Source organism: Takifugu rubripes, chromosome 19 (genome assembly GCF_901000725.2).
Source record: "Takifugu rubripes chromosome 19, fTakRub1.2, whole genome shotgun sequence".
Taxonomy (NCBI): Eukaryota; Metazoa; Chordata; class Actinopteri; order Tetraodontiformes; family Tetraodontidae; genus Takifugu; species Takifugu rubripes.
Window position 1 is genome coordinate 12,013,500 of NC_042303.1, and position 262,365 is coordinate 12,275,864.

The 262,365-nt window shown below is 42.9% G+C and overlaps 16 protein-coding genes across 22 annotated transcripts in view; 3 read left to right on the forward strand and 13 right to left on the reverse strand.

Annotated features, from left to right (window-relative positions):
* Positions 1-20,030, reverse strand: part of LOC105417855 (zinc finger protein Dzip1-like) — a 42,116-nt gene extending 22,086 nt beyond the window's left edge. The window contains exon 1 of the mRNA XM_029827156.1: positions 20,020-20,030. The gene's annotated coding sequence lies outside the window, so the exon portion shown is untranslated. The remainder of the gene's footprint in view (positions 1-20,019) is intronic.
* Positions 1-26,606, forward strand: part of ppp1r16b (protein phosphatase 1, regulatory subunit 16B) — a 45,430-nt gene extending 18,824 nt beyond the window's left edge. The window contains 10 exon segments of the mRNA XM_029827162.1: positions 12,377-12,447; positions 17,321-17,466; positions 17,580-17,683; positions 20,154-20,278; positions 22,773-22,898; positions 22,984-23,059; positions 23,307-23,436; positions 23,843-23,924; positions 23,926-23,991; positions 24,082-26,606. Coding sequence (XP_029683022.1) covers positions 12,377-12,447; positions 17,321-17,466; positions 17,580-17,683; positions 20,154-20,278; positions 22,773-22,898; positions 22,984-23,059; positions 23,307-23,436; positions 23,843-23,924; positions 23,926-23,991; positions 24,082-24,534 — 1,379 coding nt within the window. The 3' untranslated portion in view covers positions 24,535-26,606.
* Positions 26,607-29,403: 2,797 nt separating this feature from the next.
* On the forward strand, positions 29,404-34,472 carry fam210b (family with sequence similarity 210 member B). Of its 2 annotated transcripts, XM_003973455.3 has the most exons (4): positions 29,404-29,982; positions 30,079-30,188; positions 32,701-32,894; positions 33,960-34,472. In XM_003973455.3, the coding sequence occupies exons 1-4, from the start codon at positions 29,691-29,693 to the stop codon at positions 34,174-34,176; spliced, it is 813 nt and encodes a 270-aa protein (XP_003973504.2). In that variant the 5' UTR covers positions 29,404-29,690; the 3' UTR covers positions 34,177-34,472. The 2 variants fall into 2 exon arrangements, with proteins under 2 accessions (XP_003973504.2, XP_029683019.1); XM_029827159.1 differs by having other exon boundaries at positions 29,450-30,188.
* Positions 34,473-47,414: 12,942 nt separating this feature from the next.
* Positions 47,415-51,546, forward strand: LOC101067126 (cytochrome c oxidase subunit NDUFA4-like). The gene is made up of 4 exons (XM_003973432.3): positions 47,415-47,569; positions 49,406-49,491; positions 50,514-50,577; positions 51,375-51,546. Exons 1-4 carry the CDS (start codon positions 47,528-47,530, stop codon positions 51,429-51,431), a joined length of 249 nt encoding a protein of 82 aa, XP_003973481.1. The 5' UTR covers positions 47,415-47,527; the 3' UTR covers positions 51,432-51,546.
* Positions 51,547-56,631: 5,085 nt separating this feature from the next.
* Positions 56,632-71,817, reverse strand: shmt2 (serine hydroxymethyltransferase 2 (mitochondrial)). Its single transcript, XM_011614064.2, has 12 exons — positions 71,682-71,817; positions 66,429-66,620; positions 64,820-64,899; positions 63,164-63,364; positions 62,935-63,016; positions 61,247-61,369; positions 59,645-59,784; positions 59,263-59,425; positions 58,903-59,002; positions 58,170-58,325; positions 57,624-57,731; positions 56,632-57,529 (listed from the first exon to the last, which is right to left on the reverse strand). The coding sequence occupies exons 1-12, from the start codon at positions 71,712-71,714 to the stop codon at positions 57,402-57,404; spliced, it is 1,506 nt and encodes a 501-aa protein (XP_011612366.2). The 5' UTR covers positions 71,715-71,817; the 3' UTR covers positions 56,632-57,401.
* Positions 71,818-73,012: 1,195 nt separating this feature from the next.
* On the reverse strand, positions 73,013-136,240 carry nxph4 (neurexophilin 4). 2 transcript variants are annotated; one of them, XM_029827161.1, is made up of 2 exons: positions 136,170-136,240; positions 73,013-74,356 (listed from the first exon to the last, which is right to left on the reverse strand). In XM_029827161.1, the coding sequence occupies exon 2, from the start codon at positions 74,297-74,299 to the stop codon at positions 73,547-73,549; it is 753 nt and encodes a 250-aa protein (XP_029683021.1). In that variant the 5' UTR covers positions 74,300-74,356; positions 136,170-136,240; the 3' UTR covers positions 73,013-73,546. The 2 variants fall into 2 exon arrangements, with proteins under 2 accessions (XP_029683021.1, XP_029683020.1); XM_029827160.1 differs by lacking the exon at positions 136,170-136,240 and adding an exon at positions 100,333-100,773.
* A 6,093-nt stretch (positions 136,241-142,333) lies between these two features.
* Positions 142,334-158,601, reverse strand: LOC115246976 (uncharacterized). 2 transcript variants are annotated; one of them, XM_029827157.1, is made up of 10 exons: positions 158,461-158,601; positions 158,188-158,250; positions 157,835-157,875; positions 157,484-157,698; positions 157,258-157,381; positions 156,922-157,103; positions 156,680-156,758; positions 143,240-143,357; positions 142,962-143,066; positions 142,334-142,834 (listed from the first exon to the last, which is right to left on the reverse strand). In XM_029827157.1, the coding sequence occupies exons 3-10, from the start codon at positions 157,861-157,863 to the stop codon at positions 142,700-142,702; spliced, it is 987 nt and encodes a 328-aa protein (XP_029683017.1). In that variant the 5' UTR covers positions 157,864-157,875; positions 158,188-158,250; positions 158,461-158,601; the 3' UTR covers positions 142,334-142,699. The 2 variants fall into 2 exon arrangements, with proteins under 2 accessions (XP_029683017.1, XP_029683018.1); XM_029827158.1 differs by lacking the exons at positions 142,334-142,834; positions 142,962-143,066; positions 143,240-143,357 and adding exons at positions 155,968-156,178; positions 156,473-156,593.
* Positions 158,602-159,334: 733 nt separating this feature from the next.
* On the reverse strand, positions 159,335-185,447 carry LOC115246768 (zinc finger protein Dzip1-like). The gene is made up of 7 exons (XM_029826062.1): positions 184,983-185,447; positions 184,765-184,849; positions 162,070-162,161; positions 161,590-161,687; positions 161,011-161,048; positions 160,793-160,885; positions 159,335-160,074 (listed from the first exon to the last, which is right to left on the reverse strand). Exons 1-6 carry the CDS (start codon positions 185,445-185,447, stop codon positions 160,824-160,826), a joined length of 840 nt encoding a protein of 279 aa, XP_029681922.1. The 3' UTR covers positions 159,335-160,074; positions 160,793-160,823.
* LOC115246975 (uncharacterized protein DDB_G0290301-like) lies at positions 166,032-183,834 on the reverse strand. Of its 3 annotated transcripts, XM_029827153.1 has the most exons (13): positions 183,596-183,834; positions 183,337-183,399; positions 182,985-183,025; positions 182,634-182,848; positions 182,408-182,531; positions 182,082-182,257; positions 168,240-168,363; positions 167,914-168,089; positions 167,688-167,811; positions 167,352-167,533; positions 167,110-167,188; positions 166,887-167,004; positions 166,032-166,594 (listed from the first exon to the last, which is right to left on the reverse strand). In XM_029827153.1, the coding sequence occupies exons 1-13, from the start codon at positions 183,761-183,763 to the stop codon at positions 166,463-166,465; spliced, it is 1,722 nt and encodes a 573-aa protein (XP_029683013.1). In that variant the 5' UTR covers positions 183,764-183,834; the 3' UTR covers positions 166,032-166,462. The 3 variants fall into 3 exon arrangements, with proteins under 3 accessions (XP_029683013.1, XP_029683015.1, XP_029683014.1); XM_029827155.1 differs by lacking the exons at positions 182,082-182,257; positions 182,408-182,531; positions 182,634-182,848; ... (1 more) ...; positions 183,337-183,399; positions 183,596-183,834 and adding exons at positions 168,466-168,665; positions 168,802-168,842; positions 169,154-169,216; positions 169,413-169,651; XM_029827154.1 differs by lacking the exons at positions 166,032-166,594; positions 166,887-167,004; positions 167,110-167,188; ... (2 more) ...; positions 167,914-168,089; positions 168,240-168,363 and adding exons at positions 180,276-180,763; positions 181,055-181,172; positions 181,278-181,356; positions 181,520-181,701; positions 181,856-181,979.
* A 9,771-nt stretch (positions 185,448-195,218) lies between the features above and the next one.
* LOC115246928 (uncharacterized protein DDB_G0290301-like) lies at positions 195,219-197,814 on the reverse strand. The gene is made up of 9 exons (XM_029826897.1): positions 197,576-197,814; positions 197,316-197,378; positions 196,964-197,004; positions 196,613-196,827; positions 196,387-196,510; positions 196,061-196,236; positions 195,835-195,958; positions 195,499-195,680; positions 195,219-195,335 (listed from the first exon to the last, which is right to left on the reverse strand). Exons 1-9 carry the CDS (start codon positions 197,741-197,743, stop codon positions 195,253-195,255), a joined length of 1,176 nt encoding a protein of 391 aa, XP_029682757.1. The 5' UTR covers positions 197,744-197,814; the 3' UTR covers positions 195,219-195,252.
* Positions 197,815-198,449: 635 nt separating this feature from the next.
* Positions 198,450-199,670, reverse strand: LOC115246924 (zinc finger protein Dzip1-like). Its single transcript, XM_029826881.1, has 3 exons — positions 198,963-199,670; positions 198,744-198,828; positions 198,450-198,669 (listed from the first exon to the last, which is right to left on the reverse strand). The coding sequence occupies exons 1-3, from the start codon at positions 199,431-199,433 to the stop codon at positions 198,485-198,487; spliced, it is 741 nt and encodes a 246-aa protein (XP_029682741.1). The 5' UTR covers positions 199,434-199,670; the 3' UTR covers positions 198,450-198,484.
* Positions 199,671-209,906: 10,236 nt separating this feature from the next.
* Positions 209,907-212,501, reverse strand: LOC115246929 (uncharacterized protein DDB_G0290301-like). Its single transcript, XM_029826898.1, has 9 exons — positions 212,263-212,501; positions 212,004-212,066; positions 211,652-211,692; positions 211,301-211,515; positions 211,075-211,198; positions 210,749-210,924; positions 210,523-210,646; positions 210,187-210,368; positions 209,907-210,023 (listed from the first exon to the last, which is right to left on the reverse strand). The coding sequence occupies exons 1-9, from the start codon at positions 212,428-212,430 to the stop codon at positions 209,941-209,943; spliced, it is 1,176 nt and encodes a 391-aa protein (XP_029682758.1). The 5' UTR covers positions 212,431-212,501; the 3' UTR covers positions 209,907-209,940.
* A 636-nt stretch (positions 212,502-213,137) lies between these two features.
* Positions 213,138-214,114, reverse strand: LOC115246769 (zinc finger protein Dzip1-like). Its single transcript, XM_029826063.1, has 3 exons — positions 213,650-214,114; positions 213,432-213,516; positions 213,138-213,357 (listed from the first exon to the last, which is right to left on the reverse strand). Exons 1-3 carry the CDS (start codon positions 214,112-214,114, stop codon positions 213,173-213,175), a joined length of 735 nt encoding a protein of 244 aa, XP_029681923.1. The 3' UTR covers positions 213,138-213,172.
* Positions 214,115-224,774: 10,660 nt separating this feature from the next.
* LOC115246941 (uncharacterized protein DDB_G0290301-like) lies at positions 224,775-227,351 on the reverse strand. Its single transcript, XM_029826942.1, has 9 exons — positions 227,113-227,351; positions 226,854-226,916; positions 226,502-226,542; positions 226,151-226,365; positions 225,925-226,048; positions 225,599-225,774; positions 225,373-225,496; positions 225,037-225,218; positions 224,775-224,873 (listed from the first exon to the last, which is right to left on the reverse strand). Exons 1-9 carry the CDS (start codon positions 227,278-227,280, stop codon positions 224,791-224,793), a joined length of 1,176 nt encoding a protein of 391 aa, XP_029682802.1. The 5' UTR covers positions 227,281-227,351; the 3' UTR covers positions 224,775-224,790.
* A 9,773-nt stretch (positions 227,352-237,124) lies between these two features.
* On the reverse strand, positions 237,125-239,593 carry LOC115246943 (uncharacterized). The gene is made up of 8 exons (XM_029826944.1): positions 239,450-239,593; positions 239,224-239,347; positions 238,897-239,072; positions 238,671-238,794; positions 238,335-238,516; positions 238,103-238,181; positions 237,880-237,997; positions 237,125-237,588 (listed from the first exon to the last, which is right to left on the reverse strand). Exons 1-8 carry the CDS (start codon positions 239,547-239,549, stop codon positions 237,457-237,459), a joined length of 1,035 nt encoding a protein of 344 aa, XP_029682804.1. The 5' UTR covers positions 239,550-239,593; the 3' UTR covers positions 237,125-237,456.
* An 11,462-nt stretch (positions 239,594-251,055) lies between these two features.
* The window catches only part of LOC115246940 (uncharacterized protein DDB_G0290301-like), a 15,849-nt gene continuing 4,539 nt past the window's right edge, over positions 251,056-262,365 (reverse strand). The window contains exons 1-9 of one of the 2 annotated variants that reach the window (XM_029826939.1): positions 253,392-253,630; positions 253,133-253,195; positions 252,782-252,822; positions 252,431-252,645; positions 252,205-252,328; positions 251,879-252,054; positions 251,653-251,776; positions 251,317-251,498; positions 251,056-251,154 (exon numbers count right to left, since the gene is read on the reverse strand). In XM_029826939.1, coding sequence (XP_029682799.1) covers positions 251,072-251,154; positions 251,317-251,498; positions 251,653-251,776; positions 251,879-252,054; positions 252,205-252,328; positions 252,431-252,645; positions 252,782-252,822; positions 253,133-253,195; positions 253,392-253,559 — 1,176 coding nt within the window. In that variant the 5' untranslated portion in view covers positions 253,560-253,630 and the 3' untranslated portion in view covers positions 251,056-251,071. Of the gene's footprint in view, positions 251,155-251,316; positions 251,499-251,652; positions 251,777-251,878; positions 252,055-252,204; positions 252,329-252,430; positions 252,646-252,781; positions 252,823-253,132; positions 253,196-253,391; positions 253,631-262,365 lie in introns of those variants that run through there. The other variant, XM_029826940.1, reaches the window with a different exon arrangement.

Sequence of the window (262,365 nt, forward strand, 5' to 3'; positions counted from 1 at the left end):
TCTGAATATTCAGGTGTAACCTCATAAACAGCAGGGCAATAGGGTGCATTTTGCTGCTCTTTTCACCAATAGAAACCAGTATTTGATTTTTTTTAAAAATGTATTTCTCTGCAGTGAGAAACCCTCAGATAAGCTGAGCTGCTTAGACTCTTCGAAAGGATGCTGTGGCTGTTAGTGATCAATGAATTTCCCCACACAGCTTTGATATGCAGCACTGTCAGCTTCAAATATTGGTGGAACCACCCCAAAATCCTTCTGGCTGACTTGGAACATAAAAATAAGTATTTCTAGTTTGGAAACCCCCCAAACATCATATTTTAGTGAGCGTGCAAGAGAAACTCAGTAGGCAGAATAAATACAGAAAAACATCAAATATGAATATTTGAATAGTCATAACAGCTGGGGCTTGCCAGTGTGGGGGCACATGGAGAGCAGATTCCTACCTCTTGGTTTACAGCTTTAGCTGTCAGTGGAGTTTAATAAGGATGACCAAGTAAGAGGGAGATAAAAAGGAAGGCAAACAGGCTCTAATGTTGCCCACACAGCTCCAGTAGCAGCTGGCCAGCTCAGGAACCTCATCTGTTCCCCACTTCCCCAAATGTTCAACCGAGCATGGCGACTCCACACTACGACCCACGCGATGTTGGCCGTCTGTACAGAAATATAATGTGACAGCGTCCCACGTTCCGCACATCCGCACCCATTTTACAGGTTACGTAAGATTGCATTCTTTGAGCCTTTCGTGAAGCCCATGTTGCATTTGTCAAATCACAATGTGGGTAAAGTTGAAATGGCAAACGTAAGCCAATGGCAAAGATGGAGGGTAGCAGGCGTGTAAATGTGCCTTTTATTGTATTGGTGCATATTCTAGCCATCAAAGCACGTAAAACCTTCACAAGTGTTGTGATCTATTGATGTCATCTTGGAGGATTTCTACATTATTTCTGTACTGCATCACCACCAACCTTCAAAATCAATCAATAAAAGACGGCCCAGGTCCAGATCTGGGCTGAGACAGAGCAATTCCAGTCTAAAATGGCTCCCCACTCACTAAATCAGAAGATAATAAGGTGTAGAATTAACTCCAAGCAGTTTTAATGTCATTTGAAGATTTTTAAAAGGGACAAAATCCTAATCATAGCATAATTCATAAACAGAACGGAGATATTAAGGGTTTAATTAATGACTGAAGGAGGAATATAAGGAAGTATTTGGTCCTCAAGAAATCAATATGTTGTTATATGTTGCACCCTTGTGTGTGTTCTCTCTCCCTTTCAGTCTCACTGGTCTTGAGGACATATATAAATCTGTAGAGGACACGATTGATATCGAGGCTAAAGTGCATCCATTAATGTTAAAAGGATGAAAGGAGAATGTGCAGGTGTGAGACTGTATCCTTTCAAATATGTGTTTTTGTCTCTCTGTGGGCTCATTTACTACCCAGAGAACCAATCGAGAGGGAGCAGCAGTTAGACCGAGCAAAGAAATGGAGTTATTTTCGGTCCGTGGTCATTTGTTCGCCCCCTGGCTGCCTCCGTCTTAAACCCGCTGCCCCCTCACTGTGATGGGGATGATGGTGCTGAAATTAACCCTAGAGATCTTCGCCTTCGCTTTGTGACGCTCTCACTATTGACTGATGGGTTTTCTCCTCTCGAGAGGTTCTTCGTGCAGAGGAGAAGCCGCTGAGTTGGAAAAGAGCGAAAATGAAGCTGGTAGAGGGTTTCAGACCGTCTCCTTCCAGGGCTGAAGGTGCTATCGAACAGAGATAAATGGAGGCTCTTTACAGATGGATTAGTAAGCTTTGACTGTTTCAAGATGATTGAGTCTTATCGCCTCATGTGCAGAATGGATGTGCCATAATCCCAAGATGGGAGATTTGAATTAGAGAACAGGTTTAGCTTCTGTCAGCCTCTGAGGGAAAAGTCAAGAAAAGCATTGTCAACAGTTCAGAAACAGACTGGATCTCCCTCTCCTAACTCTGTCACTGGCTGTTACACTTCCTCTAAGGGAGAGGGAGGGAAGGGGGGGCAGGCACGGAGGGGTAAAATGCTGTATTTAGCAGAGCAGTTCTTATTCTTAGAGCTGCACTGGTGGAAACTGACAACAGCTCAATCCGTGTCACAGCAGACAATAATGTTGAACTTGAGCTCTTATTCTTTAAAAAAATGAGTGAAGGATTATTATGGCCTATTTGCTGTTATTTAGCAATTTGCACTGATAAAAACAAAAACAAGCAAATTGCCTGTAAGATACAAAATCCATGAGCAGGAGTTGTGTTTTATGATGAACGGGGCACTGGTGAGGACATTCTATGTAGAATGCTGAAAAATTAATAAAAAAGGAGTTGGAGGCTGGGTGTATTTTCCAACTTCCTGCCTCCCCTCCACGCGGGCAGTCTTTGTTTTATAAATCTGTCTCCTCTTTTCATTCCCGCGCTGACACGGCAACACCCAGCACACTAATTGCCTGTTATTCTCCACTTAAAATCACAACATGTAACTCGCCATGGCTTCCCTCCACATTCCATTTATAGCAAGGTGGCTTTTGGTTCACCCCATTTTTTTCCCCTCTCTGCCGTGTCATCGCCATATAAATACAGAGGAGGTCACCAAAAAGTCCCGGCAGCGGCGGCAGAGTTCACGTGCGTCTGTCTCTGAGGTCACAGTGGCTCAGGTTAATGCACGTGTGACACAGACTGTATAATGATACAGTCGGACAACCGCAAACTCTACCATCGCGCGGACTCTGTGTGGAAAAGGTTTTTGTACATTATTGAAGGGCGTCGCAGCAGCGTCCTAAAATACGAAACAACAGCAGCACATCTGATTACACACTCTTTAAATGTACACATGGCAACTGTTGCTAGAGCTGTTGTTGAGGCTTTGGCTGAGGTAATGCCATGTTTGATTTTTAGGACTAACAAAACTAACAGGATGATTGATTTTTTTAAATTAATGTGTAATTGCTTTAAAGCAGTAGTCCATCACGCCAACGTCGCGGCTGATAATTGCAGCTCACTGGCTGGGGTACGAGCGCTAGTCTGCCGTGAGTTGTGCACGCTGCAGGAACCTTTCAAAAATGGCTGTAAACTGTCCGAAAACTACATTTCTTTAACAACCTCTATATTCTAATAGCCTTTGTAGGATGTTGTCTGATAATTGGAGCCAGATTTGTGGACTAAGAAGAAGCATGTTTCTTTTGCTTCGAGCCTTTATTGGAGGGAGTCAGGAGACGCGAGGCGCTGCAGTGGGACATGAGAGAACATCTGCAGCTCCCACAGATCCACCTCCTCACACAAACAGCATCTGTCTGCGTTCTGTCTCCTCCACTCTGGTGCACGTCTCACTCATCTGGCCTGTACAGTCTATTGAAATGCAAGTCTGAGCAGACATTACGCTCAACAGAACCGCACCTCTGGGTGAAAACGCAGCACCGCATTGTTAAATGAGCGCAGATGTGGGGATGTCCGTGGACGTGGTCGATGGATATCTTTGAATTGGTGCTTTTCCTGGGTTTTTGTTCTGTTAGTAGATGTTTGTTCATTGCATTCTCACTTCTTCAGAGAGAACTTCATGCTCCCAATGCAGCTGCCTACCTTGACTACCTTATTCTAAACAGCTCTGCGCCTTGTGGAACCGATTTGCTCTCCATCCTGGGAGCAGATCTCATATTTTGTCAAAGTTAATTTAAACTTCTGTCAGTTGACCCTAAGATTCTTCTTGTATTTGATCTTTTGAGGGTATGTGTTATTACAGATAGAACTTGCTAATGTTAGCATGCTAAATCTCAGTTTTTAAGTTTGATACATTTTCTACTCTTTCTGCTACACGATGCAATACCCAAGATAATGTGTGGAGAGATCAAATTCTTTTTGAGTCTCTCTGGGCCAACAAGAACTTGCTTAAGTTATCCTCTATTAAAGAGTGATGAGAAAAGTGCATAAAACTGCAGCAGGGTCAGCGTTTTTGCTTTTTGCGTTATAACCAAAAAATACAATTGGTTCACACATATAAACGGATGTAAAAGAATGTGGAGAGATGGGATTTTGAAACACATTTTCCAGAGGCACAAGCCCTCTGAATCTTATTTTTCACCACTTCTATCAGAAGTTTTCATGGCCTGAAATAGGTTTGATGTGATGTAAAGATCAAGGTGATGACATGTGATTTAAAGGTCCATCTCTGGGACGCTGCATTTAATGTGTCTCGCCGTCCTTGTTCATTGCTCTTTTCCATTTTCCCTGTCAACTTTATAGAGGGTGAGGCCTTAAAAGTTTGATAAAGAATCCTTCTTTGATGGATTTTGTGATGGAATCTTCATGCTACGTCTGCAAAAAGTTTAACTGAATACAATATCGTAGTGATTTCATACTTAGATGTGAACAAGTTTTCCTCACTTGACGTTTAATCTTTGACCTCTGACCTTTAGCAGCTGCAGCATAAGACAGCCAGACCCTCTCGCCCATCATGTGCAGACACAAATCACTGTGGTAGGGTGTGTGTTTGGGTGTGTGCATAAAAGGTCATAAAAAGTTGTTTTTACAAAAAGTTCCTTTTGATGTTAAATGGAAAAAAGTTGGAGCCAAACAGAGGCAGTTATTTACAGAATGGAAAACTTTATTTATTTATTTTCTAAATATAGTTTCAGTTTTCAGTATATTTATTAATGTTACTCTTCTGTCAGTTTCTTTTTAACTGATAAGAGCTCATAACTGCTTTGACGTATATCATAAAGACGCAACGGGATTATTTAATCTGGTTGTGGCACAAAGACGTTGCTTTGTGGGGCTCATTCACTTGAGCTCTTTAATATCGACTCTTGTGCCAACACTGGTGTTATCACTGGTGATTTTTACGTGGGCACTTTGTTGTTATTGGAAGCACTTTCTGACAACACATCTTTATAGTCTTGTTTCATAAATTAACGCTGTTTTCTACATTAAAATCACATTTTCTGAACAGCAGCTGAGCCGTATGTGGACAAATTCACTTGCTAAAAGTAGTCATTGGCTTGAAGTCATTAGTTTTGCTCGTATCACAAGCAGTTTTCGTGCAGGCTCTGGTGTCGAGTCTTTTCCTATATGAAAATCTATCTCTGTTTTTCCGTCTTTGTCTCCTGATAACTGCGCGACGTTTGTGGGGCGAGCACCAGCTGCCAAATAAAAATAATTCATGGCATTTTCTCTCTTTCCTCTGTGCTTTTTTCTGCTCTTGTATTTCTTTGTTCTGCTGACTCTTTTTCCATCTTTGTCAATATTCTTGAGATGATCTGTTTTATTTATTGGAAACTTTCCTAATGTATATTTGCCTTTTTGTGTTTAAAAAATGCACTTCATTTCCAGGGATGATTATTTAGCTATATCATGATGGCATGACCCATTAAATCACAGCTGAGTTCACGCTTCTGTCAGTGCATGTTCAGGAGGAATGCACTGCCATAAAAGTTCCTTTTCCCGGTTGAAAACAACATTCCTCTGCGGGCTCGTCAGGCTCTGCTCGTCTGCGTGCTGCTGCTCCGCCTGGAAAACGCTGGCACGGATGGCTCGTCCTCTCCGTCAAAGTTCACGTGCCTGGTCACAGGGGACTGAGTCACCCCAGTCATGTAACATCACTCAGGCTTCAGAGTGTGCGCTTGACTTGTCATGCACACGGTTGTGTGTCGTATAAATGCTCTCTCAGAGGCTGCTACAAAGACCGGGATGCAGTGGACTGTGGCATTATTCTCATCTTGGCTTATTTAGCTTCATAATGGAACAGATTTCTTGGCGGTTTAACAGTTGCACAGCAACAAAGGGTCATTTATTGAACTGGAGCTCATTATATCAGCGGTTTCTATTGCAAGACTCTTGTGTCTTTGATAGCAATTTTTCCCCCCTTTATTAAAAGCCTAAAATAAAGATATTCCTTGCTGGTTCGAATGTGAAATATAGACAAGTGATTGAACAGAACTCTCACTGAGCACTTCTGCCTCCCCGTCCCTTCAGTTAGAGTCTTCAGTCAGATCTCACAGGGGAGCAACTCAACTTAACTCTCATTTCCATGGTAACTGAGGAAGAGGTAGAGAGGTCCAGGCAACGGTGGCCCAGAGCTAGTCAGCTGCAAAGGCACACATTGCGTAACTACTGGTGCCACTGGTGCACGGCTCGGCATGTGTTGGAGACTACTGGGCCGACCCCTGAGATATTAGCAAAGCTTGAGATGATCTTGTCAATCGGGTTTGGGTTGTCTTTAGAATGTTGTCCACAGTAGCCCAGAATGGACAGACAGACTTCAACAAAACGTTCCTACTTGTTCACTGGTCACCTAGAATCTATCACATTTTTAATATAATCCCTACTTTTGAACTTTCATTGTTAATATTTTTAGTATATCTTGAAGCAGTCAGAGAAAATCAAGTCCACGTCCAGCAGCCCCAGTAGGTTCTTTAATTGCTTCTATATTGTTTCCAATATGTTGTACGATGCAGTTGTCCATTTTAGTGCACACAAGTGGTGAATTGTGAACTAAATAATCCAACTCGCGCCACGAAACTCGCCCAGTTTAGATGGTTCTATGACAGCCCACCACTCCAGGCACAACTGAACACCCAGGTGTAAGTAAACATTTAGATGTCCTCCTTAAACATGACCAAGCCCTTCCCTTCAAACATCCATTAAAATTAACATACCATCAATTATTCAATTCTCACCCTACATTGTTTTTCATGCAAACGACGGAGGCGTTTGTCCACAAATCCAATCCACTCTTGCATGTGTCCTGACTCAGGGATTTAAGGGTGAGACAGACTGGATCGATCCAATCTCCCTAATGCCTCTTCAGCACCCTGCTGCCCCCTCATTCTTTCTTAACCACCATGTCGCAGTCTCCCACTGCTTGTCCACCTCCGCGCTCCTAGTGAATGAACATCATACATTTAATCCGGCAATGGGATTGTGGATTATCCCCCACGGATTAGGGCGAGCGCGGCCGGCCTGCTTCATTAGCAACATTTAAAAAGATAACATGAAACTAGATTCTCAGGGAGGGATCCCAGTGAACTGCAAGTGAAATTAGAATAGTAATGTTAATGAATTCATCCAGTTGTTTTTGGTGCTTGAAGGAGCCTTTTCTGATAAAAATAAATAAAAAAACTCAATGTTTAAATTCCTCTTGAAGGAGGCCCGACGGGGGTTTAATATATTGTGATGCAGAGCAAGAGCTGAGTGTTTTTGTTCCAGTTTATGTGATTGTTTTGTCAGGAACATTGCCGCCTAGCTTTTCGCCGCCACTCTGTTTTATTGCATTTTATCCAACTTAATGGATCTAATTGGAAGTGACACCGCAGGATAGTCCAGTAAGTTACAGACACAATCAAATTTATGTTCCCATCTTCTCCCGGGCCTGATGATTACTGCACAGAGCCATTTAACCCAAAATGTTGAGAGCATTAATAACATTTAACAACTATATTTCTTTGGTCTTGGAGTCATTTCATACTGGCTTAATCTAATTGTTTTTATCTTAATTATTGTGGAAAAGAGGAAATGTCTTTTTGAAGAGGTGGTTAAAACACTGATGGTAGACTCCGTCTCCATGGGAACCACAATATGCAACAATGCAAAACACTTTAATGAATGTGTTGATTATTGGCGAATGATTGTGTTTACTGCTGTGTGTCTAAGCACTCCCACATTAACAACAGCAGCTGTAGAAACATCAGCCTTGGGTTCAGTCCTGATTACTGTCTAGAAGATGAGCTTTACAGCTTACACTCAAAGGTTAAATGTAACGCTGGTGGCTGCATGCTTAAAAATACACTCACACATTATGCTGTGTTTATTTTAGCTCCTGTCAAACACAGTGTCCGTAGGGGACCACATGTGTTTGTTAAAGAATAACACCGGCTTGAGTTCATTTTGAGTGGCGATTTTCTCTCTGAGCGAAAACCAGGTACATTTAAAATGTAGTATAATTATTCTGTGACAAAGTTAATAAGCTGGAAGTCACCCAGACAGCAGCTTCTGCATCCAAATCTCTCATTTTTGTATTTTCTCTGCAGTCTGATCCATGTAAATCTGTTAAAAAGGTACCGTTAGGTCCCTTAATAGCCCAAACTGTGGATGGCAATTATACCACACAATGGAAGGCTAATTATATCATTGATGTTCTCTCCAAACGGCCTACTAAAACCAATGTCAGCTGCTACTTCTGGGTGTCTCACTGGCCTATTTCTTGCAAAGTTGTCAGAAACATGAAGAGAACATGTATTCTGGAAAGTTGGGGATCTATTTAAATAAAATCAGGATTTGGTCAAAGCAGCTAAAGCCATAGCAAATAATTGGTCCTCATCATGAAGTAATACAGGAGGTGCAAATAGCATCTGGTCCAGAAAAAAAAAACTGCAAGTATGCAGCATTAGTGCATTCAAATACTTATTCGCCATATGAATGTTACACAGATTAGGATTAAATAGAAGTGGAGGCAAAATAACATATTAGGCACTATATCTAATCACTGTTGTACGTATATGAGCCAAGAGAAGAGGAAACCCTTATAAGGTCACCCACACATGCAGGGGTGTAATTAACTGAATTTATGATGCTGCTGTGCCACTGCAGCCAACCCATAGGCAGCATAACTTTATCGCTGTGATCAGGACTGTTATTTAGGCTTCCCAATGTTTTACTGACAGGAACTTGACTTGTGAGCGAATCATATTTAAACCCTTTGAGAGTGTAGGAGTCTGCGCGTTAGCTATCTCTAGTCTGCTCTTAGTGTAATGACGGCACCGCGTTTATCGTACAGAAACTGACCTGTTTGTGTTGCTGCTGTTATCTGATGTTCAGGGGATTCTGTGGCCGCTTGAAAGGAAATCAATGTCAGAAACATTTTCTTTAGGCCTTGTCTGTTTAATCCAGCATATTACTGTCAGATTTAAAAGATTATCATTAAATTGTTGCTTTATCCCCAAAACACTTTGTCACGTGACTCGCTAGCGGAGGAGGATTAGGAATTATGATCGTTTGGTCCATGTTGTTCACTTGAGGTCCGATTCCATCTGGAACACATTCACAAACACAATATTGTGGAGGGCCAGTGAGATAACAGGAAGGAAGGGTGGTTTTTCACTTCCTGCGCCCTTGTTTGTTGATCTATCTTTTATCTTTTGGGAAGCATCTCGTCTAAGTCTATCTCCTCCCTCCACGGGAATGTATACCAGTCCCGCCCAGGAAGACGTGCATGAATTATTTTTTTTTAACAAACTTTGTGTTTCTGGCTTTTGTGGCGTTGAATAATCTCCACGGTGACCCTTCTGTCATGTAGGGCTTTTTCAGGATTTGTGGGTGGTTTTGCGCAAGTCGTTTGGGTGTTGGCACAGACAGATAGGAATCAGAATCAGCCCTTTTGTCTCCAGCCAGAACTTCTTCTTTGTTTTTTAATTTGCTCATGATGTCTGACTGATACGTTGAGCTCACATTTCGGAGCAAATCACGAACCTAATGAACTCCATGAGACATTTGAATCAGTTGTCCTCCTTTCCTTTGAGGATTTAGCTAAGAACAGAATCTTTCCTAGTTTTTGTGTATGTTGGGGATCACTTGGTGTATCATGCAGAGCTAAATATATATAAAACATATACATAGTATGTGTGTAAATACCCGTTTGAGTTGTGTTCTCAAAGAATTGTGGAATAATCATAGAGGAAATGTGAAAATTTACTCTTATTTACCCTGACAAAGGACAAAGGAGGCCATCATCCAGTATTTACAGCCTGTCTTTAGAACCTAGATGCTGTTTCCCTCTTAGCTTTTCACAGACCCCATATTCTCTCCAGATGTGACAAAAGACAGAAAATACTGCACAAAAATTAAATTAAAAAAGAGGAAAGACTAAACTAAGAAATGGATTTTTTTTAGCGCACAAACACTTTAGTCACCTCTCTTTTAATACTTCCTGTTTACTCTCTGCCTCCACATCCATGTCCCGCACATTCTAACGTGAAAACCCAGCCTCAATTCTGCCTGATTAATGCATCAGCGCGCACCCTTTCTCGCAGAACAAGCAATTCAGCGGCAGGGAAAATTATATTTTGCCGCATGGCCTCCAGAAACCAATCAAGCGTCGGGCTGTGAGGCGGCTCTCGCCGTTCAGCGGGGCTAAAGATGTGAGCGTTTGCAAATGGCACTCTGGCTTTGAGCACCTTTCCAGCTTGAAGAGCAGGCAGAGCTGTGCACCCTCCATCTGCTGCCGCGTGTCAGATATTTGGCTCCTGATGATGCTTTACTGAAATTGAAATTGAGCGTTGATGATGTACAGCGGGGTGGAGGGTGGGCTGCGCTCACCTAGACTCTGGCAGTCGAACTTTAGATCTATACAGTATTCTTTACCGCTAAAGAGATTCTGGGCTGGAGGGAAATGAGATCTCTGGCAGCTGATTATGTTTTAGTTTGTGTTGTAGCTTTAACGCGTTAAGTAACATGAGCGCGCTCTTTCCAGCTCTTGGCAAAGGGAAAAACAACCCAGATGAATGCTTTCAGAACATTCTCCTAAAGGGCCTCATTTGAATGTATTTCATTTAAATTCCTTGGTAATCTCCTTAGGCAGCTAAGTGTGGCATTTCAAGGACCTCTGGAGGCAGCGGAGCACCCCTGTATATAGTTCCAGCCCCACAGAGGAGGCTGCTTATGGGAACAGCGCCTCTCCTTTGGGATGTGTTATTTACAGTTTGCGGAGCCCTCAGGTGAAACGCGGCTTCCAATCTGCTGTGAAATTTGATGTGCACGTGCGACGCATGTGACAGTTCTGGCTGCCGTCAGACTGAGCTTGCGCTTTATTACTTTGGGGCCATTTTTTTGTCAGGGCTCGCTGCAGCATTTCACTTTTCTTTTCCTCTGAAGTGAAACACCGGCCGCGGCAGCTGCGGCAGCTCATTCCTGACGTGTTGCCTTAAACGCGAAGGGTGACCTGTGTCAGATGGGTCCCAGCTGGTGGGACCGCTGCGCTCTGATGTAAGAGGATACTCGGAATACTGTGACATCGTCAGATGTCAACAAGGATTAGTGTATTTCTATTTATTATAGTCAGGATCTCTTAAAGAAAACTGCGGATGGCAGCATATTTACAGCATCCCTTGAGGTTAAAGAAATTCAATTATCCATCCCCCACAAATAAACACAATTCAGTCTTTTCCTGTCTTTTACTTGTTAAATCAGCATTACTGACAATTTCCTTTCCTTCCTCTCAAATCGGGCAGGTTCTTCTTTTTTTTGCATTCTCGGTGTTCCCATTAATGTGGCGCCCTATATTTTCACCAACTCACATCAGGAACCTTCAGTTGCAGTAATCTTCTACTGAATCTCTTCCCTTGTCTTTTAATTTGAGGGTACAAATCAACTCCAACCTACAGAGATTCAGACTTGATCCCCAGAGTGATTAAATCCACCGATAAGTAAACAGGTAAAAGCGAAATGACTAACAAACATGGAGGGAAGAGCGAAGATTAGAAGCAGGCAGGGCCTTATGGGACATGCAGACACTTTGTACCCGGGGAATCTGAGATGCATCGTGGTTATCAGAAGAGCGACAGTTGAACATGACGCACACGGGGAAAATCTTCAAAATACAACAGGAAATAACGAAACGCCAAAGCACGGCTTTAATCTCGTGGACATGAGTGCTCATCCGTCAGTGTGTGTGTGTGTGTGTGTGTGTGTGTGTGTGTGGGGTGGGGGGCAGATTTGATCATTATTGTTCCAAATCTCTGTTCAGCGGCGTATCCTGCTGTATCCCAGAGCACGGCGTCTCCCTCTGTCAGGAAGATCTCTGTGTGCTGCTCCCCGTTGGGGCCGTCAGATTTAACCGTTAGCCACCAGGCGGCTGCCCCCCCGGCGGCCGACGGTTCATGAATCTGACTGACGGGTTTATCTGAGAATGAAGCTGACAAACAATGTAATCCCAGGCGTGGTTACATCATCTTTCATCCCTTCACGCTCGCCCATCCCTCATCCATATCTCCGAGGTGGGTTGAGTAACATCCTGGCCGGGCTGATAATTTGAGAGATTGAAGTTTCAACGGGGATACATCACGGCTGATTATCGGATTGCAGATTGATCTGGTTGTTGATGTCACTGGTTAATGGAAGGATAAGATGCACCTGCAGGCCGTGGGAGCACCCCCGATCACTGGGGTTATTCCCGATGTCATTGGGCTTCTCGTCCCGTTTTATTGTGTCTACCGGAGTCTTTCACGCACCTGCACTCGTGATATGAAAGTCAACAATTTTTGCCTTTCCGTCATTAAATTCTACGTGTAATTTTAAGAGGATTTCAGAGATTTGGGCCATTTCTTTTGAATTCTTTTAATGCATTTTTTTAACCCTCTGTTTTTTCCCCCCCAGTACGCTACCTGTTGACCAATAATGTGAGTCCGGACCTGTGCAACGAAGACGGCCTCACTGCGTTACACCAGGTAACACTGTCGGCTTTTGTCTGTCTTTTATTATTGCCCTTGTTTGGTTTCCTCTCTTGCAACTGATAGCATTGTTTTTTGTTTTTTTTAACCAAACTCTGGGGCCGTCTAAGGCCGTCTTTTTTTTTGACCCACTTTAACAGATATTTTTAAAATGTTCCAAAAGCAAAGACAACTCAAAAGATGTGTGGATAATAGATTAGACACTGGAGGATGCTGGGAGTTGTAGTGGCAGCTCTCTCTCCGGGCAAGAGAAACGACAATAATATTACTTTTTGTGTCATTAATAACTTTAAAGTTTCAGAGCCTCATTTAAAATGACCTTGGGCTGTGAAAAGATAACTTAAATGGAGGAGAAACCACATTTTACAGGGATTACAGAGACATTAGATGTATTCATAGAACACTTTTTAGCCCCCATTGACTGCCCGAAACTCAAATCTGCATTTAAACATTCATGCACGAATGACAGAATAACCGTCGACATGATAACAGTTTAGCTTCCCATTAGCATAACGAAGATGCAGGTTTGGGCTTCAGTACCTTGTTCAACGCACTTTAACGTGTAGTATGTGTGACCAACACTGTTGGAAGGACCTCTGACTGTCAGCCGGTCAATACCCACTGATTGCGTGCGCGTCTTTTTGAGCTGAGAGCAATTTTAAAAGGTCAACTATAAAAAATGATTCTCTTGGCTCTCCCCCAACAACTATCTCCTTTTCCATTATGCGCTCCACAAAGTTCTCAGTGGACTGCAAATTATGGACCAGGTTTTGCTCTTTTATTGCCTTTTAATCGCAGGTCACTGTCGTTAATTGTCGCCTTAGAAACGCGGCTCTCAGAGTATGACTGTGTCCCTGAGTGCATGACATTTTGATTATTGGGAGATTATTTCTCATTAAAAACACGCATTCAGTTCTGGACAGTTTTCATTGGTTCTTTTTTCATTTTTGTAAAGACTTTCAAAAGAATTTGTGATACTTTATGTGGTACTTTATTTCCTCTGCTTCACTTCCTTCCTGCCCTCTCTCCACTTGTTTGTTTCCCCTCCACGTTTGAGCTGTGCATCTGACAGTTTATGTCCTCCCTCTGCTAGCAGCTTCCTTCTTTTCGCCCCTCCGGCTGCTGGGAGCCACACATTCACCTTCCTGCTGTGAGGCAGACAGATGAACTGGGGGACAGAAAATGGAAGCCTATCAGTCACCACCTGTGCTGTGGGGTTTCTTTAAAAGCTCAGGGAATCAGATTGACCTTTCAGCTTTGAATGTGTGCCTCTGTGTGTCTGTGTGTGCCCGATAATCTGCTATTTGGATGGGTCACGTTGTGCACTGAACTTGAGATGAGACCTTTTCACGTCTCGCCGGCCGACTCTGCAGCGAGGATGCAATTCAGACAGAAGCGCAGGCGGCGGGAGAAAAACTCATTAGGAAATGGGTGAGATGTGTAAAAGAAAATGGGCCCGGTGTTTCTCTGAATGAGATGTCGTGCCTATCTGGTGTCCATCTCACTGTTGTGACACATAAATCAATAGATGGCTGGCCTTCAGGCGGCACCAAAGTACATACTGTTGCTATTGCTCATTTCCTGTTGATCTGCAGAACCTAGACCACAACATTTCTTACCCTTTACCTTTAAATCAATCCTCGGCCTGAAAATGAACTCTTAATTCCAGTCCCTATGGGAAGAGCAAGTCCCCACAATGTCTGTAAACAGATTTATGTCCCCACAGTGACTGGAATACCGACAACAGACACATATTTACCAGCTGCAGCGAAGAAGCAGTTATATTGAGATGGAGCCGGTCTGCTGTTGTCGTGGCATTTATTGTTGACTTGTTTTTGTTGGATTGTTTTTTAAAACCTGCATTTTTCTCTGTCACATTTTACACCTATAATCATCAAGAAATGGTCACAATCTGTAAGCAGCAGCTTTAGACAGGAACTAAAGCACCGCCAGCATTTTATAAGTAAGGAGATACCACTGCAGAACCAATTCAACAACTTTTTTCTTCTATTTTTTTCCTTCTTTCCCAGAAGCACTCCCTTTCTTGGCGTTATTACCCTCCAGCCAACAGGAATTAGTTTGTTTTTCTGCTTTTATCCGAAACCAACTCCATCAGCGGGAGAGAGTTGCACGCTGGTTAGCTGAATGTTAATGGAACACCAACTAGGACCCACAGGGTCATTGCATGGAAACAAACCTGACTGTGGGGAGATTAGTGAGAAATATACTCTCAGTGAAGTCCAGGTAGATCTAAAGGGATCTGACACAGAGAAGGGCAGCCAAATCACATGGAGGTCTGCCTTCCTGTCACAACCTCTGGAAATGCCTCTAGTTTGTCTCGTCAGAAGCCAAACGTTAGCATCTTGCTGCTCAGCTCGGCCTCCTGTCCAGTATTTCAGCACCCGTTCTGTCAGTGATCCAAGCAAAGCTCAGACCGTGTCTGTTTTATTTTTATTTAAAAAATGGCTGTGAGTGTGTGGCTGGGCGTCCATCCTAAACCCTCCGTGCATTTTCTTTTATGATTGATGCCATCTATATGGAATATCAGACATAATGCTTTTGTTTCTTTGCAACCTTTTTGTTTCATTATAACTGAAAGCTGTTATGTGACAGCGGCTATAATTTAGCTAACACGCTGTTATATATCAAAGTAAATTGAAAAGCTGTTTGTGTTTTAAGCCCTCACCTAAAAGATGGCTTTTTAAAAATAGTTAGGAAGTCCTCACTTTTTGTTTTCTTTAAAAGTTTTGTCAGACTTTTGCATGACTGCTGAAGGATTTTCCTGATTCAAACTTACCGGTGTGTTTCAGTTAAAATCTTGTTTTGACTCATTGTTACCAAGAAGATGTCTGTAGGCGGTTATGTTTTCTATATATACCGGTATGTTCTCTTATCTGTCTTCCTGCCCTCTTCATCGGAAACATAATCTCATTTCCTCTTTTCTTGCATGTTAAATCACGAACAACTCCAGCAGCACGCCGGCGATCACACCTATTGTTCTATCAATGCTGTTATTCTATGAAGGTCTTTTTTGCTGTCCTGCTTTTACAAAGTCAATATTAAAATATCTCACACTTTGCAAATACCAGTTAGAAGTAATGTCCCCCTGTAGGAACTTGGCAGGGCTTAAATGTGACAACTTTTCTTCCAAAACAAATGACTTGAGGCTGATAAATGCCCTAACACGTTGTACATGTCTGCTTATGCTGTAGGATGATGATATAGTGAAATAATTTTCATTAACATGCTCGCCAAAAAATGCCATGGGGACAAATTAAATGAACTGACTTGCTCAGTGCACAAACATAATTGTATTCCCTCTAATGACAACCTTACTGCTTGTTGAACACATTGGCTCTTGTCTTTTTTGGGCAAACCTGGGTGACTACACAGCCGCCACAGTCTTCTATAAAGGTGCAGCTTTAAAATCAATTTTAAGACCACGTGGGTATTTTTTTTTTGCTAATGTCCAATTGTAACGTGCAGTTTTATTCAGGTTTCTTAATGGATTTATTTTCTCCCCACAGCCAATTGATTTCATTAATTACTTTTATAATCTTTCATTTTATTCAATAGTCATTCTAGCAGTTGTCCACAGCCTAAAAACCTTTCTCTGACAGAACTTCACTCTTACATGAGGATGCATTAAGTGTGTAAATTTGTCCCTGGCTTATAATAAAATGAATCCTTAATGAATAAGGGTTCAAAGGATGGAGGACTTAATGCCCGTCGTGAAGGAGCCATTGTGTTGCCAATCCGATGAGGGATTTCAGCAGTAGAAATGATCACAATCTTACTTTTTCATCATTAATATTGTGCCAAGAGCGGTTTGAGTTGGTTCCTTCTTTGCGGTAATTTGGTTCCTAACCTCGCTTTCAGTCATTTTGTCGCCCCTTTGAAAGGAAGGATGCTCGGCAGGGTGGAAGCATCACAGGATGAGCAGCAGAGATTTCACATTTCATCACGGCAGACTCCTCATTTTCATTTCAAAAAGGAGACAGCGCTCCCGTGGTTGGAGCTCGCCTTCGCTGACACTCCTCAGCTGTTTCTGAGGCTATATCGCATTTCTGCTTTATTATGTGAAAGTCTGGGGAGACGGGAGAGAACAACAGGTGATCAGCCGGAAACAATCCAATGTTTTACGCATTCATCTTTTAACGGGTTGCCCTGCAGCCTCCAGACGCCGCGTTTGCTGGCCCGGTTCAACAGCGCATGGGTGCATTCACGCCAATTATCTGGGCTGGGAAAGAAAACAAGCACTGTTGCTAAAAAGAGCTGGAACGAGGATGTTTCTTGCAGGAAAAAAAACACGCCTGTCCTCCCCGCCCTAAAATCACACCCATCTTTTAATGAGGAAAATACTTTCTGCCCCTTTCTGGCTGCCTGTGTGTGCAGATGGGTGTGAGTTACGGGTGCATTTCCCCTTTTGACTCAAGTCCAAGAACCAAACCCACAGAAGTGGTGAAAAGTGACTTCCTGTGTTCACGACATTGCTCTCTGAAATGCCTTTGGCAGAGATACAGGTTGACTTTTCAGCTGCGCTCTTGGTAACAAAGTCTGTTGTCACGAAGGTGCTGCAGGAGAGCGCCATTTGCAGTGGCGCTCAGCGCTCGCTGTGTGATTTATATTCTATGGGAGAGTGATGAGAGCTACTCTCGGCCCGCACTTCATTTTCTGTTCTATTGTCACGTCATAAACTGCAGATATAGATGCAGAAAAGTGTGGCCCAATCTTTTCAGCTTCTCTGCTCTCTGAGTCAATATCGTTTCCCCGCTCTGACGCCTTCATCTTCCCTCTGTCTGACTCAAGGATATTAAGCCGGAAGAATGAGATTATCAAAAATGTATTTCTTTTTCTTTTTACTCCCCAGTGTTGTATTGACAATTATGAGGAGATGGTAAAGATTTTATTGGACCGAGGAGCCAATGTCAACGCGCAAGACAATGAGCTGTGGACGCCGCTGCACGCCGCCGCCACCTGTGGCCATGCCGGATTGGTGAAAATCCTTATCGCCCAGTAAGATGGGGAGATGCGCTTCGCAGGGATTTTCCCTGCCATAAACAATCGCCGTTCAACTCAAACAGATCTACCCAGGTCATAACGATCATTAATGTGTTTATCGCCCACAGCGGCGCGGATCTGCTTGCGGTCAACTCCGATGGGAACATGCCCTACGACCTGTGTGAAGACGACCCGACGCTGGACATCATTGAGACGGCTATGGCCAACAGAGGTAGGTTCAGAGGCTAAACTGGACCTCTGAGTCCGACAAGTGCTTTCATAGTGAAAATGTGTTCACACAAAAGAAAAATGAATTCCTGCGGTAGTTGATTCCACAACATCTCGTCAACCCACCAGAACATGTGGACGGCGAGCTGGCCTATGTAATTTGTGCATGTGCAACATTTTGCTAACCTGGAAACAGAAGCTTTAAGCGATGCTTATGCATCTGAAACCAGTGTGACCCAACAATGACAAACTAAAAGGGAGCAAATCGCCTCCTAGTGGGGGGTGACGGCTCGCCTCCACCCAGCATTCGGCTACTGCAAAGTCTGTTGTTGACAGTAAGTCCGGTGGCATAAATTATGCATGCAAAGCTTCAAATGTTCCCTGAAAGTAATTCTCTGCGAATACTCCTGCGTTAAGTAAATTACCTGGATTTCACATGGAATGCATATAAACACAAAGTTTAATCCAGTGCACGAGGACCCTTCAAGTGCTACATTACCACACTTAACACAGATTAAAGAATAAACATATTTACACACAGTTTACCTGCATGTGTTTCTCAGAGGAATTTAAGCCCAGTTAAAACAGGTCATAGACCATTAAGCTTTAAGCAGGATATACACGCTCGTGCAGCATTCTGGACGTCATGCCAACTGCAGGGAAGTACATATGTGGCCGTGCACGTACAAGAGTGGCACTTGAGTGAGCCTGGTGTTAGACGCAAACGTCTGGACTCCCAACACAGTGCGGAATGGGATGTTTGTTTATTATTCACGCCCAGGCACCGCCGCCGTTGGCAGCATTTGTCTTTGAGACGTAATTGAGGAATCAATTGGAGAACTTCAGCAACTCGTCTGTCAGGAAGGCAGGTTGCTGTTTTGTGCTGTTGTCAGGACGCTTTTGGTCGTGAATTCACAACCCGTTGTTTTCTGCGTGCGCCACAGGCGACGCCGCTCTGAATCTCCTGACATCTCATTGATGTTTACGCTGCGTGAGACACGGCAGCGACCTGTGCAGATCTGTGGGCTCTGACTCTGTTGAAATCCTGCTGCTGTTATCAACTCGCAAGAAATGAATGAAGAACTGAGTTAACGGAAACCCTGACCCAACTCTTCAGTTCAGTAATAACTGCACAAGCTCTGAGGACTCCAGTAGAAATGTTTAAAAAAGTGAATTCTTCTCTGTATTAGAACTAATGTTCTATTACAGCTTTGCAAGAAATTCGGAAACTAAAACTAACAAATCTTCTGGTGATGCAACAGCAGGTTTAAAGTAGAGACAGGAAATGATGAAACAGCTCACATCAGAAAACGTGGGATGGTTTATCGTGGTGGAGGCAAATGCTGGAAAGGCAGATAGAGAAGAGAAGAGGGACCTCCTAAAACGATGATCTCAGCTTATGGTGGGGTCTATGGCGCTGCAGAATGCAGATAACCGCACAGAAGGTGAGAAGAAGGATTATTAAGCTCATCAAAGGGAGCACGCCGCCGCTAATTGCTCTTTTAATGGTCTCCACAGCCACCGCCGTTTGGCGGGATAAAACTCCTCTCTCCAGAGGCACCACAGGAACGGGCACGACGCCATGCCTCTCCTGCTTTTCTCTTCCTTTCTCTCTCTCTGCCTGATCAGAGCCTTCCCTGATCCCTCCTCTAGGGTCCGGTTTGTCTCTAATATGCCATAAGACCTGTCTACCAGCAGTTGAAAGGTTTTTTTCCACAATGAAGCACCCTGGACACCCAGTCTGTGAGCAACCCAAGGTCACAGCCTGTTTTGCATGTTGGATCATCAGACACTCACTTGCGTGCTCCTCTGTGAATCACCCGTTTTGCATTTTCTGCCTCTGGATCTGCTGCTCTCGTGCTCCAGCCTCCCTCAGACGGCCGCTTTAATCTCAAATATCACAGATATCGAAGAAAATGATTTAGTGAAGGGTCTAATCATTTCTGGCACTCAACAAAAACTCCATAATGAGGTCTTATACACCAAGTGCGAGTGAGTTTGGCGCAGTTCCGAACCATGAGAACAAGGACAAGCTGGGCTTTGTTTTCTTGAAGGTGCAGCTGCTCACCGCACCACTTTTACCGCTCCTGTCACAAGGGCTTTCAGGCAGCTTCTCCAGGTGTCTTCGAGTGATTGCAAATAATGTGTCGCAGCGCGGGGTGCGTTTAGAGCCCGCATCAAACGTGGATTAGAGAATACAAGGACAAGCTTCTACTTAACAATGATCGAAAATGAATTATAGAATCTATTTTGTTACAAAGGTCTATTATCTACAAAATTAAAGTGACAGACCGCACATCAACCCAGGGTTTGTGATAAAATGACAAATGAAATAACAACCTGGCTTGATGTCGTCCCGTCCCCCCCGATATACGATCAACCGCCTGTCCACATCTGGCAGCATTTTTAACCTTTCAGAAAAAAGAGACATCTGTGTTAAATGCTGCGGTCCTGTTTGTGGTCTCCATTTTCAGGAATCACCCAGGAGATGATAAACGAGACGCGGGCGTCCACAGAGAGGCACATGCTAGAAGACATCCAGGAGTTGCTGAGACAGGGAGAGGAGGTCAACCAGCAGGACTCGCAGGGCGCCACACTGGTAAGACTGGCAATCAAAACAACACCGGGTGGGTCGAAGTTGCACTAAAATGATGTCACCTGGCAATTTTTACTTGTCTCTATTTTAATAATTTATCTTTAAAAACAGTAATATATCATCAAAATAGTCGTCATCATCAGCCTTCCTTCCTCCTCATCACTCCTAAAACACAACAATCTTGGCCCGAAAGTAGTTGTCACGCATCAACTGTAGGGGTGAGTAATGTTGCAGGAATATTCAAGCAGATGTCCCATAGATTCACCTTTTAATGAGTCAGAAGAAGCAGGAGGTTGAAACAACCTCACATCTAATCAGTCACTTGACAAACCTCTGCAAACAATAAAGGTGAAACTGCTTATGGGACATGAGAGAAAGGTTCTCCACACTCTCCAGGTTGCTTCAACAGTCCATTGTCCCCCAGTAAACAGGTTCTTACCAGGATCTTACACAGGCTTCTCAGTATTCTTTGTTGTTGCTTCCTGTTCTGCTTGACTTGAGCAGGTACCGTGCTGTGTAAATGCGTAAAACTGCATCGATCCCATTGATCGTGCAATTAAAAACAGGTTTAAAGTGTCAGGTCTGCTTGTTGCAATGTCAGAGCTTTGGGATCATTATAATGTCCTTTGGACCATCCCAAATTGGCATTTGTGGCGCAGCAAGTTGCACTACAAAGAAGAAATTATATACATTAATACATAAGAAGGAGGTATAAATCACCTAAAAATCAGAATTTTCAGACAACCACTCCAAAAAATCTCTGCCATGTAGATTCCGGAGAGTTCCAGATGCATTATTGAAGTCTTTGTTATGTGTCAGGGATTAAGCTACATTGGGGAAGCGCAGGGACAGATCAGTGGATGGAAATAGGCAGGGGATATTACATGGTAGTAGCCTAAAATAACCCTGGTAAGCTTTGAGGTCTTACCATAGATTGTCTGCTTGAGCTGCTTGTCCTCCAGCTTTGTGGACCGCTAATCTTCATTCGAGCGTAATGAAGCAAACTAGAGCGGGCATTATTAAAATCTCTGGCAAAGAAGACAGGAGGAGCCTGCGATTGTCAGAAAGTTACGCAAGGTTAATCTTTTGCTTTGTTTTCCTGTTTCTCGCAGAATTGCTTGCGGAAAGGACAGCTTCATTGTTCGCGGTTGCTTGTAGGATTGAGACAGCTTCATAACAACAAATCTACTGGCAGGTTTTCACATTGACACGCAGAGTTCCTCTCTAGACTGTTGGCCTGAAAGTAGACAAGACAGAGATTATCCCAGCCTGCTTTTGGCAGCGCAGACGCTACATCCTGGATGGGCTGTCGGCGATATGCTGACTGCAGTGGCTCTGAGGAAGGCGGCGTCAGTCAGATCAGCATAAGATTAGTGTAATTATACCGTGTAAGTGGTTCTACATAAGTCTTTTTTTTTTTATTTCTAAAGCGATCCAGGAAAATATTGGTGTCGAATTAGCGCCTCTGCTTTTGGTCCATGTATCTATACTCATGAAGTCAAATGTTCCTTTAGTCCTGCGTCCTTATGGAGTTCTGGGCTGAGGTGTTTCTTCCTCAGCAGCAGTTGTCTTTCACATGTTGGTTCAACATATGAATCACAGGCAGAACTGTTGCACCTTCATGTGGCACAGACGTGAACCAAGAGGTCCAAGACCCGGGTTTACCACATGCATTTATGTCTGCACAGGGCCAGCGCAGCTAGCACATTATGGCCTAAGCTATTTGGGAAGCTGTTGTAGGCTGCTAAATAGATGCTAATCCTGCTAGCTTTGTCTACCTTTCTTCTCTTATGTAGTGCTTCCTGCTGTTTTATTTGATTTGAGCGCATTGTTTTAAAAGAGCCAACTCTATCCGAACAGCATGTTTCTGAAACTCCCTATGAAGATCTGATTATAACCAGCCACAAACACATCATTTTGGGTATTCAATAATTTCAGAGCTCTGAATATTTCACTATTCTGTAACACTTGTGGATACACATCACTCATATATTTGAATCAACAGACATGCATCATAATTACAAATAGACCAATTGATCACTGGTGCCTGTTTAACAAGGCTGTTTATTGAAAGGGAATATGTACGACTTCACAGCTTGATGTGGGTTCTTGAGGAAAACAGGTGTGGAGGGAACCTGGAGGTGGGAGCTGCAGAATCCAAGATTATGGCAAAAAGAAAAGATCCACAACAGCCAGAAGATAAGTTGGAGAACACAGCGATTGCCTGTGGGAGAGGAAAGGATTAGAGATTCATCACAGTGCTTCTTCAGGGGTCTCTACTAAACTTCCAAAAATTACAGACCGTCTATACTGTGCATAATCCCATTATATGAAATATCTTACACCACAAACACATTTTTGTCTTTTCCTGGAGGTGTTCCTCTTCTGCTCCTGCAGTTCGTTATACCATAATAGAGCATTTCCACTGTTTACTTTTAATAATTAAATGGGTTTCTTTGTGATAGCTCATAAATGAAGGCAAACTTTGTTGTCTCAGCTCCACATCGCAGCAGCCAACGGCTACGTCCAGGTCACTGAGCTGCTGCTGGAGGGCGGCGCTCGCATGGACCTGAGAGATTCTGACGGATGGCAGGCGCTCCACGCCGCGGCGTGCTGGGGTCAGGTACAGAGATCAAAACAAGAGGCAGGAAACAGATAAGGATTCTGAAAACATTTTTGTCATTTCGCTGCTGCCATTGTGGTTTCAGATGCATGTGGCAGAAATGTTGGTGTCTCACGGAGCCAGTCTGAATGCCAAGACCTTCCTGGAAGAGACCCCAATCGGTGCGTTTATAACAGACTGGTTGATCAATCCGATAGGGGTTTGAAATCAAGTGTTGAGCTCAGCAGGGTTTCATTTTCAGCTTGTGTCAGTCCAGGTTCTATGCTACACAAGCTGCTTTAAATTGTTTGCATGTTTTACTGCTGTGACTCTTTGGGTCAACAGTTTTGTTGTCTTTGTTGGGAGGTGCAAGAAAAACATGACCTCATTAAAAGGAATTCGATGCTGATATTTTCTGTCATTTCTAAGATCTGTGTGAGGATGAGGAGTTCAGAGCCATCCTGCTCGACCTGAAACACAAACATGACACCATCATGAAGTCCCAACTCAAACACAAGACCTCGCTGTGCAGGCGAACGTCCAGCGCAGGAAGTCGTGGGTGAGTACTGCCCCCTGCTGGTAACACGTCCGCTACTGCAGACAGTGTTGGGAACTTAAAATTCATTTACATATATATTTTTTACTCATCAAATGAAAAGAAAACAAAAACATCAAGAAAACAAAAACAACTGTTAATAGTCAACACTGTTTACAAGCTTCTTTCCCTGTATTATTTTAAGATTCAGACATATTTTAGAGTCTGTAAAATAACTATAACAAATATTTACCGTTTCCAAGATTCCCCTGTGTCATAAAAACTCAAAAAAGAAAGCTAAAATAGGAAATTTTACATTGCATCTTAAACAACACGCTTCAGCCATTAGAAAATATCCAACCGCTGCTTTGAGGTTTTCGATAGCAAGTTTTTTTTTCCCACGCATGACTGGAAACTGCTGTGTTCACAGGAAAGTGGTGCGGCGCGCCAGCCTGTCCGACAGACACAACTTGTGCCGCAAAGAGTATGAGACAGAGGCCATCGTTTGGAGGGGGGGGGAGGGGGGAGGAACCTGAAAAAGACAAAGAGACCGATCAGGAGAACAACCAGATCGTTCAGGTAAGAATCACAAATAATGCCGTACTGTTTATAAAAGGTCTTTTTCAAAACAATCCAAAATCATTCATTGTTGTCCTGCAGGTCAAACAGGTCACGCCGATCGAGCAACCAGAGAAGCCCAGGTTGCAGACCATCCTCAAAGATGGCACCAGCGCACAGAATGGCCTCATCTCCACAAAGACGTCCACGCCGGCACCCCCGCCCTCCAACGGCACCGTGCCAACGTCTGACAGAGGCAGCCCGCCCACCCAGGAGGAGTCCTGGCCGAAAGAGCGCGCCCAAACGCTGTCTGAGCTGAAAAAACAGAGGGCCGCAGCCAAGTTGTTGAATCACCCCTTGTTTAATGGTCACCTTGGCAACGGCTCTACGGACTCCTTCTCTGATGCCAAATCCAACTCAGAGGACCCCCGAATGCCCCTGGTCTCCTCCAATGGGAGTGCGGTTTACTACACGCCGGCCAGCGGCGACCCGCCCCTCCTCAAACTGAAACAGCCAGCGGAGGACGAGCAGCCAAAGGCGCAGACCTGCTGCTGTGTGTCATAGCTGCCACATGGCTGTGGATGGAACAGGAAGTGGTCGCACAGAAAGGGGGGAAGCATAGAATGTGCTCTTCGGAGGTCAGAACAGAAGGAAGGAAATAAAAGTGGGTTTTCTTGGCTCCGCCTCCTTTTCCTCTCCCGGTTGACCCAAAGAAGAAGAACATTGAATGCTGCGTGTCTCTGTAGCAGAGAAGAAAAGGCAGAGCAGAAGCAGAGTAGAGACATAAAGCCAGGTAATGTTCAGTGTTCATGTGAGTCTGGCCCTGCTTCCACCCTCAAGAAACAGCCCATTTTTAAGCTTTAACCCTGAAATAACCCAAAACTGAGGAAGGCCTCAAGGTACAAAGAGCACCTTCTGCTTCAACAGTGGCATGGTGACTTTTTAAAATTGAATTTAATCAGCGTTTTCAGTGGGACACCAGTGAAAAACCCAAGTTTCCCCTTATTACAGTCAAGTTTAAAGGTGCCAGAGCGCCGATGGGCGAAACCAACGAACGTGGCAAAAGCAGAGCTGAGGAACAACTTCCAGTATAGCGATGGTGTCCATATTTCTGCCTGCAGCGGTAGAGGGGAGGAACAGCGAGAATGGTTGTACAGGTATCAGTAACTGTTGGGGAGTGTCACCGTGTTTGCCCCTGACACGGCTCGCCCTCCAGCTCTGCCTTTAGGACGTTTAATCACACGTGGTTGAAAAATACTGAACGTTTATTTATGAATTTAATGTAAGGTGTAAAAGAACAGTCGTGGTTTCTGGAAGTGAGTGTATTTATTATTTGGATGGTGTGTGGGGAGTGTGAATGCATTTAACTTGAGCTGAAGCACCTTCTGAAGTGGAAAATCCCAACAGATCAAGTGTATAGGGTCAACGTCTGTTATATTTATATGTTCTTAACATCATGCAGCCAGACCATCATATCTGGGTGGATTATATAACTGTGTCACTACAAATGTCAGTGCTGTTTTCGTGTTTGTGTTTGTCTGGTGGGCGTTGTGTGGGGACATTATTTTCTAATACAGAATTTATGAGGCTTTTTAATAACATTAACCCAGAAAAGGTTCAACCAAACAAGCCTGGCAAATACGTAGCAGATGTGGATTCCTGGTTTTAATAAATATTTATGATTTAAGGACATTTATTTTAATGAGAATCAGACAAAATAACATCCCCAGATTAAAATGGGACCCCAGAAGGAGTATTACCCAGACTTTGTTACCCAGACTTTGTATTTTACTGTAAAGTTTCAATGTTTGCCATGAAAGTTTAGATTTTTATCATGAAATTTAATAAAAGTTAGCTGTTGCTAGGCTAAAGGGCTGGTGGCTGTTTGATGTTTCCTGCTCTTATAAAGAAAAATACACATTTCTCCAAAAAAAAAAGTTTAAATACTCCTTTAAGTGCCAAACAGTCTTCCTTTTTTAATTTTAGGTTAGCACACATTGGTACCTTAATTATGTTCCCTGCTAAGTAGCTCTTTGCTAGACCATCCAACATGGTCTAACATCCCCACACTGAGACGTCTGCAGTCTATATTTGTACATACACACTTGTAAATATGTTTGATTCCTCTCACTGGTTCCAGTGAGCTGCGTCTGTTCCCCTCAGCCTGAAGCCGCGTTCTCACTTTGCAACACAGGAGACATTCTCCATGCATTTGTGGCCGCCTCAGTCTGCGGCCTTTGTGACTTTTTCATGTTTCAATATGAAGCAACTTGTTCTAATGGAGGAAGTAAAATATGAAGCAGAGAGGCAGAAGCACCCCCCCAGCATTGGTTCCTTCTTTGTTTTGAAAGTGCCCCATTCAGTGACCTAATCCTATAAATCACTCGTTGCTCACTGTTTGGTTCATTTCTAATTCACTTCTGCCTTCTCACAGCTTTTGAAGTGTGTCCTTCCCTGTTTCAGTCAGCTGACCGAGATAGAATTCCTTGTGTTGTCAAGTGTAGAGCTGGAAGCTGGTGTTTGTCTGCAGGTCGCTTTGTCGCAAACAAAGAAGCAGAACTACTGATTTTGTAATTGCAGGTGGTTGTACTGATGGATGCATTAACATATTTTGAATAAATTGTATATTTTAAGAATTCCATGTGGCCTCTTTTAATTAAGAAAAATGGTGCTTTCGAAGGATTCTAGTCTAATAGTAACACGGACTTCCTTCACCCAAGCGTTCCATTAGGAAACAATCAATATACAAAAGGTGTGACAAAAACCAATAAATAGAAGTGTTATCCTGATCTGCCAACACTGGTTTAACAGCACATCCTAATAAACTACAGCTAAATGGAATCCAAGTTCTTTTAACCACATTCAGACATTTTGGTCCCTCTGTATTTCAGCCTTTTCCTGCCGGCATTTGATATATTTGATCTTTATGATTAGGGCTAAAACTAATTGGGTCAACAAATGGTAAAGTATGAATATTTGACAGAGCAAAAACAATAACAATGCACATTATTATAGTGCTGTTGTCAATGTTTGGCATATGGCATGTTGCAAGATCTAGAGAAAGCTTCTGTCGTATGCTGAAAAATATAGAAAATAACTATTTGGCTTCTTTAAATATAAATATGGAATGTATTCACTAGTTTGGTATTTATTTATTTATTTATAGTAAACATAAAAATGACCTCAAGTGCTGAAAATTGTTTCAATTCCATTAACACACACACAGACACACACACACACACACACACACAGACACACACACACACACTTATCGGCCACTTTGTTATAAGTAAACCTTGCTAGTATAAGATGAGACCCTACGGAAGTGCTGTAATTCTTTTTGACATACTTTTAACAGGGTGTTAGAAACATTCCTCACAGATTTTGATCCGTACTGATGTGACAGCATCACAGAGTTGCTGCTGATTTGTGTATAATGCAAATCTCCCGTTCCACCACATCCCAAAAGGGCTCTGTTGGATCCGGTGACTGTGGAGGCCACTGGAGTACAGGGAACTCATCGTCATGTTCCAGAAACCAGTTTGAGGTGATCTGAGCTCTGTGACGTGCTGTAATATCCTGCTGGAGGTAGCCACCAGAAGCTGGTCCACTGTGGTCATAAAGGGAGAGATGTGGTCAGCTGTTGGTTTAACTACATCTCTCTGTTGTATAACTGAAGACGCCCACATCTAAATAACATTTAACACTCGCAGGCTCGATGTAGTAACAATAACTGTTCACTTTCAGATCAACATTGGTGACCAGAAAACAGCTTGAGGCTTGGTGACATCAGTGTGTGAGGCAGCAACCATGCTGGGTAAGAACCGCTGATGCTGTGGTTTTAGAAGTTTGCCTTTTACTTGATCTGATAAACGAATAGAAATGTTCCCAGTTCTGCTGGACTGGTCTGACTAATGGTGTTGGTGGTCTCGGGCGGCGTTCCACACATCAACTGTCGTGCGCTGATGTTGAGAACAGAGCTGCTTCAGAGGTTCCTGGATATTGGGGAGAAGCATTTGGAGGCCCTGAACGCCCCACAGGAGCTCCTGCTCAAGATGGAAAACTCAGCACGTCTTTCATTGATGTGCCTCTAGGGGGCGCCAAACTCAAACAGCAGTCAACATGATGATGATATCTGTACTATAATATTATATGTTAGCTTTTGTTTCCATTATGTCCTTTTTCTGCATCAGTAGAGATTTTTGTTCCCATCTCTACAGCCGTGTGGAGGTCCTTCTTTGACGTTCTCTCACGAGGAAATCATCAGCTTCTGCAGGTGGGAGTCACTTAAAGTGGCCGATGTCCAACGAGTCTCTGCTCTGACATCAATCTATGACTTCTACACTTGGCTGCATGAGCGGGATGAGGCAGCTCTCAAAAGGATTCTCATAATTTGTCTCACCTTTTGACTATGAGTAAATTACTTAAAAATTAGCACCATTAGTCTTTTTTTCACATCATTGGCACCACAAAGATGGAATTAAAATACATTTTTCATCACACTGAAGTAGGAAATGTGAAACACCTTGAAAACAGTTTAGCAAACAATTATCAGCTTCATTCTGTTCATTTGTTAATGAAAGAGTTGTTATTCAGATGTTAAAACATGCGGAGGAAGGATGTGCAAAACATCTGCCCAGCACTCACCATGTTTGAGCGATCAAGAGAAAATAGATGGCGCACTTTAAAAGTGGTTTCACGACAACCGTCTTCACAGATCAGCCCACGTGTTGACACCACACTGAGCTGTTTCCTGCCAAAATTTCCACTCTGCTTTTATCTCATTTACACCATTTTCTGTCACATCTTTGCTACGATTTCAGTTTCTTTTCACATAGTTACTGGTCCTGTTAATGGTTCGGAGGATGGTTGGTTTTTTGTTTTTGTCTAGTTGTAAAGATTCTTTGTTAGATCACACCACACTGACAGGAAGATAATGAAGGTCTCTCAGGTGTTAACTGACGTCTTTATATTGTCGCCATCTCTCGCACTGGAACCAATACAGGAGATGCACCATTAGGGCTGGTATTAATATATATATTTATATCAGGCAGTGTTCCTTTGCTCTATAACCCAACCAGTTTTTTTTGTGCTGAACCAGTTCTCTTATTGTGGTGACCTTTTAACCAGGAACAAAGAATGCCTGAAATCAGTTGATTGAGACAGCGAACGGGATGTTGGACAACCACAGTTCCAAGAACCCAAAAAAATAGCTGTTAATGTTACCTCTATTTGACCCCAGCCACCGTTGATATTAATAATTGTGCTGAATACTGCAGTGTCACCATGACAACAGCAAAAACGGTACATCAAGAAGTGCACAAATGTCTTTCTCACTCAATGCAACAGAACTGGACCCTTCCAAGTTACACCTTTAGCCTCCCCCAAAGTTTAGAACGATCAAATGCATGCTGGGAAATGTAGTTCTCTAATATCTCTTAAAGGAGACAACAAACACTTGGAGTTGACGTAAGACCGCTGATCTCCGCAACACTTTAACCTTGGTGTTGATGATATAACTAATAGACACACTTACACCTTTAAATGCCCCCACACCCCCGCAACTGTCTGCGGTTGCGCGTCGGCCCTCATTGGCTGTCAGCGCTAATCGTTCAACGGGACAACAGGGTGGACTCGTACTCAGGACAGTATGTTTACGGCTCCTTACTGGTCCAAAGGCGGCATTTATTGAAGACGCCGTGCTGGTTCAAGACCAGACCATGTTTCTGTGCCTGACTGGGAGGCTTTCTGCGGCCCGGAATGGAAAAACTACCGCTGCGTTTTTGGCGCAAGTGAGCGCAAACAAACCGAGAGACGCCACTTTGACGTTACACAACAACAACAACAACACATTGCAGGGACACCGGTGTTTCTGTGTATCCGGCGGAGGCGTCGATTCGACCCGCTGGTGGAGGAGAACACTCCGGTATCGGGACGCTTTTGTAACCACGGACCGGACACACTTGGACTGGGTGGCTGCCATCGCGCCGAGTCTCCCCGAACCCGCGCAAAGTGCGCCTTATTCTGATTTTATCAGAAAACCGTCCGTTCGTGTCAACGGACGCCACAGCAGCACAGAAGAGTCGCTCAGGAATGTTTTATTCACAGGTAACTGGAGGTTTCCCAGTCCACGCTGCGCCTCCTGGACCATGCAGACCAGGGCTTCATCTACAAAGAGGGGCGACACCGGCCAGGAACAGACGGCCGCCAACAAAGAGGTAATTTAAACTCCCCGGCTGGAGTTTACCTAACCTTCATGACTGGTTAATAAGAGCACACAGAAGGGTCCACAGTGCGGGGAATGGTGCCTCCTCCGCGGACCTGAAACCCGACAGGCTCGTTATACAACAGCTGTGTTTACGTGTGCGGGGAATTAACGTGTGAGCCGACATTTAACATTAGCGCCATTCAGAGGGAAGTTGTTTAATCTCCGGGGGCTAATGTGTCTCATTCTGCTGTCGGCAAACACTTTTCACCTCCGCTCAGCTTTCACGGAGTCACCAGCAGTAAGTTGTGACAGATATAGAGAGAAAGTGTTGAACCTAAACCAAGAGCAGACAATTAAAGGCGCAGACTGCACCTGGCAAAACGGTGACAGTCACGGCGGCCCTGCTCACAGGGATGGGAAAGGTATACAGGTGGAACACAACGAACGGGAATGGCTCGTTTTCTCCTATGTCCTGCAAAAGTCGTGTTTGATTTGCATTAAAAATGTTTAAAGATCCATCGTTAGCTGCACCTGCTCTGAAGGATTTAGCATGCTAACGTTCGACAGTTAACCATTTGCGGTGTCATTTAATGGCTATTACTAAAAAAATGAGGGCCAAAATAGGAGTGTGAAACATTCAGAAGATTTGCCAAAGAATAGTGTAGAAAGCCTAGTCTTTTTATTAGTTAGAAGACAAGTGTCGAAGGCAAAACCTGTCATTACACATGATTTGTAAAATGACAGCTTGCTAGTCTAATAATGGGACACACAATCCAGAGCTTAAAGATACTTATTTCGTTCCCTCTAAAGTGCGTGTGATCTGCCCTTGGTGTAATCATGCCACTCACTTAAATCATCTCCAAACACCCAAATAGACATAAATTATCCCAATGTTCTCCCCCTTCTTTAAAGATGAGGTTACCCAGAATGCACTGCTGCTAACGGTATCAGCAGCTACTTAGGCGTTGCCAGCAGCCCGATAAGTTTGCTCCTCGCCTACCTGGAGTTTCCTCTGCTACAACCATCCCTAAGAGTCTGCAGGAGTGCTTCTGCAGCAGATGTGCTTAAATGTTGGCACCCTGTTCAGTTTTTTTTTTAGATAAGCCTCTGGCCGTTGCCTCTGCGCCTTCTGGGAGTGCATCTGTGTTCTTGTGAAGAGCTGTTATCAGACACAGCACTTCCACTGTTCTCCACCCATACGGCCTCCCTGGCACAACACTTTTGGCCGATCACTCACATGACCGTCCCACGCTTCTGCCCGCCCGTACCGCCAGTTTGGCCTGGCTGGCCTCTGAAAAGCAGCGGACGGCCTCCGCCTCCAACTGTGGCTTTCCTATTGTCTATTGTTGTCAGTAAATGCCTCGCCGGGACTCTGGCTCATTCCACAGATCCAAAACATGAGGGACCAATTTTATTTCTCTTCTTGATTCATTATCTGGGTCTTTTCAACCCATGCAGGAACACAGAAACAAAGGTTACAGTGTCTAAGAGCAGAAGTCGCTACTTCTGGAATCGTCATCTCTTTCGTCTTATAATGTCAACTATGCTTAAGAAATCAGTTATGCAAATGTTAAAAAAACAGATGGGTTTTTCCCGTACATGTGCTGTTAAATTATTTACATTTTTCTCCCCAGCTCCACATGAAGTCAGTATCTGTAAGGGCTCAAGAATTAACATGCTAAAGAAGTGACATTGGACAGATCTTGGAATTGGAAGACCGTGAAAATAATTAACCAAGAATGGGGGAAAAATAAAAACAAATCCTAAATATATATTCTATTATCTCCCTTCATTTTGAAAAATGTAATATTACATTAAAACTTGTTTTGTGGTCTTCAGTGCTCATTGGGCTTTGCCCTTTAAAAATCTATTTATTAGCACATTAGGCAACACATTAGGTCATCCTTTAGGTCAGTACCTAGTTGGATGACATGCTTCTTCCTTTTTCTCCCAGAAAAGTTGTGCTTTCTGTCAGCATAAACTGATTTTGAACAGCTGTCATGAAGCTCTTGGCACATTTTTGGGAGTGTGTGCACGTACACACACACACACCCACATACACTCCCACACAACTTCTATTGTATCTAATCTTTAAATACACTTAATGCTTTTGTGCTTTTATGTGGCTTCAAGTTTAAATCCTGTTGTAAGGTGCAGCTTTTGGGGCCTGTAGTGAAGAAAGCTGTGTGTGTTTATTACTGCAGGCTTTGTCTCCTCCACGTGCTGCCACATGTGCACCACCACTGCTGTGTAAAGGTTTGTTAGATCTACAGCCTGTACACAGTGGAACAGCCTGCCTGGGAGCACTTCAGAAGGCTGCACCGAGGCTCCTGTTTGCTTAGCTTGGAGCGCTGTGTTTGAGGGTCACAAACTGAGACGTGTGTGTGTCTCTTTGAGTGTGTGTGTGCTTGTGTATGAATGATGTAATAAGAAAAAAACTCAAAATGTAAAATTCAAGCTTTTTACCAACGTTAAACTGCTACTTTGTCATTCATATTGATGTATTTTTTTTCAATCTCCAGGAAAACCAGAATTCAGTGGAGGCTTCGGCTGGTTTGCCAACTTCTGTGAAGACCTCAGAGGAAGCAGAGGGAGCAAAACTCAATAAGACCCAACAGCTGAAGAAGGTCTTCAAGGAGTATGGAGCAGTGGGAGTTTGCTTTCACATCTGTATCTCCCTCATGTCCCTGGGAATGTTCTATCTGCTTATATCGAGGTAACTGTAAAGGTCGAACATTTATGTCCTGTCCTGTGAACAACTCTTTGTTGAATTCAGTCGTGTTATACTCTGTTTCCTGACTTCATTCCAGCACAAACAACATTAGTGATAAGAAAAGGCAAACATTACTGGCTGGTGTTAAACGTTAAACTACTTAAAACTAAAGAGCTGGATAGTTCTTCTACAGGGAACATCTCTCCTTTTTATTGTATAAAATGAGGGAAAGAACAGTATATCAAGTGTCGGAGGTGCAGGTATTGACAGTTTTTTCCCAGCTTTTCTGTCTGGCCATGTGCCAGGGTTTGATTTCCATAGAAACTCGGCAGATCTTATCTGGCATCTCTGCGTTTCCTTGTGTGACTAATGCTGGCAAATGAGAGCAGACTGTAGCCGGAAGCCCTTGAGCATCATCACAGCTCTGTGGTGGACTGTTGTGAGGGCAGAGGGGTCTTCATCAACGGCCCACTGATGTTCAGAAAGTGCATAGGTTGTGAACTAGAGCACAAGGGAGGAGATTCTGAACCAATCTTATCAGTCTGACTATGAGAATGGAAATTCCAGGATGTTAGAAATGTTAACGACCATTATGATTTACGTGGCAATGCAGTTATAACTCGGCTCCTGGCACCCTCTAGTGGCGGTAAAGGTGGATTACACTTTGTTTTAGAATCCGACCCCAAACAGACGTCTTAAGAGAAGATGTTTTTAGTTAATTCAGTTATTTATAGGTACAACTTGATTGTAATAATTTGTGTTTCTAGTTTACCGAGTCACAAACGATGGTTTTATATTTTATATATTTTATATAACAGATGCATTTTCATTTAAGTTGGATCATGACAATTTGTACATCTTCCATACAATTAGACTGATGGAGGCTGTTGTAGAAGAAATAATAATGTTAAGGAGCAACTCTTACCTGAGTAATCACAACATGCTGCAATTTACTGCTGTTGTCAGTAGAATGAGGAAGGGTTCAAGAGGCGAGTTCCTGGCATCATCTGTGCTTCTAACCTAACCTAACCTAACCTAACCAGTATTCTGTGTCATCTGTCTTCCCAGTGGCATCGATATGGCAGCCATGCTCTGCAAGCTGGGCTTCAGCGAGGCGGTGGTTCGCTCCAAAATGGCAGCGGGGACGAGCACGTTCGTCTTGGCCTACGCCATCCATAAGCTCTTTGCTCCAGTTCGCATTAGCATCACGCTGGTGTCAGTTCCACTCATCGTGCGCTATTTCAGGAAGACTGGACTCTTTAAGCCCCCAACGGCTGCACCCTGACGACACCCCCCATCCTATTTACGACCCTTTATTAAGCAACAATCTGAAAAAAACTGTCGATATAATTCATATACTATCATTTAGTTGGTCATCACTGCAAGTTCAGGTGAGTTAGTTAAGTTTGGTTTTAGTTGAGTTGTGCGTTGCTGTTTTTAGTGAAAAGTCGATAACATGCCTTAATAATACGTGTACATCCCTACAGCCAGAAGGCCGGTAAAGCTAATATTTATTTCCAATCATCAGTAACGATCAGGGATTTTAAAATTCACGAGTAGTTTCAGTTGATTCGTCTTTAAAAGGCGGTTGCCGAGGCAAAGACTCGGGCATGGGAAGAGTTCGGTGAGGCCATGGAGAACGACTTTCGGACGGCCTCGAAAAGGTTCTGGACCACCATCCGGCGTCTGAGGAGGGGGAAGCAGTGCACTGTCAACACTGTGTATAGTGGTGATGGTGTGCTGCTGACCTCAACTCGGGATGTTGTGGATCGGTGGAAGGAATACTTCGAGGACCTCCTCAATCCCACCAACACGCCTTCCAGTGAGGAAGTAGGGCCCGGGGACCTGGAGATGGGCTCTCGTATCTCCGGGGCTGAAGTTGCCGAGGTAGTTAAAAAACTCCTCGGTGGCAAGGCCCCGGGGGTGGATGAGATCCGCCCAGAGTCCCTTAAGGCTCTGGATGTTGTAGGGCTGTCGTGGTTGACTCGACTCTGCAACATCGCGTGGACATCGGGGGCAGTGCCGCTGGATTGGCAGACCGGGGTGGTAGTCCCTCTTTTTAAGAAGGGGGACCGGAGGGTGTGTTCCAACTATAGGGGGATCACACTCCTCAGCCTCCCTGGCAAGGTCTATTCAGGGGTACTGGAGAGGAGGGTCCGCCGGATAGTCGAACCTCGGATTCAGGAGGAGCAATGTGGTTTTCGTCCTGGGCGTGGAACAGTGGACCAGCTCTACACCCTCAGCAGGGTCTTCGAGGGTACATGGGAGTTTGCCCAACCAGTCCACATGTGTTTTGTGGACTTGGAGAAAGCATTCGACCGTGTCCCCCGGGGGGTCCTGTGGGGGGTCCTCCGAGAGTATGGGGTGTCGGGCCCGTTGATACGGGCTGTCCGCTCCCTGTACGATCGGTGCCAGAGTTTGGTCCGAATTGCTGGCAGTAAGTCGAACTCGTTTCCGGTGAGGGTTGGCCTCCGCCAGGGCTGCCCTTTGTCACCGATTCTGTTCATAATTTTTATGGACAGAATTTCTAGGTGCAGTCATGGTGTTGAGGGGATCCGGTTTGGTGACCTCAGGATCGCGTCTCTGCTTTTTGCGGATGATGTGGTCCTGTTGGCTTCATCGGCCCGTGACCTCCAACTATCACTGGATCGGTTCGCCGCCGCCTGTGAAGCGGCTGGGATGAGAATCAGCACCTCCAAATCCGAGGCCATGGTTCTCAACCGGAAAAAGGTGGAGTGCCTTCTCCGGGTAAAGGAGGAGATCCTGCCCCAAGTGGAGGAGTTTAAGTACCTCGGGGTCTTGTTCACGAGTGGGGGAAGAATGGAGCGGGAGATCGACAGGCGGATCGGTGCGGCGTCCACAGTAATGCGGGCTCTGCACCGGTCCGTTGTGGTGAAGAGAGAGCTGAGCCGAAAGGCGAAGCTCTCGATTTACCGGTCGATCTTCGTTCCTACCCTCACCTATGGTCATGAGCTTTGGGTCATGACCGAAAGAACAAGATCCCGGGTACAAGCGGCTGAAATGAGCTTCCTCCGTAGGGTGGCTGGGCTCTCCCTTAGAGATAGGGTGAGAAGCTCTGCCATCCGGGAGGAGCTCGGAGTAGAGTCGCTGCTCCTCCGCGTTGAGAGGAGCCAGATGGGGTGGCTTGGGCATCTAGTCAGGATGCCCCCTGGACGCCTCCCTGGTGAGGTGTTCAGGGCATGTCCCTCCGGTAAGAGACCCCCGGGGAGACCCAGGACACGTTGGAGAGACTATGTCTCTCGACTGGCCTGGGAACGCCTGGGGATCCCTCCGGATGAGCTAGAGGAAGTAGCTGGGGAGAGGGAAGTCTGGGATTCTCTCCTTAGGCTGCTGCCCCCGCGACCCGACCCCGGATAAGCGGCAGAGAATGGATGGATGGATGGATGGATCGTCTTTAAAAGATGTGAAGTTTCCTTTGAAACGATCTAATGTTGTAATGTGAATGAATCAGCAGAATAATTGGGCTCGTCTCCGTCAGCTACCTCCTCCTCGTGTTTGTCTGTCAGGCTGGATGTCAGTGTCAGTATCAACGGCTGTGCGTGATTTTGGTAACTGTCTGCTTTCCAATGCCAGCTCTCCAACTTAAACATCTGTTTACACAAAGGAAGGATTTTTTCTTTTAATAGATTCTCCTGGTCATTTGAAAATAAATGCAATTACATCATTGCTGTTCTTCTCCCTCTTCCTTTTGTTCTATTCTTTGTCATGTTTAAATATTAATTTAAAAGAAAAAAATATTCTTTACACACTACATTTATAAATTTTACCCTCTGCGTGAATGTGCTGTATTTAAAAATAAAAACCCTCTTTCATATTTGTTTTCTTTCAATTCTGTCATCCATGTGTCATGTGTATGATCTGCTGATGAGAGGACTTGGAGTAGCTTTTTTGGCTGGGGGGGGGGGGGGGGGGGGGGGGGGTGTTTTTTTTACCACAAAAATTCAGCTCAGGTGTTGATTGAAAGCGCTAGTGCAATTTAATGTGCAAATGAAAAATTAAAGCAAGTACTATGTGCTAACTCATCTATTTACAATGACTGTGAAAATATGGAGTGTCTCAATATTTTAATACAATGAAACTGATTAGCAGTGTTGAATATTCCTGCAGATATAATAAATAATGCACCTTTCGGCCGCCAGACTCGTGCATTTCCCCTCCTTCACCGCAAAGGGGCGCTCTTGAGCCACCGGCGGCCTTCATTTGCTCCGGTGACGGTGTCTCATCCAAACACTTCGCTATTAATGGCGTCAAGATACAAACGTGGTACCAACCTCGTGTTTATCAGATAGCTAAAGTGTTTAGGTGACGTGTCCAGCAAAGCCTCAACATTTGTCAAATTATAATCCTCCAGGCTTGTCACACACAAACTGAAGGGTTTTACACACCTGAGCTATAAACGGTTATGGTGGATGGAACGTCTTCAGCTTAAGTTTATCAGTTAAAAACATTGAAGTTCACTTAACAATGTATATAACTAGTAGCACAGAGCCTATTTTACAGGAGTCATAGCTACACCAGTGGCTCCATGATTACACCATCATTGTGGTGAATTCTCCGGACTTTGGGTCAGCCTGCACGTGGAGGAGCCCTCGGTGTGCTTCCCCTGAAGATCTATAGTTTATGGAATGGTAGCTACCTTATCTCCACTTCCTCTGCGCGTGTGTGTGTTTCTGGGCCTGTTAAATAATCGAGGGAAGTTGTATGAGGGGAAGAGTGTGTGGTGGCCTGTGCTCAGATTCCAGAGGAACCCTGTTTCTAGGAAAGGATATTCGGCTGTACTGTAACATGAACAAAACCACACAGGCACACACACGCACGCACGCACACGCACGCAGGGAGGAGAAGCCTGGACCTCGTTAAGCACGATGAGGACAGAGAGCTGCCATCGCCTCTTCATCCCCTGCATGTCCCCCACGGCTAGGAACAAATTGGTGACAGCGCTCCCAGTGACTCTGCTGGACTACCTGGGATGCTCTGGGCTCTGACAGGCTCCGCTCCTTCCACACTCCTGCATATTTGCATACGTGCACGTGTGTCTGGTGACAAGATCGGCACACGCAGACACGCATAAGGAGAAGAAGACGTCTTCTGTGTAGCAGCTTCATCCGCTCGAGTGGACCCATCAGAGGAGAGAAGCGCTTCTCTGGTGAATGACTCATGCTTAGTCTTATCACGTTTTATTATAATAAACATGATATCTTTTTTTAAAAACATCAATTACAAAACAGGGGAAGCTCACAGATACCACCTAAGCATCGCATCTCCTCTGCACAGACTCCCATCAGGAAACAGTAACTTTCATTTGGTGCTAACCAGATCAGCCTGTAAATGATGCTGGCTTCAGGGATGGTTTTTAACTGCGTTTTCATTATTGGATACTTTTAATGTTCTTAGATTCTGTCCAGTGGCGCTGACAGCAACACAGTCCAGGAGCTGTTGGATCACTCTAAGGTGCAACAGTAACAGAACTGTTGATAATTAAGAGCGTGTAATGTTAAACCCCGACATTTGACTGGGGCCCTTGCATTTCGAAAACAAACAAACAACACAACACATTTTTTTTAAAAACCTTTCAGTTTCCCCTCCATCACTCTGTGCATCTGCTCATTATCTCCACTTTTCCTCCACCGTCTCCCGTCCTGCTCGGTAAACTTGTTAGACCTTCCGAGTGTCAGACGCAGGCGCAGCTCTTCCGTCAGGCTGCCGCCTTCAAAGATGCCCCCTGAATTTCCTTTGGAGGAGGGGGTTGGTGGAAAGTTTCCAGATGCACACACACACACACACACACACACACACACACACACCCCTCTGCACACGCCACCGTCCTCCTTTCTTTCTCAGTTTTCACCTCCTTTTCCATATATTTTTGGACCCCCCCTTCCTCCTTCTCCGTGTCTTGTAACCCTCCCTCGCTGTCTCTCCTCCTGTCTCTGAGTTTAAGTTTAGCAGATGCACCTGATGGCAGCATCCTGGAGCACCTGTCAGCTGTCTGCCTTCATCACGGCTCCTCTGCTGCCACAGGGGCCACGGGGAGAGTAAACCTGGAGACAGTCGCGACTATCAACAGCTGCATCTGATTATTTTTAACCTGAGTGCCAGTCAATTACCAGTAGACATGCAGCTATTTTTATTAGTAATACTACAGTGGTTTCATCTTCCTCTTCATTCTAATTGCTTCTCGGGATTTATAACCTCTGCTGTTAACTGTAAATTAAATCTGCGGATTATGTGTTCAAACAAAGGTGGCAAAAGGCATAAAAGTCACAGCAGAGGGGATTATGACCAGCCTGTGGTTTTGCTGAACGCCTGTCATCTGTCCAACCCACCGGGGTCCATGCAGGAACGCTGACATTACGCCAGCGAGAGTTTCTTCAGCAGATAACCAAAATGTGCCCTGGAAAAAAGGGAAAGCATTGTTTTGGCTAAAGGGCTAATGGAATATGTTTTCCCAGATTTCATAGTGGGGAATTACTCAATAAATGTAAAACATGACCATTAACGCCACAAACACTTTAAGCCATCGATAGAAAAACATCTTCGTATTATCCAATACTGCTCTTGAATGGGTGCTGGAAGCGCCTTATGTGTCGCAGCGCATGTTAGAGGACTCATCACGTTAGAGGACTCATCACGTTAGAGGACTCATCACGTTCTTCAGATGTCTCATCCTGAAAGCTCATTCGAAAAATGATATTGTTGTCATGGATTAACAGTAATTATTTTCATAGCAATTCATATTATACTGTCACAGGAGCTCTACCAGTCAATGGGTGCACACACACACACACACACACACACACACACACACACACACACACACACACACACACGCTGAACACGATCCCCATTGCAGGATGTAGCTACTGGGATGTCTACATTAAAACCCTGGGAATGGAAAGTCCCCAAACTCCTGTGATGGCCCTGTGATGGGGGCCCCCAATGGGCCCCCATTAAAAACAACATCTGACATTTTAGGATTGTCATGTAACTGCTGATTTAGAGGAATAGAGGAAGAAGGTCTGCACATAAATGCATATATAAATATGCGAATATGTGGTTCCTGCCAGTCGCAGGTCTCATCGTGCAGAAGTGTGGTAGTTTCTTGGAGTTAATTAGGTAAAATATGGTGATTGACAGGTGAGATCTGCTGGGTGGGAATTTGATTCTCTCTCTGATTATAAAAATACGTCATCTGTGTAATAAGGCAACACTCACGCCTGGGATGTTTCAATTCACTTGTTAGTTTATCATAGAAAAGGGCCGAGCTGTTAAATAAAACGCTGAACCCACGTTCAGTAATGTGATAATAAAATCGATCATTAACGGAACAATGGTGAGTGATGTCAGTCGATCCAGCTGCGGGCAAGTTTATGACGAGTTTACACCGCCTGAAAAGTTATTTCAACTGGAAAAGAATGAAGCAAAGCCAGCGAAAGGGCTCTGCGAAGCGCTACTGAGGTGTCGTTACTGATCGAAGCGTGCTCGCTTGTGCGCGCTAATGAATGCATCCCATAAATCCTCCCTAAACGATCCCTCCTGAAATGATTCCCGCAGCTCGGGCTGTCTGCTCAGCGGAGGGCGCTCATGGATCAACCTATTAACAGGGAACCAGGCCGCGGTGACAGACAGGGCGACAAGCTCAGGCCCCAGACCATCACCCCACAGTTACCCACAATCCTTTGCACCCAATGGAAGCAAACAGACACACAATTTCTTTCAATTAGCCCGACCTGGCCGAGCCAATAAATTTTAGTTTGTTCCTCGGGACGCCAGGGCCCTGTTGCATGTCCTGCTGAAAATGAAGACTAATGGTGTATGGTGGAGCAGCTGAGTGCTGGAGTTTGAGCCCCCCCCCCTCCACCCCCGCAATCCTTGAGCTAACTGGAATCAGTGCTGAGCTGGCAACAAAACAATGTTTAAGACATTTATTCATGACTTGGATTAATTTTCCCTTTCAAGCAGTATTGTATAGCACTTAGAAGGAGCTATTCATCACCACTTGACAAAAAGCTGTTGATGTAAACAAGAAGGCTGAGAGAAGTCATTTGTTTGCTTGCGGCACGATAGTGCACTCCAGAAATACAAATGCGCGCCTTTTTTCTGGAAGCACCCAGGCTTCTCCTACGGGCCAGAATCTCTGGTTAAGCCTCCTCGTGCAAGCGGGAGTGAGTGAAAGACGTGCGTCCTCTGATGGCGTTCAACGTGCGTACTGGGGGAGACGCTAATAACTGTCATTTCAATATACAGTTGTCAAGAGGGTCCCCCACACACACAGTTCCACAAAGTTTGCAAAAGCACATGCAGCAAAGGTCCCTGCTGTTGAGAATCTTTTATATATCAGGCTTATATGGTGAGGTGGGGGTGCAGCTGTCGTGCTGTGACCTCCTCAATCTATCAGGGACGCGCTGGTTGGACAGTCATCCCAACCCAGGAAGAACAAGGAAGAATCTGACAATGATAGGATGACACAGGGGTCATATCTGTGTAACGCATGATTCACCAAGTGTTTACAAAGCGAGCGATTCTCCCTCTCCCTCTCCCCGAGAAGGATGAGAGAGAAAATGGAGGAAACCAGGCTGGAAAGCCATTGATAGTAGCATTAGGGCAGTATTATTAATCAGAAACTGGTAACACAAACCCTTTAATAATGAATAAGGAATGAAGTGAGAACAATAACAGCAGAGAAGATGAATAATCTGTGGTATCACTTGTCAGACTCAGAGATCCTCGGGCTCATGAGCAAATTAAAAGGTTTTGCCAATCCGGGGAAATATTAGCTAAAAGCTAGCACCCGGGCAATGAACATTGATTTTACAATTCATGTCTCAATCAAATAGAGTTATGAATGGCAAAAGGACTTCTCATTAAACTTTATATCCAAGCGTGTCTCCCCCGCTGGCAGCTCAGGAACCAGAGTTACAAGATCAGGTTAAACACAGTTCAGCACTTTAGAGCAGCGGAGTAACACATGATGGCTAATAAGCATGGAGACGGAGAGAGCGCGGGGAGGAAGAGGAAGGAGAAGGAAACAGGAAGTGGAAGGGAAAGTGGAGCAGACGGAGAGAGATTGAAATAGAAATGCCATTATTATTATTATTAGCCTGAGCAGATAAACGCTACATCAAAGGCGGGTGCTTATTGAAAAAAACATTTTAATGTGCGTTTGGAGGGCATGGAAATAAGAGCCCCGTGTTCAAACACATCAATACAAGGCTGCACTGCTCAGTGATGTTTTGTCTACCCCCCCCAAGATACCCAATCAGATCTTGTGGCTCCCTGCAGGCTTTTTATACCAGCCACAAATGGTGCAACTGTCAGCCTGACAAACACACAATCATTCAGAGCGGGGAGAGAAAGGAGAGGCAAAACCCCCCGATCACACGGGCCCCTTTAATAATCTCGTGAATAGAACAACCAATCGGTTGTAATGATTTCATTAAATGCCCTCATCACACCTGCAGATAATTCCATTATGATTGCGGCAATAAAATGAGGTTTTCATCAAGACCTGCAGACAGAAGGAGGGGAGGCTATTATTCCTCCCTGCTCAGATATGACATCCTCTCTAATGTTATGAGAGCGGCTATTTGCTTGAATTTATGGCGCTGGCGTGCCCTGCGCGGCGGCAGCATCAGGCGCCCTAAAACAGGCCTCAAAAACTGGGTGGCGATGATGGGGAAAAAATCTGGTTCTGCTTTCTGTGTGAAGACCCGGCTGATAATAAAGGAAGGATGTATTCTGTTTCTCCAATGGTATCGATGATTCATCGTATTCGGATTATGTTTAAAGATTCACATTTAGTTCGAAGAATAAGAAAAAATGGATGAATTGTGAAACCCCGATACCCAGTGTTGCTGTTTTCAGTGAGTAAACAACTGAGATTAGGTTAAAATAAACAGCATTTTCTTTTCATTTTACACTTTTGGCTGCACTGGGACAAAACCCAGGCTGGTTCACCTAAAACAAGAAGAGAGGAGGAATTATCTACAGAACTACCCAAATTCCACAGCAGCGCCGAAGACGATGCTGAAGAATGCGGAGTTGTGGTCTTTTCTGGCAGTCGTGTCACAGACCCTCTGAAAAATGCATCAAAGCCTTTGCGGAAGCTCTCGAGACGACACGGACGCGTGAAGTCGTGACCATCATCCAGAACTGGGACTGGAACTGGAGCTGCTGCTTCTGTGTTACTGGGCCACTTAATTATAAACACTAAAGTCCTGCCAGCCCATAACACAGGCCTGTAATCTCTGTAGAAGTGACACTTACAGAAGAATACACTGACTTCCCCACCAAGGGATTCTTTCCTCCTTATAAACTCCTGAAAACCTTGCAAGCAGCTTGCGTCGGTTTCCGTGCTTGCGTTCGCACACGGTTATTAGCCGAGACGCCTTCTGCCGCTCCGTCTTCCACCTTCTGCTCAGAGAAAATCAGAAAACATCGCTGGACAAAAACTTTTCAGAGAGACGGTGAAATGAGATCATTCACATCTGTTAACGGGGAGTTAAAGCTACGTTTCCAACTGCCATTTTTGGAGAACAGAGGAAGAGAGTAGCTACAAATACGAGAAATACATAATGTTGCATCTGATCACAAGCAATATCAGACTGGAGTTTTCAACCAATAGTTGGTTTGATTAAATGTAGAATAAATGTAGTTGCTTTTCTTGTAGAACTTACATATTTTTCTGTGTTTATTGCTTCAGTGCTCCGCCTCATTATGGTCCCGGATCTCCCTGCAAAATCAATTATGAACACAGCACAGCACAAATCTTACAAAGATGATCAAATTTGGCCAAACATACTAACGCTGTAATTACCCTGGAAAAATGTTGGAGTAAGTGTTAAAAAACAAAACTCGAACTTCCATGACTGGTCTTTGTTTAAGGTTTTTTTAGACGTTTGCAGAAAAATGTTGGTGTGTGTTTGTGTGTTCTCACCTTGGTACCTTAGTGAGGACCAGAAAGATGTACATCACTTTCAAAGTAAGGACATTTTGGAATTGAGGACAGTTTAACTGGTCCCCCATAAAGGTCTGCTTGAGGAGCTGGAACTGGTATTGAAGAGAAGCGTAGAACTGGTTTTAGATGTGTAATTGCAGTGGTTTTAGTGGTTTGTGCTGTCGCATCACAGCAAGAAAAGCTATTGTGTAATAAAATACTAATAACAAATCTGCATATAGTTAACATGGAATAAAACATCATGAAATTGACTGTAGATGCATGGCTGTTTTATTATTTATGTTACATAAAACACCCTACAGTCCTTGCAAGAAAACCTCAATTTTAAAACAATTTGATCTAAACAAGATGGACCTGTGATGTTTTGCTGCCTCATAAACTGCAGCCGTTGCCACGGATATTTCCCCCACGTCAGGGCTGCAGGGTGGCGCGATCCACCCAAAATGCTTATTATCTATGAGGAATGTCAAATAATTACATGTTATTAATTGTAGATCAATTGCAATAGTGATTAATCACAACTCTGAAGAGGCTTAATGTGGGAGCGGAAGGATACGGTCAGCACCAGAACTTGAAGCCCTGATGAGCCCTGATGGGTGGGTACAGAGACGGTACTTCCAGCTTGTGGTGCGTCTGTTTTTCCGAAGCTTCTTCCTGCAGAGTGCAAATTTACTACAGTTCCCTCTCTGTACTCCTGGTACTCAAACTCAGTGGTACTCAGTGAATGCTATTTTTCCCCACATCACTCTCCTCTCCTCCCCGGATCCTCACAGCTTCAGGGACTGGTTGTTTAATTAATGCAGTCATTTAAGAAATTGTTCATCCCACATTAACACCTACATTTTGGTAATCTTGGTATCTTCACTTTACTTTTTTTGAATTTCTTCCTGAAAAAAATGTTCATGGAAACCACATCACACATCATGGAATTTAATAATAATAATAATAACAATAATAATAATAATAATAATAATAATAACAACAATATGGTAATGGTGAACAGTGTTTAGGGCCAATGTCTTATGTGGAAATAGAGGTTAGGGTTAGACCAACAGACCAACACAATCTCATAAGTCAGCATCATACACACACACACACACACACACACACACACACACACACACACACACACACAGAAATCATAATAGAGCCATCTATTATTTGGGAGCCATCCTGCTGAGGTCACCACATATTTGTCCAGGATGACAGACTGAATTTGGATTATACATCTGTAGTCCAGAATGCTTCGATGTCCTCACTCTGTGGGGATTCACACCCACTTACTGCTCTCAGTGGAATGAAAGAAAAACTTATTGAAAATTTATTGGGGTTCTGAGGGTGTGTCGGGTCAGGAAGTGGATCTCTGGGATGTGACCTCCCAAGAAAACGTGTTAGAATATCTAGGACACAAAGATCTGAAAGGATGCAGAAAAGCTTAGAAATATTTCAATAACGTAAGCAAATCTTGTCCACTAGGGGGCAGAAGTAGTGTTGGACACGACAATGAAATTGAGTAGTTCCACCACAATAGAACCACTTGAATCCCCATTTTCTGATGAAGTGAATGATGTTTTGTTGAATTCCCTGATTTATTTCAGCTTCCAGGAAGTGCTGAACGCACACGAATGCAGAGGATTGTTTGGGGTCGGGTCAGGATTTGAGACCGGGCCAGCGGGTTGTATCCATTCTTACCAAGAAAATCTCATTAAGGCCGTGCTTGCGCTGAGGGAACCAGATTTGGATATCACACCCTTTGTCTCTTGTTTTAAACACGCAGCCTGTGATCTGTTAGCAGGAACAATGGAAGCAGAGCGATGAGGGACGTGAAGCGTGTATTGACTCTTTCTACACCCCCCTCCCCTTTCATCTTAATGCATCTCATTTCCCCCCATCCTCCTGTGTCGAACACCTTTCCTTCCCCATCAGCCGTCATCAATCTCGCTATCCTTGCTGGGTGAAAAATTGCATCCATTACCTTCAGCATGTGGAACACAAAAAATGACGATCTGTCGACAGGCAAACGTGATCTTTTACAACTTAGAGTTGCTGACGAGACTGCAGGACAGAGACAATGCAGCAATAACAACGACTGGGCGACTGGGGAAAATGGGCGAATGTTAAAGGACTTTCAAACGGAGCGACAAGATTAATAACACACAGACTGCCTGCAGATGAGCCTGTTTGGAATTTAGAAAAGCTAAATTTAAGTTGGACTGCATTTGCTATAGAACTTTTTAAAGTAAAATCAATCAGTATAAATGATTCTATTAATAAATGCAACACTAATTTGAATATTTCTCATTACACTTCAGCCATTATAAGATTATACTTTGGTGTTTTAAAAGGGTCTAAATAGTCCCCAGGTTTAATGTTTGTGCATGTCTAATAATATTTCAAATGAATCGGTTAAATACTCAAATTATATTCAAATGTGGATATTTGAGAGCAGTTGTGTGAAATTCTGAAAAGTTTGGTTAATGGTTTATTATTGTAAATTTACAACTCGGCATGCTAGATTCTAATAAAGATGCTTACTTGCTGTTGATCGGGTATTTCCTGGCCACTGAGAATAAGATCAGGTTGATAGAAATATCAGTTCTCCAGATATTTAATAAAATGCTGAACAATAATAACAGCGCCCCCCTCTGTTTACCACATGCTATTGCAGATCAGTGAGTAACATAGCTAAAGTCACATTCTGCAGTTTGCAGCAAGGTTACAATGATCTTTCTTCTGCCTCTGTGGGATATGCAGCAATCTGTGCAGAAAGTGTGGAGATATTTCAGTCTAGATCAAGTTCTGAGCAGATTTCCAGCACATGGCCTCATCCACTTACACATAATAAACTGTGAGCACGCAGGAGAAGCCTCCTGCCTGGTCTGGTAATGACTTATGGATTTTGCACCGTGTTGCATCTTGGTGTTAATTACATTATGCTGCAAAGTGTTGTTAAGTTAAGTGAAAGTTCTGCAAATGCTGCATCAACGACTAATCAATTTCCATTATCATATCCGGTACAAAGGTCCCGACCCCAGGGACATGTTACATGCTGCTATTACTTCTCTCCTCGTTCTTCTCAACAAGACACTTTGCAGATGCAGCATGTTGGCCAGTTGTTGGGGAAGATTTTAAAGTCTTGGATTGATGAGTATCTAAAACCAGCACCCGGATATCCAGAAATGACCACACGACATGAATCTATCAGGGAAATGACTGCATGTACACCTGCAGTGATAAAAATCTAGATTAGCCTATAAAATAAGGTCATTGGTAGCGGAAGCTGTGCATTTTAGGCAGCAATGTCTGTCAAATTTTCTCCAATCTGTGGTGAAAATAATAATATTACTTTACTTCAAGCACTTTTGCCCAAAAAGTTGCGCAACAAGGCGCTTTAGGACAACAAGTACCCAGTGGAAACAGACAGCGTCCTCAACAGATGTGATTATGAGGATTAGCACTGTCTCACCCGTTCTCCCCCTTCTCCCGCTCCCCTCTGACCCTCTCATTCATCCAATGGGGGCAAGAGAAAGCGGCAGAGGGGAGGCAGGGTGAGACTGGCACCAAGTTTCACTGCTGTACTTCAGCAAGCACAGATCCGCTCGCATGGACGCGTAACCAACTATAGTTCTGTTTTCAGCCTCTGGGAAGAACAGTGAAGATGATTAAGCTCATGCTTCAGCATGCAAAGAAACATCCAGGGGTAGGTTGGATCATACTTTCTGTTGACCACTCCAATTGTTAGTTATGACTGTCAACAAGCTCTCAGCTGAACATATTGATGCTGTCTAGAAATACTAATAGAGAATACAAACTGAGCTCTTAATAACTGTCAATAATGGCTCCAGCCAGCAATGCCGAACCCTTTTTTTCTTTTGAAACAACTTTAAAAGCTTAAACTTCTTGTCATCTTGAGGGATTAGGCTTAAAACAAGTACACCTTGAGACTTTAGAACATAATTTTGAATCATCAAGGTTCTGATCACATATAGAATGAAAGGAAATGGAAGACAATGAAGAAGTCTCTGCTATTCTGTATTCATCATCTCAGTTTAACTAGGATGACCCACATTCAGGGACTGACAGAGCTGGTTTGGCAGCTTACCAGACCAGTAATGAGGGCAACAACAGTATCGAACCCCAGCACGAATAAAACACTTCCTCCATCAGTCAGGCCGGACACTATAAGGTGAAACACTCTGCTGTATGAACGCACAAGCTCTCTGACCACAGGCCTCGGTGAGTGCATGCGTGCGTGTGTGTGCAGTGAAAGCTGATGCAGTCACGTCAGACTATTTCGTCGGTGTTTAAATGCATACAGCGACGCCATTTGAATATATTATTCAAAGAAGCTTCGATTATTTCCTCAGAATGACCAGGGGAACGCATCTTTTTAGCTAACTGAATGAAAGTATTCTGCCCTTTTACTATGATACAGAAATTTAGCTTCATTCTAATCATCTGTCAGCAGATTTTCCACCTTGACTGGAGTCTGTTCAGGTCATTTGGACACGATCTGGACAGACACACAGTGTCTCTATAAGGTCTCTTAAAGCTGATAATGCAGATCACAGATCAAGCTCTGAGGTCAAAAACCACCTCCAGAGCTGACAGGCTGAACGGAGCGCCCAGAACCATCTTGCTGTGAGGTGACAGCGATCGCAGCGCCGCAGCTCCCCCACTCATGCATCCCGCGATAAACCAGCTTTTATTTGCAGCTTCAGCTATATGAAAATGATGTGCTGTGCTTTGAGAATAGCGGCTGAGGGAGGCGCGTTTCCTTCATCAATCTCTGCACAGTTTCAGCGTGGCGAATATCAGACGTTCGCTTAATCAACGACAAGGCAATCAGACAGAAGACAGATGTCCAGATACAGCTGAGCAGAGACATCCGTCAGCTCAACCACATCAAACTGTCATCTCTTTACAGTTTAACTAAGTGTGGTGCGAACAGCTGTTAGCCAGGAGTGCGAGTCCCTCTGCTTCCCCCTCTCCCCCGCCGTCCATCACACGTACACTCACACACGGTAAAGCGGACACGTATGGCAGTGCAGCTTTGATAAACAGTTGCAACGCAGTCAGACACGAAGCTCCGACTGTTTAAGATGACATGTCGCATTATTCCCCCGTATCCTGATGTGCTCTTCTATTTAAATCCCGTCATCATCAGCTTAGAAAATATGTTTGCGTGTGTGTTTGTGTGTGTGTGTCTGTGTGGGAGATGCTGTCGCTCAGTCTGACAGCTTCAGTTTTGAGAAGAGGCTGGCACACGCAGAGACGCGGCAGCACTCGTGTCCTTGCCCATTCAACCCAGGCTGACAGGGAGCTGCCTCACACATGGCCTGGGCCTCATACATATGAAGGAGAGCAGGATGAGGAAAAACAGGAATAACAACTACCTGTTTGTTTGTGTGTGTGTGTGTGTATTCTGCATTAGTATTTTATTCAGAATAAATATCACAGTCAACCACTCGATGGGACGATTTGATTTGTTTACCATCATATGTTTCTGAGCGTCATTCATCTCTCCTCTCCTCAGTTAATTCCTCAGTTTTTCTTCATGACTCTGGGCATCACAGGGGCCACCCTTTATCTGATCCGCCTGGCAAGAGGACCGCATGTCACGTAAGGGTGTTCACAATGTCTCCCGTTTGACACCCGAAGATAGAGGAGCCTCTTTTGACTGATGTGTCCATGGTGACTTTGTTAACATATGACAGAAAAAGGGAAATATTTTGGTATTTTGCCCTCTGCTCCTCTCCATAGTTTCATTTTTTGCCACCAGTGATATTCCCAGGAATGAAGGCTAGATGCAGCCCGCCACCGGAGGGCGCTTGAGATGCTTTTCTCTTTTGCATTAGAGAGTATTAGTAGGAAGAAGAAGAGGAAGTAGAAGAGCAGGGTTGTCTGTTCACTTGGTAAAACAGTATTTTTTCTCCCAGTGGTGAATCATCTCTGCATATTAGAGAGTGTGAGTACACATGATTCCACGTGATGAGTTTCACTAATCCAATCAGCACTGATCTGTGCTGCTCATTTTGAAAACAGCAGGTAAAAGCACTGAAGCATCCTGGGTCACCAAAGTACAGCTTTCTTGTTATTTCCATTCAGGTTTTAGAACTTTTGGCTGTTTTTGTTGGCTTTTGGCCTCAGCTTTACTTAGATCTAGAAGCTTTCCCAACAACCCAGAAACCAGCGGCGGTGAATAAACACTGCGTGCTATTTCCGGCTGCACAGAAGCACTTGTTGGGAGGCTCGGCTGTAATGCCTGACCTCAGCACCAGCTGCAGATGTGCGCTCTGGTCGCTGGGTCTCTCTCTCCACTATAGCTCCCTCTTTGTTTGTGATTTGGCAATGGTGATGTTCTGCCAGAGGGAGAGGAGGAGAGATGGACCACCACCGTTAAATCCAGACTTTGGTTAATGATCTGAATCCTTGCCAAATCACTGGGCTAAATTCACTCCATCCCATAATTACCTTTCTTCCACCAAACGTCTCTCTATTTTATCTTGTTTTGTCTCCACTGTTCCCGTCCAACATCTCCCTTCTCCACATTTTATGCCACCTTTTTAAACTAATCTCCTGTCATTTCTGTCCCCCCCCACCCCCTTTCATGGTGGGTGTCCTGGATCTTATTGCATTTACAGCCTCTGGGACAAGAAGAACAACCCAGAACCCTGGAACCAGCTCGATCCGACCTACCAGTACAAGGTGATTCATTCCCACTCAAACACAGGAGAGCTGCAAAAGTCTACTCATCCCAAACGCGCCTGCCAGGGAAAAAATGGCGCCGCGTCACAGAGTCACTGAAAACTCACAGCTGTCACCAGCTTAGAAAAACAGGACAGGACAGCCCAGCCAGAGTGATGTCAGATCAACACGACCGCATCCCAGGATTTCTGTACATCCGACCAAACACAGACAGAAAGCCAGAGCATTTTTCCCAAACAAATCAATGCAGAGGGCGCTGGTCGCTTCCTTTTTATTTTTGGTTGACAATAATTTGACTTTCCCGTTGAACAAGGCCACAGGCATTCTAATAAAAACATGATCAATGCTGACCCAAAATGGAGCAGAAAAACAACTAAGTGATGAGTCCCAGTAGAGGATGTCTGAGTGATGTGTTTTTCATAGAAAAGAGTGTTTATAGAGGGCTTCAAGGCCACGTCGGCGACCGGCAGAATGAAAGTCGCTGCAGACAAAAGGTCAGGACACGGCATGTTTAATTCTCAATGGCAAAGCAAAGGTCGCGCATCAAAATTCCACCGAAGTCCAAACAATGTTGATAATGGGAGGGAGGAGGAGAGAGAGAGGCCAGAGAAGTAGAGTGTTGATGACTGGAGGATTTAAAAAAATATGAATATTAAAGATTATTTTACATTTCCCCTGTAGTTTTGCTAGGTGATCGGCCACTCTTCTCTGTTCTCTCTGTGATACTCCTAAAGAGGACTCTAGTCAGTTTCATTCAAGAAGAGGGGATTTTAATGTATTCCCTCTGTCTTCCACAGTTTGTGGCCATCAATGCAGACTACAAGAACCTGAAGAAACAAGGTCCTGACTTCTAAAGGTCCTCCAGTCGAGCACTGGCACCATCACCTCCTGCTGTTGCTCCGGTGATGGGAACTGTCTTTGTGAATTAAGACTCTAATAAATCTCATTAAAGTTACAGCAGAAAGCTCGTACGTTGCTGCGTGATTATTTAGAGGATGAAATATCTGCTGCTGCTTAAAGCTCCATTAAAGCAAGAACCATCAAAATACTGACAAAAGAGAACTCTAAGCATCATTTTACTGATTATTTGGGTATTATTAACATTATTTTAACAACAATGCAGCCTAAAGTTTAAAAAGTTTCAAGATCTCCCTGAAGCGGGGGTTTGGATCTAAAGACCTCCATATCTAAAGACCTCCATATTTCCCCCAGGACTCAGGTGTTTGGAGAATCTAAAACTAAGTGAAAAGAAGGTTACGGTACTCAAAGCTCCGGGGGTCTTAACTTTTATCCTTGATGGGCCACAAAGTTATTATTCTTTAAAAATATTAAACCATGCCTGTCATGCTAATGATGCAGCTGTTAGGGAGCTGAGCAGAGTGGCATGAAAAAAAAAAAATCAAGCAAATCAATGCGTGGCCCACTCAAAGAGGGGCCTGTTAATAAGGACGTAGTAATCTGTGCACACTGCAGGCGGGAGTTTTCATTTCACTGGAGTGCAAGGTTGACGTCCAATCCCAATGCCAACCATGTGCAAGTAGGTGCTTCAACTCCTGGGGTGATGTCTGAATAAAAATGTGTGCCTTCGCCTTTCTTTATCTCTCTTAAAATAATAAATAGAGGGAATTGGAAATGATCAGCACATTTTTGAATTGGGATTAATCGTGACTAATCCACAACTGCCCTGAGATTAAGCAGATTAAATCTATGAGTGACAGCCTGAATAAAGATACTCTAATTATAGGGAAATCTTTTTATATTCTGTACATGGATGTTTACATGCTTTAGGGATTCATACAGCATCTATATATAAGGGCAGAGATTTATAGGTGATACGCTACCGTTTTGTTTGATGACGTAATAGGTCAATGAGGAAAAGGTCTACGTGGAATACAGCTGAGGAGAGGAGAGGAGAGGAGAGGAGGGGAGGGGAGAGGGAGAGGAGAGGAGAGGAGAGGAGAGGAGAGGAGAGGAGAGGAGAGGAGAGGGAGAGGAGGGGAGGGGAGGGGAGGGGAGATTAGGGGAGAGGAGTCAGATTTCCTTGCCCCTCTTGCCTCTCTTGCCTCTCTTGCACTCCCATGTTGATCTGTCTTCTCCAACTGGGTCAGTTCTTCCAGACTCACATTACGGGACTCCAGGTCTTGAGTTATTATGTCCGGTGGGTGAGAGCGACGTCTCTAGGACGTCTCCAGCCTGCTTGGTAGAGGACAAAATCCAGGAGAGAACATGCGGGACGACCCAGGGATCAGGTTGTGACACAAACGGCATGTTGTTGGATCTGCTCCCATGTTGATGTGTTGGTATAATGCAGAAACCACTTTGATCCTTTGATCCGCCCGAGGACCCCGATATCGAAGCACCGGCTTAAGTAGCTCCGATTTGTATGAATGAACCCTAAAGTGGTAGAATTCATCAAAATGAGGAAGAATGGAACTCGTCACAACCATCAGAATTATATATCTGAACCCACCAAATCGAAAATCTTGCTAAACATTTCCAAAGGGAGAAGAAACATTATTTATTGGGCACATCACACGGCGACTGCTGAGACAAGCGAGTCACACGTGCGCACACGCTGAGCCAGGGAGCTGCAGCCGAAGAGGCCCGAAATAGAAATCAATCATCAGAGATGAATATTTGGGCGGGTCACAGAGCTCGTTTAAACCAGTTTCCAGTCCCAGGCAGATGCAATCCGAAGACACAAATCACGTAAAAACCGAAACATCATTTCCATTTAAAAGGCGGGGAGGTCTCACTAGATCCTGAGACAGTGTCCCAACAGTTGGTTAGATGACGAGCGCACCTGCACTTACACCAACGAGCGATATGAAGTCTCGTCCTGGTGGCACTGAAACTGTCTCAGCTCCTGACCCCCGAGACCCCTTAATACACCCTTGATAGACAATCAGGGCTCTGGTCTGTATGCTCCCATTTATGTGTGTTTCTTTAAAGGCAGCACTATTGTTCCCGGGACTGTGCTGTGGACCTGCCTGTGTGTGTGTGTGTGTGTGTTTGAGAAAGATGCACGAAACCTACTGACAGGTAATCAGTTGGGCCAAAGCGTCACACTGGGGGCATAATCACAAGGTCACACTCGCCGGGGGGTGGGGGGTACGACAGTTATTGTCCAAGCCTCGGAGCTTGTTGTGATTGCATTGCTCTCGTGAGCTAAAGGGATGAGGGTGACGCAGACCAGCCGCTCGCCATCAACCTGCTGACGCCCGCCTCCATCGCTGTGCTTTTGCTTCCCGGTGTGTTTTCTTGACTAAACTCGTCTCTGCTCACATGTTTTGCTTGTCTGATTTCATTCGGCTTTGCGTCCTCGTGCTGGACGTCCAGCGTGGTCATCCGACAGGCAAACACCCAGAGACAGACACACAAACACAGTGTTTGTTTGTTTAAGTCTTTAAGAGAGGGACTTTCGTCAAACACACTTGTCAGCGAGAGTGGCGAGCCCCCCCCCCGATTACGTCCCCTCTGATGAGCCAGAGTAGGTATTTTTAGCTGGAGATTAATTTTAATGGGCCAGATAAGAAGTGAGCGGTGGGCGGGGGGTGGTGGGGGTTGAATAAATAAGTAAATAGGACATGGTGCAAAACAGGACGTAACGATGGCAGCGGCGGCTGTTGACGCGAGGCCCTGGGCAGCCACACTGATCCGCTAAAGATATCGGGCCTTTCATCCTTGAATGTTGCCTCTCCCAGAGGTAGAGGAGGGAAATCAAAGCGTTTGTCCCCAACGCCAAAACGGCGCAGCGCAAAGGAGAGGTTGCACACGGCTTTCAGGATACGCAAAGAAAAAAGAAAGACAGCAAGACCTCTGACCACAGGTCGAGAAAAAGGCGCACAAAAGGTCAATCAATAGTTTATTCGGACACACGCCCTTCAAAGAGGAAAGCAAAAGGCTTAAAATACGGACGAAATATTGAGGCAAATAAAACCTGTTGGGATGGAAGTTAAGGAAAGACATACGATCAACATGGCGGTCTCCTCAGTGCACACTCACCTTTGACTCACACTCACACCGACGAGCAGTTTGGAGACGCCCGTCAAGCTAATGTGTGTTTGGACTGTGGGAGGAAACGAGGATCTGGAGAGAACAGTCAGGCAAACTGCCCACTGTGTCTGCAAACATGAGAATTTGTGCACAATATCTGTCAGCTTTCTCATCACGTAACCAATGTGCAAACAAAAATATCACAGCAGCCAAAAAACATTCCACGCATTTCAACGGTGCACAGAACTATCCAAACTTTTCCTTTTAAAGTGTGCTGAGCTGACCAATAAAAAACAAACATGAAGATAGGAGAGCCGCTCCTAAACGCAGCAGCAGAGGGAACATCCTGCCAAAAATATGTCAAAGTACAAAGTAGCACCCTGCCTATAGGAATTCCTGAATGTACCAGTGGCATATTTATAAAGTAAAGTGTGAAAATGGCTCCCACAGTGCCAAAAGCAGGACAAAGAATTATGCTGCGTCGGCAGTCTGGTTCCGAGGATCCCGTTATCGCTTTAGGCGCAAAGAATGTTTCAATTATTGTCTGCTGCAGCAGGTTTACTGCCGGTGCGACAATATGTTTATTTAAGGGAAACTGTTGGAGGTAAATGTAGGAAAACATGGCTAATGTGTTAAGATGCAGCCACAATTGTACACACTAAGATGGGGACTCTTACTCAGTGACACTTGTCGTTCATGGGTGTTTAAACTGATTTCCAGTCATTAATTCAGTCTAATTCTGACCCCAACTCTGAGCTTATCCTGCAACATCTTCACCTTTAAATTTAAAAGCTTTTTAAATAATCTCTTATCAGAGAGTGAATATAATATAATACAATCTTAGAACACTAATCGCGGGTTTTCATTCACTTGGGTAGAAGGTTTTATACAAATTATGATGCCTTCCTGTATTTTGCTGTGATTTCAATCATTCAAATTTCTATTTCTCATCAGCCATAATCACATAAAATCTCAATGTCTAATTTAGGCTTATTTCTACATATAGCTACAGAAAAGGAACCCCTGCACTGGAAACGTTTGTGAAAAATTATTCTCCATCATCCTCGGAAAGCGACAGCAGGTACGTGTGATCTTTGCTCTAACCACTAGATGTCACCAGATCTGACCCCTCTAACGATCTTTAACCTTAAGTCTACATCTGGGTCAAATTATAAGCTATAATATCCTGATTTACATGTATATAATGCTACAAAACAGAATTATTACTTTGTATCTTTCATTTTCCGCAGCATATCACTTATTTATGTCACTTATTATATTATATTAGTTATACACTTTATTATTCCTACTGTTTACAGTAGCAAATCATCGGTCAGCCAAAGATTTATGAACGCACGCGTCAGTAGCTGCCGCAGTCTTCAATAAGGGCTAGGAATAACTGCATCACAGTAGTCAGGCTGGGACTATTATGGGACTGTGTGACTCCGGCTGCGTGTCTCATCCACACACACATCCTCAAGTTTCCCCAAGTTCGTTTGCACACCTGCAGATCGCTCACATCTGAAGATACACGTCTAATTATCACGCCACTGACGTCCCCATTTATTCGTCTGCTCATTACACCGATGTGATTTATTGTCACATCAACAACTAAAAGACATTAATTTTATTATTGCCTCACATCACACTAACCGAGAGCGTTTGATCTACGATCAGCGCGTTGAGGAATCGCACCAGATGGTAAAACTATCTACAATTATGACAATGGCTGCCAAAGAGCACTTCATCACTGCTCTTCAGTAACACACACTGCAGCCGAGAAGGTTCCAGATTGTTTGGTTTTTCCGTATTGGATTGAAATCCATTCCTCATATAAATTCCATTGATCAGGATGAAGCTAGATTTGGAAGGACAACCAGCCCTCTCTGCCAAAGCAACTGTGCTGCTTTAACCATATGTTTCATTTCCATTTTTGCATTATTGCTTCATTTAGGAATTAGATATACCCCCCATGTTTTTAGAACTGTAGCTTCTTGCAGTGGGTACTAAGTTAAAAGTTAAGTTAGATTTGGGATTTTGCAATGATCAGACAAAGAAGGTTTTTGGAACTATTTTATTAGCCAAGATACATCGTTAACAATAAAAATCTGTTAAAAGAAAGTTCGACTGAAGCTGCTCTGACGTGAATATGGTAGTAAAATACTGCATCTGTTGATTTGGCTACCAAAGGTTAATATGAACACAAGATCTATTGAAGGGGTTCAGTACCACAGATTTGTTTAATGTGAAATAACAGATGAATTTCCCCAATTGTGCCGTAGAATGTTCATAAACACACCTCACTTGCTCACTGATGCAGTGATAATGACAGTTGCGTCTGTGAGATGTTCAAAGTAAACTCAAGGAAAAGGAGTATTGCACTTAACCACCGACTTTGAACTATCATTATCGCCATCATCAAAAAAACCCTCACCATGTATCACATTAGTACGGAAGGCGGTAGCAGGGAGCCATCATGTCACCTTAATTTGAATATACATTAGTGACATTAGTTAAGACTCTATATTGTTCAGACCTTTAGTGACTCATCTAGCAACTAATCCTACGCCCGCCACTTTGGAGTGTCATCGCGAATATCCCCCCAAATACAAAGACGTCAAATGCTGTCACGTACAAAAGAAGATCTTTTTGAGGGCAAATTTTTTACCAGAGCAGACTGCAAATAGCTAATTGATGATTTTCCTGATTGTAAAAAAGGAAAAAAATAAAATGGAGTCATCATCTTGATTGGCACAAACCACATTAACCTGCTCCTCCTCCTCCCTTCTGGCACCGGTCTGCTCTGGCCCCAGACGACGCCGACTTGCTTAATGGTCGTGGAAGCCTGGCATCGGGAATGGTCTGGCAAAAGCTTCAACGCGGTGGCGCAGATCAGCAATGCGAGCCACGGTCTCTGGGTCCTGAACAAGGACGTTTTTAAATTCCTGGAGCTTTCCTGGAGGGGAAAACAGAAGAAAATATAGAAAGATTGCCGCCACTTCAAACAAATTATTATTTCGATTTTTTTGGCCTTTTGAATTTCAGCTTACCGGTTTTCTTCTTGACGTCCAAGCCTATCTTGAAGCCCTCATCCATGAACTCAACAACCTTTACAAAATCTGCCTCTTTGAACTGTCTGGAAGTGAGAGCTGGAGCACCTGGAACACAAAACATTCAAAAGTCAAACTAATTGCATATTCCTCCTCCCAAGGAGGAATGCGTTGTGACCTAAGGAAAATATGAATTTACTTAATCAACGCATCGTCAGCAATGTGAGGTCACCAGATCTGGATCTAATGAATACACTGTCGCCTTAAGCACGTGCTAAAAATGTGGCACTGGAGATGTGGAGCCCTTAAACTTCCTGGTAGATTATTAAAACACACAAACATCCTTAATTAGTCAGGATCTGCTCGCTGCTTGTGGCTTAATTGGTGGCTGAATGTTTTCTGAATGCAAAACTGTAGGAAAACTTGAGTCAAACTTTAAAATCAATGTATTTATATGCAGGTTGAAAATACAGTAGAATCAGATTCATTTTTTGGTCGTGTTTGTTTAAAATGCTAAGTGTAAGGGAAAGTTAAGCTCTTCCTCACCCAGCCGGAGGCCACCAGGAGTCAGAGCGCTCGTGTCCCCGGGGCAGGTGTTCTTATTGGCAGTGATCGATGCGAGCTCCAGCACCCTCTCTGCGCGGGCCCCGTCAATGCCCATGGGCCGCAGGTCCACAAGGACCAAGTGGTTGTCAGTCCCCCCTGAAATATTCAGCATGAAGTGAGATCTGTTAAGGTGGAGGAAAGTCTCAGACTTCTTGGACAAAAACTCCCAGTTCAACTTGCAGCTCTAAACTTGCTTTGTTATCAATCGTTGGTCATTAACTTAAGTTAGTGAAACATCATTTAACATCATCTAAACCACCATTTTGTACAGTGTGTTTCGCTTGACTAACAGCATATATGAACTATATTAATTGCACAAGTTTCTATCAATATGTTTAATGATCTGAGTTAATCACTATGAGGTCAAAGCAAAGGATGAGCTGTGAAAAATTATATAATAAGACTTTAATAAAACCAATTTAACGGTGACTCTAAACAAACAAAAGCTCAATTTGACAAAATAAGCAAATTTGAAAGATCCGCCAGATGTAACTAACAGCTCAATACCCAAGTACACAACCAGGAAGTGACATTTATGTGACATTTATTTATCTTGTTTTAGGACACCTACGCTGACATTAGCATTTTTACATCAATCTTCTGATTTTTCTTCATTTCTTTCTGCCTTGTTTTTGGAAGAACTGATTCTCTGGGCTATACAGAGGTTGTTTACCTGATACCAGGGTGTATCCTTTGCTAATAAGCGCTGTGGCCATAGCTTTGGCATTTTTTAATACTTGGGCAATGTAGTCCTTAAACATGGGAGACTGCGCCTGGATACACACACATGAAACAAGTGGTTGAGAGGTTATACAGTGTTTACCAAAAACAAATATTTATGTCCTCAGCAGCTTAGGGAACAGTTCCCTGGGTCAGGCTGTGCTGAAGCATCCCAGCACAAAGATTCTGGTTCACTGTAACATTTGATTCAGCAGTTATCAACTTCTTAATAGGAAATAGTAGACCTGGGTAATAAAGTGTTGCATCAGTAAAAATAAAGTTTCTTTTCATCCAGTTTGTGTGCTGCGCTGACCTGTTTTAGTGCCACAGCCACGCCAGCGATTCCGTGGTTGTGAGGTCCGCCCTGCAGGGAGGGAAACACTGAGAAGTTTACCTTGTCTTCCAGATCATACATGATCTCCCTCCCTTTCTTGTCCTTAGAGCGGATGCCCTTGCGGTAGAAAATGAGGCCAGATCTGAAAAAAGAGAACTGCTGAGTGGAAAAATCCTTACCATTTAAAAGTATTCCCCCGACAAAAACTTCCCTATATTATATACTGAATGCCAAAAATGAATCTCGGCCTCTTAATAATATTAATCTTATTAAAATCTAATTACAGTGACATCATGCGCTCAGCTGTCACACCAGCGTGGAAGCTCTGGTCAGCTTTCGCTGGCATTTCTCTCAGTCTTACCTGGCCCCCCTGAGGGATTTGTGTGTGGTAGATGTGACCAGGTCAGCATATTCAAAGGGAGAGGGAATAGCTCCAGCTGCCACCAGACCACTGATGTGAGCCATGTCAGCCAGCATGTAGGCATTAATGTTGCTGCAGAGCTAGAAGAGAGATTGAAAACTCTTTTAACAGAAGGTAAATGTTATATTCAAATGTAGGGATGGTCCTGGCTGCAGGCGCCTTGGGCCTATCTGAGTCATTATCCTGTTGTTTTCTATTGACCTGACCTGGTCTTGACCCTTGTGGTGATCAATATAGATGATATCATGACTAAATATTTGGTTTGTTTTAATTAAAAGTGTTCACAGGACCAATACAAGGGCAGCGACTCACATTTATAACGGTTGATGATTCATTATACAAATGCTCTCTTGATTAATGTGACAAGAACCCTGCAACTCATTGCTTATAAAAACTAGAAATATGGTCTATTTTTCTGCTAGCAAGTCCCCGGGTTTATTAAATTGTCATCCAGATTAATAAACCCTCGATTAAGTTTGACTTTTGGCTTTGATAAAGTTAACTGAGAGATATACCGCATGTGAGCTTGCATCTTTTTGGGCAAACTTTTTACTCATTGCAATTTCATGATGAGCTTTTTTAGTTGATTAGATAAACGTTAACCATACATTGATGGTAAACCTTAAACATACATTGCCAACACTTATTGTAAATGGCACAAACAGTGACATGTAAATGACTTCTGAGTAGAATGAGTGCTAAGCAATAATTTAAGTGCTGTGATTAAATATGTATTATCCTGACAATCTCCCGTGCTCTCATATCGAATCTAGATCGCCACGTTTATGAGATTAAAAGGCAGGATGGATGGCACGGTGACTGGAGGGGGTAGAGCACATTAGTCTTGTGTTGTGCATTTGCGGATGAACGCCAGCAGGGAAACTGGAAGCAGCCACTCTGGGTTTGGTAACACAGCAATGAAAACCTGGAGCGGAGCTGGATGTAGCAGACTCTGCCATGAAACACTAAACAGTCCTACAGAGGCTTGCTGGGGGTAAATATGGCCTCACAAAGACATTGTGGTGCTTAATGGAAACACAGCTCCATCTGCACCATCAGATGCTCCATCTGATGGTGCAAGCTAAAGAGCATATCTGCTACAAAGGGCAGAGGTTGTGGAGTAAATGAAGCGTATGAGTGTGTGAACCTAACAAAAGAGAGAAAGGCAGCTCCTCTCGGCTCTGACAAGTGATCATAAGTTGATGCTGTGCGGTGGGAAAATCCATGTCCAGTTTGGATGAGTAGGCAAGAGAGGAAGAAAGAGCTGCTGTGTGTGGAGAACCCTATAAATCAGATGAGCAGTTTGGAAATGAAAGCTCTGTTTTTTTTAGCCATTCATTGGACGGACTTGTGCGATGTATCACTAAAGAGTGGCTGCATGTGACATTTCGGCGAGAAAGCTTGGATGAGATTCATATCTTTCTGACATCCATAACACAGAACGAGAGAGAAAAACTACAAGCAGCAGCGGACCTGGAGCTCGAAAGGAGACAGACAGCAGGAGATAGAAAAGGAGAGAATAGATAGAAAGTTCTTGCCCACCTTCTTGATGCGGGCATAGTCAATGAGGCGGGCGTAGGCGCTGGTGCCAGCAATGATGATCTTGGGCCGGAACAGCTTGGCTGTCATCTCCATCTGGTCGTAGTCTATAAGTCCCGTTGCCGGCTGCAGAGAAACGAAGAGGAAAACAGATTGAGTGGAGTAAAGAGAGAAGAAAGTGTGTAGGGGAAAAGGGATGAATATGAGGATGATAGAAGTGGAGTGAGGGATGATGGAGGAAAATATGTAAAGTGAGGATCAAGAGCCAGAGATTTTATTTTTGTTCATTCAAAGTCACTTTGCTGGGGATGTGTTTTAAAACCTTCGGATAACTTAAAAGAGCAGAGATTTAGAGGACGATATTTCCATCTATCATATGATGAAGAAGAGGGAGCAATTGCAGTAATACACCTGTACTTATCCTAATTCAACTTTCCTTTGATATATTCAACTGTTGAGAAGAGCTTCGGCGCATCAAACGTCGGGTTTTCCTTCTCTTTCATTAAGGGGAGCAATTCAACAAATATTTCACACATACTTTGTTCAACGTCATACAAAAGGGAGTGACTGTACTTAACTGCACTTCTTCAAACATCAAAACACGAAGGAGAGAAAAATGAGAACAGCTAAAATGAAGTGAGAACCATGAAGGACGAAGGCAAAGATGGCACAAGGAGGGGAGAACAGGTGAGGGGGAAGCTTTATTTAGGCAATCTGATAATATCCCATCTCCAGAGCACATCGGTGGATGCCCCCTCACTCCATCACGCCGCTCATTGTGAAGACAAAGCGAGCGGCTCTGGCCGGCCTGTCGATTTCCCATTATCTCTCTCGCAGAGGGGTCTGGCCTGCCCATACATCAGCAGGTCTGGACATGCAAACTCTGATGGCAATCCATCAGATGCTACACAAACCACACAACTGTAATCCCAGGGATAAAGTACTTTACTTTTACCGGTACTCGCAATACACTGATTATATCTACAAGATCATTCCTGGCTACCCCCCCACCCCCCCAAAAAATAAACGGGTCACAAGGGATCCTCATAACATTGCTGGTAGAGAGTTCCACTGAAGGAAGAGGAGTCTGGTTGGCTGCATACTAAGAGGCCAAATATCAGCCAAAGCACCTTCAGCAAAGTCCTATATTAGGCTGGCATGCTTGTGAGGAAGGAAGTTAAATGATGCCAACTGGTTTTATCCTCCAAATAAGCCCAAAAAAGAACTCACCTTATCATCTAAGCTTCAATACACCATTTATTTAGTAAAAACTATTCCTAAGCATGATGTATAGGGTATCTGTGGAATAATTACAATCACAAAACTGTTCACAATAAGTTCCATAATGAAAAGTTGGCATTAAAATGGCACTTCAAACCAAAAAGTTGAGTTTGACTAAACTATTACATATTTACAGTGGGTATGGAAATAATTCACACCCTCTTAAAGACAGATCTGTGTCTTGCTACACCTCTGTTCCTGAGCGCTTCAGGCAAGTCTTTTGAACTCGTGGATCTCATTTTTGCCTTATTTAGGCAGGTGATGTTTTAACAGTTTAACATAACAGTGATATCAGTAACAACTGAGTAGGCTGACGAAACTCTACCACACAGTATGTGGGCTAGGTGCCTTGTTCTTGTCCCTGTTCCTAAGCATGAGCTTGTATTTTGATATTAGAGGGCCTTGCTTACATTTAACTTGTAGGGCATGGACTCAAAATAGATTGAGGTTGCAGAGATCCGCTTTACATCAGACATGTAGCCATGAGTCAGACTGTGAAAGCAAAAACAAGGATTAGGCGACAGAAATAAGTCACTCAAATTTAAACAACTATGGCTTATGTATATTGAAGCTCGGATAAATTAAATAAAAAATGTATATATTTAATGTATTAATATGAAAGCTGAAATGACAACTCACTGTCCCCCATCAGGCAGGTCCAGGCCCATAATTCGGTCGTGGGGCTTCAGCACCGCGGTGTAGACGGCAAAATTAGCGGGGGAGCCCGAGTATGGCTGCACGTTGACACCCCACAGCGTCGGGTCCAGGTCAAAAGCCTGCAGGGCTCGTTTCTGACACAGCAGCTCAATTTGGTCGACCACTTCTGCGCCGCCATAGTACCTGTGAGGGTGGGGGTGGCTGGTGTTACACAACCTCAAGTCTTTGCTATGAAAATACATAAGGTAATGAATATATCTGAATGGAATATTGTATGTGCAAGTTTAACATAGGCAAGTTACAGATTGATGGGTTAATTCTCTCTGGGTTTATCACTTCACGTGTGAAAGCAGATGAAGCAAGAATGTTAATTATCACTCCCGACCCCCCCCCCCCCACACACACACACACCAAGCAGGCTGATGTATGAATATGAATAATTACAGTCGTCGTCATTTGTTAGAAAAATCTAGAGAAACGACAGAAAACTAAAAACCGGTGGAGCAGAGCTGGGATTGATAAGAACAGAGGGATCAAAGATAAAACAGATGGTTGCTGTACAAACTGCTCGTTTCACTGGGTTCTCCATTTGTTTCATTGCATTAAAATATAAAACAGTACAAGTAGGATTTGGCGGTGTCAAAGTGGGGGCAGGGAATGTAAAACAGGGCGAGAACTTTATGGTGGGCCTGAATCTCACAGGATAACAAATGAAAGGCCTCATAACATGTCAGCTCCCTGTTTTACTTCTGCTAAATGAAGGTAAATTTAAAAGAATGAAACGGAAACCTACCAACCAGAACAGGCAAGCTATGCACATTACAGTGGGACCTCTACTTGGAAAATTAATTGGTTCCGGAAGTTGTTTCGTAACCTGAAAATTACGTAAGTAGAGACGCGTTTCCATGTAAATGCCCTAATCCGTTCCAAGCCCCCAAAAATTCAGACATAATTTTTTTTATAAATCATAAAAATGCATTAAACATGTAACAAATACATGTTACAATTAGATTACCGCACAATAAATGTAGGAATTCAGTGCAAGGCTTCTCCAGGAACAAAATGAACTTTATTACAGGCTAATCTTACATTAGCCGTCATTACTAGCAACGGACATTAACACTTGTGGTAACACCGCCATCTAATGGACAAACATACGAACACCCACAATAAATCCCGAAGACGACGAAGAAGACGCTGGGATACACACAAACTTGTACATGTTGACGTCCCTCCTAGCCAATGGGATGACAGGAAGATGCTAGGCGATAGCCAATGGCAGAGCAGCTACAAGTATGTTTGCGTTCGCTAAACTCCGCGAGCTGCGAGCAGCAGCGGTAGCGTATTTTTGCCTTTCGTATCCTGAAATTTCTTTCGTAACAAGAGGAAATATTTTCCCGTTGAGACGTTTCGTAACCTGAAAATTTCGCATGCAGAGATGTTCGTAAGTAGAGGTCCCACTGTATTGGCATCAAATACCTCCTCTGTCCTCTTGTGAATATTTCTTGGCATGATGGTGGCTGTCGATTGTGCCTTGTGTGGTTTGATTTTTACGCTGGAGTATGCATCTGAACAAATATCCTAAAGCGCTTAATATCAGTGGTGTTAATTTGCTGGGTTGTAAGTGAATAAGCACACCTTCTCCCTGGGTAGCCTTCAGAGTATTTGTTGTTCAGACAAGAGCCAAGAGCTTCCAGGGCTGCACGGCTGCAGAAATTCTGTTAAAACAAACACACACACACACACATACACACACACACACACACACACACGTGCACACACACACACACACACAAGATCAATGGTGTGAATGGACAGAAGGGACAAGAACTGCAAATTAAAGTCTGTTAAGTGATAGTGAGGAATCCAACAGTAGCTAAAGGCAATCATTACTGTATTGAACCTCTGGACTTCCATAGACTAGCACTCTGCACTTCACAATTCTTATCGCCTCGCTGCTGGGGGATACAAGATAATGTAATAAACTTTTCTGCACACTACTAAAATACAATGGTATGGTGCAATGCCATCATCTTTTTTTTTTTTTGTTTAAATCATTCTGCAACGTATATTCCAGGAAAAGAAATGAGGATGGGGTAATTATTTCCTTAAAACTCTCTTTCATGCTTCATATTTTATACATATAACACAAACAGAAGACACTACACTTATTTAACAGAACATTTTCTGTTTCATGGAATAATCAATCATAAAAATAATAACAAAAACTTTGTCTGAACTTTTGCTCATCCTGAAAAATCGATGTTCAACAGCCCTCTGAAGAAAATGAGGCTAAACAAGATCTGCAACGGCAACACACAGTTGCAGACAGCATTACGGTGACCACTGACAGGGCCTGACAGACACACAAGCTGTAGTGTGTGTTGTGTGTGTTTATGCTAATGTTTCACCTGCCAGCCAAAAGGAGATCAGAGCAGATATTAGCTCCAGTAAGAGCTTTCTGCTCCTCCCGTCTGTCACGTTGAAAACAGGGCAAAGATATGAAAATTTTTGCTTCTCAGAGACTGTTAAGTGTCTTTGTGTAGAAAAGAACAAAAAATCCCTGGGCTTTCCATGCCAAGGAATTTTCTCTTCAGTTGTACCGCGCAGTACTGGAGAGGCAGAATTAAGATATCAGTTTTATCGCACACTGGAGCAGCCAGGCTCCGTGTAGAGGAGGCTGATACACTCCAACAGCTCAACTACTGTGGCGAGGAGAAAACAGGAGGAGAGGAAAACCCCCACACTGCTGCGACTCCGAAGAGAAAACATCTACTTTCACATTACCTAACCAGGAGGGGTAGCAAAAAGAATAAATATTGAATGGTATTAGATAGTTATTAAGGGGCTCAGATAAAAACTGACATAATACTAATTTGTTAAGTCATGTTAGATGCAGGTGAAAAAGCCAACAACATTTGAATATTACTGGTATATTATTATTAGGAATTCAGGCTCTGGTTCTGGACCCAGTGGTCAACACAAAAAGGGGGAAAAAAGTCAAAAAGGTCCTTTTCAATACACCACCTGAAACAAACAAAGGCCACCTGATATAACATGCTCAAAGCATCCAAATGGATCCATATACGATGGTGATACAACCCTCCCCCTACAATTAAGCTGTTATTACAGGGAAACACAAGGACCCGGGGTATAAGTGGAGTGTGAGGCTTCTGCTCTTTGCAGGCTTTGCTCCTGTAGGGAAGTGTGGGAATAAATCTTTCATTTTGAGTGAAGCATACTTCACCTCAGATGCAATGAGCTCCAGTCCCCGACGCTGCCTGTCCTTCTCCTTCTGCACCAGATCCCACATCTCGGGATCGTCCTGGGCGAGACTCTCCTGGCCGGTCCACGGACGATCGTCCTCCATGGTGTGGGTGGCTGCATAGGACTGCTGACCACGTACTCTGAGGCAGATTGGGGCTCGCTGGCACAGTGGCTAAGAGAAAGCAGCAGGGATGGGAAAATGGTACAAGAGAGAGGAAAAACAACAACAAAAATATGTATTATTTGATATTTTTATGGTAGGTTTATTTTCTGATGTTCCAAGCCCCCCTCCTCTGTTCCTGCTGCACTCAGACACGCAGGCTGGTATAATTAGAAATGGGCGTGTTTGCATATCAATAATCAGCATGGCTGTTTAATTATGCTTCTATCAGCACTTCTACATACTGAGAAGCTGACTTTTACAGCCTCAACGTACTGAAGGAGGCATGTGGGGAACAAATTCAGCACTTCTGCCCTTATCTAATCTGGACGGGGGTTGACGATCACGCATCCTCCCACTGGTGCAAGTCTGCAGCGCTTGATCATACGAGTCCATGCAATTTTAACCAACACTGTCTCCCTGTTCAAACACTTTTCATCTCCACCATTTCATCCTGCGGAACTGCACACAGCATCGTTTCCTACGTAGGAAACGCTGGGCTTTTGCTTACTTGTGTCAATGAGCAGGTGAAAAATCAATACGGTAACGTTTATTTATTTATTTATCCATGTTGTATAGGTTGTCAGTGTTATCGGTACACGATAGTTTGGTTACAGACTGAAGGTTCTCAGAATGTGGACTAATTACGTTTTACAGGTGGGCGGAATGTCTATTTAAATTGAAATAACATGGTTGATTTTCTTTACTAATACATCCTCAGCTGCAAGAAACTATTTCCCTATTAAGGACATCAAAAGTAATAAAGAACAATATAAAAAATAGCAGCTCTAGGAGGAGAACGGTATTTACATTTTAATATTAATTGCCATTGTGTCAGTACAAATCATTCACTATGGTACCTTCAAAAAAGATATTACATTATGATAAAGCGCACAGTGTTTTTTTTCCCCCTGGTCCGTCTGAGACCTAAAGTCTTTATTAAAAAATATTCTTTGTAAAATACATTTGCCTAAAAATCCAGCTGTTCCAATATTTGCCTTCACCGTCTTTATTCACTGCAGGGTTATTTCTAAAGTAAAATGTGTCCTCTTTTGGTTCCAGTACTTGAAGAATTTCATTGAAATATATATATAGTCATATTGGACCTTTTCCACTCGCTGGGTATTTGGAAAAAAACCTTTACGGAAGCAATAATGACCAATTACCGTCTACCAGGATATGGCTGGAAACCATTTGTGATAGGAAGGCCACCCGAGCCTGCCTTACTAAAATATTCCATCCACTTTTGCCAAAGGGCATGTCATAATACTGCCAAAATGATTGCCAGGTAAAAGTTGCCAGGAAAAAAACCACACACAAAAAAAAACTGCCTGCCAGGTTGATTGCACACAGACCAAATGAGCTCATTTGTCTGATCATTTAATCAAAAATATGATGATGCTTCTAAGTTGAGATCAATTCCAGCCCTGGAAACCTATAGTTATCATCGGTACAGGTGTTGGCAGGGTAGGAGACACAACCTCCCTTTAATAGCATCATTAAAAAGTAATTAGCACAAAGCTTGGGACTGATTGAGGATATCCATAAGAAAAGAATTCATGCTTATACTATGTGTTGTGAAAAGAGGGATGTAACATTGTTTGAGATTTCTTCTGAGAAATATACACATGCCATCAATTTCATCTCATTTATACAGATTAAATAATATGCAGAATAAGGGAAACCGTTAGCCAGTAGCCTTTATCCTTTGGAACAGCTTGCACATAGTTAATCTTCCTCATCACTGTTGGGCCCACCCTTCCTGCCCCACCTCTTCATCTGCTTCCAAGGTGGCAGAGAAGGGCCAGTGGTAAATTTGGGGGGGGATTCTGGCACATTAATGGTCATACTCAGTCTCTACCCCAGCATCCTGTCAGGGGTATTAGTGGTCTAAGGCCTCGGTTCCCCGGGGGTAGTGGAGGTGATGAAGGCCGGGGGAGACACGCTGAGCTCCCCTTAAAGAAACAGTTTCTCCTACAGAAATCACACAGGTCATTAGATCTTGATAGGAACTGTCCTGTACTGTCTATTTTTGTTGGAATGCACCAAAGACAGGGGAAGGCAGAGGGGTAAAAAAAACAAAGAATAAAAATGCTACTGAAGACTGCAAACTGGACAAGGAGGTCTCTTCAGACAGGCTTTTCTTTTCTTCGTGCTGGTCATCTCCCCTTCATATCACCTTACCCGCCGCAGCGGCACTCGCGTTGGGCTGTATTTGTTCTCATCAGTATGGCCACAAAACAATAACCTGGTCAGCGCCTGCGGTCTGCCTCTCCGCTTCCCTCCCTTATCATTATGGGAGATTAATTAATAAACATGAGCTGATCCAAGAGTGAGCCAAGATATGAGCACCAAATATGTCAAAGTGGGACTATTTTTAGGCAACAGATGATGCTGTCATTTGAAGGTGATCTTCATGAAACTCGGCTGTGAGAAAAAAGGCAGAAGAGGCCACATCAACCAGGCTGCAACAATAATGGCAGATGTGTTGCATCTGTGTGACAATGACAAGGTAACAGCCTGCAGTTTACCTTTCCCGTCATACATCTGTGCCCAAAAACAAATGACAGAGAAGGAAAAAAGAGAGAGAAAATCATTTCATTAATCCTTGCGCCGTATTATTTTTGTTCATTTCCTGGGGCAGCTCCTAAGGCAGGTCAATTTTACAGATGACTGCTGTCTATCAGTGGCTATAGCCGGCAACAATCAGAGAGGTAACAAAAGATACACAGAAGGGAAGGCAGCGGAGGGGGGAAAAAGATATGTAGGGTTGAGAAAAGATGTGAGTACAGAACTGCATCAGTCAGTGTGACACGCTTTTGCCTCTTCGCTGTCACTGACTAATAACAGGCCTGTCTGTAACAAATGACCCTGTGGTTCAGACTAGATAACACAAGCCTGAGAAATCTGGATGAAGGTCCACATGAGGGACTCCACTCGATCTGGGTCAAAGGTTTGTCAGGGTGACAATCTGAAACTTAAGCGACGCCAGCAACCAATCGTCGGGAGGTGTATGGAGAGGAACGACAGCTCCGTGGCATCGTTGCTCAAAAGCATGTGATGATGATAATGGTGACGGTGATGATATGAGAGAGACCACAGCTGGTGCCTCTGTGGCCCCAGATGTATGTTGCAAGGTAAACCATTGAAAAATTCCCTTTTTTTAAGGTTCCCTGTCATGCATTTAAAGTTTTACACACACACACACACACACACACACACACACACACACACACACACACACACACACACACACACACATATAGCTGATATTAGCCACTTCTTAACTCCGCCATTCATCACACAGGATGTAACACAATGCTTTACTCATTGATGATGCTAAGCAACAGGAAGGACAATTAATATAAAGTAATGACATGTTCTCAGCGTAAAGAAAGGAGCATATCTGAGGGACATTATACTTAAGACAGAAAACTCTGCATTTTCAGTTTAATGTGCTTTACATTACAAGCCTCACTATTACTTATTAGTAACTTCATTGTCGTGCGTGATAATAATTACGTTATACTGTTAGAAGAATTTAGAAATCTAATCGCATCTTCCCATGCAAATCAAAGTATATCTGGGAGACACATTCTTTAAAACTCAAATACTCATTTTTAAAGCGTGTTAAAATGGCTTTTTTGACCATGCAGTCAGGCGCCAGTATCTACTAACATCCATGCAAAGCCTACATAGTTTATTCCTGTATAAATTGAAAACCATCATCAATTGCCTTAGATTAATATAGAAAACATTCCTTTTAATGGATAAATTTCAGATGATTTGTTAAATTAAATTTTACCTCTACTTTATTGTGAAAGGATAAACTAGGCCTTTGCACAACCACTTCAGAGTAAAACACACCCACAATTTAAAAGAAAAGATCTATTACAGCGGTTAATATACAAAGCAACATAACATCTGAGATTAAGCACAATAACTGAATGTTTAATACAGATCATGAGGGAAATCTATTGAAAAATTCAATAAGAGTGCAGGCTTGACCAATTACATATAACACGAAAACCATGCAAGCACGTGAATCAGTTCAGCCTCCAAACATTAAATGCAACATAGAAGAAAGAGGGTCTGTAAACATGCCACATGATCCATGAAGACCATAGCCTAGTTGTCTTAGTCACAAACTACACCTAAACTTTAAGTATTAAAGTGTCTTGAGTGTCTCCCATACAGCCACTCCACTCTGTCCAGCCTCTCCCAAAGGTCCCTATCCTGCCTCCAACTCGTGCAAACTGAAGCAGCCTGACTTTTAACAAGTTTTAACAGACATAATCATTGACCACCATCCATGCTGCGTGTCCAGTTTAGAATTGACTTAAAGTTTCAATGATTTCAATGAATGACTCCCCCTTATATGACCCCACTGCAGCACCAGAATCTTGTGCTCCAAAGTCATTTTTAAGGACAACAGGAGTCAAAACTTCTCTACATCTATTCTTAAAGGACATTTATATATTTTTTTCTTGGCAAGCTTGTATTCTGCAATGAAATAACTGCTGTAATTACAGCAGTTGTTAAGTAGAAGAGACGCAGGACCCTGTTTGAACTGACGTTTCCTATTTTGTGTTACATACTGTTACCAAGCATTAGCACTGGTGCAATTACATTGATAACATTAAATAGAGTGACTTCCGTCAATCTGCTGTCGCTGCATGAATGAAATGCAATCCGGAATTAAAATATTCAAACGTTTTAGTCATCGTTGGTCTCAAACAGAAGTTGGTGATATGGAGTGTGTAATGATGAAACGGAGCTGTCGCTGTTGCATCATAGCGTACGGCCAGAAAGGGCTGCTGGCACCCACACATGGGATTAAAATGCATTGCGAATAGAATAACAGCTTGCAAAGGGCTGGGTTATTTTTTGCATTTGGTAACATTCGTGCACGTTGCGAAAGCGAGGTAGGACAAATAGGTAGGGCAAGCGGTTACTGTTGTACAGACCCACACACCATCAAGCTAGCTAAACATTCAGCCAGATCCTGTACCACCCGAACACCACAGCGCCACTTGATTAACTCAAAGCAAATAAAAACATCACGTTCCTTACCCGTTTGAGTTGTCTCACAGCGAAAGACAGCATGTTTTCTGTTTTCAGACCAGGGGAAGAGTCGGTGTACCCTGCTGGCACAACGTTGACAGGCTCCGAGCTGTGGGACGTTACCACGTTTTTCGTTATTCTTGCCACAAGGAATGATGGGAAATGTAGGCAGTGTAAACACCAGTCATATCAATTGTTCTAAATGTAATGAATTTAATTAACAATAATCTATTTATCAATATGTCCATGAACAACAGGCTGGAATCTTACTTTTTGTTTTATTCTGACACTTTTTATTTGAGAAATGTACATATATGCTACAACTTACTTGCTGGAGATCACTGACTTGCTGTGTTTTCCTTGATTAATGTCATATTTGCTGCAGACATCATAATGCATTGGCAAGTTTGTTTACTGTGATATGTTCATTTATTTTGTCAGTCATAGAATGGCAGGAAGGAAATGGATTAGTTTTGCAAGAGAGGGTTCAAAGAGCTAATTTTAAACTATATACTACAAGGAATATAATCAAATTGCATTCTATAATCAGTATATCAGCCATTTGATTTAAAGCGTTATCTTTAATATACAAGCTATCAGATTGCTGTGTATTGATTTCCTGTACTTTTATTAATTTACCTAAAGGACGTGTACAATTATAGCTGCATATGCAGATAAATATATTGACCATCAGAATCACTCAGGTCCAATTAATTTAGCTAAAGACAGTCACATGGGCAGTCTCACACACAGAGTAAGGCTCAAGCCATAACAAGGGAAAGTAGAACCCATTACAGTGAAAGGCTACAGTGGAAGGCTGCACCACAGTCAATCTGTGTCCAGACTGTCCACAACAATGCTTGTATGACAAACACCTTCGCTGCGTAATTGATCAGTAAGAGTGAGATGAAGATTCATTTAGCATTGACTGCATATTTTCTAATGAAATTTTGTGCACCATTATAGCTGGATCAAAAGTGAGGAGAGCAAAGAGCAGTGGACTGAGCACATATAGAGAAAAATGGTAAATTTGGTAGAAATGGTAGATTTAGAAGAAAGTGGGGCATTTATGATACTTAGTATATTTTAAAAGCACTATAACAATGAGGTTGTAATGCACAATAATGATATTTCTTTTTTTTTTTTAAATATCATAATTAAACAAAGACAGCAGCTCCATTCAATATGAAAATAACCTTTCCTTATAGAAAACTAGAAAAGGGTTGAATCAGGGTTTGCTCAGGGTTGAAGGTTCTTTGTGGAGCCCTTGAAAGATTAGATGCAATCACTTTGCTGTGCACATTCACACAAAAATATTCACACAGTAAGAGAGAGACAGTTTAGGAGACTTTAATGTGCTTTTTCATACAGTAATTTGTCTGCGTATCCCGCATAGCATTTCTCATACATGTAACTCTCTTAACATCCATGGTTTGAAGCTGGGGGAAGATAACCAATCATCCACTGTAACATTACATCGGTCATACAGTGATGATACAGCATAGCCTAGTCAAACTCAAAGGGCATAATACTGCTTCCGGCCGCTTTTAAATAAACTCCAAATGCAAAATATAACACCGAGAAACTAATATGGATAAACAGGAAGTGGACTGAAGTTGAATACATTATTTACAAGGGGGGGAGAGGGGAGTCAAATTAGAAAATATAAAGTTGGAAAATAAGTCAGAGAAATTTGCCATATTCTAACCATCCTTAACTCTTGATTATATGTGATTTAGATCCACAATTCACAGCAGAGGAGAGGCAAAAACTGTCCCCTATGTCATCTTAATCAATATGACTATTGTTTCCATGATCATCAACATTTCATTTAACGTTGTCTCTTTTTCTTTTTTCCTTCAGTTCATTCTCACTCATCCAAAGTAAGGGTGCTCACTTTGGAAGTTGTAGTCCGGACACACTTTCTGAACCAGCTTGTAATCGATGCTAAAGAAGGAAATGAAAATGCAGATCACTTTGAAAGGTTTGGCGCAGAGCCAGGCCGCGTGGGACTGGGTGTGCTCCGTGAAGCAGGTCTGGGACGGGTCATACAGGCAGGGTTTGGGTTTCTTGGACCTGTTGGTTTTCTCGTACTCCACGCGGCAGTTAAAGGTCTTTGCCTCTTTAGGGTCGATGGTGGACTGGTGGGTCTGCTGGATCAGGACGTCCTGCTCGGTGTACACCTGCTGCTGCTGGAGGACCTTAAACTCCACCACTTTGGTGGGCGGCACGATGCTGACGGACACATTGCCCAAGCTGGATGAGTTGTGGCGGAAGTAAACCGTGAACGTTCCGTTGATGTGATCGACAATCTTCCCTGTCACCAACAAGCTGAACTTCATGGTTTTGACATTGAAGTAGAAGTCGCCCCAGCCGAAGATCTTCTTGGTCTTCATGGCTGTCTTTAGTGAGGGCTTGCGCTTGGAGCGATAGCCTGTCTGGTCCAGGGGCAGCGACTGGTTCCGGGTGGAGTCGTATGGATAAAAGAAATTATAAGTGGGCGGTTTGGATTTCATGGGTGTCTGATCGATCGATGTGGAAAAAACGCGCGTTTGGTATGGAGGCTTGACTACACCCCCTGTCGTGCCCGTCGAGCCCCCTCCCATGCCGTATGGTAGCGTCTTCATCACAGACCCAACTGGTCCCAGGTCTGAGAAGTCCACTTGCTTTTCTAAGCCTTGGACCTAAAGAACAAACAAAAAGAGAAATATATGGGTGAAAGTTGGCAATTTCTTTAAAACAGACAGAACTAATAACACCAGCACGAATGTTCATAAAGTTTAAGCCATTGAATAAACTGTTTAGTATGAATGTCCTACAGCACAAGACTGCAAACAGCTTCTCCGGAGCCATTTAACTGTTTAACACTGGCCCAAATTAACATTGAATCAACAGATGTAAATATTTAAATCATGTCTTGGTTTTGTAGATCTTTCACAGTAGCAGCGCTAAACCTGTTGCAAATCTTGAATACACATATTACATTCAATATATTTGCATACAAATATATGTATAAGAACACATTCATTTGTCAAACACGATGCTAATTTAGTTTTTTTTTTCGTGGGTCATTCTTCCGTATCGCCACTGGCATCACATAAGTTAGTTGTCTCTGTTTCATCTCTCCAATGTGAGAAACAAAACCATCTATTTTTGTAGGGACGCTTTAATTTTGTTGTCAGTGTTGCTCCAGTGAGAAAAACAACTTTTCATGCAAGGTAATGGATGTGAGTCTTTGTTAGTTCAGACAGCTTTGTGCCTTTAATCTGCTGCCTTGCTGTTTATCGATTGACTGGAAATCTTCTTCTGTCATCTTTTCATCTGCCATCAGTCTCATCTCTGCGCATGTTAAGTCACACACAGAAGTTCTAAAAACACACACTCTCACCCTACGAGAATATGCACGCACACACCCACACACACACACACACACACACACACACACACACAGACACCCGCGTGTGCGAGCTCCAAGGTTCCTCAGCTGTCATGAAGTGACAGCGAGAAGCATCGCAGAGGAAGAGGAGAGGTTACATGTACTCCCCCCAGGATGTTTTTGGATTGAGTTGAAATCTGCTCTGCTGGTGATTAAACAAAGCAGGTTCAGATCTTTTTTTGCTCCTTTTGCAGAGATAATTTTTGTCTTCTAACATATTCAGAACAGTGGGGTCTTTATTTTTATTTTAAATAATCAGTTAAAATGACTCCGTAGTGCCATTTATAGCAGTGTCTATAGCATTCTTACTCAACATAGTCATTAAAATGAATGCATCAGGCCATTAATTAATCAGCCACACTGCTGATTTCACCACAGATTGATTTATGGAAACGTGACAAAATTTATCGACTACCGAGGCAACTAATTCTCAAAAAAGTGTGATAACTGATGGCTGGTGATGGCTCTGTGCCCTTGTGTCACTGTGATGCGATGACGTTCGGCTTGTCCAGTCATCTTGCAGTTTCACTGTGATCTTGTGATGAAAGCTGTTTCCCTTGATAAGGAATAAGCTGCCGACGATAGCAGGGAAAGCATCGGTACATAGGCAGGGAAAAAGTGTGTATGGAAGATGCAAGATGGGGACTTCCTGCGAACGCGCTGTCAGCAGTGCTGTCAGCTACCTCCGTGTGTTGCCATCTGTCAGGCTAACGCGCTGCTGGTGCAGTCCTAATCATTCCTCTTGCCGATGGCAAAGAGCTCCAACTAACACCATCATCATAATCCTTAACCGTCCTCAGTGGCAACATGGTGCCATGAACCTCAGCCTGGGCTCAAGGTCAAACGTCCGAAGATCTAAAGTGATGAGGTCTCAGGTCAGTGTGGGTGATCCTGCACAAGAGGAGGAAGCTACACCGTCAGCAGCCTTAACAAACATTGATTAAGTGGGGAAAGATGAGTATGGAGAGGGGCTTCCACTTTTATGGCAGCAAAGTAATAAATTGCCAACAAAAACCAATAAATAGATGGGCTTTATTAGCATAAATATGATTTCTCCTGGACACTAAATCCATTTAAAGTGTGAGGATTTGTTAGCAGAGAAATCAAATATTTTCTCCTGACATTAAATCCATGAGCTATAGACTTTTTTGCAGAAAGTGGATGCTTGCTATAAGGTCACATCAGGTGGCTGCAGCCGGTGAAAAATGCATCTTCCTGCTTAGCTTTCTTCTTATCCTCCATTCGCATATTTAATGGGGGAGAAGCAGCATTTACAGCCAGATGGATGTTTGCTGGATATTGTTATAGGTGCGCAGATGCAAACACAGTTTAGACGCATTATGTTTTGGCAGTCATGGCACTCAACTTCAGATGCCGGTAGGTGGTAACTGAACATATGCAGTAGAGTGTGATTCATCTGGAACCCATAGGGCCGCATCCATCATTTTGTGGAAAGTTACCATCATGCAGTAAATACCCTTTATCAGTCAGCATTAGTCTAATCCTAATTTTTCTATGTACTTTTGTCTGCCTCTTGGACATTTGCTTACAGAATAATGTTTAATAAATACAGAGAACAGTGTTTAAAATATGAGTGAAATAAAGTAAAATTCCAGGTCTCTGGGAAATATTGGTGTCAATTTATCCTTCATTATTTCAAGAAAATGGGACACTGACATTAGACGTCGAGTGGTCATCTTAGATTTGTTTATTTTAGAAGACACTTGCACTGTATATACTTGCCATACAATAATATTGTAATTAATTATTTATTGTGTGAAAAAAAATTGGATGCTTTAATTTATTGTAAGTCAAATCAGTTTGTATGATAATGTTCACCTCTGATTCAACCTTGTATTTTAGCAGCAACAGCGTTAAAACTGTCAAAAATGTGTATTCTTAAGCAAAACTAAAGCAGAAGTTTATGTTAAATTGGATCTTAAGCTAAACTACAGAAAAGGTTTATGTCAAAATTGATATCTAAAAATTAATTTAAAAAAAGTCTGTGCAATTTTATTACGAATATTGCTTCTGGGAAACTTTTGCACACCTTGCTGTGATATTCCAGTCTGAACCATGCTTTTGTTTAACCTAACAATTTCTATAGGACCAAATCCCAGTTTCTAAGAAAACCAGCTTCCAAGCTCGGGATGACTATTAATCTTGGCCGGATTTGTCATGTTGAATTTCATACTATGGATGGATGGATGGATGGATGGATGGATGGAACTTGAACAGACGAACAATATTTAGAGCCTTGGGTTGCCTCCTTTGACCGGCATTTCCTCCATTTAGAACTGGTTGTTGATTGTTGGTTGTTGTTGTTGTTGTTGGTGGTGGTGGTGGTGGTGGGGGGGGTATGAATGGGACTTTTACATATGTATGATATAGGCAACTCAATAACAGCACAATCCAAGATTAGAGCAAAGAATCAGATTACAGAGCTCAGGCGTTAGAGGGAGATAGTGAAGAAAATGTTATTAGTGGGCAAGTGAGATGAGAAGAGGAGAGAGTAAGGAGATCTTGTACATTTTCTGGGAATGGAGAACATTAATCATCTTTAACTTCATTTGGAGGTTCATATGAGCAAAAAGTGCCTTGAGTTGCTGCTAAGATGAGAGGCCTGTAACCAACCACACCGTATATGGAAGAATGAAATGTAGGGCTTGTTGAGCGAGAAGATTACAAGTGTACCTCACACACTCCAGGATGGCAGGCGGAAAAAAACAGCAGTGAGGAGGGTTCAGACGCTGCTCGGTGGAGGGCTTTACGTGCAGTTATTAAAGCAGAGAAGGTCAGGCGAGCTCCGGGATTGACTGCTGAAACTCAAATATCAAATGGCACCACAATTACGATCTCTTTTCATCATTAAGGGAGACGTGATCAATGGTATCGCCCCCGCCTCTTCTCCTGCACTGCCTCCCTGCCCGTATACGATCCTCCGCTGATTTGATCTGCAGCTCGCCCCTCTAACCTCCTCACCTCGTTCATAGTAAGAGCATCCTGAAGTCCCGGCTCACCGTCTCCCTCGTGTACATCCACTTCCTCACCCATCCCCCTTTCCCCTCCTCACACTCCCCCTTCCCCACGCAGACTGATGAGAAGATGAGAGCTCTTGACTTGAAGCACTCTCCCAGTCTTGTTCTTTTGTTTAATTGGAGTTTTATTAGTGACAATCAATTCATTTCTCTCTAGGCTGCAGGCTGCATTGATCTGCTGTCACAGGCAAAAGTCAAATGCACACTTCTGCTCCCACAACGCAGGCAGCCACAGGCTGTAGCGCCAGCCATGGACATTTATGTTCGTTATTCTTTTTACTCACTGTTTCTTTAGATTCTACGAATTGCAGAGACGCACGGCAAAAATTAACTTGAAGGCTTTTTTTCAGGATGCTACCCAAAGCCCATCTGTGAGCAGTCGATTGACACTAATACAGAATAAGATGTTTTAAAGCTAAGCGCACCTCACTCTTTTTACTTTGAAGTCACCTAAAATGCTGTTTCCCTGTTTATGGAAGAGCTAAATTCCATAATCTCCTCAGGGTGTTGATGGAAAACTAAAAAGTATGTGACCTTATTTACAACGTTAAAAGGCAAATTGTAACAGTCAAGAAATTTGGTGAAACATTTAGTGTTGAAAAGACCCAAACATCGGCTCCTTCGATTTGAGAAAGGTCGATGATTAAATAAACGAGATAGCTGGATTTTTGGTTAGTGAGGATAACGGGAGATGGTCGATGATCCGCAATGATGCGAGCGCGTAGCTATTTTCTTTTTAAATTGTAAAATAAAGTTTAAAATTTGACTTTGGTAAGCCTTAAGTGACTGCGCCCCCTATGGTCCACCAGCTGTATCGCAGCACTTCTTTTTTTATCTGGGGATTCTTTTGTGTCTTCATTACCATTCATGGTAAACGGTAGGGTCAATGGTCAGCTGCCATTTCCCAGGGGAGAGACATTGTCTCTTTAGATCTCAGCCTCATTAAAAGTGTTGATCTATTTGAACATTTCTTCCTAAAAATGCTAATCACATCAACCTTCTGATACTCAAACATAGAGACAACATGGCCTCAAGATGGGATTGGAAATGAAGACCTTTTTACACTGAGATCAGGGATCAACCATAACTGTGAATCAATAAATGATCTAGAGATGTAATCTGTGGTTGGTTTACCCTTCTTGTAATAACACCAAGTGTGACCTCAAATTAAAAGAAGGTGCAGATTTTGGCCACATCACCTTAACATATAATTATAAATTAGATATGGCCTTAATTGAATCTCTCAGCACAATAAACACTTGACAAGTGTACAACTGCATATAAAATAATTTGTCCTGGAGCAAAATGACCTGAGCTGGGTTAAACTGATATGGGTTAATGATGCTTATTACATGTTGGGATCAAATGTAGAGGATTTCTTGGTTTGTATGCAAGAGTCAATGCAAGAGAATGTCTGGTCTGACTAGCCCATCTGAGCGGATACCAGGGTATTAATGTGCCTAAATGTGTTAAAAGCAACACAACAATGTTTTTTTCTTTCTTTGTTGGTGGAACATCTTTCTTTAGGGACAATTCCTCTTTCTTTGGCTGATCATGTACAAATTATCTAAGACTTATTGCAGCCTTATTGGTTCCAAACTTTCCCTCTTTAAATGCCTAAAGTTGTTGTGTCTGGCTGCATTGAGCAATTAAACCTAAAAGTGTACCTGCAATCTGAATTCTTTTGGGTCTCTCCTTCCCCCGTTTACTACAAATCTAACAGTGTTCAGAACTCAGGGTTAAGATGCTGTTAGTCCAGAATTCTGAAGCTCGGCTGTTGAGATTAGCCCAAAATCCCGAGTGCGTTTTGGCCTCAATGTGCCGATTTTCTGTCTGTTTCAGGAATGATTTTACAATTTCACTGCTTGTTGTCAAGGTTTTGCATGGATTGTCACTTCCCTGTTTGTCAGAGCTTCCACACGCTCCAGTTTGAGCACTGAGGTCAGACAATCACCTGTTCCTCAATGTTCTTCAATCCAGGTTAAAAATAGAGTGGTGGTGGTGGCGGGCCGGATTCTGTGGAGCAGTATCTGAACAGAACAACTGAGACTGCCAACATTTTCAAGTCCTTATTAGAATTTGGATTATTTTTCTCGATCCTGTTTAAACACTTTCCTAAACTAGTTTTTATAAATGAGCTCCCTAAATAAGGAGAATGTTGCGAAATCTGACTGTAACACAAAGCTTTTGAGCCTGAAGATGAAGAACATCAAGGGATGGTTGAATGTCTTTGCATAATGCTGTCACCAAAAACGGGGAAAACTAAACCTATTCAGTCACCGGGGGCGTGATGTTGTGACCACCAACAGTGTTTTGACGATGATCATATACTCGCTGAAAAGACAAAACAACTTAAAACAGAAGGCCCCAAAAATGCCATTTGATTATATAAAGTAAAATAAAGCCAAGAGAGAAAAAAAGATATGGGGAACATGAAAAAAGAGAGAGAGGCAAAGAAGGGGGAGGGGAGGGGGCAGCAAAAGCGATTTCGCAGTCCAGTGGTGTTGTTGGATTATCATGAAAATGAAAGCTACTGAGTCAGGGAGTATCAGGGAGCAAGGAAATGGAGCTGCGGCAGATAACACAGTGAAGGAGGAAAAGAAAAAAGGAATAAGAGAACTACTGTAGAACGCAGAAAGAGGTCTGTAAGACAATATGAAAAGAAAGTGCAAAGAAAGGGAGAATAGGTAAAAAGACAATATATATACGACAAGCGCTGAGATTATGAGTGCAATAAGAAATGATGAGAATCACTTCACCCCAAAGAGAATAATCAGAGTTTTCTTGAAAAGTAATATCTGTAATATTGTTTCAAGAAGACCAGCTCAGCTCCAAAATCATTTTTAGCAAAGAAAGGTTGAAGTATTTTCCCAGGTTATCAGAAAAATAGAAAGAAGAGGTGCACCAATCTGTTGTACACAGAAAGAAAGAAAGAAAGAAAGAAAGAAAGAAAGAAAGAAAGAAAGAAAGAAAGAAAGAAAGAAAGAAAGAAAGAAAGAAAGAAAGAAAGAAAGAAAGAAAGAAAGAAAGGGTGCAACTTTGCCTTTTTATGTGCATATTGGGGGATTTATGAAGCTATTGTCTGCTAGCTTAAGTGTTATATGGTGACATTATTGCAAAGTCTTGCAGATACAACTGAGATTGGACTGAAGAGAATCTGCAGAAATGCCAGCCGCACAAAATATCACATAAATAAGACAGATATGAGACATTCAAAGAACAGCAGTATAAACCTCCATTTCGATGTCATTGTCTTGGTCCTCCTCATGAAGCGTCTTCAAGCTCTATCAGTAAATGTAAGATATTTTTCTCTTCTGCTCTTCTGAACCTCTCAGTGCTCTTAAAGTTGTCATTTACCCTTCATATTTATATCCCTACATCCCTGCTCATCACCCTCTTGCCGGTGTAGATTTACCTAAATCCCATCTCCCAAATGTGATCAAGTAGTTTAATATTAAGCATCTGCTGAAACTGCACCGGTCCAGTCTGCAATACGAGAACAAGATCAAGCCGATAAAACAGCTACTCATTTACAAGCAGAGTGGCGTATTCACAAGACTACTCGCCAGTGGAGCCATGCGTTGTTTGAAGAGCTGATTATCAAAACCTGTAGATACATTTAAAGACGATGCAGATGATGTCTAGTGGTGGCATATGGCAGGGCAAAGTTTGTAATGCATAAAATCCCTGGGAATGTTCCAGATCTGCATGAAGACATGGATATCCACTTTCTACACACCTGATCAGCCCAAACCACTAATATAGGTCCCTTTGGATCAATCAGAGCACTGCAATTACATCTTAAATTCATGTCAACATTATTAAAAAATAAAACAAAAACATTTACTATGGAATAATGGCAACAATCAATATAGGACAAGGAGTTTAGGAGAAGAAATAAAAGAAACTTTTAAAATATGATATTACGAGAGGGTAGCAGGATAGTAAAAAGTAATACAAAGCTGTTAATGTTAATCTCTTCATCTAGGATCCTTTTGATATCACAGAACATTGTGATTTAGAGCTAATCTCACAACTGAAGGATAAAGTAGATTAACCCTAACCACGACTTTCTGAGATTTCTAGCATGTTGGTGTGGCCTTCAGATAAGGATAAGAGAGAATACAAACAGCAGTGAGCGTTATCTATCAGAAGTAAGAAGATTTTGCTCTCGGGGGCCTGACTTCAGTGGCCATAGATCAACAGTGTGCGCCACTCCTTCTTTGTTCCTCCTATCTCACTGATCACATCAGATCAGTATGCAGGAGTGATTCTGCCTGCCTGGTTGGCAGGGTGGGTGGGCAGACATCCCACACATTTCCAGCGATGCCATGGAACCCGATCAATCACCCACGGTGACTCTTTGGGGACCCACCGGAGGGGAAGGGAGGGCCGAAGGAGAAAGGGAGGCTTCGGGTATTTGCATGCAGGATGGCAGGCAATGCATCAAAAGATGACAGCTATCCCATTCTTCCTTAAATAAGAGTGGTGAGACTGGCTGGCTGTGGCTTAACTTTAATCATTCATCTAAATAACTGTTTCAGAAGTATGCTACCGGAGGCAGCTTCTCCAGACAGGCCGCCATGAGCACCAGGGAATATGAAAAGTGACGTGGTGCAGCTGGATTTCTCATTTGGAAACACGTAAACACACATTTGAGTACAAAAGCACAAAAAACGCTTGTAGTCATCACCCCACAACTACATCCTCCTCCTCCTCCTACACCACCAGCATCACCATTTTATTCTGTCAAGGATTTATGTATTGGAAGATGTGGAAATTCATCGAGGTTAGACTGAGCAACAGCGGTTCAGGCGAGGTGCAAGGCACTCGGACTACTGGCACCACGAGTGACGCTTGGAGTCGCTAAGTGACAGTGATTGATACCCTCTGTGTTTCGCAACTCATAGCATATACACCAGGCATCGTCTTCACAGAACGAACATTTGAGATAAATAATGAAATGCACACGAGGGACCAGCAGCAAAGGAAGAAAAAAAATCTAATAATGAATAGATGAGATAGATGGGAACATGGAGACGAGATGCAGAGATCCCCAGTGGGTGAGACTGAGCTCGGAAGGTGTCAGTTTTGGACAGATACGCGGGCCTGTGACGACTCCTACAAGGCAGTCAGGCAGCGAAATAAAGCCCGGCTTCCTCAGATTTGTTTCCAGCGCTCATCAGTAGGAGACCTAGATGACGGATGGACTGGCGCTGAGCGCAACACGAGCGTGTCAGAGTCACTAACCATAATAAAGACCGGCTCCTTTTCCTTCCATTTGCCTTCCCTTTATTCCAGCCACCTGCAGTTGCACATTTCATTTCATTTTACTTCAGTCTGACTTGGATTCCGTCGTCCTTCACTGCTCAGTTTTTTCATCCTTTCCTCATTTGTCTGACCTCTCTGCCATTCCTCCATTTTCATCCTTTATTTGGTACTTCCCATTTCTTCCATGGTGCCTTCCCCTGTATAGCCATTAAAATGCACTCATTTTGACATCCATCCATCCATCCATCCATCCATCCATCCATCCATCCATCCATCCATCCATCCATCCATCCATCCATCCATCCATCCATCCATCCATCCATCCATCCATCCATCCATCCATCCATCCATCCATCCATCCATCCATCCATCCAAGTTTTAAAGACATTTTGTACTTTTTCTCTTTATTCCCTAGGTTCCAGCTCTCACCTGTCCCACCATGCCAACAGATTTCAAACTTCTCAGCAGACTTCAGTGTACACAGGGGATTAAACAATCTCGTTTTTTTCCTAAGGTAAAAAAAACAACGAAAAATGCTGGTACTGCACAACAAAGACGCACAGAACAACATAAAACCTCTAATTGGAGGTGCTCCATCTCTGATTCTTTATCCACCGACTCCCTCTCACACAGAAAAACAGTCAGTCAACGTGATGGATGTGATGGTGTGATTAATCAGAGATGAAAAGACCAAGGGTTTCCATTTCTATTGCTTCCCCGCTGTTAAGAATCCTCTTGCATTAAGGGTCTGATGCCCAGTGGGGTTCAGCAATCCTGGGTGGGGGCAAAGCTCAAATCAGCAAGGGGACGGTGTCCCTCCAGCTCGGGGGCAGAACGTCTTCACGAGGTCTGATGGCTGAGTTAATTGGAGAGAAAACAGTCAGAGGTAGGGATGAATAAACCCCCCAGAGAAGCTGGCAGCAGGGCATGGTGACATTCCCTTGTTCACAAGGTTATGCACACACGCAGGAATACACACCTGCTTCTGAGGATAAAGCAAGCACTCAAAAGCACGGCTGGCAGACAGAGAAAGAGATAAACACTCATGCAACTTTAGTAAGGAAACATATTTGAGTAGAAGACCCTGGACACAGCATCACAGACACGAAGAATGAAGGTTGAATGTGTGCGCTAGACTCAGTTTTCCCCTCTACTACCTTTTGTGTGCCTTTGCTGGTGTAGAAATCTGGTTTCAAGGACACAGCATTAAGACCCCTGACTGGGATCTTTCACATCCACCATCTGGATGCAGGGGAACAAGAGTGCTGACCGGCAGCCCTGCTTGTCTTCAGCAAGATGGGGGTCACATGCATACCCCAGCTGGAAGCCTGATTCAATAACTGCTTAAAGCTTAATATACTTCATATGAAACCCTGTCTGAACCTGGTCTTGAGTTGGATTCAACACTTTTTACATGTTTTGCAAAGCTGGGTCACATGACACTAAATAGGTGAGCTGATCCATCCATCCAACCGTAACTGTTTGATGTATATCTGTTGTATTTTCCCCTCTGTGTTGCTTTTTTTTTGTTTTTACTTTTTCACTTGCATCACTCCGACAGTGCTGTCAGCCTCTCATTTGTTTTAGCTTCACATCCTGAGGTGCAATATCAAAGTAGATGCGAACAGAAATAGGAAAGACAGCGTGGCCTTTCACAGACAATTGTGCCCACTTCTGTTATTTGTGTCCTGCTATTTGCTTCTGTTAGGTGAAGGCGGTATCTCTCAGGCCACCGACTGTAGTTGTCTGCCTGCAGTCTCACAACAAAAACAGCAGATTAATTTATGGCTGCGGCACTCCCCCACATCTAACTATGGGATGGTCGCTCGCCCCATGAACGGCTACAGGTGTTCAGGCTGTAAAGGCAAACGTAGAGTAAAATAAATGTTGGAATGGCAATCTAATTTCTAGAAATGGCTTTGGAGCTCCACTTATGGCAGGAGAATGGATTAAAGAGAGTGGTTAAAGAGGAAGTAAAGGGAAACAAGGAGGCTTGTTGTTCCTGGCATTTCTGTTTTGAAATAAGAAATCCAACAACAAAGACACTAAAACTGCACAGGCATAACATGAGATATGCACAATATTCTTTTGTACCTTTGTTAACGTGGTGTGTCCTGAGGCGTGGCGTGAGATAGCTGGTACATAACAATAGCACTCTGATCTGATTAGCTGTGCTGTGTTTTAATATTTTATTGATGTCATGCTTTCATGCTAAGTATTTGTTGAGACGCGATCCCATGATAAAGTACTCAGCCACCTCACAGGCTTGTCATTGTAGTTTGTTTGTTTTTTACATTTATGTCCTAACAGTAATGTTGTTGTCACCCAGCAAGTATATGTGGACTATCCTGCCTATGCCTACTGATTGGCTGAAAGGAATATCGATCCAAAGGAGCATTTGGATGACTGATGTGTTCTCATTTCTGTTGATTCAAAAGATTCTGAACCAACAAAGTCTGGTGACTCATAGTTTAGTGAGAATGTGGTTCAATTACTGTCTGGGGCAGCTTTCCACTGTCCCTGGGCTACAATGCTACACACACACACACACACACACACACACACACACACACACACATGCGCACGTTATAAATGTGATGTCACTGACCAAAGGATCTCAACATTGATACATTCCTCTGTTTCCTCCTTACAGAAACATCCAGAAGAAACATATTGGAAGATTGGATATTGGCACTATCTAAATGAATGTTTTCAGGCCCGGGGGAGGCAGGGCTCACTGTGCCGTCTGGGTCGTTAAAAAAATAAATAAATAAAAATCCCAGGACAGCTGATGAAAAGCTTGGCTGACGTGGTTTATCCACAAAGAAAGAGAAAACACAGGAAATGAAGAGTGACCCGCGGAGTCAATTCGAGCACGTTCGCACAAGTCTTCGGACGGCTGGGGTGCAGGATTCCCAACCGCTTTGAGTCGAATTCATAGTTTAAATCAGCAGCCAACAGATCGTCTGCACGTTCGAGCAGAGGAACGCATTAAGTGTTCATATATAGAAAACAGAGCAGACGACGACAAATGACATCACAGCTCGGCGCCGGCATCTTCGACAGCAAAGTCACGGAGGCCTGGATTTAAGTTTACCCCCGCTGGTTCACGCAAACATACAGTGACAAAACCGAACAGACTGACACGGGCACGCGTGCAAACACCCACACGGCTCAAACACACCATAAGTGTGTGGCACAGATCCAGAGCAGATGGGTGGGTTGGTTAGAGGAACGATGGCGGTGGAGGTGGTGGGCTATGCAGGGTAGGGGGTGCACCAATCTGTCATTTCTAACAAGCCAGGAGCCTTGGAGCCAAGGCAGGTCACAGACACAGGACAGAGACATGCCTGCTCCGCATCCTCATGCAGGCATCGCAGTCCAACTGTGGTATTCCTGCTAATTAGTCCACAAATTAACGATCCAAGCGAGCGAGACGGAGCGACTCAACCTCCTTCTACTCAACATTAAGCCGTCCATCCAGTCGGGCTCTCATTATTCTTCTCCTAATGCTTTCTGTCTTTCCACCTTCAAGATTTTATCACTTCTTTGAAGACAGGTCAGACAAAGTATTGTCAGCAGAAGAGCACCGTACGTAAAAGTCTAACTCTAAGTCTAACCCCACACACAAGTCGTGATATAATTAATGACATGCTGATTCATCAGAATCCTGGGAGGTGTGTGCACATACCTGGGTATATTTATCATTCGCTTATTGGTTGTTTTCATATGCATATCTTTGATGACTGTTGGCAAACATAAGAAATGTTTTCAGACTTGTTATACGCTCTAAATGATGTTCCAGCTAATTCTCCTCCCAGGGTTGGACATGAAGGGACACGAGTTGTGCGTTTCTTTCCAAATTAATATCAGACGATTGCTTTGAGGCACTGACCCGCGGCAGCAATGAGCGACTGTTTTCTGCAGCGATATTTTGATTTGGCTTCACTTATCTGAAGAAGCATAAATAGACAACACAACACAATAAAGTCTTCCAGTACTTTAGTCCCACTTCCTTCGCAAATTGTGTCCTGTCGGCCTCTCTGATGTTCTCATCAGCCATCAGGCAAAATGGTCACTATAGAATACTTTTGTTTTTAGCAGGCTCAACTTATGGAACCAACTGTGTTAGTTTGAAATCAGCTGCTGCACCGCCAAATAAATAGCTCATTTTCTGATCGCACGTATACCTCTTACTCAAGGAACCAGCTTGAAGTGTGGAAAATAATAACACTCAAATGGCAAAGCAAACAAGTTTCAGTGCACCTCAGCGGTCTAGAACACCTTACCCACGATGCATCAGTGGAGGGCTGACCTTGAGTACCAGCCATTAAGGTCAGGAGGCATCATTAGTCCTCTTTCCCACTGCAAAGGGCTAAGAATAGGACCACTCACTCACTATCTCCATATGTCTTCTCTTCCTTTACCCCTCAACAATTTTTTTTTTATTATGTCTAAAGAAACAAAACTAATGTGTTTAACATGGGAAAGTTTGGAAAATGAGCAGTAGAGCATCGAACTAACCTTTAAAAAAGTGTCTAATTTCAGACTTTTATGTAATACTAATACAAATAGTTTTACAGATTTTTAATTTCAGTTTTAAAATTGATACTAGGATCGACACTCCCAGAGCATATATTCATTTAGGTTCACATATCTCCAAATTATTTAATGAAGTTCATAAAAATCAAGTTAATTGTTGCAGAAATGCATCATGTGGGGGAAAACAGCAGATTACCTGGCAGTGTAAGACAGCATTTCTTTAAAAAACACACCTGCTGTTAACAGCCCATAGTCTCCATTTCTGCTTCCCCATCCTCTGTCCCAGTTGGGGCTCTGGCTCACAATCAATACCTTTCACCGCTAAGCTAATCTGCAATAATAAAGGCTTCACAGACAGGAGAAAAATAACACCAAATCATATTAAATGTGGAAGATGGCTTCTACTCCTCCATGTCTTCCTCTCTCATTTTGTAAGCAGGTTATGACGGACGTACCGCTGCGGTTGGGTTGAGGCGTAAACGCTCTGAGATGATCGGCGGGCTCAGGATCAGGGTGTTATTGTAGGTTACGGGTGGACTTTGGTGTTTTGCATTCTGCTCGACTCCCCTTACGGCCATGTATATTTCACGGAAGTATTTTATATTCACTCTGTGGCTCAGTGGAGGACTCATCTTTATTTCATTTTGGGGCTTTTTTTTTTAATTTAACCTGAGATCTTTTTTCACCATTATCCTCACCTTCAGTCCCTCTGAGCTCCCTGACATCCCCCTCTGCTGGATGTATCAGTAATGACATTATGCATCTCCGCTCACTAACGTCTCAGAAGTTGCCAAAAGTGTTCGAATCCCACTTTGTCTTTGTACATTTTGAGACAGTTTCCAAAACAACATCCAGATGTTGAAAAACTTATCCGGTAATACTATAGTCACAAATCCAACCGGGGTTCTAATCTTAATGATTTTTGTCATTTACAGAACCACGAGAATGTAGATGTTTAGTTTTCGGCCAAACATGAGAAGCCTGTGGACCCCTTGAAAGTTAAGAAGGTGCATGCTGCCGACAAAACTGAATAACCAAACGCAGATAACTGCACTGAAATAGTTAATAACATAGTCTCTGTTCACCCATTTTCCCTCACAGTAGGGATATAATATTTCAAGTCTGTTAACTAAGAGGACTTGTTGAATATATAAAAAATGATTACAGAAGCATCAGTAGTGACATTTTTCAAACAGAACACAATTAACCTCAAACTATTAATTTCTTTATGATATTGCACTGCAAGTTCTCTCATTTGAAAGAGATTCTTCTGATTCAAATATATACACTACAGGCAGCAGCGTTACACTCGTATTTTGCGAACGTGACAGTCTGAGGTGTACGACGTGCCGTGACCGAGTTTAACCTCCGCTTCAGCACTGGAAATGAGACAGCGTTGGCTGATATCTGCATGAGGAACAAGAATGAAATCATTAAGTCAACTATTTGGCAACAGAATCTAATCTTTCCTACATCAGATGTGGTAAATGGAAATAGGAGGGTGTGTTGATATCTCACCAAAGCACATTTGTTATCGCGGATGAAAATCAGTTCTCTCCAATATAGAAATCAGAGTCGAAGCAGTGTTCATAAAGACACCAAGGGTGTTTGTGGCTGAGGGGAGGGGTGGGAAAAAAAATCATTACTGGAGACCGTTTGCAGAGACAGCGGTTCAGGATGCACATTAAATTTGAAAGCCTGTTGTAATCTGTCATGTAAAATACAATAACTAAACCAGCGTATGGGATGTAAGCACGGTGGGCCGCAATGCGAATTACAAGAATTGATATGGCGGCTCGTGTGAACCACTGACCTCATGGATTAAACAGGAGGATATTACAAAAAAAAGGATTTAACAGAACTATTCATTTGCAAACCTCATTTTAATCTCAGTGTGACAATCTGCAGCTAATGCACACTGAGGTAAATACAAATTGCTTTGGTGAGTAGTTTTTGTAAATTGTGAGACCCACAAACACGCAGGCAAAAATGAGCGGACACTTCATTTTTGATAGTGCTCCGAGGTTAAGTCCTCGGGTCGTACACCGTGAATGTGTTTCTTAATGGAGAGCTTTAGTCATTCATGCAACCCCCGCAGAGGGGGAGAGCTGATACGTACACAGAGGTATGTTTGCTTTTTTTTAACCTCTCGGCGGTTCAATTTTACAAGGCAACACGGTAGTCAATCTCTCACAGATATCTTTTTAATCTCTCTCTGTGTCCTTGTGTGTGCATGTGTTTGATTTATGTGGCTCAGCGGGCCATTGAACTCGCAATACTCTGCCGTCTGATGCTGCGAGACACGAGATCACGCCAGCCTCCTTATCTCGACTGCAGGAAAACACCCAACCAACAAGGGTGGTAGAGAAAAGGAGGTGAAGGAAATTAGTGCCCGAAACAAGAAAAGTTCCCAATGGAGTGCAGCGGCGTTGTGCCTGGGACTTAGAGGGTAGTTAAGGACTGAAATGACAATGCTAACGTGATAAGCATTCACATTTTTCATACTTAGCTCTTTCTGTTATCCACAAAAATGATTCTGTATGGAAATATAAATGTGATGGAGACTTGGGGAGTGGAAAGTGTTCCAAAAAAGAAGGAATAAAAATATCTTCAGGCTTTTAAAAAAAACAAAACTTAAAACACCATTTGTGTCTCCATTGCAGGTGGGACGCTGTGGTTCACAGCCCATAAACTTCACAGATTTTGCCTTTGCCCTCATGCTTACTTGTCACATGTGGAGTTATTTTAGGTACGCACATATTTTCCATCATCTAAGGATCAACTTTGCCAAACTTTGATGCGCAGATAAGCTAGCGCCCCCAGATCTGTTCTTATCTACACAAACACTGGAAAGCTGTTTTTGTTTGCTTGTTTGTTTTAGAGAAACGGTCACAAATTAGATGACCTGAATATTTGAATGAGGTCAAATGAATAAACCGGCAACAAAGCTCATATTATTCAGAAGAAATGAGGAAAAATGAAGTCTTCTGTCCATGAGGAGATAAATCCCAGAGTTTGTATATTAAATTGATCTAGGCATTTCATTCCAAAGCTGTTACCGGTTAAACACAAACTGCTTTGGAAATCGTCCAGCGCTCAAGACTTCACTGCTGGCGGCTCATCGTGAAGAGAAGAGTTCGATCAGCATTTCCCACCAGGTCTTGTGGGTGTTCCAGTGTTCCAGGGCTGCGTTATGTCTGCGGTGAACAAACAACGGTGCGGCGCTCTGCAGCGAGAGGCCAGACTCCCGCTGCTGGACCATATGTGCCTGTTTCTCCATCTGTTCCTCTGTCTCTCACTTTAGCCCTCATTCGGTCTCTGTCTGATTCTCCAGGTAGCACATTATGTCACTGTCACAGCCTTGTCGTGTCACTGCATGCAGGTCGGGGTCTTTCCTCTACTGAGAGGAGGGTGACACCTGGTGAGCAAAGACAACTACGGCTCCAGGTGAACGGCAACTCGGGATCGGTTTCCTCCTCTCTCGAAGAGTGCTGCAGTAATGGTTGGTTGTCCTAAAACTAAATGCAGCTCTCCAGGGAAAGGGCACAAATGTACAAAACAGGCTTGTGCACAGGCAAATAGCATCGCCATCTCACGTCAGTCGGCATTTTTGCCACATTCCCAAGGTGGCAACTCCAGCTCTGCCGACTCAGAGTCAGAAACGTCGCAGTGAAAGCAGAGCAGAGGTTTGAGCCTTTGTTTCGTACCTGACGCGCAGGGAAATGAAGCCAAAACCTAAAACATTTGCCAGCACACTACGGTGCAGCTGGCAGGGTCCGCGCACGCATGTGCACATACAATTTCAGCATCCACAATCACCTGCCTTTTGCTGCACACTTGCTTTGCACTGATGCGCTCACACAATGGTTCAGACCAACAGAATAATAGACTTTTTACTGAATTATCCACATTTACAGTAGGTCACTGTTTTTAGTAAAGCAGCAACAAAGATTACCTAAAGATGCCTTGATGCATCTTAAAAAACACAGTTAAAAACTTAATCTAAGAATCAAACTGTCCGTTTTTATGCAAATGTAATATCAATATAAATTTGACCAAAACCTTTAAAAAAAAAATTCAAGCTTTAACAATAGAACATTATTCGACCCTACTCAGGAGTGGTTGATTTTTTGGATCTTCTCATTTCACTCATGACGCCCCTCTTCCTCCACCCCCCTCCCCCCCCCTTCGTCCTCAGCCCTGACCTACACTGCCTCCCCAGCAGCCTCCTTTGGGCCAATCTGGACCAAGTTAAAGGAGAGAATGTCTACTCTGGTTGCCTCCGCAGACACCAGACCTTCTCCCCCACCCCCATCAATCTCTCCGTCCTCTCTGCTTCGCTGTGTTTAGTTCTAAGAAGCATTGTGCTTAAAAATATGGCAACCCGGAAAAATTAATGCCAAATGTCGTTTCCATCGGCGCGCAGAGCTGGTCCCAGAAACCATAAGATTCTTGTCACACATATTATTTCTTCTCCTGCCACATTTTAATCAGTCTCACTGGCAAAGTAGAAGCGTGAGGTGGCCGGTATAGAGGTGGTAGTGGGAGGGGACGCATGCAACAGTGGAAATGTGGCAGTGGAGGGAAAAATAGCAGCTCGGTTGTAAATGTGTCGACAGGCAGGCGACAGGTGAGAGGGGTGTCAGATGAAAGACAGTGTCAGGGAGAAAGTCAGAGAAATAGAGTGAAAGAAGTGTGAGGGTATTGTCGCCAAATGGTTGAGCCGAGCACTCGCTTCTCCACTGAAATCTCCCGAGCCACTCTCCATCACCACCTGGTCCAAGACACAATATATGAAGATCTTTCCAGGTCCGCGCAGCAGCTCATGCAGGCACTTTTGTCCTGCTTTCATCTCGACGACACGTCCAGCGTCGCTCATGAAATCCAACAGGAACACAAACAACACTCCTTTATTACATGTCTCCTACCAACAACGACAAATCCCCCAGATCTTTGTATACCCAGTCGATTGCAGCGGGATCCTTTGTTTATTAAGAGCACCGAGGGTTCAGTAGAGCCAGACGAGGCAACGGGGTCATCAGTCTAACTCAGATACGGAGATGTGTGGGTGTGTTTGCGTGTGTTTTCCAGTCACAGTTTTCCAATAAATTCAATGCATGTCTGAATTAATACATTACAGGCCAAGGTGGGGATATTAAAAAATGATAAAAAACTAATCCCTCTCCCACAATCCCATCTGTGGCAAGGTCTTCACTTCAAGCTGACCCTGAGCATTTCTCCGCCGGCTGCACCGTGAGTTATGATATTTGGTGTCACTTGGATTACACTTTAATATTTCATTACATGCACAAAACCCGCTCCTGCTGCATGTGCCCCCCCCCCCCCCCCCCCCCCCCCCCCTTAAGACGTGTCACTATTAATCAGAAAATATTGCAAAAAAAACCAAACAAACCAAACCCTAGAATGCCCAATACTTTCACGTCCTACGCTCACATTTATTGCGATCATGCAATCACATTTAACACAACACACAGGGAAACACACACACCAACACATTTTGTGGGCACTGTGGGATCCCCTGCTCAGTCCATATACTTGTCTCTTGCACGAGTGAGCACGTGTGGTCTGCTGCCGTCACACGCTGTTGTATCAAATAGCAAAAGTGATGAAGCACAGCATGTGTTTGCTCCCAGGGGGGAGCTGCAACCAGGCAACACACTGACCACAGGCAGCGGCGCCATGCCGTATGCCTGCAGGCCTCCACAGAGCCTGAGCTGCCCGTCACACATGTCAGACATAAGCATGTGCGGTTTGTTTCTACACCTCCTCACAAGCGGGAAGAAGTGAGAATGAGGGAAAGGAACAAAGATGAAAATGTTGCTAACATTCATTGATCCTGAAGTGGAGTGGTGTGATGTTGGGGGTGACCAATTTGCCCCCCGGGGTCTTCCCACGTTGCTTTACTCATCCAAACTTAACAAAGACGCCAATGACAAACAAGTCGGTCCAAGTTAAAACGTGCTTAAAAACAGGATTTAAATCATCAGACTAGTTCACTAACTCACAACATGTTTGAAATCTTTGTTAGAGCAGATTAAGACTTTTATCACAGTTTGTGAGCCGCCACAAGTATCGGCCAAGGAATGCACCGGGGGCCGGCTCCTGCTGGACAATCAGGGCTTTTGGGATTAGCCTCGCCGTTGAGGCGGTTTTGGATGCTTTAATTTAAAACAATTTTAAGAAAAAAACATTTGGATGAGAAATGGAACCCCCCACCCCAATGTTTTAGTCTCTTGGGAATGTAAAGGAATGAATGCTTCGGCCCGAATGTGCAAGAATCAAGTTTAAATATTAAAACATTAAACTCAGCCTTTGAACTGTTGGGTAATGGTGATTGAAGCTGTCTCTGTCCCTCCGCCCCGGTGCAGTGATGTATGCATCCCTTTTAGCAAACGGCATTACATGCCTGGGACACGCCCAGCTCTAATACCCCTGCTTCATTCTCGCCGCTCTGCCATCACACCTATATTGCCTCAGTGGTAATTGCTTCAGATAAGCTCGTTGCCTATTCCACCTTGTCCATGATGGCACGAACAACCTTGCAGCTGCAGCTTGAACCCGTGTGTTTACACCTATACTTCATCCCCCATTCGCCGCATACGCGTCTACGTTGCATATCTTTGCGGCGAACAAATCGGGAGTAATGTTTTCAAATTGATTCCTTTTCAGGCATTATCATCCCTCCAGACATTTTTGTCCACCTGCAGCTCCTCTTGGAGAGCAATTTTCCCATACTGGCTCTATAAGTCTTGGTGAGTCACACACGGTGCTATTGCAATAATGGTCGCGCGTGTTTTGAGGCGGGGATGCATTAAAATGCTGCGTGAGTGTGCGCTGCAGTTTAGGTGGAACTCAGTTCAAGACAGATCAGGTGTGTTTATCTTGACCCGCACCTCCATGTGCGCTTCGCCCTTGTCCTCCTTCTCCCTGCCACACAGAGGAGGGAGGAAAATGCGGAGGCCTCAGAGGAGAAAAATGGTCAGTAATATCGAGAATCGGGGAACTTTCTGACTGCTTTCTGACATTGAAGACACACCAAACCCCCCCTCGATCCAGCTGGCAGTGACATAGAAAGCCGTGTCGGGGGCTCGACAGTGGGTCAGGCTGTGAGATGTAAGACCCTCTTGGGGCTGAGGTAGCAGCTGTGGGCAGGTCTTCTCCAGATTATCCTGGCAGCGAGACGCAGATCGCGCAGTCTGATGTGGAGCCCGGCACTGCGCTTTTGCGTCGCTCTGGCCGCATTTCTCGTCGCCGCTCCAAACCACATTTTTCCAGTGACAGGTCAGGGATTTTTATGTTCAGGGGAAGGCTTTATGAGGACGAGGGGCGGTCACGTGTTATTTTTTAACACGAGTCATTAACTGTATTTTTCTAACTTCATTGACAATAATACACAGCAGCAGAGCTGAGAAAAATCAGGCCACCTGTTGGGTTCAAGCCTTATTTCTGTGGTCTGTGTCGATCGGGAGGTAAAAACCAGCTCAGCTTTGTTCAGTCATCCATTCGGTGTTAGCTTCAACCATTTTCCAGAAGTTCTCTGTTCCTCCTGTTTCTTTGACAGAGATTATTATGACTGGATGAACTGAATTGGTGCCGTTGCAGAGTGTCACCGAAGGGTTTAGGACAATATCAGTAGTGATGGGGTTAGGCTTTCAAAGAGGAGGTTCAGGTTCTCAGGCAAAATGGAGCTTCACGCTGGTTTTATGCTCACATTCTAAAATGTCAACGCGTTTCAGTGCCGCAGCCTCCTTAAAATAAGACTTTTAGTTCAAAGCACTTAGAAATAGACACAATAAATGTCTAAAGCAATCTCCAAAGTGACAATATGTCAGCAGTACTCTTCTGTTGTTACAGGTCAGTATAAGAGCATTAAGGGAAGATTGTATTTTGATCAATTTAATGTCCAACTAATATTTCTGGCTTACAGTGTCCGAGCCATCGAGCATGATGCAGCTCAGCTGAGGAAAATACTGCAGACCCTGGGAGCAGCGATGTTGTGTGTTAATGTCTCCTCCTGCTGACTCAGATGTGACGCTTTGTCCTAAAACTCTGAATCTAAATAAAGACAAATACACATTATGTCCAAAATATATGACAGGTGGAATCACAAGTTAAATTAAGCAAATGGAAAATGGTTTCTGCATTCAACTTGTTACGTCTGCTTCTCAGACTTTCCATACTTTTCCTCCCAAATTAAAATAAAACAAAACAAAACAAAAAAACCCAAACTTCATCCAATCACCAACACTATTTGCAGCTTGAAAGCCCACCATCTGGCAATCTACTCAACCCAAACCAAAGCGAGGCTCTTCTGACAGCTGGAGGCGCGTTTGTAAAATTAAACAGAAAGACTTTTTTATTGTTTTTGTTTTAGGTAATAGAAAATCATCTGCTCCCACTGACTGTTCTACAAAAATAATTTAGAAAAGACAGTTTATTCGTGAGATGGTGTGGTGGACAGATTCTTGAAAGATGGGATGGTTGAATTGCTGCTGTTGAATTGCTGACCAGATCTGTCTGTCTGTCTGTCTGTCTGTCTGTCTGTCTGTCTGTCTGTCTATCTATCTATCTATCTATCTATCTATCTATCTATCTATCTATCTATCTATCTATCTATCTTCCTGCCTGGACGGACGGACAGACAGACGGACGGATGGACGGAAGGACCGACAGACGGACAGACAGGCAGGCAGGAAGACAATTTAATCTTCTATCAGCGTCAGCTGGTCGTGCACCTCCACATGCTAATTGTTCCAGAAATTATATATTTAGAGCAAAATAAACTCAGGTGACTGAATGTTGCAAAATCTCACAACAAACACAGCTTTATGTCTGCGTAACAAAGTTTGTGATGAAAATCCTTTATTCAAACATCATTTTTTTAATGTCAGAATAAATGCCAGTTGTTTTCTGTCTACCTACAGAAGTAAACAGCAGACACATCGGCTGGTGTTCCTGACTGGCTGCAAACACCTTTATATGCAACCAAGCTTCAAAAAATGAGACATTTAACTTCTCAAGTTTGAAAAGTCCACAACTTTCTCTTCCGTCTGTCTGGTTTTGTCTCTGTATATATGAAGGCACGTGTTTAATTTACATCAGGCTCTGTTCTGCAAGGAAACAGAAGCAAAAATACAGAAAACGACATTGACGCAGCACAAGTTAATCTGGGCTAAAGACATTCTCGGTTGAAAAAAAGATCATTTTCTTGAGTATTGAAAGTAAATAAAGATTTTAAATACGCTTTCACGTTGCTTTAAAATCAATAGCACAAAATTCAGCTTTAACAAAAGCAGGATTATCCTACAAACATGATGGATGATATTGCCATTAAAATGCTTGAATATAAGCAAAATGTCTGAGCCAGGTCGACGTCCAGGTGAGAGCAGCATCAGCAGCTCTCCTTTGTGCCTTTAAAATGATACCTTATCAATAATTGCAGACATAATAAGGCTTCCTTTCTTGGAACTTCAGGTCTAGTTGAGCTGTCAGTCAGGCAGAAAGTGCACTCTGTTGTTCGTAATTGAGTTTTTTTGCCAATGCAGTGTTCATTTTTGAGGCTCTATTATTAAACTTGGATCTGTGACGAGCCGGATCCAGAAATTGCAGAACAGTCGTGAGATTATGAGGCTGTTTTTTATAACCCGAATTTGTCTTTATTTATTTCTTAAAGCACGTCAGCGGCGATGCTTTATTTTACATTAGTCTAAGAGATATGACATCTTCATGAAGTTAAATTAAATTTTCTTCTCCTTCAGGCTGATTCATGGACTAGGGTGGAACCAAGCATGTGATGGCTCATTTTTTAAAATTTGGAGGAAAAACATTAAGAAGATATTGTTATTAATCTGGAACAAACCATGTTGGTCTCCATTAAATCCTGCCCAAATGTGAGCCCAGCACAGTTAAAGAATGTCCTGATCTCTGGGATAAGTCACTGGATACCGCACTAATGTAATTGCTTGTCATCATGATTCAACAGATTACACATCTAATCAGTTCATGAACAGGGAATATCATTTGCAGAGATTACAGTGTGGTGTTGCGCACCCCCACCTCCCTCCTGCCTGTTAAATCTGGGCTGTTTAACAGTTTAGATGTTCCACAGATGGACGCATGGACAAGATGTCAAGGATACAGGAAGTGGGAAGGAAACCACCAACCACCTGCTTTAATTCACAGTAGGAAGGAAAAAAAAATCCATTCTGCTGTTTTGACAGCTTGTAAAAGTGTAAAACATGTGGGCACGAACAAGAGGCACATGTTTTAGCAGGAGCGAGGCTGCCTGGAATGCAAAGCAGTGCAGAATATATGATACGAGATTGCAACGGAAGTCAGAATATATATAATGAAATTAAAGTGACTCAGTTGCTGTAATATCCCTGGGGTATACAGCGAGTTGGTTTATGGGGAGAGATAAGAGGATTTTGTCAGGTTGAGATGCCGGCTAATGCTATTGTTCCGACTGGGAGCATGAAACAGCAAAGAGGCTTTTCACACATCTTTTCTGCTTCTGTAGCGCTGTTACTGTTGATATCGTTTCAAAGCACAAGGTAGAGAAAAAAAAAGATAATATTGCAGTGCTGGAGATGTGCATTATTTATTTATTTTATAGAGCCAAAAAAAGAAAGTGAGAACCCACCTGCAGATATTGGTATTCAATGTAAACCCTCCTCTGTTTTTAAAAATCTGGAAAATTGGGTCTATATTGCTGAGAAACGGAGGGTTGGCTGTGAGGGTATTTGGTCTTCTTTCGCTTCACACGCTGATGCACGTACACGTGCATTTTAACAGGCCTCAAACCCGCTGTACAGTAATAGCCCGCTAAAGATTTGTTCAAAGTGGCCATGAAATTGAGTTAGAGATGTGGTTCGGGGTGCTTTTCGCTTCCCCGCCACTCACTTCTCCTCTTCCTCATTCCTCCTCCCTACAGTGAAAATATCACCTTCGCCTTCTCCCCCATTAATCCCTCAAACTAATGGCGCTCTTGGGACGTTAACGTGTCATATTATGTCAGCAGAATCGGCGTGTCGTCGACGCCACATTGTTGCTGAAAACAAACAAGTCTCTTATGGCTCCTTCTTCCCTCAAAAATGAATAAATATATAAATAAAAGGAGAATGATCCAGCCCATATTCAAATGGCGCATTACTGAAAAGCACGGCTGACATAATCTAATAGCAAGTCGGTCATCATAGTCGAACCCAACTTGCACTCTCATGAGGAAGGAGAGCTGTTCCGCCCAGGATAAAGGATGATTTGCATTCAATCTTCAAAAGCAGCGTACGTGTTATTACCTGTCACAATACAACCTAACCCCAATCTGCCAGCAGTCAGCAGTGTGTTTCTGGAAAAAAACCAAAAAAAAAACCTCACACACACACACACACAGACACAACTGCTCCGAGTCCCCATTTTATACTCTTATGTTTGGGGAGAAACCTGGAAAAAACCTGGAAGAACTTCCCTCCACCTCTTCTCTTAACAACACTGTCTTTTTTAAACACGTTTTACAACCAAATGTACAATCATCGGGGATAGAGGAGAAACAGACAAATGTGTGAGAGAGGAAAGATGCTCAAAGTAGAAAGAAGAGTCAGAGGTGAGGCAGAGGAAGGAGAAGCAGATCACAGTGAAAGGTCATGTTTTTATTCCCTTTCATAACTCGGAGACTGTGCATCAAGGACAGGGGGTCTTCTAGCCCTCTCTTGTGTTGCTCAAATGTTTTCTTCATGAGCATAAATGTGAGTATTATTACTGTGTCTGCAACGCAGTCAACGCTAATAGAACAGCCAAATGTGCGCGCGTGTACGCGCGTCAAACGGACGCGCGCAATCGGCAGCGGCAGCAGCGTCCGAGCCAAGCTGGGATCACAAAACTGTTCCGATACTGAGATAATAACACAAGCCACGGGCGTGTTAAACTTCAGAAGGAAAATTAATAGAAGTTGCTGCGAGCGCAGAGAGATAATAAATAGATAAGAGGGCAGCTGGAGTGTCTGGAGTGGAGCAGAAACGCGCGGAGAGAAGAGAAATTACGCGCGTTTTAATGAGGCAAAAGTCATATTATGATTAGAACTATCAAAACTCGATGTAGCAACGCCGACGCGTCTTTGCCAACTTTAAAAACGAGATGCGGGAAACAGTTCTTGTTGAAATCATAACGAGTTTAAAGACTGAGCGTTATTTTAGTTTCCATCAAGTTCATTTCTAAGGACTGCACCCTCATGTTTGAGACGTACATGGCGGCCGTAAACGCACCAGACGCGCACACCTCCATGTTTTAAAAAGACAATTTGTGTTTGTATGTTTGTTTCCTTCGAATGCTTAGAAATCATAAGTCAGAATCTCACCTTACGCAGGATCCACTGGCACAGAAGAAGGACGGTCCAACCAAGAAGCTGCATGTCTCCTGACTTATGGCAGACCACCCCGACTAAAAAAAAAACAAAAAAAAAAAACTACACGTGTCCCCGGGAGATCATAAAAAGCCACACGGCGGAATCCAAAACAATCCCAACAAACGGACAGTGGAAGAAAAGCGAGCAAGAGGGCGCGTAAAGTTGGGCGCTTTTTCGGTCGCGGCCACGCTGTTTTCTTCAGGGGAAACTTTACGCGGCGCTCGCTTCAGTTTCTGCGGTTCGCCTCATGTGGCACATCCATGCTGTCTGCGGACGCTCCTGCTGCACGTCCAGTCGGGCTGGAGTCAAAGAGAGGGTTTCAATGAAGACCATCGGCCATCGCTGGATGGTTGGTTTAGGAGGAAGATCTCTCTCTCTCCCTTTCTCTCTCTCTCTCCCTTTCTCTCTCTCTCCCCCCTCTCCCATCCCTTGCCTGCCGCGCACAGCAGATCTCATGCACTGGCAACCTCACTGGCACGGTTGTGGTTATGGGGTTTCTTTAAGTTCCACAAAGCCAAACAACTTCACGTCTTAGTTGTGTAACTGCAGCAAAAATTGTTTACACAATACCAACATAGGAGGATTTAAACGTTTTCCTAACAGAAAATTGAGCATATATTTGGATTGAGAGGCTTTATTTTATGTAATTTGAATGTGTTTTAGTGTGACAGTTCAGTCCAGGAAAAGAGTGATTCCTTTCTCATCTTCATGTGAGCAGCCATTATTTTCGCCCAACATTTACTGTAAGTGCCCGTGTGTGATGGAACCCGATGGCACAAGCTGGCTGGACTATAAATTCAGAGAGAAACAATTTTGAAATATTAATGTTGCATGGATATATTGGGGCAGCGTGGCCCTGCATCTCTCCCCGATGGCCAGACCCAGCTGCTGCCTGCCTGATTGTGGACCTTTAAAATGAACTGATCTGGGACGCGCAGTGTTTGCTCGCCTATCTGGAGTGTGCGTCCTTGTGGAGGAGTGTTTGTCTGATGGAGTTTCTGTTTGTGTAGGCTTACAAGATACTGTCAATCAGCCATACGTTTCTGACTGGCTGGCTGCGGATGGCTCCCCTGTATAATGTCCGTCTTGACTTTCTGTCTCCGTATTATGAATTGTCCCCCCTGGATAACTGCCTGTCTGGATGATTGACTGAGCTGCTAAGAGTGTATTAGTTTTTCCCACTGTGTCTTACTCGATCTCTCCATGTGACTGTTTTCATTTATTTTATGTTTGTTTGTGGTTTTCATCAATATTAATAATCTATATACAGCATTCGGCACCAGCAGTTATCTACCCGTTAAGGGGGGCGGAAGAAGCATTTTCTACCATGAATTTGATGGTACCTTGAAAACTAACGGTGTATCAAGACTTTCCACAAACCTGTGATTATCTCAGTCAGCCATCTGCCTAATTGACAGTTTCTTATCGCAGCAGGAGTCACTGCGGTCAGCTCCGTCTGATCAGGGCTGGACGCCAGACTGGGTATGGATACAGGCGGGGGGACCAGTGGAAGGCAGTCAGTAGTGAATTACAGCAGCTCCGGCCAGGATTATCTTTTTATTAACATCACGAGTGTGGACACAGTGGACTGGGACACAGCGGGACACAGAGACAGTCCTGGCATTTAGCTGCGAATGAAAAAAGCCAGGTAATATTTTCACATCTCACCTTTGACCAAGAGACATTTAAGCTCAAGACATCTAAGCGTATATTGTCCTATAAGGAAATGTGTATGTGTATTCCAACTACCGTGTCAGTTTGTTTCGCCTATTTATTAGACAACAAGAAAACTAAATTAAAAGCACAAAAGAAAATAGGTGATCGCTGTAGATCACAAAACAGCAGATTTGGGATCAAATGTTCTGCGAGAAACTGAGGATAATAATCAGGATATCAGTTGCTTTGCGGTCGATTTATACACCCTAGATTAGGAATGCAGTCCCTCGCAGGCCTGGCGAAGCCTGTCTGCGGCTCTCCTCAGCGTTACCGTGACGCAGTACTGCCTCCATGTGAGGCATCGGGTCATTGCATGCAGAAGCACAGCCTGAAAGCTTTGGTTCATTGGGATCTGTGCGTTTTAGCCACAGATCTGCAGATCTTCACCGCCTTCCTGCATCCAGGATGCTTCATAATCATTCTGACATCTAAATGGTGCAGTTCTCATCACAGTGGCAGCAAACATCTATAAAAAGAGGGATACAGTCTTCAAAGAAGCAGAGATCATTTCAGCTCAAACAATAATGAAATGTAATTATTCCTTATACAGCGCATCTGCCAGATGTCGCTTGGACAGATAAATGCTGCTGAAGATGTCACACATGTCCGCTTTGACCACATGATCCTGCCGGGATACACACTCTCATTTTAGCTGCATGCTTATCTCTCCAGGTGATCTGCACTCCAAAACTGGTTTGAAATTATTTGGCCAATGACAAAAACATAGCTTCCCGTCTCTTTGCACCACCATTTATTTCATTTGAAATAAACGAATCACATTTTGATCCAAGTGAATGTATCCAGATTTACTTTAACCTTTTTTATTTTTCATTTTTTAACCAAAAAGCCAGTTAGTAGCATTGTGCCAGCTCAGCTTGTTGCGAACTCAATTCAACTATTTCCGTTGTTGTTATTCTGTTTCGTTTTATTTTGCTGCTTTCTATATTTATGTGATCTTTCTTTCCCCGTGTTCTCGTTCCTGCCCATCACCTGGCCGATAACGTGCAATTCATCGTGCTCTCTCAGGTACCATGGGACCTGTCTGTGGACAGCCCTTTTCAGATCTCGATAGGGATCATTGCTTGGGTTCCAGTCTGGTCTCTGGCTGAGTCTGGACCAGCAGACCTGCAGGGAGGGGGGTGGACAACTGATGAGCACAACATGGTCTACCTCTGAAAAATGATCCTTAGAATTAAGGTCAGGTTTCATCAGATCAAGTCTTTGTGTTTTTAGGTTTTCCTCTTTTTTTTTTTTTTTTTGCTATTTATGAAGGATACAAAGCGATTTTTGCCCATCAGTTGTGCTTTTGGGTCCTAACCTTGAGTCCAAAATAACAGAACTCTTCCTTGCTGAATCTCCTTATTGGCACCTCTGGTGTTTTGTGCCCTCAATGCTCTGCCTTTAAACATGCATTACCTAGCGAACCACAGATGCTTAGCGGTCACGTATCACGGACAGCAAGTTTGAAATAAACACGATGAATGTTGACAACCACCACACGCTTCCTAATTTCAACGATGAATTAGAACCATGGTCATCCACTCGGTCACTGTAGCTCCGAAGTCAACAGATACAACAAAAGTTGTGCTTTACTCCCTGTCAGATTGGACACCGGCTGTAAATCAATGTTACAGCCATTCCTTCACCTTAATGAAGCATGAAACCTTGTCTATCAAACACAGCAGGTCTCAAAGAATGTAGCCATTTCCCATTTCCGTCGCTGCCCTCGATTCGATCTAGTATCCGTGATTTGTGTGATCCAAGCTCACACTGGCCTTCAGTTTCCACTATTTTTTTTTTTACTTTTTTGCGGTCCCTCCCCTACTGTTGGAGTGGGGTTTCTGGTGGTGAGTGCAATTTCTGATACACATTGGAAGTGGCAGGTGAATTTGGTCCAGCTGCTCCCCCGCTCTCTTACACTTTAAACTGGGGCTTCTGTTCCAACTCACTCGGTGGCTGCATGGTTATTCTAAATGAATGAACATGCTCGGAACAAGAGGCGAGCGCATCTACTTATCCAAAAAAATGACGGTTGCATCATTCTTTTTTTTTCTTCTCCTCAGCAGAAACTTTAATCATCTCCAAAACTGCAAACATCGGGGATGTTTTCATTTGGATGTGTTCATCACCTCGGTTATAGAGTGGCAATTTAACATGAAACTACTATGATGAATTATGAGAAAACTAACCGAAGGTGTGGATGTTGAAAAATAACCGCGTCAGTTTGTGTATGCTGGAGTCAGGCGAAGCACCTGATGGGAACAGAAACCTCAACAATTTATGAGAAGAAGAAATATGATGGCGTTTGGGATCAAGGCGAGGGTTGTGAAGCTAGGGACAGGAAGGGAGGCAGAAGACAGTAGCCAAAGAGATGAAAGGGACAGGTGAGCTTAACTTTGCGTTGTAATGATGCATATAACCAAATCACATAACCAAATCAAAGCATTTAATAATTCTTGGCTCAGTTTATAGCCGTCATGTCCACCTTTATGGGCACAACACCTGTGTGTCACATATTACTACAATGTCAGAGAGCAAAGTGGAGGTCAAAAAGAGCTTGCTTGTTTTGCTAAAAAAAAAAAAAAGAAAGCATCATCTCTCGCATGAACACTGTTAAATCCTGATTATTTTGTGGAAATAAAGGCATCATCATTGCTCGCTGGTTTTAGACCATATGCTCTTTTCACCGATGAGGGCCAGTAAGAAGGGAGGTGGGACGTGGGAGGCTGAAGGAGACAGAAAATCAACTGGACAAGGTCAACCTGAAAAGCTAATTAACTTTTCTCTTACTCTCTGTAGAGGTGCTAATAATATAGAGGCATTTAAACACCGCATAGACGTTTTCTTTTTTATTTTAAAATCATCTTTTCTGAAATAATTTGCATGCCTGAAAATGCAACATAAACCATTGTTAGTGCACTATTTTTATTAAATAATAATAATAAAAAAGATGTGCAGTAACTGCAAACATGCCTACAAAAAAAAAGTCCGAACAAATGGCATTTGTTCTGCTGCATGGCCAGAACACGCACAATGATGTCATACACACACCTGCCGACACACACGTCGAAGCCCTGATTTCTTGGGTGTCTAAGTCGGGGGTTAAGGGAGACAATGACGTGAGGTCATCTGACAGTAATGGAGCCTTTTGTGCGTGGAAATAGTCATTTCCCTGCTTCTCCTTTTACAAAGCAGAGCATGTGGACAGGAGCGACGGTGAGAGACGCACGGCGGAGGAGTGATAGTGTGACGTGTGTGTTGAGTGTGTGAGGACTCGGCTGTTGTCATTCAGATGTTTTGTTGCAGGAAGGGAATTTGAGAGGAGAATGAGAGATGAGTCTAATGGGAAGCAAAGGGAGAAGTGGGATAATTGGATTTGATTACATCTGTCTGTCAGAACAGGGCAGGCTTAATAGAAGCTGGTATTATTTTGACACTGCCACAGAGCCTCAAAGTTTTTGGGAAGTCAGAATGGGAAGAACCAGGCAGGATGACCTAGCCTCGTCATCAATGTGGTGCCATTGCCAATAGGAATTAATTTCAATTACTTTTGTCTTAATCTTGTTCAGGTTTTGGTGGTTTAGGCAGCGACCTGGTTTAAGCACGGGACATAAAAGGGTTCTGCTCCAGATTGGGGGGGTGGGGTCACCCTGGGCTCTATGGACATTGACCTCTTTATCCTATTCTTGCTCTTGGAGCACAGTGACTCAGGAGGAATCTCTGTTTATAAAGTTGCAAAAAACACCTCTTTAAATATAAGTTGCAGTGGTGTTACCTTTGTAGTGAAGATACCCCCCCCCCCCCCCACACACACACACACACACACACTATATATGCACCTTACTCACCATCAGTGACTCCATAAAAGGCCTCGGGATGTCCATGAATTATAAAGACTGTTGCATGGATCACAAATAACTTTTGGATACGAGTCATGAAAGGGTCGATTCGGGCCTTGAGGCGCTGTTGAGTGCAACTAATGTTTAATAACCCTTAACATTCTCTGACCTCTGGTTCCATTGATGGCTCTGTCCAAATGCCTCCAATGATGTAGTCCATTTAAATCAGATGACAGTCTGCCTGTGTTCTATCTGGGATCTGTGTAATGGAATCTCTTTTTGTCATGTATTTATTTTATTGTCTACCTTTTAAAATGGGTCAATGGCTGCTGCCACACGTCTCCTATATTTGTTTCAGCGACGGCAACTATCTGCCCAGCTCCAAACTGGCGAGCTCACTGGTAAGAGAAGCTCCAAAACCATTTGCCAAAGAAAGCACGCCGTGTCCCAGAGACAGACTGAGTGATTCAGAAAGGAAGTCAACACTGACAACACATGGATGAGCTCTGCTGTAGGAAAAGGCCTAGAAAAAGCTGCCATGGGAAAGACAATAAAGCCCCCACCACCTCACATATTCTGAACTATACTGGACTTGCTCATTCAGTCTTTCATACAGCAGTAATCTAGAGTCTCCAGTTAGGATAACGTGTGTCTCTGGACTGTGAGAGAGAAAGAAACCTTTTTGTTGCAAAATTACATTGATGACCAGTAGTTTCCCTATTTAGAATATAAAAACTGTGAAACTTAAAGTGTTTATTTGGATCTGGGATAACTGCACATTTTTTAACGTGTGAAGGGAAGAACCAAAGCATAGTTTATTAATCCCACAGTAAGGTAATTACTCTTTTTACTTAATTACTCAGCCTTTATTACACACGAGATACATGCCGTATATACCAGCCTAAAATTACACAAACATGCAGGCATTGAGGGAGAGGCGTCAGAGCGGTGGAGCTGCTGCAGTCCTAAAAACCAAAGTGCACATCTGGAGGTGTGACTGAAGGTTGAGCATCCTATGATGGGCTGGTGACCTGTCCAGTGGCTGCTGGAGTGAGCTCTACAGCCCCCAGCCATGACCCTCAATACACACACGAGACAGAGAAATTGATAGAAACATAATAAATTTGCTTTTTATTCTTATCCTCAACTGCAAACAAAAATAAGAAGTAAAATTAAAACAACATTACAGCAGATAAGTGTTGAAGTTTAACCTTTGGGCTCACACACACACACACACACACACACACACAATCCAATATGTTATCAGCACACAACTAAACACAGCAGAACCTCAGAGCGGACTGCTGGTCTCCAGAGCTGCTGAGCTTCTGAGAAGAGTCAAATCAGAAGCCACTGAAGATAAAAGCCACTTTAAGCAACAACGCTTATAAATTACCAGAAATAATCTGGCAGCCAGGAAGCATACAGGCCCTGTCAGCGCTCTGCAACTCCCCATCTGTCACACACAAACACACGTCCGCATCTGCTCCACCCTCCTCTACCCCCCCCTCCCAACACACACGCACACACACACCATCCTTACTTCATTAAGATTCATATCCCCGAAAGGTGACTTCTTAGTTGGGCACAGTGACAACTTCCCACCTCTTACCACCCTGCCCCACAAGCTGCCTGGAGGTATAAGCACAGTGACAGCTACTGTTGCTCTTCACTCCCCTGGGCCTGGGGCAGGGGTGCACTGGTGGGGGGGAGTGTATTTGCTTGTGTTAGTGTGTGTGTGCGTGTGTGTGTGTGTGTGTGAGTTTGCTTGCGTACTTGTGTGCATTTTAGGGGATCCAGGGTGATATATGTGACGAGAGGCAGGATTATCGAGTCAAAGATCTCCCCGATGATAGGAAGTCTCTGGGGAAGAGGGCCTGTCTGAGAGCACTTGGAACTGAGTCTCTCTCTCTCTCTCTACCTGTGTTGCTCTATCTTTTGCTTTGCAGGCTTATCTACCTCTCACCTCCCACTGCTTACCTCTCTCTTTATCCTTTAGCACACATTACCTCTCTTCATCTCTCCATGACACCCTTAACTCCTTGTGTACTCCCTGTGTAGCACACGGCAGATGATTCCAGCTGCTTGGTTCCAGCGCGGCCATGCTGGTGGGGGGAATCCTCAACTTCCCACGGCCTCTTGATGGGGAGCAGTGACTGCACGTGTTGTGTCTCCCCTCAAATTGGGCCGTTCTGTAAGAGGTTGAAAGTTTCCTTTGCCTGTCAGAGCAGTTCAGATGTCGCCGCGGTTGCTCTGTGACGGAGCGTCCAAACCATTTTTGAAGCCGTTCTTTCCATGAAAAAACATGGAAGAGGGAGGGAAGGTCGGTCAAAAAGCGTGGCAATCATTCCTCCGCTCCCTGTAATGGCTGAATCTTATTTCAGTAGTGTGACTTCACAATGCTAACCCATGGTGAATCCCAAAAATAATTCAGACACTTGCTCTAAAGAAAACAAAACACTTGCTGTGAGTGACGATTTATTAGGAAGGAAGCGGTTTACGAATGATGAATGTGAATATGAAAGCTGATTGAGTCTGACGACTGTGAAATCTGCTCCTGCTCTATGATGGTTTTACTGCATGCGGAAAGGAATTCACATATTCTAGATTTTTATTTGTTTTTGAAGCGATTGAAAGCAAAAGAAAAAAAGCTCAGACAGAAAAACTAATCTTTTTTCACCTGTGTTTATCAGCCACGTCGTGCTGGTGAATGGCAGCAAATTCATGACTGAATACGTAAAAATTTATATTTAAAAAAAATAAAGCACTGCTGCACCACCTAAAGTTGTCTGAATTGCAGCTTTTCCAAATTTCTTTAAATTAGACAAACAAACAGGAAATACTGCACCTCTCTATATGAAATATAAAAACAAAACTGATCATCAGTCACCCCATCAGCCACTGATAAGCAACAATATGCTGAAACACAAAGAAAATCATCCAACCCTTGCCCGCTGCCAGAAAAAGCATTTGTACCTTGGCGATCAAGTTGCGGGTGGCAGCTCTCATCTTTTTTGATGAAAGGTGAAGTGAGCAGAAAGGTGAAGCTAATGCCTTCACAGCATCAGTGATTAGTGTGAACTTCCACAGTTGGCAGCCAGGAGCAGTTCTAGGTGTAACTTTGGTCCTCATTACTTCTTTTCAAGCAACTTTTCTTTCTTCCACAGCCCAAATGCAAAACTTGTGGTGTAAACTGTGGAGAATTGCTCCATGTATGGCCCTTTGAAACTTTCTGTATTTGCTGTTATGCTGCCATAAATCAGACAAGGGTAACAATAAGCACATGCATGATGAGCATTTTGCACTCTGTAATCTGCATGCTGGTGGAATGTAATTAGCTGCTGTAGATGTAGATGCTAATTACAGTTAGTATGAGGATGAGAACCTGTTTCTGCTACTCTCTTTCAGTCATTCCTTTGTTTGATCCTTTGTTTGTTTCTTTTTCTAAATCCGTCACGTCAGTTTCATGAATTGATCATGATCAACCTGGAATTTAATCTCACTCTTCTTTTCTAGAACGTGAGCAGTTAAACACATAATAAATTTACACCCACGCACCTTATTAACATGCATTGCCCAACACGGGAAACAATGCTCAGGACCTGTCCTTCATTTTGAAGTGGATACAGAAAGGTCAGGCAGAATTGGTCGGGTTGGACTGTGGCTCTTAATGAGTTCCTTGGTGCCTTCCTATCAGCACAGGATCAGTTCGCCTTATGCTGCATGCTGGGAGCTTGTTAAGAAACAGCCCCTTTCCAAACTCTTCCCTACATCTCTCACACTTCTAGTATTACTTGTGTCATTTTCCTCTCATCCATCACTTGTTACTTGCATTTATTTTAGAACCTGAGGCCAAAGATGCCGTTAGGACAGTACAGTGCTGTAAAGGATAAAAGTGCCACATCAGGAAAAGGAAGGTTTAATGTTATGCACGACAATCCGGATAATTCAGGTGCTACTTCTCTGCAAATCATTCAGGTGTGTTTGATTAAAGAGAGCAGAACAACTCGGCATCATGCATGAGTTCTACAGCACCTCTGAGGGGTTTTAGGGTGGCTAAAACCAAAAAGCTGATGAGTGCATAAGAAAATAATGTTTCAGGAGAAAGGTTACGAAACGTCAATGTGTCACAGTCCTTCAACCTCTGGAAAAACAGAGATTTTGGTGAACTGGGTGGTCAATTTAAAGTCAGACCAAGAAGTTCATGTGTCGTCGGGAAAAAGCCTTAACTGGCGTCTTCTTTTAGCAGGAGCTTTTTCAACAGCGCCCAGAAGACACAAGTTTAGCGTATAAACTCTGAGCGAATGGTGGTTTGAACCAATGAACTGAAACAACTGTGACTCTTCTGACGTGAAGACCCAAGAATATTGCTGCATTTTAGAAAAAAGAAAAAGGGGTCTTAAGGTGCCCCAGATGGTCTGAAATAATAATTTAAAAAACCCCACTTCAATAAGATAGTTTCATACCACATGTTTATTTTATTTAAATACAAAATAGAATGTTAGATGAGTTACAGATTTTAAACGATGAAGTCAGAGGCACAGATGTACAGTAGATTCAGGGTTTGTAATTCACTGGTTCATTCCAGCAAACTGAGAAAAGACAGATGGCGTTAATTTAGATTTTTCCAAAAAGTAACAGCTGCATGTAAATGTGGGTGTTGAGTCAAAAGATATCACAGAGAGGCGGGGATGTGAGACAAGAGGAATGCTGTTTAATTAAACATAAGCACAAACCTCAGCACACCAGTGCACACATGCTTTTAACACCTTCTCAAATACACACTCAAAACCAGCCCCCACACTGCAAAGAAACAAGCACTTTTCAAAGTTCAAGTTGGGGTTCAATTTTATTTATCACAAAAGTTTCTCCCTTTTTTGTTGCAGCAGTGAACATAAAAGACAAAAAAACCTCAATGCAACTCTTGATGAACTATCAATCCAAACCACGACCATCATGACGTGCGCAGAGAACGACAGAGCTCATTTGTTAGCAAATGAGCCAAAGGTAGGAGTGGGACTGTGACAGAACCTGCACGGATTGACTACTGCAATGCTAACAAGCTACGTGTGGAGGATGACACGGTACCACCCCAACCACACATGACATTTTCCACCTCCCCTCCCCTCACATCCAGACCAAACACTAACGGCGCCTCCGTGGTTCTGATTAGAATCTTGGTTTATCAATAACTGCCTACATCTGTCACACGGAGAGCATCTTTGAGCTGCTGGTTGGGCTGTCTGGAAACAGGCGTTCGCTCCGTCCATGCAACTTTGATTTGATTTTCTTTCCGTTTGCGTGGAGACGTCGAAGCTTTTCTAAAAAAAAATTTCTACATGTACAATAATGTGGTGAAGGATGAGTCTTGATGCAGATGTTCAGGGAGACTCGAGCACAGCTGCCTGGCGAGGAGCTTATCTATTCTTGTCGTGAGAATTGTTTGTGAAATCCAAACGCAAATTAAGCAGATATGACTTGAAGTTGTGTGAAAAACAGCGGCTGGGGGCATCAGTCGTACGTGTTTAACAGAGGTGGGCTAATCATGTTAGTAATGGTGCAGAAATGACACCTGTGGGGCAGGTTGTGCACGACCCAAATGGAAGAGTGGTGATTAGGTCTGAAATTGAAATACTAACTAGCTGTGTGGCCTGATGATTTATGTTAATTTAATATAATGCAGTTAATAAGATTAACAATCCCAGTAATGGAATGTATCTGTGTTTTTAGCATTATGAGCCCCTCAGCCCATGTCCACCTCACTGAGACAGTGTATTTGCTTCCCAGAGTTGAGCCAGGTGTTTTTTTTATAAGTATATTTATTTGTTGCTTTTTTCAGTATATATTTAAATCAACTGAGATTGAAATAATCTTATGAAATGTGGTGGTGGTGGTGGTGGTGGTGGTGGGGGGCGGGGGCATGAAGAAGCTGGCTTACTGGTACAATATATTTCTTGCCTTCAGAAAGGCATATTTTTGCTCCCTCAAGAGCATTCAGACGGTTGTTGAGCCAGATTTAATTAGCATGGAAACTAAATGTGAATCTCGCCACAATTGTGACAGGTTTTGGTTAAAGCTCATTATTTAGTTTAGTTGGACACAGATTTGATTTAAATTTAGCTGACACTTGGCCACTGCTGATGTGGAGTTTTTCCTCCTCATTGTTAGAGGAGGAGAAACGGAGTGGTTAAACCACCATCGGTGGAGCGTCGATGGCAACATCTCAGCCTGGTCTCGGATGTCAGGACAGCACACCTGTTAAATGAGCCACTAATGGCTGCACTAATTGAGCTGGTCTAATTTCGTGTTGTCATTAAACTGCCATATATATTCCTAAAGGAATACACAGGAATTGTGTGATGGCCCCTGGCTTAAACTCCCTAAATTATTCAGGTGGGTTTGATTTACAGGTGTAACTTTCTCTCCTTTATATCTACTTTAATGGTCCGAGATTTATGTTCTCTTATATTAATTGTTTAACTTAATTAAAATTATTATGAAAACTGGAGCCTTCACCTTCTGAGCCCAACAAACTCACTTTAAAAAGGGAATCTGATTATTATTTTGCAGCGTTGCCGCTGTAATGAAGCGGTGTGGAAGTGTTGCCTGAGAACTCTGACCAGCTGTGCAGGACCTGAAAGCAGTGGACAAGTTAGAGTTGTAGCTAAAGAGAAGATCCACTCACACCCTCAGGGCTTTTCCATTTTTCCATTATCACACTCTTTCTGGATTATATAACATATATAACGTGTGTGTGTGTGTGTGTGTGTGTGTGTTCTTTTAAAGCATTGATTTTATTACCATTAGAGTCTGGATTGTTCTGCCTACTGGGGCCCATGACAGGCGAGCGCTATTTCATATTAATTAACTGCAGGTCTTGACAAGAGAGGGCGAAACAAGGAGCAGAAGAGAAAAATAAGAAGAAATGGTAATGATTTTTTGTTTAAATGCAACATGTTATGAATGCCATGGCGCACTTATTTGATTTTTACTCTAGACCCAGAAGGTAAACACACACAAACACACATCCTTTCAGTCTTTATGGAGCCTTTCGTAGACTAATGCATTCCCCAGCTCCTCACCCTAACCCCATCGCAACTAACCCCCTAACCTTGGCTCTAACCTAAACCTGAGACCAACCTTAAACCCATGTCCTAACCCTCAAACAGCCCGTTGAAGTTGTGACTCTGAGCAAAAGGGCCTCACTTCACAAACATGGCTGCACCTTGTGAGACAAACACACACACACACACACACATACACACACACACACACACACATTCTTGTTTCCACATACGAAGCAGACAGTAAGGCTTTAAAAAGGTTTGGGTGATGTGCCGTCCACGTGCCTCCCTCAGTGGTCAAAGCCCCTGAGCTGTGTTGAAAGACCCTGCAGGTCGGCAGCTCTGCCCCGGGTCGGCCGACACAGCCTTCCTCTTACCCGCCGCAGAGCGGTGCAACCATCTGCAGCTTCACAAAGCAATAGAGTAATGAGTCCCATGACAACGCTGGAATCGGCCCCGAATAGGTAATGATGTCTGAAGATGCTGGAAACACTGGTGGGGTCTGGTCGGGGGGGTTATAATGGAGTCTCAGAGCATTCCTCCCTCGGCTTGTCAGCAAGAGTGATGCTGCACAATGCCAGCTATCTAAAATTCATTGTGCAACGTTCCATGCCTGCGTTGGAATCCTGTTATGTGTGTCAAATCATATTCTGACTCCCCCTGCATTTTACATGCTGCTAGGCTAATAATACACAGGCATGAGACGGACAGTCATTATGATGCTTTATATTCAGAGGTGGTCAGTCCCACACAGCAACCGGGCTGAGGAACCCGGGGACGTCAGCAGCTGACAAAACCTGTGTAACATTCAAATGGTGTGTGTTAATGTGCCATTCATGGCAGCTCTGATAAAAACAGCACCTTGTTGTGTCTTTCTGTCCAGCTGTGTGCTTGTTTTTCTAACTTCACTCATGTATTTATGTATTTATGCTCAGAGAGAAGCTGCCCAGTAGTGCCTAAGGCATAATTAAAGCCCAAGAGTCTGAGCAGAGTGAAAGTTCTGGATGGTGAATCAAAAGCAAGAGGACCTGGCAGACAATGATCGACAGCCATCCCTTGACTTTTCAGATTTGGGGGGTTGTTGCGCGGACCCGTAATGCTTTCTTCCCTCATTTCATTTGAAGCAAAATTTAATAAAATATGTCAGATTTCAATTTATGCCTTATCTCACATCATTGGGCCTCTGTCCCATTTGTCTGCCTGAGAAAATTTACCATTATTGCCGAAAGGTAATCAGATTGTGAAGGGTTACATTTATTACTGTACAGTCATATCAGCTAGCATTTGCTGCTCAGTGTGCAGGATGATAGGATGTGAATTTTAATTACTCTGCCTGCTTGAACAGTTAGGTAATTGAAATTAGATTTCATCGAACGCTAAACAATCTAGAATCTGCTTTGACCTGCATATATTGGTACGGGTTGAAAATGGTCTTGGAAATTATAAGTTGGACAATATCAGTACATTTACAGGTTCAGTATATTTAAAAACCAACTGTACTGCGTAGACGACCAAGGTTCCAACAGTTAATTAAACATTTTAGATCATGGGCTGCATGTCTCACTGGCTAAAACAGTGTGTATCAGTGTGAGCTGCAGAAGCCTGAGCAGCCCAGGTGTGAGTGCTCTCAGCTACAGAGGTGAATAAATCTGCCACAATAATGGCTCGGATGAGGCTGCGATGCATGAAGTCAATACTCAAACCTACTGCAAATGCTAACATGATCAATCCTGCTGCCGGCTTGTCGTTTTTGTTTCTTTTTTTTAACATTGAAGCCAGTTTTCCTGTTCACAGCGACATATATTACTCTCTATTGACCCCTCTGACAATATCCTAATGATGACTGAGATATTACTATGTTGATGGTTTGCAGACGCGCGATGAATTCATAGTTAGGGGTGCTATAAATAGTCTGCAGCATGTGTCACGGTCAGGCTTCGTGACAGCTCTGAGACCTTCACTGATGAAACACAGTCAAACAGCCTTTTTTCCCTCCTTTTTTCATCGGCAGGCCTGGCGAGTGGTGGAACAGGCGCCGCAAGTATTGACATGCAAATGGATGTTAAAGGGCATTTCTATATCAATTTGTGGATAATGTGGGGATGGAAATGAAACATGCGCCTGATTTCCACAATGATTATCGTGTATAAACCAGAACCATAGTCATTCTGATTGAAACGACTGGACTCAATGGGGCTTTTTTTTTGTGGGGAAAAACCATTTTATGTTGGAATTGAGAGTTTAAATTTGGGACATTTGAACATCTGTGTATGTGTGATCACAGTTTTAATTCCTTGAAGTATTTAAGTATTTCCACACGTCTTTCTTCATTCGTCATCTCTGTGGAGGGACGGATAGTTTTTTTAACCAGAACGTCGCCCACACAGGCTCCTAAACAATACTGTTCATAAAGGGAACTTACATCAGTGTGAATGCACAGGCAAAAATGAAGGAAAACTAGCAGAGGAATGCGAATAGCTAACCGTCAGTCATTAATCTTCAGGGCACTTAAGTGATCGAGAGGTTGCAGAATGGTTCCTGTGGGTTCCACCCGCTTCCTTCCATCTGCCTGCCATGGTGGGGTAAACTGTGTCAGGAGTGTGTTTGTGCGTGCAGGTCATTACACAATGTGGCGTTTCTATCTGTTTTATGTGAAAGCCAGCTGGTAAGGGGACAAGAGTGGCCCCAAAATGTAGCGATGGCAATTCACCTCATGCCACTGAGAAACGATAACAGATGCAGAAAGAAATGGGCTTTACAGCACGGGAAGAAGCCCCTGGAACATGCTTATAGAATAATGTATACACTCTGATGCTCCTTATCCAACGGCATACTCTGTCTCTCTTATTGTCACACAATCCCCGACTCCGAGCTTTAGAATACAGACATTTTTCACTGTCAGGAACGTGCTGGAGGAAAAACGGCAGCGCCAAGGCTTGCTGATTCCAGCAGGATTGGGATTTAAACATCATACCTGCGTAGCTTTTCATTTTCGCTGCAGGAGCCTTTTCATTTCGCCAAGTAAAGTCATCCATAAAAACGCAATTATTGTTTTATCTGAGCTCTGTCAGCTGCTGTTTGACTCTGTGGTGAAAAGGATGGCGCGCGTGTGAGGAAGCCGCCGCCTGTTCGTTTCATCTCCTTTCTGACCCGTCGGTTTACTAGTGAGGAGGATGGCTGATGCATGACACCGAATTAGAATGTCACTTTCATAACGCACATAAGATTAACACAAAACTCATGATGAATGATAATGATGTTTAAATAGTTGAGGGGACATTCTTGAGAGTTTCTGAGGATCACTCAGCTGCCGCACATTTAAAAGTTATTAGTTTGCAGAGCTTCTTTGCTCTCTTTGCACCCCGAGCACCACTTTAAACGTTGATTCATGAGGGTTTCTCCAGAGTGTCCTGATGGTTTTTTTTTTCTTTTTAATTCATTTATTTCGAGTGGGAGTGTGCGAGCTGTCGTCCTTCCTCTGTGAGTGCTGCTTCTCTGGAAACTTTGAACACTTGATTTTAACTTTTTCACCGTGAGGCTGGCAGAACCGCGCATGATTACTTACTCTTGGCCTTTCCTGGTTCACCGTATGAGGGAATCTCTGTTCTTCAACTGTTTTCGGGGTGATATATGAGCTCAGAGGAGTGGCTACAGGCCCGTGCATCCATAATGTCAGAGAGGAGTCGAGTGTGGCACAGCGGGGGCGAGGAAGCTTTAAATGGGACTGTTATCTTTTAAATTGGCTATAAATAATTGAAAGCTATTTTTAGAGGAGCAGCATTCTCACTCTGGCCTGTGGGATACTGCCTGCAGACTGTTATCATTTTTATTAATAAATCAATCAAAAGAAAATGAAAAAGAACAAACAATATAAAAGATCAATATGATATGATAAATATGATCAGGTTTCAAATATGTTTTCACCAGCAGTGGTTTCTGCTTAACTGTAAGTCATTACGCACAACTGCTAACAACCACTGGGGGTTTATCTTCTGGGCCCAGATCATGATCCTGGTTTTAGACTTTCTAGTAAATCTGTCTTTATGCTAAGCGGAGGAACACAAAAAAAGTGGAATCCAGTTCTGTTATGGAGTCTGTTTTAATAAGAGGAAGAGAAAAGCCACTAAAATGTAGCTAAGAAAACATCCTAGGCAGCCGAGTCAGCGTCTCCGAGGTGTCACAACATTCCTAAAGAGTGGAGACTTTGCAGGAATCTTGGATGCACTCAGATCCAGAAGCATAAAGAGGCATGTGCAGATGGATCTTCTGAATTTTCTGTTTTCCTCCCAAGATGTCAAACAACTCAGCTAGCAGGCGAGAGTGCAGTCGCAGCCATAATAGAGGCTTATCATTTGGAGGCAATTTCACACCGTTCCGCCCCTAATTGAACAGTCTGTTTGTTACACTTCCATTTTCCCCTCTCCGCCCTCTCAGCCGGCCTGCGGGACGGGCCTGAGAAATGACACTCTCCGCGTCTCATTGAGCGTCCTCAAGCTCAAGCAAAGCTCACGCGGGGGCCACGCGTGGCCGCCTCGACTCATCACTTCTTCTTTGTGTGCTTGTGAGGTCTCCTCACTGGACAAACACAAGCACAGCAAAATGGCAAGTCTGGCTGTGTCTTTTCTCTCTCTTTCTCTCCATCTGTAATAACGTACATTTGTTAAGAATAAGAAACTTAGTTTGAATGTTGCAGGTGTTACGTGTGAAAGGGGCTTTAAAGCGCATGGGTGCAACATGACGAGACTGCGGTTGATGATTCCTTCATTAATGCCATTTAATATCCCTCTAACTGGAAATCTGCATCATCTTTAGAAGAGAGACACAGAGAGAAAGAAATAAGAACACTTAATTGGGCTACTGATTGGCCAGTGGTGTGAAGGCAAATACAGTCAGAGTGGGAAAGTGGGAAAAGGCAGAGTACAGGGAGGCATGAAGTGCAACATGGCTGTTGCCGACGGGAACAGTACGACACCCCTGTGTGAGATGTTGTTCCAATTAAAGCCACCGAGAATCTGTCTTTTTCTTTGCCTCTCGCTTTCCCCCGCATCTTTCAACTTGTTAATTACTTGTGAGCGCTCGAAACAATCTGCTCCTCAAAATAAATTATCTGCCGTTTTCCTTCGGATTAAAAATGAGCTTTTTCAGGCGATATGTCTCTGGGTCTTTTTTTGCCGAAAGGCGCGATGGAGATTAAGACACAGAGACTGGCACCTTAGAGGCGACAGCATCACTGATGGCTACACGTGGTCACGTCAGACATTCTTGTTCAACAAATCCGGTCTCTTCACAGATTCCTCGTCTCACTTTAGTGTTGTCAGACAGCGCTGAAGTTGCCCAGCTAAGTGAATAACGTCAGGGGTCTGAGTATAGCTGTGCAGCAACTGGTTGCTGTTGTTTGTACACCCATCCAGACCAAAAGATCAAGAGCAACCCTGCTATTGGAGCCATAACGGCGTGTATGAGGGGAACCTGGAGCCCAAACCAGAGGGAAATTCTGTGGATTTGGTTATCTGTGACGCTTTATTGAGAGCTCAGTGAAATGAAAAAGGATGAAATTGCCAGATTTTGATAGAATGTTATCAAAAGTAAACAGAAAAACCAAAAAGAGGATTCAAAGAGTGCTTACCTCCAAACATGGTGAGTTTAATCTATTTTGATACTGTACACACTGTACCTATGCTCCCCAGGAAGAAAGAACCTTTCCGTCTATTTTTAAGTGTCTTAGATGACTTAATTTTCACCAACAGTGTTTCACTGTGCATCACCAATTATAAGCACGCCACTGCTGCCAAACGCCCAATAAGTCAACAAAGGTTGAAAACGTGCAAGAAGTGTGACTTTGTTGAGTTTGGATCCGCTGCCAACATCAACCCCTCTACCAATCACTCCAATACTTCCTGATACATGTTAACTGGGCCTTTCCAACAATCTGCCATGTTTTTTAGAACAGTCCCTTCATCCTCTTTACTCCTCTTCCTCCCATCTTCCTCACTGCATCTCCCCCGCCACACTTGTTTTAGAGGCTGTCGACTCCATGATGAAGTGCACTTATTGAGAGACTTTGGTTCCCATCTTTACTTCCCTTTATCTCTCCTGTTTGGAGTGTCAGTTTTATTAATGCGGGTAGGAGAGAGAGAGAGAGAGAGAGAGAGAGAGAGAGAGAGAGAGAGAGAGAGAGAGAGAGCTTGACTAACAGTGGGAGACGGGTTGAGAGAGAGAGAGAAGAACCAGAGGAAGACATGCAGAAAAGAGGCACATGGGCCCCAGCCTCACTAAATACACCAGCAGAGGTAAGGGTAGAGGAGGTGTGTCATTTATTACACGGGTTTCATTAAGTAGCAAACAAAAGGTCAGGAAACCTTAAGGTGGCCCTTGATTAATGATGGAAAATGCAAAGCACTATAAGTATTCTTAGACACAATTAACCTTTTCCTCCTCTCAGAGCTGCTCTTTCTTTTTCTCACTCTCTCCACCTGCAGCCAGAGTTCTACAGGTTTCACTGGCTGTAGCGTCCCGGCGCTTATTAAGTTGTGCTTCCTCCTGTCTCTCGATGTCTTTTCACAGTCCGACTTTATGACCCAACACTGAAACATTTACTCTCCATATGTGTTTACCTCCACCTGCCTCTAAACCTTTTTGACTGTTTTTAATTGACTGAGCATAAGCCAACATACATTAATACAATAAAACATCTAGTACATTCATCTATTTAACATTTCACTGTACCAGAAGGGATTCTCTCAGCACTGTTGAACACGTTCTTGGTGAGATGTTCTGAGACCTGAGCTGTGTTATTTTTAAGTCTAACACAGCATTCGACTCAGGGTTTGGGGTGCTACTCACATCAGTGTGTTACATTAGTGCTATTAGTGCTAATGCACAAGCGCGAGCAGAGGCTTCCTCAACATTAACGCTGCTGTCACCGCCCACTTACCTTAACAAAGGTAATGTCTACAGAGGTGACATCAGCTTAAACATGTTTTCTTTTTAATTATTTGGTGCTTCTGAGTAGGTTTTGGTTATTAGTTGAAATTGAGCACTGACTAACGGGTCTCCCTGCAGTGGTCCACTGTTGTGGAACTGGAGGGAGAGTGCAATTTTAGCATATGGATTGTAAGACAGAAGTAATAGGTCACTATTATATCAAAATGTGCACCCATTGAATTCTATCAAGGCCTCCTGATTTGAGGTACGTTCATCTGACAACGTCAGTTGTGTTCAGTTCTGCAGACGTGTGTTTTTCCCTCTCAGACATTAACTACATAATTACTGTGTTTTCTATCAACATTTCTGAGAAATTTTGTGATCACGAAATTATATTCTTGGTAACAATTCTCTACTGGGGACTCTTCACACACACACACACACTCTCACATTCTAGGAAGTATTTTTCAGGCCAGTGGAAAAGTTTTTCAAAAAGGTTTTTCAAAATCCTGGTTATGAATGTTCCTGTGATGAAAATCAGTGGTTCTGCCTCACCAATTGATGGTGAGGCAGAACCACTGATTTTCAGAACAATGCAATTAGAGCTAAAATTTAGAATAAAGCTTTGTATCTTTAATTTTTAATGTTTTTTTTTTTATTTTTTTTTAAATTTATAAACCAAAAAATATTCTGTTTTTAGATGAATGTGGAATGTAAAGGCTCTATACTATATGCCTGGAGTGGAAAACAGCAGTTTTCTGTATGGTTAGATTTATTCATGAGGAATTTAGAGATTTATTCGTTATTTTATTTGGTTTGAAAAATAAAATTTGAAAAAAAGATTTGAAAAAATAAATAAATTTATATATATATATATATATATATATATATCACGACAAAACAAAAACTGACCAAAGTCAGACATACTGCAACAGTGTCCTGCTGATCCAGTAAATAAAGAAAGGCGTCATCGTGCTCAAAATCACATGGCTTCACTTCCTCCAGAGTCACATTTGTGCTTCCTCTCATGACCCAAATTTCATTCAACTTTCCGATCTGCTGAAGAATTGTTTTATCATCTTTCAACACACATTCTGATCCCAGCACTTCAGAGGCAAATGCAACTGGGCCGGGAATTTCCATTTCAGACTGGGCGATTTATTCATTGCTATGGAAACCTCTGAGTTAATAAGAAGATGAGTGGCGTTCACAGTAGGCGCTGCAGAACCACTGGAACTGTCTGCTTGTCATCTGTCTAAATGAGGACTGACAGATTTGCTTCTTATTCTTCATCGCGCACAGAAGAGGTGCTGATCTCAGTAACAAAGCTTTGAGGTTAAATTAGGCAGGAAAAGAAAAAAACCCATCTGAAAGAGTATAGCTGGTATACACTTAATAATGGTTTCCACTAATCGAAGGTCTGCAGGAGTCCTGGATTACGGATGGTCTAAAAATTCCCACTGTGAGGCTCCTCTCCTCAAACAGATGCTGTGGTAACTGCTAACTGGACGCTTAGATGAACATTTGTGCTAAAAAGCCTCCTAAGCACCAGGCTGATATCATAACACCACCTGTTCTCTCCAGGTTCTAAAGAATGCCCGTCGAACACTCACCCAGCTCATTGAGTCGCGCACTTTAGCCTATAACTTTCAGCCGTCTGTCTTCATTTTGATCGCAGGACGTGCGACCATGTGCTGGGTGCAAGACAGATCGGACGCCTCTTCGTCTGTCTCCAAACTGTGCACATGGTGTACCCCAGCACATATTTTTGTGTAGCTATAAAAGAGGTTTCAGATGCTTTATCACCAAACTCTGATGGTGATGCAACCTAGAGAAAACAGGGACTGCAGCGTGATCACATCTGTGATGTCACCTCGTGCACTGAATGCAGTGAAAATAGAAACATTTTTATCCTGATTTTATACTGATAGGCTTGAAATGAAAATATAAATGGAGCCAAAGGGTCACTGAGCATTGAAAAGATAAATAAATTAAATAATCCTGCTTTGTAAGATATGGGGGATTTTTACAAAATCACATTCTATCTTTTCAGTCTTGTGGGTTAAAGATTAGTTTATAGAATTTAATGATATTGGCCCCTTCCCCCTTTTTATTCAATATTTTAGATGGAGCTCTATTGAATATTTTAGATATGTTATCCAACTTGTATCTATAAATTTATATCTTTCATCTGAGATTATTCTCATTATTCAGTCATTCTTCAGAGTTATGAACAACTTTACGATAGTGACTGGTTAAGAATGAGTAGATTATTATTAAGGTTTATCCTTTAAAGATGTCTGTCACAATCAGTAGTCTTCATCTATAGCTAGTTATGGTGATGTGCGTTGTCCAACCAGCTAAACTCAAATTTGTGAGATGAGAGTTGTATTAACGTTGGAAGGATTTACTGTGGCTCCGTACATCATCATACATACTGAGCGAAAACTGCAGTGAAAATCCAGAACCAATGCAGAATGATGTGTAAAGATGTTAACAAACACTTTCAAAATTACAAGATCTCTCTGAAAATAGCCCTTTAATATTAATTCATTCCAAGCGATTCAATAATTCGTCAACTTTCCACATTTCCTCTGAAGTATTACAGAAAAAATGACCTCAGATTCACCACACATGCTTCACCTTTAAAGACGGCTTACTGGAAGGAATCACCCGTTTAATATCAAAGTTCTTTCAAAATAAAAGCTCTAAAGGCAACACATGTGATGCCAGTCATTAGAAACTCTCCTGATGTTTTGAATAAGCAACCTTTAATATATGTTTGCAGTTAATAACGTCTGTTACGGTTCTTCCTGGTATTGAATTAATCATTAATGAAAAGAAGAAAGTTTCATTGAAGTTGATACAAAATTACACAATCAACAACTGCAAACAGACATTAAAATGAAAAACCCTCCTGATCCACATCCAAATGTAATGTGTGCATCCGTGACCCATTAAATGAGTTGCAATCCACCCGGTGGCTTTGTGCATCCTGCTAACAAGGAGTAAGAAGTGCAGGAATCTAATTTACATCTTTGGTTGGGAAAAAAGAAACAATCCTCAGTTCAGGATGGGCTGCAGCTGGTGGCTGCTCTACACCTGCCCCCACTCAGACAATCACACAGACAAAAGACGATTCAAACGTGGAAATGTCATTATTCCAGATGTACTAATTATTGAGTCTTGACCCACTTTAAATGCAGCAAATTCCCTGCAGGTGAAGGCTGAAGTCGAATTCATGTCATTGTTCTCAAGTATGAAATAAAATATCTGCCAGAAACAGCGAAGGATTGCAGGCTTGGTGTTGAACATCATCCGGTGTACAGTAGGTGTATGAATATTGTTTATTTGTGTCTATTTAACAGCAGGTACTTGGTGACAGGGAAGCAGATGGGACGATCCACCTTTTCGTCCATAAACACACAGTTGCAGTGTGTCTGTGTGGGTGCCTGTGTGTGTGTGTGGGTGCGTGCACGTGTGTCTGCGTCTACATTTCCTGTTCGAAGCGATGCAGCGAAGTGGTGACCTTTCGGGTGCTTCGGAGGCGGCGTCACGGTGACAGTGTGACAGAGCGGGCCTCAGCCTTCCTGTAATGGATGAGCACTCTCAAGGTGAACCCCCCCACACCACCCTCCTCCTCATTTTTTGTGTCCTCTTTTCCATCTGTTTCGGAGAAGGTGTGCAAAAGTGGTGACTTACTTTTAAATATAGACATCGATTTTGTTTTTGCCGGTCAAAATTCAAATCAGCGTCATCCTGTAACTTTCACCTCATTCTGTCTTTAAATAGAAAAGTCACATGATGCTTCATCATCAGCCCCATCTAAACACTGCCATTAGGGGTCATTCACTGAATTGAATTTATATGTTTTTTTCCTTGTAGAGGGGTATATGATAATGATGATGACCCCCCCCCCCCCCATACAATAATCCCTCAGAGAGCAAAGGTTGGGTTGAGGCTACGAGGGGCTGCCCAGTCTGGTGGTGTTATTGATCTAAGCTGTGGGGACACACATGGCAGCTCAGCGCCACATAGTTGCATGATATTGATGGGTGGGCCAGCAGCTGGCCACCTACATCTCTGAGAAATGGACCCCGCTGTTTGTCCTTCACACTGAGCAGACTGTGGGTGTTGCACTGTGGGCACCTTGGAAAAAATGATCACATCTTCACCTCATGTTTGTTCTTTATGTTGGCTCAATTACATTTAATGTACTCAGTCACTTTAATTATGTGGAAATGAACTTTCCTGTTCAAATGCAAATCGAAATCAGTAATAATACAACCTAATGACAAGATTCGGACAGAGACCCAAGCGCCACACAACCTCAAATTCAGGGATGGAAAATAGATTTATGCACAAATTCGTGGACCAGGGACAGGTGGCAGGTCGGGTTTCCGGGGTTGAGGCAGCAGAGACGGGTCAGGGACAAGCTGGGTCGGTACTGGGTAAGCAGACAGGGAAAAAATGCTGGAAAGTCGTGCATAATGCAGAGGACAATCTGGCAATGGGCACGTGTGGATGTGTGACCTAAATGCTGTGGCTGATTACAGGTGAATGAGATGCCGGTGCCGCTGATTACTGGGTGAGAGGTGGGCCGACAGGTGAGGTAATGGAAAGGTACATAGAAGGTGAAGCGAAAGACAGGCGGATTGTGACACCTATATGTAAAAATTCAAACCTGGGACTAAACTCGGATCACTTTGAGTGTGCTTTGTTTTTGTAGTGATTTCAGTAACTCATTTTGTGCTACAGCCAAGAGTAGCACTCATATACCTAAACTCTCTTTGCCCTCTGTTTAATTAGAGTATGCAATGAGATATTAATTTAAACCGTACAATCTCTGGATGTTTTAAATATGCGAGTCTATACTCACTATATGAAGGACTGATGCTCACTTTAAGGTGGCTGATAAGACACCAGGATGTGTTGCTGACGTTGCAAAACACTTTAATGCAATTTGCGATGTTTCATTAATGTAAACCACAGGATTTAAGTAGAACTTTTACTTTACTTTTTATCTATCATCTGCCTTGTCACAAAGAAATAAATCTGGTACATAATGCATGCACACACACACACACACACACACACACACACACACACACACACGCAGTATTATAATAATAGAAAGGAGGAATGTCTGGCATTATGCACAGTGTGGAAGCCTGTTACTTAGCCGAGTTAGCGGAGTCTGTTACGCCCTGATTGCCTGCACGTTCCCAACACGCTCATCTACAGGTGTAGCCGTGCACATCCTCTGCATGTGAGCTTTGGCATTACTGTATTGCACCTGGTCTTTTCAGTAGCTGAGCATTGGTGCGGGTTGCCAGATGTTTTGTTGGCGTGTTTGGTGACTGTGCAGAGACATGGTGTCAGCCTTTTCAGAGCGCCCCCGCTTTGTGTCTGTATTGGTTCTGAAGAGCACCAGCAGAGGCAACTGGCTTTGACCACCGGCTACTGCCCCGCCCAGGAACTGTTCTGGCTCTTCCCTTCAGCAGTTTTTTGCTATGCAAAATTTGTAGTTTTATATTCAAACTACTCAGGAGGCAGTACAATATATATATATATATATATATATATATATATAGGTACATAGAAGGTGAAGCGAAAGACAGGCGGATATATATATACTGTTTGAATATATATATATATATATATATATATATATATATATATATATATATATATATATATATATATATATATTTTAATAAATCCACATTTCCTAACCAGTTTTCACTTTCCCATTATGAGACAATATGCAGGATTTATTTTTAATTTTAGCATAGTTAACGAGTCAATATTGATGGTGTTGCTTTGCCTTAATTGTCAAACATAATGAACGATAACAGAGTGCCGTACATGTGTGCAAATGTTCTGCACACAGTTAATTGTCAGATCAACTGCTAACAGCCTGATTACGGCAGCACTCTTGATGGTTGAGCTCACAAAGGCTGGAAACAAGCAAACAGCGGTGCGATTCAAAGAAGATTGTGTTTGTGACAAACACCATTCCTGACTCATCCATCACGGTTGCCAAACTTAGGCCTTCATTATAAAGTTTGCCGATGGATGCAGCCCGTTCTGCTCGGCCATTCTTTTTTTTTTTTTTAAAGCCTTCTGTTTCTCTCCCTTTCTCCTTCGATTCTTTACATCTCCAGCATTGTTCTCCCTCCCCCTCTCCACCTTTTTTAATCCATGCATCCTCAGTATGAATGAGTTTCCTGTTCTTTCTCTTGCATGGTGGGCTGAAAGATGCTGAGCAGCCTTGTAACAAAGGAGGCAGTGCATTAATTAAATGCAGCTATTCTTTTTTTCTTTCTTCACCATGTTGAGAGAACTGCAAAGATTGATGAGGGACTGACTGATACACAAGCAACCCACTACATCTGTATCTCAGGCTGATTGTGATAAAATACCCACTAAATGAACCGCATGTATTACAATATCTGCTATGATGGCATGGTTTTACTTCCCTATTTTAATTATTTCACTCAAGCTTCCCCCCACATTTCAAGTAATCATATTTCTTTGCCAGACAGCATTTATGCTCATCATGGAACCGCAACTGATGTAATGTTATGCAATGTATGTTGTGAGAAATGTCAGATTTTTGTGCGTCATTTAACAGTTCCACAAATTACAGCTGTTGTGTAACAGAATAAAACATTTTAAAGAAACTAAATCAGATAAAGTAGAGCGTCCTGATTCAGGATTATGGGTTGTTTCAAATGGCTCCAAAAAAAAAAAAAAAAAAAAAAAAAAGCATTGGCTTGTGAGCACAAATTTCTTGGTCGTTGGCTGAAAATATTACAGCAGGTTTTGTGGTGAGTCAGTTAATCACTATGAAGCTATTTCAGAGAACCGGATTACCAAGCTACTGAGGCTGAATTATGAAGTTATGCTTGTTTTCTTTCAAATTAAAGCCTTTTCAAATGCTGGCTTAAAACCCTCATGTGCTGCTCACTTGCCTATCAGCAATATCGAGCCTGAAGAGGACATTCTAAAGGGACATTAACCCATCATCCTTTCTGAGCCATCAGTGAGTTCAAAGTGATATGTTCAATGATTTACATGAATTAAAGAGCAGTTTGAACATATTTTGATGAAATTTGAAATTTAAACCCGTTGAGAGTTACAACACAAAGATTAGCCCCTCTCTTCTTTAAGCCCGGGCAGCCGGGCATCCACATCAGTGAGGACCTCATTTGGACAAAACACCACACAGCTGATCAACAAGGCTCAATAGAAGCTGTGTTATCTGAGAAGACTGAAGAAGCTTGGGACATCACCTAAGATTCTCACCATCCTGGCCAGAGGCCTCAGCGTGTGTTGCGACAGCACTACTGCTGCGGAGCACTGCAGAGAGTGGCCCGAGCTGACTAGAAAGAGGACTCCACTGCCGTCCCTGCAGCATCTACCACTGCTGAGTCCACAGAAGAGCTGCCTCCGTCCTCAATGACCCCACCCACTCCGAACACAGCCGCTGTGATTGCATGTTTTATACTTGAGGCTTATTGTTTGGAATTCCTCACAGAGAGAGCAAAAGAATAACTTCATTGTACAGGGAACCTTGTTTTCTTATTGTACCTCTGACAATAAGCCTTCAATCTTGAACCCATCCACACTCTTCTTCCTAATTTGAGTTACAGGAGGGGCTGCAGTCTGAAATGGATTACACTCTGGACAGGGGGCATTTGTCATTCACAGGACACACACACCTACTGGGGACGCTTTAGTGTCCTTAGGGGAGACCGAGGGTCAATTAAGGGCCTCCAGTCAACCTATCGTGCATGCTGTGGAATGTGGGAGGACACCAGAGAAATATTATGTAGGTGTTGGGAGAGAACATCCAACCTCTATGTTCTGAATCAGACTAAGAACATTCATGTTTTGTGGGGACTGTACTCGTTAATGCAGACACCAAATAAAGACAACAACCCCCATCGGCTAGTGGACAAACACTGTCATTCACCCACAAGTTAACTGTTTACTGGGAGTTGAATTGCAGGACCCGTCTCGATGCCAGGGGTTGGTTCATTTCCTCAGACTTCAGATGACGCACACATGGTCAACTATGGAAACATAAAGGAATTAATCATTTTGAAAATCACAAACCACCAAAAATAGTAACGGGAGAGACAGCTTGTGTTTTACAATTAGGAACAATCTGGTGAGGATCAGCCGAAGGACGTAGGAGATCAGGAAAGAGAACATGCGCACGACTGTACCACCAGCCTCTCAAAAAGACATGGAGAATATATCTTTAAAGTAGATAACTCCAAAAAAAACCCTATGACATCAGCATATTCCCTAAACTCCCTCCCTGTAATACCCTAAAGAACCTGAATATGAGCCTTTTCCAGGTCCACATGCAGATCTACACCACCTAAAGTTCTACGCCTTTAATGATGCCCCTCTAGATAAAAACTTTATTCATCTAAGGTTTAGATCAAGTAAGGAATTATAAGATGCCCGTTTAATGATGATGCAGCTGTGCTTCATCATTTTCTCTTATGCTCCAGCTCACTGAGGTTTTTCATGTACAGTGTAATTATCACACAGCTTCACCAAACACCCACCTCTTTGTCTCATCCCTTTGTTTCTGTGCTGCATCCCTTTTTCCTCTTCCTCACCTCTGGCCTCCCCTTGGTGCTGCATTCTCCCTCCTCCTCACTCTAATTGATAGGAGCAGCCCTAGTTAAGATGTCACCCGAACACATCCACAAGCCTCAGACACGGTGTCAGCCAAGCATCGACAGCCAACCCCATGCCGCGCACAACTAACCAATGGTTAAATTGGTCTTGTAGGAGGGTCAGGAGTACTTCAGCCCCTCGGGAAATATTTGACCCTTCCTGTCACAGGCTCACAAAGTTGCACACACTCCTCACACTCCCGCAGCAAAAGCCCAAGCCCCAGCAATCTATTTATTTCCACAGGAGCTCATTAACACATGCAACCGATAGCGCAGCTATAAAGCTTGTCAAATACATACATGCACAAGCACACATTGCCCAATAAAGGCATGTTCTGCAGGATTGGTAATTGCTTCCAGTTCTGACCCTGCTGTCATGATCAATGGGTGTGACCTGGTGATTAGACAAGACAAGTGCCCAAATTCATTGATTAAATGCATCCTTAGCATGGAATATAGATTTATGAGGCTTTCCGTTGCACAATGAGTCAACCCGATGGGATTTCTTGTATAAAGGTTACGAAAGGGTAGCGAATCCTCTCTGAAAGGATTTTCATTTCTAACAAGATAGGAATGACCTTTTCAAAAAACTTGGCCAGAATTTGGGAGCGAAGAAACAAATGCACAACATGCATCTCCACCTCAGAGTGTGGACCGGAATCTTCGAGATGCATTTTCTATATGTTAAAGTAGTTTCTTACCGCTCTGAAGGCAGAGAGATGTCATGTGGACCCTCGCTGAGTCGGCAAAACTAACAAACGCGTATTCACAGAGCCGGAAAAGACATTTTAAGCATTTTAATACTGCAAATCCAGCAATGCACAGCTGAATTAGGGGATCGATGCTCGAGGGTGGTTATTGCAGCACACATGGAGCTAATCGATATACTCTAATATCATTGTTTTCATTGTGTATTTAGATGCGACCGCGCGTGCGTGTGTGCGTGCGCGCACACTAATTTGAACAGTTTCAATAGGACTGGGTGATTTTAGCAGGCTGGAGTCAGATCATGTTCATTGGAAACAAAGTGTGTGAGATATTCTAAATGATGCTTTTAAAACCATTGGAGTCTCCAGTGCAGCATACGTCACTTTTGCTGACCAGACGAATGTTTGCTTTTCCTCTCTGCTTTGTATTCTGAAGAATGCACAATATTTGGGCAACATGCATGACGCGACTACCTACAGGCCAGGAACCTGCAAATATCGCTGAGGTAGCGGTACTCACATCAATTTGTCGACATGGAACTGCAGAGCCACGGCTTTACAAAGCACAACCTCCCGTATTACAAGGGAGAATTTCCGGTGCTCGATTGGACTTTGTATTCCTTTCTAATGCACAATAAAATCAAAACATTGGAATGGTGCTGCAAAAATCTGTGTGTGGATAGCAGCTTCTTCTCGCCTGCCCGCCTTCACTTAAAAAGCAGGACGCTCTCTTTCTCCCTGCTGATCATAATGATCAGTGAACGTGTGTCTGCAGAAACTCGCTGTCAGGCAGAATGGATTGTACTTAATTTCCAATAAGGTGCTTAAGAGCGATCCCTAATCACGCCTTTAATTAGAGTCCCTTGATCATTAGGGGGAGATAATTCGGTGAAAAATAACTCTCCTCTCTGTGGGAGCAGCAATGCAGCAAATGGTCGCGGGCCAGTTTTCCTCCTGCTATTTGAGGGATCGCTCACATTACCCATCTCCCTCAGTCTGCTTTGACCATTTTGAGTTCCTATTTCCATCACAACCATAATAGGTGTTTTTTTTTTTTTTTAACAGGGCACATGGGCTAATTTGGCCGTATGTGTGGGTTTATGGGTTGAACATTACTGTCCTGCTACAGTCAAACCTGATAAATCAGACTGATGTTCTGTGTGCATACAGCATACAGTCAATATTTGTGTAGTAACAGATGGATCACATGTAGAAACAGATAGAAACAGTTATGATTTCAAAACAGTCATACGTTGTACTGGTAACCACATTTTGAGGAAAAACACACTTTAGCATGCCATAGTTCCCACTTCATCTGCCCAGAATAACGTTGCACTGTTGAATTGTTCTGTCTGGTGTACATTTATTAACTGAGAATGACTGGTTTGTGTCTTCATGCGTGTGTGTCTGTTTCTAGTGGTGCTTGATTAATAACATCCCTTTGTTGCAGTAATCAAGTCTGGGATGGGCAGCAGTGGCAGGAAGATGTAGAACTCGGGGCCTCGCAACATTAACTCTCGTATTTAGCAGCTGGCGACGTGTCCCGACAAATTGGAATCGCCTCGGTGCTCAGGCTTGTAGCAAATCCAGTGAAAGGTCCATTTACATCATTTTGCTTTAATCTACTGACCGAACCTGGAGAGCATACTCCTAAAGAATCCGGCATAATAGAGCACCAAAATCATGCTAATGCCCGTCCTATTGTGAGGACTATACAGTACCAATCGAATTTTGATATAGGTTTGATTCCCATTTGGCATATTTTCAATTCAGATTTATTTTCTATTCACAAATACACTATGAAACGCCGGTCGTGTTAGAGACCAGTGGCGTTGGGAGCTGTTCTTGTGGGGACTTGAACTCCTTAAAGGTTGCAAACTCTTTCACACTGAGAATGAAGCCTCCCCGACACTTATATTCTGATGCCATGTGATTTCAGATTCACTTGTTTTAAGATGTCCAGATAGAGATAATAATGACCTGCTGTCGCGGCCGTGGCCTCTGATTCCCTGCACTTAATCAGCCCCTTCCATGGGCAGTCACACAATTTAATTAGCTTCCCCCCACCGGTATTATTCTGACTTACTGTGGCCCCTCTTGTCAGAGTGGCAAATTAAAGTAAAGGGATGAGACGAGTATGCTGCGTGCAAAGTGCCCTTTCGCAGAACTTCATACGCAGCAGCAGCGTGTAAATAATAAAACATATTTAATGTATTTAACTTCAGAGTCAAGTCATCATCAGAGCGACATGAGTCGTCTGAGCGGGGGGCTTCTTAACCTTGAAAGCTCAGCATTAAGGCTGCTGCTCTGCAGCTCCGTGTCAGATCAGAATAACTGCAACAAGAATCACGCTGCATCACACAACTCCACCCTCGTGCCCCTCCCAACCCCCTTGTCGACGCCTATCGGGCCGGTGAGCGAGGTCGTCAGGCAGCCTTGCTGCTGTCAGATCAGGGCTGTGAGCTAAAGGCCTAAATTCATCGCTAAGGTTCTTCAGGCTGAAAGCTGTGGCAGCAACATTCAGTTTTTATCCATCTGTAAATGAGAGAGGGAGTATACACACACACACATACACACATACATACATACATTACTCACTACTGAAACAATCCGTGCTCACTTCTCGGTTTTATTTCGACCTTTGACCTGATCACATTCAGCAACTGATGTCAATTAATGAGGGGATTAATTGCCGTATTGATCTCTATTGACCTATCGCTTGATACTAAGAAAGAAATGGGATTATTACCGTGCAATTAGTAATAATACCAGGACTTTAATGTAATGCTGAGGTCCATTTCAACGATATTAATCATACATTTTATATGTAGCGCCTTTGAGGAAAGTCAACCGTCCTTTAAACTATAAAAGATAAAACAAACCTTGAAATAAGACACTCGGTACACATCTCATACGCATATTTTGTCCATAATGCAACACAAACACGTTCTTTTAGGGCATTCCAAACTAACCTGTGACCATTGTGTTACTTAAAAAGAAAGAATTTACCCAGAAATGGCCTTCAGCTGTCTGAGGGATCAAAAGTCATTTTTCTTTTAGTCACCCTGTAAATTCTTTTAAGATTCAAAAACAACGAAACACAAAGCTTAATATAAGGACCCAAGCGGTCCACAATGAGCTTTCACTCACTAAATTACCAGAACAGATTCTTTAGCTGACCGCACAAGAACAGAAACCGTCTTTAAACGTTCTAAAATTTACTGTCTTGGATGCACGAGGTGCTTCAAATCACCTCACCTGACGGAGGAAAAAGTACTTGATTATGAGCTCAACGTGACTACTTACAGAAACATTAGCGAGTCGATCCAATACCGAAGCACAACAGATGAGTTTAGAGCTCTTCATTAGTATCGTCAAAAACTGCTTGAACATATTAAAGCAGGTCTTGATCCAGGGTGGGTGGCAACATATTTGACAGTGGAGGTGCTACGGAGAACAATAACAACCCTTGTGGTGCAAGATAGAAGAGTACAGGACAAGGAACTGGACGCCATGTGGTGGGCGACGACAGGACCCCATATGCGATCCATAATTAAGGCACTTGGAGACATAAAAGACAGGTGAAGCTGGAGGACATTAGTGGGAGAGTAGCACAGCGAGAACATGTGACAACTAATCAGTAAAATTTCTTACTAGGATTTAAGAAAAAAAACAACAACCTGTATAAACAATAAAGAAAGCAAGAGTTTTGCTAAACAACAGCCCACCGTAACCCGCTGTCATGTCTCTTTGTTGGCCAATTATAACGCCTGTGCCGCTGAGGAAGAGTGTGAGCGATAAAGCGTGAACGCAGGCTGGAAAACACAGGTGGCAAAAACAAAGACAGGGAGGTGAAACACAGGAGTGGATGCTTACGCTGTAGTTTCCTAAGGTGACCCTGATGCGCGGGCGGCGTTGTTCATTTAAGTAGGCAGCGAGCGGAGCTGTGACAGCCCGCACCAGAGTGGCGCTGGACCCCTGGAGAGGGGCACTGTAGCAGATGGAATAAGAGGAACTTAGATTAAACAATCACACTCTGCACAGCGTCACCACATCGACGGTGTTCTCTCATTAGAGGTGACGTAAGGCTGGAGCTTTCCTTCTCTGAGAGAAAAGATGTGAGCGTCTCTGATGTTCAGTCTAAATTTTACATGCGATTATTGTCTGCAGCCATTTTGTTATTCTGTACCATAGAATGGCATAATGTCAGGCCGGGACTTTGAACAGGACAGAAAGAAATTGCCGACTTTGTTCTACAAAATCAATTAGATCCACGATGGACACAAACACTCAGAAAAGGGGAGACACAGACGATACGTGCAGAGAGGGGCGGCGGGGAACAGGAGGAAACAACCAGTAATCTAGGACAACAATCAGGCAGGTGACATACAAGGGAAGAAATGAGGGGAGAGCTAGGTTTCAAAATAAAACAGGAAGTCATAAGACAAAACTGCAGAGTGACAAGAAATAGATGCTGGTTGCTTATTTCCCAGTTTCTGCTTCACTTTTATCTTCTTCATTCTTCCACTTTTAGGTATTTCTTGTCAAGTTGTCATCACTTCAAAGTATTTCATTAATAAATCACTTTCATAGGTTCATTAAATGTGTTTGTGTATATGTATATGTATGTGTATATATATTTAGAGAGAAAGAGAGACACACACGTCTGGAAAAAATCTACAAACGGCAAAAATCCCACCAGGCCGTGGTTGCAGCTTGCTCTACGCTGAAGAGCTACAGCTCAGATGGAACCATGAACCCCTGGTTTGAATTTGTTCCTCCTCAGCACACCGGCTGCACTGAGAGGTGATCGCGCTGCAGTTGTATCCGTAATATTCCCTCCACTGCCCCATGTATTAGAACATTTGATTACCATCCTCTACACACACTGATAAGCTCTTAGCTGGAACAGGACAGAGGTCAGGCTGCCAACACACACACACACACAAACACACACACGCGTGCTCTTACAATAATGGACACAAAAGATGGCTGGCAGCTTCAGCGGTGAGTTAGCGGAACATTGCTCATAACCAAATGGTCGTATTTTATCCACAGTGTTTACTGATACCCAGACTGCAGAGATCATTTTGTTTTATTATGGCCATCATTTTGCCATCTCCTCGTGACAGACCCATTTTTCGCCAAGACACTCTTCTAATTCATTTTCCAGAAACTGAATTTATCACCGATTATTCTTTACATACACAGTATAATAATATGGCGGCAGCAGTGAAAACGGGGCTTTTGTTGCTAGAGCGTCTCTGCTTCAACGACAGTGAGGTCCTGATGATCTCCTCTGCATGTGCGCCGTTCGAACTGACGCGTGCATCCATTTTCTTGCCCTTTTCTCAGGATCAGTGCTTTTATCTGTGCGTGCCGCCTCTTCTCAGTAGCACTGCAATTTTCCTCCGGGAACTCAATTAGCGTGCAAGGCTGACCTCTGAAAGTTTAAAACGACGACTGAAAATCTTTGCAGAGGGGTTTATTTCACCCCGCCGGTCAGAGGTGGGTAGAAGATACGATGTGTTCTTACCCAACATGCACCACGTATGTCCCTGGTGGAACCAAATCATTAAAGATAGAAAAAAAATTCTCCGTGGCATCCATGTAAAGGAAATTCAACCAGCACACACCACCATGGTAGCAGCCAGCAGCACGTTTCTTCTGTTTTTCCCTCCGCTCATCTTTTTTCCTATTCTGCTTTCATACCTTCTCGGTCATCGTCTGAACCCCCCGAAGGTTCTTTCTGATTTATGATTTCATGTCAACATGTGTCTCCTGCGGTTCTTCAATGTTTAATGGCTGAACCTGGTCTGTTTGTTCTTTACCTTTGAATCACCGGAGCGAATATTTGTACACGTTAGGATCGCGTGATCGGGTTGGACAGGAGGTGTGTCGCAGCCTACTAATACAGAGAAGAATAAAGAGATTTTCGCAATGAGGCTTAATGTCCTGACGCGCTTTCACTTCCAAGGAATCGTCTCTTCTTGTAGAAATGTAATTATTAGATGCAGCTCTGCTTCTTAAAGAGGGCGGAGGTGAGCAGGAAAAATGGTTCATCACGTTTCTGTTTGAAGCTAGTACAGATATTTACGAGCTTAACCAGTTTGACCCGGTAGTCCTCATCATCATCCCTTCACGCCGTCGTGTCACTGTTGCTTGGTTGCAATTGATCAACTTAAATCATACGGTGTGAGAAAAACATGCAGCAAATGACACGCTGAGCAAAATCTGGAGGTTATAGAGGGGAAGGACAAGAGTGTGTAAATCATGTCAAGGCAGGTGCCCGTGTGTGTGTGTGTGTGTGTGTGTGTGTGTGTGTGTGTGTGTGTGTGTTATTGTGTTATAACTCAGTTATTCTTCAGACAAAATCCATCCACAATGGATTCACATAACTCTCCCAATAGTTGCTCAACATTTCTAATAAACAAAATTATCTCTTTACAGTTTTTGAAATAATGATTCATCTAACGTGCGCCCAGTATGAAGGTGGCCACTACGAGCGCTTGCTAATGTGTTTCTGTGAGTTACCGGCAACTGCAAAGCAATTTGCCATGAGGTCACTGGGGTCAGACATCCTGATGGTGTGACCTCGGTTTCAAGTGTCAGCTGGTAACGACTGAACAACCTAAACATCAGTGACCTCAATAAATAACGTAATATACTGTATAACCGAGGTTGACTGTGATTTAGGCACAACATCACTGCACATTATTGTTGTAATTCTATTTTAAATTATCTTCATATAATAAGTTAGTGAGAGAAAGAACACATTTGTGCATACGTACTTATATATTTCCTGAACTTTTCCTTAAGAGACAGAAAGGTACTTACGTTGTATGGATTTCCACTTTCTATTCCCGCCCTGCAGACTCATCTTTTTATACTGCTCCTGTGTGTGCTGCATGTCCTGTCAACAGATAATGATCATTTATCATTATTATATTACCAATTATTTTGCAACAAAATGATGGTCAATAGATTAAGCATTAATATTAATGCTTAATGAGCATTAATATTAGCAAGATGAGCAGGAGATGAAGAGGAGATGAGGAGAGCAATGCTTTTCTTTGGTAACTGTTCAAGAAAAAGGAAACTGGTATAACCCTCTAGATCAACTGTAAACAGTCAGTTTTGGGCTGATGTCTCATGGATGAATGTTGAACTGGCTCAGAACTGATTCAAAGCGCTGCAAACACATTAGCACATTCAGAGAGACTTTATTTAAATGTTTCACAGCTCTTGCAGGAAAGTGTGTGCAACAAATACAACAGTAGGAAAGACAGATAACGGACTATCGTACAGTTCATTTCTGCATACTCACTCTGACACCTCTCCATCAATAACTGCATGTCCGTGTCTTGTTTCCATGTTTGTGTGTCTACACAGTAACTGTCCCCTCTCTGGGGACCAAAAAAGCTCATCTGCTATCAGCATCAGGGACACCTTTGGATTTGGCGTTCACAGTCTCCAGGTTCATGGTGACTATCAATTCTTTGAGAAAATATTTAAAAAAAAATAAAATAAAACACTTCTAATCACTGTCAGCCAATAAAAACTCTAAATTATCTGACTTTTTAAAATGGTTCCTCTTAAACAATAGCACCAGACATTTTAAAAGAAGGTCGTCTGCGTGTACATTGTGTTTGGTACGACTTTGTCCACCAGGGGGCGATATTCTACGACCAGTTCTTACACTTTGAGCTGGACAAAAATCATCGATGGATCCACACCTTTCTGTCAGGGTTTCAGTTTTCTTTCTCACCTCAAGGAGGTTGAGATGTAAAAGAATGAGCAGCTGTATTGATTTGTTAAGTTGTAAAATACTCTAACATCATCAATGCGTCCCTGAAAACTAAATCATGTTGCAACTCAGGAGCTGTGGGTTTTTTCCTGTACAATATTTGACTATGTTCCACTTGTTCCACCGGAGCATGTGTAGTGCCTCTACAAAATGTCAGAACAGAGTGCATGAACATGAAAAATGTTCACACTGAGAGTATAAAAGAGTGCGGGTGTTCTGACAGGATGATGGGAAAAAAAATCAGGAGCTAGGGGCTGTTTGTGGGTTTATTTTGAGCTCTATTACCCCTATTACAGACGAGTATCTGCTCTCCATCCTCCTCTAAATGCTGAGGATGCAGGTGGCCCACCGAGGAAAGCACCTATTAATCTCTGCCTGGCCATCTACTTATCCGTCTGCCCATTTATTCATCAGCTCATCTGATGACAATCCGCCCTGTCTGATCCACTTTTCTTCTGCCTCTCCCTCATCTTTCAGATAATCACTCCATCAACACATCCATCTGTGCTCCCATCCAGCAATTCATACACCCTTGTGCACATCTGTGTCATCCATCCATCCATCCACATAAACACATCCACCTTGAGCTCAGCTGTTTTTAATGCCTCACATTAATTCAGCCCTATGTTATCCTTAAAAGCAGAGCTCCATCAATGGCTAATGTTAACTGTAATACCACAGAGGACTGAGGAGGAAAATACAGGAAACAGGAAGGACCCTTGGAGCCAGTAATAGAAAAGCCCAATATTAGCCTTGCATTTGAAAGCAATCTCCAGTTTACAGATACCTTATAGAGTGGAAGGATGATTCTCCTGTGCCATGTAGGACGCATCACTAAAAGAAGTTCTGGACACAAGAAGTTCTGGTCCACGTGCCTCCATCTGGCCAACAGTATAACTTTTCACTCTTCAGTTTTGTTTTTTTTAAATGTACTTAAGCTCTTGCTATATTTAGGTTGAAGCCGGAGACCTAAGAATTTCATAACCAGCCGAACTGCTGCTATAATCTTTGTACCCAAGATAATAAAAATCTTGATGGTAAATATGGTCAAAGTCACATAATACGTACCCCCCTACTGTGGCTAACTGGGCTGGAATACATTGATTTTGTACTTCATCTGCAGCACTTTATCAGTTTCACTTTTACTTCTCAAAAACAGCACAATTAAGATTTAATGAACAAACTCTCGTTAAAGGCGATGCTCCCCCGAGTTTAGAGCTTCCTATCAAACTGCCAGCTGTGGCACAGATCAGCCGCATCGCAGCAATTAGCTTGATTCTTTTTAATTAGAACTTATTTCATTTCTTTATTTCAATTTTAGGTCAACAAGCTAGATTTCCACTCGTCTGGAGTCCAACTTTTGCCTCCAAAAACAATTGCAAAGTAATATGAGTTGGTTTTTTTTGCAGGAAACGATGCTGCGCTCTTCACACGCTCCAGAGCTGTAGCCTGCTTGGTCCTCTCTGACCTCCAGCTCATTAAATAAAAACATTGTTTTGGCGTCATCGAGGTTTCTGATCCAAGACACAATACTGTCGTCGTCTTCTGCCTCAGACACAGTTTTTTACACTTTCTGAATATGTAGAATATTTTCTAATGAACTGTTTCTATACAGCACTAAGCATTCATTGAGAAGGGCTACCAGGTTTGTTGGCAGTCTGATGTGCACGTGTGAGGAACTCATTGGAGACACACACAGGGGTAAAGCAGTGCTCTTTATTCAGTCCAAAAGTCAAAAACCCAGCACACAGAACTCACAACAGTGATAAAATCCCCACATCAAGGAAATAAGGAACTACTAGAGGAGCAGAGCTGAACCAGTACTCACCAGGAAGACAAGACAACCTGGCAGTAACGAGACACAGGTGAGACACATAAAGGAAATGACCTAAGGTCAGCACAAGGGAAGGAAGCGAACAGAGATAAAATAAAACAGGAAATGAACTAAATAAGATGCAAACCCCGACGGCACCAGCTGTTCTAGATCACAGCGATGCATTCAAAGACAAAGCATCACCAAAATATGGAAAATTCTTGCTATACTGTGCACCACCAAAGCACATTTTATTCTATTTTTCCCTCAGGGAAATAAAAAGAATATCAGAGTTGCTGCATTTGCTGTTTCAGACAATTAATATGTTATAGAATCCTTATTGATTTGCCTGGAGTTCACTAAATGGATCATCCGCAATTGTCTTCGGAGGTGAACGCTGTTGGTAACGATCGGAAGAGGAGTGGGGGGGGGGCTTAGCTGCACGTGTCGTTCTCCGACGGCCCTGCAGGCCAGCCATTAGGAAACAAGAGGCAATCACCATTTCATCAATTTTCACCACACATTCCCCCACCTTTTCTCTTTTATTCATGTCTTCTCCCCCTTTGCTTTTTGTTTTGGGTTTTTTCCCTCCGTCTCGATTCCTCATTTTCATTCCATTTCCGTGCTCTCAGAGCGCTCCGCTCTCCTCTGCTCGGTCGACATCGGTGGCGGCTGCTTCTTCTGCCCCTGTGTGAGCTACTAAAAGTTTTATTTGAGTGAAGAATACAAACCTTTTTGCACAGCTGCTGCGTGTGTGGATGTTTTTTGTTTGCAGACATGCATGCAGAGAGAGGGAGAGAGGGAGAGAGAGGGAGAGAGGGAGAGAGAGAAATCCAGCAGCATAATAAAGAACAGCCCTCCATCCCTCCATTTCCTGTTAACCACCACTTATTCCTAATGGAGAGCCTATCACACATTCCCCTCATTATGGCTCTCTGTGGCCATCTCACAGCTCACATAAAGGCATCGGCCTCATACCGTCCCATTTTCTCTGTATCCTTTCGCCGTCCTCCCTCTCTGAGAGGCTTCACTCACCACCTTATCGGCTTAAACCAGCTCTGACAGTGCCGGGCCCCCCTCACACACACCTTGTCTCCAGGGCAGACCACATTATGAAACAATTACTCCCCTAATTGACAGTTAATTAATCTAAAGTCAATTTGACCTTGGCAAGCTAACCTTGAGATTGAGTGCTGTAGTTGTCACGATACCGGAGCAAAGAAATAGGCCAGTGGAGAGAGAAGGATACCGTATGAGGGAGAGATGGAAGGAGATAACGTCGATGCATCTCTGAGCTATCTGCTACTCTGGGTGATGTCAGCGTGCACGTGTGTACGATCTGCAGTATTTCTGGATGTTGTTGACTGGTTGCGTGCAATATTACGCCTTCACAGGCAGCCACCAATGTGTTCTACTGACTTGGTCATTTAGGTGTTGATTAGCTTCTCATTTTAAAGCTCCCCAACACCTCGGGTTTCTTTCTCTCCTGCCCCCATCTGTGCAGGCGTGCGCGCGTGTTGTCACAGTGGAAGTTGCAAATGTCGACAAACTTGTTTTAGTTGCACCCCCGTCGCAGCTCATTTTCATCTCTAATAATGATTACCTTTGTTGCTAAGTTGGCATTAACAGATACGAGCTCATGGGAAGAGTGCAGATGAATATATTTAGATTAACAGAAACCTCTGGTTCTCCTGGCAAATTCAAATGTTAAAGAGCGAGTCCCAGAAATACAACTGAAGACACCTGAACTCGGTGTTGTGATGTGAGAATTCATTTGTTCACTTGTTCACAGATTAGCATCGGCGCTCACCTCCACGTGATAAGACGCCCTTTACGGTGGAGCCTCTTTTCCTCCCCACAGATTTTCTGTATCGAAATCTGCGGTGCGCTGGATAAATTTGTCTCTACTTTGGGCTGCTTTGACAAGACGGAGCCCCCGCGTCACGGCTGACTGAATTTGTGTGATTAAAGACGACAAGCAAAACCATCTGCTTGTCATATCCATCTGTCATCGCTCAGCGTTTGCCATCAGCGGCGCATCACTCACAAACAAGTCCTGGATGGGGGAAAATAAAAAAAAAAGGTGGGGGGTGAACGCCACAATAGCTGAGAGACAGAGGGAGCTGGAGAGAGAGTCGAGCAACTAGAAGGTTGAGAGAGTCAAGGGGTGCCTGTGAAAGTAAATGAGTGCCCAATTTAAATGGGGGGGTGAAAGGTGGTGAGTGTCCATCTCTGAGCCGCACTCTTGTCCCAGCTGTCTCGCTTCTCTCGCTTTAGTTTCAGATTAGAACTCTAAACGTGTTAAGGTGCGTCTAGGTTTGACGTCTAGCTGTGACCCGGTGGGTCGAGGGTTGACCTTTCACCTTTGCCACCATCCCAAAGGGAAACCTGCACATGAATTTGAGTTTAGGTGAGTTTGAGTTGAGTCTCCTGAAATCTTCTCAACAGCAATGATTTGAATTCAGTTTTATCTTTGTTTGGGGGGGGGGGGGTTGCCTGTTTTTTGACCGTGCTTATAAGTAGAGTAGTTGCATTTATTTGGGGGACACGAGGGTGATGTGTGTACTCAAAAACAAACCAGTATGAACACAGCAGTTCTGACACATCATGCGTTCCTTCAAACCTACTTGATTCAGTCTCTAGCTGTTTTTTTTGTCTGCTCATCCTCACGTAAAAACAGTCAGCAGAAGGGCGCTTGTGGGAGGAGCAGCCTTCATCCTTCACCTCAGCTTTATTCTCCCTCTCGCCCGTTCCTATTGTTTTCCACTCCTCCTCCTCTACACATTCTCCCACCATCCTTCTCTCTTTCCCTCCCACCGACTATCTCCAGGATTATCGATTTAGCGTGGGCTGTGATTGAGTTTCACTGGGTGTAATGTGGGCCCTGAGGTGTCTCCTGAACGAAGAGCATCTTGAGTTATGGCCCAACTATAGTTACTCTTCCACAACACTTAAGCCACAGTGAAACATGGGGTCCTCATTAATACAAATATTTGTAGACACACACACACACAGAGGGTTGTGCTTGTTTTCAAGATTCAAGATATACTTTATAAACCCCCATAGGGAAATTGAATTGTAATAGCAGCATAGACATGAAGGAATGTAACTATAGTGTATAGACACAAATAGCAGCAGGTGTATTTACAAAGTATAGAAATAGAATAAAATAAAATACAAATAAGATTAGAATGTAGGCATAGAGATAAAAACAATAATAAATTATAAGCATATTTACATACATATAGAATAATATAGAAATAAGATTAAAACATAAGCATTAAACAATTAATGTAATTGAATGGGTTTGGAGGGCACCCGAGCTGATGCATAAATCCAGTCAAGAGATTACAGCTCTGACAGAGAAGGAGGAATTATACAGTGTAATGGCAGGAATGACTTCCTCCACCGTTCTTAGAAGCTGCTTCTCAGTTTGTCCACTGTGTTATGGAGCGGGTGGGAGGGATTGTCCAGGATTTATTCCCATCCACTTGCACATCCTAATCAACACAGTCAACCTTCAAAGTTCATCCATACAAAGTGAATCTATGAGATCGCGCATGTTTCAGTTGCTAAAATCGCGCATGTCAACATTCAATTACATTTATTTGATAAAACATCACATAAATATTCTGGACTGCACATACTATAGAATTTACTGAGCTAGTAGCTCACTATACATTTCCATCAACATGGCTGCTGGCCGCTTCTCCTGCATGGCTCTTTCTTTAGGTCTTCCCTATTAGTTTACTTTTTAGGGCGGAACCACGGATACTTGTTCACAGTTATCTTCTGCTCTAGCTGGCTGGCTGCTGGCTGGCTGCTGGCTGCTGATCTTTTAATACATATATTCTGGTGGCTCTTCATCTGCTTTTGCTGGGTCTAGAAAAGATGGACAGAGCTGTGAAAGGTGGGCCTGGATTTTCTTCTAATTTGTTGCTGTTGCTTTTCTTATATGTGGCAAAATGACTTTGTCGGCTTCAATGTCCCATCACTGCGTCAGTCTCACCTTGGGTTTCTGGGCCTCCACGATTGTCTCGGCTGAGTTGACGTCACTAACTTTTGGCGGTGATTTTATTCCAAATGGTTTTTTGAAAGAGCTTTGAGTTTTTTTCTTCAAAATTAAAAAGACAAAGGAGGCATTGAGTTACATGAGCTTGTGGCCATGTTTTGAGCTATTGTGAGTTTTAGGATACCAATCTAAAAAAATCTAAAATTTAAAGTTGGTCATCTGTTGAGTTTCTGGTGACACCAACAAAGGCCTTACCTTTTGTCCCCCAAACTCACCTTGTTGGTCTGCTGTTGACTCTGTCTGCCCTCAACCGGTTTCTCCGATTTTACTTCATTCTGTTCTTTTTTTTCCGTTTTTCCCTTCAATTTCTTTTTTAAATTTTTAAATATGTTCCTGGAGGGAAATAAGCAGGAATTTAAAACCATTTAAAACTTATCATTTAGGTGGAAATAATAAATAGAAAATCTGACATTTCTTACAGGAAAGAAAATGTCTTTGGAGCTTCTGTAGATGTCATCGCCTCTGGTTGTGCTTTAGCAGAACGTCCAGCAGACGAAACTAGAAACGATTATGTTGGGTTTTCTTATACTGTGCAGTATTTTACAATTTAATATCCTGATAATAACGTCTACACAAATCAAATATGCTTCACTGCAATGACATGTAATACAGTACAATATTCTAAAAAACTGTATAGCTTTATATGGAACACACAACAAACCTTTACCAGGTTCCCCCTTCTTATTAACATCCAGCTTGTTGTGAGTCTCCTGTTCACTTCCCCCTGAGTCACTGGGTAGCCAAGGACGGATGGACCATATCCGCATGACCTCCTGCTGCTGACTGGTGTCTCCTCCAGTTTCAGATTCTTCATCTGAACTGATTATTGAGTAAGAAGGGTATCTGTGGTGTTGGAGAGACAGTTTTTAAGATCAGTCACACTGAAGAGTTTCAGCAAAAATATTTAAAGAGAGACGATCAATAGTCTAACATTGATGGGGGACGACAAGAAAGAGTCTAGTTCAAAACTGAATTTTCTTCCATGGCATTGACTTACTTTGGTTTGGCTCTGGGCGTCTTGTCCGGTTCTGACGGCTGGTCCAGGAGTTCACTGACTGGTGCTACAGGCTTTACCTGGATGACTTTAGAGGGCAGCCTAAGCTGAGATCTCCCTGGCATCTCTGAACACATAAAGTGACCATTTTAACACCATCACCAATAGTTCATCACAATGATTTGCATGTTTAAATTAGATTGGGAGGTGGACAGTGAGTGACCTCTACCAGGTTTCTCCTTCTTATTTCCAGTCAGCTTCTTGTCAGTCTGCAGTTCATTTCTCTCAGACTGCCTGGGTAGCTGAGGACGGTGGGACAATTTCCGCTTGACCTCACTGGGTCTCTGGAATGTGTCACACTCCTGCTTTTGTAACTGCCATTTTTGTATTTTAGTCTCCTCCTGTTCACTGGACGTTTCGTCACTTGAGGAGTCATCAACAAATCTGAGGAGTTGCCAGATTAAATCAGTTAAATTCAAAGCCATGCAAAGCTGCTCATGAAGGTGTGACTATTTAAAGAGAGGAGAAGTATATTTTGATCTCCTTAATCACATTCATCACACTATCAAATTTTCCTTACATCGTGGAGCTCTGGGTTGGAGTGGGCATGGAGACCTTCCCCTGTGAAATGACAGATCATTTTAATGTTTGCATGAAGTTGTACCTCAATCCAAAGCGTTAAGGCCAGAGAGTCAGGGAACCGTCACTCTGAGGCTGAGACATTCTTTTTTTTTTTTAAAAACTCGCCGAGCACGAACGAATTACGTCTAGAATTCCCCCATTTGTGTTTTTCACCATAGATCCATGGTGAAACTGCTCATTAACGTGCGCTGCACATTCTGGGGGATCATGTGTTATTTCACTTCCTCTCTCAACCTAATTATGCAGCCTGTGTCAGAGTGGCAGCCGGTGTGAAGCTGACGTCCTTACCGTCTGCTTCCGGCTTTTGTTCTGCTCCCTCCTGTTTTTCTTCTGCACCCTGTGGTCCTGTTTCTGCACACACACACACACACATACATGCACACACACACACACACAGACATTGGAACGGAGTCTGCATAAGAGATCACAAACTAAGATCTGTTTCAATCAGGCTCATTTTGAGCAGAAGGTTTAAGAATATCTCTATAAAGACCAGGTGAACATCTGAACCATTATTAGAACATCTGTAGGGACCGATTGAGTGTCATTGTTCACCTCATTCACATCCTTCAGGGTGCTGTTCTCTGACTCCAGCGTGAGGTTCTCCTGCTGCAGCTTTAGGATCTCTGCCTGGAGCATCATAGTTTCCTGCCTGAGTTCCTCCTTTCCATTTTGAAATTCCACTTTCTCCTGCTGCAGCCTCAGGATCTGTGCCTGGAGCATCGTGGTTTCCTGCTGGAGTTCCTCCTTTCCATTTTTAAATTCCTCTTTCTCCTGCTGCAGCTTTAGGATCTCTGCCTGGAGCATCGCGGTTTGCTGTTGGAGTTCCTCCTTTCCATTTTGAAATTCCACTTTCTCCAGCTGCAGCTTTAGGATCTGTGCCTGGAGCATCGTGTTTTGCTGCTGGAGTTCCTCCTTTCCATTTTGAAATTCCACTTCCTCCTGCTGCAGCCTCAGGACCATTGCCCGGAGAATCGTGGTTTCCTGTCGCAGTTCCTCCTTTCCATTTTGCAATTCCACTTCCTCCTGCTGCAGCCTCAGGACCATTGCCCGGAGAATCGTGGTTTCCTGTCGCAGTTCCTCCTTTCCATTTTGCAATTCCACTTTCTCCTCCTGCAGCCTCAGGACCATTGCCCGGAGAATCGTGGTTTCCTGTCGCAGTTCCTCCTTTCCATTTTGCAATTCCACTTTCTCCTCCTGCAGCTTCAGGACCATTGCCCGGAGAATCATGATTTCCTGCTGGCGTTCCTCCTTTTCATTTTGCAACTCCTGCTGCAGCCTCCCGCTCTTTGTCTGCTCTTCAAGATTCTCTTGCTGCAGACGGAGGTTCTCCGCCTTCAGCCTCTGGTTCCCGGCCTCCACCTGCATCGCTGACTTCTCCAGCTTCAGATTTTCCTTCTCGTAGTGCAGCTCCAGCTTTTCCTGCTGCTCCTGGTTGTCAAAGGAGACAATGACATTCTGGTTTTTTCCACATGGATTTACAGAAATGGTTTTGTCTGGACATCTGCCCAAACATTTCAGTCACATCACAAACCCAACAGCAGTGTGGTTCTTCTACCTTTGCTGCTTGGGCCAGCTGCATCCTCAGACTGTTGATCTCCAGTTTCAGACTCTCGATCTCAGAATTCTTCTGATCAATTTTAACCATTACTGGAAAGATGTAAAAAACAAGGTTTTTAGAGTCCACACCAGTGGAACATGAATGTGACTTGTGAAGTATTTACAGTTCTGGCACTGGTCCGGGTGACGCCGCAGCATGTGTTTCTGGAGGAAGAAGGCATTCATGTACTTCTTCTCACAGTGTCCACACTGAAAGTAAAGACAACAGAGACAATATTTAACTTTTTTTTCTGAAAAGCAGACCTTTTGACTGACAATGGTTTTAATATTCCTCAGGAGCGAGGCTTTAACATCTGAATGCTACCTGGATGCCGTTGTTGATGTTTGTTGCAAACAGAGTTTGTTGCTTTTTAATAATAGTTCCCCTGGACTTCAGCTCAGAGACCATCCCCTTCATGTTCTCCTCCTGTTCCTTATTCTTGTCCTTAAGCTTTTGGCACTCTTCCTCACTGGATTTCAGCTTATCCTCTGTGTTTTGCAAGCCAGAAATGAGTTTTTCCTGGCAATGATGCAGCCACTCCAGTGACAACTGAGCCAGCCGAAAGAGTTTAACTAATGTCGGGTCTGCGGGGGACATGCACCGCGGACACCGCACAGTCTCCAAGCTGCAGTAGGTGACATCACTGATGTATTCCTGAAGGGCATCGATATCTACCGTCCTCACCAGTAGATCAATGTTCAGAACATTGATCCGTCGCCAGTCCACGTTTCTTTTGTCTGAGCTAAAGTTGAAGCCAAGTTTGTGATGGTCTCCTTTTTGGAATGCCATTGTCATGGAGTGTATCTTCTGTGGATAGGACACATGAATAAAGTGAAGTGACTGAATGATAAAAAGTGACTTCCCAATTCAAAAGACCTTAAACTCCCACAAAATAAGAGACAAGAGAAAACCCTGGAAGTGATGCTGCAGAAATGTTGGCCAATCGACCTTCTGTGGGATACTTAGCCTACTATTAAACATGCCCGTATAGGGCGGAGCTGGGAAATGGCTCCTAAACATACAGTTGGAAACTATTTCGTTGAACAAATGTAGTCAATCTGCTGGTGCAATAAAGCTGATTGTTGTTGGTTGTAAACTAAACATATTTTTATTACATATATGGTTGATAAAAGAGGACAATGGGCTTTCATATCAAAGAGATTAAACATAAAGGATATTAAAGAAATTGTTTGACTGTCGGTCTGTCATTTAGCACTTTTAATCAGTTTTGGGCCAAGTTGTGGTAAAAGCAACAAGTTTTAGAAGTTCTCTTCAGATTAACAAATATAGATGTGACCAATTATTAAAAGTCATTTGGAAAACAGTGGAGTTTTTTTTACACATAGACACATGAAGAGAAGAAAAATGAATTGTAGTCATAGCTGAAAACTCATTTTTACATTTGTGTGTTGGAGAAAGAAATGAGAAACACAAAAGTGTGCACTTGTAAAGGCTGAGCATCATTCCCAAAATCTAATTATAATCATGTATCTGTGAAATTTCCCTGTTCTCCACATTCTCCCACCATAACCAGTCCCAAAGCTTTGAGATAACCCTGATAACACCACGCATCCTGCAAAACCTTCTGTGGGATAATTAGCCTGCTATTAAACATGCTCGTATACGGCGGAGCTGGGAAATGGCTCCTAAACGTACAGTTGGAAACAATCTTGTTACGAGCTATCCATGAATATAATTTCTTTACACATTTCAAAAGGCCTACCGCAGAACAAAAGTAGTCAATCTGCTGATGCAATAAAGCTGATTATTGTTGGTTGTAAACTAAACATATTTATATTACATATGTGGTTGATAAAAGAGGATAATGGGCTTTCATATCAAAGAGATTAAACATAAAGGATATTAAAGAAATTGTCTGTCTGTCTGTCATTTAGCAGTTTTAATCAGTTTTGGGCCAAGTTGTGGTAAAAGCCACAAGTTTTAGACGTTCTCTTCAGATTAACAAACATAGATGTGACCAATTATTAAAAGTCATTTGGAAAACAGTGGAGTTTTTTTTACACATAGACACATAAATAGAAGAAAAATGAATTGTAGTCGTAGCTGAAAACTCATTTTTACATTTGTGTGTTGGAGAAGGAAATGAGAAACACAAAAGTGTGCACTTGTAAAGGCTGAGCATCATTCCCAAAAACTAATTATAATCATGTATCTGTGAAATTTCCCTGTTCTCCACATTCTCCCACCATAACCAGTCCCAAAGCTTTGCGATAACCCTGATAACACCACACATCCTACAAAACCTTCTGTCGGATACTTAGCCTGTTATTAAACATGCTCGTATAGGGCGGAGCTGGAAAATGGCTCCTAAACGTACAGTTGGAAACTATTTCGTTACAAACTATCCATAAATATAATTTCTTTACACATTTCAAAAGGCCTACCGCAGAACAAATGTAGTCAATCTGCTGATGCAATAAAGCTGATTGTTGTTGGTTGTAAACTAAACATATTTATATTACATATATGGTTGATAAAAGAGGATAATGGGCTTTCATATCAAAGAGATTAAACATAAAGGATATTAAAGAAATTGTCTGTCTGTCATTTAGCAATTTTAATCAATTTTGGGCCAAGTTGTGGTAAAAGCCACAAGTTTTAGAAGTTCTCTTCAGATTAAAGATCTGAACACGGTAACCAATCATAAAAGATGATAATGGGCTTTTATCATTAAAGAGATTAAACATAAAGATATTAAAGAAATTAAAGACAATCTGAACATGGTAACCAATCATGAATGAAACAATCTATTACATTCTATTTTCAGAAACCCACAAACCTAGAAGGAGCAAATCAATCAACCAAGCATCTGCTACAATCTAAATCGTCTCTAGGTGCTTTACAGAAGAATCCCAGGGCCTGACCCTCAACAAGCAACAGTGGCATGGAAAAACATGCCCATAAATGGCAGAGCTGGGAAATGGCTCCTAAACGTAAACTTTGAAACTATCTTGTTTTTTGACCGTGCTTATAAGTAGAGCAGTTGCGTTTATTTGGGGGACACGAGGGTGACGTGTGTCCTCAAAAACAAACAAACCAGTATGAACCCAGCAGCTCTGACACATCATGCGTTCCTTCAAACCTACTTGATTCAGTCTCTAGCTGTTTTTTTGGTCTGCTCATCCTCACGTAAAAACAGTCAGCAGAAGGGCGCTTGTGGGAGAAGCAGCCTTCATCCTTCATCTCAGCTTTATTCTCCCTCTCGTGCGTTCCTCTTGAGTTTGTCTTCTTTTCCACTCCTCCTGACATGTAATACAGTACAATATTCTAATAAACTGTATAGCTTTATATGGAACACACAACAAAACTTTACAAGGGTTCCCCTGCTTATTTACAGTCAGCTTGTTGTCAGTCTCCAGTTCACTTCCCTCTGACTCACTGGTCAATTGAGGACAGCAGGACAATATCCATATGTCCTCCTCCTGCTCACTGGCGTCTCCTCCAGTTTCAGACTCCTCACTTGAACTGGATGTTGAGACAAAAGGGTATGTGAGGTGTTGGAGAAAGTTTTTAAGATCAGTCACACTGAAGAGTTTCAGCAAAAATATTTTGAGACAATCAATAGTATAACTGATGGAGGACGACGAGAAAGAGTCTAGTTCAAAACTGAATCCTCTTTCATGGCATTGACTCACCTTGGTTGGGCTGTGGACGTCTTGTCGGGGCTTACAGGCAAAGGCCTGGTGGCCGGGGCTATTCCCAAGGGACCGGACCGGGGTGCAGCCTTAAATGGCGACATATGCCCGACTTCCTGTAGGCTCCCCACCCACAGGAAGATCCATGAGGGGAAGGTCTCATGCTGTTGTTTGTGTCTATGGGCCAAACAGAAGCACAGACACCCAGCCTTGTTGGAGTCCCTAGGAGGGGTGGTGGTTAAAAGTGCTCTGACTGGGGATCCCATCCTTCTACTGGGGGACTTCAACACCCATGTGGGCAAAGACAGTGACACTTGAAGTGGCGTAATTGGGAGGAACGGCCTCTCCGACCTGAAACCGAGTAGTGTTTTGTTATTGGACTTCTGTGTTCATCACAGTTTGTCCATAACAAACACCGTGTTCATGCAAAACGGTGTCCATTCGTGCACATTTGGACACTTGGCTGAGGAGAGGGGCTGCACTGTCAACCACTCACAAACTAGTGGTGAGTTGGATTCACTGCCAAGGGAGAAGACTAAACAGGCCCGGTAGACCCAAATGTAATGTGAGGAGTTGTTGAGAACATCTGGCTGAGCCCTCTACCAGGGAGATCTTCAACTCCCACATTCAGAAGAGCTTCACGCATATCCCAAGGGAGGCTGGGGACATCGAGTCGGAGTGGACCATGTTCCCTCCCTCCATTGCTGATGCAGCTGCATCAAGCTGTTGACGCAAGGTCTCTGGTGCCAGTTGTCGCGGCGGGCCACAAACATGGTGGTGGACATTGGAAGTAAGGGACTCTGTCAACCTTAAGAAGGAGTTCTATCTGGCCATCTTGCCCCATAAACCTCCCCAAACAGCAGGCCAAGCAGGTTGCAGCTCGGGCTGTCCAGGAGGCAAACACTTGTGTCTGGGAGGAGTTCAGGGAAGCCATGGAGAAAGACTATGGGTCAGGCGAGAAAAGATTCTGGCAAACCATTCGGCACCTTAGGAGGGGGAAGCAGTGCTCTGCTAATTTTTGATAGTGCAGACGGGGACCTTCTGACCTCAACTGGGGATATTGCCGGACGGTGGAAGGAATATTTCGAGGAGCTCCTCACTGTCCTGGCTGGCACGCCTCTGCAACATCGCATGGCATTTGGGGACAGTGCCACTTGGGTGGTGGTACCTCCTTTTAAAAAGGGCAACCGGAGGGTGTGTTCCAACTATAGCAGGATCACACTCTTCAGCGTGCCTGGCAAGGTCTACGCCAGAGCACCGGAGTTGAGAATTCGACCGATAGTTGAACACTGGATTTCATAGAAATGATGTGGTTTTGGTCCTTTCTGTGGAACACTGGGCCAACTCTATATCCCCTGCAGGGTGCTTGAGGGTTTATGGGAGTTTGTCCTGTGGTATATTTTCTTCTGGTGGTAATCGAGAGGCGTTGATGAGGAAGGAATCTTCGCAGACACATACTTGGTTATAAGAGATGTTTATTGGAGAGAACAGTCAGGTATCAATCAGACACCGCAGCTTGCCCGAGGGAGTTTTTGCAGGTGAAATGGTGAAGATCTCCAAAGTGCTTACTTCGATAACCCCTTCTTATATAGTCAGGTAAACACATTCTTCTCCGATGACCTAACACAGTATAGCCAACCAAATGGAATAGAGTCCAGTTATTATCAAAAATGGAAGCAAGGCATCATGGTACACATCCTCATGTGAAGAACAATGAGGAGCCTATGGACCCCAGTATCACCTCTTATCAGCTTCTCTTACGGGAAAGAAACAAGATATCCATCACAAACATGAAAAGAACAAGGGTCGCAGGACACCTGTAAAACATATCTTGAGATGGCGTCAAGCTGGCTGAAAAACAAGTTGTGGCTTTACAAAGGTCAAGGCCTGCAGAGAATCGAGGCATAGACTTCAGATACTACATAACACCCCCCCCCCCCCCCCGAAATTGCACAAAGTAAAAAAGATAATCAAGTTTTATTGAAGTTGATGGTGACCAATAAAGTAGGATAATTTGATGCACATGAGCAAAAGATTGATTGGGTAGGAGTAATTCATATATGAAAATTCAGTGGACTGTGAGAGCAAGTATCTGATGGTCCCTCTGTCTATGGTGACCACCTATGGTACTCCAAGCAAATTTTGCAAAAAGGTTATATTCAGGGAGAGTTTGGCAAACACAAATGAGACACTCAGAAACAAAATCAAAAACTGTCCATGGTCAAGCTGGTCGACCCATTGGACCTTACCTCGGAACTTTCCCTGCCTAAGTACTCATCTCCCTATTCACCAAAAACCTGAGTTTTCATAACATCTGCCTACTGATGAAATCACCCAAATAACTTTATTGACAAAAACCGTGTGTGTGTGTTAAACACATCAAACTGCAGTTTTTTGAACTTGTACTTCGTAGTCCCCTGATGAAGGATCTTCAGGTGATTCACATCTTCAGTTGTTCCACATCTTCATTCAGTGTCCTCCAGCATCTTTCACTGTTCATTTTGAGTGAGTCCATTCAAACATAGTTGTCACCCCAACGTAGATCCCCAACTACTGTCCTGGAAACAGATCTGGCAGTATCCTTGCAAACAAAATATTGGTTTCATGAAGAGGAATACAGTACAAACATATCAGAGCATGAGTATCATATCTCAATCGAATATACTGCATATTTATCAACCATCTTGTCAGAAATGTCCTCATCTGAATCAACCAAAGCTTTATCACTTAAGCGCGGCATCTGGGTCTGATTGCCAGGCATCACCACACCAATCCAATGCAATATCAACACCTTGGCACAGGTCAATGACAAAGTGCAAAAACAAACTATCACACTACGACTGCACCGAGAACCTGAAACAATACATCTCCCATTGGATGTAACCTAGATGTAATCTAAAGCCATGTCATCTTTCAACAACGTAAGTCTGTGACTCCTCTGAGCATTGGAAAGATGTTCAAAGCCTCTTATGGTTTCATTAGTGATATTGTCAATATTTTCGGCAAGAAATACAACAACATACCACGGAAACCAACCGATACCCCATTTTTCTCCTAGATTTTTCTCCAATGGATAGATTCAAGATTGTGAAATTGTGCAAGTTCTCTCATTCTCCTAGCACCCGAGGCAGCAGTAAAATTGCTGGTAGAATTGGTGTCATCTGAAGGCGGGGTTGTACCACTGCTGCCTTTCAGAAACATATGTGGCAGAGCTGGGAAATGGCTCCTAAACTTAAACTTGGAAATTAGCTTGTTTTTAGACCGTGCTTATAAGTAGAGTAGTTGCATTTATTTGGGGGACACGAGGGTGATGTGTGTACTCAAAAACAAACCAGTATGAACCCAGCAGCTCTGACACATCATGCGTTCCTTCAAACCTACTTGATTCAGTCTCTAGCTGTTTTTTTTTTTGTCTGCTCATCCTCACGTAAAAACAGTCAGCAGAAGGGCGCTTGTGGGAGGAGCAGCCTTCATCTCAGCTTTATTCTCCCTCTCGCCCGTTCCTATTCATTGTCCAACATCCCGAATTCCTCTTCTTAATCATCTGAATCAGACTCACCGACCGGTTCCGCTTCAGCGTTGATTTTGTGAAAGCTCTTACAGTACATGAAGACGGTATTATAGCCCATGCGTCTACAATCCACCCGCATATGGTGGCATAACTTGCCCGCCGCTGCCTCATAGATGTGGCTGGGCGCCGTTATCTTGTCGCGGCAGTAGGTGCGGAAGATGGCCGCCCTCTCCTGGTAATCCGCGGGCAGCCGCTGCGCAACAGTTTTCCGCAGCCGCATATTCGATGGCCTGCAGTTTAAAGTAAGCCTCATTCATACAGGTCTCGCTTGACCGGCGCCATTTTAAGGGATCCTTACGCGTAGGTGTCGCTAATCGATTGGCGGAGCGTTTACCGTAGTGCACCTACCAAAGGCACACAGCAGACACAAGGCGCTCCATATTAGAAGGCGCACCGTCGATTTTTGAGAAAATCTCAGTGTTTTAGGTGCGCCTTATGGTCGTAAAAAAACGGTAGTTACTCTTCCACAACACTTAAGCCACAGTGAAACATGGGGTCCTCATTAATACAAATATTTGGACACACACACAGAGGGTTGTGCTTGTTTTCAAGATTCAAGATATACTTTATAAACCCCCATAGGGAAATTGAATTGTAATAGCAGCATAGACATGAAGGAATGTAACTATAGTGTATAGACACAAATAGCAGCAGGTGTATTTACAAAGTATAGAAATAAAATAAAATACAAATAAGATTAGAATGTAGGCATAGAGATAAAAACAATAATAAATTATAAGCATATTTACATACATATAGAATAATATAGAAATAAGATTAAAACATAAGCATTAAACAATTAATGTAATTGAATGGGTTTGGAGGGCACCTGAGCTGATGCATAAATCCAGTCAAGAGAGTACAGCTCTGACAGAGAAGGAGGAATTATACAGAGTAATGGCAGGAATGACTTCCTGTACCGTTCTTAGAAGCTGCTTCCCAGTTTGTCCACTGTGTTATGGAGCGGGTGGGAGGGATTGTCCAGGATTTATTCCCATCCACTTGCACATCCTAATCAACACAGTCAACCTTCAAAGTTCATCTCTACAAAGTGAATCTATGAGATCGCGCATGTTTCAGTTGCTAAAATCGCGCATGTCAACATCAAGAAGTTTGGTTATGGCGCGTCTGTGTAAAACCCTGCATCGTGGCACAAAAGTGTACTGTGACCGGCTCTTCACCAGCATCCAAGGTGCGGAGCAAATGCTGAGGAAGGAGCTGTACCTTACCGGTACAGTAATGAAGAACCGGGTCACTGCAGCGGTGCAGAAGTTACCCACAGACAAAACCATGCAAACTTCCGGAAGAGGAACTTCCAAAGAAGTTTCTAGTGAAGATGGACAGTTGTGTGTTGTTAAGTGGTTCGACAACAAACCCGTTCTAATGATCTCAGCTGTTCATGGGACACAGCCTGAGGATACCTGCCAGCGCTGGGATAAAAAACAAAAAAAATATGTGTCTGTCTCCCGACCATGCATTGTTCGGGAGTACAACATGAAAATGGGTGGAGTTGACCTGATCGACCGAATGATCAGTTATTATCGCATGAGCAGCCGTACCAAGAAATGGACAATTAGGATGCTCATGCACTTCACAGATCTGGCTTTAGCCAACAGCTGGCTACTGTATAGAAAAGATCTGGCAACGTGTGGTGCACCAAGGAAGAGCATCATGCAGTTCCTGGAGTTCCGCATGGACGTGGCCAGGACCTTCTTGGCCCAGCATCACAGCCAAGAAGAGGATGCAGACTCTCCAGAGCTGTCAGATGATGACTCTTCAGAAAGTAAAAAACGCCCAGTGCTGGCAGTGCCCCATGTGTCTGTCCGCAGGAGGGCGAATGCACATCTCCCAGAGATGCTAAATATGAAGAATGCTGCACGGTGCAGAGCAGCAGGCTGCACAGGGAGAACCCGAGTGCGTTGCGTGACCTGCAAGGTGTTCTTGTGTGTACAAACCAAGCGCAACTGCTTTTTAGAATTTAGCTATGTTTGTATGTGTTAATGTGTTATTATTGTCATTGTTGTTCAAAAAATGTTCAAAACTATGTTTGTATGTGTTATTAATAATGTGTTTTTATTATTGTAATTACAGTATAACTTGTTCAAAACATGTTCAAAACTATGTAAATATGTGTTATTAATAATGTGTTATTATTGTAATTACAGTATAACTTGTTCAAAAATGTTCAAAATTATGTAAATATGTGTTATTAATAATGTGTTATTATTGTAATTACAGTATAACTTGTTCAAAACATGTTCAAAACTATGTAAGTAAAGAGTTTTTCATTCTATTACACAAAAACTGTATTATTGATTTTATTGTGCTTTATGGTGATTCAGATATGTGTGTCCACATATGTTTTCTCTAAAACTACATCATGTAAAAAGATGATGCTTAGTTTTTATACTTATTGGGTTCCAATAAGTCCAAATAGCAAAGAGAAATAAAAATTGCATATCAAAACAAGAGCGTGGGTCTTAAGATTACAATTACATTTATTTGATCAAACATCACATAAATATTGCTCACTATACATTTCCATGGCTCTTTCTTTAGGTCTTCATTGTTATTTTACTTTTTAGGGCGGAATCATGGATACTTGTTCACAGTAGTCTTCTGCTCTAGCTGGCTGGCTGCTGATCTTTTAATACATATATTCTGGTGGCTCTTCAGCTGCTTTTGCTGGGTCTAGAAAAGATGGACAGAGCTGTGAAAGGTGGGCCTGGATTTTCTTCTAATTTGTTGCTTATTATTAGTTTATTAATTATTATTGAAACAGCTTTGAGTTTTTTTCTTCAAAATTAAAAAGATAAAGGAGGCCTTGAGTTACATGAACTTGTGGCCATGTTTTGGGCTATTGTGAGTTTGAGGGGACCAATTTTTCAAAAACTTAAAATTCGAAAATCTAAAATTTAAAGTTGGTCATCTGTTGAGTTTCCGGTGACACCAACAAAGGCCTTACCTTTTGTCCCCCAAACTCACCTTGTTGGTCTGCAGTTGACTCTGTCTGCCCTCAACCGGTTTCTCCGATTTTACTTCATTCTGTTCTTTTTTTTTTTCAATTTTTCCCTTCAATTTCTTTTTTAAATTTTTGTATATGTTCCTGGAGGGAAATAAGCAGGAATTTAAAACCATTCAAAACTTATCATTTAGGTGTAACTAATAAATAGAAAATCTGACATTTCTTACAGGAAAGAAAATTTCTTTGGAGCTTCTGTAGATGTCATCGCCTCTGGTTGTGCTTTAGCAGAACGTCCAGCAGACGAAACTAGAAACGATTGTGTTGGGTTTTCTTATACTGTGCATTATTTTACAATTTAATATCCTGATAATAATATCTACACAAATCAAATATGCTTCACTGCAATGACATGTAATACAGTACAATATTCTAATAAACTGTATAGCGTTATATGGAACACACAACGAACCTTTACCAGGTTCCCCCTTCTTATTAACATCCAGCTTGTTGTGAGTCTCCTGTTCACTTCCCCCTGAGTCACTGGGTAGCCAAGGACGGATGGACCATATCCGCATGACCTCCTGCTGCTGACTGGTGTCTCCTCCAGTTTCAGATTCTTCATCTGAACTGATTATTGAGTAAGAAGGGTATCTGTGGTGTTGGAGAGACAGTTTTTAAGATCAGTCACACTGAAGAGTTTCAGCAAAAATATTTAAAGAGAGACGATCAATAGTCTAACATTGATGGGGGACGAAAAGAAACAGTCTGGTTCAAAACTGAATTTTCTTCCATGGCATTGACTTACTTTGGTTTGGCTCTGGGCGTCTTGTCCGGTTCTGACGGCTGGTCCAGGAGTTCACTGACTGGTGCTGCAGGCTTTACCTGGATGTCTTTAGAGGGCAGCCTAAGCTGAGATCTCCCTGGCATCTCTGAACACATAAAGTGACCATTTTAACACAATCACCAATAGTTCATCACAATGATTTGCATGTTTAAATTAGGGTGGGAGGTGGACAGTGAGTGACCTTTACCAGGTTTCTCCTTCTTATTTCCAGTCAGCTTCTTGTCAGTCTGCAGTTCATTTCTCTCAGACTGACTGGGTAGCTGAGGACGGTGGGACAATTTCCGCATGTCCTCACTGGGTCTCTGGAATGTGTCACACTCCTGCTTTTGTAACTGCCATTTTCGTATTTTAGTCTCCTCCTGTTCACTGGACGTTTCGTCACTTGAGGAGTCATCAACAAATCTGAGGAGTTGCCAGATTAAATCAGTTAAATTCAAAGCCATGCAAAGCTGCTCATGAAGGTGTGACTATTTAAAGAGAGGAGAAGTATATTTTGATCTCCTTAATCACATTCATCACACTATCAAATTTTCCTTACATCGTGGAGCTCTGGGTTGGAGTGGGCATGGAGACCTTCCCCTGTGAAATGACAGATCATTTTAATGTTTGCATGAAGTTGTACCTCAATCCAAAGCGTTAAGGCCAGAGAGTCAGGGAACCGTCACTCTGAGGCTGAGACATTCTTTTTTTTTTTTTTTAAAAACTCGCCGAGCTCGAACGAATTACGTCTAGAATTCCCCCATTTGTGTTTTTCACCATAGATCCATGGTGAAACTGCTCATTAACGTGCGCTGCACATTCTGGGGGATCATGTGTTATTTCACTTCCTCTCTCAACCTAATTATGCAGCCTGTGTCAGAGTGGCAGCCGGTGTGAAGCTGACGTCCTTACCGTCTGCTTCCGGCTTTTGTTCTGCTCCCTCCTGTTTTTCTTCTGCACCCCGTGGTCCTGTTTCTGCACACACACACACACACACACACACATACATGCACACACACACACAGAGACATTGGAACGGAGTCTGCATAAGAGATCACAAACTAAGATCTGTTTCAATCAGGCTCATTTTGAGCAGAAGGTTTAAGAATATCTCTATAAAGACCAGGTGAACATCTGGACCATTATTAGAACATCTGTAGGGACCGATTGAGTGTCACTGTTCACCTCATTCACATCCTTCAGGGTGCTGTTCTCTGACTCCAGTGAGGTTCTCCTGTTGCAGCTTCAGGATCTGTGCCTGGAGAATCGTGGTTTCCTCTTGGAGTTCCTCCTTTCCATTTTGGAACTCCACTTTCTCCTCCTCCAGATTCAGGATCACTGCCTGGAACATCATGACTTGCTGCTGGCGTTCCTCCTTTTCATTTTGCAACTCCTGCTGCAGCCTCCCGCTCTTTGTCTGCTCTTCAAGCTTCTCGTGCTGCAGACGGAGGTTCTCCGCCTTCAGCCTCAGGTTCTCGGCCTCCACCTGCATCACTGACTTCTCCAGCTTCAGTTTCGTAGTGTAGCTCCAGCTTTTCCTCACTGTAAAATCCAATTAGTTATCATTACTTCAAAAAAGCATGCAAACTGAGTAGTAAAGAGAACTAGTTATTTTAAGTTGTACTAACTAGCACTTCCTTCGTAGAGTACACTTACAAATGAGTTTAAGCAACTAAAATAATCAAGTAGAGTGTACTTGATAACTTAGTTTAGAATACTCTTGACTTAGTAAAGACTACTCAGAATTACAATTTTAATCTATTCAATGATTGCATGTTAAATGTACTCCCTTCAGTCCATATAACACACTTATCTAAATTGGACTTAGCATTTCTAAGTTATATATTTACTTGAACAGCAATCTGACTTACTTGCTAAAACCATGCAAACTCGACTTCACCAATCTAAGTGGTTCAAAAATATCTATACAGGAATGAAAAACAGGCTCCAATCTCCTAAAATAATCTGAATTACAATTACATAATAAATCAAGGTAATAACACAGTTGAAAGTTCAAATATATCAATTGTTTTTTGTTTTTTCTTCCATTTATATCAACTTTTTTAAAGATTGCCTTTAATGACATCCACAAACACAGCTTTAATACTGTACAGTCAATAATACAGTAAAGCTTTAAAACTGTAATACAGTTTATAGACCACAAGAACCAACATGCTGACAAGTGCACTTCTATATTCCTGAATAATGTTATTCAAAAATCACTAAATAAAAAGTATTTTTTTTAAAAAGTACTTTAGAAAAAGTATTCTCCTTAATAAAAAGTATTTTTTTTAAAAACATGCCGTCAAGTGCAAAGTGGCTTCATTAAATGAGTCCAAAAACCTGAGAGGGTAATGACTGGCAATGGATCTCACCTGTGTCAATGAATGTACGTACATCTACAGCCTCTAACTTGCTGATGGACCCGTGGGCTGACAATTTTAGTGGCGTGTCTTAAACTGAATCCACTCGTACTTTTGCATTCTAACTCAACAAGAGATTTTTAAGACTTTGCAATTTTGGCGGGAGCTTGCTCTCTCCCAGGCCAAGCATCACTCTTTGAATGAAGCCGAAAGTGTTTGTCATGGCTTTTGGGTAGTCTAAATGTAAAGCGTATGACAATCCAAACAAAAGGCAAAGTGCCTCAGGTAGGTTCTGGACATCATCCATTACAATACTTCCCTCAACAATGATGGCAGTAGATATTGGGAGAAGGTGGAGCTGAAGTTGCTCATCTTCAGGGACAACAGTCAGCACCCCGACGGATACTTGTGCCCAGGTCTCATCGGTGTCACGATCCTGTGATGAAACCAAACAAAAACATTACATTACAACAGGAAAATGTTGTTGATTGTCAATTCAAAATTGTCACCATTTCAACTGTCCTGCCGACACTGCCTTCCAGCCTTGTGCAGTAAAGGAATACTAGGACGATTTGGGAGTTAACCCTTTCTCTATCATTTTCATAGAGAGACAACATGATCAATATCATTTTTGTGTCTGTACGTGCAGTAGCTGGCTTTCAGCTCTTAACATCATGGCTTAGCTCAGTGCAAGCAATGGCAGTAAATAGAAGGCAGTGGTTCGGTAAAAGTGAACAAAATATTCACTGCCATGATTTGCACTAAGCTAAGTTGCAATGCTAACAGCTGGAAGCCAGCCACTGGACTATATCAATCTAGAAAACATTTTAAATTTTTTTAGGCATTTCTGCTTTATTTGATAGTGACTGTGGAATCAGCTCTCTCCATTGGTCAGAGAGGCAGATACACTCTCTACATTTAAGTCTAGGCGTAAAACCTTCCTCTATGACAGAGCTTTTAGTCAGGGCTGGTTCAGGCAGCCCTCTCGCCCTCTCTTTCTCCTCTCCCCCTCTCCTTCTCCTCTCATCTCCCCATCTCCTACTACTCTGCTCTGCCCCTCTCCTTGTCTTTTCCTCTGCCCCCCTTTCTCTTCTCCCCTCCTCATTTCCCCATAACTGTGTGTGCTCCTTTAGGATGCTCATAATATAACTTACAAAGCAGGTGTTGTAGAAGTCACTGGGATCATCACCAAGTAGAACAGGGAGGCCTCGGAGTACCATGGTGCGCAATGCCATCACATCTGGATTCTAGAAGTGGATGATGAACAAATTAAGCTCAAGATAATGCAGCATTCAAAAACTACAGCACAAAACAATTTTTGCAAAAAAAAAAGAAGCAGCAAAACAGCAATCACTATTTGAAGTCACCTTACCATGAGAAATAAAGACAGACAAAGCTCTCTGCATACACCTGCAACACACAGCAAAAAAGCATGGTGAGTAAATAGGGTTGGGCAAGTGTGGAAAAACACATTCACAACCGTTAGTTTAATTTTATTACAACAGTAATTAGCAGACTGCCATTTTGTATTTCGTCACGAGGCAGAATGAAAGAACTACAGAAGATGGGAAGAGTATTAGAGCCACTGAACAACAAAAAAAAAAAAAAAAAAACAATAATACAGGCGTAAAAAAAAATCTGTTCTGGGAAAAAGTCATAATTCTGAGGAAAAAAGTCAGAATTTCTCAGATGTCTTACTTTTTTCTCTGAATTCTGAGATTAAAGTCTGAATTTAGAAGAGGAGGTGGAGTACTACAAAAAAAGAAAGCAAAAACTATTTTATTATAATTATTATAATGTCTGTACTTACTTGTCTCTCCGTAAAAAGAGCGGGCCACCGCTCCTTCAAAGTTTTCACTGGTTAGACTAACGTTATGCCGCTAACGCTAACAGTCGTAGCAGTAATTAAAAAATATTAACAGGCAAAAAAATGATGGATAACTTACCTTACCTTTCTTCAAAAGAATAAACAAGACGACGCAAAATCCAAGTCAGCAGGCTGCCCTCAGTGCCCTGGCCTGTGTACTGGGCTGGTGCATTCATTGGTAGCTGAGCGGGAGACTGAATGTTGTTACTGCGCATGCGCACTTCTTCTTTGAACGCGCAGTGTGAGTGAGACTTTGTTGGCTACTTATTGTTGCGAGTGATCTTAACTATAAATAAAGTAATGTTCACTCTAAACACTAAGTATTTTGCGTTTTTCACCATGCAAGTGACTGTTACTTAATAAATACAATTCATAAGTGCATATTGTTGATAACCTAGTAAAGTTAACTAATGTTTGCATGTCAGGGCAGTTATTGGATTTTACAGCTGCTCCTGGTTGTCAAAGGAGACAATGACATTCTGTTTTTCACCACATGGATTTACAGAAATGATTTTGTCTGGACATCTGCCCAAACATTCCCCAACAGCAGTGTGGTTCTTCTACCTTTGCTGCTTGGGCCAGCTGCATCCTCAGATTGCTGATCTCCAGTTTCAGACTCTCGATCTCAGAATTCTTCTGATCAATTTTAACCATTACTGGAAAGATATAAAAACCAAGGTTTTTAGAGTCCACACCAGTGGAACATGAATGTGGCGTGTGAAGTATTTACAGTTCTGGCACTGGTCCGGGTGACGCCGCAGCATGTGTTTCTGAAGGAAGAAGGCATTCAGGTAGTTCTTCTCAGTGTCCACACTGAAAGTAAAGACAACAGAGCCAATATTTAACTTTTTTTTGTTTTTTCGAAAACCAAACCTTTTGACTGACTTTTGTTAAAACAATGATTTTAATATTCCTCAGGAGCGAGGCTTTAACATCTGAATGCTACCTGGATGCCGTTGTTGATGTTTGTTGCAAACAGAGATTGTTGCTTTTTAATAATAGTTCTCCTGGACTTCAGCTCAGAGACCATCCCCTTCATCTTCTCCTCCTGTTCCTTATTCTTGTCCTTAAGCTTTTGGCACTCTTCCTCACTGGATTTCAGCTTATCCTCTGTGTTTTGCAAGCCAGAAATGAGTTTTTCCTGGCAATGATGCAGCCACTCCAGTGACAACTGAGCCAGCCAAAAGAGTTTAACTAATGTCGGGTCTGCGGGGGACATGCACCGCGGACACCGCACAGTCTCCAAGCTGCAGTAGGTGACATCACTGATGTATTCCTGAAGGGCATCGATATCTACCGTCCTCACCAGTAGATCAATGTTCAGAACATTGATCCGTCGCCAGTCCACATTTCTCTTGTGTGAGCTAAAGTTGAAGCCAAGATTGTGATGGTCTCCTTTTTGGAATGCCATTGTCATGGAGTGTATCTTCTGTGGATAGGACACATGAATAAAGTGAAGCGACTGAATGATGAAAAGTGACTTCCCAATTCAAAACACCTCAACCTCCCACAAAATAAGAGACAAGAGAAAACCCTGGAAGTGATGCTGCAGCAGAAATGTTGGCCAATCGACCTTCTGTGGGATACTTAGCCTACTATTAAACATGCCCATATACGGCGGAGCTGGGAAATGGCTCCTAAACGTACAGTTGGAAACTATCTTGTTACAAACTATCCATAAATATAATTTCTTTATACATTTCAAAAGGCCTACCGCAGAACAAATGTAGTCAATCTTCTGATGCAGTAAAGCTGATTGTTGTTGGTTGTAAACTAAACACATTTATATTACATATATGGTTGATGTCAGGTTCCCAGTTTCTGGGAACTCTTTTGCAGGTTTTCTCCTGCGGGGGGCGTGGTGGAGCCATGCCTCAGCCGCAGGTGGTGCCGGGGACTGGTGCACCTGCAGACTATCGGTAATCAAGCCACCTATTTATGGACTGTTCTCACGGTTGGCCAGCATTGGCGTGTTTTGTCTGATTCGGAATACCCTGGCTATACCCACCTGGACTATCGTAAGACTTTTTCCTCCGTGGATTACTTTTGAACCCGTTCCTCGGACTATCGTTTATCTATTTCCTTCGTGGACTGCTTTTGACCCCGCTCGGGATTTTTTGTTGTAAGTTTTCATTTTCCTGTTTGGGTTAAGAACTGAGTCGTGGTCTCCACGCCTTTTGAGTTGCACGATTTTCTGTGAACTTAAAGCTTCTCGGAAGACGATCCGCCACTGTGTCCTGCCTGCTTTCGGGTCCTGATACAACCGCCCGTAACATCACACGCCAACCAACATAGATCCGGCGGACCAGGACGCAGTGCGCCGTACATTGGAGGCTCAGGGTAGGTTGCTGGGTCAACACGACCAGCTCCTTACCGACATCTGGACCTCTCTCCAGACTCTTAACGCCAGCGTGACGAACCTGCTCGCCTCGGGACGAGCGGAGCAGGCCCCGCCTCCGACCCCAGCGGAGGCGCCGAGAGTCGCGTCACTACTGCACCACAAGAGCCCCGCGTTCCTATCCCGGAGCGGTATTCCGGGGAGGCAGGTGCGTGTGCCTCATTCTTGCTCCAGTGCTCGCTTGTTTTTGATCTCAACCCTTCACATACCCCAGCGACAGGGCAAAAATTGCCTTCATTGTGAACCTACTCTCTGGGAGAGCGGCGCAATGGGCCACAGCCGTGTTGGCGAATTACCTACAGACATAGTTTCTGATCGGGGTCCACAGTTCTGCTCACAGGTTTGGAGGTCCTTTGCTCTGCGCTGGGAGCTTCGGTCAGTCTTACGTCGGGGTACCACCCACAGGCCAACGGGCAGGCCGAGAGAACCAACCAGAGCCTGGAGGATGCCCTAAGGTGTGTGTGTGTGTGGCAGCCCAAGACCCATCGTCCTGGAGCACCTACCTGCCATGGGTGGAGTACGCCCACAACTCCTTGGTTTCTGCTTCCACTGGTCTGTCCCCCTTCATGGCTTCCCTGGGCTACCAGCCTCCATTGTTTGAGGGCCAGGAGGAGGAGGTTGCTGTACCGTCAGTGCAGGCCAACATTTGCCGTTGCAGGAGGGTGTGGAGGCAGGTCCGCTCGACTCTACTGCGGACTTCTCGTCGATCCCAACTGCAGGCCAATCGACACCGGACGCCAGCCCCCTCCTATCAACCAGGTCAGAAGGTCTGGTTGTCCACAAAGGACCTTCCACTCCAGGTCGAGTCTCGGAAGCTGGCTCCTCGCTTCGTGGGTCCCTTTGAGGTGGATCGAAAGGTGAACCCCGCAGCCGTCCGCCTGAAGCTTCCCCCAGCGTTGAGGATACACCTCACCTTCCATGTTTCCAAGGTAAAGCCTGTTGCAGAGTCGAATCTGGTTCCCTCATCTGACCCTCCACCTCCTCCCCGCATTGTGGACGGAGGCCCTGCCTATACGGTCCGGAGTATCCTGGACGTCCGCCGACGAGGCCGTGGCTTCCAGTTCCTAGTTGACTGGGAGGGGTATGGTCTGGAGGAGCGATCGTGGGTTCCCCGACGGTTCATCTTGGATACAGCCTCCTCCGTGACTTCTATGCCCACCCGGAGAAGCCTGGAAGGACGCCTGGAGGCGCCCGTTGAGGGGGGGTGGGGGGGTAATGTCAGGTTCCCAGTTTCTGGGAACTCTTTTGCAGGGTTTCTCCTGCAGGGGGCGTGGTGGCGCCATGCCTCAGTCGCAGGTGGTGCCGGGGACTGGTGCACCTGCAGACTATCGGTAATCAAGCCACCTATTTATGGACTGTTCTCACGGTTGGCCAGCGTTGGCGTGTTTTGTCTGATTCGGAATACCCTGGCTACACCCACCTGGACTATCGTTTATCTATTTCCTTCGTGGACTGCTTTTGACCCCGCTCGGGATTTTTTTGTTGTAAGTTTTCATTTTCCTGTGGGTTAAGAACTGAGTCGTGGTCTCCACGCCTTTTGAGTTGCACGATTTTCTGTGAACTTAAATAAAGCTTCTCAAACGATCCGCCACAGTGTCCTGCCTGCTTTCGGGTCCTGATACAACCGCCCATAACATCCAGCCGTATATTCGATGGCCTGCAATTTAAAGTAAGCCTCATTCATATAGGTCTCGCTTGACCGGCGCCATTTTAGGGGATCCTTACGCGTAGGTGTGCCTCTCATCGATTGGCGGAGCGTTTACCGTAGTGCACCTACCAAAGGCGCAAAGCAGACACAAGGCGCTCCATATAAGAATTTTATGGTCGTAAAAAAACGGTAGTTACTCTTCCACAACACTTAAGCCACAGTGAAACATGGGGTCCTCATTAATACAAATATTTGGACACACACAGAGGGTTGTGCTTGTTTTCAAGATATACTTTATAAACCCCCATAGGGAAATTGAATTGTAATAGCAGCATAGACATGAAGGAATGTAACTATAGTGTATAGACAAATAGCAGCAGGTGTATTTACAAAGTATAGAAATAAAATACAAATAAGGTTAGAATGTAGGCATAGAGATAAAAACAATAATAAATTATAAGCATATTTACATACATATAGAAATAAGATTAAAACATAAGCATTAAACAATTAATGTAATTGAATGGGTTTGGAGGGCACCCGAGCTGATGCATAAATCCAGTCAAGAGAGTACAGCTCTGACAGGAGGAATTATACAGTGTAATGGCAGGAATGACTTCCTCCACCGTTCTTAGAAGCTGCTTCTCAGTTTGTCCACTGTTATGGAGCGGGTGGGAGGGATTGTCCAGGATTTATTCCCATCCACTTGCACATCCTAATCAACACAGTCAACCTTCAAAGTTCATCCATACAAAGTGAATCTATGAGATCGCGCATGTTTCAGTTGCTAAAATTGCGTCAACATTTATTTGATCAAACATCACATAAATATTGCTCACTATACATTTCCATCAACATGACTGCTGGCAGCTTTTCCTGCATGGCTCTTTCTTTATGTCTTCATTGTTATTTTACTTTTTAGGGCGGAACCACGGATACTTGTTCACAGTAGTCTTCTGCTCTAGCTGGCTGGCTGCTGGCTGGCTGCTGGCTGCTGATCTTTTAATACATATATTCTTGCTCTTCTGCTGCTTTTGCTGGGTCTAGAAAAGATGGACAGAGCTGTGAAAGGTGGGCCTGGATTTTCTTATTTGTTGCTTATTATTAGTTTATTAATTATTATTGAAACAGCTTTGAGTTTTTTTCTTCAAAATTAAAAAGATAAAGGAGGCCTTGAGTTACATGAGCTTGTGGCCATTTTTTTGAGCTATTGTGAGTTTTAGGGGACCAATTTTTCAAAGACTTAAAATTCGAAAATCTAAGATTTAAAGTCGGTCATCTGTTGAGTTTCCGGTGACACCAACAAAGGCCTTACCTTTTGTCCCCCAAACTCACCTTGTTGGTCTGCTGTTGACTCTGTCTGCCCTCAACCGGTTTCTCCGATTTTACTTCATTCTGTTCTTTTTTTTCCGTTTTTCCCTTCAATTTCTTTTTTAAATTTTTGAATATGTTCCTGGAGGGAAATAAGCAGGAATTTAAAACCATTTAAAACTTATCATTTAGGTGGAAATAATAAATAGAAAATCATTTGTTTTTCCAGAAATCTGACATTTCTTACAGGAAAGAAAATTTCTTTGGAGCTTCTGTAGATGTCATCGCCTCTGGTTGTGCTTTAGCAGAACGTCCAGCAGACGAAACTAGAAAAGATTGTGTTGGGTTTTCTTATACTGTGCAGTATTTTACAATTTAATATCCTGATAATAACGTCTACACAAATCAAATATGCTTCACTGCAATGACATGTAATACAGTACAATATTCTAATAAACTGTATAGCTTTATATGGAACACACAACGAACCTTTACCAGGTTCCCCCTTCTTATTAACATCCAGCTTGTTGTGAGTCTCCTGTTCACTTCCCCCTGAGTCACTGGGTAGCCAAGGACGGATGGACCATATCCGCATGACCTCCTGCTGCTGACTGGTGTCTCCTCCAGTTTCAGATTCTTCATCTGAACTGATTATTGAGTAAGAAGGGTATCTGTGGTGTTGGAGAGACAGTTTTTAAGATCAGTTACACTGAAGAGTTTCAGCAAAAATATTTAAAGAGAGACGATCAATAGTCTAACATTGATGGGGGACGACAAGAAAGAGTCGAGTTCAAAACTGAATTTTCTTCCATGGAATTGACTTACTTTGGTTTGGCTCTGGGCGTCTTGTCCGGTTCTGCCGGCTGGTCCAGGAGTTCACTGACTGGTGCTACAGGCTTTACCTGGATGTCTTTAGAGGGCAGCCTAAGCTGAGATCTCCCTGGCATCTCTGAACACATAAAGTGACCATTTTAACACCATCACCAATAGTTCATCACAATGATTTGCATGTTTAAATTAGATTGGGAGGTGGACAGTGAGTGACCTTTACCAGGTTTCTCCTTCTTATTTCCAGTCAGCTTCTTGTCAGTCTGCAGTTCATTTCTCTCAGACTGCCTGGGTAGCTGAGGACGGCGGGACAATTGCCGCTTGTCCTCCTCCTGCTCACTGGTGTCTCCTCCAGTTTCAGATTCTTCTCCTGAACTGGATGTTGAGACAGAAGGGTATCTGAGGTGTTGGAGAAACAGTTTTTAAGATCAGTCACACTGAAGAGCTTCAGCAAAAACATTTAGAGACGATCAATAGTCTCACATTGATGGAGGACGACAAGAAAGAGTCTAGTTCTAAATTAAATTTTGTTCCATGGCATTGACTTACTTTGGTTTGGCTGTGGACATCTTGTCCAGTTCTGCCGGCTGCTCCAGGAGTTTGCTGACTGGTGCTGCAGGCTTTACCTGGATGACTTTAGAGGGCAGCCTGAACTGAGATCTCGCTGGCATCTCTGAACACATAAAGTGACCATTTTAACACAATCACCAATAGTTCATCACAATGATTTGCATGTTTAAATTAGGGTGGGAGGTGGACAGTGAGTGACCTTTACCAGGTTTCTCCTTCTTATTTCCAGTCAGCAGTTCATTTCTCTCAGACTGACTGGGTAGCTGAGGACGGTGGGACAATTTCCGCATGTCCTCACTGGGTCTCTGGAATGTGTCACACTCCTGCTTTTGTAACTGCCATTTTCGTATTTTAGTCTCCTCCTGTTCACTGGACGTTTCGTCACTTGAGGAGTCATCAACAAATCTGAGGAGTTGCCAGATTAAATCAGTTAAATTCAAAGCCATGCAAAGCTGCTCATGAAGGTGTGACTATTTAAAGAGAGGAGAAGTATATTTTGATCTCCTTAATCACATTCATCACACTATCAAATTTTCCTTACATCTTGGAGCTCTGGGTTGGAGTGGGCATGGAGACCTTCCCCTGTGAAATGACAGATCATTTTAATGTTTGCATGAAGTTGTACCTCAATCCAAAGCGTTAAGGCCAGAGAGTCAGGGAACCGTCACTCTGAGGCTGAGACATTCATTATTTTTTTTTAAAAACTTGCCGAGCTCGAACGAATTTAAGTCTAGAATTTCCCCATTTGTGTTTTTCACCATACATCCATGGTGAAAATGCTCATTAACGTGCGCTGCACATTCTGGGGGATCATGTGTTATTTCACTTCCTCTCTCAACCTAATTATGCAGCCTGTGTCAGAGTGGCAGCCGGTGTGAATCTGACGTCCTTACCGTCTGCTTCCGGCTTTTGTTCTGCTCCCTCCTGTTTTTCTTCTGCACCCCGTGGTCCTGTTTCTGCACACACACACACATACATGCACACACACACAGAGACATTGGAACGGAGTCTGCTTAAGAGATCACAAACTAGGATCTGTTTCAATCAGGCTCATTTTGAGCAGAAGGTTTAAGAATATCTCTATAAAGACCAGGTGAACATCTGGACCATTATTAGAACATCTGTAGGGACCGATTGAGTGTCACTGTTCACCTCATTCACATCCTTCAGGGTGCTGTTCTCTGACTCCAGCGTGAGGTTCTCCTGTTGCAGCTTCAGGATCTGTGCCTGGAGCATTGTAGTTTCCTGCCGGAATTCTTCCTTTACATTTTGAGATTCCACTTTTTCCTGCTGCTGTTTTAGGATCTCTGCCTGGAACATCGTAGTTTCCTGCCAGAGTTCTTCCTTTATGTTTTGAAATTCCACTTTTTCCTCCTGCAGCCTCAGGATCTGTGCCTGGAGCATCGTGTTTTGCTGCTGGATTTCGTCTTTTCCATTTTGGAACTCCACTTTCTCGTGCTGCAGCTTTAGGATCTCTGCCTGGAGCATCGTGTTTTGCTGCTGGAGTTCGTCCTTTCCATTTTGGAACTCCACTTTCCCGTGCTGCAGCTTTAGGATCTCTGCCTGGAGCATCGTGTTTTGCTGCTGGAGTTCCTCCTTTCCATTTTGAAATTCCACTTTTTCCTGCTGCAGCCTCAGGATCTCTTCCTGGAGCATCGTGGTTTGCTGCTGGAGTTCCTCCTTTCCATTTTGCAATTCCACTTTCTCCTCCTGCAGCCTCAGGACCATTGCCCGGAGAATCGTGGTTTCCTCTTGGAGTTCCTCCTTTCCATTTTGGAACTCCACTTTCTCCTCCTCCAGATTCAGGATCACTGCCTGGAACATCATGACTTGCTGCTGGCGTTCCTCCTTTTCATTTTGCAACTCCTGCTGCAGCCTCCCGCTCTTTGTCTGCTCTTCAAGCTTCTTGTGCTGCAGACGGAGGTTCTCCGCCTTCAGCCTCAGGTTCTCGGCCTCCACCTTCATCGCTGACTTCTCCAGCTTCAGTTTTTCCTTCTCGTAGTGCAGCTCCAGCTTTTCCTGCTGCTCCTGGTTGTCAAAGGAGACAATGACATTCTGTTTTTCACCACATGGATTTACAGAAATGGTTTTGTCTGGACATCTGCCCAAACATTTCAGTCACATCACAAACCCAACAGCAGTGTGGTTCTTCTACCTTTGCTGCTTGGGCCAGCTGCATCCTCAGACTGTTGATCTCCAGTTTCAGACTCTCGATCTCAGAATTCTTCTGATCAATTTTAACCATTACTGGAAAGATGTAAAAAACAAGGTTTTTAGAGTCCACACCAGTGGAACATGAATGTGACTTGTGAAGTATTTACAGTTCTGGCACTGGTCCGGGTGACGCCGCAGCATGTGTTTCTGGAGGAAGAAGGCATTCATGTACTTCTTCTCACAGTGTCCACACTGAAAGTAAAGACAACAGAGACAATATTTAACTTTTTTTTGTTTTTTCGAAAACCAGACCTTTTGACTGACTTTTGTTAAAACAATGGTTTTAATATTCCTCGGGAGCGAGGCTTTAACATCTGAACACTACCTGGATGCCGTTGTTGATGTTTGTTGCAAACAGAGATTGTTGCCATTTAATAATAGTTCTCCTGGACTTCAGCTCAGAGACCATCCCCTTCATCTTCTCCTCCTGTTCCTTATTCTTGTCCTTAAGCTTTTGGCACTCTTCCTCACTGGATTTCAGCTTATCCTCTGTGTTTTGCAAGCCAGAAATGAGTTTTTCCTGGCAATGATGCAGCCACTCCAGTGACAACTGAGCCAGCCGAAAGAGTTTGACTAATGTCGGGTCTGCGGGGGACATGCACTGCGGACACCGCACAGTCTCCAAGCTGCAGTAGGTGACATCACTGATGTATTCCTGAAGGGCATCGATATCTACCGTCCTCACCAGTAGATCAATGTTCAGAACATTGATCCGTCGCCAGTCCACATTTCTCTTGTGTGAGCTAAAGTTGAAGCCAAGATTGTGATGGTCTCCTTTTTGGAATGCCATTGTCATGGAGTGTATCTTCTGTGGATAGGACACATGAATAAAGTGAAGCGACTGAATGATAAAAAGTGACTTCCCAATTCAAAAGACCTTAAACTCCCACAAAATAAGAGACAAGAGAAAACCCTGGAAGTGATGCTGCAGCAGAAATGTTGGCCAATAAACCTTCTGTCGGATACTTAGCCTGCTATTAAACATGCCCGTATACGGCGGACCTGGGAAATGGCTCCTAAACGTACAGTTGGAAACTATTTCGTTACAAACTATCCATAAATATAATTTCTTTATACATTTCAAAAGGCCTACCGCAGAACAAATGTAGTCAATCTGCTGATGCAATAAAGCTGATTGTTGTTGGTTGTAAACTAAACATATTTATATTACATATATGGTTAATAAAAGAGGATAATGGGCTTTCATATCAAAGAGATTAAACATAAAGGATATTAAAGAAATTGTCTGTCTGTCTGTCTGTATTTCATTTCGCAATTTTAATCAATTTTGGGCCAAGTTGTGGTAAAAGCCACAAGTTTTAGAAGTTCTCTTCAGATTAACAAACATAGATGTGACCAATTATTAAAAGTCATTTGGAAAACAGTGGAGTTTTTTTTACACATAGACACATGAAGAGAAGAAAAATGAATTGTAGTCGTAGCTGAAAATTCATTTTTACATTTGTGTGTTGGAGAAAGAAATGAGAAACACAAAAGTGTGCACTTGTGAAGGCTGAGCATCATTCCCAAAAACTAATTATAATCATGTATCTGTGAAATTTCCCTGTTCTCCACATTCTCCCACCATAACCAGTCCCAAAGCTTTGCGATAACCCTGATAACACCACGCATACTGCAAAACCGTCTGTGGGATAATTAGCCTGCTATTAAACATGCTCGTAGAGGGTGAAGCTGGGAATTGGCTCCTAAACATACAGTTGGAAACTATCTTGTTACAAACTATCCATAAATATAATTTCTTTATACATTTCAAAAGGCCTACCGCAGAACAAATGTAGTCAATCTGCTGATGCAATAAAGCTGATTGTTGTTGGTTGTAAACTAAACATATTTATATTACATATATGGTTGATAAAAGAGGATAATGTGCTTTCATATCAAAGAGATTAAACATAAAGGATATTAAAGAAATTGTCTGTCTGTCTGTCTGTCTGTCATTTAGCAATTTTAATCAGTTTTGGTTGAAGTTCTCTTCAGATTAAAGATCTGAACACGGTAACCAATCATGAATGAACAATCTATTGAATTCAATTTTCAGGAACCCACAAATCCAAATGGAGCAAATCAATCACTCAATCAATCAATATTTATACAGCATCTGTTACAATCTAAATTGTCTCTAGGTGCTTTACAGTATCCAAGGGCCTGACCCCCAACAAGCAACAGTGGCATGCAAAAAATCCCCTTTAACAGGAAGAAACCTTGAGCAGGACCTGTCTGTCTGTCTGTCTGTCTGTCTGTCTGTCATTTAGCAATTTATCATTTAGCAATTTTAATCAGTTTTGGGTCAAGTTGTGGTAAAAGCCACAAGTTTTAGAAGTTCTCTTCAGATTAACAAACATAGATGTGACCAATTATTAAAAGTCATTTGGAAAACAGTGGAGTTTTTTTTTACACATAGACACATGAAGAGAAGAAAAATGAATTGTAGTCGTAGCTGAAAATTCATTTTTACATTTGTGTGTTGGAGAAAGAAATGAGAAACACAAAAGTGTGCACTTGTAAAGGCTGAGCATCATTCCCAAAAACTAATTATAATCATGTATCTGTGAAATTTCCCTGTTCTCCACATTCTCCCACCATAACCAGTTCCAAAGCTTTGCGATAACCCTGATAACACCACACATCCTACAAAACCTTCTGTCGGATACTTAGCCTGCTATTAAACATGCTCGTATAGGGCGGAGCTGGAAAATGGCTCCTAAACGTATAGTTGGAAACTATTTCGTTACAAACTATCCATGAATATAATTTCTTTACACATTTCAAAAGGCCTACCGCAGAACAAATGTAGTCAATCTGCTGATGCAATAAAGCTGATTGTTGTTGGTTGTAAACTAAACATATTTATATTACATATATGGTTGATAAAAGAGGATAATGGGCTTTCATATCAAAGAGATTAAACATAAAGGATATTAAAGAAATTGTTTGTCTGTCTGTCTGTATTTCATTTCGCAATTTTAATCAATTTTGGGCCAAGTTGTGGTAAAAGCCACAAGTTTTAGAAGTTCTCTTCAGATTAACAAACATAGATGTGACCAATTATTAAAAGTCATTTGGAAAACAGTGGAGTTTTTTTTACACATAGACACATGAAGAGAAGAAAAATGAATTGTAGTCGTAGCTGAAAACTCATTTTTACATTTGTGTGTTGGAGAAAGAAATGAGAAACACAAAAGTGTGCACTTGTAAAGGCTGAGCATCATTCCCAAAAACTAATTATAATCATGTATCTGTGAAATTTCCCTGTTCTCCACATTCTCCCACCATAACCAGTCCCAAAGCTTTGCGATAACCCTGATAACACCACACATCCTACAAAACCTTCTGTCGGATACTTAGCCTGCTATTAAACATGCTCGTATAGGGCGGAGCTGGAAAATGGCTCCTAAACGTACAGTTGGAAACTATTTCGTTCCAAACTATCCATAAATATAATTTCTTTACACATTTCAAAAGGCCTACCGCAGAACAAATGTAGTCAATCTGCTGATGCAATAAAGCTGATTGTTGTTGGTTGTAAACTAAACATATTTATATTACATATATGGTTGATAAAAGAGGATAATGGGCTTTCATATCAAAGAGATTAAACATAAAGGATATTAAAGAAATTGTCTGTCTGTCTGTCTGTCTGTCTGTATTTCATTTCGCAATTTTAATCAATTTTGGGCCAAGTTGTGGTAAAAGCCACAAGTTTTAGAAGTTCTCTTCAGATTAAAGATCTGAACACGGTAACCAATCATAAAGGATGATAATGGGCTTTTATCATTAAAGAGATTAAACATGAAGATATTAAAGAAATTAAAGACAATCTGAACATGGTAACCAATCATGAATGAAACAATCTATTACATTCTATTTTCAGAAACCCACAAACCTAGAAGGCGCAAATCAATCAACCAAGCATCTGCTACAATCTAAATCTTCTCTAGGTGCTTTACAGAAGAATCCCAGGGCCTGACCCTCAACAAGCATGGAAAAACATGCCCATAAATGGCAGAGCTGGGAAATGGCTCCTAAACGTAAACTTTGAAACTATCTTGTTTTATGACCGTGCTTATAAGTAGAGCAGTTGCGTTTATTTGGGGGACACGAGGGTGACGTGTGTCCTCAAAAACAAACAAACCAGTATGAACCCAGCAGCTCTGGGACGTCAAGCGTTCCTTCCAACCTATTTGATTCAGTCTCTAGCTGTTTTTTTTGGTCTGCTCATCCTCACGTAAAAACAGTCAGCAGAAGGGCGATTGTGGGAGAAGCAGCCTTCATCCTTCATCTCAGCTTTATTCTCCCTCTCGTGCGTTCCTCTTGAGTTTGTCTTGTTTTCCACTCCTCCTGACATGTAATGCAGTACAATATTCTAATAAACTGTATAGCTTTATATGGAACACACAACAAAACTTTACAAGGCTTCCCCTGCTTATTTACAGTCAGCTTGTTGTCAGTCTCCAGTTCACTTCCCTCTGACTCACTGGTCAATTGAGGACAGCAGGACAATATCCATATGTCCTCCTCCTGCTCACTGGCGTCTCCTCCAGTTTCAGACTCCTCACTTGAACTGGATGTTGAGACAAAAGGGTATCTGAGGTGTTGGAGAAAGTTTTTAAGATCAGTCACACTGAAGAGTTTCAGCAAAAATATTTTGAGACAATCAATAGTATAACTGATGGAGGACGACGAGAAAGAGTCTAGTTCAAAACTGAATCCTCTTTCATGGCATTGACTCACCTTGGTTGGGCTGTGGACATCTTGTTGGGGCTTACAGGCAAAGGCCTGGTGGCCGGAGCTATTCCCAAGGGACCGGACCGGGGTGCAGCCCGAAATGGCGACATATGCCCAACTTCCTGTAGGCTCCCCACCCACAGGAAGATCCATGAGGGGAAGGTATCATGCTGTTGTTTGTGTCTATGGGCCAAACAGAAGCACAGACATCCAGCCTTGTTGGAGTCCCTAGGAGGGGGGGTGGTTAAAAGTGCTCTGACTGGGGATCCCATCCTTCTACTGGGGGACTTCAACACCCATGTGGGCAAAGACAGTGACACTTGAAGTGGCGTAATTGGGAGGAACGGCCTCTCCGACCTGAAACCGAGTAGTGTTTTGTTATTGGACTTCTGTGTTCATCATAGTTTGTCCATAACAAACACCGTGTTCATGCAAAACGGTGTCCATTCGTGCACATTTGGACACTTGGCTGAGGAGAGGGGCTGCACTGTCAACCACTCACAAACTAGTGGTGAGTTGGATTCACTGGCAAGGGAGAAGACTAAACAGGCCCGGTAGACCCAAATGTAATGTGAGGAGTTGTTGAGAACATCTGGCTGAGCCCTCTACCAGGGAGATCTTCAACTCCCACATTCAGAAGAGCTTCACGCATATCCCAAGGGAGGCTGGGGACATCGAGTCGGAGTGGACCATGTTCCCTCCCTCCATTGCTGATGCAGCAGCATCAAGCTGTTGACGCAAGGTCTCTGGTGCCAGTTGTCGCGGCGGGCCACAAACATGGTGGTGGACATTGGAAGTAAGGGACTCTGTCAACCTTAAGAAGGAGTTCTATCTGGCCATCTTGCCCCATACACCTCCCCAAACAGCAGGCCAAGCAGGTTGCAGCTCGGGCTGTCCAGGAGGCAAACACTTGTGTCTGGGAGGAGTTCAGGGAAGCCATGGAGAAAGACTATGGGTCAGGCGAGAAAAGATTCTGGCAAACCATTCGGCGCCTTAGGAGGGGGAAGCAGTGCTCTGCTAATTTTTGATAGTGCAGACGGGGACCTTCTGACCTCAACTGGGGATATTGCCGGACGGTGGAAGGAATATTTCGAGGAGCTCCTCACTGTCCTGGCTGGCACGCCTCTGCAACATCGCATGGCATTTGGGGACAGTGCCACTTGGGTGGTGGTACCTCCTTTTAAAAAGGGCAACCGGAGGGTGTGTTCCAACTATAGCAGGATCACACTCTTCAGCATGCCTGGCAAGGTCTACGCCAGAGCACCGGAGTTGAGAATTCGACCGATAGTTGAACACTGGATTTCATAGAAATGATGTGGTTTTGGTCCTTTCTGTGGAACACTGGGCCAACTCTATATCCCCTGCAGGGTGCTTGAGGGTTTATGGGAGTTTGTCCTGTGGTATATTTTCTTCTGGTGGTAATCGAGAGGTGTTGATGAGGAAGGAATCTTCGCAGACACATACTTGGTTATAAGAGATGTTTATTGGAGAGAACAGTCAGGTATCAATCAGACACCGCAGCTTGCCCGAGGGAGTTTTTGCAGGTGAAATGGTGAAGATCTCCAAAGTGCTTACTTCGATAACCCCTTCTTATATAGTCAGGTAAACACATTCTTCTCCGATGACCTCATAACACAGTATAGCCAACCAAATGGAATAGAGTCCAGTTATTATCAAAAATGGAAGCAAGGCATCATGGTACACATCCTCATGTGAAGAACAATGAGGAGCCTATGGACCCCAGTATCACCTCTTATCAGCTTCTCTTACGGGAAAGAAACAAGATATCCATCACAAACATGAAAAGAACAAGGGTCGCAGGACACCTGTAAAACATATCTTGAGATGGCGTCAAGCTGGCTGAAAAACAAGTTGTGGCTTTACAAAGGTCAAGGCCTGCAGAGAATAGAGGCATAGACTTCAGATACTACATAACACCCCCCCCCCCCCCCCCCCCCCCCCCCGAAATTGCGCAAAGTAAAGTTTTATTGAAGTTGATGGTGACCAATAAAGTAGGATAATTTGATGCACATGAGCAAAAGATTGATTGGGTAGGAGTAATTCATATATGAAAATTCAGTGGACTGTGAGAGCAAGTCTCTGATGGTCCCTCTGTCTATGGTGACCACCTATGGTACTCCAAGCAAATTTTGCAAAAAGGTTATATTCAGGGAGAGTTTGGCAAACACAAATGAGACACTCAGAAACAAAATCAAAAAACTGTCCATGGTCAAGCTGGTCGACCCATTGGACCTTACCTCGGAACTTTCCCTGCCTAAGTACTCATCTCCCTATTCACCAAAAACCTGAGTTTTCATAACATCTGCCTACTGATGAAATCACCCAAATAACTTTATTGACAAAAACCGTGTGTGTGTGTGTGTGTGTGTGTGTGTGTGTATGTGTTAAACACATCAAACTGCAGTTTTTTGAACTTGTACTTCGTAGTCCCCTGATGAAGGATCTTCAGGTGATTCACATCTTCAGTTGTTCCACATCTTCATTCAGTGTCCTCCAGCATCTTTCACTGTTCATTTTGAGTGAGTCCATTCAAACATAGTTGTCACCCCAACGTAGATCCCCAACTACTGTCCTGGAAACAGATCTGGCAGTATCCTTGCAAACAAAATATTGGTTTCATTAAGAGGAATACAGTACAAACATATCAGAGCATGAGTATCATATCTCAATCGAATATACTGCATATTTATCAACCATCTTGTCAGAAATGTCCTCATCTGAATCAACCAAAGCTTTATCACTTAAGCGCGGCATCTGGGTCTGATTGCCAGGCATCACCACACCAATCCAATGCAATATCAACACCTTGGCACAGGTCAATGACAAAGTGCAAAAACAAACTATCACACTACGACTGCACCGAGAACCTGAAACAACACAGCTCCCATTGGATGTAACCTAGATGCAATCTAAAGCCATGTCATCTTTCAACAACGTAAGTCTGTGACTCCTCTGAGCATTGGAAAGATGTTCAAAGCCTCTTATGGTTTCATTAGTGATATTGTCAATATTTTCGGCAAGAAATACAACAACATACCACGGAAACCAACCGATACCCCATTTTTCTCCTAGATTTTTCTCCAATGGATAGATTCAAGATTGTGAAATTGTGCAAGTTCTCTCATTCTCCTAGCACCCGAGGCAGCAGTAAAATTGCTGGTAGAATTGGTGTCATCTGAAGGCGGGGTTGTACCACTGGTGCCACTTTGTTCTGAGCCTAGACACAATGCGACAAGTGATACTATGTTGGCGAACCTTTGACCTGGACAGCAGTTCCGGAACAACGCACAACTTCAAATGGACCTTGACGACACTCGTCAAACCACTTCCTCCGGAACACCTTTACAAATACCTTATCTTGTGGTTTCACTGTGGTGCTCGTCGAGCCTCTGTTGCGCCTCTTCCTGCTGCTGCCTTTCACAAACATATGTGGGTATTCTTTTATGAAGAATAGCCAAATAGTTAACTTAGGCATGCATTTCATACTCAAGAAGTTCCAGACTTGGGCCTTTGCCACTTGTGCGCCAAGGAGTTGGCATTCGTCTGCCTGTTGCTAGTTCATGTTCAGGAACCCACAAACTCAAATGGAGCAAATCAATCAATCAATCAATCAATCAATCAATCAATCAGTCTTTATATAGCATCTGTTCCAATCTAAATCGTCTCTAGGTGCTTTACAGAATCCCAGGGCCTGACCCTCAACAAGCAACAGTGCCATGGAAAAACATGCCCATATAGGGCAGAGCTGGGAAATGGCTCCTAAACTTAAACTTGGAAACTAGCTTGTTTTTTGACCGTGCTTATAAGTAGAGTAGTTGCATTTATTTGGGGGACACGAGGGTGATGTGTGTACTCAAAAACAAACCAGTATGAACCCAGCAGCTCTGACACATCATGCGTTCCTTCAAACCTACTTGATTCAGTCTCTAGCTGTTTTTTTTGTCTGCTCATCCTCACGTAAAAACAGTCAGCAGAAGGGCGCTTGTGGGAGGAGCAGCCTTCATCTCAGCTTTATTCTCCCTCTCGCCCGTTCCTATTCATTGTCCAACATCCCGAATTCCTCTTCTTAATCATCTGAATCAGACTCACCGACCGGTTCCGCTTCAGCGTTGATTTTGTGAAAGCTGGTACAATACATGAAGACGGTATTATAGCCCATGCGTCTACAATCCACCCGCATATGGTGGCATAACTTGCCCGCCGCTGCCTCATAGATGTGGCTGGGCGCCCTTATCTTGTCGCGGCAGTAGGTGCGGAAGATGGCCGCCCTCTCCTGGTAATCCGCGGGCAGCCGCTGCGCAACAGTTTTCCTCGCGCGTAGGGAGAGATGCCGCCGCCTCATAAAGCGAAAACACTAAGATTGCTCGATTGCCATTTTCAGCCACATATTCGATGGCCTGCAGTTTAAAGTAAGCCTCATTCATATAGGTCTCGCTTGACCGGCGCCATTTTAAGGGATCCTTACGCGTAGGTGTCGCTAATCGATTGGCGGAGCGTTTACCGTAGTGCACCTACCAAAGGCACACAGCAGACACAAGGCGCTCCATATTAAAAGGCGCACCGTCGATTTTTGAGAAAATCTCAGTGTTTTAGGTGCGCCTTATGGTCGTAAAAAAACGGTAGTTACTCTTCCACAACACTTAAGCCACAGTGAAACATGGGGTCCTCATTAATACAAATATTTGGACACACACACACACACAGAGGGTTGTGCTTGTTTTCAAGATTCAAGATATACTTTATAAACCCCCATAGGGAAATTGAATTGTAATAGCAGCATAGACATGAAGGAATGTAACTATAGTGTATAGACACAAATAGCAGCAGGTGTATTTACAAAGTATAGAAATAAAATAAAATACAAATAAGGTTAGAATGTAGGCATAGAGATAAAAACAATAATAAATTATAAGCATATTTACATACATATAGAATAATATAGAAATAAGATTAAAACATAAGCATTAAACAATTAATGTAATTGAATGGGTTTGGAGGTCACCCGAGCTGATGCATAAATCCAGTCAAGAGAGTACAGCTCTGACAGAGAAGGAGGAATTATACAGTGTAATGGCAGGAATGACTTCCTCCACCGTTCTTAGAAGCTGCTTCTCAGTTTGTCCACTGTGTTATGGAGCGGGTGGGAGGGATTGTCCAGGATTTATTCCCATCCACTTGCACATCCTAATCAACACAGTCAACCTTCAAAGTTCATCCATACAAAGTGAATCTATGAGATCGCGCATGTTTCAGTTGCTAAAATTGCGTCAACATTCAATTACATTTATTTGATCAAACATCACATAAATATTGCTCACTATACATTTCCATCAACATGACTGCTGGCAGCTTTTCCTGCATGGCTCTTTCTTTATGTCTTCATTGTTATTTTACTTTTTAGGGCGGAACCACGGATACTTGTTCACAGTAGTCTTCTGCTCTAGCTGGCTGGCTGCTGGCTGGCTGCTGGCTGCTGATCTTTTAATACATATATTCTTGCTCTTCTGCTGCTTCTGCTGGGTCTAGAAAAGATGGACAGAGCTGTGAAAGGTGGGCCTGGATTTTCTTATTTGTTTCTTATTATTAGTTTATTAATTATTATTGAAACAGCTTTGAGTTTTTTTCTTCAAAATTAAAAAGATAAAGGAGGCCTTGAGTTACATGAGCTTGTGGCCATTTTTTGAGCTATTGTGAGTTTTAGGGGACCAATTTTTCAAAAACTTAAAATTCGAAAATCTAAGATTTAAAGTCGGTCATCTGTTGAGTTTCCGGTGACACCAACAAAGGCCTTACCTTTTGTCCCCCAAACTCACCTTGTTGGTCTGCTGTTGACTCTGTCTGCCCTCAACCGGTTTCTCCGATTTTACTTCATTCTGTTCTTTTTTTTCCGTTTTTCCCTTGAATTTCTTTTTTAAATTTTTGAATATGTTCCTGGAGGGAAATAAGCAGGAATTTAAAACCATTTAAAACTTATCATTTAGGTGGAAATAATAAATAGAAAATCATTTGTTTTTCCAGAAATCTGACATTTCTTACAGGAAAGAAAATTTCTTTGGAGCTTCTGTAGATGTCGTCGCCTCTGGTTGTGCTTTAGCAGAACGTCCAGCAGACGAAACTAGAAACGATTGTGTTGGGTTTTCTTATACTGTGCAGTATTTTACAATTTAATATCCTGATAATAACGTCTACACAAATCAAATATGCTTCACTGCAATGACATGTAATACAGTACAATATTCTAATAAACTGTATAGCTTTATATGGAACACACAACGAACCTTTACCAGGTTCCCCCTTCTTATTAACATCCAGCTTGTTGTGAGTCTCCTGTTCACTTCCCCCTGAGTCACTGGGTAGCCAAGGACGGATGGACCATATCCGCATGACCTCCTGCTGCTGACTGGTGTCTCCTCCAGTTTCAGATTCTTCATCTGAACTGATTATTGAGTAAGAAGGGTATCTGTGGTGTTGGAGAGACAGTTTTTAAGATCAGTTACACTGAAGAGTTTCAGCAAAAATATTTAAAGAGAGACGATCAATAGTCTAACATTGATGGGGGACGACAAGAAAGAGTCGAGTTCAAAACTGAATTTTCTTCCATGGAATTGACTTACTTTGGTTTGGCTCTGGGCGTCTTGTCCGGTTCTGCCGGCTGGTCCAGGAGTTCACTGACTGGTGCTACAGGCTTTACCTGGATGTCTTTAGAGGGCAGCCTAAGCTGAGATCTCCCTGGCATCTCTGAACACATAAAGTGACCATTTTAACACCATCACCAATAGTTCATCACAATGATTTGCATGTTTAAATTAGATTGGGAGGTGGACAGTGAGTGACCTTTACCAGGTTTCTCCTTCTTATTTCCAGTCAGCTTCTTGTCAGTCTGCAGTTCATTTCTCTCAGACTGCCTGGGTAGCTGAGGATGGCGGGACAATTTCCGCTTGTCCTCCTCCTGCTCACTGGTGTCTCCTCCAGTTTCAGATTCTTCTCCTGAACTGGATGTTGAGACAGAAGGGTATCTGAGGTGTTGGAGAAACAGTTTTTAAGATCAGTCACACTGAAGAGCTTCAGCAAAAACATTTAGAGACGATCAATAGTCTCACATTGATGGAGGACGACAAGAAAGAGTCTAGTTCTAAACTAAATTTTCTTCCATGGCATTGACTTACTTTGGTTTGGCTGTGGACATCTTGTCCAGTTCTGCCGGCTGCTCCAGGAGTTTGCTGACTGGTGCTGCAGGCTTTACCTGGATGACTTTAGAGGGCAGCCTGAACTGAGATCTCGCTGGCATCTCTGAACACATAAAGTGACCATTTTAACACAATCACCAATAGTTCATCACAATGATTTGCATGTTTAAATTAGGGTGGGAGGTGGACAGTGAGTGACCTTTACCAGGTTTCTCCTTCTTATTTCCAGTCAGCTTCTTGTCAGTCTGCAGTTCATTTCTCTCAGACTGACTGGGTAGCTGAGGACGGTGGGACAATTTCCGCATGTCCTCACTGGGTCTCTGGAATGTGTCACACTCCTGCTTTTGTAACTGCCATTTTCGTATTTTAGTCTCCTCCTGTTCACTGGACGTTTCGTCACTTGAGGAGTCATCAACAAATCTGAGGAGTTGCCAGATTAAATCAGTTAAATTCAAAGCCATGCAAAGCTGCTCATGAAGGTGTGACTATTTAAAGAGAGGAGAAGTATATTTTGATCTCCTTAATCACATTCATCACACTATCAAATTTTCCTTACATCTTGGAGCTCTGGGTTGGAGTGGGCATGGAGACCTTCCCCTGTGAAATGACAGATCATTTTAATGTTTGCATGAAGTTGTACCTCAATCCAAAGCGTTAAGGCCAGAGAGTCAGGGAACCGTCACTCTGAGGCTGAGACATTCATTATTTTTTTTTAAAAACTTGCCGAGCTCGAACGAATTTAAGTCTAGAATTTCCCCATTTGTGTTTTTCACCATACATCCATGGTGAAAATGCTCATTAACGTGCGCTGCACATTCTGGGGGATCATGTGTTATTTCACTTCCTCTCTCAACCTAATTATGCAGCCTGTGTCAGAGTGGCAGCCGGTGTGAATCTGACGTCCTTACCGTCTGCTTCCGGCTTTTGTTCTGCTCCCTCCTGTTTTTCTTCTGCACCCTGTGGTCCTGTTTCTGCACACACACACACATACATGCACACACACACAGAGACATTGGAACGGAGTCTGCTTAAGAGATCACAAACTAGGATCTGTTTCAATCAGGCTCATTTTGAGCAGAAGGTTTAAGAATATCTCTATAAAGACCAGGTGAACATCTGGACCATTATTAGAACATCTGTAGGGACCGATTGAGTGTCACTGTTCACCTCATTCACATCCTTCAGGGTGCTGTTCTCTGACTCCAGCGTGAGGTTCTCCTGTTGCAGCTTCAGGATCTGTGCCTGGAGCATTGTAGTTTCCTGCCGGAATTCTTCCTTTACATTTTGAGATTCCACTTTTTCCTGCTGCTGTTTTAGGATCTCTGCCTGGAACATCGTAGTTTCCTGCCAGAGTTCTTCCTTTATGTTTTGAAATTCCACTTTTTCCTCCTGCAGCCTCAGGATCTGTGCCTGGAGCATCGTGTTTTGCTGCTGGATTTCGTCTTTTCCATTTTGGAACTCCACTTTCTCGTGCTGCAGCTTTAGGATCTCTGCCTGGAGCATCGTGTTTTGCTGCTGGAGTTCGTCCTTTCCATTTTGGAACTCCACTTTCTCGTGCTGCAGCTTTAGGATCTCTGCCTGGAGCATCGTGGTTTGCTGCTGGAGTTCCTCCTTTCCATTTTGAAATTCCACTTTTTCCTGCTGCAGCCTCAGGATCTCTTCCTGGAGCATCGTGGTTTGCTGCTGGAGTTCCTCCTTTCCATTTTGCAATTCCACTTTCTCCTCCTGCAGCCTCAGGACCATTGCCCGGAGAATCGTGGTTTCCTCTTGGAGTTCCTCCTTTCCATTTTGGAACTCCACTTTCTCCTCCTCCAGATTCAGGATCACTGCCTGGAACATCATGACTTGCTGCTGGCGTTCCTCCTTTTCATTTTGCAACTCCTGCTGCAGCCTCCCGCTCTTTGTCTGCTCTTCAAGCTTCTCGTGCTGCAGACGGAGGTTCTCCGCCTTCAGCCTCAGGTTCTCGGCCTCCACCTGCATCGCTGACTTCTCCAGCTTCAGTTTTTCCTTCTCGTAGTGCAGCTCCAGCTTTTCCTGCTGCTCCTGGTTGTCAAAGGAGACAATGACATTCTGTTTTTCACCACATGGATTTACAGAAATGGTTTTGTCTGGACATCTGCCCAAACATTTCAGTCACATCACAAACCCAACAGCAGTGTGGTTCTTCTACCTTTGCTGCTTGGGCCAGCTGCATCCTCAGACTGTTGATCTCCAGTTTCAGACTCTCGATCTCAGAATTCTTCTGATCAATTTTAACCATTACTGGAAAGATGTAAAAAACAAGGTTTTTAGAGTCCACACCAGTGGAACATGAATGTCACGTGTGAAGTATTTACAGTTCTGGCACTGTTCCGGGTGACGCCGCAGCATGTGTTTCTGAAGGAAGAAGGCATTCAGGTAGTTCTTCTCACAGTGTCCACACTGAAAGTAAAGACAACAGAGCCAATATTTAACTTTTTTTTGTTTTTTCGAAAACCAGACCTTTTGACTGACTTTTGTTAAAACAATGGTTTTAATATTCCTCGGGAGCGAGGCTTTAACATCTGAACGCTACCTGGATGCCGTTGTTGATGTTTGTTGCAAACAGAGATTGTTGCTTTTTAATAATAGTTCTCCTGGACTTCAGCTCAGAGACCATCCCCTTCATCTTCTCCTCCTGTTCCTTATTCTTGTCCTTAAGCTTTTGGCACTCTTCCTCACTGGATTTCAGCTTATCCTCTGTGTTTTGCAAGCCAGAAATGAGTTTTTCCTGGCAATGATGCAGCCACTCCAGTGACAACTGAGCCAGCCGAAAGAGTTTGACTAATGTCGGGTCTGCGGGGGACATGCACTGCGGACACCGCACAGTCTCCAAGCTGCAGTAGGTGACATCACTGATGTATTCCTGAAGGGCATCGATATCTACCGTCCTCACCAGTAGATCAATGTTCAGAACATTGATCCGTCGCCAGTCCACATTTCTCTTGTGTGAGCTAAAGTTGAAGCCAAGATTGTGATGGTCTCCTTTTTGGAATGCCATTGTCATGGAGTGTATCTTCTGTGGATAGGACACATGAATAAAGTGAAGCGACTGAATGATAAAAAGTGACTTCCCAATTCAAAAGACCTTAAACTCCCACAAAATAAGAGACAAGAGAAAACCCTGGAAGTGATGCTGCAGCAGAAATGTTGGCCAATCAACCTTCTGTCGGATACTTAGCCTGCTATTAAACATGCCCGTATACGGCGGAGCTGGGAAATGGCACGTACAGTTGGAAACTATTTCGTTACAAACTATCCATAAATATAATTTCTTTATACATTTCAAAAGGCCTACCGCAGAACAAATGTAGTCAATCTGCTGATGCAATAAAGCTGATTGTTGTTGGTTGTAAACTAAACATATTTATATTGCATATATGGTTGATAAAAGAGGATAATGTGCTTTCATATCAAAGAGATTAAACATAAAGGATATTAAAGAAATTGTCTGTCTGTCTGTCTGTCATTTAGCAATTTTAATCAGTTTTGGGCCAAGTTGTGGTAAAAGCCACAAGTTTTAGAAGTTCTCTTCAGATTAACAAACATATATGTGACCAATTATTAAAAGTCATTTGGAAAACAGTGGAGATTTTTTTACACATAGACACATGAAGAGAAGAAAAATGAATTGTAGTCGTAGTTGAAAACTCATTTTTACATTTGTGTGTTGGAGAAAGAAATGAGAAACTCAAAAGTGTGCACTTGTAAAGGCTGAGCATCATTCGTAAAAACGAATTATAATCCTGTATCTGTGAAATTTCCCTGTTCTCCACATTCTCCCACCATAACCAGTCCCAAAGCTTTGCGATAACCCTGATAACACCACGCATACTGCAAAACCGTCTGTGGGATAATTAGCCTGCTATTAAACATGCTCGTAGAGGGCGAAGCTGGGAATTGGCTCCTAAACATACAGTTGGAAACTATCTTGTTACAAACTATCCATAAATATAATTTCTTTATACATTTCAAAAGGCCTACCGCAGAACAAATGTAGTCAATCTGCTGATGCAATAAAGCTGATTGTTGTTGGTTGTAAACTAAACATATTTATATTACATATATGGTTGATAAAAGAGGATAATGTGCTTTCATATCAAAGAGATTAAACATAAAGGATATTAAAGAAATTGTCTGTCTGTCTGTCTGTCTGTCATTTAGCAATTTTAATCAGTTTTGGTTGAAGTTCTCTTCAGATTAAAGATCTGAACACGGTAACCAATCATGAATGAACAATCTATTGAATTCAATTTTCAGGAACCCACAAATCCAAATGGAGCAAATCAATCACTCAATCAATCAATATTTATACAGCATCTGTTACAATCTAAATTGTCTCTAGGTGCTTTACAGTATCCAAGGGCCTGACCCCCAACAAGCAACAGTGGCATGCAAAAAATCCCCTTTAACAGGAAGAAACCTTGAGCAGGACCTGTCTGTCTGTCTGTCTGTCTGTCTGTCATTTAGCAATTTATCATTTAGCAATTTTAATCAGTTTTGGGTCAAGTTGTGGTAAAAGCCACAAGTTTTAGAAGTTCTCTTCAGATTAACAAACATAGATGTGACCAATTATTAAAAGTCATTTGGAAAACAGTGGAGTTTTTTTTACACATAGACACATGAAGAGAAGAAAAATGAATTGTAGTCGTAGCTGAAAATTCATTTTTACATTTGTGTGTTGGAGAAAGAAATGAGAAACACAAAAGTGTGCACTTGTAAAGGCTGAGCATCATTCCCAAAAACTAATTATAATCATGTATCTGTGAAATTTCCCTGTTCTCCACATTCTCCCACCATAACCAGTTCCAAAGCTTTGCGATAACCCTGATAACACCACACATCCTACAAAACCTTCTGTCGGATACTTAGCCTGCTATTAAACATGCTCGTATAGGGCGGAGCTGGAAAATGGCTCCTAAACGTATAGTTGGAAACTATTTCGTTACAAACTATCCATGAATATAATTTCTTTACACATTTCAAAAGGCCTACCGCAGAACAAATGTAGTCAATCTGCTGATGCAATAAAGCTGATTGTTGTTGGTTGTAAACTAAACATATTTATATTACATATATGGTTGATAAAAGAGGATAATGGGCTTTCATATCAAAGAGATTAAACATAAAGGATATTAAAGAAATTGTTTGTCTGTCTGTCTGTATTTCATTTCGCAATTTTAATCAATTTTGGGCCAAGTTGTGGTAAAAGCCACAAGTTTTAGAAGTTCTCTTCAGATTAACAAACATAGATGTGACCAATTATTAAAAGTCATTTGGAAAACAGTGGAGTTTTTTTACACATAGACACATGAAGAGAAGAAAAATGAATTGTAGTCGTAGCTGAAAACTCATTTTTACATTTGTGTGTTGGAGAAAGAAATGAGAAACACAAAAGTGTGCACTTGTAAAGGCTGAGCATCATTCCCAAAAACTAATTATAATCATGTATCTGTGAAATTTCCCTGTTCTCCACATTCTCCCACCATAACCAGTCCCAAAGCTTTGCGATAACCCTGATAACACCACACATCCTACAAAACCTTCTGTCGGATACTTAGCCTGCTATTAAACATGCTCGTATAGGGCGGAGCTGGAAAATGGCTCCTAAACGTACAGTTGGAAACTATTTCGTTCCAAACTATCCATAAATATAATTTCTTTACACATTTCAAAAGGCCTACCGCAGAACAAATGTAGTCAATCTGCTGATGCAATAAAGCTGATTGTTGTTGGTTGTAAACTAAACATATTTATATTACATATATGGTTGATAAAAGAGGATAATGGGCTTTCATATCAAAGAGATTAAACATAAAGGATATTAAAGAAATTGTCTGTCTGTCTGTCTGTCTGTCTGTATTTCATTTCGCAATTTTAATCAATTTTGGGCCAAGTTGTGGTAAAAGCCACAAGTTTTAGAAGTTCTCTTCAGATTAAAGATCTGAACACGGTAACCAATCATAAAGGATGATAATGGGCTTTTATCATTAAAGAGATTAAACATGAAGATATTAAAGAAATTAAAGACAATCTGAACATGGTAACCAATCATGAATGAAACAATCTATTACATTCTATTTTCAGAAACCCACAAACCTAGAAGGCGCAAATCAATCAACCAAGCATCTGCTACAATCTAAATCTTCTCTAGGTGCTTTACAGAAGAATCCCAGGGCCTGACCCTCAACAAGCATGGAAAAACATGCCCATAAATGGCAGAGCTGGGAAATGGCTCCTAAACGTAAACTTTGAAACTATCTTGTTTTATGACCGTGCTTATAAGTAGAGCAGTTGCGTTTATTTGGGGGACACGAGGGTGACGTGTGTCCTCAAAAACAAACAAACCAGTATGAACCCAGCAGCTCTGGGACGTCAAGCGTTCCTTCCAACCTATTTGATTCAGTCTCTAGCTGTTTTTTTTGGTCTGCTCATCCTCACGTAAAAACAGTCAGCAGAAGGGCGATTGTGGGAGAAGCAGCCTTCATCCTTCATCTCAGCTTTATTCTCCCTCTCGTGCGTTCCTCTTGAGTTTGTCTTGTTTTCCACTCCTCCTGACATGTAATGCAGTACAATATTCTAATAAACTGTATAGCTTTATATGGAACACACAACAAAACTTTACAAGGCTTCCCCTGCTTATTTACAGTCAGCTTGTTGTCAGTCTCCAGTTCACTTCCCTCTGACTCACTGGTCAATTGAGGACAGCAGGACAATATCCATATGTCCTCCTCCTGCTCACTGGCGTCTCCTCCAGTTTCAGACTCCTCACTTGAACTGGATGTTGAGACAAAAGGGTATCTGAGGTGTTGGAGAAAGTTTTTAAGATCAGTCACACTGAAGAGTTTCAGCAAAAATATTTTGAGACAATCAATAGTATAACTGATGGAGGACGACGAGAAAGAGTCTAGTTCAAAACTGAATCCTCTTTCATGGCATTGACTCACCTTGGTTGGGCTGTGGACATCTTGTTGGGGCTTACAGGCAAAGGCCTGGTGGCCGGAGCTATTCCCAAGGGACCGGACCGGGGTGCAGCCCGAAATGGCGACATATGCCCAACTTCCTGTAGGCTCCCCACCCACAGGAAGATCCATGAGGGGAAGGTATCATGCTGTTGTTTGTGTCTATGGGCCAAACAGAAGCACAGACATCCAGCCTTGTTGGAGTCCCTAGGAGGGGGGGTGGTTAAAAGTGCTCTGACTGGGGATCCCATCCTTCTACTGGGGGACTTCAACACCCATGTGGGCAAAGACAGTGACACTTGAAGTGGCGTAATTGGGAGGAACGGCCTCTCCGACCTGAAACCGAGTAGTGTTTTGTTATTGGACTTCTGTGTTCATCATAGTTTGTCCATAACAAACACCGTGTTCATGCAAAACGGTGTCCATTCGTGCACATTTGGACACTTGGCTGAGGAGAGGGGCTGCACTGTCAACCACTCACAAACTAGTGGTGAGTTGGATTCACTGGCAAGGGAGAAGACTAAACAGGCCCGGTAGACCCAAATGTAATGTGAGGAGTTGTTGAGAACATCTGGCTGAGCCCTCTACCAGGGAGATCTTCAACTCCCACATTCAGAAGAGCTTCACGCATATCCCAAGGGAGGCTGGGGACATCGAGTCGGAGTGGACCATGTTCCCTCCCTCCATTGCTGATGCAGCAGCATCAAGCTGTTGACGCAAGGTCTCTGGTGCCAGTTGTCGCGGCGGGCCACAAACATGGTGGTGGACATTGGAAGTAAGGGACTCTGTCAACCTTAAGAAGGAGTTCTATCTGGCCATCTTGCCCCATACACCTCCCCAAACAGCAGGCCAAGCAGGTTGCAGCTCGGGCTGTCCAGGAGGCAAACACTTGTGTCTGGGAGGAGTTCAGGGAAGCCATGGAGAAAGACTATGGGTCAGGCGAGAAAAGATTCTGGCAAACCATTCGGCGCCTTAGGAGGGGGAAGCAGTGCTCTGCTAATTTTGATAGTGCAGACGGGGACCTTCTGACCTCAACTGGGGATATTGCCGGACGGTGGAAGGAATATTTCGAGGAGCTCCTCACTGTCCTGGCTGGCACGCCTCTGCAACATCGCATGGCATTTGGGGACAGTGCCACTTGGGTGGTGGTACCTCCTTTTAAAAAGGGCAACCGGAGGGTGTGTTCCAACTATAGCAGGATCACACTCTTCAGCATGCCTGGCAAGGTCTACGCCAGAGCACCGGAGTTGAGAATTCGACCGATAGTTGAACACTGGATTTCATAGAAATGATGTGGTTTTGGTCCTTTCTGTGGAACACTGGGCCAACTCTATATCCCCTGCAGGGTGCTTGAGGGTTTATGGGAGTTTGTCCTGTGGTATATTTTCTTCTGGTGGTAATCGAGAGGTGTTGATGAGGAAGGAATCTTCGCAGACACATACTTGGTTATAAGAGATGTTTATTGGAGAGAACAGTCAGGTATCAATCAGACACCGCAGCTTGCCCGAGGGAGTTTTTGCAGGTGAAATGGTGAAGATCTCCAAAGTGCTTACTTCGATAACCCCTTCTTATATAGTCAGGTAAACACATTCTTCTCCGATGACCTCATAACACAGTATAGCCAACCAAATGGAATAGAGTCCAGTTATTATCAAAAATGGAAGCAAGGCATCATGGTACACATCCTCATGTGAAGAACAATGAGGAGCCTATGGACCCCAGTATCACCTCTTATCAGCTTCTCTTACGGGAAAGAAACAAGATATCCATCACAAACATGAAAAGAACAAGGGTCGCAGGACACCTGTAAAACATATCTTGAGATGGCGTCAAGCTGGCTGAAAAACAAGTTGTGGCTTTACAAAGGTCAAGGCCTGCAGAGAATAGAGGCATAGACTTCAGATACTACATAACACCCCCCCCCCCCGAAATTGCGCAAAGTAAAGTTTTATTGAAGTTGATGGTGACCAATAAAGTAGGATAATTTGATGCACATGAGCAAAAGATTGATTGGGTAGGAGTAATTCATATATGAAAATTCAGTGGACTGTGAGAGCAAGTCTCTGATGGTCCCTCTGTCTATGGTGACCACCTATGGTACTCCAAGCAAATTTTGCAAAAAGGTTATATTCAGGGAGAGTTTGGCAAACACAAATGAGACACTCAGAAACAAAATCAAAAAACTGTCCATGGTCAAGCTGGTCGACCCATTGGACCTTACCTCGGAACTTTCCCTGCCTAAGTACTCATCTCCCTATTCACCAAAAACCTGAGTTTTCATAACATCTGCCTACTGATGAAATCACCCAAATAACTTTATTGACAAAAACCGTGTGTGTGTGTGTGTGTGTGTGTGTGTGTGTATGTGTTAAACACATCAAACTGCAGTTTTTTGAACTTGTACTTCGTAGTCCCCTGATGAAGGATCTTCAGGTGATTCACATCTTCAGTTGTTCCACATCTTCATTCAGTGTCCTCCAGCATCTTTCAATGTTCATTTTGAGTGAGTCCATTCAAACATAGTTGTCACCCCAACGTAGATCCCCAACTACTGTCCTGGAAACAGATCTGGCAGTATCCTTGCAAACAAAATATTGGTTTCATTAAGAGGAATACAGTACAAACATATCAGAGCATGAGTATCATATCTCAATCGAATATACTGCATATTTATCAACCATCTTGTCAGAAATGTCCTCATCTGAATCAACCAAAGCTTTATCACTTAAGCGCGGCATCTGGGTCTGATTGCCAGGCATCACCACACCAATCCAATGCAATATCAACACCTTGGCACAGGTCAATGACAAAGTGCAAAAACAAACTATCACACTACGACTGCACCGAGAACCTGAAACAACACAGCTCCCATTGGATGTAACCTAGATGCAATCTAAAGCCATGTCATCTTTCAACAACGTAAGTCTGTGACTCCTCTGAGCATTGGAAAGATGTTCAAAGCCTCTTATGGTTTCATTAGTGATATTGTCAATATTTTCGGCAAGAAATACAACAACATACCACGGAAAACCAACCGATACCCCATTTTTCTCCTAGATTTTTCTCCAATGGATAGATTCAAGATTGTGAAATTGTGCAAGTTCTCTCATTCTCCTAGCACCCGAGGCAGCAGTAAAATTGCTGGTAGAATTGGTGTCATCTGAAGGCGGGGTTGTACCACTGGTGCCACTTTGTTCTGAGCCTAGACACAATGCGACAAGTGATACTATGTTGGCGAACCTTTGACCTGGACAGCAGTTCCGGAACAACGCACAACTTCAAATGGACCTTGACGACACTCGTCAAACCACTTCCTCCGGAACACCTTTACAAATACCTTATCTTGTGGTTTCACTGTGGTGCTCGTCGAGCCTCTGTTGCGCCTCTTCCTGCTGCTGCCTTTCACAAACATATGTGGGTATTCTTTTATGAAGAATAGCCAAATAGTTAACTTAGGCATGCATTTCATACTCAAGAAGTTCCAGACTTGGGCCTTTGCCACTTGTGCGCCAAGGAGTTGGCATTCGTCTGCCTGTTGCTAGTTCATGTTCAGGAACCCACAAACTCAAATGGAGCAAATCAATCAATCAATCAATCAATCAATCAATCAGTCTTTATATAGCATCTGTTCCAATCTAAATCGTCTCTAGGTGCTTTACAGAATCCCAGGGCCTGACCCTCAACAAGCAACAGTGCCATGGAAAAACATGCCCATATAGGGCAGAGCTGGGAAATGGCTCCTAAACTTAAACTTGGAAACTAGCTTGTTTTTTGACCGTGCTTATAAGTAGAGTAGTTGCATTTATTTGGGGGACACGAGGGTGATGTGTGTACTCAAAAACAAACCAGTATGAACCCAGCAGCTCTGACACATCATGCGTTCCTTCAAACCTACTTGATTCAGTCTCTAGCTGTTTTTTTTGTCTGCTCATCCTCACGTAAAAACAGTCAGCAGAAGGGCGCTTGTGGGAGGAGCAGCCTTCATCTCAGCTTTATTCTCCCTCTCGCCCGTTCCTATTCATTGTCCAACATCCCGAATTCCTCTTCTTAATCATCTGAATCAGACTCACCGACCGGTTCCGCTTCAGCGTTGATTTTGTGAAAGCTGGTACAATACATGAAGACGGTATTATAGCCCATGCGTCTACAATCCACCCGCATATGGTGGCATAACTTGCCCGCCGCTGCCTCATAGATGTGGCTGGGCGCCCTTATCTTGTCGCGGCAGTAGGTGCGGAAGATGGCCGCCCTCTCCTGGTAATCCGCGGGCAGCCGCTGCGCAACAGTTTTCCTCGCGCGTAGGGAGAGATGCCGCCGCCTCATAAAGCGAAAACACTAAGATTGCTCGATTGCCATTTTCAGCCACATATTCGATGGCCTGCAGTTTAAAGTAAGCCTCATTCATATAGGTCTCGCTTGACCGGCGCCATTTTAAGGGATCCTTACGCGTAGGTGTCGCTAATCGATTGGCGGAGCGTTTACCGTAGTGCACCTACCAAAGGCACACAGCAGACACAAGGCGCTCCATATTAAAAGGCGCACCGTCGATTTTTGAGAAAATCTCAGTGTTTTAGGTGCGCCTTATGGTCGTAAAAAAACGGTAGTTACTCTTCCACAACACTTAAGCCACAGTGAAACATGGGGTCCTCATTAATACAAATATTTGGACACACACACACACACAGAGGGTTGTGCTTGTTTTCAAGATTCAAGATATACTTTATAAACCCCCATAGGGAAATTGAATTGTAATAGCAGCATAGACATGAAGGAATGTAACTATAGTGTATAGACAAATAGCAGCAGGTGTATTTACAAAGTATAGAAATAAAATACAAATAAGGTTAGAATGTAGGCATAGAGATAAAAACAATAAATTATAAGCATATTTACATACATATAGAATAATTCTTAGAAGCTGCTTCTCAGTTTGTCCACTGTGTTATGGAGCGGGTGGGAGGGATTGTCCAGGATTTATTCCCATCCACTTGCACATCCTAATCAACACAGTCAACCTTCAAAGTTCATCCATACAAAGTGAATCTATGAGATCGCGCATGTTTCAGTTGCTAAAATTGCGTCAACATTCAATTACATTTATTTGATCAAACATCACATAAATATTGCTCACTATACATTTCCATCAACATGACTGCTGGCAGCTTTTCCTGCATGGCTCTTTCTTTATGTCTTCATTGTTATTTTACTTTTTAGGGCGGAACCACGGATACTTGTTCACAGTAGTCTTCTGCTCTAGCTGGCTGGCTGCTGGCTGGCTGCTGGCTGCTGATCTTTTAATACATATATTCTTGCTCTTCTGCTGCTTTTGCTGGGTCTAGAAAAGATGGACAGAGCTGTGAAAGGTGGGCCTGGATTTTCTTATTTGTTTCTTATTATTAGTTTATTAATTATTATTGAAACAGCTTTGAGTTTTTTTCTTCAAATTAAAAAGATAAAGGAGGCCTTGAGTTACATGAGCTTGTGGCCATTTTTTGAGCTATTGTGAGTTTTAGGGGACCAATTTTTCAAAAACTTAAAATTCGAAAATCTAAGATTTAAAGTCGGTCATCTGTTGAGTTTCCGGTGACACCAACAAAGGCCTTACCTTTTGTCCCCCAAACTCACCTTGTTGGTCTGCTGTTGACTCTGTCTGCCCTCAACCGGTTTCTCCGATTTTACTTCATTCTGTTCTTTTTTTCCCGTTTTTCCCTTGAATTTCTTTTTTAAATTTTTGAATATGTTCCTGGAGGGAAATAAGCAGGAATTTAAAACCATTTAAAACTTATCATTTAGGTGGAAATAATAAATAGAAAATCATTTGTTTTTCCAGAAATCTGACATTTCTTACAGGAAAGAAAATTTCTTTGGAGCTTCTGTAGATGTCGTCGCCTCTGGTTGTGCTTTAGCAGAACGTCCAGCAGACGAAACTAGAAACGATTGTGTTGGGTTTTCTTATACTGTGCAGTATTTTACAATTTAATATCCTGATAATAACGTCTACACAAATCAAATATGCTTCACTGCAATGACATGTAATACAGTACAATATTCTAATAAACTGTATAGCTTTATATGGAACACACAACGAACCTTTACCAGGTTCCCCCTTCTTATTAACATCCAGCTTGTTGTGAGTCTCCTGTTCACTTCCCCCTGAGTCACTGGGTAGCCAAGGACGGATGGACCATATCCGCATGACCTCCTGCTGCTGACTGGTGTCTCCTCCAGTTTCAGATTCTTCATCTGAACTGATTATTGAGTAAGAAGGGTATCTGTGGTGTTGGAGAGACAGTTTTTAAGATCAGTTACACTGAAGAGTTTCAGCAAAAATATTTAAAGAGAGACGATCAATAGTCTAACATTGATGGGGGACGACAAGAAAGAGTCGAGTTCAAAACTGAATTTTCTTCCATGGAATTGACTTACTTTGGTTTGGCTCTGGGCGTCTTGTCCGGTTCTGCCGGCTGGTCCAGGAGTTCACTGACTGGTGCTACAGGCTTTACCTGGATGTCTTTAGAGGGCAGCCTAAGCTGAGATCTCCCTGGCATCTCTGAACACATAAAGTGACCATTTTAACACCATCACCAATAGTTCATCACAATGATTTGCATGTTTAAATTAGATTGGGAGGTGGACAGTGAGTGACCTTTACCAGGTTTCTCCTTCTTATTTCCAGTCAGCTTCTTGTCAGTCTGCAGTTCATTTCTCTCAGACTGCCTGGGTAGCTGAGGATGGCGGGACAATTTCCGCTTGTCCTCCTCCTGCTCACTGGTGTCTCCTCCAGTTTCAGATTCTTCTCCTGAACTGGATGTTGAGACAGAAGGGTATCTGAGGTGTTGGAGAAACAGTTTTTAAGATCAGTCACACTGAAGAGCTTCAGCAAAAACATTTAGAGACGATCAATAGTCTCACATTGATGGAGGACGACAAGAAAGAGTCTAGTTCTAAATTAAATTTTCTTCCATGGCATTGACTTACTTTGGTTTGGCTGTGGACATCTTGTCCAGTTCTGCCGGCTGCTCCAGGAGTTTGCTGACTGGTGCTGCAGGCTTTACCTGGATGACTTTAGAGGGCAGCCTGAACTGAGATCTCGCTGGCATCTCTGAACACATAAAGTGACCATTTTAACACAATCACCAATAGTTCATCACAATGATTTGCATGTTTAAATTAGGGTGGGAGGTGGACAGTGAGTGACCTTTACCAGGTTTCTCCTTCTTATTTCCAGTCAGCTTCTTGTCAGTCTGCAGTTCATTTCTCTCAGACTGACTGGGTAGCTGAGGACGGTGGGACAATTTCCGCATGTCCTCACTGGGTCTCTGGAATGTGTCACACTCCTGCTTTTGTAACTGCCATTTTCGTATTTTAGTCTCCTCCTGTTCACTGGACGTTTCGTCACTTGAGGAGTCATCAACAAATCTGAGGAGTTGCCAGATTAAATCAGTTAAATTCAAAGCCATGCAAAGCTGCTCATGAAGGTGTGACTATTTAAAGAGAGGAGAAGTATATTTTGATCTCCTTAATCACATTCATCACACTATCAAATTTTCCTTACATCTTGGAGCTCTGGGTTGGAGTGGGCATGGAGACCTTCCCCTGTGAAATGACAGATCATTTTAATGTTTGCATGAAGTTGTACCTCAATCCAAAGCGTTAAGGCCAGAGAGTCAGGGAACCGTCACTCTGAGGCTGAGACATTCATTTTTTTTTTTTAAAAACTTGCCGAGCTCGAACGAATTTAAGTCTAGAATTTCCCCATTTGTGTTTTTCACCATACATCCATGGTGAAAATGCTCATTAACGTGCGCTGCACATTCTGGGGGATCATGTGTTATTTCACTTCCTCTCTCAACCTAATTATGCAGCCTGTGTCAGAGTGGCAGCCGGTGTGAATCTGACGTCCTTACCGTCTGCTTCCGGCTTTTGTTCTGCTCCCTCCTGTTTTTCTTCTGCACCCTGTGGTCCTGTTTCTGCACACACACACACATACATGCACACACACACAGAGACATTGGAACGGAGTCTGCTTAAGAGATCACAAACTAGGATCTGTTTCAATCAGGCCTCATTTTGAGCAGAAGGTTTAAGAATATCTCTATAAAGACCAGGTGAACATCTGGACCATTATTAGAACATCTGTAGGGACCAATTGAGTGTCACTGTTCACCTCATTCACATCCTTCAGGGTGCTGTTCTCTGACTCCAGCGTGAGGTTCTCCTGTTGCAGCTTCAGGATCTGTGCCTGGAGCATTGTAGTTTCCTGCCGGAATTCTTCCTTTACATTTTGAGATTCCACTTTTTCCTGCTGCTGTTTTAGGATCTCTGCCTGGAACATCGTAGTTTCCTGCCAGAGTTCTTCCTTTATGTTTTGAAATTCCACTTTTTCCTCCTGCAGCCTCAGGATCTGTGCCTGGAGCATCGTGTTTTGCTGCTGGATTTCGTCTTTTCCATTTTGGAACTCCACTTTCTCGTGCTGCAGCTTTAGGATCTCTGCCTGGAGCATCGTGTTTTGCTGCTGGAGTTCGTCCTTTCCATTTGGAACTCCACTTTCTCGTGCTGCAGCTTTAGGATCTCTGCCTGGAGCATCGTGGTTTGCTGCTGGAGTTCCTCCTTTCCATTTTGAAATTCCACTTTTTCCTGCTGCAGCCTCAGGATCTCTTCCTGGAGCATCGTGGTTTGCTGCTGGAGTTCCTCCTTTCCATTTTGCAATTCCACTTTCTCCTCCTGCAGCCTCAGGACCATTGCCCGGAGAATCGTGGTTTCCTCTTGGAGTTCCTCCTTTCCATTTTGGAACTCCACTTTCTCCTCCTCCAGATTCAGGATCACTGCCTGGAACATCATGACTTGCTGCTGGCGTTCCTCCTTTTCATTTTGCAACTCCTGCTGCAGCCTCCCGCTCTTTGTCTGCTCTTCAAGCTTCTCGTGCTGCAGACGGAGGTTCTCCGCCTTCAGCCTCAGGTTCTCGGCCTCCACCTGCATCGCTGACTTCTCCAGCTTCAGTTTTTCCTTCTCGTAGTGCAGCTCCAGCTTTTCCTGCTGCTCCTGGTTGTCAAAGGAGACAATGACATTCTGTTTTTCACCACATGGATTTACAGAAATGGTTTTGTCTGGACATCTGCCCAAACATTTCAGTCACATCACAAACCCAACAGCAGTGTGGTTCTTCTACCTTTGCTGCTTGGGCCAGCTGCATCCTCAGACTGTTGATCTCCAGTTTCAGACTCTCGATCTCAGAATTCTTCTGATCAATTTTAACCATTACTGGAAAGATGTAAAAAACAAGGTTTTTAGAGTCCACACCAGTGGAACATGAATGTCACGTGTGAAGTATTTACAGTTCTGGCACTGTTCCGGGTGACGCCGCAGCATGTGTTTCTGAAGGAAGAAGGCATTCAGGTAGTTCTTCTCACAGTGTCCACACTGAAAGTAAAGACAACAGAGCCAATATTTAACTTTTTTTTGTTTTTTTCGAAAACCAGACCTTTTGACTGACTTTTGTTAAAACAATGGTTTTAATATTCCTCGGGAGCGAGGCTTTAACATCTGAACGCTACCTGGATGCCGTTGTTGATGTTTGTTGCAAACAGAGATTGTTGCTTTTTAATAATAGTTCTCCTGGACTTCAGCTCAGAGACCATCCCCTTCATCTTCTCCTCCTGTTCCTTATTCTTGTCCTTAAGCTTTTGGCACTCTTCCTCACTGGATTTCAGCTTATCCTCTGTGTTTTGCAAGCCAGAAATGAGTTTTTCCTGGCAATGATGCAGCCACTCCAGTGACAACTGAGCCAGCCGAAAGAGTTTGACTAATGTCGGGTCTGCGGGGGACATGCACTGCGGACACCGCACAGTCTCCAAGCTGCAGTAGGTGACATCACTGATGTATTCCTGAAGGGCATCGATATCTACCGTCCTCACCAGTAGATCAATGTTCAGAACATTGATCCGTCGCCAGTCCACATTTCTCTTGTGTGAGCTAAACTTGAAGCCAAGATTGTGATGGTCTCCTTTTTGGAATGCCATTGTCATGGAGTGTATCTTCTGTGGATAGGACACATGAATAAAGTGAAGCGACTGAATGATAAAAAGTGACTTCCCAATTCAAAAGACCTTAAACTCCCACAAAATAAGAGACAAGAGAAAACCCTGGAAGTGATGCTGCAGCAGAAATGTTGGCCAATCAACCTTCTGTCGGATACTTAGCCTGCTATTAAACATGCCCGTATACGGCGGAGCTGGGAAATGGCTCCTAAACGTACAGTTGGAAACTATTTCGTTACAAACTATCCATAAATATAATTTCTTTACACATTTCAAAAGGCCTACCGCAGAACAAATGTAGTCAATCTGCTGATGCAATAAAGCTGATTGTTGTTGGTTGTAAACTAAACATATTTATATTACATATATGGTTGATAAAAGAGGATAATGTGCTTTCATATCAAAGAGATTAAACATAAAGGATATTAAAGAAATTGTCTGTCTGTCTGTCTGTCATTTAGCAATTTTAATCAGTTTTGGGCCAAGTTGTGGTAAAAGCCACAAGTTTTAGAAGTTCTCTTCAGATTAACAAACATATATGTGACCAATTATTAAAAGTCATTTGGAAAACAGTGGAGATTTTTTTACACATAGACACATGAAGAGAAGAAAAATGAATTGTAGTCGTAGTTGAAAACTCATTTTTACATTTGTGTGTTGGAGAAAGAAATGAGAAACACAAAAGTGTTCACTTGTAAAGGCTGAGCATCATTCGTAAAAACGAATTATAATCCTGTATCTGTGAAATTTCCCTGTTCTCCACATTCTCCCACCATAACCAGTCCCAAAGCTTTGCGATAACCCTGATAACACCACGCATACTGCAAAACCGTCTGTGGGATAATTAGCCTGCTATTAAACATGCTCGTAGAGGGCGAAGCTGGGAATTGGCTCCTAAACATACAGTTGGAAACTATCTTGTTACAAACTATCCATAAATATAATTTCTTTATACATTTCAAAAGGCCTACCGCAGAACAAATGTAGTCAATCTGCTGATGCAATAAAGCTGATTGTTGTTGGTTGTAAACTAAACATATTTATATTACATATATGGTTGATAAAAGAGGATAATGTGCTTTCATATCAAAGAGATTAAACATAAAGGATATTAAAGAAATTGTCTGTCTGTCTGTCTGTCTGTCATTTAGCAATTTTAATCAGTTTTGGTTGAAGTTCTCTTCAGATTAAAGATCTGAACACGGTAACCAATCATGAATGAACAATCTATTGAATTCAATTTTCAGGAACCCACAAATCCAAATGGAGCAAATCAATCACTCAATCACTCAATATTTATACAGCATCTGTTACAATCTAAATTGTCTCTAGGTGCTTTACAGTATCCAAGGGCCTGACCCCCAACAAGCAACAGTGGCATGCAAAAAATCCCCTTTAACAGGAAGAAACCTTGAGCAGGACCTGTCTGTCTGTCTGTCTGTCATTTAGCAATTTATCATTTAGCAATTTTAATCAGTTTTGGGTCAAGTTGTGGTAAAAGCCACAAGTTTTAGAAGTTCTCTTCAGATTAACAAACATAGATGTGACCAATTATTAAAAGTCATTTGGAAAACAGTGGAGTTTTTTTTACACATAGACACATGAAGAGAAGAAAAATGAATTGTAGTCGTAGCTGAAAATTCATTTTTACATTTGTGTGTTGGAGAAAGAAATGAGAAACACAAAAGTGTGCACTTGTAAAGGCTGAGCATCATTCCCAAAAACTAATTATAATCATGTATCTGTGAAATTTCCCTGTTCTCCACATTCTCCCACCATAACCAGTTCCAAAGCTTTGCGATAACCCTGATAACACCACACATCCTACAAAACCTTCTGTCGGATACTTAGCCTGCTATTAAACATGCTCGTATAGGGCGGAGCTGGAAAATGGCTCCTAAACGTATAGTTGGAAACTATTTCGTTACAAACTATCCATGAATATAATTTCTTTACACATTTCAAAAGGCCTACCGCAGAACAAATGTAGTCAATCTGCTGATGCAATAAAGCTGATTGTTGTTGGTTGTAAACTAAACATATTTATATTACATATATGGTTGATAAAAGAGGATAATGGGCTTTCATATCAAAGAGATTAAACATAAAGGATATTAAAGAAATTGTTTGTCTGTCTGTCTGTATTTCATTTCGCAATTTTAATCAATTTTGGGCCAAGTTGTGGTAAAAGCCACAAGTTTTAGAAGTTCTCTTCAGATTAACAAACATAGATGTGACCAATTATTAAAAGTCATTTGGAAAACAGTGGAGTTTTTTTTACACATAGACACATGAAGAGAAGAAAAATGAATTGTAGTCGTAGCTGAAAACTCATTTTTACATTTGTGTGTTGGAGAAAGAAATGAGAAACACAAAAGTGTGCACTTGTAAAGGCTGAGCATCATTCCCAAAAACTAATTATAATCATGTATCTGTGAAATTTCCCTGTTCTCCACATTCTCCCACCATAACCAGTTCCAAAGCTTTGCGATAACCCTGATAACACCACACATCCTACAAAACCTTCTGTCGGATACTTAGCCTGCTATTAAACATGCTCGTATAGGGCGGAGCTGGAAAATGGCTCCTAAACGTACAGTTGGAAACTATTTCGTTACAAACTATCCATGAATATAATTTCTTTATACATTTCAAAAGGCCTACCGCAGAACAAATGTAGTCAATCTGCTGATGCAATAAAGCTGATTGTTGTTGGTTGTAAACTAAACATATTTATATTACATATATGGTTGATAAAAGAGGATAATGGGCTTTCATATCAAAGAGATTAAACATAAAGGATATTAAAGAAATTGTCTGTCTGTCTGTCTGTATTTCATTTCGCAATTTTAATCAATTTTGGGCCAAGTTGTGGTAAAAGCCACAAGTTTTAGAAGTTCTCTTCAGATTAACAAACATAGATGTGACCAATTATTAAAAGTCATTTGGAAAACAGTGGAGTTTTTTTTTACACATAGACACATGAAGAGAAGAAAAATGAATTGTAGTCGTAGCTGAAAATTCATTTTTACATTTGTGTGTTGGAGAAAGAAATGAGAAACACAAAAGTGTGCACTTGTAAAGGCTGAGCATCATTCCCAAAAACTAATTATAATGATGTATCTGTGAAATTTCCCTGTTCTCCACATTCTCCCACCATAACCAGTCCCAAAGCTTTGCGATAACCCTGATAACACCACACATCCTACAAAACCTTCTGTCGGATACTTAGCCTGCTATTAAACATGCTCGTATAGGGCGGAGCTGGAAAATGGCTCCTAAACGTACAGTTGGAAACTATTTCGTTCCAAACTATCCATAAATATAATTTCTTTACACATTTCAAAAGGCCTACCGCAGAACAAATGTAGTCAATCTGCTGATGCAATAAAGCTGATTGTTGTTGGTTGTAAACTAAACATATTTATATTACATATATGGTTGATAAAAGAGGATAATGGGCTTTCATATCAAAGAGATTAAACATAAAGGATATTAAAGAAATTGTCTGTCTGTCTGTCTGTCTGTCTGTCTGTCTGTATTTCATTTCGCAATTTTAATCAATTTTGGGCCAAGTTGTGGTAAAAGCCACACGTTTTAGAAGTTCTCTTCAGATTAAAGATCTGAACACGGTAACCAATCATAAAAGATGATAATGGGCTTCTATCATTAAAGAGATTAAACATAAAGATATTAAAGAAATTAAAGACAATCTGAACATGGTAACCAATCATGAATGAAACAATCTATTACATTCTATTTTCAGAAACCCACAAACCTAGAAGGCGCAAATCAATCAACCAAGCATCTGCTACAATCTAAATCTTCTCTAGGTGCTTTACAGAAGAATCCCAGGGCCTGACCCTCAACAAGCAAAAGTGCCATGGAAAAACATGCCCATAAATGGCAGAGCTGGGAAATGGCTCCTAAACGTAAACTTTGAAACTATCTTGTTTTATGACCGTGCTTATAAGTAGAGCAGTTGCGTTTATTTGGGGGACACGAGGGTGACGTGTGTCCTCAAAAACAAACAAACCAGTATGAACCCAGCAGCTCTGGGACGTCAAGCGTTCCTTCCAACCTATTTGATTCAGTCTCTAGCTGTTTTTTTTGGTCTGCTCATCCTCACGTAAAAACAGTCAGCAGAAGGGCGATTGTGGGAGAAGCAGCCTTCATCCTTCATCTCAGCTTTATTCTCCCTCTCGTGCGTTCCTCTTGAGTTTGTCTTGTTTTCCACTCCTCCTGACATGTAATGCAGTACAATATTCTAATAAACTGTATAGCTTTATATGGAACACACAACAAAACTTTACAAGGGTTCCCCTGCTTATTTACAGTCAGCTTGTTGTCAGTCTCCAGTTCACTTCCCTCTGACTCACTGGTCAATTGAGGACAGCAGGACAATATCCATATGTCCTCCTCCTGCTCACTGGCGTCTCCTCCAGTTTCAGACTCCTCACTTGAACTGGATGTTGAGACAAAAGGGTATCTGAGGTGTTGGAGAAAGTTTTTAAGATCAGTCACACTGAAGAGTTTCAGCAAAAATATTTTGAGACAATCAATAGTATAACTGATGGAGGACGACGAGAAAGAGTCTAGTTCAAAACTGAATCCTCTTTCATGGCATTGACTCACCTTGGTTGGGCTGTGGACATCTTGTTGGGGCTTACAGGCAAAGGCCTGGTGGCCGGAGCTATTCCCAAGGGACCGGACTGGGGTGCAGCCCGAAATGGCGACATATGCCCAACTTCCTGTAGGCTCCCCACCCACAGGAAGATCCATGAGGGGAAGGTATCATGCTGTTGTTTGTGTCTATGGGCCAAACAGAAGCACAGACATCCAGCCTTGTTGGAGTCCCTAGGAGGGGGGGGGTGGTTAAAAGTGCTCTGACTGGGGATCCCATCCTTCTACTGGGGGACTTCAACACCCATGTGGGCAAAGACAGTGACACTTGAAGTGGCGTAATTGGGAGGAACGGCCTCTCCGACCTGAAACCGAGTAGTGTTTTGTTATTGGACTTCTGTGTTCATCATAGTTTGTCCATAACAAAGACCGTGTTCATGCAAAACGGTGTCCATTCGTGCACATTTGGACACTTGGCTGAGGAGAGGGGCTGCACTGTCAACCACTCACAAACTAGTGGTGAGTTGGATTCACTGGCAAGGGAGAAGACTAAACAGGCCCGGTAGACCCAAATGTAATGTGAGGAGTTGTTGAGAACATCTGGCTGAGCCCTCTACCAGGGAGATCTTCAACTCCCACATTCAGAAGAGCTTCACGCATATCCCAAGGGAGGCTGGGGACATCGAGTCGGAGTGGACCATGTTCCCTCCCTCCATTGCTGATGCAGCAGCATCAAGCTGTTGACGCAAGGTCTCTGGTGCCAGTTGTCGCGGCGGGCCACAAACATGGTGGTGGACATTGGAAGTAAGGGACTCTGTCAACCTTAAGAAGGAGTTCTATCTGGCCATCTTGCCCCATACACCTCCCCAAACAGCAGGCCAAGCAGGTTGCAGCTCGGGCTGTCCAGGAGGCAAACACTTGTGTCTGGGAGGAGTTCAGGGAAGCCATGGAGAAAGACTATGGGTCAGGCGAGAAAAGATTCTGGCAAACCATTCGGCGCCTTAGGAGGGGGAAGCAGTGCTCTGCTAATTTTTGATAGTGCAGACGGGGACCTTCTGACCTCAACTGGGGATATTGCCGGACGGTGGAAGGAATATTTCGAGGAGCTCCTCACTGTCCTGGCTGGCACACCTCTACAACATCGCATGGCATTTGGGGACAGTGCCACTTGGGTGGTGGTACCTCCTTTTAAAAAGGGCAACCGGAGGGTGTGTTCCAACTATAGCAGGATCACACTCTTCAGCGTGCCTGGCAAGGTCTACGCCAGAGCACCGGAGTTGAGAATTCGACCGATAGTTGAACACTGGATTTCATAGAAATGATGTGGTTTTGGTCCTTTCTGTGGAACACTGGGCCAACTCTATATCCCCTGCAGGGTGCTTGAGGGTTTATGGGAGTTTGTCCTGTGGTATATTTTCTTCTGGTGGTAATCGAGAGGTGTTGATGAGGAAGGAATCTTCGCAGACACATACTTGGTTATAAGAGATGTTTATTGGAGAGAACAGTCAGGTATCAATCAGACACCGCAGCTTGCCCGAGGGAGTTTTTGCAGGTGAAATGGTGAAGATCTCCAAAGTGCTTACTTCGATAACCCCTTCTTATATAGTCAGGTAAACACATTCTTCTCCGATGACCTCATAACACAGTATAGCCAACCAAATGGAATAGAGTCCAGTTATTATCAAAAATGGAAGCAAGGCATCATGGTACACATCCTCATGTGAAGAACAATGAGGAGCCTATGGACCCCAGTATCACCTCTTATCAGCTTCTCTTACGGGAAAGAAACAAGATATCCATCACAAACATGAAAAGAACAAGGGTCGCAGGACACCTGTAAAACATATCTTGAGATGGCGTCAAGCTGGCTGAAAAACAAGTTGTGGCTTTACAAAGGTCAAGGCCTGCAGAGAATAGAGGCATAGACTTCAGATACTACATAACACCCCCCCCCCCCCCCCCCCCCGAAATTGCGCAAAGTAAAGTTTTATTGAAGTTGATGGTGACCAATAAAGTAGGATAATTTGATGCACATGAGCAAAAGATTGATTGGGTAGGAGTAATTCATATATGAAAATTCAGTGGACTGTGAGAGCAAGTCTCTGATGGTCCCTCTGTCTATGGTGACCACCTATGGTACTCCAAGCAAATTTTGCAAAAAGGTTATATTCAGGGAGAGTTTGGCAAACACAAATGAGACACTCAGAAACAAAATCAAAAAACTGTCCATGGTCAAGCTGGTCGACCCATTGGACCTTACCTCGGAACTTTCCCTGCCTAAGTACTCATCTCCCTATTCACCAAAAACCTGAGTTTTCATAACATCTGCCTACTGATGAAATCACCCAAATAACTTTATTGACAAAAACCGTGTGTGTGTGTGTGTGTGTGTGTGCGTGTGTGTATGTGTTAAACACATCAAACTGCAGTTTTTTGAACTTGTACTTCGTAGTCCCCTGATGAAGGATCTTCAGGTGATTCACATCTTCAGTTGTTCCACATCTTCATTCAGTGTCCTCCAGCATCTTTCACTGTTCATTTTGAGTGAGTCCATTCAAACATAGTTGTCACCCCAACGTAGATCCCCAACTACTGTCCTGGAAACAGATCTGGCAGTATCCTTGCAAACAAAATATTGGTTTCATTAAGAGGAATACAGTACAAACATATCAGAGCATGAGTATCATATCTCAATCGAATATACTGCATATTTATCAACCATCTTGTCAGAAATGTCCTCATCTGAATCAACCAAAGCTTTATCACTTAAGCGCGGCATCTGGGTCTGATTGCCAGGCATCACCACACCAATCCAATGCAATATCAACACCTTGGCACAGGTCAATGACAAAGTGCAAAAACAAACTATCACACTACGACTGCACCGAGAACCTGAAACAACACAGCTCCCATTGGATGTAACCTAGATGCAATCTAAAGCCATGTCATCTTTCAACAACGTAAGTCTGTGACTCCTCTGAGCATTGGAAAGATGTTCAAAGCCTCTTATGGTTTCATTAGTGATATTGTCAATATTTTCGGCAAGAAATACAACAACATACCACGGAAACCAACCGATACCCCATTTTTTCTCCTAGATTTTTCTCCAATGGATAGATTCAAGATTGTGAAATTGTGCAAGTTCTCTCATTCTCCTAGCACCCGAGGCAGCAGTAAAATTGCTGGTAGAATTGGTGTCATCTGAAGGCGGGGTTGTACCACTGGTGCCACTTTGTTCTGAGCCTAGACACAATGCGACAAGTGATACTATGTTGGCGAACCTTTGACCTGGACAGCAGTTCCGGAACAACGCACAACTTCAAATGGACCTTGACGACACTCGTCAAACCACTTCCTCCGGAACACCTTTACAAATACCTTATCTTGTGGTTTCACTGTGGTGCTCGTCGAGCCTCTGTTGCGCCTCTTCCTGCTGCTGCCTTTCACAAACATATGTGGGTATTCTTTTATGAAGAATAGCCAAATAGTTAACTTAGGCATGCATTTCATACTCAAGAAGTTCCAGACTTGGGCCTTTGCCACTTGTGCGCCAAGGAGTTGGCATTCGTCTGCCTGTTGCTAGTTCATGTTCAGGAACCCACAAACTCAAATGGAGCAAATCAATCAATCAATCAATCAGTCTTTATATAGCATCTGTTCCAATCTAAATCGTCTCTAGGTGCTTTACAGAATCCCAGGGCCTGACCCTCAACAAGCAACAGTGCCATGGAAAAACATGCCCATATAGGGCAGAGCTGGGAAATGGCTCCTAAACTTAAACTTGGAAACTAGCTTGTTTTTTGACCGTGCTTATAAGTAGAGTAGTTGCATTTATTTGGGGGACACGAGGGTGATGTGTGTACTCAAAAACAAACCAGTATGAACCCAGCAGCTCTGACACATCATGCGTTCCTTCAAACCTACTTGATTCAGTCTCTAGCTGTTTTTTTTGTCTGCTCATCCTCACGTAAAAACAGTCAGCAGAAGGGCGCTTGTGGGAGGAGCAGCCTTCATCTCAGCTTTATTCTCCCTCTCGCCCGTTCCTATTCATTGTCCAACATCCCGAATTCCTCTTCTTAATCATCTGAATCAGACTCACCGACCGGTTCCGCTTCAGCGTTGATTTTGTGAAAGCTGGTACAATACATGAAGACGGTATTATAGCCCATGCGTCTACAATCCACCCGCATATGGTGGCATAACTTGCCCGCCGCTGCCTCATAGATGTGGCTGGGCGCCCTTATCTTGTCGCGGCAGTAGGTGCGGAAGATGGCCGCCCTCTCCTGGTAATCCGCGGGCAGCCGCTGCGCAACAGTTTTCCTCGCGCGTAGGGAGAGATGCCGCCGCCTCATAAAGCGAAAACACTAAGATTGCTCGATTGCCATTTTCAGCCACATATTCGATGGCCTGCAGTTTAAAGTAAGCCTCATTCATATAGGTCTCGCTTGACCGGCGCCATTTTAAGGGATCCTTACGCGTAGGTGTCGCTAATCGATTGGCGGAGCGTTTACCGTAGTGCACCTACCAAAGGCACACAGCAGACACAAGGCGCTCCATATTAAAAGGCGCACCGTCGATTTTTGAGAAAATCTCAGTGTTTTAGGTGCGCCTTATGGTCGTAAAAAAACGGTAGTTACTCTTCCACAACACTTAAGCCACAGTGAAACATGGGGTCCTCATTAATACAAATATTTGGACACACACACACACACAGAGGGTTGTGCTTGTTTTCAAGATTCAAGATATACTTTATAAACCCCCATAGGGAAATTGAATTGTAATAGCAGCATAGACATGAAGGAATGTAACTATAGTGTATAGACACAAATAGCAGCAGGTGTATTTACAAAGTATAGAAATAAAATAAAATACAAATAAGGTTAGAATGTAGGCATAGAGATAAAAACAATAATAAATTATAAGCATATTTACATACATATAGAATAATTCTTAGAAGCTGCTTCTCAGTTTGTCCACTGTGTTATGGAGCGGGTGGGAGGGATTGTCCAGGATTTATTCCCATCCACTTGCACATCCTAATCAACACAGTCAACCTTCAAAGTTCATCCATACAAAGTGAATCTATGAGATCGCGCATGTTTCAGTTGCTAAAATTGCGTCAACATTCAATTACATTTATTTGATCAAACATCACATAAATATTGCTCACTATACATTTCCATCAACATGACTGCTGGCAGCTTTTCCTGCATGGCTCTTTCTTTATGTCTTCATTGTTATTTTACTTTTTAGGGCGGAACCACGGATACTTGTTCACAGTAGTCTTCTGCTCTAGCTGGCTGGCTGCTGGCTGCTGATCTTTTAATACATATATTCTTGCTCTTCTGCTGCTTTTGCTGGGTCTAGAAAAGATGGACAGAGCTGTGAAAGGTGGGCCTGGATTTTCTTATTTGTTTCTTATTATTAGTTTATTAATTATTATTGAAACAGCTTTGAGTTTTTTTCTTCAAAATTAAAAAGATAAAGGAGGCCTTGAGTTACATGAGCTTGTGGCCATTTTTTGAGCTATTGTGAGTTTTAGGGGACCAATTTTTCAAAAACTTAAAATTCGAAAATCTAAGATTTAAAGTCGGTCATCTGTTGAGTTTCCGGTGACACCAACAAAGGCCTTACCTTTTGTCCCCCAAACTCACCTTGTTGGTCTGCTGTTGACTCTGTCTGCCCTCAACCGGTTTCTCCGATTTTACTTCATTCTGTTCTTTTTTTCCCGTTTTTCCCTTGAATTTCTTTTTAAATTTTTGAATATGTTCCTGGAGGGAAATAAGCAGGAATTTAAAACCATTTAAAACTTATCATTTAGGTGGAAATAATAAATAGAAAATCATTTGTTTTTCCAGAAATCTGACATTTCTTACAGGAAAGAAAATTTCTTTGGAGCTTCTGTAGATGTCGTCGCCTCTGGTTGTGCTTTAGCAGAACGTCCAGCAGACGAAACTAGAAACGATTGTGTTGGGTTTTCTTATACTGTGCAGTATTTTACAATTTAATATCCTGATAATAACGTCTACACAAATCAAATATGCTTCACTGCAATGACATGTAATACAGTACAATATTCTAATAAACTGTATAGCTTTATATGGAACACACAACGAACCTTTACCAGGTTCCCCCTTCTTATTAACATCCAGCTTGTTGTGAGTCTCCTGTTCACTTCCCCCTGAGTCACTGGGTAGCCAAGGACGGATGGACCATATCCGCATGACCTCCTGCTGCTGACTGGTGTCTCCTCCAGTTTCAGATTCTTCATCTGAACTGATTATTGAGTAAGAAGGGTATCTGTGGTGTTGGAGAGACAGTTTTTAAGATCAGTTACACTGAAGAGTTTCAGCAAAAATATTTAAAGAGAGACGATCAATAGTCTAACATTGATGGGGGACGACAAGAAAGAGTCGAGTTCAAAACTGAATTTTCTTCCATGGAATTGACTTACTTTGGTTTGGCTCTGGGCGTCTTGTCCGGTTCTGCCGGCTGGTCCAGGAGTTCACTGACTGGTGCTACAGGCTTTACCTGGATGTCTTTAGAGGGCAGCCTAAGCTGAGATCTCCCTGGCATCTCTGAACACATAAAGTGACCATTTTAACACCATCACCAATAGTTCATCACAATGATTTGCATGTTTAAATTAGATTGGGAGGTGGACAGTGAGTGACCTTTACCAGGTTTCTCCTTCTTATTTCCAGTCAGCTTCTTGTCAGTCTGCAGTTCATTTCTCTCAGACTGCCTGGGTAGCTGAGGATGGCGGGACAATTTCCGCTTGTCCTCCTCCTGCTCACTGGTGTCTCCTCCAGTTTCAGATTCTTCTCCTGAACTGGATGTTGAGACAGAAGGGTATCTGAGGTGTTGGAGAAACAGTTTTTAAGATCAGTCACACTGAAGAGCTTCAGCAAAAACATTTAGAGACGATCAATAGTCTCACATTGATGGAGGACGACAAGAAAGAGTCTAGTTCTAAATTAAATTTTCTTCCATGGCATTGACTTACTTTGGTTTGGCTGTGGACATCTTGTCCAGTTCTGCCGGCTGCTCCAGGAGTTTGCTGACTGGTGCTGCAGGCTTTACCTGGATGACTTTAGAGGGCAGCCTGAACTGAGATCTCGCTGGCATCTCTGAACACATAAAGTGACCATTTTAACACAATCACCAATAGTTCATCACAATGATTTGCATGTTTAAATTAGGGTGGGAGGTGGACAGTGAGTGACCTTTACCAGGTTTCTCCTTCTTATTTCCAGTCAGCTTCTTGTCAGTCTGCAGTTCATTTCTCTCAGACTGACTGGGTAGCTGAGGACGGTGGGACAATTTCCGCATGTCCTCACTGGGTCTCTGGAATGTGTCACACTCCTGCTTTTGTAACTGCCATTTTCGTATTTTAGTCTCCTCCTGTTCACTGGACGTTTCGTCACTTGAGGAGTCATCAACAAATCTGAGGAGTTGCCAGATTAAATCAGTTAAATTCAAAGCCATGCAAAGCTGCTCATGAAGGTGTGACTATTTAAAGAGAGGAGAAGTATATTTTGATCTCCTTAATCACATTCATCACACTATCAAATTTTCCTTACATCTTGGAGCTCTGGGTTGGAGTGGGCATGGAGACCTTCCCCTGTGAAATGACAGATCATTTTAATGTTTGCATGAAGTTGTACCTCAATCCAAAGCGTTAAGGCCAGAGAGTCAGGGAACCGTCACTCTGAGGCTGAGACATTCATTTTTTTTTTTTAAAAACTTGCCGAGCTCGAACGAATTTAAGTCTAGAATTTCCCCATTTGTGTTTTTCACCATACATCCATGGTGAAAATGCTCATTAACGTGCGCTGCACATTCTGGGGGATCATGTGTTATTTCACTTCCTCTCTCAACCTAATTATGCAGCCTGTGTCAGAGTGGCAGCCGGTGTGAATCTGACGTCCTTACCGTCTGCTTCCGGCTTTTGTTCTGCTCCCTCCTGTTTTTCTTCTGCACCCTGTGGTCCTGTTTCTGCACACACACACACATACATGCACACACACACAGAGACATTGGAACGGAGTCTGCTTAAGAGATCACAAACTAGGATCTGTTTCAATCAGGCTCATTTTGAGCAGAAGGTTTAAGAATATCTCTATAAAGACCAGGTGAACATCTGGACCATTATTAGAACATCTGTAGGGACCAATTGAGTGTCACTGTTCACCTCATTCACATCCTTCAGGGTGCTGTTCTCTGACTCCAGCGTGAGGTTCTCCTGTTGCAGCTTCAGGATCTGTGCCTGGAGCATTGTAGTTTCCTGCCGGAATTCTTCCTTTACATTTTGAGATTCCACTTTTTCCTGCTGCTGTTTTAGGATCTCTGCCTGGAACATCGTAGTTTCCTGCCAGAGTTCTTCCTTTATGTTTTGAAATTCCACTTTTTCCTCCTGCAGCCTCAGGATCTGTGCCTGGAGCATCGTGTTTTGCTGCTGGATTTCGTCTTTTCCATTTTGGAACTCCACTTTCTCGTGCTGCAGCTTTAGGATCTCTGCCTGGAGCATCGTGTTTTGCTGCTGGAGTTCGTCCTTTCCATTTTGGAACTCCACTTTCTCGTGCTGCAGCTTTAGGATCTCTGCCTGGAGCATCGTGGTTTGCTGCTGGAGTTCCTCCTTTCCATTTTGAAATTCCACTTTTTCCTGCTGCAGCCTCAGGATCTCTTCCTGGAGCATCGTGGTTTGCTGCTGGAGTTCCTCCTTTCCATTTTGCAATTCCACTTTCTCCTCCTGCAGCCTCAGGACCATTGCCCGGAGAATCGTGGTTTCCTCTTGGAGTTCCTCCTTTCCATTTTGGAACTCCACTTTCTCCTCCTCCAGATTCAGGATCACTGCCTGGAACATCATGACTTGCTGCTGGCGTTCCTCCTTTTCATTTTGCAACTCCTGCTGCAGCCTCCCGCTCTTTGTCTGCTCTTCAAGCTTCTCGTGCTGCAGACGGAGGTTCTCCGCCTTCAGCCTCAGGTTCTCGGCCTCCACCTGCATCGCTGACTTCTCCAGCTTCAGTTTTTCCTTCTCGTAGTGCAGCTCCAGCTTTTCCTGCTGCTCCTGGTTGTCAAAGGAGACAATGACATTCTGTTTTTCACCACATGGATTTACAGAAATGGTTTTGTCTGGACATCTGCCCAAACATTTCAGTCACATCACAAACCCAACAGCAGTGTGGTTCTTCTACCTTTGCTGCTTGGGCCAGCTGCATCCTCAGACTGTTGATCTCCAGTTTCAGACTCTCGATCTCAGAATTCTTCTGATCAATTTTAACCATTACTGGAAAGATGTAAAAAACAAGGTTTTTAGAGTCCACACCAGTGGAACATGAATGTCACGTGTGAAGTATTTACAGTTCTGGCACTGTTCCGGGTGACGCCGCAGCATGTGTTTCTGAAGGAAGAAGGCATTCAGGTAGTTCTTCTCACAGTGTCCACACTGAAAGTAAAGACAACAGAGCCAATATTTAACTTTTTTTTGTTTTTTCGAAAACCAGACCTTTTGACTGACTTTTGTTAAAACAATGGTTTTAATATTCCTCGGGAGCGAGGCTTTAACATCTGAACGCTACCTGGATGCCGTTGTTGATGTTTGTTGCAAACAGAGATTGTTGCTTTTTAATAATAGTTCTCCTGGACTTCAGCTCAGAGACCATCCCCTTCATCTTCTCCTCCTGTTCCTTATTCTTGTCCTTAAGCTTTTGGCACTCTTCCTCACTGGATTTCAGCTTATCCTCTGTGTTTTGCAAGCCAGAAATGAGTTTTTCCTGGCAATGATGCAGCCACTCCAGTGACAACTGAGCCAGCCGAAAGAGTTTGACTAATGTCGGGTCTGCGGGGGACATGCACTGCGGACACCGCACAGTCTCCAAGCTGCAGTAGGTGACATCACTGATGTATTCCTGAAGGGCATCGATATCTACCGTCCTCACCAGTAGATCAATGTTCAGAACATTGATCCGTCGCCAGTCCACATTTCTCTTGTGTGAGCTAAAGTTGAAGCCAAGATTGTGATGGTCTCCTTTTTGGAATGCCATTGTCATGGAGTGTATCTTCTGTGGATAGGACACATGAATAAAGTGAAGCGACTGAATGATAAAAAGTGACTTCCCAATTCAAAAGACCTTAAACTCCCACAAAATAAGAGACAAGAGAAAACCCTGGAAGTGATGCTGCAGCAGAAATGTTGGCCAATCAACCTTCTGTCGGATACTTAGCCTGCTATTAAACATGCCCGTATACGGCGGAGCTGGGAAATGGCTCCTAAACGTACAGTTGGAAACTATTTCGTTACAAACTATCCATAAATATAATTTCTTTATACATTTCAAAAGGCCTACCGCAGAACAAATGTAGTCAATCTGCTGATGCAATAAAGCTGATTGTTGTTGGTTGTAAACTAAACATATTTATATTACATATATGGTTGATAAAAGAGGATAATGTGCTTTCATATCAAAGAGATTAAACATAAAGGATATTAAAGAAATTGTCTGTCTGTCTGTCTGTCATTTAGCAATTTTAATCAGTTTTGGGCCAAGTTGTGGTAAAAGCCACAAGTTTTAGAAGTTCTCTTCAGATTAACAAACATATATGTGACCAATTATTAAAAGTCATTTGGAAAACAGTGGAGATTTTTTTACACATAGACACATGAAGAGAAGAAAAATGAATTGTAGTCGTAGTTGAAAACTCATTTTTACATTTGTGTGTTGGAGAAAGAAATGAGAAACACAAAAGTGTGCACTTGTAAAGGCTGAGCATCATTCGTAAAAACGAATTATAATCCTGTATCTGTGAAATTTCCCTGTTCTCCACATTCTCCCACCATAACCAGTCCCAAAGCTTTGCGATAACCCTGATAACACCACGCATACTGCAAAACCGTCTGTGGGATAATTAGCCTGCTATTAAACATGCTCGTAGAGGGCGAAGCTGGGAATTGGCTCCTAAACATACAGTTGGAAACTATCTTGTTACAAACTATCCATAAATATAATTTCTTTATACATTTCAAAAGGCCTACCGCAGAACAAATGTAGTCAATCTGCTGATGCAATAAAGCTGATTGTTGTTGGTTGTAAACTAAACATATTTATATTACATATATGGTTGATAAAAGAGGATAATGTGCTTTCATATCAAAGAGATTAAACATAAAGGATATTAAAGAAATTGTCTGTCTGTCTGTCTGTCTGTCATTTAGCAATTTTAATCAGTTTTGGTTGAAGTTCTCTTCAGATTAAAGATCTGAACACGGTAACCAATCATGAATGAACAATCTATTGAATTCAATTTTCAGGAACCCACAAATCCAAATGGAGCAAATCAATCACTCAATCACTCAATATTTATACAGCATCTGTTACAATCTAAATTGTCTCTAGGTGCTTTACAGTATCCAAGGGCCTGACCCCCAACAAGCAACAGTGGCATGCAAAAAATCCCCTTTAACAGGAAGAAACCTTGAGCAGGACCTGTCTGTCTGTCTGTCATTTAGCAATTTATCATTTAGCAATTTTAATCAGTTTTGGGTCAAGTTGTGGTAAAAGCCACAAGTTTTAGAAGTTCTCTTCAGATTAACAAACATAGATGTGACCAATTATTAAAAGTCATTTGGAAAACAGTGGAGTTTTTTTTACACATAGACACATGAAGAGAAGAAAAATGAATTGTAGTCGTAGCTGAAAATTCATTTTTACATTTGTGTGTTGGAGAAAGAAATGAGAAACACAAAAGTGTGCACTTGTAAAGGCTGAGCATCATTCCCAAAAACTAATTATAATCATGTATCTGTGAAATTTCCCTGTTCTCCACATTCTCCCACCATAACCAGTTCCAAAGCTTTGCGATAACCCTGATAACACCACACATCCTACAAAACCTTCTGTCGGATACTTAGCCTGCTATTAAACATGCTCTTATAGGGCGGAGCTGGAAAATGGCTCCTAAACGTATAGTTGGAAACTATTTCGTTACAAACTATCCATGAATATAATTTCTTTACACATTTCAAAAGGCCTACCGCAGAACAAATGTAGTCAATCTGCTGATGCAATAAAGCTGATTGTTGTTGGTTGTAAACTAAACATATTTATATTACATATATGGTTGATAAAAGAGGATAATGGGCTTTCATATCAAAGAGATTAAACATAAAGGATATTAAAGAAATTGTTTGTCTGTCTGTCTGTATTTCATTTCGCAATTTTAATCAATTTTGGGCCAAGTTGTGGTAAAAGCCACAAGTTTTAGAAGTTCTCTTCAGATTAACAAACATAGATGTGACCAATTATTAAAAGTCATTTGGAAAACAGTGGAGTTTTTTTTACACATAGACACATGAAGAGAAGAAAAATGAATTGTAGTCGTAGCTGAAAACTCATTTTTACATTTGTGTGTTGGAGAAAGAAATGAGAAACACAAAAGTGTGCACTTGTAAAGGCTGAGCATCATTCCCAAAAACTAATTATAATCATGTATCTGTGAAATTTCCCTGTTCTCCACATTCTCCCACCATAACCAGTTCCAAAGCTTTGCGATAACCCTGATAACACCACACATCCTACAAAACCTTCTGTCGGATACTTAGCCTGCTATTAAACATGCTCGTATAGGGCGGAGCTGGAAAATGGCTCCTAAACGTACAGTTGGAAACTATTTCGTTACAAACTATCCATGAATATAATTTCTTTATACATTTCAAAAGGCCTACCGCAGAACAAATGTAGTCAATCTGCTGATGCAATAAAGCTGATTGTTGTTGGTTGTAAACTAAACATATTTATATTACATATATGGTTGATAAAAGAGGATAATGGGCTTTCATATCAAAGAGATTAAACATAAAGGATATTAAAGAAATTGTCTGTCTGTCTGTCTGTATTTCATTTCGCAATTTTAATCAATTTTGGGCCAAGTTGTGGTAAAAGCCACAAGTTTTAGAAGTTCTCTTCAGATTAACAAACATAGATGTGACCAATTATTAAAAGTCATTTGGAAAACAGTGGAGTTTTTTTTACACATAGACACATGAAGAGAAGAAAAATGAATTGTAGTCGTAGCTGAAAATTCATTTTTACATTTGTGTGTTGGAGAAAGAAATGAGAAACACAAAAGTGTGCACTTGTAAAGGCTGAGCATCATTCCCAAAAACTAATTATAATGATGTATCTGTGAAATTTCCCTGTTCTCCACATTCTCCCACCATAACCAGTCCCAAAGCTTTGCGATAACCCTGATAACACCACACATCCTACAAAACCTTCTGTCGGATACTTAGCCTGCTATTAAACATGCTCGTATAGGGCGGAGCTGGAAAATGGCTCCTAAACGTACAGTTGGAAACTATTTCGTTCCAAACTATCCATAAATATAATTTCTTTACACATTTCAAAAGGCCTACCGCAGAACAAATGTAGTCAATCTGCTGATGCAATAAAGCTGATTGTTGTTGGTTGTAAACTAAAAATATTTATATTACATATATGGTTGATAAAAGAGGATAATGGGCTTTCATATCAAAGAGATTAAACATAAAGGATATTAAAGAAATTGTCTGTCTGTCTGTCTGTCTGTATTTCATTTAGCAATTTTAATCAATTTTGGGCCAAGTTGTGGTAAAAGCCACAAGTTTTAGAAGTTCTCTTCAGATTAAAGATCTGAACACGGTAACCAATCATAAAAGATGATAATGGGCTTCTATCATTAAAGAGATTAAACATAAAGATATTAAAGAAATTAAAGACAATCTGAACATGGTAACCAATCATGAATGAAACAATCTATTACATTCTATTTTCAGAAACCCACAAACCTAGAAGGCGCAAATCAATCAACCAAGCATCTGCTACAATCTAAATCTTCTCTAGGTGCTTTACAGAAGAATCCCAGGGCCTGACCCTCAACAAGCAAAAGTGCCATGGAAAAACATGCCCATAAATGGCAGAGCTGGGAAATGGCTCCTAAACGTAAACTTTGAAACTATCTTGTTTTATGACCGTGCTTATAAGTAGAGCAGTTGCGTTTATTTGGGGGACACGAGGGTGACGTGTGTCCTCAAAAACAAACAAACCAGTATGAACCCAGCAGCTCTGGGACGTCAAGCGTTCCTTCCAACCTATTTGATTCAGTCTCTAGCTGTTTTTTTTGGTCTGCTCATCCTCACGTAAAAACAGTCAGCAGAAGGGCGATTGTGGGAGAAGCAGCCTTCATCCTTCATCTCAGCTTTATTCTCCCTCTCGTGCGTTCCTCTTGAGTTTGTCTTGTTTTCCACTCCTCCTGACATGTAATGCAGTACAATATTCTAATAAACTGTATAGCTTTATATGGAACACACAACAAAACTTTACAAGGGTTCCCCTGCTTATTTACAGTCAGCTTGTTGTCAGTCTCCAGTTCACTTCCCTCTGACTCACTGGTCAATTGAGGACAGCAGGACAATATCCATATGTCCTCCTCCTGCTCACTGGCGTCTCCTCCAGTTTCAGACTCCTCACTTGAACTGGATGTTGAGACAAAAGGGTATCTGAGGTGTTGGAGAAAGTTTTTAAGATCAGTCACACTGAAGAGTTTCAGCAAAAATATTTTGAGACAATCAATAGTATAACTGATGGAGGACGACGAGAAAGAGTCTAGTTCAAAACTGAATCCTCTTTCATGGCATTGACTCACCTTGGTTGGGCTGTGGACATCTTGTTGGGGCTTACAGGCAAAGGCCTGGTGGCCGGAGCTATTCCCAAGGGACCGGACTGGGGTGCAGCCCGAAATGGCGACATATGCCCAACTTCCTGTAGGCTCCCCACCCACAGGAAGATCCATGAGGGGAAGGTATCATGCTGTTGTTTGTGTCTATGGGCCAAACAGAAGCACAGACATCCAGCCTTGTTGGAGTCCCTAGGAGGGGGGGGTGGTTAAAAGTGCTCTGACTGGGGATCCCATCCTTCTACTGGGGGACTTCAACACCCATGTGGGCAAAGACAGTGACACTTGAAGTGGCGTAATTGGGAGGAACGGCCTCTCCGACCTGAAACCGAGTAGTGTTTTGTTATTGGACTTCTGTGTTCATCATAGTTTGTCCATAACAAACACCGTGTTCATGCAAAACGGTGTCCATTCGTGCACATTTGGACACTTGGCTGAGGAGAGGGGCTGCACTGTCAACCACTCACAAACTAGTGGTGAGTTGGATTCACTGGCAAGGGAGAAGACTAAACAGGCCCGGTAGACCCAAATGTAATGTGAGGAGTTGTTGAGAACATCTGGCTGAGCCCTCTACCAGGGAGATCTTCAACTCCCACATTCAGAAGAGCTTCACGCATATCCCAAGGGAGGCTGGGGACATCGAGTCGGAGTGGACCATGTTCCCTCCCTCCATTGCTGATGCAGCAGCATCAAGCTGTTGACGCAAGGTCTCTGGTGCCAGTTGTCGCGGCGGGCCACAAACATGGTGGTGGACATTGGAAGTAAGGGACTCTGTCAACCTTAAGAAGGAGTTCTATCTGGCCATCTTGCCCCATACACCTCCCCAAACAGCAGGCCAAGCAGGTTGCAGCTCGGGCTGTCCAGGAGGCAAACACTTGTGTCTGGGAGGAGTTCAGGGAAGCCATGGAGAAAGACTATGGGTCAGGCGAGAAAAGATTCTGGCAAACCATTCGGCGCCTTAGGAGGGGGAAGCAGTGCTCTGCTAATTTTTGATAGTGCAGACGGGGACCTTCTGACCTCAACTGGGGATATTGCCGGACGGTGGAAGGAATATTTCGAGGAGCTCCTCACTGTCCTGGCTGGCACGCCTCTACAACATCGCATGGCATTTGGGGACAGTGCCACTTGGGTGGTGGTACCTCCTTTTAAAAAGGGCAACCGGAGGGTGTGTTCCAACTATAGCAGGATCACACTCTTCAGCGTGCCTGGCAAGGTCTACGCCAGAGCACCGGAGTTGAGAATTCGACCGATAGTTGAACACTGGATTTCATAGAAATGATGTGGTTTTGGTCCTTTCTGTGGAACACTGGGCCAACTCTATATCCCCTGCAGGGTGCTTGAGGGTTTATGGGAGTTTGTCCTGTGGTATATTTTCTTCTGGTGGTAATCGAGAGGTGTTGATGAGGAAGGAATCTTCGCAGACACATACTTGGTTATAAGAGATGTTTATTGGAGAGAACAGTCAGGTATCAATCAGACACCGCAGCTTGCCCGAGGGAGTTTTTGCAGGTGAAATGGTGAAGATCTCCAAAGTGCTTACTTCGATAACCCCTTCTTATATAGTCAGGTAAACACATTCTTCTCCGATGACCTCATAACACAGTATAGCCAACCAAATGGAATAGAGTCCAGTTATTATCAAAAATGGAAGCAAGGCATCATGGTACACATCCTCATGTGAAGAACAATGAGGAGCCTATGGACCCCAGTATCACCTCTTATCAGCTTCTCTTACGGGAAAGAAACAAGATATCCATCACAAACATGAAAAGAACAAGGGTCGCAGGACACCTGTAAAACATATCTTGAGATGGCGTCAAGCTGGCTGAAAAACAAGTTGTGGCTTTACAAAGGTCAAGGCCTGCAGAGAATAGAGGCATAGACTTCAGATACTACATAACACCCCCCCCCCCCCCCCCCCGAAATTGCGCAAAGTAAAGTTTTATTGAAGTTGATGGTGACCAATAAAGTAGGATAATTTGATGCACATGAGCAAAAGATTGATTGGGTAGGAGTAATTCATATATGAAAATTCAGTGGACTGTGAGAGCAAGTCTCTGATGGTCCCTCTGTCTATGGTGACCACCTATGGTACTCCAAGCAAATTTTGCAAAAAGGTTATATTCAGGGAGAGTTTGGCAAACACAAATGAGACACTCAGAAACAAAATCAAAAAACTGTCCATGGTCAAGCTGGTCGACCCATTGGACCTTACCTCGGAACTTTCCCTGCCTAAGTACTCATCTCCCTATTCACCAAAAACCTGAGTTTTCATAACATCTGCCTACTGATGAAATCACCCAAATAACTTTATTGACAAAAACCGTGTGTGTGTGTGTGTGTGTGTGTGTGTGTGTGTATGTGTTAAACACATCAAACTGCAGTTTTTTGAACTTGTACTTCGTAGTCCCCTGATGAAGGATCTTCAGGTGATTCACATCTTCAGTTGTTCCACATCTTCATTCAGTGTCCTCCAGCATCTTTCACTGTTCATTTTGAGTGAGTCCATTCAAACATAGTTGTCACCCCAACGTAGATCCCCAACTACTGTCCTGGAAACAGATCTGGCAGTATCCTTGCAAACAAAATATTGGTTTCATTAAGAGGAATACAGTACAAACATATCAGAGCATGAGTATCATATCTCAATCGAATATACTGCATATTTATCAACCATCTTGTCAGAAATGTCCTCATCTGAATCAACCAAAGCTTTATCACTTAAGCGCGGCATCTGGGTCTGATTGCCAGGCATCACCACACCAATCCAATGCAATATCAACACCTTGGCACAGGTCAATGACAAAGTGCAAAAACAAACTATCACACTACGACTGCACCGAGAACCTGAAACAACACAGCTCCCATTGGATGTAACCTAGATGCAATCTAAAGCCATGTCATCTTTCAACAACGTAAGTCTGTGACTCCTCTGAGCATTGGAAAGATGTTCAAAGCCTCTTATGGTTTCATTAGTGATATTGTCAATATTTTCGGCAAGAAATACAACAACATACCACGGAAACCAACCGATACCCCATTTTTCTCCTAGATTTTTCTCCAATGGATAGATTCAAGATTGTGAAATTGTGCAAGTTCTCTCATTCTCCTAGCACCCGAGGCAGCAGTAAAATTGCTGGTAGAATTGGTGTCATCTGAAGGCGGGGTTGTACCACTGGTGCCACTTTGTTCTGAGCCTAGACACAATGCGACAAGTGATACTATGTTGGCGAACCTTTGACCTGGACAGCAGTTCCGGAACAACGCACAACTTCAAATGGACCTTGACGACACTCGTCAAACCACTTCCTCCGGAACACCTTTACAAATACCTTATCTTGTGGTTTCACTGTGGTGCTCGTCGAGCCTCTGTTGCGCCTCTTCCTGCTGCTGCCTTTCACAAACATATGTGGGTATTCTTTTATGAAGAATAGCCAAATAGTTAACTTAGGCATGCATTTCATACTCAAGAAGTTCCAGACTTGGGCCTTTGCCACTTGTGCGCCAAGGAGTTGGCATTCGTCTGCCTGTTGCTAGTTCATGTTCAGGAACCCACAAACTCAAATGGAGCAAATCAATCAATCAATCAATCAATCAATCAATCAGTCTTTATATAGCATCTGTTCCAATCTAAATCGTCTCTAGGTGCTTTACAGAATCCCAGGGCCTGACCCTCAACAAGCAACAGTGCCATGGAAAAACATGCCCATATAGGGCAGAGCTGGGAAATGGCTCCTAAACTTAAACTTGGAAACTAGCTTGTTTTTTGACCGTGCTTATAAGTAGAGTAGTTGCATTTATTTGGGGGACACGAGGGTGATGTGTGTACTCAAAAACAAACCAGTATGAACCCAGCAGCTCTGACACATCATGCGTTCCTTCAAACCTACTTGATTCAGTCTCTAGCTGTTTTTTTTGTCTGCTCATCCTCACGTAAAAACAGTCAGCAGAAGGGCGCTTGTGGGAGGAGCAGCCTTCATCTCAGCTTTATTCTCCCTCTCGCCCGTTCCTATTCATTGTCCAACATCCCGAATTCCTCTTCTTAATCATCTGAATCAGACTCACCGACCGGTTCCGCTTCAGCGTTGATTTTGTGAAAGCTGGTACAATACATGAAGACGGTATTATAGCCCATGCGTCTACAATCCACCCGCATATGGTGGCATAACTTGCCCGCCGCTGCCTCATAGATGTGGCTGGGCGCCCTTATCTTGTCGCGGCAGTAGGTGCGGAAGATGGCCGCCCTCTCCTGGTAATCCGCGGGCAGCCGCTGCGCAACAGTTTTCCTCGCGCGTAGGGAGAGATGCCGCCGCCTCATAAAGCGAAAACACTAAGATTGCTCGATTGCCATTTTCAGCCACATATTCGATGGCCTGCAGTTTAAAGTAAGCCTCATTCATATAGGTCTCGCTTGACCGGCGCCATTTTAAGGGATCCTTACGCGTAGGTGTCGCTAATCGATTGGCGGAGCGTTTACCGTAGTGCACCTACCAAAGGCACACAGCAGACACAAGGCGCTCCATATTAGAAGGCGCACCGTCGATTTTTGAGAAAATCTCAGTGTTTTAGGTGCGCCTTATGGTCGTAAAAAAACGGTAGTTACTCTTCCACAACACTTAAGCCACAGTGAAACATGGGGTCCTCATTAATACAAATATTTGGACACACACACACACACACAGAGGGTTGTGCTTGTTTTCAAGATTCAAGATATACTTTATAAACCCCCATAGGGAAATTGAATTGTAATAGCAGCATAGACATGAAGGAATGTAACTATAGTGTATAGACACAAATAGCAGCAGGTGTATTTACAAAGTATAGAAATAAAATAAAATACAAATAAGGTTAGAATGTAGGCATAGAGATAAAAACAATAATAAATTATAAGCATATTTACATACATATAGAATAATATAGAAATAAGATTAAAACATAAGCATTAAACAATTAATGTAATTGAATGGGTTTGGAGGGCACCCGAGCTGATGCATAAATCCAGTCAAGAGAGTACAGCTCTGACAGAGAAGGAGGAATTATACAGTGTAATGGCAGGAATGACTTCCTCCACCGTTCTTAGAAGCTGCTTCTCAGTTTGTCCACTGTGTTATGGAGCGGGTGGGAGGGATTGTCCAGGATTTATTCCCATCCACTTGCACATCCTAATCAACACAGTCAACCTTCAAAGTTCATCCATACAAAGTGAATCTATGAGATCGCGCATGTTTCAGTTGCTAAAATTGCGTCAACATTCAATTACATTTATTTGATCAAACATCACATAAATATTGCTCACTATACATTTCCATCAACATGACTGCTGGCAGCTTTTCCTGCATGGCTCTTTCTTTATGTCTTCATTGTTATTTTACTTTTTAGGGCGGAACCACGGATACTTGTTCACAGTAGTCTTCTGCTCTAGCTGGCTGGCTGCTGGCTGGCTGCTGGCTGCTGATCTTTTAATACATATATTCTTGCTCTTCTGCTGCTTTTGCTGGGTCTAGAAAAGATGGACAGAGCTGTGAAAGGTGGGCCTGGATTTTCTTATTTGTTTCTTATTATTAGTTTATTAATTATTATTGAAACAGCTTTGAGTTTTTTTCTTCAAAATTAAAAAGATAAAGGAGGCCTTGAGTTACATGAGCTTGTGGCCATTTTTTGAGCTATTGTGAGTTTTAGGGGACCAATTTTTCAAAAACTTAAAATTCGAAAATCTAAGATTTAAAGTCGGTCATCTGTTGAGTTTCCGGTGACACCAACAAAGGCCTTACCTTTTGTCCCCCAAACTCACCTTGTTGGTCTGCTGTTGACTCTGTCTGCCCTCAACCGGTTTCTCCGATTTTACTTCATTCTGTTCTTTTTTTCCCGTTTTTCCCTTGAATTTCTTTTTTAAATTTTTGAATATGTTCCTGGAGGGAAATAAGCAGGAATTTAAAACCATTTAAAACTTATCATTTAGGTGGAAATAATAAATAGAAAATCATTTGTTTTTCCAGAAATCTGACATTTCTTACAGGAAAGAAAATTTCTTTGGAGCTTCTGTAGATGTCGTCGCCTCTGGTTGTGCTTTAGCAGAACGTCCAGCAGACGAAACTAGAAACGATTGTGTTGGGTTTTCTTATACTGTGCAGTATTTTACAATTTAATATCCTGATAATAACGTCTACACAAATCAAATATGCTTCACTGCAATGACATGTAATACAGTACAATATTCTAATAAACTGTATAGCTTTATATGGAACACACAACGAACCTTTACCAGGTTCCCCCTTCTTATTAACATCCAGCTTGTTGTGAGTCTCCTGTTCACTTCCCCCTGAGTCACTGGGTAGCCAAGGACGGATGGACCATATCCGCATGACCTCCTGCTGCTGACTGGTGTCTCCTCCAGTTTCAGATTCTTCATCTGAACTGATTATTGAGTAAGAAGGGTATCTGTGGTGTTGGAGAGACAGTTTTTAAGATCAGTTACACTGAAGAGTTTCAGCAAAAATATTTAAAGAGAGACGATCAATAGTCTAACATTGATGGGGGACGACAAGAAAGAGTCGAGTTCAAAACTGAATTTTCTTCCATGGAATTGACTTACTTTGGTTTGGCTCTGGGCGTCTTGTCCGGTTCTGCCGGCTGGTCCAGGAGTTCACTGACTGGTGCTACAGGCTTTACCTGGATGTCTTTAGAGGGCAGCCTAAGCTGAGATCTCCCTGGCATCTCTGAACACATAAAGTGACCATTTTAACACCATCACCAATAGTTCGTCACAATGATTTGCATGTTTAAATTAGATTGGGAGGTGGACAGTGAGTGACCTTTACCAGGTTTCTCCTTCTTATTTCCAGTCAGCTTCTTGTCAGTCTGCAGTTCATTTCTCTCAGACTGCCTGGGTAGCTGAGGACGGCGGGACAATTTCTGCTTGTCCTCCTCCTGCTCACTGGTGTCTCCTCCAGTTTCAGATTCTTCTCCTGAACTGGATGTTGAGACAGAAGGGTATCTGAGGTGTTGGAGAAACAGTTTTTAAGATCAGTCACACTGAAGAGCTTCAGCAAAAACATTTAGAGACGATCAATAGTCTCACATTGATGGAGGACGACAAGAAAGAGTCTAGTTCTAAACTAAATTTTCTTCCATGGCATTGACTTACTTTGGTTTGGCTGTGGACATCTTGTCCAGTTCTGCCGGCTGCTCCAGGAGTTTGCTGACTGGTGCTGCAGGCTTTACCTGGATGACTTTAGAGGGCAGCCTGAACTGAGATCTCGCTGGCATCTCTGAACACATAAAGTGACCATTTTAACACAATCACCAATAGTTCATCACAATGATTTGCATGTTTAAATTAGGGTGGGAGGTGGACAGTGAGTGACCTTTACCAGGTTTCTCCTTCTTATTTCCAGTCAGCTTCTTGTCAGTCTGCAGTTCATTTCTCTCAGACTGACTGGGTAGCTGAGGACGGTGGGACAATTTCCGCATGTCCTCACTGGGTCTCTGGAATGTGTCACACTCCTGCTTTTGTAACTGCCATTTTCGTATTTTAGTCTCCTCCTGTTCACTGGACGTTTCGTCACTTGAGGAGTCATCAACAAATCTGAGGAGTTGCCAGATTAAATCAGTTAAATTCAAAGCCATGCAAAGCTGCTCATGAAGGTGTGACTATTTAAAGAGAGGAGAAGTATATTTTGATCTCCTTAATCACATTCATCACACTATCAAATTTTCCTTACATCGTGGAGCTCTGGGTTGGAGTGGGCATGGAGACCTTCCCCTGTGAAATGACAGATCATTTTAATGTTTGCATGAAGTTGTACCTCAATCCAAAGCGTTAAGGCCAGAGAGTCAGGGAACCGTCACTCTGAGGCTGAGACATTCATTATTTTTTTTTAAAAACTTGCCGAGCTCGAACGAATTTAAGTCTAGAATTTCCCCATTTGTGTTTTTCACCATACATCCATGGTGAAAATGCTCATTAACGTGCGCTGCACATTCTGGGGGATCATGTGTTATTTCACTTCCTCTCTCAACCTAATTATGCAGCCTGTGTCAGAGTGGCAGCCGGTGTGAAGCTGACGTCCTTACCGTCTGCTTCCGGCTTTTGTTCTGCTCCCTCCTGTTTTTCTTCTGCACCCCGTGGTCCTGTTTCTGCACACACACACACATACATGCACACACACACAGAGACATTGGAACGGAGTCTGCTTAAGAGATCACAAACTAGGATCTGTTTCAATCAGGCTCATTTTGAGCAGAAGGTTTAAGAATATCTCTATAAAGACCAGGTGAACATCTGGACCATTATTAGAACATCTGTAGGGACCGATTGAGTGTCACTGTTCACCTCATTCACATCCTTCAGGGTGCTGTTCTCTGACTCCAGCGTGAGGTTCTCCTGTTGCAGCTTCAGGATCTGTGCCTGGAGCATTGTAGTTTCCTGCCGGAATTCTTCCTTTACATTTTGAGATTCCACTTTTTCCTGCTGCTGTTTTAGGATCTCTGCCTGGAACATCGTAGTTTCCTGCCAGAGTTCTTCCTTTATGTTTTGAAATTCCACTTTTTCCTCCTGCAGCCTCAGGATCTGTGCCTGGAGCATCGTGTTTTGCTGCTGGATTTCGTCTTTTCCATTTTGGAACTCCACTTTCTCGTGCTGCAGCTTTAGGATCTCTGCCTGGAGCATCGTGTTTTGCTGCTGGAGTTCGTCCTTTCCATTTTGGAACTCCACTTTCTCGTGCTGCAGCTTTAGGATCTCTGCCTGGAGCATCGTGGTTTGCTGCTGGAGTTCCTCCTTTCCATTTTGCAATTCCACTTTCTCCTCCTGCAGCCTCAGGACCATTGCCCGGAGAATCGTGGTTTCCTCTTGGAGTTCCTCCTTTCCATTTTGGAACTCCACTTTCTCCTCCTCCAGATTCAGGATCACTGCCTGGAACATCATGACTTGCTGCTGGCGTTCCTCCTTTTCATTTTGCAACTCCTGCTGCAGCCTCCCGCTCTTTGTCTGCTCTTCAAGCTTCTTGTGCTGCAGACGGAGGTTCTCCGCCTTCAGCCTCAGGTTCTCGGCCTCCACCTGCATCGCTGACTTCTCCAGCTTCAGTTTTTCCTTCTCGTAGTGCAGCTCCAGCTTTTCCTGCTGCTCCTGGTTGTCAAAGGAGACAATGACATTCTGTTTTTCACCACATGGATTTACAGAAATGGTTTTGTCTGGACATCTGCCCAAACATTTCAGTCACATCACAAACCCAACAGCAGTGTGGTTCTTCTACCTTTGCTGCTTGGGCCAGCTGCATCCTCAGACTGTTGATCTCCAGTTTCAGACTCTCGATCTCAGAATTCTTCTGATCAATTTTAACCATTACTGGAAAGATGTAAAAACCAAGGTTTTTAGAGTCCACACCAGTGGAACATGAATGTCACGTGTGAAGTATTTACAGTTCTGGCACTGGTCCGGGTGACGCCGCAGCATGTGTTTCTGAAGGAAGAAGGCATTCAGGTAGTTCTTCTCACAGTGTCCACACTGAAAGTAAAGACAACAGAGCCAATATTTAACTTTTTTTTGTTTTTTCAAAAACCAGACCTTTTTACTGACTTTTGTTAAAACAATGGTTTTAATATTCCTCAGGAGCAAGGCTTTAACATCTGAACGCTACCTGGATGCCGTTGTTGATGTTTGTTGCAAACAGAGATTGTTGCTTTTTAATAATAGTTCTCCTGGACTTCAGCTCAGAGACCATCCCCTTCATCTTCTCCTCCTGTTCCTTATTCTTGTCCTTAAGCTTTTGGCACTCTTCCTCACTGGATTTCAGCTTATCCTCTGTGTTTTGCAAGCCAGAAATGAGTTTTTCCTGGCAATGATGCAGCCACTCCAGTGACAACTGAGCCAGCCGAAAGAGTTTGACTAATGTCGGGTCTGCGGGGGACATGCACTGCGGACACCGCACAGTCTCCAAGCTGCAGTAGGTGACATCACTGATGTATTCCTGAAGGGCATCGATATCTACCGTCCTCACCAGTAGATCAATGTTCAGAACATTGATCCGTCGCCAGTCCACATTTCTCTTGTGTGAGCTAAAGTTGAAGCCAAGATTGTGATGGTCTCCTTTTTGGAATGCCATTGTCATGGAGTGTATCTTCTGTGGATAGGACACATGAATAAAGTGAAGCGACTGAATGATAAAAAGTGACTTCCCAATTCAAAAGACCTTAAACTCCCACAAAATAAGAGACAAGAGAAAACCCTGGAAGTGATGCTGCAGCAGAAATGTTGGCCAATCAACCTTCTGTCGGATACTTAGCCTGCTATTAAACATGCTCGTATAGGGCGGAGCTGGGAAATGGCTCCTAAACGTACAGTTGGAAACTATTTCGTTACAAACTATCCATAAATATAATTTCTTTATACATTTCAAAAGGCCTACCGCAGAACAAATGTAGTCAATCTGCTGATGCAATAAAGCTGATTGTTGTTGGTTGTAAACTAAACATATTTATATTACATATATGGTTGATAAAAGAGGATAATGTGCTTTCATATCAAAGAGATTAAACATAAAGGATATTAAAGAAATTGTCTGTCTGTCTGTCTGTCTGTATTTCATTTCGCAATTTTAATCAATTTTGGGCCAAGTTGTGGTAAAAGCCACAAGTTTTAGAAGTTCTCTTCAGATTAACAAACGTAGATGTGACCAATTATTAAAAGTCATTTGGAAAACAGTGGAGTTTTTTTTACACATAGACACATGAAGAGAAGAAAAATGAATTGTAGTCGTAGCTGAAAACTCATTTTTACATTTGTGTGTTGGAGAAAGAAATGAGAAACACAAAAGTGTGCACTTGTAAAGGCTGAGCATCATTCGTAAAAACTAATTATAATCCTGTATCTGTGAAATTTCCCTGTTCTCCACATTCTCCCACCATAACCAGTCCCAAAGCTTTGCGATAACCCTGATAACACCACGCATCCTGCAAAACCGTCTGTGGGATAATTAGCCTGCTATTAAACATGCTCGTAGAGGGCAAAACTGGGAAATGGCTCCTAAACATACAGTTGGAAACTATTTCGTTACAAACTATCCATAAATATAATTTCTTTACACATTTCAAAAGGCCTACCGCAGAACAAATGTAGTCAATCTGCTGATGCAATAAAGCTGATTGTTGTTGGTTGTAAACTAAACATATTTATATTACATATATGGTTGATAAAAGAGGATAATGGGCTTTCATATCAAAGAGATTAAACATAAAGGATATTAAAGAAATTGTCTGTCTGTCTGTCTGTCATTTTGCAATTTTAATCAATTTTGGGCCAAGTTGTGGTAAAAGCCACAGGTTTTAGAAGTTCTCTTCAGATTAACAAACATAGATGTGACCAATTATTAAAAGTCATTTGGAAAACAGTGGAGTTTTTTTTACACATAGACACATGAAGAGAAGAAAAATGAATTGTAGTCGTAGCTGAAAACTCATTTTTACATTTGTGTGTTGGAGAAGGAAATGAGAAACACAAAAGTGTGCACTTGTAAAGGCTGAGCATCATTCCCAAAAACTAATTATAATCATGTATCTGTGAAATTTCCCTGTTCTCCACATTCTCCCACCATAACCAGTCCCAAAGCTTTGCGATAACCCTGATAACACCACACATCCTACAAAACCTTCTGTCGGATACTTAGCCTGCTATTAAACATGCTCGTATAGGGCGGAGCTGGAAAATGGCTCCTAAACGTACAGTTGGAAACTATTTCGTTACAAACTATCCATAAATATAATTTCTTTACACATTTCAAAATGCCTACCGCAGAACAAATGTAGTCAATCTGCTGATGCAATAAAGCTGATTGTTGTTGGTTGTAAACTAAACATATTTATATTACATATATGGTTGATAAAAGAGGATAATGGGCTTTCATATCAAAGAGATTAAACATAAAGGATATTAAAGAAATTGTCTGTCTGTCTGTCTGTCTGTATTTCATTTAGCAATTTTAATCAATTTTGGGCCAAGTTGTGGTAAAAGCCACAAGTTTTAGAAGTTCTCTTCAGATTAAAGATCTGAACACGGTAAACAATCATAAAAGATGATAATGGGCTTTTATCATTAAAGAGATTAAACATAAAGATATTAAAGAAATTAAAGACAATCTGAACATGGTAACCAATCATGAATGAAACAATCTATTCCATTCTATTTTCAGAAACCCACAAACCTAGAAGGAGCAAATCAATCAACCAAGCATCTGCTACAATCTAAATCTTCTCTAGGTGCTTTACAGAAGAATCCCAGGGCCTGACCCTCAACAAGCAACAGTGGCATGGAAAAACATGCCCATAAATGGCAGAGCTGGGAAATGGCTCCTAAACGTAAACTTTAAAACTATTTTGTTTTATGACCGTGCTTATAAGTAGAGCAGTTGCGTTTATTTGGGGGACACGAGGGTGACGTGTGTCCTCAAAAACAAACAAACCAGTATGAACCCAGCAGCTCTGGGACGTCAAGCGTTCCTTCCAACCTATTTGATTCAGTCTCTAGCTGTTTTTTTTTGGTCTGCTCATCCTCACGTAAAAACAGTCAGCAGAAGGGCGATTGTGGGAGAAGCAGCCTTCATCCTTCATCTCAGCTTTATTCTCCCTCTCGTGCGTTCCTCTTGAGTTTGTCTTGTTTTCCACTCCTCCTGACATGTAATGCAGTACAATATTCTAATAAACTGTATAGCTTTATATGGAACACACAACAAAACTTTACAAGGGTTCCCCTGCTTATTTACAGTCAGCTTGTTGTCAGTCTCCAGTTCACTTCCCTCTGACTCACTGGTCAATTGAGGACAGCAGGACAATATCCATATGTCCTCCTCCTGCTCACTGGCGTCTCCTCCAGTTTCAGACTCCTCACTTGAACTGGATGTTGAGACAAAAGGGTATCTGAGGTGTTGGAGAAAGTTTTTAAGATCAGTCACACTGAAGAGTTTCAGCAAAAATATTTTGAGACAATCAATAGTATAACTGATGGAGGACGACGAGAAAGAGTCTAGTTCAAAACTGAATCCTCTTTCATGGCATTGACTCACCTTGGTTGGGCTGTGGACATCTTGTTGGGGCTTACAGGCAAAGGCCTGGTGGCCGGAGCTATTCCCAAGGGACCGGACCGGGGTGCAGCCCGAAATGGCGACATATGCCCAACTTCCTGTAGGCTCCCCACCCACAGGAAGATCCATGAGGGGAAGGTCTCATGCTGTTGTTTGTGTCTATGGGCCAAACAGAAGCACAGACATCCAGCCTTGTTGGAGTCCCTAGGAGGGGGGGTGGTTAAAAGTGCTCTGACTGGGGATCCCATCCTTCTACTGGGGGACTTCAACACCCATGTGGGCAAAGACAGTGACACTTGAAGTGGCGTAATTGGGAGGAACGGCCTCTCCGACCTGAAACCGAGTAGTGTTTTGTTATTGGACTTCTGTGTTCATCACAGTTTGTCCATAACAAACACCGTGTTCATGCAAAACGGTGTCCATTCGTGCACATTTGGACACTTGGCTGAGGAGAGGGGCTGCACTGTCAACCACTCACAAACTAGTGGTGAGTTGGATTCACTGGCAAGGGAGAAGACTAAACAGGCCCGGTAGACCCAAATGTAATGTGAGGAGTTGTTGAGAACATCTGGCTGAGCCCTCTACCAGGGAGATCTTCAACTCCCACATTCAGAAGAGCTTCACGCATATCCCAAGGGAGGCTGGGGACATCGAGTCGGAGTGGACCATGTTCCCTCCCTCCATTGCTGATGCAGCAGCATCAAGCTGTTGAAGCAAGGTCTCTGGTGCCAGTTGTCGCGGCGGGCCACAAACATGGTGGTGGACATTGGAAGTAAGGGACTCTGTCAACCTTAAGAAGGAGTTCTATCTGGCCATCTTGCCCCATACACCTCCCCAAACAGCAGGCCAAGCAGGTTGCAGCTCGGGCTGTCCAGGAGGCAAACACTTGTGTCTGGGAGGAGTTCAGGGAAGCCATGGAGAAAGACTATGGGTCAGGCGAGAAAAGATTCTGGCAAACCATTCGGCGCCTTAGGAGGGGGAAGCAGTGCTCTGCTAATTTTTGATAGTGCAGACGGGGACCTTCTGACCTCAACTGGGGATATTGCCGGACGGTGGAAGGAATATTTCGAGGAGCTCCTCACTGTCCTGGCTGGCACACCTCTACAACATCGCATGGCATTTGGGGACAGTGCCACTTGGGTGGTGGTACCTCCTTTTAAAAAGGGCAACCGGAGGGTGTGTTCCAACTATAGCAGGATCACACTCTTCAGCGTGCCTGGCAAGGTCTACGCCAGAGCACCGGAGTTGAGAATTCGACCGATAGTTGAACACTGGATTTCATAGAAATGATGTGGTTTTGGTCCTTTCTGTGGAACACTGGGCCAACTCTATATCCCCTGCAGGGTGCTTGAGGGTTTATGGGAGTTTGTCCTGTGGTATATTTTCTTCTGGTGGTAATCGAGAGGTGTTGATGAGGAAGGAATCTTCGCAGACACATACTTGGTTATAAGAGATGTTTATTGGAGAGAACAGTCAGGTATCAATCAGACACCGCAGCTTGCCCGAGGGAGTTTTTGCAGGTGAAATGGTGAAGATCTCCAAAGTGCTTACTTCGATAACCCCTTCTTATATAGTCAGGTAAACACATTCTTCTCCGATGACCTCATAACACAGTATAGCCAACCAAATGGAATAGAGTCCAGTTATTATCAAAAATGGAAGCAAGGCATCATGGTACACATCCTCATGTGAAGAACAATGAGGAGCCTATGGACCCCAGTATCACCTCTTATCAGCTTCTCTTACGGGAAAGAAACAAGATATCCATCACAAACATGAAAAGAACAAGGGTCGCAGGACACCTGTAAAACATATCTTGAGATGGCGTCAAGCTGGCTGAAAAACAAGTTGTGGCTTTACAAAGGTCAAGGCCTGCAGAGAATAGAGGCATAGACTTCAGATACTACATAACACCCCCCCCCCCCCCCCGAAATTGCGCAAAGTAAAGTTTTATTGAAGTTGATGGTGACCAATAAAGTAGGATAATTTGATGCACATGAGCAAAAGATTGATTGGGTAGGAGTAATTCATATATGAAAATTCAGTGGACTGTGAGAGCAAGTCTCTGATGGTCCCTCTGTCTATGGTGACCACCTATGGTACTCCAAGCAAATTTTGCGAAAAGGTTATATTCAGGGAGTTTGGCAAACACAAATGAGACACTCAGAAACAAAATAAAAAAACTGTCCATGGTCAAGCTGGTCGACCCATTGGACCTTACCTCGGAACTTTCCCTGCCTAAGTACTCATCTCCCTATTCACCAAAAACCTGAGTTTTCATAACATCTGCCTACTGATGAAATCACCCAAATAACTTTATTGACAAAAAACGTGTGTGTGTGTGTGTGTGTTAAACACATCAAACTGCAGTTTTTTGAACTTGTACTTCGTAGTCCCCTGATGAAGGATCTTCAGGTGATTCACATCTTCAGTTGTTCCACATCTTCATTCAGTGTCCTCCAGCATCTTTCAATGTTCATTTTGAGTGAGTCCATTCAAACATAGTTGTCACCCCAACGTAGATCCCCAACTACTGTCCTGGAAACAGATCTGGCAGTATCCTTGCAAACAAAATATTGGTTTCATTAAGAGGAATACAGTACAAACATATCAGAGCATGAGTATCATATCTCAATCGAATATACTGCATATTTATCAACCATCTTGTCAGAAATGTGTGACGGCCCGCCCATGTGTTTTGTTTTGTTTACCCAGAGACTGGGTGGGTCGTCAGTGAGACTGGTTTCACCTGCGAGCTGGGAGGAGCCAGAGGACATAAAAGGGGCGGTTCTCCTGTGTCTCAGTCTCTGGCTGGGCTGCTGCCACCACACCTCATGGCCGTCTCATCATTTTGGTTTGGGTTTCTCAATAAAATATTTAGATGATTTGATCGTTCTGTGTGCTGATTCCCTCTATTTGTTACAACTTTGAGCCAAGTCGTAACGAATGTCCTCATCTGAATCAACCAAAGCTTTATCACTTAAGAGCGGCATCTGGGTCTGATTGCCAGGCATCACCACACCAATCCAATGCAATATCAACACCTTGGCACAGGTCAATGACAAAGTGCAAAAACAAACTATCACACTACGACTGCACCGAGAACCTGAAACAATACATCTCCCATTGGATGTAACCTAGATGTAATCTAAAGCCATGTCATCTTTCAACAACGTAAGTCTGTGACTCCTCTGAGCATTGGAAAGATGTTCAAAGCCTCTTATGGTTTCATTAGTGATATTGTCAATATTTTCGGCAAGAAATACAACAACATACCACGGAAACCAACCGATACCCCATTTTTCTCCTAGATTTTTCTCCAATGGATAGATTCAAGATTGTGAAATTGTGCAAGTTCTCTCATTCTCCTAGCACCCGAGGCAGCAGTAAAATTGCTGGTAGAATTGGTGTCATCTGAAGGCGGGGTTGTGCCACTTTGTTCTGAGCCTAGACACAATGCGACAAGTGATACTATGTTGGCGAACCTTTGACCTGGACAGCAGTTCCGGAACAACGCACAACTTCAAATGGACCTTGACGACACTCGTCAAACCACTTCCTCCGGAACACCTTTACAAATACCTTATCTTGTGGTTTCACTGTGGTGCTCGTCGAGCCTCTGTTGCGCCTCTTCCTGCTGCTGCCTTTCACAAACATATGTGGGTATTCTTTTATGAAGAATAGCCAAATAGTCAACTTAGGCATGCATTTCATACTCAAGAAGTTCCAGACTTGGGCCTTTGCCACTTGTGCGCCAAGGAGTTGGCATTCGTCTGCCTGTTGCTAGTTCATGTTCAGGAACCCACAAACTCAAATGGAGCAAATCAATCAATCAATCAATCAGTCTTTATATAGCATCTGTTCCAATCTAAATCGTCTCTAGGTGCTTTACAGAATCCCAGGGCCTGACCCTCAACAAGCAACAGTGCCATGGAAAAACATGCCCATATAGGGCAGAGCTGGGAAATGGCTCCTAAACTTAAACTTGGAAACTAGCTTGTTTTTTGACCGTGCTTATAAGTAGAGTAGTTGCATTTATTTGGGGGACACGAGGGTGATGTGTGTACTCAAAAACAAACCAGTATGAACCCAGCAGCTCTGACACATCATGCGTTCCTTCAAACCTACTTGATTCAGTCTCTAGCTGTTTTTTTTGTCTGCTCATCCTCACGTAAAAACAGTCAGCAGAAGGGCACTTGTGGGAGGAGCAGCCTTCATCTCAGCTTTATTCTCCCTCTCGCCCGTTCCTATTCATTGTCCAACATCCCGAATTCCTCTTCTTAATCATCTGAATCAGACTCACCGACCGGTTCCGCTTCAGCGTTGATTTTGTGAAAGCTCTTACAGTACATGAAGACGGTATTATAGCCCATGCGTCTACAATCCACCCGCATATGGTGGCATAACTTGCCCGCCGCTGCCTCATAGATGTGGCTGGGCGCCGTTATCTTGTCGCGGCAGTAGGTGCGGAAGATGGCCGCCCTCTCCTGGTAATCCGCGGGCAGCCGCTGCGCAACAGTTTTCCTCGCGCGTAGGGAGAGATGCCGCCGCCTCATAAAGCGAAAACACTAAGATTGCTCGATTGCCATTTTCAGCCACATATTCGATGGCCTGCAGTTTAAAGTAAGCCTCATTCATATAGGTCTCGCTTGACCGGCGCCATTTTAAGGGATCCTTACGCGTAGGTGTCGCTAATCGATTGGCGGAGCGTTTACCGTAGTGCACCTACCAAAGGCACACAGCAGACACAAGGCGCTCCATATTAGAAGGCGCACCGTCGATTTTTGAGAAAATCTCAGTGTTTTAGGTGCGCCTTATGGTCGTAAAAAAACGGTAGTTACTCTTCCACAACACTTAAGCCACAGTGAAACATGGGGTCCTCATTAATACAAATATTTGGACACACACACACACACACAGAGGGTTGTGCTTGTTTTCAAGATTCAAGATATACTTTATAAACCCCCATAGGGAAATTGAATTGTAATAGCAGCATAGACATGAAGGAATGTAACTATAGTGTATAGACACAAATAGCAGCAGGTGTATTTACAAAGTATAGAAATAAAATAAAATACAAATAAGGTTAGAATGTAGGCATAGAGATAAAAACAATAATAAATTATAAGCATATTTACATACATATAGAATAATATAGAAATAAGATTAAAACATAAGCATTAAACAATTAATGTAATTGAATGGGTTTGGAGGGCACCCGAGCTGATGCATAAATCCAGTCAAGAGAGTACAGCTCTGACAGAGAAGGAGGAATTATACAGTGTAATGGCAGGAATGACTTCCTCCACCGTTCTTAGAAGCTGCTTCTCAGTTTGTCCACTGTGTTATGGAGCGGGTGGGAGGGATTGTCCAGGATTTATTCCCATCCACTTGCACATCCTAATCAACACAGTCAACCTTCAAAGTTCATCCATACAAAGTGAATCTATGAGATCGCGCATGTTTCAGTTGCTAAAATTGCGTCAACATTCAATTACATTTATTTGATCAAACATCACATAAATATTGCTCACTATACATTTCCATCAACATGACTGCTGGCAGCTTTTCCTGCATGGCTCTTTCTTTATGTCTTCATTGTTATTTTACTTTTTAGGGCGGAACCACGGATACTTGTTCACAGTAGTCTTCTGCTCTAGCTGGCTGGCTGCTGGCTGGCTGCTGGCTGCTGATCTTTTAATACATATATTCTTGCTCTTCTGCTGCTTTTGCTGGGTCTAGAAAAGATGGACAGAGCTGTGAAAGGTGGGCCTGGATTTTCTTATTTGTTTCTTATTATTAGTTTATTAATTATTATTGAAACAGCTTTGAGTTTTTTTCTTCAAAATTAAAAAGATAAAGGAGGCCTTGAGTTACATGAGCTTGTGGCCATTTTTTGAGCTATTGTGAGTTTTAGGGGACCAATTTTTCAAAAACTTAAAATTCGAAAATCTAAGATTTAAAGTCGGTCATCTGTTGAGTTTCCGGTGACACCAACAAAGGCCTTACCTTTTGTCCCCCAAACTCACCTTGTTGGTCTGCTGTTGACTCTGTCTGCCCTCAACCGGTTTCTCCGATTTTACTTCATTCTGTTCTTTTTTTTCCGTTTTTCCCTTCAATTTCTTTTTTAAATTTTTGAATATGTTCCTGGAGGGAAATAAGCAGGAATTTAAAACCATTTAAAACTTATCATTTAGGTGGAAATAATAAATAGAAAATCATTTGTTTTTCCAGAAATCTGACATTTCTTACAGGAAAGAAAATTTCTTTGGAGCTTCTGTAGATGTCATCGCCTCTGGTTGTGCTTTAGCAGAACGTCCAGCAGACGAAACTAGAAACGATTGTGTTGGGTTTTCTTATACTGTGCAGTATTTTACAATTTAATATCCTGATAATAACGACAAATATGCTTCACTGCAATGACATGTAATACAGTACAATATTCTAATAAACTGTATAGCTTTATATGGAACACACAACGAACCTTTACCAGGTTCCCCCTTCTTATTAACATCCAGCTTGTTGTGAGTCTCCTGTTCACTTCCCCCTGAGTCACTGGGTAGCCAAGGACGGATGGACCATATCCGCATGACCTCCTGCTGCTGACTGGTGTCTCCTCCAGTTTCAGATTCTTCATCTGAACTGATTATTGAGTAAGAAGGGTATCTGTGGTGTTGGAGAGACAGTTTTTAAGATCAGTTACACTGAAGAGTTTCAGCAAAAATATTTAAAGAGAGACGATCAATAGTCTAACATTGATGGGGGACGACAAGAAAGAGTCGAGTTCAAAACTGAATTTTCTTCCATGGAATTGACTTACTTTGGTTTGGCTCTGGGCGTCTTGTCCGGTTCTGCCGGCTGGTCCAGGAGTTCACTGACTGGTGCTACAGGCTTTACCTGGATGTCTTTAGAGGGCAGCCTAAGCTGAGATCTCCCTGGCATCTCTGAACACATAAAGTGACCATTTTAACACCATCACCAATAGTTCATCACAATGATTTGCATGTTTAAATTAGATTGGGAGGTGGACAGTGAGTGACCTTTACCAGGTTTCTCCTTCTTATTTCCAGTCAGCTTCTTGTCAGTCTGCAGTTCATTTCTCTCAGACTGCCTGGGTAGCTGAGGACGGCGGGACAATTTCCGCTTGTCCTCCTCCTGCTCACTGGTGTCTCCTCCAGTTTCAGATTCTTCTCCTGAACTGGATGTTGAGACAGAAGGGTATCTGAGGTGTTGGAGAAACAGTTTTTTAAGATCAGTCACACTGAAGAGCTTCAGCAAAAACATTTAGAGACGATCAATAGTCTCACATTGATGGAGGACGACAAGAAAGAGTCTAGTTCTAAATTAAATTTTCTTCCATGGCATTGACTTACTTTGGTTTGGCTGTGGACATCTTGTCCAGTTCTGCCGGCTGCTCCAGGAGTTTGCTGACTGGTGCTGCAGGCTTTACCTGGATGACTTTAGAGGGCAGCCTGAACTGAGATCTCGCTGGCATCTCTGAACACATAAAGTGACCATTTTAACACAATCACCAATAGTTCATCACAATGATTTGCATGTTTAAATTAGGGTGGGAGGTGGACAGTGAGTGACCTTTACCAGGTTTCTCCTTCTTATTTCCAGTCAGCTTCTTGTCAGTCTGCAGTTCATTTCTCTCAGACTGACTGGGTAGCTGAGGACGGTGGGACAATTTCCGCATGTCCTCACTGGGTCTCTGGAATGTGTCACACTCCTGCTTTTGTAACTGCCATTTTTGTATTTTAGTCTCCTGTTCACTGGACGTTTCGTCACTTGAGGAGTCATCAACAAATCTGAGGAGTTGCCAGATTAAATCAGTTAAATTCAAAGCCATGCAAAGCTGCTCATGAAGGTGTGACTATTTAAAGAGAGGAGAAGTATATTTTGATCTCCTTAATCACATTCATCACACTATCAAATTTTCCTTACATCGTGGAGCTCTGGGTTGGAGTGGGCATGGAGACCTTCCCCTGTGAAATGACAGATCATTTTAATGTTTGCATGAAGTTGTACCTCAATCCAAAGCGTTAAGGCCAGAGAGTCAGGGAACCGTCACTCTGAGGCTGAGACATTCATTTTTTTTTTTTAAAAACTTGCCGAGCTCGAACGAATTTAAGTCTAGAATTTCCCCATTTGTGTTTTTCACCATACATCCATGGTGAAAATGCTCATTAACGTGCGCTGCACATTCTGGGGGATCATGTGTTATTTCACTTCCTCTCTCAACCTAATTATGCAGCCTGTGTCAGAGTGGCAGCCGGTGTGAATCTGACGTCCTTACCGTCTGCTTCCGGCTTTTGTTCTGCTCCCTCCTGTTTTTCTTCTGCACCCCGTGGTCCTGTTTCTGCACACACACACACATACATGCACACACACACAGAGACATTGGAACGGAGTCTGCTTAAGAGATCACAAACTAGGATCTGTTTCAATCAGGCTCATTTTGAGCAGAAGGTTTAAGAATATCTCTATAAAGACCAGGTGAACATCTGGACCATTATTAGAACATCTGTAGGGACCGATTGAGTGTCACTGTTCACCTCATTCACATCCTTCAGGGTGCTGTTCTCTGACTCCAGCGTGAGGTTCTCCTGTTGCAGCTTCAGGATCTGTGCCTGGAGCATTGTAGTTTCCTGCCGGAATTCTTCCTTTACATTTTGAGATTCCACTTTTTCCTGCTGCTGTTTTAGGATCTCTGCCTGGAACATCGTAGTTTCCTGCCAGAGTTCTTCCTTTATGTTTTGAAATTCCACTTTTTCCTCCTGCAGCCTCAGGATCTGTGCCTGGAGCATCGTGTTTTGCTGCTGGATTTCGTCTTTTCCATTTTGGAACTCCACTTTCTCGTGCTGCAGCTTTAGGATCTCTGCCTGGAGCATCGTGTTTTGCTGCTGGAGTTCGTCCTTTCCATTTTGGAACTCCACTTTCTCGTGCTGCAGCTTTAGGATCTCTGCCTGGAGCATCGTGGTTTGCTGCTGGAGTTCCTCCTTTCCATTTTGAAATTCCACTTTTTCCTGCTGCAGCCTCAGGATCTCTTCCTGGAGCATCGTGGTTTGCTGCTGGAGTTCCTCCTTTCCATTTTGCAATTCCACTTTCTCCTCCTGCAGCCTCAGGACCATTGCCCGGAGAATCGTGGTTTCCTCTTGGAGTTCCTCCTTTCCATTTTGGAACTCCACTTTCTCCTCCTCCAGATTCAGGATCACTGCCTGGAACATCATGACTTGCTGCTGGCGTTCCTCCTTTTCATTTTGCAACTCCTGCTGCAGCCTCCCGCTCTTTGTCTGCTCTTCAAGCTTCTCGTGCTGCAGACGGAGGTTCTCCGCCTTCAGCCTCAGGTTCTCGGCCTCCACCTGCATCGCTGACTTCTCCAGCTTCAGTTTTTCCTTCTCGTAGTGCAGCTCCAGCTTTTCCTGCTGCTCCTGGTTGTCAAAGGAGACAATGACATTCTGTTTTTCACCACATGGATTTACAGAAATGGTTTTGTCTGGACATCTGCCCAAACATTTCAGTCACATCACAAACCCAACAGCAGTGTGGTTCTTCTACCTTTGCTGCTTGGGCCAGCTGCATCCTCAGACTGTTGATCTCCAGTTTCAGACTCTCGATCTCAGAATTCTTCTGATCAATTTTAACCATTACTGGAAAGATGTAAAAAACAAGGTTTTTAGAGTCCACACCAGTGGAACATGAATGTCACGTGTGAAGTATTTACAGTTCTGGCACTGGTCTGGGTGACGCCGCAGCATGTGTTTCTGAAGGAAGAAGGCATTCAGGTAGTTCTTCTCACAGTGTCCACACTGAAAGTAAAGACAACAGAGCCAATATTTAACTTTTTTTTGTTTTTTCGAAAACCAGACCTTTTGACTGACTTTTGTTAAAACAATGGTTTTAATATTCCTCAGGAGCGAGGCTTTAACATCTGAACGCTACCTGGATGCCGTTGTTGATGTTTGTTGCAAACAGAGTTTGTTGCTTTTTAATAATAGTTCTCCTGGACTTCAGCTCAGAGACCATCCCCTTCATCTTCTCCTCTTGTTCCTTATTCTTGTCCTTAAGCTTTTGGCACTCTTCCTCACTGGATTTCAGCTTATCCTCTGTGTTTTGCAAGCCAGAAATGAGTTTTTCCTGGCAATGATGCAGCCACTCCAGTGACAACTGAGCCAGCCGAAAGAGTTTGACTAATGTCGGGTCTGCGGGGGACATGCACTGCGGACACCGCACAGTCTCCAAGCTGCAGTAGGTGACATCACTGATGTATTCCTGAAGGGCATCGATATCTACCGTCCTCACCAGTAGATCAATGTTCAGAACATTGATCCGTCGCCAGTCCACATTTCTCTTGTGTGAGCTAAAGTTGAAGCCAAGATTGTGATGGTCTCCTTTTTGGAATGCCATTGTCATGGAGTGTATCTTCTGTGGATAGGACACATGAATAAAGTGAAGCGACTGAATGATAAAAAGTGACTTCCTAATTCAAAACACCTCAACCTCCCACAAAATAAGAGACAAGAGAAAACCCTGGAAGTGATGCTGCAGCAGAAATGCCAATCGACCTTCTGTGGGATACTTAACCTACTATTAAACATGCCCGTATAGGGCGGAGCTGGGAAATGGCTCCTAAACGTACAGTTGGAAACTATTTCGTTACAAACTATCCATAAATATAATTTCTTTACACATTTCAAAAGGCCTACCGCAGAACAAATGTAGTCAGTCTGGTGATGCAGTAAAGCTAATTGTTGTTGGTTGTAAACTAAACACATTTATATTACATATATGGTTGATAAAATAGGATAATGGGCTTTCATATCAAAGAGATTAAACATAAAGGATATTAAAGAAATTGTCTGTCTGTCTGTCTGTATTTCATTTCGCAATTTTAATCAATTTTGGGCCAAGTTGTGGTAAAAGCCACAAGTTTTAGAAGTTCTCTTCAGATTAACAAACATAGATGTGACCAATTATTAAAAGTCATTTGGAAAACAGTGGAGTTTTTTTTACACATAGACACATGAAGAGAAGAAAAATGAATTGTAGTCGTAGCTGAAAACTCATTTTTACATTTGTGTGTTGGAGAAAGAAATGAGAAACACAAAAGTGTGCACTTGTAAAGGCTGAGCATCATTCGTAAAAACTAATTATAATCCTGTATCTGTGAAATTTCCCTGTTCTCCACATTCTCCCACCATAACCAGTCCCAAAGCTTTGCGATAACCCTGATAACACCACGCATCCTGCAAAACCGTCTGTGGGATAATTAGCCTGCTATTAAACACGCTCGTAGAGGGCGAAGCTGGGAATTGGCTCCTAAACATACAGTTGGAAACTATCTTGTTACAAACTATCCATAAATATAATTTCTTTACACATTTCAAAAGGCCTACCGCAGAACAAATGTAGTCAATCTGCTGATGCAATAAAGCTGATTGTTGTTGGTTGTAAACTAAACATATTTATATTACATATATGGTTGATAAAAGAGGATAATGGGCTTTCATATCAAAGAGATTAAACATAAAGGATATTAAAGAAATTGTCTGTCTGTCTGTCTGTATTTCATTTCGCAATTTTAATCAATTTTGGGCCAAGTTGTGGTAAAAGCCACAAGTTTTAGAAGTTCTCTTCAGATTAACAAACATAGATGTGACCAATTATTAAAAGTCATTTGGAAAACAGTGGAGTTTTTTTTACACATAGACACATGAAGAGAAGAAAAATGAATTGTAGTCGTAGCTGAAAACTCATTTTTACATTTGTGTGTTGGAGAAAGAAATGAGAAACACAAAAGTGTGCACTTGTAAAGGCTGAGCATCATTCCCAAAAACTAATTATAATCATGTATCTGTGAAATTTCCCTGTTCTCCACATTCTCCCACCATAACCAGTCCCAAAGCTTTGCGATAACCCTGATAACACCACACATCCTACAAAACCTTCTGTCGGATACTTAGCCTGCTATTAAACATGCTCGTATAGGGCGGAGCTGGAAAATGGCTCCTAAACGTACAGTTGGAAACTATTTCGTTCCAAACTATCCATAAATATAATTTCTTTACACATTTCAAAAGGCCTACCGCAGAACAAATGTAGTCAATCTGCTGATGCAATAAAGCTGATTGTTGTTGGTTGTAAACTAAACATATTTATATTACATATATGGTTGATAAAAGAGGATAATGTGCTTTCATATCAAAGAGATTAAACATAAAGGATATTAAAGAAATTGTCTGTCTGTCTGTATTTCATTTCGCAATTTTAATCAATTTTGGGCCAAGTTGTGGTAAAAGCCACAAGTTTTAGAAGTTCTCTTCAGATTAAAGATCTGAACACGGTAACCAATCATAAAAGATGATAATGGGCTTTTATCATTAAAGAGATTAAACATAAAGATATTAAAGAAATTAAAGACAATCTGAACATGGTAACCAATCATGAATGAAACAATCTATTCCATTCTATTTTCAGAAACCCACAAACCTAGAAGGCGCAAATCAATCAACCAAGCATCTGCTACAATCTAAATCTTCTCTAGGTGCTTTACAGAAGAATCCCAGGGCCTGACCCTCAACAAGCAACAGTGGCATGGAAAAACATGCCCATAAATGGCAGAGCTGGGAAATGGCTCCTAAACGTAAACTTTGAAACTATCTTGTTTTATGACCGTGCTTATAAGTAGAGCAGTTGCGTTTATTTGGGGGACACGAGGGTGACGTGTGTCCTCAAAAACAAACAAACCAGTATGAACCCAGCAGCTCTGGGACGTCAAGCGTTCCTTCCAACCTATTTGATTCAGTCTCTAGCTGTTTTTTTTGGTCTGCTCATCCTCACGTAAAAACAGTCAGCAGAAGGGCGATTGTGGGAGAAGCAGCCTTCATCCTTCATCTCAGCTTTATTCTCCCTCTCGTGCGTTCCTCTTGAGTTTGTCTTGTTTTCCACTCCTCCTGACATGTAATGCAGTACAATATTCTAATAAACTGTATAGCTTTATATGGAACACACAACAAAACTTTACAAGGGTTCCCCTGCTTATTTACAGTCAGCTTGTTGTCAGTCTCCAGTTCACTTCCCTCTGACTCACTGGTCAATTGAGGACAGCAGGACAATATCCATATGTCCTCCTCCTGCTCACTGGCGTCTCCTCCAGTTTCAGACTCCTCACTTGAACTGGATGTTGAGACAAAAGGGTATCTGAGGTGTTGGAGAAAGTTTTTAAGATCAGTCACACTGAAGAGTTTCAGGAAAAATATTTTGAGACAATCAATAGTATAACTGATGGAGGACGACGAGAAAGAGTCTAGTTCAAAACTGAATCCTCTTTCATGGCATTGACTCACCTTGGTTGGGCTGTGGACATCTTGTTGGGGCTTACAGGCAAAGGCCTGGTGGCCGGAGCTATTCCCAAGGGACCGGACCGGGGTGCAGCCCGAAATGGCGACATATGCCCAACTGTAGGCTTCCTGTAGGCTCCCCACCCACAGGAAGATCCATGAGGGGAAGGTATCATGCTGTTGTTTGTGTCTATGGGCCAAACAGAAGCACAGACATCCAGCCTTGTTGGAGTCCCTAGGAGGGGGGGGTGGTTAAAAGTGCTCTGACTGGGGATCCCATCCTTCTACTGGGGGACTTCAACACCCATGTGGGCAAAGACAGTGACACTTGAAGTGGCGTAATTGGGAGGAACGGCCTCTCCGACCTGAAACCGAGTAGTGTTTTGTTATTGGACTTCTGTGTTCATCATAGTTTGTCCATAACAAACACCGTGTTCATGCAAAACGGTGTCCATTCGTGCACATTTGGACACTTGGCTGAGGAGAGGGGCTGCACTGTCAACCACTCACAAACTAGTGGTGAGTTGGATTCACTGGCAAGGGAGAAGACTAAACAGGCCCGGTAGACCCAAATGTAATGTGAGGAGTTGTTGAGAACATCTGGCTGAGCCCTCTACCAGGGAGATCTTCAACTCCCACATTCAGAAGAGCTTCACGCATATCCCAAGGGAGGCTGGGGACATCGAGTCGGAGTGGACCATGTTCCCTCCCTCCATTGCTGATGCAGCAGCATCAAGCTGTTGACGCAAGGTCTCTGGTGCCAGTTGTCGCGGCGGGCCACAAACATGGTGGTGGACATTGGAAGTAAGGGACTCTGTCAACCTTAAGAAGGAGTTCTATCTGGCCATCTTGCCCCATACACCTCCCCAAACAGCAGGCCAAGCAGGTTGCAGCTCGGGCTGTCCAGGAGGCAAACACTTGTGTCTGGGAGGAGTTCAGGGAAGCCATGGAGAAAGACTATGGGTCAGGCGAGAAAAGATTCTGGCAAACCATTCGGCGCCTTAGGAGGGGGAAGCAGTGCTCTGCTAATTTTGATAGTGCAGACGGGGACCTTCTGACCTCAACTGGGGATATTGCCGGACGGTGGAAGGAATATTTCGAGGAGCTCCTCACTGTCCTGGCTGGCACGCCTCTACAACATCGCATGGCATTTGGGGACAGTGCCACTTGGGTGGTGGTACCCTCCTTTTAAAAAGGGCAACCGGAGGGTGTGTTCCAACTATAGCAGGATCACACTCTTCAGCGTGCCTGGCAAGGTCTACGCCAGAGCACCGGAGTTGAGAATTCGACCGATAGTTGAACACTGGATTTCATAGAAATGATGTGGTTTTGGTCCTTTCTGTGGAACACTGGGCCAACTCTATATCCCCTGCAGGGTGCTTGAGGGTTTATGGGAGTTTGTCCTGTGGTATATTTTCTTCTGGTGGTAATCGAGAGGTGTTGATGAGGAAGGAATCTTCGCAGACACATACTTGGTTATAAGAGATGTTTATTGGAGAGAACAGTCAGGTATCAATCAGACACCGCAGCTTGCCCGAGGGAGTTTTTGCAGGTGAAATGGTGAAGATCTCCAAAGTGCTTACTTCGATAACCCCTTCTTATATAGTCAGGTAAACACATTCTTCTCCGATGACCTCATAACACAGTATAGCCAACCAAATGGAATAGAGTCCAGTTATTATCAAAAATGGAAGCAAGGCATCATGGTACACATCCTCATGTGAAGAACAATGAGGAGCCTATGGACCCCAGTATCACCTCTTATCAGCTTCTCTTACGGGAAAGAAACAAGATATCCATCACAAACATGAAAAGAACAAGGGTCGCAGGACACCTGTAAAACATATCTTGAGATGGCGTCAAGCTGGCTGAAAAACAAGTTGTGGCTTTACAAAGGTCAAGGCCTGCAGAGAATAGAGGCATAGACTTCAGATACTACATAACACCCCCCCCCCCCCCCCCGAAATTGCGCAAAGTAAAGTTTTATTGAAGTTGATGGTGACCAATAAAGTAGGATAATTTGATGCACATGAGCAAAAGATTGATTGGGTAGGAGTAATTCATATATGAAAATTCAGTGGACTGTGAGAGCAAGTCTCTGATGGTCCCTCTGTCTATGGTGACCACCTATGGTACTCCAAGCAAATTTTGCAAAAAGGTTATATTCAGGGAGAGTTTGGCAAACACAAATGAGACACTCAGAAACAAAATCAAAAAACTGTCCATGGTCAAGCTGGTCGACCCATTGGACCTTACCTCGGAACTTTCCCTGCCTAAGTACTCATCTCCCTATTCACCAAAAACCTGAGTTTTCATAACATCTGCCTACTGATGAAATCACCCAAATAACTTTATTGACAAAAACCGTGTGTGTGTGTGTGTGTGTGTGTGTGTGTGTGTATGTGTTAAACACATCAAACTGCAGTTTTTTGAACTTGTACTTCGTAGTCCCCTGATGAAGGATCTTCAGGTGATTCACATCTTCAGTTGTTCCACATCTTCATTCAGTGTCCTCCAGCATCTTTCACTGTTCATTTTGAGTGAGTCCATTCAAACATAGTTGTCACCCCAACGTAGATCCCCAACTACTGTCCTGGAAACAGATCTGGCAGTATCCTTGCAAACAAAATATTGGTTTCATTAAGAGGAATACAGTACAAACATATCAGAGCATGAGTATCATATCTCAATCGAATATACTGCATATTTATCAACCATCTTGTCAGAAATGTCCTCATCTGAATCAACCAAAGCTTTATCACTTAAGCGCGGCATCTGGGTCTGATTGCCAGGCATCACCACACCAATCCAATGCAATATCAACACCTTGGCACAGGTCAATGACAAAGTGCAAAACAAACTATCACACTACGACTGCACCGAGAACCTGAAACAACACAGCTCCCATTGGATGTAACCTAGATGCAATCTAAAGCCATGTCATCTTTCAACAACGTAAGTCTGTGACTCCTCTGAGCATTGGAAAGATGTTCAAAGCCTCTTATGGTTTCATTAGTGATATTGTCAATATTTTCGGCAAGAAATACAACAACATACCACGGAAACCAACCGATACCCCATTTTTCTCCTAGATTTTTCTCCAATGGATAGAGTCAAGATTGTGAAATTGTGCAAGTTCTCTCATTCTCCTAGCACCCGAGGCAGCAGTAAAATTGCTGGTAGAATTGGTGTCATCTGAAGGCGGGGTTGTACCACTGGTGCCACTTTGTTCTGAGCCTAGACACAATGCGACAAGTGATACTATGTTGGCGAACCTTTGACCTGGACAGCAGTTCCGGAACAACGCACAACTTCAAATGGACCTTGACGACACTCGTCAAACCACTTCCTCCGGAACACCTTTACAAATACCTTATCTTGTGGTTTCACTGTGGTGCTCGTCGAGCCTCTGTTGCGCCTCTTCCTGCTGCTGCCTTTCACAAACATATGTGGGTATTCTTTTATGAAGAATAGCCAAATAGTTAACTTAGGCATGCATTTCATACTCAAGAAGTTCCAGACTTGGGCCTTTGCCACTTGTGCGCCAAGGAGTTGGCATTCGTCTGCCTGTTGCTAGTTCATGTTCAGGAACCCACAAACTCAAATGGAGCAAATCAATCAATCAATCAATCAATCAATCAATCAGTCTTTATATAGCATCTGTTCCAATCTAAATCGTCTCTAGGTGCTTTACAGAATCCCAGGGCCTGACCCTCAACAAGCAACAGTGCCATGGAAAAACATGCCCATATAGGGCAGAGCTGGGAAATGGCTCCTAAACTTAAACTTGGAAACTAGCTTGTTTTTTGACCGTGCTTATAAGTAGAGTAGTTGCATTTATTTGGGGGACACGAGGGTGATGTGTGTACTCAAAAACAAACCAGTATGAACCCAGCAGCTCTGACACATCATGCGTTCCTTCAAACCTACTTGATTCAGTCTCTAGCTGTTTTTTTTGTCTGCTCATCCTCACGTAAAAACAGTCAGCAGAAGGGCGCTTGTGGGAGGAGCAGCCTTCATCTCAGCTTTATTCTCCCTCTCGCCCGTTCCTATTCATTGTCCAACATCCCGAATTCCTCTTCTTAATCATCTGAATCAGACTCACCGACCGGTTCCGCTTCAGCGTTGATTTTGTGAAAGCTGGTACAATACATGAAGACGGTATTATAGCCCATGCGTCTACAATCCACCCGCATATGGTGGCATAACTTGCCCGCCGCTGCCTCATAGATGTGGCTGGGCGCCCTTATCTTGTCGCGGCAGTAGGTGCGGAAGATGGCCGCCCTCTCCTGGTAATCCGCGGGCAGCCGCTGCGCAACAGTTTTCCTCGCGCGTAGGGAGAGATGCCGCCGCCTCATAAAGCGAAAACACTAAGATTGCTCGATTGCCATTTTCAGCCACATATTCGATGGCCTGCAGTTTAAAGTAAGCCTCATTCATATAGGTCTCGCTTGACCGGCGCCATTTTAAGGGATCCTTACGCGTAGGTGTCGCTAATCGATTGGCGGAGCGTTTACCGTAGTGCACCTACCAAAGGCACACAGCAGACACAAGGCGCTCCATATTAGAAGGCGCACCGTCGATTTTTGAGAAAATCTCAGTGTTTTAGGTGCGCCTTATGGTCGTAAAAAAACGGTAGTTACTCTTCCACAACACTTAAGCCACAGTGAAACATGGGGTCCTCATTAATACAAATATTTGGACACACACACACACACAGAGGGTTGTGCTTGTTTTCAAGATTCAAGATATACTTTATAAACCCCCATAGGGAAATTGAATTGTAATAGCAGCATAGACATGAAGGAATGTAACTATAGTGTATAGACACAAATAGCAGCAGGTGTATTTACAAAGTATAGAAATAAAATAAAATACAAATAAGGTTAGAATGTAGGCATAGAGATAAAAACAATAATAAATTATAAGCATATTTACATACATATAGAATAATTCTTAGAAGCTGCTTCTCAGTTTGTCCACTGTGTTATGGAGCGGGTGGGAGGGATTGTCCAGGATTTATTCCCATCCACTTGCACATCCTAATCAACACAGTCAACCTTCAAAGTTCATCCATACAAAGTGAATCTATGAGATCGCGCATGTTTCAGTTGCTAAAATTGCGTCAACATTCAATTACATTTATTTGATCAAACATCACATAAATATTGCTCACTATACATTTCCATCAACATGACTGCTGGCAGCTTTTCCTGCATGGCTCTTTCTTTATGTCTTCATTGTTATTTTACTTTTTAGGGCGGAACCACGGATACTTGTTCACAGTAGTCTTCTGCTCTAGCTGGCTGGCTGCTGGCTGCTGATCTTTTAATACATATATTCTTGCTCTTCTGCTGCTTTTGCTGGGTCTAGAAAAGATGGACAGAGCTGTGAAAGGTGGGCCTGGATTTTCTTATTTGTTTCTTATTATTAGTTTATTAATTATTATTGAAACAGCTTTGAGTTTTTTTCTTCAAAATTAAAAAGATAAAGGAGGCCTTGAGTTACATGAGCTTGTGGCCATTTTTTGAGCTATTGTGAGTTTTAGGGGACCAATTTTTCAAAAACTTAAAATTCGAAAATCTAAGATTTAAAGTCGGTCATCTGTTGAGTTTCCGGTGACACCAACAAAGGCCTTACCTTTTGTCCCCCAAACTCACCTTGTTGGTCTGCTGTTGACTCTGTCTGCCCTCAACCGGTTTCTCCGATTTTACTTCATTCTGTTCTTTTTTTTCCGTTTTTCCCTTGAATTTCTTTTTTAAATTTTGAATATGTTCCTGGAGGGAAATAAGCAGGAATTTAAAACCATTTAAAACTTATCATTTAGGTGGAAATAATAAATAGAAAATCATTTGTTTTTCCAGAAATCTGACATTTCTTACAGGAAAGAAAATTTCTTTGGAGCTTCTGTAGATGTCGTCGCCTCTGGTTGTGCTTTAGCAGAACGTCCAGCAGACGAAACTAGAAACGATTGTGTTGGGTTTTCTTATACTGTGCAGTATTTTACAATTTAATATCCTGATAATAACGTCTACACAAATCAAATATGCTTCACTGCAATGACATGTAATACAGTACAATATTCTAATAACTGTATAGCTTTATATGGAACACACAACGAACCTTTACCAGGTTCCCCCTTCTTATTAACATCCAGCTTGTTGTGAGTCTCCTGTTCACTTCCCCCTGAGTCACTGGGTAGCCAAGGACGGATGGACCATATCCGCATGACCTCCTGCTGCTGACTGGTGTCTCCTCCAGTTTCAGATTCTTCATCTGAACTGATTATTGAGTAAGAAGGGTATCTGTGGTGTTGGAGAGACAGTTTTTAAGATCAGTTACACTGAAGAGTTTCAGCAAAAATATTTAAAGAGAGACGATCAATAGTCTAACATTGATGGGGGACGACAAGAAAGAGTCGAGTTCAAAACTGAATTTTCTTCCATGGAATTGACTTACTTTGGTTTGGCTCTGGGCGTCTTGTCCGGTTCTGCCGGCTGGTCCAGGAGTTCACTGACTGGTGCTACAGGCTTTACCTGGATGTCTTTAGAGGGCAGCCTAAGCTGAGATCTCCCTGGCATCTCTGAACACATAAAGTGACCATTTTAACACCATCACCAATAGTTCATCACAATGATTTGCATGTTTAAATTAGATTGGGAGGTGGACAGTGAGTGACCTTTACCAGGTTTCTCCTTCTTATTTCCAGTCAGCTTCTTGTCAGTCTGCAGTTCATTTCTCTCAGACTGCCTGGGTAGCTGAGGACGGCGGGACAATTTCCGCTTGTCCTCCTCCTGCTCACTGGTGTCTCCTCCAGTTTCAGATTCTTCTCCTGAACTGGATGTTGAGACAGAAGGGTATCTGAGGTGTTGGAGAAACAGTTTTTAAGATCAGTCACACTGAAGAGCTTCAGCAAAAACATTTAGAGACGATCAATAGTCTCACATTGATGGAGGACGACAAGAAAGAGTCTAGTTCTAAATTAAATTTTCTTCCATGGCATTGACTTACTTTGGTTTGGCTGTGGACATCTTGTCCAGTTCTGCCGGCTGCTCCAGGAGTTTGCTGACTGGTGCTGCAGGCTTTACCTGGATGACTTTAGAGGGCAGCCTGAACTGAGATCTCGCTGGCATCTCTGAACACATAAAGTGACCATTTTAACACAATCACCAATAGTTCATCACAATGATTTGCATGTTTAAATTAGGGTGGGAGGTGGACAGTGAGTGACCTTTACCAGGTTTCTCCTTCTTATTTCCAGTCAGCTTCTTGTCAGTCTGCAGTTCATTTCTCTCAGACTGACTGGGTAGCTGAGGACGGTGGGACAATTTCCGCATGTCCTCACTGGGTCTCTGGAATGTGTCACACTCCTGCTTTTGTAACTGCCATTTTCGTATTTTAGTCTCCTCCTGTTCACTGGACGTTTCGTCACTTGAGGAGTCATCAACAAATCTGAGGAGTTGCCAGATTAAATCAGTTAAATTCAAAGCCATGCAAAGCTGCTCATGAAGGTGTGACTATTTAAAGAGAGGAGAAGTATATTTTGATCTCCTTAATCACATTCATCACACTATCAAATTTTCCTTACATCGTGGAGCTCTGGGTTGGAGTGGGCATGGAGACCTTCCCCTGTGAAATGACAGATCATTTTAATGTTTGCATGAAGTTGTACCTCAATCCAAAGCGTTAAGGCCAGAGAGTCAGGGAACCGTCACTCTGAGGCTGAGACATTCATTATTTTTTTTAAAAACTTGCCGAGCTCGAACGAATTTAAGTCTAGAATTTCCCCATTTGTGTTTTTCACCATACATCCATGGTGAAAATGCTCATTAACGTGCGCTGCACATTCTGGGGGATCATGTGTTATTTCACTTCCTCTCTCAACCTAATTATGCAGCCTGTGTCAGAGTGGCAGCCGGTGTGAAGCTGACGTCCTTACCGTCTGCTTCCGGCTTTTGTTCTGCTCCCTCCTGTTTTTCTTCTGCACCCCGTGGTCCTGTTTCTGCACACACACACACATACATGCACACACACACAGAGACATTGGAACGGAGTCTGCTTAAGAGATCACAAACTAGGATCTGTTTCAATCAGGCTCATTTTGAGCAGAAGGTTTAAGAATATCTCTATAAAGACCAGGTGAACATCTGGACCATTATTAGAACATCTGTAGGGACCGATTGAGTGTCACTGTTCACCTCATTCACATCCTTCAGGGTGCTGTTCTCTGACTCCAGCGTGAGGTTCTCCTGTTGCAGCTTCAGGATCTGTGCCTGGAGCATTGTAGTTTCCTGCCGGAATTCTTCCTTTACATTTTGAGATTCCACTTTTTCCTGCTGCTGTTTTAGGATCTCTGCCTGGAACATCGTAGTTTCCTGCCAGAGTTCTTCCTTTATGTTTTGAAATTCCACTTTTTCCTCCTGCAGCCTCAGGATCTGTGCCTGGAGCATCGTGTTTTGCTGCTGGATTTCGTCTTTTCCATTTTGGAACTCCACTTTCTCGTGCTGCAGCTTTAGGATCTCTGCCTGGAGCATCGTGTTTTGCTGCTGGAGTTCGTCCTTTCCATTTTGGAACTCCACTTTCTCGTGCTGCAGCTTTAGGATCTCTGCCTGGAGCATCGTGGTTTGCTGCTGGAGTTCCTCCTTTCCATTTTGCAATTCCACTTTCTCCTCCTGCAGCCTCAGGACCATTGCCCGGAGAATCGTGGTTTCCTCTTGGAGTTCCTCCTTTCCATTTTGGAACTCCACTTTCTCCTCCTCCAGATTCAGGATCACTGCCTGGAACATCATGACTTGCTGCTGGCGTTCCTCCTTTTCATTTTGCAACTCCTGCTGCAGCCTCCCGCTCTTTGTCTGCTCTTCAAGCTTCTTGTGCTGCAGACGGAGGTTCTCCGCCTTCAGCCTCAGGTTCTCGGCCTCCACCTGCATCGCTGACTTCTCCAGCTTCAGTTTTCCTTCTCGTAGTGCAGCTCCAGCTTTTCCTGCTGCTCCTGGTTGTCAAAGGAGACAATGACATTCTGTTTTTCACCACATGGATTTACAGAAATGGTTTTGTCTGGACATCTGCCCAAACATTTCAGTCACATCACAAACCCAACAGCAGTGTGGTTCTTCTACCTTTGCTGCTTGGGCCAGCTGCATCCTCAGACTGTTGATCTCCAGTTTCAGACTCTCGATCTCAGAATTCTTCTGATCAATTTTAACCATTACTGGAAAGATGTAAAAACCAAGGTTTTTAGAGTCCACACCAGTGGAACATGAATGTCACGTGTGAAGTATTTACAGTTCTGGCACTGGTCCGGGTGACGCCGCAGCATGTGTTTCTGAAGGAAGAAGGCATTCAGGTAGTTCTTCTCACAGTGTCCACACTGAAAGTAAAGACAACAGAGCCAATATTTAACTTTTTTTTGTTTTTTCAAAAACCAGACCTTTTTACTGACTTTTGTTAAAACAATGGTTTTAATATTCCTCAGGAGCAAGGCTTTAACATCTGAACGCTACCTGGATGCCGTTGTTGATGTTTGTTGCAAACAGAGATTGTTGCTTTTTAATAATAGTTCTCCTGGACTTCAGCTCAGAGACCATCCCCTTCATCTTCTCCTCCTGTTCCTTATTCTTGTCCTTAAGCTTTTGGCACTCTTCCTCACTGGATTTCAGCTTATCCTCTGTGTTTTGCAAGCCAGAAATGAGTTTTTCCTGGCAATGATGCAGCCACTCCAGTGACAAACTGAGCCAGCCGAAAGAGTTTGACTAATGTCGGGTCTGCGGGGGACATGCACTGCGGACACCGCACAGTCTCCAAGCTGCAGTAGGTGACATCACTGATGTATTCCTGAAGGGCATCGATATCTACCGTCCTCACCAGTAGATCAATGTTCAGAACATTGATCCGTCGCCAGTCCACATTTCTCTTGTGTGAGCTAAAGTTGAAGCCAAGATTGTGATGGTCTCCTTTTTGGAATGCCATTGTCATGGAGTGTATCTTCTGTGGATAGGACACATGAATAAAGTGAAGCGACTGAATGATAAAAAGTGACTTCCCAATTCAAAAGACCTTAAACTCCCACAAAATAAGAGACAAGAGAAAACCCTGGAAGTGATGCTGCAGCAGAAATGTTGGCCAATCAACCTTCTGTCGGATACTTAGCCTGCTATTAAACATGCTCGTATAGGGCGGAGCTGGGAAATGGCTCCTAAACGTACAGTTGGAAACTATTTCGTTACAAACTATCCATAAATATAATTTCTTTATACATTTCAAAAGGCCTACCGCAGAACAAATGTAGTCAATCTGCTGATGCAATAAAGCTGATTGTTGTTGGTTGTAAACTAAACATATTTATATTACATATATGGTTGATAAAAGAGGATAATGTGCTTTCATATCAAAGAGATTAAACATAAAGGATATTAAAGAAATTGTCTGTCTGTCTGTCTGTCTGTATTTCATTTCGCAATTTTAATCAATTTTGGGCCAAGTTGTGGTAAAAGCCACAAGTTTTAGAGAAGTTCTCTTCAGATTAACAAACGTAGATGTGACCAATTATTAAAAGTCATTTGGAAAACAGTGGAGTTTTTTTTACACATAGACACATGAAGAGAAGAAAAATGAATTGTAGTCGTAGCTGAAAACTCATTTTTACATTTGTGTGTTGGAGAAAGAAATGAGAAACACAAAAGTGTGCACTTGTAAAGGCTGAGCATCATTCGTAAAAAACTAATTATAATCCTGTATCTGTGAAATTTCCCTGTTCTCCACATTCTCCCACCATAACCAGTCCCAAAGCTTTGCGATAACCCTGATAACACCACGCATCCTGCAAAACCGTCTGTGGGATAATTAGCCTGCTATTAAACATGCTCGTAGAGGGCAAAACTGGGAAATGGCTCCTAAACATACAGTTGGAAACTATTTCGTTACAAACTATCCATAAATATAATTTCTTTACACATTTCAAAAGGCCTACCGCAGAACAAATGTAGTCAATCTGCTGATGCAATAAAGCTGATTGTTGTTGGTTGTAAACTAAACATATTTATATTACATATATGGTTGATAAAAGAGGATAATGGGCTTTCATATCAAAGAGATTAAACATAAAGGATATTAAAGAAATTGTCTGTCTGTCTGTCTGTCATTTTGCAATTTTAATCAATTTTGGGCCAAGTTGTGGTAAAAGCCACAGGTTTTAGAAGTTCTCTTCAGATTAACAAACATAGATGTGACCAATTATTAAAAGTCATTTGGAAAACAGTGGAGTTTTTTTTACACATAGACACATGAAGAGAAGAAAAATGAATTGTAGTCGTAGCTGAAAACTCATTTTACATTTGTGTGTTGGAGAAGGAAATGAGAAACACAAAAGTGTGCACTTGTAAAGGCTGAGCATCATTCCCAAAAACTAATTATAATCATGTATCTGTGAAATTTCCCTGTTCTCCACATTCTCCCACCATAACCAGTCCCAAAGCTTTGCGATAACCCTGATAACACCACACATCCTACAAAACCTTCTGTCGGATACTTAGCCTGCTATTAAACATGCTCGTATAGGGCGGAGCTGGAAAATGGCTCCTAAACGTACAGTTGGAAACTATTTCGTTACAAACTATCCATAAATATAATTTCTTTACACATTTCAAAATGCCTACCGCAGAACAAATGTAGTCAATCTGCTGATGCAATAAAGCTGATTGTTGTTGGTTGTAAACTAAACATATTTATATTACATATATGGTTGATAAAAGAGGATAATGGGCTTTCATATCAAAGAGATTAAACATAAAGGATATTAAAGAAATTGTCTGTTCTGTCTGTCTGTCTGTATTTCATTTAGCAATTTTAATCAATTTTGGGCCAAGTTGTGGTAAAAGCCACAAGTTTTAGAAGTTCTCTTCAGATTAAAGATCTGAACACGGTAAACAATCATAAAAGATGATAATGGGCTTTTATCATTAAAGAGATTAAACATAAAGATATTAAAGAAATTAAAGACAATCTGAACATGGTAACCAATCATGAATGAAACAATCTATTCCATTCTATTTTCAGAAACCCACAAACCTAGAAGGAGCAAATCAATCAACCAAGCATCTGCTACAATCTAAATCTTCTCTAGGTGCTTTACAGAAGAATCCCAGGGCCTGACCCTCAACAAGCAACAGTGGCATGGAAAAACATGCCCATAAATGGCAGAGCTGGGAAATGGCTCCTAAACGTAAACTTTAAAACTATTTTGTTTTATGACCGTGCTTATAAGTAGAGCAGTTGCGTTTATTGGGGGACACGAGGGTGACGTGTGTCCTCAAAACAAACAAACCAGTAATGAACCCAGCAGCTCTGGGACGTCAAGCGTTCCTTCCAACCTATTTGATTCAGTCTCTAGCTGTTTTTTTTGGTCTGCTCATCCTCACGTAAAAACAGTCAGCAGAAGGGGCGATTGTGGGAGAAGCAGCCTTCATCCTTCATCTCAGCTTTATTCTCCCTCTCGTGCGTTCCTCTTGAGTTTGTCTTGTTTTCCACTCCTCCTGACATGTAATGCAGTACAATATTCTAATAAACTGTATAGCTTTATATGGAACACACAACAAAACTTTACAAGGGTTCCCCTGCTTATTTACAGTCAGCTTGTTGTCAGTCTCCAGTTCACTTCCCTCTGACTCACTGGTCAATTGAGGACAGCAGGACAATATCCATATGTCCTCCTCCTGCTCACTGGCGTCTCCTCCAGTTTCAGACTCCTCACTTGAACTGGATGTTGAGACAAAAGGGTATCTGAGGTGTTGGAGAAAGTTTTTAAGATCAGTCACACTGAAGAGTTTCAGCAAAATATTTTGAGACAATCAATAGTATAACTGATGGAGGACGACGAGAAAGAGTCTAGTTCAAAACTGAATCCTCTTTCATGGCATTGACTCACCTTGGTTGGGCTGTGGACATCTTGTTGGGGCTTACAGGCAAAGGCCTGGTGGCCGGAGCTATTCCCAAGGGACCGGACCGGGGTGCAGCCCGAAATGGCGACATATGCCCAACTTCCTGTAGGCTCCCCACCCACAGGAAGATCCATGAGGGGAAGGTCTCATGCTGTTGTTTGTGTCTATGGGCCAAACAGAAGCACAGACATCCAGCCTTGTTGGAGTCCCTAGGAGGGGGGGGTGGTTAAAAGTGCTCTGACTGGGGATCCCATCCTTCTACTGGGGGACTTCAACACCCATGTGGGCAAAGACAGTGACACTTGAAGTGGCGTAATTGGGAGGAAACGGCCTCTCCGACCTGAAACCGAGTAGTGTTTTGTTATTGGACTTCTGTGTTCATCACAGTTTGTCCATAACAAACACCGTGTTCATGCAAAACGGTGTCCATTCGTGCACATTTGGACACTTGGCTGAGGAGAGGGGCTGCACTGTCAACCACTCACAAACTAGTGGTGAGTTGGATTCACTGGCAAGGGAGAAGACTAAACAGGCCCGGTAGACCCAAATGTAATGTGAGGAGTTGTTGAGAACATCTGGCTGAGCCCTCTACCAGGGAGATCTTCAACTCCCACATTCAGAAGAGCTTCACGCATATCCCAAGGGAGGCTGGGGACATCGAGTCGGAGTGGACCATGTTCCCTCCCTCCATTGCTGATGCAGCAGCATCAAGCTGTTGAAGCAAGGTCTCTGGTGCCAGTTGTCGCGGCGGGCCACAACATGGTGGTGGACATTGGAAGTAAGGGACTCTGTCAACCTTAAGAAGGAGTTTCTATCTGGCCATCTTGCCCCATACACCTCCCCAAACAGCAGGCCAAGCAGGTTGCAGCTCGGGCTGTCCAGGAGGCAAACACTTGTGGTCTGGGAGGAGTTCAGGGAAGCCATGGAGAAAGACTATGGGTCAGGCGAGAAAAGATTCTGGCAAACCATTCGGCGCCTTAGGAGGGGGAAGCAGTGCTCTGCTAATTTTGATAGTGCAGACGGGGACCTTCTGACCTCAACTGGGGATATTGCCGGACGGTGGAAGGAATATTTCGAGGAGCTCCTCACTGTCCTGGCTGGCACACCTCTACAACATCGCATGGCATTTGGGGACAGTGCCACTTGGGTGGTGGTACCTCCTTTAAAAAGGGCAACCGGAGGGTGTGTTCCAACTATAGCAGGATCACACTCTTCAGCGTGCCTGGCAAGGTCTACGCCAGAGCACCGGAGTTGAGAATTCGACCGATAGTTGAACACTGGATTTCATAGAAATGATGTGGTTTTGGTCCTTTCTGTGGAACACTGGGCCAACTCTATATCCCCTGCAGGGTGCTTGAGGGTTTATGGGAGTTTGTCCTGTGGTATATTTTCTTCTGGTGGTAATCGAGAGGTGTTGATGAGGAAGGAATCTTCGCAGACACATACTTGGTTATAAGAGATGTTTATTGGAGAGAACAGTCAGGTATCAATCAGACACCGCAGCTTGCCCGAGGGAGTTTTTGCAGGTGAAATGGTGAAGATCTCCAAAGTGCTTACTTCGATAACCCCTTCTTATATAGTCAGGTAAACACATTCTTCTCCGATGACCTCATAACACAGTATAGCCAACCAAATGGAATAGAGTCCAGTTATTATCAAAAATGGAAGCAAGGCATCATGGTACACATCCTCATGTGAAGAACAATGAGGAGCCTATGGACCCCAGTATCACCTCTTATCAGCTTCTCTTACGGGAAAGAAACAAGATATCCATCACAACATGAAAAGAACAAGGGTCGCAGGACACCTGTAAAACATATCTTGAGATGGCGTCAAGCTGGCTGAAAAACAAGTTGTGGCTTTACAAGGTCCAAGGCCTGCAGAGAATAGAGGCATAGACTTCAGATACTACATAACCACCCCCCCGAAATTGCGCAAAGTAAAAAAGATAATCAAGTTTTATTGAAGTTGATGGTGACCAATAAAGTAGGATAATTTTATGCACATGAGCAAAAGATTGATTGGGTAGGAGTAATTCATATATGAAAATTCAGTGGACTGTGAGAGCAAGTCTCTGATGGTCCCTCTGTCTATGGTGACCACCTATGGTACTCCAAGCAAATTTTGCGAAAAGGTTATATTCAGGGAGTTTGGCAAACACAAATGAGACACTCAGAAACAAAATAAAAAAAAAAACTGTCCATGGTCAAGCTGGTCGACCCATTGGACCTTACCTCGGAACTTTCCCTGCCTAAGTACTCATCTCCCTATTCACCAAAAACCTGAGTTTTCATAACATCTGCCTACTGATGAAATCACCCAAATAACTTTATTGACAAAAAACGTGTGTGTGTGTGTGTGTGTTAAACACATCAAACTGCAGTTTTTTGACTTGTACTTCGTAGTCACCTGATGAAGGATCTTCAGGTGATTCACATCTTCAGTTGTTCCACATCTTCATTCAGTGTCCTCCAGCATCTTTCATGTTCATTTTGAGTGAGTCCATTCAAACATAGTTGTCACCCCAACGTAGATCCCCAACTACTGTCCTGGAAACAGATCTGGCAGTATCCTTGCAAACAAATATTGGTTTCATTAAGAGGAATACAGTACAAACATATCAGAGCATGAGTATCATATCTCAATCGAATATACTGCATATTTATCAACCATCTTGTCAGAAATGTGTGACGGCCCGCCCATGTGTTTTGTTTTGTTTACCCAGAGACTGGGTGGGTCGTCAGTGAGACTGGTTTCACCTGCGAGCTGGGAGGAGCCAGAGGACATAAAAGGGGCGGTTCTCCTGTGTCTCAGTCTCTGGCTGGGCTGCTGCCACCACACCTCATGGCCGTCTCATCATTTTGGTTGGGTTTCTCAATAAATATTTAGATGATTTGATCGTTCTGTGTGCTGATTCCCTCTATTTGTTACAACTTTGAGCCAAGTCGTAACGAATGTCCTCATCTGAATCAACCAAAGCTTTATCACTTAAGAGCGGCATCTGGGTCTGATTGCCAGGCATCACCACACCAATCCAATGCAATATCAACACCTTGGCACAGGTCAATGACAAAGTGCAAAAACAAACTATCACACTACGACTGCACCGAGAACCTGAAACAACACAGCTCCCATTGGATGTAACCTAGATGCAATCTAAAGCCATGTCATCTTTCAACAACGTAAGTCTGTGACTCCTCTGAGCATTGGAAAGATGTTCAAAGCCTCTTATGGTTTCATTAGTGATATTGTCAATATTTTCGGCAAGAAATACAACAACATACCACGGAAACCAACCGATACCCCATTTTTCTCCTAGATTTTTCTCCAATGGATAGATTCAAGATTGTGAAATTGTGCAAGTTCTCTCATTCTCCTAGCACCCGAGGCAGCAGTAAATTGCTGGTAGAATTGGTGTCATCTGAAGGCGGGGTTGTGCCACTTTGTTCTGAGCCTAGACACAATGCGACAAGTGATACTATGTTGGCGAACCTTTGACCTGGACAGCAGTTCCGGAACAACGCACAACTTCAAATGGACCTTGACGACACTCGTCAAACCACTTCCTCCGGAACACCTTTACAAATACCTTATCTTGTGGTTTCACTGTGGTGCTCGTCGAGCCTCTGTTGCGCCTCTTCCTGCTGCTGCCTTTCACAAACATATGTGGGTATTCTTTTATGAAGAATAGCCAAATAGTCAACTTAGGCATGCATTTCATACTCAAGAAGTTCCAGACTTGGGCCTTTGCCACTTGTGCGCCAAGGAGTTGGCATTCGTCTGCCTGTTGCTAGTTCATGTTCAGGAACCCACAAACTCAAATGGAGCAAATCAATCAATCATCAATCAATCAGTCTTTATATAGCATCTGTTCCAATCTAAATCGTCTCTAGGTGCTTTACAGAATCCCAGGGCCTGACCCTCAACAAGCACAGTGCCATGGAAAAAATGCCCATATAGGGCAGAGCTGGGAAATGGCTCCTAAACTTAAACTTGGAAACTAGCTTGTTTTTTGACCGTGCTTATAAGTAGAGTAGTTTGCATTTATTTGGGGGACACGAGGGTGATGTGTGTACTCAAAAACAAACCAGTATGAACCCAGCAGCTCTGACACATCATGCGTTCCTTCAAACCTACTTGATTCAGTCTCTAGCTGTTTTTTTTGTCTGCTCATCCTCACGTAAAAACAGTCAGCAGAAGGCGCTTGTGGGAGGAGCAGCCTTCATCTCAGCTTTATTCT

Excerpts from the sequence above, each read along its gene's own strand:
- fam210b (XM_029827159.1), top strand. The coding sequence starts at position 29,691 with ATGTTTCTGTGCCTGACTGGGAGGCTTTCTGCGGCCCGGAATGGAAAA. Across the intron at positions 30,189-32,700 it reads AGACGGCCGCCAACAAAGAG|GAAAACCAGAATTCAGTGGA; the intron begins GTAATTTAAACT and ends TTCAATCTCCAG. Across the intron at positions 32,895-33,959 it reads TTCTATCTGCTTATATCGAG|TGGCATCGATATGGCAGCCA; the intron begins GTAACTGTAAAG and ends CTGTCTTCCCAG.
- LOC101067126 (XM_003973432.3), top strand. The coding sequence starts at position 47,528 with ATGATTAAGCTCATGCTTCAGCATGCAAAGAAACATCCAGGG. Across the intron at positions 49,492-50,513 it reads GCAAGAGGACCGCATGTCAC|CCTCTGGGACAAGAAGAACA; the intron begins GTAAGGGTGTTC and ends TTGCATTTACAG. Across the intron at positions 50,578-51,374 it reads ATCCGACCTACCAGTACAAG|TTTGTGGCCATCAATGCAGA; the intron begins GTGATTCATTCC and ends TGTCTTCCACAG.
- shmt2 (XM_011614064.2), bottom strand. The coding sequence starts at position 71,714 with ATGCTGTCTTTCGCTGTGAGACAACTCAAACGG. Across the intron at positions 59,785-61,246 it reads ACTATGCCCGCATCAAGAAG|CTCTGCAGCAACATTAATGC; the intron begins GTGGGCAAGAAC and ends TCTCTCTTCTAG. Across the intron at positions 58,326-58,902 it reads AGGATACACCCTGGTATCAG|GGGGGACTGACAACCACTTG; the intron begins GTAAACAACCTC and ends TGAATATTTCAG.
- nxph4 (XM_029827160.1), bottom strand. The coding sequence starts at position 100,386 with ATGCAGCTTCTTGGTTGGACCGTCCTTCTTCTGTGCCAGTGGATCCTG. Across the intron at positions 74,357-100,332 it reads GCCAGTGGATCCTGCGTAAG|GTCCAAGGCTTAGAAAAGCA; the intron begins GTGAGATTCTGA and ends TTTGTTCTTTAG.
- LOC115246976 (XM_029827157.1), bottom strand. The coding sequence starts at position 157,863 with ATGCCCACTCCAACCCAGAGCTCCACGAT. Across the intron at positions 157,104-157,257 it reads ACGCCCAGAGCCAAACCAAA|ATACCCTTCTTACTCAATAA; the intron begins GTAAGTCAATGC and ends CCAACACCACAG. Across the intron at positions 143,358-156,679 it reads CCAAAGAAATTTTCTTTCCT|GAACATATTTAAAAATTTAA; the intron begins GTAAGAAATGTC and ends ATTTCCCTCCAG.
- LOC115246975 (XM_029827153.1), bottom strand. The coding sequence starts at position 183,763 with ATGTTCCAGGCAGAGATCCTAAAACAGCAGCAGGAAAAAGTGGAATCT. Across the intron at positions 182,258-182,407 it reads ATGTCCACAGCCAAACCAAA|ATACCCTTCTGTCTCAACAT; the intron begins GTAAGTCAATGC and ends CCAACACCTCAG. Across the intron at positions 167,812-167,913 it reads AAATAAGAAGGAGAAACCTG|AGATGCCAGGGAGATCTCAG; the intron begins GTAAAGGTCACT and ends TTATGTGTTCAG.
- LOC115246768 (XM_029826062.1), bottom strand. The coding sequence starts at position 185,447 with ATGGCATTCCAAAAAGGAGACCATCACAATCTTGGCTTCAACTTTAGC. Across the intron at positions 162,162-184,764 it reads CCCGGAACAGTGCCAGAACT|TAATGGTTAAAATTGATCAG; the intron begins GTAAATACTTCA and ends ATATCTTTCCAG. Across the intron at positions 160,886-161,010 it reads GTCTGTCTTTATTTCTCATG|AATCCAGATGTGATGGCATT; the intron begins GTAAGGTGACTT and ends ATCCACTTCTAG.
- LOC115246928 (XM_029826897.1), bottom strand. The coding sequence starts at position 197,743 with ATGTTCCAGGCAGAGATCCTAAAACAGCAGCAGGAAAAAGTGGAATCT. Across the intron at positions 196,237-196,386 it reads ATGTCCACAGCCAAACCAAA|ATACCCTTCTGTCTCAACAT; the intron begins GTAAGTCAATGC and ends CCAACACCTCAG. Across the intron at positions 195,336-195,498 it reads GAAGGGGGAACCTGGTAAAG|TTTCGTCTGCTGGACGTTCT; the intron begins GTTCGTTGTGTG and ends AATCGTTTCTAG.
- LOC115246924 (XM_029826881.1), bottom strand. The coding sequence starts at position 199,433 with ATGACAATGGCATTCCAAAAAGGAGACCATCACAATCTTGGCTTCAAG. Across the intron at positions 198,829-198,962 it reads ACATCAACAACGGCATCCAG|TGTGGACACTGTGAGAAGAA; the intron begins GTAGCGTTCAGA and ends CTTTACTTTCAG. Across the intron at positions 198,670-198,743 it reads CCCGGAACAGTGCCAGAACT|TAATGGTTAAAATTGATCAG; the intron begins GTAAATACTTCA and ends ACATCTTTCCAG.
- LOC115246929 (XM_029826898.1), bottom strand. The coding sequence starts at position 212,430 with ATGTTCCAGGCAGAGATCCTAAAACAGCAGCAGGAAAAAGTGGAATCT. Across the intron at positions 211,516-211,651 it reads CCAACCCAGAGCTCCAAGAT|ATTTGTTGATGACTCCTCAA; the intron begins GTAAGGAAAATT and ends GCAACTCCTCAG. Across the intron at positions 210,024-210,186 it reads GAAGGGGGAACCTGGTAAAG|TTTCGTCTGCTGGACGTTCT; the intron begins GTTCGTTGTGTG and ends AATCGTTTCTAG.
- LOC115246769 (XM_029826063.1), bottom strand. The coding sequence starts at position 214,114 with ATGGCATTCCAAAAAGGAGACCATCACAATCTTGGCTTCAACTTTAGC. Across the intron at positions 213,517-213,649 it reads ACATCAACAACGGCATCCAG|TGTGGACACTGTGAGAAGAA; the intron begins GTAGCGTTCAGA and ends CTTTACTTTCAG. Across the intron at positions 213,358-213,431 it reads CCCGGAACAGTGCCAGAACT|TAATGGTTAAAATTGATCAG; the intron begins GTAAATACTTCA and ends ACATCTTTCCAG.
- LOC115246941 (XM_029826942.1), bottom strand. The coding sequence starts at position 227,280 with ATGTTCCAGGCAGAGATCCTAAAACAGCAGCAGGAAAAAGTGGAATCT. Across the intron at positions 226,366-226,501 it reads CCAACCCAGAGCTCCACGAT|ATTTGTTGATGACTCCTCAA; the intron begins GTAAGGAAAATT and ends GCAACTCCTCAG. Across the intron at positions 226,049-226,150 it reads AAATAAGAAGGAGAAACCTG|AGATGCCAGCGAGATCTCAG; the intron begins GTAAAGGTCACT and ends TTATGTGTTCAG.
- LOC115246943 (XM_029826944.1), bottom strand. The coding sequence starts at position 239,549 with ATGCGGAAATTGTCCCACCGTCCTCAGCTACCCAGTCAGTCTGAGAGA. Across the intron at positions 238,182-238,334 it reads GAAGGGGGAACCTGGTAAAG|TTTCGTCTGCTGGACGTTCT; the intron begins GTTCGTTGTGTG and ends AATCGTTTCTAG. Across the intron at positions 237,589-237,879 it reads GTCAACAGCAGACCAACAAG|ACCCAGCAAAAGCAGCAGAA; the intron begins GTGAGTTTGGGG and ends CATCTTTTCTAG.